The sequence below is a fragment of the Phacochoerus africanus genome, chromosome 1 (assembly GCF_016906955.1).
Source record: "Phacochoerus africanus isolate WHEZ1 chromosome 1, ROS_Pafr_v1, whole genome shotgun sequence".
NCBI lineage: Eukaryota > Metazoa > Chordata > Mammalia > Artiodactyla > Suidae > Phacochoerus > Phacochoerus africanus.
Window position 1 is genome coordinate 67,991,683 of NC_062544.1, and position 288,358 is coordinate 68,280,040.

The 288,358-nt window shown below is 34.8% G+C and overlaps 1 protein-coding gene across 1 annotated transcript; it reads left to right on the forward strand.

Annotated features, from left to right (window-relative positions):
* Positions 1-25,349: 25,349 nt before the first annotated feature.
* LOC125111908 (cadherin-10) lies at positions 25,350-135,631 on the forward strand. Its single transcript, XM_047754062.1, has 11 exons — positions 25,350-25,702; positions 83,415-83,709; positions 85,485-85,604; positions 86,030-86,197; positions 112,888-113,075; positions 114,367-114,620; positions 115,394-115,530; positions 120,458-120,579; positions 127,646-127,754; positions 131,989-132,240; positions 134,667-135,631. Exons 1-11 carry the CDS (start codon positions 25,472-25,474, stop codon positions 135,155-135,157), a joined length of 2,367 nt encoding a protein of 788 aa, XP_047610018.1. The 5' UTR covers positions 25,350-25,471; the 3' UTR covers positions 135,158-135,631.
* The last annotated feature ends 152,727 nt before the right edge of the window (positions 135,632-288,358 follow it).

Here is a 288,358-nt window from a genome sequence, read left to right on the forward strand (position 1 = left end):
TTCCTGGCTCAGCAGTTAACCATCCTACCAAGGATCCATGAGGACATGGGTTCTATCCTTGGCCTCACTCAGTGGGTTAAGGATCCAGCTTTGCTGTGAGCTATGGTGCAGGTCGCAGACGTGGCTCGGATCCTGTGTTGCTGTGGCTGTGGTGTAGGCCAGCAGCTGTAGCTCCTATTAAACCACTAGCCTAGGAACTTCCATATGCTGTGAATATAGCCCTAAAAGGCAAAAAAAAAATGTGTGTATAAAGTTTAGAACCATATACCATATATTTTCAGAAGTTGACTTATGAACTTATAAAGACTGTTATTTTCCTGAGCCTTGTTTTTTATACCAGGATTGCAGAACAAAAAAATATTGAAAATGTATACCATTAACACGTTTGTGTAAGTTATTGTGGTTCATCAGTTGTATGAGCAATGTTGTTTTTATCAGTAAGAGAATGAACTTCTTTTAATTTAATGATCATCAATTGAAAGACATTTCTACATTCGGAGTTGGTTAAAAATGTGAAAAAAAAAGATCTTTGATGAGATAAAGTCATAAGAAATGGAGTTTACACCAAAAAATGTTTAAAGCTTTTTAAAAATGTCCTTTTTAAAATACTTTTTTTTTTGTCTTTTTGCTATTTCTTGGGCCGCTCCCGCGGCATATGGAGGTTCCCAGGCTAGAGGTCAAATCAGAGCTGTAGCCACCAGCCTACGCCAGAGCCACAGCAACGTGGGATCCGAGCCGCGTCTGCAACCTAACACCACAGCTCATGGCAACGCCGGATCGTTAACCCACTGAGCAAGGGCAGGGACCGAACCCGCAACCTCATGGTTCCTAGTTGGATTCGTTAACCACTGCGCCATGACGGGAACTCCCTTTTTAAAATACTTTATTGCAATTGGAACCATAATAATTATAGCATTTATTGTAGTTTAAGGAACTATTCTTACTTCCAGTGGGCCACTCTGTGTAGGACACTTTTTCTCTTTCCTACATATGTTTGTATGATCATAAACAACTGAATAGATGGTTGTTGGCAGGACTCAGTTCCTTACAGGTTGTTGAACTGAGGTCACAGTTTTTTGATGGCTACTGGCCATGGGCCAGGGTCAGTTTCTTGCCACATTATCCTCTCCCCCATGGCAGCTTATACATGCAAACATACAAGGACAGAAGGCAGTAGAGAGAGTCTCCTAGTAAGATATAAGTTGCAATATTTGAAATTAATATCCCTTCTCTTTTCTTGTATTAGTTAGAAGCAAGTCGTAGGCCAGCCCACATTCAAGAGTCAGGGACTACTCATGGGTATGAATATGAAGAGGAATGGGTGATTGGAAACCACTTAGATATATACCTACTATATTAAAAAAAACTTACTCTGAAAAACAGGAAATAGGAATTTCACAATTTTTCTAGTGGTCCTATTTATTCTCTCTTATAACTGTGTTCTTGCTATTTTATAAGTTGTGAATGTTCTATTATTACAAAATAGTATAATAAACAGGAGAGAATGACTGTTTTAAAATCTGTTTAGCCACTTACTAGCTGTATTGGATTAGATATGTTACTTAATTCCTTAGCCTTCTTTGATTTATCGGGTCAATCAGATTAATATTTAATATAACCCTGCTGTAGGTATCCTAATAGGGAAAAATAAAAAATTACTTTCTAAGAATTTATTGAGTGACTATATATTCAAGGGCTCATGCTAGAACCTAGGGATGAAGATCAGAACAACAAATATTCTAAGATGAGAAACAACAGTAATAAGAAATGTGTCTCACGTATAATAGTCATTCTGCCTGTATTCACTGTGCAGAAGCCTTTTTGTACCTTTCTATTTTCTTTTATGAAGTATGGATAATTGATCCTTCACTGACAGCAAAGGAACAATCATTATACTCTTAGGAGATCAATTAAAGGGACAGCATCCCTACTTCCCCAGCAGAGTCACCTGTGAGCTTGCATTTTTTTCTTCCTTTCTTTTGGCCATGCCTATGGCATGCGGAAGTTCCAGGGTGGGATTGAACCCAAGCCATAGTAGTGACAGTGTCAGGTACTTAATCACTAGGCCACCAGGGAACTCCTTAGTTTGCATTTCTTCACCTCTTTTTCGTTTCCCATCTTTCTTCCCTACCCACTAAATGTAAGTAATTACAAGGCACTTAAAATCTTCTTAGAGTTTTGGATTGAGGAAAATAAAACACTGAGGATGAGAATATTGCCAGGAAATATTTATTGATGAGAGTATGATGATTTCACCAGAAAAAAATTAAATCAATATATAATCTCTATATTCAGGGATCATAATTCCATTCAGTATATCTATTTAATTTTGCCATTCAGAGGAAACGTAATGTTTTATTCATAGGTGTTTTTGAAATAGAGGCCAAACATTCATATTTATAATATGAAAAAAACACATTAATATTTAAATATCTATCTCTAAATTTAATCAAATACAGTTAGCATAATGGAAGCAAAAATACAGATGACCCAAGTCAATACAATTTTTAAATGGACTATAAAATGACTGTTTATTGAAATTAAGATTAAATAATTCACTTTGTGTTTAAGAAACTATTTAATATGATGCCATTTTTTGTAGTCCAACTCATGCATCTTGAGGATTCTTTGCCTTATTTCCCCAATTTATATAATTAGAAATCTACTTTACAATATTTGAAGAATGAACTTAGCATTTGTAAAAGTACTTGCTTGATGGTTGGCATATGGTTATTGGTCATATAAAAGTTGAATTTTTTAAAACTGTCTCAAGATAAAATTGGGTCTTGCAAACAAGGATCAACTAGCTAAAAATGTCCAGTGTATGTATATTAATATGGAATATTCCTGGGTCCATGGCTGTTGGCTGTTAAATAGGCTGTTAACTTTTACTGGGTTTCTTTCCCTGTTCCTCTGTTCTGCAGCCATGTCTTGCATTATAATAGTAACCAGATGTTATCACCTGAATTCTAGGACTGGTAGGGGAAGAGAAAATCAGATATCTGAGATGCACTGAGCACCGTGATCAGTAATTCTGGTGGGTACCTGACCACAGAGGCAAAGCCAGCTGATTGGTGGACTTAGGAGACTTCTGGTAGTGGTGAGGACAGCTCAAGGCAAGTAGGGAAATATACATGCAAGGAGAGACCTAATAGCAAAGAGCAGAAATTAAATCATTGAAACAAAGCTCACATAGCTTCCTAGTGGTGGCACATGATCATTTGGACTCCTTTCTTTCTATTGCAAATTAAATTAGGTAGTCTCTAACAACCTATGCTGTAATCATTTGAGGAGTAATCATTTTGGTAGATACCCCCAGAATTGTGCTAGCCTGCGGTAGTGCCCTGTTGTAATCTGCTGCTGAAGTCTATGGTCCTGCTTTCTTGTCTTTTATCTCTGCAATCCAAGTTTTGCTCTCTTTCTTTTGGTTCATAAACTTGGTGAAATTTCAAACTGGGCCCCATACATGGAGGGCAGGCAGAGCCTGAGGAAAGAGGCAGATTACTTCAGATCGGTAGATAATAGTTTTAATAAGCAAGGGAACTTACATATGAAGTTTGTTTTGGGCAGCTACAAGACCAGTAGATCTCTGCTCCTGCCCTCCAGAATCTTAAGAGTTTATTTAGGGTTATAAGAGTTTTACGTGCCTTAACAGGGTTCAGTGATGTATACAATACAGATGCTTTCAAAAATCACATTGCTTTCTCAAGAATGTGTCCTTGAAGTAGCTCCTAGTATGGGAACAGTGGATTGAAGTTACATTTCAAGGACAGAGGAGGGGATAAGGAGCCTCTGATTGCCTGGGTACAGCTCCTGGGCCAACCTGTGGTCACATTCTATCCATGGCTTCCTCCAACAGGTTCTGAGTTCCTTCCTCACAACATGCCCAGTTATATGGGACTCTGCGAGGCTAGATGCATTCATCAATCTTTTTTTTTTTTTTAATCTAAAACCCAATCTGTGCTTCTAACTTTTCTTCCCCATCCTCCTGCCAAGCCTTCAGGATGTTGACTAGGGGTACAGAAGAGGAAGAAATTGCCAGGATCCAGGAGACTGAATCTCTCTGACCACTGGCCATCTAAATTTCTTTTCCTGAGAGCCCTAAGGAGTCCATAGTGATTTCTCCCTTTCCAGTATTGTGACAATTCTCCTACATTTTATCTTTAGTTCTCTCCATACTGAGTCTCTTGGTAGAGCTTTATAAATTCAACGGTTACTGACTTTCAAGGCACTTATTCTGCAAATACAGATGCTTTTGCTAAAGAAAATACAATTTAAAATTTCATGCTGAGTAATCACAGACTTATTTATTCCATACCTTCAGAATCTAACACCCAAAATCTCTAGCCCAAGAATCATGTTAAATCAGTTGGGGTGTAGCAATGAGAAGCATGCAATGGGAATTTGTTTTTTAATGCACAGGCTCTGATAGTTTTAAAAATTCTGCTTATTCAGTTTATGGTGTTAATGTCTCTTTTTCCTGCTGACTTTTAAGCTTATTTAAAAGTATATTGTTGTAACTTTAAATTGTGATTATTTGTGATACTATCTGTTTTATATTAAGTGTTAAAGAATTATTCATTAAATTAAGTGATAGAATGCTAAAAATTTTGATGGTTTCTTTTCACGGACAAGTCAGAACAATACAATGTGCACTATTGTTATATTTTGAAATCTTTACAGAGCAGTGCATATTGTGTTAACAGAGTAAGAAAAATCCAGAGATGGCTCCAGTTTGCTAACAGAGGCCATTTACTGTTCCATATGTTTCCTCATTACCACTGGTTTAACATGGGATATTTCTGTTTGCAAACTATTTTATTTTGTAAGGATACATCTATGTTAGTATTATAAAAGTACAAAATATTACCTTCCAAACACTTTTTTAGTAGTTTCCCTTTTCCTAATAGTAGCATTTCTTGTCAAGGTATTTAAATAGAAAAGTGAGGATTCAAGACATTATCAGGCAGCTAAAATGTCCATTTGATGTTATCAACCAGCCCCCTCAAAAGCGGGAGTTCTTGTCTGGCTCAGCAGAACCAAATCTGACTAGTATCCATGAGGACGAAGATTCCATCACTGGCCTCGCTCAATGGGTTAAAGGATCCAGAGTTGCTGTGAGCTGTGGTATAGGTCATAGACATGGCCTGAATCTGGCATTGCTGTTGGCTGTGGCATAGGCCAATAGCTACACCTCCGATTGGACCCCTAGCCTAGGAACCTCCATATGCTGTGGGTGTGACCCTAAAAAGACAGAACAACAACAAAAAGTGAACAAAAATATAGAGCTTACTTAAAAACATGTACAGTTATCTTTACAATAACACTGAGTTAATAACTTTTTATCATCAGCTAATCTTTAATATTTAGGTCAGGCTATGAGATAAAATATTTAAGTATTAAAACCCTTTTATGGAAATCATCACAGAATATTTGCTTTCACTTCAATATGAGCAAAACTTTCATCTGTATGCTCTTAGATGAAAAGTCCTTCCTAGCTCTGTGATTGATACATAATTCAACTTATTTTGAGAAATCATTCATTTGATTTTTTTGAATAGAATTATAAAAGGTAAAACTAATAGATATCCCTAGACAATAAGGTGTAAAATACAACATACGGAATTTCAACTCACAGCTCTTGAGTTTCTCTGGGATTTACAAGGGATTGTTAAAAAGCTTAGCATGTAAGTCATAAAAATATTATTCTTTATTTATAATTTATGTAAGAAATTTGTGTGTGAATAAAGTAGAAACAATAGAAGCCTGGTGGTGGTGTCTTTTATAACTTTCATTTTTATGAATAATGCAACTCTGTTGAGTTCATTTCCCTTGTTGGCTGTCCCTAAAGTGTGCCCTTCCCTATTTTCGTTCTGTTCCATCAGATACTTGTAAATCAAAAATCCCTTTGAGAAAAACTCCCCCACCTTTGTGTCTATCTCCAAGGAAAATTTAATCTTACTTCAGTCATCTAATTAGCAGTAGGAGTTTCTGTGCTGCAGGCTGCAACATCAACACAAGTGTGATGAGCCAGTGTGCTGACATCAATGAACACTTTATTAAATTACACACTCCCCTAAGCAGGCATGGGCTTTCAGAGCTCTCATATTTTATGCACTATTACACTGACTCCCTGTTTTCTGAAACTGTGAGTGTCCAGGCCAAGTGGAGGATGTAAAGTCCTGATGAGATTATGGAGATTTTTTCCTAAAGATACTTGGCACACTGTTAGGTGTTAGATTTAGTCTGTCATTTTGACAACTGATAACTAGCTAGAGTAAAAGAATAACAGGAAACAAGACAGGGCATATAATTTAGGGCATCTTTTTTTCTTTGGAACACCAATGTCTTGGTGTAAAATAAAGGATCAATTGATCTAAATAAAATTTCAAAATGATAAACCTTTTCTGGATACCGCCTATTTAGATATATAAAGAACATGCAGTAGTTTTTGTTTCCTGGATAGTTTATAAAATTTCACATTCTTAAATGTTTTTAATTAATAAAATATTTAATATCTAATAAAGTAAAGTACAATGAAGGTAATTATTCTTTTTAAAACATTGAACGTATAGGAGTTCCCATCGTGGCTCAGCAGAAATGAATCTGACTAGCATCCATGAGGAAACGATTCCTGGCCTCACTTAGTGGATTAAGGATCCGGCATTGCTGTGAGCTGTGGTATGAGTTGCAGACACGGCTCAGATACAGCTTGCTCTGGCTATGGACTAGGCCAGTGGCTACATCTCCGATTTGACCCCTAGCCTGGGAACCTCCATATGCCGCAGGTGCGGCCCTGAAAAAAAAGGCAAAATAAATGGAATGTATAATGGCATTTATCCTTTTATGTAATAGCCAAGATATCTTGAAAGGTGTAAGTTGAGATTTCAATTGTGGTTTTGATTTGCATTTCGCTGATATTCAGTGATGTCGAACATGTTTTTATGTACCTGTTGGCCATTTTCATAAAGGTATAATTTACATAGTTTTAATTTTGACAAATATATGCAGACTTATAATACCTACCACAGATAAAATAGAGAACATTATCATCTCCTCAGAAAATTTCCTTATGTCACTTTGTGGCACCTAGGCCCTAGGAACCACTAAACTGTTGTGTTTTGTATCCCTATACTTTTACTTTTTCAAGAATGTCATGTAAATGGAATCATATACTATTTATGATTTTTGAGTCTGGTTTCTTCCATTTAGCATAATGCATTTGCAATACATCCATGTGGCTGCTTGCATAAATAGCTCAGACATTTTAATTGAAAAAGAGCAAGACATTGTATGGGTACACCAAAGTGTGTCCATTAACCCATTTGAGGACATCTGGGTAGTTTCCAATTTTTTTATTATAATAAATAATGAATACAGCAGGCATAACCATTTACATTTAGTTTTATGCGAACAAATATTTTTATGTCTCCTTGACAAATATCTAGGATAGGAATATTTTATCAAATGCTAAGTGCATGTGTAACATTTTAAGAAACTGCCATTTGTTTTCTAAGTGGCTATAGTATTTTTGCATTCCCACCATCAAGGGACAGAAGGTTCATTTGCTCTGCATCCTTGCCAACACTTGGTAATGTCTTTTTACAATTTTATTTTAGTGATTTTAGTGTAGCATAGTGGTATGCATTGTGATTTCAGCTTTTAAATTTTCACTTCTAATGAAAAAATATGTTAAGCATTATTTTATGTGCTTATTTGCCATGTGTATAACTTTTGTCAAAGTGTCTGTTCAAGCCTTTTGCCTATTTTTAATTAGGTTGTTTATTTTTGAATATTGAGTTTTGATATTTATTAATGTAGCATGTATAAATGCTGTATCAGATATGTGTTTTATAATTATTTTCTCCAAGTTTATGACTTGTCTTTTCATCTTATTAATGATGTGTTGTGAAAAGATAGTGCTTTTCATTTTGATAAAGACAAATTTATCAATAATTTTTCTTTTGTAAATCAAAGATTTAGGTGTCATGTCTAAGAAATCTTTATAAATTAAAAAATACTAAAGATTTTCTCCAATTATTTCTTCTGTAAGTTTTATAGTTTAGATTTTTTTATTAGATGTATAATCCACTTCAACTTATTTTTTCTAAGTAGAAAATATATAGCTTGCATTTCAATTGATCCAGCTCCATTCATTGAAATGATTTCCTTTTATCTATTGAATGATATTTTCAGGTTTTAGGAAATCGTTTATATGAGTCTTTTTCTAGATTCTCTGATATCTTCCACTAGTCTGTGTATATAATGTTTAACCAGTATCTTGCTCTGTTGATTACTCCAGCTTTATAATAAGTCTTAAAACCACATAGTATGAATTCTGCAACTCTGTTTCTCTTTCTCAAATTGCTTTGGCTATTTTATTTCTTTTGATATTACATATAAATTCCAGAAACGATTCCTCAACATCTACAAAAATACCCTGCTGTTTGATGAACATTTTTGATTCAATAGATCAATGTAGGGAGAATTAACATTTAAACAATACTGTTATCCAGATCATAAATAGAATTTATTATTTACTTATTTATGATTTATCCCATCAGAATTGGTAATTTTCAGCTTACAAATCTTTAAAAAAAGTCATTCAGAAAATATTTACTGAAAACCTAGTGTATTAGTCATCTATTGCCACATAACAAATTACCCCAGAACTTAGAGGCTTAAAACAATATTAATCATTTATTTTCTCCCACAGGAAGCAACTAGCTACAGTGGTTCTGGCCTTCTCATGAGATTATAGTCAGATGTAAGCCAGAGCTGTAACTATCTGAAAGCCTGACTGGGGCTGAAAGATATACACTTTCAAGGTACCTGCCTCCAGTGGCTGACAAGTCGCTGATGGCTGTTGGAGGAAAATCTCCGTTCTTTACCACAGAATTTTTAAGTGATTTCACAGCACAACATGGCTTTCCTTGAGGGAGTGATCCAAGAGTAAGACAGTATCAGGAGAAGGCTGTATTCTTTGTATAACCGCAGAGGTCTTATACCATCATTACCACCACACTCTATTTGTTAGAAGCAAGTCACTAAGAAACTGGCCCACATTTAAGAGCAGGAGAGTTAGACCTCTGCCTTTAAATGGGCACTGCCAAAGCATTTCTGGACATTTTTCTTTAGCTTTATTGATAAATAATTGACATGCATCACTGTATAAGTTTATGGCATACAGCATGATGGTTTGCTGTATCATGAAATGATTACCACAATATGTTTTTGTTAATAAATATACATCATCTCATGTAGAAAATAAATGAAAATGTATTCATTTCTTTGAATATATTTCATATGCAATGAAAAGAAAGGAGAAATATATTCTCCTTGTGATGAGAACTGTTAGGATCTACTGTCTTACCAACTTTCCTGTATATTATACAGCACTGTTAACAAGAGTCAATCAAGTGGTATATTACAATCCTATTACTTATTTATCTTATAACTGGAAGTTGGTATCTTTTGACCATCTTCTTTTAATTCTCCCTCTTCTAACTCCTGCTTCTATTAAGCACAAATGGGATCTCTTCTTCTGTGAGTTTGGCATTTGTTTTGTTTTGTTTTTAAGATTCTATTTATAACTTAGATCGTACAGTATATTCTTTCTCTGACTCATTTCACTTACCACAATGACTTCGGGGTCCATCCATGTTGTAGTAGAATTCCTTCATTTTTATGGCTGAATTATCTATATATCACAATTTCTTGATTCATTCATCCATCCATAGGCACTTAGGTTGTTTCCATGTCTTGGCCTTTTGTAAATACCAGCAAATTGATCTTAAATAAATTTTGTTTGATTTCCAAGTAATATTTTGTTTCTGTACTTTTGTAAATGTTATTATTTAATTTTTATTTCAATTTAGTTGCTAATTTTAGTACATAAAAATGCCATTGATTTTTTTGTTTGTTTGACCTTGTATTCCTGTGAACTTGCTAAACTTGTTGATTAGATTTAGTAGATTTTAAAATAAATTACCTGTGATTTCCTATGTTCAGAATCATACCATTTGTAAAAGAAGACAGTTTTATTTCTTACTTTTCCATAGTATGCTTTTATTTATTTTTCTTTCTTAATTGCTTTGGCTGGGACCACCAGTTTAAAGTGAATGTAAGTGGTAAGAGCTCATCTCTACACCTTGCTCCTCCACATATAGGGGGAAACATTTTGTTACTCATCACTAAGTATGATGTTATGTTAGGATTCTGTAGGTGCTTTATATAAGTTGAGGAAGTTATCTTTTATTACTAGTTTACTGAGAATTTTTATCAGAAGGGAGGTTGGATTTTGTCAAATATTTGCTCTTCATCAACTGAAATGATCACAGTCTTTTTTTTTTTTTAATTCAGTTAACAGGATTACAGTGATTGGCTTTCAAATGTTGAACCTGCTTTACTAGGATAAAGTCAAGATATAATTTTACATATTATTGAATTTCACTTGCTAATATTTTGGTAAAGATTTGTATATTCATCTTCTTGAAGGTTATTGCTCTTTGGTTTGGTTTTGTTTTGTTTTTCCTCTTACATTGTCTTTTATCATTTTGGAGTCAGAGGAATGATGCCTTCATAAAATATACTGGGGAGTGTTCTTCTAGTCTAGTACTTTCTGAATAATTTGTGTAGAACTGGTAAATGTCTTAAATGTTTGAATTTGCTAGTGAAACTTTTTGGGTCTAGAGCATTCTTTGGTGTCAGTCATTAACTATAGATTCAATATTTTAAATATTTATGGAACTATTGATTTATCTTTTTCTTCTTGACTGAGATTGGTTGAGTCTTTCATGGAATTTTTCTATTTCACTTACTTTTTAAAATTTATGAGCTTTTAGAAATGGTTCTTTAATAATCTTTTACTATCTATAGGATACGTAGTGATAACCTTTTTTACTCTCCTACTGTTGGTTTCATTAATTATCTCTGCTGTTTGTTTCTAACCTCATCGATGGCTGCATATATATGCATATGTATATGGACATATACACCCACATGTATTATTGCCTTTGTTTTTTAGATTTGGGATTAATTTCTTCTTTTTTTAGCAGTCTATTAAAAGAGAAGCTCAGATAATTGATTCAATAAATTTCTCGCTACTGAATTGGTATTTAATACTTCAAATTTCCCTCTAAGCACATTTTAGCTATAGCCTACAAATTTTGAAATACATGTTTTTTTTTTCAATTCTAATTCAATTCAAAATATACTCTAATAATTTCTTTTGTGCCATCCTGTTTGATCCCTTGGCTTTAAAAAAATTGTTAATTTCAAACATATATGGCTTTTCAGATCTCCCTTTCTCTTATTATTTACTAATTTAAATCTGTTGTACTCAGAGATGCATTACGTAATTCCAATCTTATGAAATATATTATGACTTGTTTTATAGTCCAGAATATGATCTTCTCACTGTACTTTATATGTATACTTAAAACGAATGTTCATTCTGATATTTTGGGGGGTAATATTGTAGGTTCCTACCATAATTGTTTATTTTTTTGATGTTTTATTTCCTTTCAGTTCTATTGTTTTTTGCTTAATATATTTTGAAGCTCTGTATACACATTTATGATTGTAGTTTTCTATGTGACGGCCATTTTTCATAATGGAGAAGTCTGTATCTCTGGAAATATTCCTTGTTCTGGAGTCTACTTTATCTGACCATTAATTTCCTGCTTGGTTTGCATTAGAACTCAAGACAAAAAATTCCAAGTTTAAGTGATTGGTCTTTAGAATTGATGCTAAGGAGGACAGAAGTTGATAACTCTAGTTATACAAAGTCCTGAAATTCCTTACCACACACTGTTTTCTATTGCTCTGGATATACCACAGATGTTTTATTTATTCCCTTGTGGATCTATTACTCCTTTAGAAAATAAAATTGGCTAGGTTTTACCATTTTATTATAAATGAAACTGCTATAATTTAGAAAGTATGGGAATTTGGGGTTAATGGACGGAAACTATTGCCTTTGGAATGGATAAGCAATGAGATCCTGCTGTATGGCACTGGGAACTATATTTAGTCACTTATGATGGAGCATGATAATGTGAGAAAAAGAATGTATACATGTATGTATGACTGAGTCACCTTGCTGTATAGTAGAAAATTGACAGAACACTGTAAACCAGCTATAATGGAAAAAATAAAAATCATTTAAAATAAAAAAAAATTATGGGAATGATCAAAGGGATATGCTTAAGGGCGCGACTACACATATTTGCAAAATACATAAGAAAAAATATTTGAATGAATGCAAGATGTTCCCATTCTAGAAAATTAGGACTGGAGGCATATTGCTCCTTTATGACACCTTATTCTTATTCCATAGCTTATTTATGGGAGCAAGAAAGTGAGTAAATGCAATCTAAATAAACTCTTGACTTCCTTTATGTATCCCTCCTAATTCCCCACCTCTAAGTATCTAGGATTCCATCTTCCTTGGTGGTCAGGAAAATAGCCTAAAATGCCTTAAAATGTAAATGTGTGCTATATAATACTTCCTTTGATTAATTTAGTCTATCAAAGTCCATTTAGAACACACACACACACATACACACCCTTACACAGAGCAATAAAATGATGTTTCCTCAAGATGCAGAATGCCTATTTAGAGTGTCTACTGAAAAGGAAAAAAACACATGAAAGTTATTTGTGAATTAAGGTTTTTTGGGGGGCAAAATGACGACTATAGCTTGGGAGACAGCATTTCAGATAGCTCTGAGAATCTGCACCGAAGGGGTAGGGGAAAGGTCACCATTATATATGATTTTAGTGAAGGAGGATACGTGCACAAACACATTTCAGCAGAAGCAAGGGTATACCCAACAGGTACACCAATTATTCAAGGGAGAGGGGAAATTCTGAGCAGCACTCTGCTTGACATATACTTTGCAGTTAACTGAATGGATGGCATTTTATGGACTGAGTCTTAGTGGTCCAGTTCTAATGCATTCTTTTTTTTTTTTTTCCTGGCATCAATCTTGACTTACTAAATTCTCATGGAAATGATAAATCCTTCTGGTTCCCATAGTGATTGTGACTGAATATATGTCAAGTATATAATTGTTCAGGGGCCAATGTATAACCTCTTTTAATGTCCAAAGCTTACAAATTTTACTACCTTCAGTAAGTATAGTTTTGTGTTGGAGTGATCTTTTACACCAGATTTTTTTACACTGGATTTGGGTACCAAATGATTCAGTGAAGTCTTACAAATTTTAATACTTTCTAAAGTAAAAATAATTACATAATCTCCTCACTGATATTTGCACTACAAACCCCCAAAATTTTCTAAAGTGGGTGGTCCTAAAACTTACCATGTGAAAGATTGCAAGCTATATTTCATTTGGAATTCCAAGAGGCCTACCAGAGGATTGATAGTGGTAGGGCCAGGATCTGGTGTGAGTTAGGATAAGGGACAGAAACCACTAAAAGGAACCATACCTTTAGAGGAAAACTTAAAAATCTCCTCTTTAACAAATAATTTACAATCTTAACCAATTCCAATTTTCCTTCCAGAGACATAATTCTTGAAAAATTAGCTATAGAATCTTTGTTCTTAAGGGGACTTGAATAGAAAATTTATATATAAAATTTAACATTTCAGTGATATAGTTCAAATTAAAAGCAACCTGCAGGGGGTTCCTTGATGGCTCAGCAGGTTAAGAATCTCTCATTGTCACTGATGTGGCTCTGGTGACTGCAGTGGCATGGGTTCAGTCCCTAGCCAAGGAACTTCTGTGTGTTGCAAGTGCAACCAAAAAAAAAAAGGACTTTATGGAATGTACATGTCTAAACACATTATTATTAACATTTTAAATAAATATAAATAAATATTCTTTACCCACAGTCTTGCTATGTGGATCCCAATACTTCCATGACCTATAGTTCACACACTTCCTGCAGTGTCAGAAATGTCCCATTTCCAGTGGATACATCTCAGTTGTGCTCGGCAGCCTGGAATCTAACCAGATGTCTTTTAGATAAGAGCATTAAAGTGTACATTTTAATCATAATAACATCTATTCATTATTAAATTATGCAGGGCACTTCAGAACAGTGCAAGAGGAATCTGGTCACTTGAGTTATAATTCTGATTATGACACTAACTGAGACTGAGCACATCACATAACATTACTTGGAAACTGTTTCCATATCTGTCAACTTAAGTTATAGGAGAAAAAAACTTATCACTGAAGCTCAGTTTAAAAGTACTTGATTGTATGTTTGCTTCTAAAGTCGGGGCTGATTTTTCTATTAGGCACAGACTCAGGACCCTAATTATTTGTTTAGAAAGGGCCTCTTGAATTTTTTTTTTTGAATCAAAGGAAAAATTGTATTTTTACATCAAAGACAATGATTTAGTATATAATACTAATATATGTGTCTTTAAATGAATGCATTTGTAAGATATATTTTCTATTTTATCAACCAAAAGCCTATGAAGGCAAATTATCTAGGGCTCATAAAAGTCATAACATAGCCCTGACTAAGGCAGAGAAAATTGTGGCTGAAGGGTTAGAAGATTTAGACATTACATTGTAATAGCCCTGACCCTAAATGTGGTGTGAACTTAGTCATCTTAGAATTGTGTTGTACATTCAAAATGAAATCATTTAGTTCCATCAGTGCATATGCTTCTTTTTTTCTTCTGTGCTTTGCACATTCTTTTCCCTATCCATGACCCATTATGTACCCATGACCCGTTTTTCGAACCCAAGGAACACAATTCCCTCCCACTATGTTGCCACAACTCAGTTTAATTCCTACACTTATTTGCCATCTTGTGCATATGTATGCACCCACAACATACACACACCTGCACACACCATGTGACCCTGTTTCCCTTCTCAATGTGTCAGCTCGGACATGATTTCCTCCAAAAAGTTGTCTCAGACCACCAATGTTTGGATTAGGTACACTGTTCATTCTTAGATGATGAGAACTAACTCACTTCTCACTGAAATTCAACCGCTTTCATAGAGCAAAATATAAGGCACTTACTCTGAACCTCAGTAGCCCCAACTATAGAATGAAAAGTATAAACACACTCCATTGAAACATGTAAACACACACGCACCAATTTCTAAGACTAGTTCCTTTGGGAGCTCAGTGTAACATAACTTACTTACTACTCCAAATATTTACAAAACCAATAGTATGTCTTAGCCTAGAGTCTATGCTCAGGATTGATACTTTTAAATTATTTTAAGTAAATATTAGAAAATAAAGAAATAAACCTTGTATAGTCTTTTTTAGTTCAATTGGAAACTATGTTGAAAGTACTACTTAGCATTGAGCCAAACTTTATGAAAAATGAAAATAAATTGCAATCTAGTCTTTTTCTACCATCAGAAGATGAAATTTAACTAACACAATGCTATTCCAATTGTATATTTCAGCAACAGATACATAATTTTGGAGTTAATTCTTTTTAATATAATGGGCCTCCACACAGAGATAATATAGGCTATCTACAAATGGTTTTTCCAGTATTTTGCAAATATTGAAGCATAATTAGAGTTAAGAAATAGTGCTGAGGGGGTTCCCATCACAGTTCATCAGTTAATGAACCCGACTTCTATCCATGAGTATATGGGCTCCATCCCTGGCCTTATTCAGTGGGTTAAGGATCCTTTATTGCTGTGAGCTGTGGTGTAGGTTGCAGATGTGGCTCAGATCCTGTGTTGTTGTGGCTGTGGTGTAGGCCAGCAGCTGCAGCTCTGATTCAATCCCTAGCCTGGGATCTTCCATACATCACAGATGCGGCCCCAAAAAAGACAAAGAAAAAAAAAAGGAAATGGTGCTGATATAATTTTCTGCTTCTTTTATTTGTACCTAACAATCTCATAAATGCCCAAAGATCTGTCTTCTGATCACTGTGCTTATCTTCTAGTAATTATTATACTTTTAACTTAAGTGTATTTTTAATGACAAATAATATTTCCATGTTTGCACTTTTGACTAATTCTCCCAAATGAGGGTCATGTATGGTTTTGCATTTTTAGGTGTAACAACAAAAGCACATTTTGCAATACCCAATTTAGTGCATATTTCACACATTCGCATAGTAGAACAAGCTAAAGTGTGCAGTGATTGCTTATATGCTATTAGTGTATGCACAGAAGGTCTTCATAGATACAGTCTTGAATGGAAATGATATTTGTGGGCTCTGTATGTTTTTTCTTGTTGTTCTACTAATAATGGGTAAATGATGAATGATATTCATCTTGGCTAGGAATTCCTAATAAAACTCCCAAACTCTATCTCTTCACTCATTGCTTTTTAGAAGCAGTTCGGGTCCCAGATCAAAGAAATTGGGTACCAGATGGCTTTTATCCTAACATCTTTAAGGTACCCTGAGAGCTTTCTTGCTACCAATTTCCACATAATAAAATAAATCCTGCTACAGCAGAATGAGACTTCCAGGAAGCAGCAGGTGTAATGTCACAGCTGTATTAGCACTGCTAACTTGATCATGGATCAAGTTACATCTGGGACTGTCACACTCACTGCTGAAGTTAAAGAGGCTGCCGAGAGGGTAGCACGAACTCTTGGATGCTGTTCTTGAGCCTACTAGCAAGCATCTTAAAGTGGCCACACTAAATTGTGTGTCTCACTCAACAATGCTTTTCCTTACCCTGCCTCGTGCTTTCTCCACCCATGGCCCGGGATTTATTATGGGTCGTATCTGGTTTTGCAAATTATCTTGTTAAGATGTTAGCCTACAGTATAGATGGAGAAGTGTATTACTGGTTTATGTGCAAGTCACATTCCTGGAGAATAATATTAATTTCAGAAGGTTTCACTTGAAGGGGAATTTGAATCTGAGAAGAATAGCAAGGATCAGAGCTTCTCCGAATACTGTCTGTATTGGCAACAACCTTAATGTTTGATAACTTATCTGAGATGAGCAAACCTTTGTGTTACATATTTCATTCCACAGTGATACATTGCTTGCCTACTTGACTAATGTCTTGTGTGAGTGCTGTGATGTTATATATAAGTAGGATATAAGCATAAAATAGTATAAATGTTGTGCTCTTTTAGGGAAAGGAACTAAGTTTCCTTCTCACTGAAATATTTAGAAAAAGTAATAATATTCTATCCAGTTCAAAAAATATTTACTGAACACTTTGTAAAATCCCTTTATTAGTAACTTTAGATGCAAGACATAAGGCCCTACTTTAAACTTCCAATCTAAACAGAGATACATATGCAAATGCATACTTAAAATAGAGTGATATATATTCAACGTAGAATTATATATTTTCTATGACATTAGAGCACAGTAGGTAATGTGTAATGAACTCTTGGAAAATACGATCAAGCATATGGACTCATATTATTTGAATCCTTAGTGTAATGCTTTGATTCAATTATCTCACATAGTGCTTTATACTAGATGCATAAAATGGTATGAGCTGAATAAGAAGGAAGCATTTAGTATGCGCTGGCTCGTTTTAATTGTATAAACACACCTGAAAAATGTTCCTTTATTTCTCCATGTTGAAATTTCATTATATTCTATTGGTGCTATGAAACGCGAAAAGGATTAAAATTGTTCATCCATAGAGGTTTGGGTTTGGTCTCAATAATCTTTAACACCTTCTATTACAATTATAAATGATAAAATTAAAGGCAGATAAAAGCTGGTGCATTAAGATTCTAATCAGCATAATCAACTGACTTGAAGAATGACTAATTCCTTTCATTAACCAAGGATGGATTGCAGCTCAGGTGATCACCTGTTAGGTATGGAAACTTAATTAATAATTGAAATGTGCCAAAATGCCTAATATATTGTATTTTGTAATCTGCAGTTCTCGGCTTCTTTTATAAAATTAGCATGCTACAGAGAAAACAATGGTAGTGACAAATATTTCAGAAGAGTAATAAAGAGCATGATTGCAGAAGTGAAGTGAAGTTCAGTGGGACAAATGCTTTAAAGTGTACATATAAAGGAAAGCATAGTTTATAATATGATCATGACAATAATTGCTGTAATGTGTGCTGACTTGAATCACATTCTTCTAGTTAATAAAAAATCCAGGAAACGACTGATTATTTAGAAAAAAAGTCCTAATCTTCCCACAATAGTCACCTTCTATGTGATTTTTCCCATCAGTGTAAATAGGCAACATACCAGGGCTGTGAGGCACTAAGGAGGAAAAAGTCATAAACATGTTCTGAAGATGAACTTCCAGAGCGTGTGGTCCAGCTGCACTGGCCTTATAGGGGAGTTTATTAGACACACAGATCTGCATCTCACCCAGGACTTGCTGAATGAGAACATAGATATTTAACAAAAGCCCAGGACATGTGAATATACATTGAAGTTTGAGAAGCACTGGAATTAATGGATATGCAGGATGCTAAGGAATGGTTTAATAATTTTAAACTTCATGTAATATTCATATTAAAGTATTTTTTGAGAGTAAAACAAAGAAATGTGGTTTTGCAAGAATTTCCTGAAAATGAAATTTATTAACTTTGAAAATGATGTTACAGAATTTCATTAATTTTCATTCCAGGAGGTAGTTTAACTGTGGTCTCAACCCTCTTGATTATAACTCTGTTTACCATTTCAAACAAGTACAGCTCCTTTACATACTATTTTCATATTCTAAAGTTTAGCTCTTGTTTTTCGCCACAAATTGTCCAACCTATTCAGAAAGGCTTCTTTATATACACATTAATTACTTAATTCAAGAATTGTTTACTGATACACCAATATATATAACCACATGCTATTCACCAGTGAGGGAAATTCAATAAATTATATTACCTAGACATGATTCAGAGTTATAAATTAGTGGAGGAGTAGTTTATACATGTAAGAAGTTAAATGTTGGGCTTGAAATTAAATAAACAACTGGAAATAATGTGAAAAAATTTTAAAAGCATCCAGCTCCAGATATTGCAATGAACTGTCAAGTACACACATTATTTTCCCAGTAGTAGACACATTTACAATTTTTAATTGATTTGGGTCTTGATGAAGTGGGTTTTTGAGATTAATTTAGCTAATATTCTGCATGATATATTTTAAATAAAAAATTAAGGTTAATAAACCTGTTAGTGGATGTTATTCATTCATTTGCATGAAATGATGATTTAAAACAGTGTGGAGGTACATTAAATGGGGGTAAAAGAGCTGAGAGCCATGGGAAAAAAAGGGAATATATTGACTGACCATGTAAGAGGTGTGCTTGGCTAAATGAAATATCAAAGATGTTCTGTATTTTGAGTCAGGTTACTGGAAGGAAGATTACATGTGATATTTATAATGAAGGAACAATGTTTTGAGAAGGTTGATAACTAGGCATCTAGCAACCTAGGACATCCCTAGGAAGAATTAACATTGAGCAAATTAACTGTTGGTTTGTTTTGTATAATGTCCTATTTTTATTTTTATTTCATTTTGTGTATATATCAGTTGTTCATTTTGGGGGGAATAGTTTTATGTTCCGAAGAAAACTGAGAAGATACAGAGACTTTCTGCATACCTCCTGCCTCCACACATGCATAGCCCCTCCCATTATCAACATCACTCACCAGAATGGTACATTTTTTGCTAAGGATGAACCTACTCTAAACTATCACTCAAAATCCATTGTTTACCCTAGAGTTCACTTTTTGTTTTGGGCATTCTATGGATTTGAATGAATGTTTAAGGACAAATATGTGAGGTTTTTGAGGATCCTATTGATACATCCTCTTGCCCAAAGGTTCTTTCTTCAGCTATACCCAGTCTATACCAATAAGCCCATCAAAGGTAGTCTTCATTTCTGTTAGTGTATTTTATCTCTCTCATTTTGTTTTAGTTCTTTCCTAGGATTTCTATCTCTGCTTATATTGCCCATCTGTTCTTACATGCTATCTACTTTCTCCTTTAGAGCCCCTGGCATATTAATCAAAGTTGGTTAAATTCCTGCTCTGATAATCCCAACACTCCTGTGCTATCTCATTCTGATGCTTGCTCTGTTTCTTCAATTTGTGCTTTTTGCCTTTAGGTATGCCTTATAATTTTTTTCATGATAGCAGGATAAGATGCACAGGGAATGGAACTGCCATAAATAATCCTTTAATGGTGCAATAGTAGGGATGGAGGCAGGGGAAGAATTCTATAGGCTATGATTAGTTCTCAGTCTTTCAGTGAGCCTCTGCCTCTGAACTGAACTTCACAAGTGTTTCTCAAGTTTTTCTTACTCCTTAGGTGGGCCAGAATGCCTAGCATGGGCTGGATTAGATATTTCCCTTTCCCCAGGTAAATCAGGCTCTGATAATACTCTAGCAGGTTAGGCTGTGGTTAACCAGTTTCCCCTGTGGTCAGGCTTGTTAAGAACAGAGTGATCTGAGAGGTGTTTCAAAATATTTCATTTTCCCTTCTCCCTTTGGAAAGCACCGGAGTATTTTTCTCAGATATTTATTGTGGGGACCTGATCAAGCTCCTGGAGGCAAATCTCACGATGTTGAGGACCTTCCCCATGACTGAATCCCCCTGGAGTTTTAAATTTTCAGAGCTGTGCACACTGAACCTCCAGCAATTTACCAGTTGTGGTTCAGGTTTTCTACTCCATTGCTGGCTCTGATGGGTTCTGCTCAAGAGTCTCTGGTCTGGTAAGCCATGCTTCCTTCTATTCATCTCTCTTTCCAATCTTGGGAGCTGTAGTTTTCTCTGAGTCCTCCCCCTCTTGTGGATCCAAGAAATGTTTGCTTTTTCAGTCTCTTTAGCTTTTTGTTGTTGTTAGGATGAGAGGGTAAGTTCCAAGCTCCTTACGTGTGAACTGAAAAAGCCATTTTAAAAAAAATTGCTTAGTAGCATTCCATTGTGTGTTTCTACCATGATTTGTTTATCCATTCACCTGTGACATTGGCTTGTTTCCAGGTTTTCCTTATATCCATACTTTGCTACAAACACTCATGTTTTTAGATGACCATAAACTCTTATTCCTCTTGCATGAATATCTAAGAGGGGAAGACTGGGTGACACTGTAAATGTGTTTATTTTTGGCCATGCTGGTGGCATGGGAAAGTTCTTGCATTAGGGATTAAACCGGCACCATAGCAGTGACAACACCAAATCCTTAATATTTAGGCCACCAGGGAAGTCATACAGGTGAATTTTTAACACTATTACATTTATTACTATCTCTTACATTTCTAGAGGTAAAAAGTCTAAAATCAAGTTGTCCTCCAGTATGTTTCCTCTGGAGGCTCCAAGCAGGTATCCACTACTTTGCTTTTTTAGTTTCCAGGTTGCCTGCATTCCTTGGCTGCTTCCCTTTCCCTCAGATACTGTAACCTCTTGCTTCCATGATCATCCCTCTTACTGCTGACTCTGATCATTCTCCCTCCCTCTCATGAGTCCCTTTGTGACCACATTGGTTCCACCTAAATGATCCATGATAATTTCCTAAATCCCAAAGATTCTTCAGTTAGTCACATCTGAAAAGTCCCCTTTACCATGTAAGGTAACAAACATATTCACAGGTTTCAGGATTTACAATGTTAGCATCTTTAAGGAGCCATTATTCAGCTGACCACACTGTCTTCCAAAGAGTTTATATCATTTGACAATCCCATCAACAGTGTAAAAGAGTTCTGTTCCTCCGCGTCTTCACCGACACTTGCTAACACACAGTCATTTTAGTTTGCATTTCTCAAGTAATGAATGATGCTCAATATCTTTCCATGTACTCTTTTGCCCTCTCTCTTCTAAGGTAAAGTGTGGATTCAAATCTTTTCCCCATTTTTATTGTTTTTTTGTTTGTTTTTTGATGGTTAGAGTTTGATAATTCTTTGTGAGTATAGTATAAGTATATACATATGTATATAAACATGTCTACGTTTTTTCTTAACAATGTCCAAACTCACCAAGTTGTGTACATTAAATACATACTGCTTGTTGTATTTCAATCAAACCTCATTAAAATGGTTAAAATAAAAGAGAGAATGAAGTGTAGTATCAAAAAATGAAAACATTAGGGTTATATCTGTTAAAAAATGAGCAAAGCTTATATACTGACATCTATAAAATATTACTGAGAAGAACTTAATATTGGAGAGACATACAGTGTTCATAAGTCAGGAGAATCAGTATTGCTACTTTCTACAAATTTATCTAAAGAGTCAGTGCGATCCCAAACAAAATCCTCATAGACTTTTCTATATACATTGCAAAGTGATTATAAAATTTAAATGGAAAATGCAAAAAGTTATGAAATAAACAAAAAAAATTAAAACAATGCTAAAGTTGGAGGACTAACATTATCTGATTTTAAGTCTTAAAAATTTTAGTAATCAAGATAATGTGCTTTTGACATAAAGATGGACAAATATTGAGTGCAATAGAATAGAGAGTCCAAAAATATATAGACACACATAGACATCTGATTTCTTACAAAGGTACAAAGGCAATTCAGTGGAAAAAGAATAAGCTTTGCAACAAATGGCGCTGGAACAATTGGAGATTCATAAGCAAACATAGCTTCAGTTCATATCTTGTACCATATACATAGCTTGATTTGAATTAAACCATAGACCTACATTGTAAGAACTAAAGCTATAAAGCTTCTAAAAGAAAACACAAGAGAAAATGTTTTTAACCTTAGGTTAGGCAGAGATTTTCAAATACAAGACCAAAAGCCCAATTTGTTAAAGAAATTCATAAATCTAATTAATCTGGATTAAAATTCTATTTTTTGTTTAATCTTGTCATTGATTAAAATGGGTTTATCAAATAATATGTAAAATACATTTTAAACATATTTTAATGATCTTAAATCAGTATTAAAATGTATTCCACTGTAAATTCTTCAGAAAATTTATCATTAAATAATAGAAACTAGAGCAATAATGAAGGAAAATGATTCCATGCATGTGTGTAGCTCTGACTATTTACTAACAACTTTTCAGATGCAACCTCCATACTCCCTCCTAAAAATACTGGTACTTAAGCTTCTAAAATTATGAGTAAGGTTATAATTGTATTGAAAATGATCACCAATATAGCAAGTAGCTGCTGGTAAATGTTTTTAACTTGAAAAAAGAGAGATGAAATGAGAATATTGTTTCAATAAGTTTTAAAACTTTTATGAAAGTGAGCAGAAACCCTCAATTATGCAAACTCTCCCCTAACTTTTAGAACAATATAAATTTCTGGAGAATACCATCTAGCATATTCTGATACCTTTAAAATTTTGGTAAATGTTCCTATTACTTAGAATTCAATCAGTTTGAGTTTCTGTAAAGTTGGTCTTTGTGTTGTAAAAACATTTTATGTATCAGCTAATTTCTGGACTCCAAGTATAGCATTACATGACAGATTTTAATGTATGTTATGTCTGTCATGTTGAATGCTTTATGTGCTGTAGAGAGCTCCACTGTTATTTCATACACTCCAGAGAAATACTGCTTCGCCATTAGTCTTATTTCTAAAGCATGGTTGCATTAACCTTTAAATTATCCTAATAATGAAATAAACAAACAAAAAAGTAGACAGATTTCTTAGAAATATTTGTGAATGGAAGCATAAATGTAAATGCCAATGTACTTAGAATGCATTGTCACATTAGATAAATGAAAATCAATTATTTTGGTTCCCCAACCATTTTTTATAATAAATATTTTGCTATATCCTTAAATAAAAATTCATACTTAACAGAAAACAAAAAGCAAAAAATATACAGAGAAATTTTTTAAAAATAAAAGTGTCCTAACAATAATTAAAGAATGAATAAAAGTAATTATGATTTTCAAACATTATTTCCATACATAAGTGTTTGAATTTACATAGAGGAGGTAATGCTACTCAGATGTTTTAAATCATTTTATAATTCATTCACTCATTCATTCATTCAATCAAATTGTTTAATGAGCATCTACTATGTGTAAGATACTCTTCTAGGCACTATGAAAACAGTAACAAAAAGCAAAACTCCCTTCTTTCTTGGGATAATGGCTGGGGTGCAGAAAATGTGCACAATAAATACACACACGCATGTAGTGTATTGGGATATACAGAATATTAGGGGAAGTTTCAAGAAAGAACTGAAGGAATCTGGGGGTCTGCCTATGTGGATAACTACAGGGAAAAGCATTCTAGGTGGAGAGAGGAAGAGGTCCTGTTGAAGGGAGGAGCCTATAAAGTGTATTGCAAGCTGAAGCATGAGGGGCCCTTTGGCTGTAAAGAAGTCAGTGTTGAAGAATTGATCGAAGTATAACATAAGGGCAGAGAGGTGCCAGCAGTCATGAAATGGAGTACAAAATTGCAGGTTCTTGTGAAACTCTGGATTTTAATCAAAGTGAGATGAGAAGCCATCAGAGTGTTTTGTGCAGAGAAGTAGTGTGATCTGATTTACAGTTTAGTGAGATTACCTGAGGATATGTTGTTGAGAAAAAATAATAGCAGGGAGGTGTTCCCTTGGGGTGCAGCAGTTTAACTATTGTCACTACAGCGACTGCTGTGGTGTGGGTTTGATTACTGGTCTGGGAACTTCTGCATGCTGCATGAACACCCCAAAAAATAATAGTAGCAGAGGTGGGATGGAGAGTTGTCAGGAGGCTGGAGCATCATGGAGTCCTAGATCAGATAGTGGCGGGAAGGGGAGTGGTGGTTAGAGGTGGATAGGTTGTGCAGATGCATCAAAGGTATAGCTGAAAACACTATTAGCTCCTTCTACACAGCAGTGTAAATTGTGTCACATGTTGCCTTACTTTAGTAGTGATGTTTTTCTATTATGGGAAGTTCTGGTGTTCCGCAGACCAACCTAAGAGGGAAGAGAGGAGAGGTCTTCAGCTGAAGACACTCAGATATTTTCGTTTTGTTTTTGGCTTTACTTTTACTTTTGAGCAGGATTACATTTTAAGAAACTGTGCTGCTCTTTAAAAATCATTGAAGTATCATTGGCTTGCTTGACAGATGCATGTTTCCTGAGGTTTATTAAAATCACTATTTTGTTTTCAAATTTTTAATTTATGTTAATCACTCTGGAAAAGTTGACATGCAAAATTGCCTACATCTCCCTTCTATATGGGGGTTATAATTCCTGAAAACTGGTAAAATGCCAAAAGAAAAAGAGAAAAAAAATAGCTTAAGATGTCCTTTCTTTAGAATTTGTTTGAAAGAAATTATTTACAATTATCTTTTCTTGAATTGTAGACATGTTTCTAGACAAGTAATGTTTCCAAAACTAATAATAATTTTATATAAAAGAGGGGAGGTAAATATTTTGGTTGTGATTATTAATTACTCTTTGTCATGTTAAGTTTAAAGTGACAGGTGACATTCATAATGTTGTCAACTGACTTTTAAATTTGTTTGTTTGAAGCTTTCGGAAACATGTCCAAAACATCAATGAAATGATGGAAAACAGTTGAAACACAGTAAAATTCAACCCAGTAAAATAGGACTGCTTTTTCTTCATCATCCTTGGAAATTGTCAAGAAGAGAACTATGACAATATATCAATTTTTGCTACTGTTTCTACTCTGGGTATGCCTGCCACACTTCTGTTCACCAGAGATAATGTTCAAAAGGACTCCTGTGCCCCAGAAAAGGGTTTTAGGTGCTCGCACACCTAGGAGTGATGGCAAAATCCTGCATCGTCAAAAGCGTGGTTGGATGTGGAATCAATTTTTCTTACTGGAGGAATATACAGGATCTGATTATCAATATGTAGGCAAGGTAAGTCTGTATTAAAATGGCAAATATTTTCATTCTTTTTTTATATGTCTCATAAAGAAATTTGAAGCTTTTTAAGACTGCCATTCCCACAAATTTGATTCTTTAACTATCCCTATAATAGTTTTGGTTTATGGAATACAAATTATAATTTGAAAAACTATGTAATGAATGTAGTATGATAAATGTAGGAGTTCTCTTACTAGAATTAATTTTACCTACTACCTCATGGATTAAACAGGCACTAAAAATTGCAATTTCATAATTTGTAGGTGGGAATTCCTGCTGTGGCTCAGTAGTAACGAACCAACTAGTATCTATGAGGACATGGGTTCTATCCTTGGCCTCGCTCAGTGGTTAAGGATCTGGTGTTGCTGTGAGCTGTGGTGTAGGTCATAGACATGGCTTGGATCTCACGTTGCTGTGGCTTGACTGTGGTACAGGGTGGCAGCTGCAGCTCCAATTTGACCTCTAGCCTGGGAACTTCCATGTCTCAGATATGGCCCTAAAAAGCGTGTATATAATGTATATTATATATATATGTATATATATATAATATATATATATTTATTGCATTGCTGTTGACTTCAGCGAGTAAGAAAATATATATTTAAGAGCTGTTTAATATTCCACAGAGTGAGAAAGCCCAATGTCTTTAAAAATATGACCTAAGGCCAAAAAACTGCTTATTTTTAAGAAAATTTTACTTTTCCAGATATGAATGTTATTTGTTTCTCTAAAGCCCTACCTTTAAGTAAACTTTTACTTTTCAAGATATGAATGTTATTTATTTCTCTAAAGCCTTACCTTTAAGTAAAAGAAAAAATTAACAGGAAGAGAAGCAGGTAAAAGTAGCTTATTATTGTGATATGATGATATAAGGAGATTGCATGTTACTCAATTATAAAAGTTTGGAAATGAGTTGTGGTTGGGAATGAAAGGATAAATGTGATATAAATGTAATAATGAATGGTTTTATACACTAGATTGCATCAATTTCCCATTTTCTTTCTTGGCACTCTCTAAATCTAATAGGTCTAAAATTTAGGTCATGTCTTAAAGAAAGAATTCTTTTTAAGACATTTTTTTATGGACAGTTTATGAAAATACATTAAAGAAAAAAGAAAGGTTAAGCACACTCAAAAGGAAAGCAGATATAATCATATGTTCACATGTTTCAATTAACACTATAAAGTTATGATTGGTCCATTATTGTGTTTGCTACTTTTGTGTCAACCTAAACTTTAATAGCTTCATTCATGTAATTACAATAGTGCTTAAAGTATTTGTCTTCTAAGGAAAACTGTTTTTGAGAAAATACATGTTCGTTGATTTTTAAAACACTTTGATTGTTTTTCATGTTCTGATTATTTCATCCCTTTTAAAATGTATGGCAGTATGAAAAGATGATATTAAAGGCTAAATATTATTTTGACCAAAAGAAAAAGAAACAGCAGCCTAAGCAATTTTTGCCCTAAGGCAGGCAGTAGTAGACTTATTCCTGGTTTGATCTGATTGAATGCCTGAGATCAGAGGGTTCAGGTAAATTTTATGGTTCCTATAATAGGCAACTCTCAGTTTATGAAACCAACCACACGAAAATATAGTAACAGAAATCTAAACCATAAAAAACTATAGTTTCCTTTGATTCTTCCTGGACATAGTGATTATTTGCTTATTTGCATAGATTTTTCCTTCATTTAGTCCTTAACAAGGATTTAATAAATGTTGGTAAATGGAATTATCATTACATTATGTCGTCTCTTAGTCAATCTACTTCTTACGTATTTTCATTTTTTCTCTCCTCAAAGAGTATCAATAACTTGAAATAAAGAATTTTATTCATATTTTTATTTCTAGCTCTTAGAGTAGATTTTAATATTTAGTTGACTGAACTAACCTGAGTTGCACTGAATTGAATTCCCAGAGTCATCTGGTACCACTTAGCTCTTTGATGGGGAAAACTAAGGTAGAGTTTTAAATCACTACAGGCTATTAAAGTTGGTAAATACTTGTATGCATCCTGATATACAACTCAAAATTTATTCTGCCTTACTCTGCTCTATAAAAGCAAACCAGAAAACTCTTTAATGAGGAAAGGCATAAAGAATTTATGGAATGTGTTCACCAGTTTTTTCTATAAGTATGTCCTGAACTACCAGATCAACAGAAATATATTAGATTCTGTAGCTCTGAGTTTACTTCTAATATCCGGAGCATCTCCTGTTTAGCTTATATATCAGGTCCATTTTGTATTTCTATCATTTGTTCATGTCATGACCTGTGAAATAGCTATTTTTAAATTTCCCTTGTCTATAGTACATATGTGTGTTAATTATTAAGTATTTATATTGCATTAATTACTTATCTAACTAAAGATCTTATTTTAGATGTAAACATACAGATATGTATGTGCAAAGAAGGCAATATGCAATACAGAATATTTTTATAAACATGCATTATAATGAATGTAATTTGGGGCTAAGTTATATTTTCTTCATGAAGTATAAAAATTTTTAAATTCCCTAGACATTCTTTCCAACATCACTTGTAACAAGTGTATTACATATGCATTCTTTCTTTTAGAAATTCTACTTCCGGTTTTTACCTCATTTATAGTAGGCATGTGGTATTGATGCTAAGTGATTCAGTGTTTCTAGGTTAGTTTAGAGGTAGGAGTAACATGTCCCAATTACTAGAGATATGAGAAGACAGTGTTAGACTTTCCATTGTTGTGGAAAATGTATTGGGAGCTCAGAGTAGGGACAATGGAGAGAATTACACTGGTAGAGTAAGGACAAGATTGAAAAGTATATGCATGAAGAGAGAGAAATGTTTTAAAAATACCAAATGATTATCCATAAAATTCTATACAAGATAAATGACATATAATTTCTTAGGTTAAAACCCATTACTACTTATGGGGTTAAAGCAAAGGGGAAAACCCTTTACTTCTTACTGGTTAAAGCAGAGGAAACCTTGGGAAAAGTGACAATCAGAAGACCTAGGATCTAAGCTAGTTTCTGCCACTATTTTGCTCTCAATTAACTTCTCTTGGCCTTCATTCTCTCATCGATCATATGATTATGTCAGTGATTTTATATATATTTAATGTACATTATATGTACATTAAATATATATATTTAATACACATTATATGTTTTAGATTTATTTTTAATGTGATTACATATGAATATGAAGTGTATGAATATTTTAAAACTCACTTATTACAAGAAAAGAATAAAAAGAAATAAAGAGAGAGAAAAGGAGAAAGCAAGCCAGTGGCTGAATTGTCACTGCCATGACTATTATTAAGAAACCCAGCTAGCCAACAATGGACCCAAAGCATTTCTTTGTTCATCTGTCAATAAGCAAAAAACTGTTTGCTCTAAATCAGTCATTAATGCATTCTGAACCAAAATATATCTGGCATAATTTTTTTTTCTTCTCAGTGAGATAATACAATGTTGACCTCTAAGAAATCTCCTAGGGAGTTCCCTTCATGGCTCAGTGGTTAACGAGTCCAACTAGGAACCATGAGGTTGCAGGTTTGATCCCTGGCCTTGCTCAATGAGTTAGGAATCTGGCGTTGCCGTGAGCTGTGGTGTAGGTTGCAGACGCGGCTCGGATCCCCGCGTTGATCTCCTATACAAAATACTGCCTTCTACCCTTTCTTTACCTTCCAAAGCAAGGAGTTTAAAACTTGAACTCAAGTATCTATGTTTGCCCTAAGTTTCTGTCATATCTCAACCTTCTATCAACATCTTTAAATTTCCCGATTTAAGATTTGAGAAACATTGTGATTATTATAAGCTATTTTTATTAGTTTAATGTCTTTTTACTTGTAGCTTCTTATCACAGATTCTCATTGCCTGATTCAGTTGCCCTAGATAATTTCACATTCCTAGGCTTCCCAGTATTCAAATAATGACATTAAACGAGATATTCTTGAATTTATTTTTAGCTTTAGACATACAGTTCTAAGTGCATTACTAATTTTATTTACAAACTTTGCACTTTATGTAATAATTATTCTCAAGTGGGGAAAACATTAAAAATAGATTTTAATCAAAACCAGAGACTGAGAAAAATCTCAAAATGCCAAAAAATTAATAAGTGGGCAATGATAAAGCTGATTCTGAGTCAACATAGTAAAATAATTCACTCTTCAGAGAAAAAATATAATAATGGCTTAAAAATTATCAAGGTAACTGTAACTTCTTGATATCATGAAAACATATCCCATCCACAGACATGAAAGAGATTCTTGGGGCCTCCAGGCCATTCAGACTTAATAGTACCTCACTGATAATACCCTTCTCTAAATGCAGAATACCTTTGACACATACATACTTTTATTTTTTCCAGTGATTTTAACTGAAATACAATTGATTTACAATGTTGTTTTAGTTACAGGTATACAGCAAAGTGATTAGTTATATGTTTTTTTCAGATTCTTTTCCCTTATAGGTTATTACAAAGTATTGAATATAGTTCTCTGTGCTGTATAGCAGGTCCCTGTTGGTTATCTGTTTTATGTATAATAGTGTGCATATGTTAATTGCATACTCCTAATTTATCTCTCCCCCCTTTCCTCTTTGGCAACCGTAAGTTTATTTTCTCTGTCTTTGGGTCTATTTCTGTTTTTTATATACATTTTAAAAGTTCATTTGTATTTGCCTTTTTTTTAGAGTTGACATATAAGCAATATTATGTGATGTTGTTTGTAAGTCTTGTTGCATTCCCGGTTGTTTATCTTTTTAGCCATGTTTAATTATTTCTTAATTTCATATCTCTTTTCCTAAAGAACTTTTGAATTCAAAGGGCTAGAGCAGTAATGGTACTCTCTCTCAGACTAAGAACATTGCATCTAATGATAGTTCTCCTTTCCTTGGATAAGCACCTGAGCTCACTTTTTACCCAGCACTACACATTTCCCCATAGTTTACCATGGTTCTGTCCTCTCATAGGTTATAACCCAATATGAACCTTCATGTTTCTTCTTGAGTAGCCAGTGGAAACTTTCTGCCGGTCCCTAACAGCTTTCTTCTCTTTGGAACCAACTTGGTTTAGTTCCACAAGCATCTTGCTGACCATTTGAATTTTCCATATTTCAGTTCCCTTTTAAATATTTCAATTTCTAACTCTAACCTGTCCATGAAAATGATGGAACAAGTTATATATTTTTCTGGTCTGTTACAACTCTATACCTTTATTACTGTCTGATTTGCTCACATGGATGCTCAGTGAGCATGATGAATTCAGACTACTCTGTTCAGATCAGTGATTCTAACTAAGGGTTATTGCCATTCGGGGGAAAATTCATCTTTCTCTGGTTTTCACCTCAGGGTAGAGGGATTTGCTATTAGTCTCAAGCTGGTAGAGACCAGGGATGCTGCTCAAAGTCCTGCAATGCATAGGGCAGACCCCCAGCCCTAAATGTCAATAGTGCTGAGACTGAGAAACCCTGTCCTTGACGTCTTTAGTTTGCCAGAGCCTTTTACATTTTTCTAAACAATTCAGTCTTTATTTTACTTCATTGTGGATTCTTGCTTCTGAATATGCTTTCGATTATAATCACATTTCTTTCCTTCAGAGTTTCTGTCAGAATTTGCTTTCCCTAACTTGGATTTTTCTCAAGATCTGCTCTCTTGTTCATATTCTGTCTGATCCTTAAAGCATCTATTTGGCTCTGCTCTCTTGATCATTCTTCTCTGTAGACTTGTGGGCCTCACACACCCACCATGAATGAATTATTTATTCATTTTTTCAACAAATATCTAGAGGACCTTCTATGACTCAGGTAGTACTTTGATATTAAGTACAATGGTAAAAATATAATTTCTCCACTCACAAAATATCTGCCTTTAAAAGAAGGAGAAAATAAGAAGTAAGGGTAACAGGAAGTTAAGGGGCATTTTTTTGTCTCAGATAAGCACAGGCTCCAGAAGCCACAAACAAAACAGTAAATGCAAAGTATTCCTATGTTCCATTTCTGCAGTTTTTGTTAAAAAAGGTGGTAAGAAAATAGTTTTGGGATTTGCATTACATGACTCTATGATATTAAATGTTGTGACTAGAGAGCCAAGGTATATACTTTTTTAAAATTTATCTCTTATTTCTTCAAAGGGGTTTTTAATATGCAGTGCTTTATAAGGAAGTAGTCATTGGAAATTTCTAGAAAAGACATCTCCCAGAAACAGAAAAAAAAAAATCTATGAGAGAAGAATCTGACTTTAAACATTAACAAAGTCTGGAAATGACCACTGTGCCCACCATATTAGACGGTGCATGTTTTGCTCGTAATCATATGGGTACAATCAAGTCAAACCTGGTTGTAACAGGAGAAGAAGTAGCTGGAACTGAGAGAGAGGGGAAGCAGTTCTGACCACCTCATTGCACTGGTCCTACAGGGGAAGGAGATCACAAGTGAGCACGAAGAACTTTATATGAGAGTTTAGCGAGATGGAAACACTTGCTTGGCCGTTTTAAGAACTGTAATGTTGTTGAAACTAATAATTCCCAGGAAACTTTTTAAATACAAATGTGATGAAGAGAACCTACATAAAACACACACACACACACACACACACACAAACACATACATTTAGCTGTTCATATATGTAGACCTGCTTTTGTGGTGGGATAGGAAGAGGAGGGGTCTTGGTGTATAGTTATTCTCTATTTGAACCCTAATGATGACAACCATAGAAGGATTGAACACAAAACAAATGAATACAGTAGGTGATTTTAATTAGAAAATAGGCCTAAGAGAAAATAAGTCAGGATGATTTGATAAATATCAGCAGAAAATGCTTTGGATTAAGTGATTAGAAAGACCTTCCTGATGAAGAAACATTTAGACTTTTTAGGTGAATGTAGACGTTATTTCCCAGACAGAAGGGTAAAGACCACTGGGGAAAAAAACAAAACAAAACAAAACAAAACCTGAATTAGAGTTTATCAAGACTTTTTATACTACTTCTTCAGCAAGAGGTAATTAAAGCATTTTTAAAAAGAGGCATGTTCTGTAGAAGCCTAATAGTATTTTCCATGCAGACCACCTCTTGGTTTTTAACTCTCAGAATATATACAATGTTTATATCTCTCAATATTTCAGCCAGAAGTTATATTGGGAAAATATGCTCACATCCTCAAAAAAGCTCACTGTAAAATTTTAACAAAGCAATGTTAAGAAAGATCATGAGTTGCATTCCAAATACACTTGGTAGAACTTCAAAACCATCCAAAGTTGGTTTGAAGATAACAGAGGCTATCAAAAAGAATGTGCATCTAAGATTTTATAAGCTCTTCATGTTAACTTTTCAGTGATCAGATAACACTAGTTTAAGCATTGTATATGCTAACATTATATCATGTTATTCATTTATAGAGATTTAACTATTTTGTTTTAGGAAATTGGTTTTGATTTGGGGTTTAATGTGTAAGCATTCCATTTTTTTCCCATCTAAACTAATGAGAAACAGACTCCCTGTCAGTATTTTCAAGCAAAATGTCAAATGTTGAATTTTTTTTAAAAAAGGATAAATGGAATTAAGTACAGTATGCTCATCTGTAAATAACAACCACAACCATTCTTTCACTCAAAAGTTCTTGCTGGTAGTGGTGATAACATATGTTTACTAAACTCTTGAAGTTATTTATGTGATGTGTTATCACTGTCCAACCTTCACAAAACAGCAATACATTCACACCACCTAAACACATTTACCACACTCACTGCCCTTACTGTACTCCAGAGATTTTTGGGAAGTCCCACCTCCCACTCTTCTTTTTTACCCCTGAATTAGTAACCCAGTGATGCTGTGAGTGTTTCCATCTTTTCTTTCCTACCACGGTCTTATTTTTGTATGTACCTCTCTTGTACTTACCATTTTGTAATCTCCTTCGTCTCATTTTCCTGCTTTTTCAGTTTGTCACACAGCATCTTTTAAAATCTACCTCTTTATGTTATGTCCCTTGAATTTATTTTTATTGGATTATGTTTTTGATAATAGATAATTATGGGTTTATCTTCTAAAAAATATTTCTGGAGTTCCCGTCGTGGCGCAGTGGTTAACAAATCCAACTAGGAACCATGAGGTTGAGGGTTCGGTCCCTGCCCTTGCTCAGTGGGTTGACGATCCGGCATTGCCCTGAGCTGTGGTGTAGGTTGCAGACGCGGCTCGGATCCCGCGTTGCTGTGGCTCTGGCGTAGGCCGGTGGCTACAGCTCCGATTCGACCCCTAGCCTGGGAACCTCCATATGACACGGGAGCGGCCCAAAGAAATAGCAAAAAGACAAAAAAATAATAATAAAAAATATTTCTGTGGCTTTAGGCCAATTCACAAAGAGTAGTGATAGTTGGAAGTACATGGAAGGACTTTAATAATAATAAGCGGGTAATAATAAAAGGAGACAAGAAAAAGTTTCCTGTGCCAAATAAATTTTTAAAAATTTTATTATTTAAAATAATAAAGTTCAAAAAATTTTATTTTTATTTTCAAAATTTTTTCGCCTTTTATTTATTTATTTATTTTTAGGGCTGCACCCTTGTCATATGGAGGTTCCCCGACTAGGCGTTGAATTGGAACATTAGCCACTGGCCCTATGCCACAGCCACAGCAATGCCAGATCCAAGCCATGCGTCTGTGACCTACACCACAGCTCACAGCAATGCAAGACCATTTAACCCACTGAGTGAAGCCAGGGATCAAACCTGTGTCTTCATGGATTCTACTCAGATTTTTTTCCTCTAGAGCCATGATGGGAACTCCATAAAGTTCAAAAAATTTAAATCTGCAATTAAAATCATCCTTTTTAAACTATAGAACTTTAAGAAATATAATCACCTTAGAATGAAGATTATGTGAAAATTGAGTCAAAGACTCCTAGCAAAAGCTTGAGAGAAATCTCTGTAGATAAAAAACGTATTGAAATCTCACATAAATTTGCTCTGTGGAAAGTATCTTAATATAATTCATCAGTGACAGGTGAGTGCATAATGGCCATGAAGTGTGGGGAATTATTATTAAGGTATTATGAATTTCTACCAAAGCCCTCATTTTCTTTCTTGAAGACAATATACAATTTATATTCAATTTAATTTTGTCCCTACTGCACTAAAGAATAATGTTCTTTTCAGTAAAGAAAATGAAAAAGTAAGATGTATGTTATTATGTTTGCTCATCAATGTCTCATACTTGGAATATGTTCAAATATTCCAATTAACAGTTGCTTCTTATGAAATTATGAATAGAAAAGGAAGGAGCTCCTTACTAAACTTTCCAAAATGAATTCTTAAATATTCACAAGATATAGTTAAATTTCCACATCCATTTCATTAAATAATATTTTGAATCTTTATTATTATTATCAGTATTAATATTGGTGGTGTTGGTAATTCTTACTGTGTTGCTAATTGGGTGACTGCATTCCATGGCTCCTGACAATTATGAATAAAAGTTAAAATAAAGAAAAGCATATAAGTTTCCAGGTAGATGGACTAAGTTTAGAAAAGAGAAAAGTAATTTCACTAGGATATAATATATAAATCTTTGGTTCTCTCCTTAAAATTCTAATCCGCAATAAGCAAATGTACTTTATGCAAATTTCAGAATCTCTCTTTAGTAAAATTCTTCCACTAACCTCACTTTTAAAAGCTATATTTTATGTATTTCTAGATTACATAAAACTATTAAATTTAGAATTTTAAATAAGATATTAAATCTCAGCCAAGGACTTAAGTTATTTTACCAAATAGGAAATCAAGCTGTAAGAATGTGTATTATTATAGCCATTTTTATAAAGGAACATTTCCTATATTTCTTGTTTTGGCAGATGTTTAGTTTAAACTCCATTAGTGAGCATCTCAGTTCAGTGTGATATCTTCTAATCCTCCCCCTCAAAAAAAAAAAAAAAAAACCCTCTAAGACCACTGAATTTTTCAGTTTTCATTGATGCCAATTCTGTCAATATATACAAACCAGCATCATAAGTATCAAATCTAGATATATGGGTTTGGTTATCCTGAGTCCAACAGAGCAGAGGGATGGAGCTGTGAATTCCTGATGCATCTGCATATGCATTCTTGATAGCTGAGTTTCTGAAGGGAGATAATTAAGAGATAAAGCAAAGATCAAGGACCTGATTATAAATCAAGTAACATAAAGGTAGCAATAGAGCAAATCAAAAAAGAGGTAGAAAGGGAGGGCAGAGGGCCAAGGCTAGGACTATTATAGAGGCCAAAGGAGAACAAAATTGCAAAGAATCAATAACTAATCTTGTTGAGTGATGCAAAATCATCAAGGTGAGAAAGTAGCATTTTAGAGATCAGTGTGGACAAAGGAGAGAGTCATTGCAATAATCAATCTGAGGTCAATGGGAGTCTGGTAGCTTTGGTTTAACCTGGACAAAAGCAGCACACCAGTTTTTCATAGGTATGTTATTAATAAGACAAAATAAGTGAGGAATGAGAGATAGTTGGAAATGATGAAGAGCTAGAGATAGGACACTATGATATGGACAGAAAGGAGGATGTGAATGTGTGCAACAGGTGAGCTTACTGTTGTTAAAAATTAGAATTAAAAATATGTCTGTCGAACTGACAGCTAACACCATACACAATCACTAAACTAGTTTAAAAGAATATTCCCATCTAAATCACCAACAGGAATGAAACAATTAAAAAGAACACTTTTCTTCCCACTTATATTTAACACACTTCTGGAAGCAAAATAACTGTGTAAAAGCTATCACATGGAGTTTTTTAATGTGAGAATTAAATGAGATATTATGTCAAATATTCTGAAATACCCTGACATTTCTTGATAGTGTTTTCTAAAATGTGTTTTATTATTACTTAATAGTCCAACAACCTCATAAGGAAATTTTTTTTTATTACCTCTTATTTACAAGTAAAGGAAAATATGTCCTTATTGTCTAAATAAGTTGTTTAAGGGCACCAATCAAGTAACTTGTAGAAATGGGATTCTAATTCAGAACACAGGACTCCAGAGTGTACACTAACCTTCATTACAACTCATTGCACCATTTTTAATAATAATATTCTTATCTTCATTAATATTATTTGTCACTTCACTAGAAGCAATTACATTCTTATAAAAGAGTACAATCATGAATGTGTTAGCAAACTTTCTTTTCTGAAAGTTAGTGGAAAACAAAAAAATGCACAGGTAACAGGAATATTTTGCCTACTTCATAGAGAAATCAAATTTATTTTGTAATTATATGTTTATGATTTAATTTATATATGGAATCGATAATGTATATACTTTGGATAAAATTTAAAATGCAAAATGAGGTATATAGTTAAAATTAAGACTCCCACCAGGATCCTCAGGAATCCGTAGTTTTCCACCTAAGAAACAATTGCAATTCCTAGTCTTGTATTGTTTTGTTTGTACATATTCCGAGAGATATCATAGAACTATTTACATGTATGTATGATTTTGTTTTTAGGTAAATGGTGGTGTACTTTATGCCACGCATAAAACACGGTTTGTTTGTTTTTACTTAAAAACAACTTGAGGGCATATTCCATTTCAGGACATAAAAATATCCATCATTTTTTTTTAAATTTTGGTACCTGCATAATATTCTTTCCAGTGAATGTATCATAATCCATTTGCCTTTTGAAGGACCTTTAGTCATTTAAACATTATTCAGTAATAAAACAATGTTATTCTACAGTGTGCTGATATTCCTTTAGGAGTATGATTAGAAGTGAATGCTGAAGCAAAGTCTTAGAAATTTTAAACTTTCACAGGTATTGCTAAACTGCTCTCCACTGATTAAACTTATTATGCCAACATCAATGTATGAAAGTAACTATATCTCCACTATCATATCAAGTCTGTGTATTATCATTTTTTATATTTTTTGATCTTATAAATGAAAATACATTTCTCTTATTTTAAATGAAAATGAATATTTCTTCCTGTGTTTAAAGCCTTCCCATTTATTTATATGAGTGTTTATATCCTTCACCAATTTTTCTATTAATAAGCTAGTGTTTTTTTTTAAGTTCTTTTCTTTTCTTTAAGTTCTTCTTATTAATTGACCTTTAATTCTTTTTTCATTTTCAAGTGTAAGTTTGCTGAAAGTTAAATAAAACACACATGTATACTTTAACGAGTAAGTGTAAATCAGATGGACTAACTGCAACCAGGATCAAGAAATGGAAAATTATTAGTCCCTAAGAAATAGCTCTCTGTGGGTCTGTTGATAACAACATCATTTCTTTTTATGCAGGTGACAATAGTTTCATTTGGGGTTAATAATGCCTTGTTTTTCTTTATAGTTTGAACATCTATGTAGCCACTCAGAATCAATACACTAGAGTTTTAGATGTTTCTGAAATTGAGTGTAATCTTAGTTCATATATTCTATGTGCCTTCTTTTGTTCAAATAGATTTTTGGAATTAAACCTTTTTTTTTGTATAGGGTCTATTTATATGAATACATTTGGATTTAGTTATACATTCTCTCAATAATGGAGGTGTGATATTGCCCCTTCCCCTTACCTTGGCTATTACTAACAATGCTTCTGTGAACATCATCCTGATACTTAAGTACACTGAATACCTTCAGAGTGTGTCTTTAGAAGTAAAGTTGCTAATCTGTAGTGTATGCCTGGCTTCAATTTTTCCAGATATAGCCTAGAAAACTCAGGCCTTTTTCTGAGTTTTAACCAATATATACTCCCACTGGCAGTGTATGAGAGAGTTTCTTTTATTCTACATAGAGCCCCATGCTTGTTATTTTTAGAATTTTTTTTTTCAAACCCAGTGATTTAATATGCATCATCCTACATGACAATGAGCTTTCCTTTCTGTGAACAAGTTCTTCAAGTGTTTTATCAGCTTCTTCATCAGGTCATCTATTCTTTGCTTATTGATTGCTTCATTCCCTAATCCATACTAGAGGTGGAACTCTCTAGTATGGATTAGGCACTCTCTAGGTTACTGGGTCACATCCCCGAATAAAAGTTCCTCCTGGGTCACGAAGCTCACATTTTTAGTGGGAAATTAAAAATAAACATAATAAATATATTAATCTTATATGCTAGATGATGAAGGTTACTGTCCGAAAAGAAGAGAGAAAGCAAGGTAAAGAATATTGATGGCTGGGGAGTTCCCGTCGTGGCTCAGTGATTAATAAATCCAACTGGGAACCATGAGGTTGTGGGTTTGATCTCTGGCCTTGCTCAGTGGGTTAAGGATCTGGCGTTGCCATGAGCTGTGGTGTATGTTGCTGTGGCTCTGGTGTAGGCTAGTGGCTACACCTCCGCTTGGACCCCTAGCCTGAGAACCTCCATATGCCGTGGGTGCAGCCCTAGAAAAGACAAAAAGACAAAAAAAAAAAAAGAATATTGAGGGCTGGAGCAGAGCAGATGGTGGTGGGTAATCCTTTCTCTCTGAGAAGGTGATATTTAAGCAAAGGATTTGGAGGAAGTGAAAGGGGTAACTACCCAGCTATAAGTGAAAACATTTTTTTTCCATGAAGAAGAAATCTTTACTGCAAACACTCCAAAATCAGGAGATTTTCTCATGAATGTTCGAGAAAGGGCAAGGAGGTGAGTGAGGTTGGAGCAGAGGGGTCAAGAGATAGGTGGTGAAGAGCAGACAGAAAGGTAAGGGTTACCTCGATCCTACAGAGTGTCATAGACGGAATAGTTCCCACCAAAGATGTCCATGGCCTAATTCTTAGAATTTTCGGATATGTTATTTTAAATAGCAGAGACTATTAAGCTGTAATTAACTGAAGATCTTGAGATGCCGGAAATTACATCCTGGATTTCCCATGTGATTCCAGTGTGAGCACAATGGGTCTTCATAGAAGTGAGACAAGAGGGTTAACATCAGAAAAAAAGAGATGTCATAATGGAATCAGAGGTTAGAGAAACTCTAAAGATGGAAGAAAGGAACTGGAGCTAACCCATGCAGACAGCCTCTAGAATCTGGAAATTACAAAGAAATAGCATCTTGTCTGAAGACTCCAGAATGAACAGAGCCTTGCCAACACCAAGCATTTAGATTCTTGACCTCCAGAATTTATACGAGAATAATTTTGGGGGGTTTTAAGTCACTAAGTTTGTGGCATTTTTTTATAGCAGCAGTAGAAAACTATTACATAAGACATTACATTCTGACTTTTACTTGGAGCAAAATGGGAAGATTTTATAGAAATTTTAGCAGCAGACTGATACTACATATAATAAGTTTTAAAAATTTTAGTCTTACTTGGGGCTTTAAAGTTGGTACAATAGAAATCTCTGTGGTATTTTGCATGGATGTTAGGGAGCATTGTTATGGATAACTCAAGAAATTTTGACCTGAGCAACTAAAAAAATTCATTTGCTTTTACTTGGGATGGTAGGGCATTAGGAGTATGAGCTAGCATTCCTCTTTGGATATATTAAGATAAGTGGAGTCTTGATATTATACAACTTCAGGAAAGTGTTCTAAACTGGGACATCTTGGAAGTCATCAGCATATAGATGGTATTTTAAGTCTTGGGAATGTAAGATATCAAGAAAAATGAATGTAGTGAGAAGTGAAAATAGGGCTGTTTTCAGAAGCAACCCACTTCAAGACATCTGTGAGAGGTGGAGGAGGGTGTGGGAAGAAAGAAGAAAAACCAACAAATGTAACTGAGAATGAATATTCCTTGAGGTGTAAGGAAAGCTAAGAACTGGGGGTGTCTTAGAAGATGGGTAGAGAAAATCTTTGGAGAAGAGAGTGTGTTAACTGAGTCAAAAGCTGCTCAATCAAGTAAATGGAGAGTTTTGATTTGACTCTTGACCTTAGTTTCTTGGAGATTTTAGATGAACTTGATATTTATGGTTTCAGTGATGTGGTAGGTCTAGAATTCTTATTGCAATGGATTTCCAGGGAGTGGAGAGAGAGAGAGATTGGAGCAAGTACTCACAGACTGCTTTACAGGCTTGCTGAAGAGAGGAGCAAATGCTTATTGCACCATCGGATTTGGGGCGGGGAGTGGGAGTGGGAGCAAGAAAAATAAGGTATTTTATTTGTCTTTCCGTATTGATAACAACTCCAGTTAGAATATTGAATAAATGATATGAGATGGAAAATCTTTTGTTTGTTCTTTTTTTAAAAAAAGTTCAACATTTTATCATAAACAGTGTAGTTTCTTGTTTTTAAAGATTTTTTTTTCAGACTAAAGTATTTCCTTTTGATCCTGCTGTGCTATGTTTTAAAATCTTAAATGAATATGCAATATTGTCAAATATATGTAAGCATCTTTTGAACTGTTTATTTTTCCCTAAATATGGTAATCTGAGGAATTACCTTAAATAATTTTTCTTATTTGAACTAAATTTGCAGATTATAAGATTGGTAATAATATAGTACTTTATATTATCATATTCCCATTGCTCTTTGTTTAACATTTCTACTTTTATAAAATCATTCATTTTCATACAAGATATCACTCAGTAAAATTGCTTTGAATTTCCTGTTGTATTTATATACCAAAGTTGTGAGTCACATAAATATATATATATATATTTTATGTCCATAAATATATATTTTTAATTTTATGTTTAGTTACAATCTAATACTACTTGATTTAATTTGTTGCTCACATTAATTGATCCAGCTTTGACCACTGGGAGCTCTATCAGATTGGCTCCTATGTTCCTTTGACATACCCAGCACTCTCTTATTTTCTAGCACTATAAGAAATTCTGTGTTCATCTTGTATATTTCCTGTCCCAACACTAAAATAAGGCATTGCTCTAAGAGGATGTTATTTAAAAGAGAAAGGCAGTGAGCATATTTAACCTTCCAGAGTTTAAAACAAATTATGTCATAATCCAGAAAAGCACATGACCCTGAGTTGAAACAAAAATAAAAAATAATCCAGTTTAATAAGAGATCTTCTAAAAGGTGATGGAAATTGTCATGAAAATTAAATGTAATGCACGTCAGGAATAACTCAGATATCCTCACTTTAACTGTTCTTGAAACTACTGGATAACAATATAGGGAATTTCTATTCAAGTTATAGCTGAAGAAGAAGTGTAGATTATATAGGTCACAAAGAAAATTGCAAATTGTCATTAGAAATGAGAAAAATAAATATCTTTAAAATAAGGTGCAAAAGTAAGGAAAATGTTATTGATATATTAGGTAGAAATAGGTATGTTGAATAATATTTATAATTGGACTCAAATTATAGACTATTTCAGACAGTATGTTAAGAACTTGAACTTTTTATATCTTTGATTTGATAATTCCAGCTTGCAAAAGTTGGAAGTTATTAATCCCAAATAAAAAAATATTTACAGATATACTATTTACAGAACTGAGATGGAAACTAATCCAAACTTATGCAGGATAATAGCTAAGTAATTAAGGTATCTTAACACAATGTAAAACTTACGTGGGTCTTAAAATAACAAATATACAGACTGTGAAAGTACACAAAAATGTAACTGAGTAAAATACATTTTTTGTTACTGGATAAAAATGTTACAAACTAGAAAGCCTGAACTACTTAAAATGTAGTGTATATATAAGTTTGCTCATTCACAACCATTTATTCAGCCAGCCAGTAAAAGCTCACTTGCTAGAGCACCATCAATGTGTTAGACGTTCAAGATATAGCTTGACAAGGCGTATGTACTTCTAGCCTTCATAAATATTAAAATTTGACACAAAGCCCAAAACAATAAAAATATGCATATAAGAATAGAGTCATATGTTCATTAAGTTAACTTTTAGCCGAAATATCTTAACTCTTACAAAGATGGAAGTCTGCTCTAAAATTTCAGACTGAGGGGAGTTCCTGTTATGGCTTAGGAGGTTAAGGACCCAATATTGTCTCTGTGAGGATGCCAGTCTGATCCCTGGCCTCCTTTAGTGGGTTAAGGATCTGATGTAGGCTACAGCTGCAGCTCTAATTTGACCTGTGGCCCAGGAACAGGTGTGGCCATTAAAAGAAAAACAAAATAAATAAAATAAAATTTCAGACTGAGGATACAAGAGAAATATATACTGAAGATGAAGTTAACCTCCTTGTCTTAGGTCAGTTGGAATGGCTATCAAAAATTTACTTGAGGGAGTTCCCATTTTGGCTCACTGGTTAATGAACCCGACTAGGAACCATGAAGTTTCGGATTTGATCCCTGGCCTCGCTCAGTGGGTTAAGGATTTGGCATTGCTATGAGCTGTAGGATAGGTTGCAGACACAGCTCCAATCCTGTGTTGCTATGACTGTGGCTTAGGCCAGTGGCAGTAGCTCCAATTTGATCCTTAGCCTGGGAACTTCCACATCCTGCAGGTATGACCCTAAAAAGCAAAAAAAAAAAAAAAATTTACTTGAAAATAGCATCTTTTGTGGCCCCCTTTTCTCTATTACCACCTTCTTTGAACTAATTGTTTTTTTTGTTTGGTTTGGTCTGGTTGGTTGGTTTTTGTCTTTTTAGGGCCAAAATTGTGGCACATGAAGGTTCCTAGGCTAGGGATCGAATTGGAACTATAGCTACCTGGCCTATGCCACAGCCACAAGCAACGCAGGATCCGAGCCACATCTATGACCTTCACCACAGCTCATGGCAACACCGGATCCTTAACCCACTGAGCAAGGCCAGGGATCAAACCTGCGTCCTGATGGATACTAGTCAGATTTGTTTCCCATGAGCCACGACATGGGAGCCATGAGGAACTCCTAATTGGGTTTTTAAATCACTCTGTTTCTGCTCATTAGTTGTAAATCTTCATTTTCCTGTCTTAGCACAGGAGTTGGTACACTATGGCTGATGAGCAAAATCCATAAGGCTTCTTTGCTCATGATCTAAAGAGAATTTGTTTATGTTTTTAAGCCTGAATTAAGAAAAAGAAAATGGAAAAGAGGAAGAATACGGTGCAGGTGGCCCTCAAAATTCAAAATCTCTCCTAATCCTTTACACACACACACACACACACACACACACACACACACACACACACACACGCACACACACAGGATGCTGAGCTTATGTTAGTCGCTTCTTTAGGAGTAATAGACAGAAAATCCTCTTTCTGTGTGGGCGTATGTTTCATTGGGGAGAATTAAAACTGTTCTGTTACCTTAAAAATTATTTTGGTCAAAACTTTCAAACCCTTCAAACATTTTCTATTTTACAGGAAATTTTAAAACTATATAAAACTAATATTATTCAATGTGCTGTAATTTAAAAGACTGGGAACATTGACAATTATATTTTATTTCATTAAAAAATGAGTAGTTTGAATAGTGCTTACAATCTTATCATATACATGATTTCTTTTTTATGCCTTGGCAAATTCTCATACACATTTCTAAGTTTGTTGTTGTGAACTATCTTGAACAGTTCCTTTAATCTATAATGTTACCTGGATGCTGGATTGTAAAAGTGCCACAGAATTTTTTAGCACTATTCACCTCCAACATGAATTATACTGTCATTGTCTTTTATGTTCCTTGTTCAGATTATTCACACATTTTGCATCTTTTTCACTATTTCTTCTTACAAATCAGACTTTCAGTAGAGACCACTTGCCTTTGTTATGAAATAAGTACATTCATTTGTATATATGCTTGTGATAATATCTTCAGTTTTGTTTATCTGAAGAGAGTTTTAGCTTTGTGTTAAATGGTTAATCTTTTGGGGTATAAAATTTGAGAGTGACAGCCACTTCAAGCAATGCTTCTCTGTCTCCTGCATTATGAATAGATTGTTGCTACTGAGAAATCAGCTGACAATCTGCTTCTCCTCTGAAGATAATTAGGTTATTTTTGTCTGACTGCTTTCAAATTTTATCATAGGTTTCTCTCGTTTACTTGTAAATTTTTCATTTGGCTCAGAGTTGGTGATGGCCAGATTTCTATGGTCAATTTTTTTTTCCTTTACCTTTAATTACTTACATATTTTCTTTCCTTTATTCCTCAAACTTTGCTTACAGTAATTTTTTCTCCACTTCTGTAGCATAAGCAATTGATTTTAAATGTTTAATATTTGAATGTCAAGTCTACATCTTTGGCCTTGAATTGTGCACCTGTTACTCAAGAAGTGCAACACAGTTGCAAAGCAAATTTTCCCTTACAAATATATTTTCATAGATAAAGCAACTTTATTTTATATTTATTTATTTATTTTGTCTTTTTAGGGCTGCTCCTATGGCATATGGAAGTTCCTGGGCTAGGGGTCAAATTGGAGCTTCAGCTGCTGGCCTGTGCCACAGCCACAGCAACACAGGGATCCCAGCCATATCTGTAAACTATACCACAGCGCAGGACAATGCTGGATCCTTAACCCACTGAGCAAGGCCAAGGATCAAACCCATGTCCTCATAGATACTGATTGGGTTCATTACTGCTGAACCACAATGGGAACTCTTAAAGCAACTGTATAATCTATTGTTCCACTTACTAATCTGGGGGTTTACTTCGCATTAGCCTTGGTTCTGACATCTTATTTTTGTTATTTCAAATGACCTCTTGTTTATTTATTCTCTATAGCATTTTGAATTGTTTTTAATGAATTTTTCTGAATAATTTCTCTACCCTGTGTGAAAATGGAAGTCTCTTCCTATGAGTTTTTTTATGAATTGCAAATATATTTTCCCTAGTACATATTGTATTTTACCATTTGAATATGTATCTGTAAATATTCTTTGATTATGAAGTTATTTATTTATCTTTATCAAACAAATTGTTATCTGTTCCTAGAAATAACTCATTTCGGGGAGTTCCTGTCATGGCTCAGTGGTTAATGAACCCAACTAGGAACCATGAGGGTGTGGGTTCGATCCTTGACCTTGCTCATTGGTTTAAGGATCTGGCGTTGCTGTGAGCTGTGATGTAGGTCACAGATGCTGCTCAGATCCTGCGTTGCTGTGGTTGTGGTGTAGGCTGGTGGCTACAGCTCTGATTCGACCCCTAGCCTGGGAACCTCCATATGCTGCAGATGCAGCCCTAGAAGACAAAAAAAAAAAGAAATAATTCATTTCATTCTTTTATTTTCTCTCTAAATCATTTTATTCCACATCCAGATAATTTAGTGTTTATGTTCTTCAAGCAAAGATATTCTCCTATGTAACTACAACACATCATCATAATCAGGAAATTAATATTGATAGATTACAAACATCTTCCTCAGACCCCATTCAAATTTTGTCACTTATCCCAGTGTCATCCTTTATAGAAAAATAATGCAGTTCATAATCATACGTTGCATTTAGTTGTCATGCCTCTTTGGTTTCTTTGTCTTCTGATAAATATCTCAATATTTCTTTGACTTTACCATCCTGACACTTGTGAAGGTTACAGGCCACTTACCTTCTGAACGTTCTTCAATTTGTGTGTGTCTGATGATTTCTCATGACTAGACTCAGCTCATGAATCTTCAGCAGGTTATCACACAAGTGATGCTGTTCCCACTGCATCCTATCGGGGGTGCAAGATTTCAATTTGCGCCGTTATTGGTAATAACTGTCATTATTGGATTAAAATGGCATCTTCACTGGAAAATCATTCTTGTGACTTATTCCCTTTTTATTTAAATTTGCTTTTTAAAGACTTTTTAAAGAAATTTTAGCTTCACAGAAAGAGGGAGAGGAAGATATTGCTTGTTTTTCTGAGTCTAGTCTTAAATTTACTATGTTTACAGCAAGTTGTACTGTCTCTTTTGTTGTTTCTTTTTGCCTTTCTTTTTGTTTCATTTTACTCTCCTCACTTTATCCCATGAATTCTGTTTATATTTTAACCCCTTTCTATGATATTTGAACATCTCATATCAACTTGGACTCTTAGTATATGAAACCCATTTTTTTTTCCCACTCCCATGGCATGTGTAGGTTCCTAGGCCAAGCTGAAAGGTGAGATCCTTAACCCACTGTGCCAGGCAGAGTGCAAACCCATCCCCTGAGCCACTGCAGTCAGACTCCCAACCCACTGCACCACAGCAGGAACTCTGAAACCCATTTTCTTGTTACTCTTTTATTTTTTAAAAAAGAGTTGATACCTGCTTTCCTGAATGTTGTTATCATTTCTTATGTAGGTTAAAACAATATACTATATATATCATTATGTATGTAGTATTTTGGAATTCCATGTGATTTGTTTTATACTGTGAAACAAAACAATATTAACTCATGCCTGTTTCATCATAATTTTATAATGACTGTGTATATATCTATTGATCCTATACTTTTGCTTTCTTTTTTTTTCATATTTTAGTACCATTAGACAGATTCCAAACTGGTGCCTTTTCAGTAATTATTGAATACAGTGTTTATCCTAGTCCAGTTATTTATAGGCAATGTGTGAAGCAGAGAGAAGAGTGCAAGTTAAGAATTCTCTGCACATGTGAATATGATGTGACCTAAATGTGAGTGTGGTGTGAATAAGAGGCAAGGCTTTTGTTTGTTTGATTTTTACTTCTTTGTAGCCAGCTCAAATTAGGGGCTCTTGAACTGTTCAAATTAGAGCCTCTTTGAGTTGCATACAAACATAGTTTCCTGCAAATATGACTGTTCTGTTTGATTCATTTTATGCTGTTTGTATGCCCAAAGGTCCTCTTTACTCATGTCATCAGCCACATAACCTTTCTATTTTTTTCTAAATGAAAGGGTCGTGACTTTTTTCTTGCCATCTATATCAAATATTTTTTGAAATTGAACTCTAACAAAGTGTTCTAAGTTCCTAAGCTCCAAGTATTCTTAGTGTCTTTTCCTCCTGCCACCTAAAAATTCACTGCATATGGGTAACTTTAGGGTGTTTTCTGGTGTTTTTCAAAGTGAGGCTCTGTTTTTCCTTCTTGGTCTCCTAAATTCCTTTATGTGTTTTAAAGACGAGGAAGAGGGAAACCTTTTCTATATATTATTATTTAAAAACTAGAAGTTGTAAGGTAAGTTTCAAAAGCTCCATTCTGGATCCCCAAAGAAAGGGTGGCTTCACCCTCTAAGTGTGTCTCTTGGGTTTCTCAGGCCCTCTTAGACTCTCAATTAATTTTAATTTGTGGCCCAGCCAGAGCACTAGGGCAATATTGACTTCTCCACAACCATCCAGACAACATATCTTTTTTGGTTTGTTTGTTTTTTTGTTTTTCCTGAAGACTGGTTTAGTAAAAATATCTTGCAGTTTTGAACCAGAAGAGCTTTACATAAATTTGTCTACTCTTGCCTGGATTTATGATTTGTAATAGTGTTTTCATTTTTAAACCAGAAACATAGAAATATTAGGGTGCTAGAGTTAGTTGCAAAAGTCCTTTTTAATTTTTCAGGATATTTACATACCAATTAATGCCATGGTGGTACTTTTAAATTGAGTATAGTGTGGTATTTACACCACAGAAATTGGCAGACAGTATAAATCAGGCATCCCTCCCTGGAGAGTTAGTTGTTAAAGATATGCCAGTTTACCACTGTAGAACAACATTCTTTGATGAAGATATTACTAGAATTGAATAGAATGATTTATGGAATATATTAAGTATTTTTCTGGAATAAATACTCAATAAATGTTAGTAATTTCTTTACCTTCTTGCCATCCTATTTCTATACTCTAACAAGGGTCTTAACTTCAGTTCTCATGGATCCATGGAATTACTTCTTAATTTTTTCATTTTTCTTGTACTGAGCTTGACTCAAAACTGGATAATAATGCTCTCCTGGCCTCTGACTTAAATTAATTTATTTTTCTTTCACTTCATTCTCCATTCATTTCTTTCTCTGAGGCATTTTCTTACTACTGACCCCTGTGGCTTTAGCATTAATCAGTCTCTTCTCAGTTTAATTAAAGCTGTTCTGACTATTTCTTATATCTTGGAGGTTTTTTTTTTGTTTTTTGTTTTTTTTTCCAACTTGTTAAAATATCTCCCTTTATCTCTACCCCTTCAAGGTTTATTGTGAATCTCACTATTAGAATCTTCTGAAGTGTAAAAATTTTTAATATATTCACCTCATATATACAGCCTGCAACTGACTACTGAGATTCTGATCACAATGAATGCCACAATAAAGTGAGAAATGATTGGTTCTCCCCCAGAATCTTAAATTGGATCTTTACTGATGCAAAATTCCATTTTGAATAATTTGCAACTTCTAAGAGAAGAAACAAACTAATGGATACTATTTCTTTTCCTTCTTCAGAACAAATCTTGAAAAAGGCTATATCAGGAACAAATCTTTATTAAAATAGGTAATAAGCCAGTAGGATTTCAAAACCAGCAACTACTAATAAATTCTTCATCTCACACTACAGTGAGTCTGGCCAGATCATAAATTCCTTTGGTAAAATCAAAATTATTTCAAAGCATTTAGAAAAGTAGCTTATTTCCTTACTGGTAAAATTTAAATGGTTCCAAAGCAAATTAAATCAAAAATGTGTAGCACCAAAGTACCACAAGAAGTTTTCTAGATATTCTCCAGAGATAATTTTTAAATATTGGATCTGATTAGGTAAAAATTCAGAGAACATTTTACTAGTATACATTTTAGCAGTAATCAGGTAGCAAGCAAAAAATATATATTTTGGGTATTGCATGATGTAATCTTTCATATGAGTTTTCTGGCATAAACACCTGTGGAAGGGAGATGTAAGGTTGAGGACTGAACAAAGAGTGATGCAGGCCCTCTGGTGACAATGGGTTTTCTGTGGCTTAAATATCCCTTGAGAAATTTCTTTCATTGAACTGAAATGGCTAGGCCCTAATACCTTTACCTCCATTGGATTCTGGATGTGAGTTTTCTTTGGAAATGGTGGGTGAGTGAAACGGTACTTTGAAGTTGAGACAGTCCACGAAGAGGATTTCACAACAGCTGGAGTGACATTCTGTTCTTCAAGGCAGAATTGGGACTGATAACTCTGCACAAACCACGAGTCAATGTTTTTAGCTTTATTGTTTTTAGTTAAAACAAAATTGGGTACAAAGATTTTATCACTGTTAAAAGCAGGCAAAACTTTCTACTAATTAATATCTCTAAGAAAAGAATGGCTTCACAATGCAACAGGAAATTGGATCATTTTCAGACAAAAATAGCACATACCTGCCCACACAAGCACACACAGATGAGACTATATCCTAGATAAAGAATAACAGTTTGAAAAAAGTATATGTCTAAAATATATTTACCAAGCCTACTAAAATTTTGTCCAAAAAATTTAAATTAAGAAAAAGGTATGGACTCATTTTAAGCAATATAAATATGCACAAATTATTTTAGAAATTACATTAATGGTTCTGAAGCAAAGCTATGTTTTTGACAATAAAAATTATTTTCAAAATATCTCAGTGAGTTTTTAGAGGCATGCATTTATTGCATTTCTTTTCACACAATTATAAAAGGCATTACAGGTATATTAAAATTAGTATGCTAATAAAGTTTCTAAATCAACTTATGTTATTATTGTGGTAAAATATATATAACACAGAATTTACCTTTTTAATCATTTGTAAGTGTACAGTTAATTCAGTGGCATTAGAAACATTCACATTTTTGAGCAACCATCACCAGTATCCATCCAGAGAATTTCCATCAGCCCAAACTGAAACTCTCTATCTATTGAGCAATAATTTCCCTTTACTTTCTCACCTGAGCCTCTAGTAACTACTCTTCTATTTTCTGCCTATGAATTTGCCTTATATTAAGCCATTTTATAGAGTGCATATGAAATTACAATATAGTCTTTATTTCTACTTATCTGATGACTAAGATGTTGAATATCTTCAATATGGCTGAATAAAATGATTAAGGCTATATACTATACATATATATATCTTACTATATATATATCTTTATATATATATATATATATCTTTATATATATATAAACTCTTTTAGGCCATGAGTCTTTTTAACTTTTGCCCAATATTTTGTTAGGTTGTTGAGCTTTTATGATTGAGTCATAGGAGTTGTTTATATATGGACATAAGGATTTTTGCTAGATACATAGTTATTGCAAATAATTTTCTCCCAGTCTCTGCCTCGCTCATTTATTTTCTTTACATTGAGGAAAAGTTTTTAATTTTAAGGAAGTACATTTTATCTTTTTGTTTTTTTCTTTTTATGGTTAGTGCTTTCTAGGTCTTATCTAACAAAATTTTGATTACCTTAAGGTCATAATGTTATTCTTCCCCCATATTTTCTTCTGGTAAATTTATAGTTTTATATTTTCCATTTAGATCTTGTATACATTTTTATGTTTAGTTTAACGTATGAAAAGGAGGTTTTTTATTATTGTTTTTTCCATAAAGTGAACCAGTGTTCTAGCATAATTTGGGAAAACACTTTCCTATTTGAAATGTCATACGCCTTAGTTGAAAATCAATTGACTACATATACTGTACTCTATAAATGGTTGATTCTTTTTCATTGATCTATTGTATACTGTGTATGTTATCTTGCTTATTGTAGCTTCTGAGGAATTTTTGAAGTCAAGTAAGTGAACCAACTTTGATTTTTTTCAAGTATATTTGACAAGTCTATGTCATTTACATTTTATATAAATTTTAGCTTTAGCAAGATATACTGGGTGATTATTTGGTTTTATTAAATGTATAAATCAAGTTGGAGAGAATTGACATCTTATAGTCATCTGCTTGGGCTGCCGTAACAAAATACCATAGACTGCTTAGGCAGCAGAAATTTATTTTCTCATAATTCTTGAAACCAAAGTTTCCAAATTAAGGTCCAGCAGGTGTGGTTTCTGTTGAGGGCTCTATTTCTGGCTTGCAGATCTTTTCACCGACTCCTTACATTGGCCTTTCCTCAGTGTGAGTATACCAATGTAGACAGATTGGGGTTAGGGAGGGGGGAGAGAGACATTGAGAGAGCTCTCGATATCTCATTATAAAGGCACTAATCCCATAAGATCAAAGTCGCATTCTTAAGACCTCATTTAACTTTAATTACTTTCTTGGGAGCCCCGTTTCCAAATATAGCCAAACCGAGGCTTAGGGCTTCATCATGCGTATTTGAGGGCAAACAAACATTCAGTTCATAATACATCTTAATATTAAATCTTCCAGTTTATGAACATGTTATATTTTTTTTATCTATTTAAGATTTCTTTGGAGTTCCTGTTGTGGCCCAGCAGTAACAAACCTGACTAGTATCCATGAGGATGCAGATTTGATCCCTGGCCTTGTTCAGTGGGTTAAAGGATCCAGCATTGCTGTGAGCTGTGGTGGAGGTCACAGATGTGGCTCAAATCTAACATTGCTGTGACTGTAGTGTAGGCCAGTGGCTACAGCTTTGATTCGACCCCTAAACCTGGGAACTTCTGTATACCTCGGGTGTGGCCCTAAAAAGAAAAATAAAAGAGATTTCTTTAATTCTCTTAATGTTTTGAGAATTTAAGTGTAGAGATCTTACATATATTCTATATGGTTTTCCCTCAGTGACTTACATTTTTTAATGTTATTGTAAAAGCTATGAATTTTAGAGTTTATTTTCCAAGTGTATTTTGCTAGTAGAAATACAAATTATTTTATATTTTGACATTGCATACTGTGGCCTGGATTACTTTATTTGGCAGACCTGGCATTAAAAAAATAAATAAATTAATTAGGATTTCCTACACAATCAGGTTGTCCGAATGAAGATAATTTTACATACCTTCCTAGCTTCTGTTTCCTTCCCTTTTATTCCCTTTCTAGACAGTTCAGTGAAATCTTTTTTGGGACCGAGCAAAGTAGACATCAACTTCAGAGCTGAAAAAACTTGTGTTGCCTAGCATGAAGTTTCAGAACAAAATCAGAGTAAGTAGGTATTCTTAGAGGTGGCAGCCAGTGTCAAAGACTGAGCACAGTAAAGAGAATTTTATAAGGATTTGAACTGGTGTGGGCGGACAGAGTAAGAAATGGATGAGGCGGGTATATGCACTGTGGAGGAGTCCAGTGTGAGAATCAAAGGGCCAAGGAGGGTATCTATCCCAGGATAAACCAGTGTAGTGTAACAGAGCCTGGGCGTGTAGCTCAAGCCTCCTGAGAAAGAAGTAATAGTGGCAGATATGAGAGAATTGATCAAATATGTAAATATATTAAGAAATATCATAGCAAATATTCTTCCTCCAATAGAAAAGAGTTACAAAAAAAGAAAGGAATAAAAGTAGAATCACTTCTATGTTGTTGGATTGCAATTACAAATCTTAGTGTGAACTCATGGTTTTCAATATATTCATGTATTAATGAATTGATCAAATATGTATATATATTAAGAATTTTCATAGCAAATATTCTTTCTCTAATAGAAAGAAGTTACAAATAAGGAAAGGAATAAAACTAGAAACTCTTTTGTGCTGTTGGACTGAAATTAGAAATAACAGTGAATGCATGATTCCACAGGGTTAGGCAAGCCAAACCTGACCCTTTTGTGTCAGAAAGCAAATGTGTGCTCAAAGAATGAAGGAAACCATAAGGGCCACAGAATTAACCTGAATAGGATCCCACTGGACAAATTGGGGGCTATTTGAACATCAAAATAAATGATTTTAGTAAAGGATTATTACCCATTGGAAAAGAAGGAAAGCTTTAGTTCACAAAGATATAATTCATAAATTACTTGATTAGAAAAATTTATGGGGAGTGGAATATATACACAGCCTTTTAAAAAAACTTCCCATTAAACATGTTTTAATTACAAAGGGAAAATTTATAATTTTCCAGTTGAGAATACTTAATCAATTGATCAAAATGAATACTGACAATTAAGACATAAATTGACATTTGTCCTTCTTGACAGGTCACAGTATGAACATAAGACCACTTCTGTAATAATCCTATCAAAAATGCCTAAGCTGGGAGTTCCTGTCATGGTTCAGGGGAAATGAGTCTGACAAGCATCCATGAGGATGTGGGTTTGATCTCTGGCCTCGCTCAGTGGGTTAAGGATCCATCACTGCCATGAACTGTGGTATAGGTCGCAGATGCAGCTTAGATTCTACATTGCTGTAGCTGTGACTTAGCATGGGAACTTCTATATGCTGCTAGTGAGTCCCTAAAAAGAAGAAGAAGAAGAAGAAAAAAAAAAAAAACCTAACCCAAATCACAACATACCTGAAGTAAAAAAGATACACCGAAACAGCTCATGGATGATGGTCATAATTGTTCAAATCATCCAGTAAAGGAAAAACTAAGTGTTCCAGTCTCAGAGATACTAAGAAGACATATTGCCTAAGTGCAGAACATAATTTAGGATGAATACTTTTACAGAGAAAGATATTGTTGGAAAAATTGATGAAATGTAAATGGAGCCTGAGAATGATAATATTTTATCAATGCTACTTTAGTGATTTTTATAGATAATTTGGGATGTGTGAGAGAATTCACTTCTAGTTCTTTACTAACTAAAGAACACAGGAATGATAGTGCTGCAAGTTGACAACTTATGCTCAAATTGTTAAGAGAAAAATATTTTTATACTGTAGTTCCAACTTGTGTCAGTTTGTGAGTGTTTCAATTTTTTTTAATGGTTTATTCCTCCCATTGCAATGGATATACCTGTGATTGTATTTTTATTTGTTAAGTGTAATGGTTAAGATCTTCAGTATTATGTTAAATGAAAATGATGGGAATGGAAAAATCTCCCGTTTTGACCTTCCAATGAAATTATTATGCCTTTTTACATCTTATAATAATAGGAATTTGGTACAATACTTAGAAAATAAGGTTTTGAAGTTGCCTATGATACAAATAAAATTAAATTAAAATACGCAGTTAAGGCCAACAATCTTACAGTTATTTTTTCTGGAGAATGTTACTGAAACATGCTTTTCCATAATTATCTTTATGGAAAATGGGCAAATCATTTAATCTCTTGTATTTCTGGTTTTATCATGACTAAAAGCAAAATAGTTGGATGAAGTTAAATTTGAGGTACCCATACATTCTCTAATTCTATATTTTCATGACTAATAAAAAAATTTAAAAATACATTCATAAGTATAAGAAAAGGAGATAATAACTCTTGACTTATTTTGCCTTTCTCTATAAAACTTTTCAAGAAAAACTACCTTTAAATTTTTGAGGTATAATTTACAGATAGTATATTTCCTTGTGAAAATTGTTAATATCATGTATTTTAAATAATTGTGTGTTTTTAAAGCTTATATGAATGGTAATTTGTTAAACTAATTCCATATCAACTTTTTTTCTTATCAACACTATATATTTAAAGATTTATAATATTTCTACACTTACAGTGTTGAATTTAACTGTCTTTCAGTATTTCATTGTACTCATCTACCAAATTATAAGTGAAAATAACAATCAGCCCTATTCAGAAAGATTTCAGTTCATTTGGTCAACAATAAAGAGACAGATGTATTTTTTGTTTGCATATTTGTTTTTATATTTTATTTTATTTTTTTTATTTTATTTTTCTGCTTTTTAGGGCCTCAGCTGCTGCACAAGGAAGATCCCAGGCTACGGATCAAACTGGAGCTACAGCTATCTGCCTATGCCACAGCCACAGCAATGCAGGATCCAAGCCAGGTCAGCTACCTATACCACAACTCACGGCCACACAGGATCATTAGCTACTGAGGGAATCAAACCCACATTCTTATGGATCCTAGTCAGGTTTGTTACCACTGAGCCATAACGGGAATTCCCTGTTTTTATTTTTTTAATTCCTAGGCATGATCCTGTGCATGGGAACAGAAGTATGAGCTTGGCCTTCCCTAAAGTCCTGAATCCCTGTTTTAAATTGATTACTTTGATCATTGTCTCATGATTTTAAAATATTATGATTTATTGCTCCAAGCTTAAGCTTCTCTAGGATGTTGCAGCAATGGACTTATCTTAATATCAGTCAGTTTTAATTTGCTTTAATTTTCTATCATTTCAAACAATCTGCACTTATTCTCAAAATGTAGGAACTTTGCAAAAACATTATAACTTCTAGTATACCTCAGTGGCTTTATTCATTAAAAACATTGGTATATCCCTTCACTTCCATCTAATTGTTAAAAAGAGGATGAACATAATTTGGATGAGCCTAATTAATTACACAGGGAGAGATAAGGGAAAGAGAGAGATGCAGTAAGATTATGTTAGTACAGTAGCTTGTTTCTAGCTGATCACCAAAGACCCTTAAATTCAGAGTAAACTTACTATAACATTATTAAAAGTGGGCACAGTATTGCGTTTTTTTTTTCTTTCCACTGAAATTTGTCCTCATAACTTCCTTATAGAATAGTTTATAACTTGTCCATTTGTTTACTTAAATTAAGACTATTTTTTTACAACGGCATCAGGTTCACAGGAGAACTGAGAGTAAGGTGCATAGATTTCCCACAAATCCCCTACACTGCCATATGCATAGCCCCATCATTATCAGAATCACTCACAAAGTTCTACAACTGTTGGAACTGATGAACCTACACTGACACATCATATTCAGCCAGAGTACACGGTTACATTACAGTCACCCTTGGTGTACATTCTATAGGTTCAGACAAAAGTATAATGTATAATGACATGTGTTCATCATTATTTTGTCATATAGAGTATTTTCACTGCCCTAAAATACTCTGTGCTTCACCTATTCATCCCCACGGCCTTCAACCCTGACAACTCTCTTTTTACTATCTCCAAAGTTTTGCCTTTTCCATATTATTATACAGTTGAAATATAACATTGTGTAGGCTTTTTCAAATTGACTTATTTCATTTAGTAATATGCACTTAAGGAGTTCCCGTCGTGCCTCAGTGGTTAAGGAATCCGACTAGGAACCATGAGGTTGCAGGTTCCATCCCTGGCCTTGCTCAGTGGATTAAGGATCCGGTGTTGCTGTGAGCTGTGGTGTAGGTTGGAGATTCTGCTCGGATCCTGCGTTGCTGTGGCTCTGGTGTAGGCTGGCAGCTACAGCTCCAATTAGACCCCTAGCCTGGGAACCTCCATATGCCGCAGGAGCGGCCCTAGAAATGGCAAAAGGACAAAAACAAACAAACAATTAAAAAACAAAATATGCACTTTAGGTTCCTCCATGTCTTTTTATGGCTTCAGAGTTCATTTCTTTTTAGTGCTAAATAACATTCCATTGTCTGGATGTACCACAGTTTACTTGTACATTCACCTATGTGAAGACATCTTGGTTGCTTACAAGTTTTGGCAATGGAAGCTGCCATAAACATCCATGCTCAGGTTATTGTGTAGACATAAGTTTTCAGCTCCTTTGGGTAAATACCAAGGAACATGATTACTGAATTTTATGGTAAAAGCATGTGTGTGTGTGTGTGTGTGTGTGTGTGTGTGTGTGTGTGTGTGTAGTTTTGTCAGAAACCACCAAATTGTCTTGCAAATGGCTGCACCATTTTACATTCCCACTAGCAATGAGTAAGAGTTCTTGCCTTTTCAAATCATCACCACAAAGGGTATTGTCAGTGTTCCAGATTTGGGGCATTCATATAGGTGTCTAATGGTATCTCATTCTAATTTTAATTTGCATTTCCTGATAACGTGAGGTAGACGATTTTTTCATGTGCATATTTGTCATATCTTTATCTTCTTTAGTGAGATGTCTCAATTAAATGTTTCATTAAAATGTTTGCCTTATCATTTAAGAGATTTTTGTATATTTTATCAGGTGTCTTTTATCATATGTATATTTTGCAAATAATTTATTCTAGTCTGTAGTTTGTCTTCTCATTTTCTTGATATTGCCTTTTGTAGAGCAGAAGTCTTTGATTTTAACGAAGTCTAGCTTCTCCGTTTTTTTTCTTTCAAAGATCATGACTTTGATATCATACCTTAATGTTACTAACATAACCAAGTTCCTTTTCTTTTTTTTCCATGCTATCCTCTAAATGTTTATAGTTTTGTGTTTTGCCCTCTCACCTCTGATCCATTTTGATCAAATGTAATTTTACACCAACACATATTTCCGAAGTGACTGACATAAGTATGAAATTTATTAGTCTTCCTCAGATTTTTACTTTAAAATTCCATAAATATTCTGTCCCATTCATATTTTTACAATAAATAAACTTAATATTAGCACTGTATTTACAAAAAAGAAATAGATGTAATACTTGCAAACATTAAATAATAAGTAGTACTAATTACCATTTATTTAAAGCATAACATGTGCCAGCTCTTACTCGACAATTTAGATGCTATAATTTATACATTATTGCAGTACAAGGATTGCTAGTTCTACTTTACCAAGAGGAAACTGAAGCTTAGAGAAGTGAGTTATCATATCTAGTTACCTAATAAATTTCACAACTAGGATTCAAAGCTAATACTATCTCATCAGGAAACTTGGACTTATTCACTATAGTGTACTAGCATTCAGTTAATAGATGTAAAACATCAGAGAGAAAATATACCTTTATTTTATTTTATTTTATTTTGGTGGGTAAGGTTTTTATTGAGTGCATAAATCTACCAGCAATAAATTTCAACCTGAAATTGCTTTACTATTAAAATAGTGGCAACCATTTACAGAGGAAAGAACCCTGAAATTTTAACCTCAGTTAAACTTCAGGGTACATCAGCAGTCAAGTTTCCTTGAAAATATGACCTTATCTCTCAGAATCTCAATTTCCATTGTTTTAAAGGAAATAATAACATCTATTCATGCAAGTTGTAATTTTGGAAATCAAAATTAGGAGATGATTATGCAAAGTCTTTAAAATCTATCCAAACCCCTTCCAAGTTCATATAGCAGTATTATAATTTAGGGCACACATCAATGAAAAAGCACAACAGCTTCTAACAAAAAGCATGTTAAAGTCAATGCTGTTTTAATTACATACTTGAAAAGAGGAATTTAAAGGAGATGCTCAGATGTGGAAGTGGAGCATAAGTAATAATTACATGTTGGCCATGTGCTATGATGGTGGTTGGGCTTCCTCCCCAACAAATTTTTCCGCTGGCCTGTTTAATATGCCGGAAACATGTGAGCCAAAGGAAATGTGAAGAATATTGAAACACACACTTACGCATAGAGAAGTTGGAAATATTTCTGAATAAAACATCATCATCTTGTTTTTAATTTAATCAACAGAAAGTAATGAGAATCTTGCTTTTAGTTGAGCAGCTGTGATCATGGATTCCTAAATTAAAATCATCCAAAAATGTTAAAAGTCAAGACAGAAATAAAATAGTCAAAAGATCACAAATTTGGAGATAAAATAATGAAAAGGGTAAGTCATTTAACAGCAATGGTATGAAAGTAACAAAATATTAAAAAGTTGTACTTCAAAAAGTGATTTAAAACATACTTTAAAACACACTAAAAACATGAAACAAATGTACAACTATGCATTTAATTTGTTCTATGGCCAGAAACACTATAGCAACTGAAATCTGGCCTATAAAATAAACTGATTTTTTTCAAATTTAATCATTTGAAAGACTTCCAAATGGAAATTTTCATTCTCTACTTTTTGAATAGTAATTTTAAGCTGTATTGTAACAATTCTTTCTTATGAAATTTGGGCCTTGTTCTCAAATCCTCATTTTGCAACCAGTTTTTCCTTTAAAACCTTTAAATGTAATATTTTATAATATGTTTCATTTTCAGATGCATCCATTTTTTAAATTTCTTAACCAAAATTTTAAGAACACACTTTCTCTTTCCTGCCCACGATGTTTTCATTCAACCAAAAACTTTTTTCAGTTTTCTCTTCCAATAAACAGATTTCTTAAGATAAAGAAAGTACTCCAGTGTGAATCAGTACAACAGTGAAATGTTATTGATTGGATATTGATCTAGGGTCAATTTATGAATATTATAACTCTGCAATCAATTGACCTTTTAAAAAGGTAAATTCATTAAGAGTTTCTTTTATGTGCCCAGATATACTTTTGTATACACAGGTAAATCACTGAGAAATGTCACAACCAAATAATAAATTTCAACATGTCTGTTTATTACTAAAACTGGCAGTGATACACACCTTGATTAAGGTAGGTTTGTAGGATGACTTGCCTGAAGAGTAAAATGACCTTTACCTGTTTGTTTCCATTAAACAAGAGGGAAATAATTCCATTAATAGCTAACAGCACATTTACTTATGTGCACTATTAAAATGAAATAGGGAATCAAATGTATATTTTTATGAGAATGTACTGCTAAAAAGATAAGTTCAAACAAATCATACTAGGAAAACCCTCCTAACTATACCACCCTAAGCAAAACATTTGCTCTGAAAAGTAATATTTTAAAAGTCACTATATAGGAGTTCCTGTGGTTAACAAATCCAACTAGGAACCATGAGCTTGTGGCCTCTCTCAGTAGGTTAAATAAGGATCTGGTGTTGCTGTGGCTCTGGCTTAGGCTGTTGGCTATAGCTCCAATTAGACCCCTAGCCCTAGAACCTCCATATGCCCTGAGTGTGGCCCTAGAAAAGACAAAAGAAAAAAAACAACAAAAAAAACCCCGCTATATAAATAAATACAAGAAGGATGCTGAATGAGATAGAACTAGATGAAAATATGCTGGATCTGAAAATACATACATGTAAAATATTTTGATAACTAATATATGTTAAATTTCATTTTGACAGATCATTGCAGGGTACAAGGTCTTTGTTACTGAACACTTTCATTCTAACATGGCGTAAATGCTTTGTGTTTGTTCAACCAAATTGTTATAAACTGTAATAATCTGGACATCTTAAAATATTTCTTTGATTTTTTAAATTTCTCTGTTTCTTTTCCTCTTCCAGTTTTTATGCTGACACCTGGATTTCTTGACTGATTTTTTTGTGTTGTTGTTGTTCAGTCTCCAAAGCATACCCTGAGAAAGGTCATGAATTTTAATATTTCTTAAAACATATTCTACTACCTCTAAGGATAAAATAAGATCATCCATAGTAAATGTAGTCATCTAAAATAAAAATATATTTTTATAAATGAGTCCTCTAGACTAATTATGACTTTTAAAAATTTTATTCCAATAGATTTTATTACTTTACTTAAATTCTAGTAATTATTTTGTCATGGTGTCCTTGCTAAACGTAAATAATAATTTGGAAGCATATTTGAAATTTTGAATGTTCTGGAAAATTCAGAATCCCTATCATAGCTTATAAAAGTGAAGTTCCAAACAAAATTAGTGATTAAATTATATATCATTGCTGCATAGCATGTCATGAAAAAATAATATATACTAGCATTGTATTAAACATGATCAGTTACAGAAAGTTTGTCCAAGAACCTAAGTAATTCTCAACAATACTTACTGAAAATCTTACAGATTTTCAACACTTAAATAATCTTTGTTTACATTGTACTTATTTTTTACTCTCAGTTTAAATAATAATTTGTCTTTTTCCTATGTTTATTTTGGTTAGCATCACTTAAAATCATAATAGGTACAAAAGTAATTTATTTTTATACTTTCCCTCTTATTTCAAAAAACTTGAATTCTGAGGTTGGTTAAGTTTTAAGAGAAATATGAAATTTATGTAATGATTTTTCAAAGGAGTTAAAAACAATTAAATTCAATTCTTGCTTAAGAAAATTGCTAAGCATCGTTAGTTGCATCCATTTCATTCATCTTATTTTGTTCAGTGACTATAACAATTTTTAAGTAATTGTTCAATTCATCAGGGAGGGTTCAGTTGGAACTTCATCTAGTTGCTGCAGAAGCTGAAATCGTTATTTGTTCTTGTAGACACAGATACTTATTGGCAACCTCAGGCCTTTTTTCTTTTTTTTTAACTGACTGGAAATAAAACTTTGAATTCACCTCATTTTCTTTTCCCTTGACTAATGGCTAAAGGATGCAAGCAAACATCTTAGCTGAAAAATGAAATTAAGCTATGGAATGTTAATGGTGTGTTGTTTTTATTTTTATGTGAAGAAGATACCAAATGAAATTAAACACAAAATTACATGGAAATATATTGAATTTTTTTTCAGCCAGCATTTGTTTCTATTTTACTAAAAACAGAAAGGCTACAAACTGAATATGACAAAATGGGAATTAAGTATGATTATTTAAGGGTATTAAAATAGGAGAAAAAAACATTAAGCCTATAATAACTCACAATAAAATCAAATTTGCGAATCATGCAAAAAAAGCAGAAAATTCAACTTAAAAAATTTCAGGATATTATTAGTGGTATATAGCATCTAAATTGAAGTATAGAAACTAAAATTGTAAATACACAATTAAAAAGAAATAGATTTTAATAACTTATCTTTGTGTTCAAAGTTGTTTTATATAGTATATCAACAGCTAGCCATGCATCATCCTGTTACTACATCACCTCCACACATACATATTAACATTTTTTATAGAATTTAGGCAAAGGAAATGACTTAGGCAAACTTGAAAAGAAGAAAACTTTCAAATATAGTCTATAGTTATGATTGTAAATTAAAAGCATGAAAAAACTTGAGATTAAAACTTCTCAACTTGGTTTTAATTATTTCAAATGTGTGAGAATATATAAAAATATTTTTGTGAACAACTCTAGAAAACAAGTGAATGTATTATAATTATCAATATGTAATAATAAGAAATTATGCTCAATTAATAATATACTGTCATACTTATTTTAAATCTATCTCATAGTTTTCTATTAAATTTTTAAAAATCCTCCAAGTAATTGCTATTTAAGGGATAATTCAATCAAAATTTTTGCTTAATCATTAGTGATAAAGGGACCTTTAAGAGATTTTTCATTAAGAATGGAGCTTAGTGATTTTAATTAAGCCCTACGATAAAGACTTCTTAAGCTAATCATACAAAATATAGATTTTAAATATCCTTTAATTTTGGAGATTCTATGTAAAAAAATAACATTCAGTTATGTTTTATTTAATAATGCAAATTAAACTGCAATTATATGTGGAGCAATTAGAGCCTATCGTTTTAATTTGACTTGTACAATTTTTTAAGGTACGTTTCCTTTAACATGGTAGCCTCATCACTCTTAATTATTTCCTTTGTCACCTGAAGAAGAAGCCAATGAAATGATATGTATAATTAAGAACCCCACAGAAAACAAACTGGTGAGATTTTCAGATGAACAAATACTATGAAGACTTTACGGGCAACTAAAAGTGTTGTGGGTCACTGTGACAGCTCCACCAATCACCAGAACATATGTGAATATTGATGAGAGTAGTGCAGAAGAAAGCAGAGGTGGAAGTGGTTATTGTTTGGAAGTGAGTATTATTTTTCAGTTTTAATTTGGACTCCTTGGTTATTTAGTTCACTTCCTCCTCAACAATCCACTGCCTTGATATCTTCTTCCTACCCCTCCACCTCCTACCTCTAAGAGCATAAGCAAAACATCCAGTTAGATATCTTCCTACAAGTTATTATGGCTCTTAAATTAGGCATTATGAATACCCAATATCTGTGCATGGTAGTTGAGCTGGGGGTGCATAACCTGTGTGCTTCTCATTTACATAGTTTATTTTGAAGTTCTCAATCTGGATAGATAGATTTTGTCCTTGTTGGAAGACAATTTTTCGTAAATGTCATAGTTCTTCACTTCCAGATATTAACAGCCAATTTGCTTAGGTTAATTTACATTCCAGAACTATACAAAGAGAAAATAGCTCGCTCCCCAGCAAAATATTAGTAGATTAAAAACTTCCCCAGGAGAGTAGAAAAAAACTTCTCCCTTTCATTCCTGGTGAGAATTTGCTCACCTCCCAGGGAAATTTATAATCCCTTGGAGATTTCCTGTGATGCTGCCTGAGCCCCTGGGTTCTGAGAAGCAAGAAGATCTGATACAAACATGAAGCTTGCCTGCCTGCTCTGCTTACAATAATAAGCTATCTAAATCAGTTTTGGGTCATTGTGTCTTTAGTGGCCAAATCCATGGAAGTGTGGCCAGCCAATCCCGCAGCTGCCACCACGCACTGCTTACAAACTGTGTCACTGCATGACAATATCATTTGGGCAGCATGTAGTCAGTCCTCTCAGTCATTTGATGGTCAGGATTATAAGGAAGAAGAAAATTCATTGAAGCTTCTAATAAGCCTCTTACACAAATGTAAAAGAGTAACAAAATCTCACTAACACTTTAGAAAATCCCATAGCACCAAAAAAGAAGAAACTCATTTAATAAATAGAGCATCACTCTCTAGGGGAACAAGAAATAAGTCAGAGAAAAGTGAAGAACTTTAGAATAATGAAATCATATCTTCTAATAAAATAGGGAAAATGTAGGACATTTTATAAAAAGACTTAAGACAAACAAAAATTTTATTTCAAGTTATAAATAAAGGAAATTTAAAAGGGATGATCTGAATAAAACAATCAAGGATAAATCCAGGAGATCTAATAAATTTCTGAAAAAGAGGAAGAGAGGGAGACGGAGAGGCCAAGAGAGAGACACACAGAGAGAGAAAAGATCAGAAAATACAAAGATAGTCAAATATTAAACAACAATTTTTATCCCTAAAGCTGAGGAAAGACATCAACGATCAGACTGAAAGGACTCCATAAAACATTAAAGTCAAGGGGCTTAGTTTCTAGAATTAATATCACATAATTTTAAAACAACAACAAGATCTTCAGTGTAAATAAAATATAACCAGATCATGAGAATTATTTTTTTACTATAGCAAAATGAAAATCAGGTTCTCAGTAGACTGTTAAATAGCAGTTTTGGCTGTTGTAAGAAAATGGCAAAATTTCTAAATTTTTCTAAGAGCAAAATTATTCGAAATGTGATATTATTTATAAGTTAAATTATCAATCAGAACATTTAAAGAAATCTTTTACTACACATCACTGAAAAAAGGAAGAAAAAACATTTTGCATGAATTAGAGAACATGATAAACAAACACAAATTTTCCAGGTATATAGAATCAATACATATTAATATATATAATTCAATATTAATTAGCATATGTACCAATCATAAAATAAATTAGTTTACCTTTCCGGTTAGTCATTGCTGCCTAACACCGTAAAGTTTAAGACTTAACCACAACAACAGTGGTGTTTTTTTCTTGACTTTTTAGGTTGCATCTGCAGCTTGTGGAAGTTCCCAGGCTAGGGGCTGAATCAGAGCTGTGGCTGCCAGCCTACACCACAGCCACAGCAATGCCAGATCCAAGGTTTGTTGGCGACCTACACTACAACTCATGGCAACACTGGATCCTTAACCCACTGAGTGAAGCCAGGGATCCAACCTACATCCTCATGGATACTAGTCAGGTTCGTTACCACTGAGCCACGATGGGAACTCCAACAGTGATTTTTATTATTTGGCATGGTCCCTGTGGTTCAGGATGTTGAAAAGAACTTGGCTGGGTGTTTCTGGCTTAGAGTTTCTTGTGAACTTTCAGGTAAACGGTGGCTGAAAAGCTGGAGTACTTGGGATACACTGGACCCCTCTGTCTGTCTCTTTCTCTCTCTCAGTCTCTGACTATTTTTCCATATAGTCTCTCCATGTCTAGTTGGGATTCCTCAGTCTGGTAACTTCAGAACAGCTGGCCTGCTTACATGGTGGGCACAGGGCTATAATCCAAGCCTTACATCTCACGAAGCTGATATTTCTTCGCCTTTTCTGACTCATCCTTGAAAATTATGCATCATCTCCTTGGCTCCTTCTCTCTATTACAAAATTCAAGAGGAGAGGAACTGCACCTTCTGCAGCTCCATACCAAAAAAACAAAAAAAACCCATCCAAAAATGGGCAGAAGATCTAAACAGACAGTTCTCCAAAGAAGACATACAGATGGCCAAAAAACATGAAAAGATGTTCGACATCACTCATGATTAGAGAAATGCAAATCAAAACACAGTATGAGGTACCACCTTACACCAGCCAGAATGGCCATCATCAAAAAGTCTACAAACAAGAAGTCCTGGAGAGGGTATGGAGAAACAGGAACCCTATTGGTGGGATTGTCAATTGGTGCAACCACTGTGGAAAGCAGTATGGAGATTCCTCAGAAAATGAAAAATAGAACTCCCATTTGATCGAGCAGTCCCACTCCTGGGCATCTATCCAGCAAAAACCACAACTCACAAAGACACACGTACTCCGATGTTCACTGCAGCACTATTTACAATAGCCAAGACATGGAAACAACCTAAATGTCCATCGACTGAGGAGTGGATCAGGAGGAAGTGGTACATGTACACAATGGAATATTACTCAGCCATTAAAAAGAATGAAATACCAGCATTTTTAGCAACATGGATGGATCTAGAAATTATCATGCTAAGTAAAGTCAGCCATACAATGAGACACCAACATCAAATGCTTTCACTGACATGTGGAATCTAAAAAACGACAGACTGAACTTCTTTGCAGAACAGATGCTGACTCACAGACATTGAAAAACTTATGGTCTCTGGAGGAGACAGTTTGGGGGGTGGGGGGATGTACTTGGGCTGTGGGATGGAAATCCTGTGAAATCAGATTGTTATGATCATTATACAACTACGGATGTGATAAATTCATTTGAGTAATAATAAAAAAAGATAATTTTTTCAAAAGAAAAAAAAAAAGAGGAAGTGGACTCCACCCCTTGTTGGGGTTTTAAGAAAAGGAATATTTAAGCACTTCCTCTTGACTAAAGAGTAGTGAGTTATTGGAAGATGATATCAAACGAAAATATTGTTGCAATCACCTGTGGAAATACTACCTTCTACATATACATATTTAAAAAAAATTCACATAGAAAAAATGTGTCTGGAAATTAAAGATATGATAACAAATATAAAAACATCTATAGATGCTGTGGGGAGTAATATTCAGAAAATAAGTTAGAAAGTAAAGCAAGAAGACAAAAAGAAAATCAGAGCTAAAGGAGGTTAAATTAAAGGAAAAAAACAATGAGGACCAATATCTGAATAATAGGAGTTCTAGAACAAGAAACATGCAAGAGAGGGCACATCAATGAAAAATTCATTAGAATATCCCAGAATAGAATGTATGCCATTACCGAATGAAATGGGCTGGTGAGTATCCTGCAGTTTTGATAGAAATGTACAAACACCAAAGAATAATACCATGCATTTTCAGAAATCTGGACAAACAAAAGATTCTACAAGCTCCCAGAAAAAAATAAATCCAAGGGTCTTATATAAAGATCAGGCATTGTAAAGACTACAGATTTCTTAACAGCAATACTAATGTGAAGTATTGTATTCCATATTTTCAAAAAATAATATCCAGCTTTGACTTCCTTGTCCAACAAGAGAAAACATGTATATCCAATATTGAATATCACATCAAAATCAGAGTGAAAACAACAACAAAAAAATATACTGAAGATTGGAGAGGCAAAGGATTCTGATGAAGAAAAATCAGAGGCTAAGAGCTGTAAGCCAAACTTGAGTCTCAAATAGTCCCTTTTGGAACATGTCAGAAGGTTCTGGGAGATGGTCTTTAGAAAGATGACACCTGTGGCCTTAGCAGTTTGAAAGGAAATTATGGCAGTTGTGGAAGAGTCTGAATTCAAGGGAAAAAGCACAGAAAATGAAGGATTTAGACAATTTGTATTTGTGAGGAAAGCAGAAAGTAAGAGTAAGATTTTGTGTTGGAAGGGAAAATTAATCATTGCACAGCTAGAGGAGTAGAACCAAAATTAGCTCTGTGTTTCTAAGAATTAACCAACCTTAACTATATTTACTAAGAAAGGTTGAAATTAATGGAAAGGTTGAAATTATGGAAAGAAAACATTTCCCTTCGTTCCCCTAGTTTCTTTGGCTGGCCTAATAATTAAACTGACATAAGAAAGATTAACAAGAGAAGAACTAATTTTGTTTTGTTTTGTTTTGGGCCATGCCCATGGCATGTGGAAGTTTCTGGTCCAGGAATCAAACCAGAGCCATAGTGGTGACCATACTGGATTCTTAACCTCTAGGCCACCGGGGAAATCCAACAAATTTAATTTTGGATGTACTGGAGTTCCAAAGATATGAGGCTCAAAGGTGTAACCAAAGCAGACAGCTGTTTTTAGACCTTTTAGACAATGAAACAATAATTTGTGAATTGGCAAAAACAAAGGGGCTTAGGCTCAGGGTAGTAAATTAATGAAGTAACAAGTCTTGTTTATACAATCTTCTTGGCCCTGGATCCCTATCTCTGGCACTAAGATGCCTTCTATCCCCCCGAGGCAGGGAAGGCAGCCTTCACAAGGGGTATTTATTTCCTGCTTTCAGAGGGGTAAAGCAGGTGAGAATGTCCTTCTTTCACCAGCTGTTAGTTGAGTAATTTTAATTCAAAATAATCAATATAATATACCAAAGTGGCTTTTTTTTTTTTGGTCTTTTGTCTTTTTAGGGCCGCACAGGTGGCATATGGAGGTTCCCAGGCTAAGGGTCTATTGGAGCTGTAGCTACTGGCCTACACCACAGCCACAGCAACACGGGATCTGAGGCACGTCTGCGATCTACACCATAGCTCACAGCAATGCCAGATCCTTAACCCACAGAGCAAGGCCAGGGATCAAACCCGTGTCCTCATGGGTGCTAGTTGGGTTCGTTAACCACTGAGCCATGACAGGAACTCCCAAAGTGGCATATTTGGGGGCAGTCTTCATTGACCCCCATAAGATTCCTCCTCTGAAATGTCCCTGGAAGTTTCACATATTTAAAGCTGAACTGATGACTGTGGAGAACAGAACTAGTTTAGTAGCTGAATGGTAAGAGACCTGAAAAGGGAGAAAAGAACATATATTAGAAAGAGAATGAAAAAACAAAAAGGACCAAATCAAAGAATATTTCCCCAAGCCCCATTATACCAGCTCCTCAATCCTGAGAATAGATCAGTCTAGTAAAATGGATCTGCTTCTTTTATCTAATGGAAAGGTTAGTCTTCTCTTTTAACAGATGTAAGTTAGATACTATTCATTCTGTTTGATTTACATAGAGGCAGGGTTTTCTCCAATGACTAAGATCCTCCTTGCTGGGCAGTCAGCATATCTATTAAGGGCACCAGCCAAGGTTAAGCTGTTCACCACTGACTGGAATGAAGTTCACATGATGGTATTGAACTCTGGTTCTATCACCATAAAAAGATTTAAGAATGCCCTTTCAAGTCATGAGTTCCAAAGCTTGGGATTATTGTTCTCATTGCTGATAAGAATTTGGAGAGGTGATACACAAGCAGATTTTCTGTGGTTTCTCATCCAGTACATTTATGTGGCATGCTTCACGGACAAAAGAGCTCGAGTTTGTAATCTGGCTGGTGTTTAAGATGGAGTTATCTGGTGGCAGGAGGAGACAAGGATCCGAGTCCATAACATCCTGACCATTAAGGTGGGAACCCTCTATATATGTCATTGCCACATAAGATAAAAAACCAACATGATTCAAAGACAAGGTCAGAGTAGAATCTATAATTTCCCAGATCTTGGGATTCCATGGTACTAGTAATTTTTAGTGCCCACATATCTCCACTTTCTATATATTCCTGTCAGTTTGTAAGAACAGAGCAGCTTACTTTAGGGTCATTTAAAAAGATTGTCTTCCAGGTATCTTGGGAAAAATAATCTGGGTCTATTTTAGTGTGGCTTGCATGAATCTAAAAGGATTTTTCTTTCATTTTTCTGTAAGAGTAGATGGGTAGCAGTACTTCATAAGATTCTTCCTACCTAGGTGACAGTCCTTATTTTCTTCTAAAGACCTTCATATACACTGGTCTCCTGGTCGAAAGGGCTGGCAAGTCTTGTCTATCAGTGGAGATCATTCCGCTTTTACCTGTTGGCAGTATGCTCCAAGTATACTAGTTAATTCTTATAAGTATCTAGTCATAGCATCAGGTTGCTCATGCAAATTCCGATAATGTTCACTTAATCCAGGAATGGAAGGTTTAGTGATGCCAGTAAGCATAAAAATTTAGACATAAAGAAGTACTTTCATAAGTGTCTGTCAAGAAACTGGACTTAAATGGCCAGAAGCATTACCCTTGGCCCTTATAAATTTCCAAAACCCTTCAAATAGGCAACATGGATTAACCCTGCTTGAAATAATGTTTGGACACCTGATGCCACAGGGTCTAATTAGCATGAGAAATGTGTTATAGGATGTATCTGAGAGGCAAAAGTTTGTCCTAAAATACTTCTGCAGCAATCCCGTTATATTCATGGCAGTAAAGATGAAAAGGTTTGTCCAGACTAGGTGAACCAACAGCAAGGGGTGTGGATAATGTTGATTTTAAGGCTTCAAAGGGGGATAAATGCCTCGGAAACTTAGGAAATTGGCTCTAGGTAGTGTCTGGGATGAGGGCATCTGAGGTTTAGCAAAGGCAGCAAGTTCAGCAATCCATTGGCTGCAGGAATTTATGTAAGTAGAATTTATGTAACTTTTTCATTTGGGGGCTATGGATGGACAAAATTGATTCGAGGATCTTCAGGGTGGACATTTGAATGCCTAATATCTCAATCTCTTGCCCTTACTGGGTATCAATTGTTTGTACTTACTGGAGTTTAGTTCTGGAGGCTTTATGAACTCATCTAAATCCCTTTGGGTATGCAAAGACCAGAGTCCCTCCAATTCAGATGGAAAAAATGAGCTAAATATCAAAACGAGATATAAAGTAATACACAAGGGCAGCAATATGTCCTCAGTAAGTGGAGATGTATACAATTTTGAGAATAGAAAGTATTCATGTTTAAGATGATACTTTTGCTGTGGAATAGGCTCCCACTGCTCACTGCTTACAAGTCAATATTCACAAATATTGGTAGAAATTAAAGTTGCCTTTAATCAGAATGCCCACAATCCAGAGAGATGGTAGACTCAGTGTCCCCCAAAAACCACCTCCGAAGATTCTATTCAGCCATGAAAACTTTAAAGGGAAAGAGGGAAATAATCTCAGTCAAGCATTGAGATGGGGGTCAGAGTCCTTGCCATCCCCCACAGTGTGCAGGCTTCTCTCTTTCCCTTTAAAACTGTGCAGGCTTGTCAACTCCTCGTGAGTGATCTTCTTTTAGATGTTATCTTGTTTACACAGTTTGGTCACACAGTTTGTGTGGGAGACTGATGAAGAAGAAGCTAGGAAATAGATCTGGTCATTTTTTAATTACTTATTCTTTATTTCTTCTTCCTTGATCCATGGAAAAACCAACAAGTTGGGTAAAGTATTGTGTGATCAAAAGATTTGAAAGGTGTGCTAGGGCTGGAGGTGAGTAATGGGAGTACCTTGTTTAAGGTTAGTGACAAGATAAAGTAGTACTTTTCCTGCAGAGAGATTTTTCCTGCCAAAAACTGCTTACACTCTCCCAAATTTAATCTGCAAATTTATTGCATTCCCAATTAAATTTTAGTAAGATTTTTATTTGTTATTGTTTTTAATAGAAAGTAATATGCTGATATAAAAATACAATTGGTAAGGACCAAGAACCCCAAGACAGTTTTTCAAAAGACAGATAAGGAAGGGTATTTATTTGAGCAGATATTAACAATCATTGCAAATCTTCGGAAACTGAGTATGTCATTAGTGATAAAGCTATACTGGTGCCAATAGACAGATGGAACAAAATAGAAAGTTCTAAAAATGCATCCATACTTAGCTAGGAAATTGTGTTTGTTTCTTTGGAAAAGCATCAGCTTTATCAGTTATTTGTGGTTAGAAAAGTGGGAGCCTGGACCCCTGAGGAGAGGGCTGAGCCCTGCCCCATCACTACTGGTGGAGGCCGTGTACAAGGGCCCAAGACAAGCACCATCTCCCCCACAACAACCATCCATCATGGTTGTGAAACCCCAACCATGGCCACTACACTGGAGTCCAGTGTCCTAGGTCAGGAAGGAGCAGAAATCATGGATCACCCAGGTGGGCCACATAAGGAACAAGGACGCTGCTGCATGGGCAGAGGAAGAGGCATCTCCTTGTCCCTCTGGGAATGTCCTGAGACCCAGGCTGTCCCTGCACCATTGGTGTCCCATCTTCGGGCCTGCAGTGTGTCTGTGGGAGGCCAAGACCCTTCTCATTGGGCTCTCCAGTCTTCCTCTGAGCCTCGATGTCCTGCCAACGAGAAGCAACAGCCAAGGCCTAGAGCAGGTCCATGCTGACTGAGTGGCCTGACAGAGTGTGGCTCATCCTGGGATGCTGTCCAGTTGGGGCCAGCCTTTCTCTGGCAAGTTCTGGGAGTGCCAGGCAGGGAGGGGGGCCCCAATGGCTAGGTGAGTTATTATCTCTTTCTGAAAATTTAATTTCATATATGCTGTGACTATTTTTTTTTTCTGTTTCACAAGCATCCTATGATCTTATCTATTTTTTTCTCATGATTTTTTCTCTCTGTATTTCAGTTTTGTATTTTCTGTATACCTAATTCCATGCTGGTAATCTCCGTTTACCTCTCAAAAGACTAATCTTGTGTTTTACTATATCTGATCTTCTGTAAAACTCTCTATAGCTTTATGCATGTCAGACATATTTTGGCTTAGAACACTTTTGATTCTTTTCTCAACTTTTATTTTCACCTGTTTCCATCTTTTCCTTGCATTTTCAAATATATTTTGCATAGTTATCTTTTAGTTTTGTCTGCTACATACAATGTTAATAATTTATAATCTTTTTCTAATCTGCTTTTACTCTTATACAGAACATATGATTTTGTTTTGTGCATGTATAGTAACTTTTCTTACCACATATTATATGTGATGGGTTATTTTTCACTGGAATGGTTTTTCTTTTTGTTTGTTGTATTATTTCCTTATCATCTGTGATCATTAATGGTATGTGTCAACTTAACTAGGACATGATGACCAGTTGTTTGGTCAAACACTAGTCTAGATATTGCTATGGAGGTACTTTTTTTTTTTTTTTTTTTTGTCTTTTTGCCATTTCTTGGGCCACTCCCACGGCATATGGAGATTCCCAGGCTAGGAGTCTAATCAGAGCTGTAGCCACCGGCCTACACCAGAGCCACAGCAACATGGGATCTGAGCTGTGTCTGCAACCTACACCACAGTTCACAGCAACGCCGGATCCTTAACCCACTAAGCAAGGCCAGGGACCGAACCCACAACCTCATGGTTCCTAGTCAGATTCGTTAACCACTGCTCCACAATGGGAACTCCTGGAGGTATTTTTTAAAGATATGATTCACTTTTATAATAAGTAAAATGTAATTTAAGCAGATTACTCTCTATAATGGGCCCCATCCAAACAGTTGAAGACCTTTGGAACAAAAAGTGAAGTTTCCCAAAAAAAAAAATGACTTCTTTTTTTGTGAAGGGGGGTTGAATTAATTCATTTATCCAATCATTCTGTAAACATTTAATATGAAAACCTTCTGCAAACATTTAATATGCATTTTCTGTATGCCCAGACATTTTGTTAATACTGAAATATGAAATACAGAGTCAATTAATACATGCAGAATTTCATTAATTCTAAAATGAATATTTTCGCTCACATTTTAACTTTTCTTAAATTGGGATCATCTTACATTTTTGGTGTCCTGCAATTATAACTAGTAGCGTTTTTTTTGTTTTTGTTTTTCTTTCTTATTGCTATATGAAATAATGTTGATCATTTAAAAACCAGTGAAGACTTATTTGATGGCATACAGTAGCCTGTCCTCCTAAAGTTTATAAACTAGTAAAGGTATCATATAAGTAAGGAAAGAAATGCAAGGCAAAAGATAGTCTTAGGGGACTGTAAAGGAAGGCAGAATCTAGGAAGACTTCCTTGGAGGAAATTGCTATAGAGCTTAGCTTTTAAAAAAAAACGGAATTATACAAAAAATGCATTCCAAGCAGAGAAAAGAAGGATCAGGTAAGAGCAGGCGTTCAGAGTGTAGTATCCATTCTTGATGAGATCATTGAGCAGAAGAACAAAAGAGACCCAGACCAACCAAAACAAAAAATGAGCTCCGCAACACTAGATCTCTATTTTTTTTAAACTGTTAACCTAGTAAATTTAATAATAGGCATGTGATAAACTTGAGTGCTATGTCCTCCTTCGGGGAGATCTGTGGTATATAAAAATGTGTTTTCTGAGGGCCACATATCCACTCTTTTCTTTCCTTTTTTTTTTTTTACATACTTTTTGGGGGTTTTATACATTTTTTAAAAGCTTCTATATATGAAAAAATGAAAGTCATTGTTAAAAACATAAATGTATTAAGTGATAGACAAAGCATTAATATACGACATCAATAAGCCAAAGCCCCAGCATACCAAAAGACAAGAACAGGCAATTCCCAAAAGAAGAAGTAAAAATGTCCAATAAATATAAGGAATGATTTCCACCTATATTTACAGGGAGATATAGATATAAATATGGATTTTTTGGGGGGGCCACACCCATGACATATGGAAGTTCTTAGGCCAGGGATCAAAACTGAGCCACAGCTACAACCTACACCACAGCTGTGGCAACAACGGATCCTAACCCACTGGTTCTTTTTGGCACAATGGGTTAAGAAAAATGATTTCTACACAAAACTGTAACAAAGAAACCCTGCTTGCCTGCCCTATGGACTTATGACTCAAGATTGCTACAGCCACTCTTACCTCAATTTTGAGATTGCTTTCCTTTCTTAAGGATTCCCAACTCTGTAGCTTCCACAATCCAATGAGTCAATTCCTTAAAATTCTCTGATCAATAGATAGGTAGGTAGATAGGTAGATATAGATGTAGATACATATTTCCTATATTTTCTGTTTTTTTGGTTATAAGGTAAATAATACATCACTACAATTCAATCGGAGATTGAGGAAGATCAGGCTAAATTGCCGTTTGGTAAGCCTATGCCTACCACTGTTTTTCCCTTTTCCAAGAGGGTGAACACTTCAAGTGGTAGCGTCTCCTGTCTCTTTTTGCCCCCAGATTCTTCGGAATATTTAGTTTCATCCATCAGAAATTCTCAGCTTAGTTCTTTCATTGTTTTTTTGATACTGCTTCAACAATTGACAGAAGTACCCAGGAGGGAATAATCTGTGTTTTGCCACTTTGTATGAAGAACACGTCAACACATCTCTGGCTTTTTTTTTTTTATTTCTCCTGCAGCGGATATTTTCCAAGGAACCAAATCTGCATTTTTAGTTTATGGAGGCACTGAGAATTTTTTAATACCCCTAGGTGCAAAATTCCTGTGGATCCTCAAGTTCTATTTGACATTCCTCAGAAGGCTTTCAAATTTCACCTATTCATGAGTCTTTTTTTTTTTTTTTTTGGAACCTAAGAGCCACAACAAATCTCTGGAAATATGACAACAACATTCTGGCTTTCAGAAGCTTTCCACCTGGCCCTTTGTCATCTACCAACTCATAATTCAACAAATGTTTTATGGCCAGACTGGCAGTGCATTTGAGGACCTTCGCTACCCAAATATTTCCACTCTATGTACCATGGAACTCTAAAAATCTCTTCTGATTTCTTTTTCTTCCAGAAACACCATCCTCTTGGGCTCTAAACCCAGACTCAGACCTGGCAAATTCCCATGGGGAAAAAGCAGCTGCTAATCCTCAGTTCACCTTTGAACAATCCTCTCCTACCAGGTTTTAGTCCATTAAGTTCCTGTTGTTAACACAACAATTTGGCCTTGGCAATATTACTTTTTTAAAAATTTGTTTGTAGTCCAGCTGGATGTTCTATATTGTTGTCAGTGGGAATGTCATCCTCTTTTTACCTAACTACCTTATCCTTCCCTTCATTATATTACAGATATCTACAATGACTTACCATATGGTTTCAGAGACAATTTCAGATTTGCACATCTATTCTTGGCTCTTCACTGAAAAATGTGAAAATTTTTCCTAGTAACCAATGTATATATCATATACCACTGATGCAATCTTGTACTTCACTGGAATGTCTATCTTATTTATCGCTCGATATTTTTCAATATGTACATTCATACTTTCCATGTAATCACCGATCCCCACTTTTACTTATGGACTTCTAATTCCATTTCACTGCATTCAGAATATTTAGATTTTCCAAATGAGTTGCACAAAGTGAACTCTCCATTCCTCATCTTTGTAGTATTGACTCTGATGTACATTTCCTTCTATGGGTAAATAATTCTTTATTAAGTACTATGAAATGTTAAGAATCTCTAAGAAAAGAAAGTTGGTTTTCATCCTCAAAATATATTCATAGTTACATAAAGACATAAAAATAGTAGTTCATCAGTTTCCTGGTGGCATAGCAGGTTATGATCCAATGTTGTCACTGCTGTGGTGTGTGTTCCATTCCTGGGCATGGGAAATTCTGCATGCTGGGGTTATGGCCAAAAAAGAGTTCAAAATTAGAGGACTCACCAGTCAGGGTAACCTGAAAGCACCAGGCTTGCTTTCAACAGGCTGCACACTCAGAAAACCAAAATCAAAGAAGAATCCCTAGTTATTAAATCTGGACTCCTCCTGGAGTTTTTCCTCTTGGGAGAGATATCTAGAGGACTCTGTCAAAGTCAGAAACAAACCACTTAATTTTTTTGCCTCACACTAAGTTATGCAGACAACCTTGTCCATCAATCATTTAATCCTTTCTACTTGCTTCTAGTCCCAGAGAGAAATTGTTCAGAAAGTGTTTATTAATCTACATCACATATATGGAGTATTCTTAGATTATCATGGTTGTTTTTACAATCCATTCCATTGACAAGCTGTATTTCTTCCCCATTTTTGTTTTTTGAAGGAAAATTATTTCATTGGGATTCATAAATATTAATTATATTTTTCTCTATCATTAAATAATAGTCATTCCTACTCTGTTAGCTTCATATATTTCAATTCAAGATTTGCCACCCTCTCTCCCTTTTTCTTCTCAGTTTCAATGAAATCATTAACTACTTATTTATTTCTGACCAGATTTTGTTTACATGCTTTAACATATTTTCAGCTGCTTTCTGGTGCTGGACCATCTTCATTAGTATTTTTTTATTATTAGATGCAGATTTAAATTACTTGATTCAATGACTTATTTTCCATTTGATATTATGTTACTCACGAAAGCAATTACTGATGCTAATGATGATGGTGCCAGAATAGCATAGCATATTTGCCACATTCTGGATTTTTAAAAAAACAAATATAGAATATATTGGCTGTTTGAAAGAACAGCAGGCATAAAATCGTCACTGTACATTAGGAAATCTATTCAACAGTTTCTGATATTTTGACGTTAATAAACACACACGCAAATGAGAAATTGTTAGTCTCAGAGTGCATCTAATAGTCCTTTTGATTCATTTATCCAGATGCCTCCCTTAAAGAACTAGTCTAGCCATTACAAGTATAATACTAATATAATTCTACAGATATAATTCTATTTTTCTCTGTTGTCTTTTCCGAGTTTGGAGGATCAAATCAAATACCAATACTGACCAGTATCCAAAAAACTATCAATATTTTAAGTGAGAAAGAATCTCACATAGCAATATAAATTCTTCTGTACTAGTAAACAGACTTTTATTAGCAGTATTGATAGATACGGTTTTTTACTTTTTAAATCTGTTCATTTTTATTCTATCCAAAAGTGAAAATATAAGACAAAATCTTTTATCAGTTACACTTTAGGTTAACAAATTACTTAAATTCCCTGTACTCTATAGATTAATACTTTGGTTGCTTTTATAATATTTCCAAGTTTAATGCGAGGAACTGAAAAACAAAAATGAACAGATATTAAGAAGTAAAACTTCCACCAACAAAGCATTTATCCTGAAGTGTAATCTTAATGTAACCTCCATGTGATAAAAATCAATTCAATCTATTTCTTCCTCTCAAAAGTAAAGGTGGTCTTACACTAGATAGCCACAAGACCCTTTTAGCTTACAAGCTTAATTTTAAATAAATATCTTAAAATGAATGCTTTACATGTAATGTTATAAAATTATCAGAAACTTGCTGCATTTAAAATCACCAGGCTTTCGTTAAATAGTTTGTTAAAATATTTATTAATTCAATGTATTATTTAGTTTTAATTATTAAACTAATCAATAAAAGCAAATGATTTGCAATTAACCATATCTAAATCTAAAAAGTTAAATAATAGGAAAATGACTTAAATGTGCAGCACAGTACCAGTTGCTCTATTTTCATTAATTGTCATGTATCTTGCCATGTCCTTTATCTGCTTGTGAATTTACAAGGAACACAGCAGGTTGTGAATTTTTAATAGGCTTTCCTCAAGGAAAGAAAAGGTCAGTATTAACATAAAATTCTTCTTAAAGATTTGTGGCACAAATGTTTCACACCGGAGAACAGGTGTTACTGAGGAACTAAAGCCACAATAATCTGACATTTTTTCTATGTTTAAAGAAACCTTAATATTGCACATAATAAAATAGCACAAGGTCAAATCAATATAAAATTTATTTTGAAGTAGATGCTATAAGTTTTTTGGCACTTAATCCATAATCCCACTTCTGAGTAACACAAACAACTGATTTTGTTCAGTTGACTGTTTAATAAATCCAAGTATTGATACCTAATGTCCAAATAAAAAAAGGGAAGATTAAGAAGAAAGCTATAGTTGGAACAACTTACCCTTGTCTCTTTGTTACTTAATAAATGTGTTGGAATATAAAATAAAATTCTATCACACACGCAAGGAATGAGGGAGAGAGATAGTAACAGGGTAAGAAGGGAAGAGTATGCAAAGGAATAAATAAATAAAATAATGAAGCAAAAACTTAAAAGTAGAGGGGAAGTTTAGGCAGAGGACTATCTTTAAAGAGCTCTGTCCACTGGCTTCTTTCTGTAATTTTTAGGAAGTCGGCATCATCATAAATGTTAACTCTTGTCTCCCAGCAGGTTCCTCTAGAGGAGAAAATAGCTTCCAACTCTTGGGAGAGCTGAAAATCTCTCTCTCTGCCTTATAGTACATATCTGCTGTAGTCCCATTACTTGTCCAGTTCTCAGATGTGTTTATTTAACTAATAATTTGGTAAACAGGTGATGCTAAGCCCCCCAACATGCTCATTTCTGTCTTTTTATTCTAGCATTTCCCTCTGTAAGAAAAGAAAGTACTTTTCCTTTTTTTTTCTTTGTCTTTTTTTTTTTTTTTTGTCTTTTTGCCATTTTTCTTGGGCCTCTCTCGCGGCATATGGAGGTTCCTAGGCTAGGGGTTGAATCGGAGCTGTAGCCACTGGCCTACGCCAGAGCCACAGCAACGAAGGATCCGAGCTGCACCTGCAACCTACACCACAGCTCACGGCAACGCCGGATCGTTAACCCACTGAGCAAGGGCAGGGACCTCATGGTTCCTAGTCGGACTCGTTAACCACTGCGCCACGAGGGGAACTCCCTTCTTTGTCTTTTTAGGGCTGCACCCACAGTGTATGGAAGTTCCCAGGGTAAGGGTCGTATCAGAGCTAGAGCTGCCAGCCTACACCACAGCCGCAGCAGCGCAGGATCCGAGCCACAGCTACCACAACTCACTGCAACGCCAGATCCTTAACCCACTGAGAGGGGCCCGGGATCCTTAACCCAACTCAGCTGGATCCTTAACTCACTGAGCCAAGGGTAGATCTGCATCTTCAGGAATACTAGTCAGGCTCATAACCTGCTAAGCCAGGACAGGAGCTCCCAGAAAGTGCCTTTTCTTTTCATTCATACAATCTCTAATGATTCAAAAGAAAAAGAAAAAAAAAAAAAAAAAAAAGCATTACGTCCAGTTTCTTTAAAACAGTACTTATAAATTCAGAGATTATGAGAAGGTAGAAATCCTTTCATTTCTGAGTCACGAAACCACAGTCCAAACCTCATCTCTTTGATTCCCTACTATCATGTTCGATTTTGTAATCCATGGAAATTTCTGCAGTATGTGGTCCCATTACGAGATTTAATTTTCACTCTCTGTAGTATAAGTGAAGGTAAAAATCCTTGGAGTTCCCGTCCTGGCGCAGTGGTTAACGAATCCGACTAGGAACCATGAGGTTGCGGGTTCAATCCCTGGCCTTGCTCAATGGGTTAGGGACCCGGCGTTGCCTTGAGCTGTGGTGTAGGTTGCAGACTCGGCTAGGATCCTTCGTTGCTGTGGCTCTGGCGTGAGCTGGTGGCTACAGCTCCGATTAGACCCCTAGCCTGTGAACCTCCACGTGCCGCGGGAGCGGCCCTAGAAAAGGCAAAAAGACGAAAAAAAAAAAAAATCCTGCTGTGATTCATATTCTAAAACTGAGCTTTACAAAAGTTAAAATCTCACCACACTAGCAACTTTTTTGCATGTCGGTACTGATCAGAAGAACTGGTTTTAATAATTCTCCATTTGCCTTCTGTCCTCCTCTGCTCTGAATCTGTGTTCTGTATTTATCCAGTGCTCTTTATGAAATATAAAATTTGTAAAATGCAAAAAATTTCCCTATTTAAACCTCTACTCATTCTTTATCAGTTAGTTTAGGTGATAGATGCTTAAGGAAATCCTAACATATTCCCGCAGGCTAGTTAAAGGCCATCTTGTGAATTTCCATTACACTATGTGTTTGAATCTTCCATAGCACTAGAATGGAATTGCTGATTTACTTTTAGAACTACCTGATTCTTATGAGAGTAAATAACTATTTCTCAATTAAAAACTGTAGAAGGAATAGACAGTAAACATCATAACTGTCTAGTACAAATAACAAAGTTATCTGATCAGATAATTGATAATATCAATAATCTTTTCTTAAAATATTTTGATTCCCAGACAGAACAAGAAATATGCAATACTTATATCTGTCATTTGTAAATTTGCCACTGTGTTGCACATTCATATAACTGGAAAGTTTCTGAGCAACTATGTGTATTTTCAATGACTAAAAAGCTGCAGTCTTATAACCTTTTGAGAGTGGTTCCCTGGATAACACAGTCATATGTTAATTACGAGAGCATTTTAGTTAAAAGCAGGTATTTCTTATTTTCATTCTTACTTTGTTTTATGAGTAGCTAAAAATGTAGTAAAAAATTTCTTTGTTACCTACCTTACTTCTTTATCTTTTTCACCACAGTACATATCCATTTGGGTGTTTTTTTTTTCTTTTCGGTGGCATCTGTTATAATGAGTTATTTATCTAGAAATTAGGAAAATGGAGTTTGATCAAAATTTAATGGCTAAATGCTCATTACTATAAACCAAAAGCAAAAAATAGATTGCTTTTTACACCCAGCAGTAACCAGTAATACAATATATTAGGGGTGTGTGCATGTGGGTGTGTATTTTAAAATATTTAAATTGTTTTGATATCCACATAAAAATGTTTTTGCAGCCAAGTTCATTGACATAAACTCCCACAAAGAAAAAGAAACTTCTGCAGTTCCCTCATGGCTCAGTAGGTTAAAGATCTGGCATTGTCATTGCTGTGGCTCTGGTTATAGCTGTGATGTGGGCTCAATCCCTGGCCTGGAAATTTCCCCATGCTGCAGACATGGGGGAAAAAAAAGAAACTTTCAAACAAAGAAAATAATTCCATTTTAAAAGGAATGTAATCAATGTAACACTTCTACTAATAGATGAAAATTTTTGTTAAGTAAACTACAGAGCAAAAACCAAACCTATTTAGATAAATATCTAACTGCATTTTTTTTTGCATAATTGAAGGATATTGTCTCCAGTTGCTATTTCCCTAGTAGGTTACAGGTCAGTGTGCCTATTCTGATTTATGACTACATTTTTTATAAGAATATTAAAAAGGCAATATGTTACAAATGAACTTATTTACTAAACAGACTCATAGACATAAAAAACAAAATTTAGTTACTGAAGAATAACAGGAGTACAGGATTAACAGATACATACTACCATATGTAAGATAGATGAATAGTAAGAATTTACTGTATAAGCAGGGAACTATATTCAATATCTTATAATAATCTATAATGGAAAATAATAAAAAGTTTATATGTATATGTGTGTGCATATATATATAAAATATATAAAACTGAATCACTTTGCTGTACACTTGAAACTAACACAATATTGTATACCAACTATATTGTAATTTTGTAAAAAAAGACAGCACATTCATGATAATGTCTAAGTTATGTGCTTCATCAAAATATAGAATATTTACACCTTGTTTTTCTATTTCTTAGATAAAAAATAAATTTAAAAATTTTTTAAATTTAAAGCCCATAATCTCTGCAAGTAATCAAACTGTCATCTTAGCATTAAAAAAAATGTTGATTTATTGGGAGATACAATAATGGAAAAACTTACAATCCTTGTGTTTTAGAAGCCATGCTCTGTTCCTCCCACAGCTAAGCCTCTCCCTTCAGGGAAAGCATTCCATGACAGGAAGGGAATATTCACATCTGGAATCAATGCATCTATTTCCAGACCATCCTCAAAGTACCCAGGTCCCATTATTCCCTGCCCAGACATCCGTGACCTTGTCTCTAGATCCTGGAGCATCTCTTCTGCAGATCAGTCTCCCAAAGACCAGATATACCTTTTGTTATATACACCCCTAATTCTGAGGGCTGGCTTAGTGGGCATTTATTTTAAAATGATATATAGTTAGCCTTCCGTGGGCTCAGTGTCTATGGATTCAACCAGCCGCAGATAGTAAACATAGTGCACTGTCCACTATTAGTTGAATCCATAGATGCTGGACCCATGGATACTGAGGCCAACTACTCTACAGCATTTTATACAAGGGACTCAAGCATCCTCAGATTTTGGTATCCACAGGAGTCCTGGAAATGATTCCCCGTGCCTACCATGGGACAATTGTGGATGGAATTTGCCCAAGACACAAGAGCTCCTGGACAAACATTAGCACTGTGATTGAATGTGTGCTAGGCTGAGAGAGCTGCATGAATGCATCAAAGCTCTTTCACATGATGATTTGACCTGAAGATGAGTGTCGTGGGCCTAAGTGAGGAGGCAAGAAACTGCCTTGCCCTGTGTTGCCTTGTTTCTGCACAGGACTTGTTTGCTGCTGTTAAGGAGACAGCTTTGACAAGTAGGAGGCTAGATCAAGTATATTTTATTTTGTAGTTTATTAATTCGATTTGTAACTTTAAAATACATAGATGGGGAGTTCCCGTTGTGGCTTAGTGGTTAATGAATCCGACTAGGAACCATGAGGTTGTGGGTTTGATCTCTGGCCTCACTCAGTGGGTTAAGGATCTGGAGTTGCCATGAGCTGTGGTATAGGTCGCAGACGCGGCTCAGATCTGGCATTGCCGTGGCTGTGGTGTAGGCTGGCAGCTATAGCTCCGATTAGACCTGGGAATCTCCATGTGCCGTGGGTGTGGCCCTAGAAAAGACAGAAAAAAAAAAGGACCGAAAAAAATACACAGATGGGTGTTATATGGACATCTGTTTGACTCTTGCTCTGAAACCACAAATATTTCTGGGTCAGTTTTTGTCTTTGGTATGAATCAAAGATCAATGGGTAAAGTTTCTAGCTATGTGTGATGCAACTTTGCCTGCCTTACGGTTCTTAAGATACCACTAATTCCTCAACAGAAACACAATTACTAATAAGTTTATGAGATGAATTTCCTGCATAATATGAAATCAAAGAAGCAATGTTTATTCCAAAATATCAAGACTGATGACTTTTGTCTTTGTCAGAAGTTATTTGCCTACAGAATTGGTTATTTACCAAGCAGAGCAAAGCAAGGAGCTGGGTTTGGTTTATTCTTATTACTTTTTTTCCATTTAGAATAAAAATCACACTGCTATGTAAAAGGTTAGTCCTATTGTTTAAAATATATAGATGAGTGTGATCATACTTATTCAGCTCTCATTTCAAGAACTAAGATAACTGACCGCATTATTCAGTGATGGGACTTGAGAAATCTTCTTTGAATTCTTTCTGCATTATATACCTTTAGACATTATCATGGATATGCTCTTTTTTATTTCCCCTAGCTTCATTCAGACCAAGATAAAGGAGATGGATCCCTCAAATATATTTTATCTGGAGATGGAGCTGGTACTCTTTTTATTATTGATGAAAAAACAGGTGACATTCATGCCACAAGAAGAATTGATAGGGAAGAAAAGGCCTTTTATACTCTACGTGCACAAGCTATTAACAGAAGAACTTTGAGGCCAGTAGAACCAGAGTCTGAGTTTGTGATCAAAATCCATGATATCAATGACAATGAACCAACATTCCCAGAGGAAATTTATACAGCTAGTGTTCCTGAAATGTCCGTTGTAGGTAAGTTCATTTATAATGTTTATGACAGTATTCAAAAAGTATAAAAAACAATTACCAAGACATTCTTAAAATTTTACGATTAATTGAGAGCATTTTGATTCTGTGCTAAGAGTACGTATTTTTCTGAATTACAAAATGAGCCAGAAAAAAAAAAGATTAATGCATTTTTCACTTCCCATGGGTTCATAAATTCCTACAATACAGTAAGTGATGCTTCCCTCAAAAATCTAAGGAAATACCATTGAACATCAGTAAAAATTATGAAAATATAAATTTTGTCACATGGGTTTGGAGAACAGATGTATAAAATTCTGACTCTAAATATAAGTATACTTAGAACACTATAAATGCAATGTAGGTCGCTTTTTTTTTTTTTTGTCTTTTCTCCTTTTTAGGTCTGCACTTGCAGCATATGGAGATTCCCAGGCTAGGGGTCTAATCGGAGCTGTTGCTGCCACAGCAACGCAGGATCCAAGCCATGTCTGCAACCTACACCACAGCTCACAGCAAAGCCAGATCCTTAACCCATTGAGCAAGGCCAGGGATTAAACCCACAACCTCATGGTTCCTAGTTGGATTCGTTTCTGCTGTGCCACGATGGGAACTCCTGAAGTACACAATTTTTATATAAATTCTGTAGTCATAATTTGCCTAAAGAATTTCTCTGGATAATCTAGATAATATGAACAATGGAATTAATTAGATTATCTAATTACTTTATATTAAACATTCTAAAACATCCTTTCTTTATAAACATTATATATAACACTCTACTGATCAAAATCTCTTATTCAGATAAACCAATTGAAAATCAGCAGCAAATCACAAACTGATACAGAGTTAAAAGTTAGGCTGCAGAAGCTGTAAGGCAAAAGGCATGAAAAAACTGGAAGTATTACATTCAAGAAAATAGAATTCCCTTTTCAATGTAAATAAGTGGAAGTTTTATTTGTAGGCAAAGAAAGTTAAGACTGATTTCATTTTTTTGTTATTAAATGGAGAGCCACGGAAAATTAAACATCAAAACATTGATAACACTTTCAGAGATATGTATTTGGATTTAATAGAATATATTCCTTTCCCAAATGTGGGAGAAATAGACACTGTGAAACAATTCTGATACATTTTTTCCTTGTAACAGTTATAAGGGCAAATTTCCAAATGCATTTCTCAAAAGCATTGTTCTGGGATTATTATTTAATATTTACTTCACTAAATCCCAAGGACTTTTGGCAATCAACAACATAAAGCTCTTTATATATTTTTGAACTTTATTAAATAGCTTTTAATAGTTCATGGAACTTGGGAACAACTTGGATTGTTTCTAAATTTAGAATTTAATCTATTCATAAAATTGTATTCTATAACAGATGTTAATTATTTTATAGTTAATTAGTGGAGAGGGGGAAAGAAGAGCATACTTACTCCTTTGTGATTAGATATGCCCTTTACACAAAACAAATCTCCTATGTGAAAATGAATTTAAATATCAAATCTGAGCACTTGTAAAGTGCCTGCCTTTATTATAATGTAATACAATGTAGCATTATATATCACATGCCTAAAAATATACCTGTTGGTTAAATAAAATATGTTGTTGAATCAAAGTTTACCTGAAGTAACACTATATTTATTCTTTTCATCTAAACCATATATAAATGTTTCTTTAAGAGGTCGTTATTAAGCCAAAAATCATTTAAGTCTTCCATGAAAACCAGTGCTTTTGCTCCTCCTTCCGGTACTGTGCAGAACTAAGCTGAATTTGGATACTTCAGGTACTTCTGTGGTGCAAGTCACAGCTACAGACGCAGATGACCCTTCCTATGGGAACAGCGCCAGAGTCATTTACAGCATACTTCAAGGGCAGCCATATTTCTCTGTGGAGCCTGAAACAGGTCAGGAATCATGAATCAGTGTTTGCTAATTTGATAATCGTTGTGATCTTTATAAGTTAAAAAGTGGGAAAGTAAGAACAGAACCCTAACTTTAACACAGAAGAGTGATAATGCCACAGTTTAAGACTTTAGAACTCAAAATTGAATGATTAAGGAGGCTAATGGCAATAGACTTGCTTTTATGCTTTTGCATCTCGATATAGGTCACTAGGCAGCACACATGATATTCTTTAAGAAGTAGAAAAATAACACAAATTGTAAAATATTTACACTCAATCAATTTTATAGTGTCTGGACAATAAAAATTAATAGCAAAGCATTTTGTCTTTCAAAAATCACCACTTTAGATATACAGTTGGTGGCTTTATTCAATTAGTAATTGAGATCTTAATGAGCATAATGAACATTTTTATATTTTCTTTAAGGTATCATCAGGACTGCTTTACCAAACATGAACAGAGAAAACAGGGAGCAATATCAAGTGGTAATCCAGGCCAAAGACATGGGTGGCCAGATGGGAGGCTTATCAGGGACCACCACGGTCAACATCACGCTGACAGACGTCAATGACAATCCTCCGCGCTTCCCCCAAAGTAAGCTGCCTTTTATGGTCTTTCTGCAAGGCAAAAAAGCTTTAGAGATAAAAAAGAAAAGAGGAGAAAAAACAATTGTGAATCATTTATGAGTTTTGTTTGTTTCAATTTTAAAAGTTTTTGCCGTATAGGTGATTTACAAGGTTGTGATGATTTCTGCTGTACAGCAAAGTGATTCAGTTATGCATGTACATAATCCATTCTCTCAGATTTGTTTCCCACATAGATTATCATAGAGTATTGGGTAGAGTTCTCTGTGCTATACAATAGGTACCTTTTGGTCAGTCATTCCACATACCTCAGTGTGTATATGCTTATCTCAACACCCTAATCCATTCCTCTCCTCCCCCGATCCATGCCTTTTGATAACCATAAGTTTTTCAAAGTCTGCAAATCTGTTTTTGTTCTGCAAATAAGTTAATTTGTATTCTTTTTTTTAAGATTTCTCATATAAGCATTAACATTTAATTTAAAACAGTGGAGTTAGCACTGTGGTGCAGTGGGTTAATGATCCAGCTTGTCTCTGTAGAGGTGCCAGTTTGATCCCAAGCCTGGTGCAGTGGATTAAGAATCCGGCATTGGTACAGATGTGGCATAAGTCACAGCTCCTGTTCATATTTGATCCCTGACCCAGAAACTTTCATATGCCATGGGTGTGGCTGGAAAAAAAAAAGACAAAAAAAGTGCTACAAAAATTAAGCGAAAAGATATATATGCCAATGAATTCATTGTTATTAAATGATAAAATACAAATATTTTCAACATAGTTCATTCAGAGACAGAGGCATCTGTGATCACAACCCCTCCTCTTTTTCTCTCTCTCTCTTTATAGATATATATTCTATATCCATGATTGTCATCTAAGAACTGTTTTTTCCATTTAGCAAAGTAAATATTTTATTTTTAAAAATACTGTTAGACTACTACAACAAATATGTTTATTTCTACTTAGAATTTAATAAGGAGGATTCTAACTTGAAGGTAAACTTTTTGAATAAAATGTCTAACTTGTATTATAAGGACTTAGCCAGAAAGAACCTTACAAATTAATCCAATGTCCTTTTCATATCACTGTGACAGACTTGTATATAATACCTGTGTTTGTAATGGCAACATACTAAAACATTTTGTATTTATGATTTATTTATGGATTTATTTTGTGTTTTAGAATGAACTTTTCAAATTCTCAAAATAGGCCAAGAATAGGTTAAGAACCATTAGCTTCTATATAATTTCATTTATTTATTCTCCTTTCTTATGCAAATTTGGTATATATGCAGCTAGAGAGGATGTTAAGTCTAAATGGACACAGCTAAAACTCAGCCAATTTCCTGATAATCTAAAAGAGCCTTTATTTCAAGATGGAATGGCAGTAGTTTTCATATATTATATCTTTATACCAAAGACCATTACAGAGAAGGAATTATGATCTAAGAATTCACTGTGTTATTCTGACTCTTTAAAAGCATTTCACCTCTTTTCCTGTACAATGTTTATCTAACTTTGTTTATTGATAGTGCATAATTTTCATTGAATTGTTTAATATCATGTGTGTGGGGGGAAATCCCACTGTGGCTCAGGGAGTTAAAATTCTGACTAGCATTCATGAGGATGTGGGTTCAATCTCTGGCCTTGCTCAGAGGGTCAAGATTCCAGGCATTGCCATGAGCTTCAGTGTAGGTTACAGAAGTGCCTCGGATCTGGCATAGTATCAGCTGGCAGTTGCAGCTCCAATTCGACCCCTAGCCTGGGGATTTCCATATGTCAGGGTGCAGTCATAAAAGAAAAAGTAAAATCACATGTGTGGAATGATTATAAAATTCAATAGAATATTCTTGAGCAGACTAATCATATGTTTGTACTATTCTTATGTAATTTTGATGATATTTTGTTAGATACATTGTTACACACCCCTCATGATTGTTATTGTGATATTCAGCCCAACACACAAAGAGAAGGGTGTTTGCTTATGCTATTTTCAAATAATCAGGTTTCAGCTTCAGGTTAACTTTGGCACTGGCAAGGAAAAACAAACCCATAATAAATCTTTATAGTTCTTTTAAAATAGGTCTAAAGACATGCTTACCTACACTAAAATTTAAATTTTATATTTTAGGAGTTCCTGTCATGGCGCAGTGGTTAACGAATCCGACTAGGAACCATGAGGTTGCGGGTTCAGTCCCTGCCCTTGCTCAGTGGGTTAAAGATCTGGCGTTGCTGTGAGCTGTGATGTAGGTTGCAGACGCGGCTCGGATCCTGCGTTGCTGTGGCTCTGGCGTAGGCTGGCAGCTACAGTTCCAATTAGACCCCTGGCCTGGGAACCTCCATATGCCGCGGGAGTGGCCCAAGAAATGGCAAAAAGACAAAAACAAAAACAAAAAAAAGATAAAAAAAAATTATGTTTTATATGTAATTCTGGCCACATCTTAGCATGAGCCAGTTACCAGAAGAATGAACATGCAAATCCTGAAGAACAAACCATAACTAGTTGCATAATCCATAGTGAGCAAAAATATTTAGGAATAAAATATTTTATGAGTAATAAAGGACCATTAGAAGGATTATTACGTTTAATTCTCAGGAACATATATACACATGTATCCAAAATACAGTCCATTTAAAAATTAAGCATTTGATAAGTAAATAGATTCTAATTAAATGGAGAAAATATACATTTGAAAAATAAAAAATCTGATGATGATAATTTTATCATTTTTCTTCTTCTATACCACCTTTATCATTCACTAATTTCTTCTTTTTCTTTTGCTATGTTGAGATTCGTGGTTGGTATCTGGTAGGCACATTACATAAGTCCTGACATAAAATGATAATAGTAATAATAATAAAAATACATTAATAATAACAAGGAAAAGAAACAGCAACAGCATAACATGTTTTCTGAATGGTGTTTTTACTGTACCCTCTATCAAATTATTTATTGACCTACTTTATTTTATCACAACAACTCACTGAGGTCAGAATTACGATCTCCATTTTACAAATGAGAAAACAAAGGTTATAGGAAGTTGAACTGCAGTTAATGGCAGAAGTGGTTTGAAATACAAGTCCAACTCCAAATGTACAACACGGTCTATTACAAGAAGTTTTAGAGCATCTTGTACCTTGTCTCATTATTTTTTAATTATAGATGGAAACGTAATTTACGGACTTTGATTTTCTCAATTATCTTTTTTGCTGTGAATATTTGCAACCATATCTTACTATTGGGAACACTCAGTCATGGCAATTAGAATGTTACTTGATAGTCTAGGTTGTCTAACATGCAGAAAACTAGTTTTTAATTTCTCATATCATTTCATTAAATAGCCAAAGTTTGGAGAGGGTTCCACAGTTTATGAAGATTTTCACATAAAGTTTCATTGAAACTCACAACTGCTGAGACAGCTCAGTAGGATGGGGCTGAAGAACGGGTGCTATGGAACTTAAGGAAAAAAAGTTAACGTAAAACAAGACACAGAGACATTTATCTTAAGTAAAGGTGGGAACCGGGAGACTCAAGGTCTCAGGGACCAAGAGCCCTGCCACAAGAAACCACGCTGCTTTTATTGTGCTCTTGAGGATTAGGTCAAGCGAAAAGGGGGTTGTAGGTGCAGGATATAGGTATTTTTTTTATTATTTTATAAGTTCTTTTATTATTTTAAAAGTCACTTAGCTGGTAGATGGTTAAACTTTTATTCTAAACTTTAGGCATTTAAGAATCATTAGCATTTGAGTTAGCTACCTATGCATAGCATTTCAGAGAATCCTCACTGTGCTTCCACAAAAGGCCTGCCTATTTGCAGCAACCCTGTGTGCCTAGGTTTGCACCTTGGTTCTCTTTGCTAATGCATATTCTGCTAATGACCATAAACCACTTGGTCATGAGGTTCCTCTTTCTCTTATTCTTTAGAGGACATATCATGCTTGTGCAAATGGCATGCCAATCTGCCCAGGTCCGGAGTGCCTAGACCATTGTATTATGTCCTCATTCAGCTGACCCCGCAAATAATCCATGCCTTTAGGTCTTTGTTCTTAAGCTTAAGTCATTTACCATCACTGTGACTGTTTCTCAAGCAGGAAGACGGGACAAAGTAAGGAAGGACAAGATGGAGTTTTCACAAAGAGGCTAAGAAAATATTATAAAAACATGTCTCGCAACACACAACTAACCTGTATAGACATATTGTTATTATTATTATACCCAATATACAGAAGAAGTAAAGGAGATTCAGAGTGGAAATGATAGAGAATGAAGCAATGCTTCCAAATAGAAATACAATGCAAACCAAAAATGTGTGCCACAAATGTAAGGTTTAATTTTCTTCTTTTTTTCTTTTTACTGACACACCTGAGGCATGTGGCATGTGGCATGTGGAAGATCCTGGGCTAGGGGTCAAATCAGAGTTGCAGCAGTGGCCTACACGGCAGCTTATGGCAACACCAGATCCTTAACCCACTGAGCAAGTCCAGGGATCGAAGCCGCAATCTCAAAGACACTATGTTGGGTTCTTAATCAGCTGAGTCACAATGGGAATTTCTAATTTAAAATTTTCTATTAGCCATATTAAAAAATTAAAACAAGCAAGAGACATTTATTTTAAACAAATATTTTAACCTAATATTATCATTTACACATATCATTGATATGAAACGTATTCAGATGGTTTACATTCTTTTTTCCCATAATTCTTTGAAATATCCTTTTTCATTGAGTATTTTGCCATTCTATAAAGGCCCAGGTCAGACTAACACCATTCTAGTCATTAGCTGCATGAGGAGTGGTGGCTTGGCTAGTGGCTGCCATAAGGGACAGCTCAGGAGCAGACTGTGGAGTCATCTGCACAAGTCCCAGTGCTATCTTCTTCATGTAGTAGCTTTTTCATCTTGGTCAATTAAATTGACCTCTCAATAGAAAGGTGCCATTTCAGTGACATTCAGTAACTGGAGAGCAGTGCATATACCATAAAATGGTATAAGAGTAAATAATTTAAGGAATATTAAACACCTGAGTCACTAGCACTAGTATATTTATGATCAATAATATTGATTTGTGCAATTATTGCTCTATTATTATTATTATTCAATATTATAAAAGTAAGGTCAAAACAAACTTTCATGCAGATTGATTCAAATTCAACATTTCCCAACATGGTGTATCTGTGAATGATAAACATGTCAATCACTTGGAGAGAGTGGGGACAAATGAAAACCCACATGTCCTCCTTTATTGTTTAGCTCAATCGTTTTCAATCGGGGACAGTTTTTTTGTCTACAGTGTCTTAAGATACGTTTATTTGTCTCAGCTGGTGCGTGCTATTGGCATCTAATGGGTGTGAGCTAGGAATGCTGCTAAACACCCCTTTAATTCACAGAACAATGAATTACTGGACCCAAAATGTCATCAGTGCCGAGATTGAGAAACTTTGATATTATATGAGGATCTTTTCAAGTGAAATCAGAAATTCATTTATCTAAAAAAGATTTTATGAGTTTTTTTCAAATATTTGAGAACAACGAGTTTCTGTATTTTGATGGGTTTTTTTGGCCATGGCATGATGTGGCATCTCATTGCTCAGACCAAGGGTTGAGCATAGGCTGCTACAGTGAAAGCACCAAATCCTAACCACTAGATCACTGGGGAACTCCCTAAAATATTTATTGAGATGATGCATGTACCAAACACTATTTTAGAAATAAGATATGTGAATATTGTAAAAAAAAAAAGAAAAAAAGAAAGAAAACCTGTATTTTTGTTCCTATGACTTTTCATTAAAGCGGGGAGGCAGATCATACATGAGAAAAAAAGAAATCTGTACATACAAAATATTGGCTCAGGTTCTGGAGAAAAAGACGAAAACAAGTGTTCAAAGAGGGAGGATAAGGGAAGGTCCTGCTCAAGAGATTATATTTTATCCAAACACTGCAATATGTGCTAGACCTGTGATACAGAGATGGAAAAGTCCCTCAAGCAGAGAGATCAGCAATGTGGGAAACAGTGAATTGGAAGCTGAATGATGTTGAATGGAAGTTGAATGTCAATAACAGAAGACCAGTTTGGTTGGATGGTACCTAACAACAAGTGGGTGATGGGAGATTAGATCAGAGAGCCCCAAACTCACAGGAAAATTGGCATGAGTAAATTATTATTGGAATTAACAAACGCATAACTGTCTGCCTGATCTAAGTTACCGTTACGGTCCTATGGGTTTAGAGGTATGTAAATATGTGAACACTATTAGGACATGGCCATCTTAATAAGATGCTGAAAGAGCTGCAATGGGGGTTGCCTGCTGGCCTAGCATTTAAATACTTGGGTTGTCACTGCTGTGGCTGGAGTTACTGCTGTGGCTTAGATTCTATACCTGGCCTGGGAATTTCTGTAAGCCCTGGGCCAAAAAAATAAAAATAAAAAAATAAAAGAAATACAGTGGATTAGAAGGTTGGAATACACCTGAAAACTGAGTTCCGAAAGTATTTTAGATTCTTTTGTTCCAGATATTAAATTGTACTTTCACAGCAAAAGTAATATCTCAGTTGAAATGATTTCATAATCCTGAGTTATTTTAAGTGATTTATATTAATTTTAAAAACCATTAGTGAAGAAAAAACTCTGTTGGTTACCTTCCAGTGATAGGTACTGTGTTTGCAATTAAGCACATGAAGATTAATAAAACTTGATTCCTGATTACAAGTGGCTTACTGTCTAGCAGGGAGCAAATATCCCAATATGAAGTGGTAAGTGTGATAAGGGAACTAGTGACAGAATTTAATGAGCATATAGAAGAGCAGCACTTTTCTAAATATGGGGGAGAGGGATTGAGTGCATCCTTTACAGTGTAAGTTTTTTTTGGAGAATTTCTCTCTTAAACTCAATCCTTTCTTCAGACTACTACAGGCATAAGGATAGGAAAAGAAAGAGACTTCATGAAGCTGGAAATTAGCAAAATCACCAAGGAGGAAAATTAGCAAAGGGCATATTCTATGCAGTTTAAAAAATGGTATGTCTTTAGCGATAAAATAATTGATGCCTTTAATGTTTGCTATTTTGTATTTTATGCTTTTTGTCTATTTTTTTGTAACTCGATAATGTCATGTAAACCAGAATAACAAAGGATAGAAAGGACAAAAGTGACAATTGCTTCAAAGTCATATAAGATGAGCACTGAATAGCAGCTATTGGAATTTACATAATGGGGGTAATTGTGGATGATCTTTCCCAATTGGTTTTAGTAGAAATCATTTGGAAGAAGTGGGAGGGTAATAAATCGAGGAATAAAAGAAAGACAGGAAGAGGATCAGGGAAATAATGCTTGTACTTTTAAGAAGTTGAGATGAACAACAAAATGAAAGAGAAAAGGAATATATTGTAATAGTTAAAAATAAATCTTGGACTAAGGGTGGTTTGGTAGATAATTTTTGAGAGCTTATTTATCCCAGCTATGCAGGAATTACCACGACAGTGGCCAACCTAGGACCTAAGCTACTGGATGAAGGTACAGAAAATAAAACCATAATCACGTGAATATATAATATGATATCTGGCCATGAGGTAAATTTGCAAAGAACAGAAAGCAGAATAAAGGATCAGCAGATGACAGGAGGGCTCTTTTAGGAAGGATGAATAAAGGAGGTTTCTCTAAGGAGGCCTGGATAATTTCAAAAACTGAAGATGCATGGACAATTTAATTTCTCTAGACTGCAGCGCCTGAATATACAATACTTGGAGTGTTACAGTTAAAAAATAAGGTCACATATATAAAATATTTTCAGTAGTAACTGTAACATAGAAAAGTTCTCCTTACATATGGATTTTATTCCCCTTCCTTTTTTCTTCTTAAGGAGTGTATCCAGTGTTTCTAATCTTATTGTTTTTCTTGCTCTGATGCTATGCTGCTATTCACTGGTGGCCAACCAAATATTTAATAAAAATGCCTTAAGTCTGGGGAGACCTATAACCTTGGTGACCACAACAAAATTAATGTACCTATCTCATGAACAAATGAGCTGTTCCAGGAATGAGGACTCCAGAGCAAATGTTCTTGCTCTCAAGCAGTCAGATGTTCAACGGTCCTTGAATTGTATTATGTTTCATTCTGCAAACATAGCTCACCTGTATGTTATCCACCTGGTTTTTCACCTGAATAATTTCTTTTGTCCCATGTCCTTTATTCTTTCCCTAAATCAGAAAAAATAAATAAATAAATAAGATCCATGGGAAAAGTCTATGAAAAGATGAAATTACTGGTACCTGATCATTGTAGGTTTTGGCAAAAACACCTGGGAAAATGGGATTTCTGCCCAAATGGCCTTTTTTAAAAAGCATGGAAAATGCTGAAATACTGATTTTCATCCAGATGGGAGTTAGCAATTAAAGGATAATCCGGAGAGACAAGGCTAGTCCCAGCATCTTTGCCATAATACAGCATAGAATGTTGTAAGACTCTCTTAAATCCATTCCAAAAAGAAAAGAACAAAAAGACACAATGAAAAATACACATCAGAAAGAATGCCCAGGCCTAGAAAAAAAAGTGCACAAAAGCAATTATGCAGATCAGAGCTCTGGCCAACCAGCTGGTGCCTAGGACTTGGCTCTAGTACTTGGATGGGAAAGGACTCAAGTAGAAGGAAAGAAACTAAACATCTGAGATTAGGCAAAAAATTCCAACCCACAAAAGAGCCAATTCTAGAATAGAGTTGGAGAAGACCATAGCTTATTATTAATATGTAGCTGTTTTCCCACATATTATATCACAGAGAAAGGAAGAGAAAGGAGATTATTTTTTCATTTTACTTAACAGTGGGTATGGCCTCCAGAGAAACCTATCTCTCGTAGAACCACTCCCCTGGTCTCCTTAGCAATGAGTCTTAGATATGTTTCTACACAGCTTAGATGGACAACTGGAAAACAGAAACCAGCAAATAAGTAGATTTATGTAATAGCTGAGCTATGACTTTATGAGGAGAGATATTTATCAACCGCATACAAGATATAATATGACCGAGTGATGGTCTTATTTGTATTTATCTATCTTTGGCCTCTTAAGATAAATTTCAGAACATTATGTATATGTGTAATCAATACCAAATTTGTGAGAATTCCAAAAGAGTGAATTTATTGTTGCTTACTATATTTCTTGCCATGAATTATTGAGAATGAGAACAAAAATCAGTTATTCACTAGTTAGTTCTGAAAATGAACACAGAATTTCTCACTTATAGCAGTTTTTTTTTAAGATAAATTATAGTTAATGGGACACTTGGGTGTACAAATAAGCTTAATGATACTGAGTATTTTGATGTTAGCACTTTATATTTTCCATCAAATTATATTTAAGGATTATGCACAAAAACAGCCAATTCAGATCTAATAGAATGCAATTCTAGAATCACTAGAATCACTCAGAGCCTAGAAGAGATTTCATGTCTATGTTTGTTTTAACTGCATGACCTTTATTGGCTACTGACTTTATTTAGCTGATTAAATTATATAAATAAGATTTATCTAGTTTGCCTATTTTTAAATAAAACAGTATAAAAATAATAGTAATAGGCACAGTGTCACAGCATCTACTAAATACTATAATATATAATAAAAAATTAACTCATTTATCTTTATATCTGTATAATTACAATAATATAACATAATATATTTATTTACCTATTTTTATTGGTTAAAAAAATCCTGAAATACAAAACTGAAGTCATGTTCATTGCTCTATAGCTGGAAAAGAAATAACAGCCAGGTTGAAGACCGAGGTTCAATGACTCAAAATTCTGTGATTTTCACAGGGAACTATGTCCAATCTCCTGGGATAGACAATGATGGAAAGTAATATTTTAAAACGTATACATATATGTATAACTGAATCACTTTGCTGCACAGCAGAAATTGGCACAACATTATAAATCAACTATATCTTAATTAAAAAACAAACAAAAAACCTCTGTGCGTCCAACCACTATACCAAGGAAGAAATCAGTACATCAAAGACTATCTAGTGCATCTTGCCTTTAGTTAATTCAGTGATTCACTACTTATATATAGATTACAGGGACAACTTTAGGTAGGACATACTGAATTCTTAAAATATCCATGCATTTTGCTACAAACCCAGGAAAATCAAACCTTTAATTTTCAGTACATTTGCATTACCCAAAGACCAAACACGATTGACCACTTTGCTGGGATCCTTATGCTGCCTGGTGAATAAATAAACAAGTTTGCATCAGACAAGGTCTTTCAAGGAAATGTCTATATGATATACACAGGGATTTAAGATACGTACTTTCAGTGAGTTTTGAGACTACCATAATCCCTGTCTGGTACAAGAGAGGTTTGATTTAATAAGAGCTGATTTTCGCTTTGTAAATAAAGTCAACCTCTCCTCTACTGGGGATTCTAAGGTAATGTAGGCCCCAGGCTGATCTGCATATTTTAAAATTATCAAGCACATTTCAAGCAGTGCAACAGTCAGGTATGTCCCAAGGAAGATGCTTTAGCCTGAGAAAGAAGGGAATGAAATTAAAAATATCTCTTTCCCCCTCTTTTATTATCTAGAAAAAATGGATATTCTTATATTCAAAAGCACCGTTCTACAATTTATATAGGTTAGATTTAGCTCTGATTTTATTTTTTGCCTCATCTGCAGCATGTGGAAGTTCCCAGGCAGGGGATTAAACCCAAGGCACAGCAGTGACAGCACAGAATCTTTAACCACTAGGCCACCAGGGAATTCCTGTATAGCTCTGATATCTATCATGATCACCAAAACCGTCAAATATTAGTAGGTTTTTCCCCCTTGGTCCTAGGACCTGGAATTTGTAATAATTATAAATAAAGAGTTAAAGCATTCTTTGGATTTATTAAACATGGTTGAAGCCTTACTATGTGGCAGAAAGTATAATAAGAAATAATAATAAACTAATAATTTTATATTGAGAAATAAGAAATAGAATACATCCATAAATGGTTTGCATTTTGAAAGATTATATAGACACAACGTGTCTCTCTCTCACACACACAAACATTCTTACATACACTTTTATTTTATCACATTGTATTTTCTCTCATACACATTGTCTCCATCACTCTTTTGCTTGCTTTTGTACATAGGTATAAGTTGTATACCTATAAGAATACATAGAAGAATATATCCCACACATATGCATATATACACATTTATACCTATGTATGTATGCAGGTAAACTTAGGTACACACATGTAACTGAAGGATGATACAATTACATCCATGATGTAACTGTCAGTTAAAGCCCAAATCATTAAATGATAAACTCTTCAGATACAAAAGGAATGTTTTTGCTAGGGAGGACAGGATGATCTAAGGTGACATTTGGGGAAATACATGTGATTTAGGGTGGCTTGATCCAGGGGTTTGAAGCAGAGGTTGTGAGAGATGAGAGTGGAAATATAGCAGAGTCAGGATCATGAAAAGGAGTGGATACAAAAGTAAAATGCTGCTTAATATTAGCTAGGGGGCATTTTAAGGAAAGCACCAGGCACAGTCCTTCATTGTGTCTAATTATTGTGGCAGCACTGAAGCATATTGCTTGGATCGGGAAAGCAAGAGTTGATGAGAGTCTGAACTAAAGCTGAGGTGAAGAGGGGTTTAAGATACAGTTAAGTGAGTGATCCATAGGACGTAGTAATTGGGTTGTAAAAGGGTTTGAGAGAGAAAGGAGAACAAAAGATACTTTCTAGTTTTCTACCAGAAGAGCTTGTTTGAAGAGAGAGGCAAGGATTTCAGTTTGATTTGAACATTTTGAATGAAGATGCCTGCAGAAAGAGAGTGGGCTTTAAATACCTAGTAGATATTGAAATAATGTTGATCTGAGGTGCATTCGTGACATATAAGTGAAAACAGACATGCATGATCTCAGCTAGTCTAAATGTTTAGAGTGGCATAACTGGGAAAATGCACAATTTCCAAGTATAATGAATCATTTCTCTAGGAGAAATACTGTGTGTGGAAATTATACAAAAATCCACTTGGAACTCTCCAGTTCCGTGGAAAGTTGCCTCAGACTAAACAACTTAGCATTTTGGATAATGGGATTCAAAGTCCCTCTGTATTATGATATCCTCTCGAATACACTTGGAAAGTACCCCTGGGTAGGTATAGATAACATATATGGGGAAACAAAACTAGCTGCACAAATATGTTTAGACTCAATTAAGCTGCTGTTACAGAGTTTTCAGTAAGCCTAGGATTTCAGGCGAGATACACTGCCAAGAGACTGAGTACCTAAAACAATGTAATAAGTTTATGAATGACTCATTTAAAGTTATCTTTAACCTCATCCAATTCTATAAGTTTTTTATGTTCCTCCACATTGCAATTGTGTGCATCTATCGATGCCAATTAACTTGGAGACAATTTCGAAGAAATGAATCAAGATGGATTCCTTAGTCTCTGGGGATCAATGACAGCTTCTCTAAAAGCTTTGTCCTGTTGCTTTCTTCAGTGGCATGAACAGGAAACTAAGACATCTTGCAGCATCTCGTTTTGCTCTAATTTACCTTAAATGCCCAAAGCTAAGTTGGTGATCGTGTCTCCAGTGCTCACAAATTTAGGTTTCTGCTTTCCCTCTGGTGAGACTCTTCAATTCCAAAACCTCAATCCTCTGTCAGCCTCTGGTGTGACTTTCAGCTCTCCTCTCCTTTCTCCTAAATGCCCATTTAGCGTTGCATAATTTCCTTAACTACTCTGCAGTTTCCTCTGAGGAGCTTTATCTTGTTTTTAATTTCTTCCTGTTAAGCTCATTAAAAAACATCTTTTAAACATTATACAATGGAATAGTTTATAAACGTGCATAATTGTATCATTTGTCTTAAAACAAGTATTGTTTGAGATTATTATGCAGCATAGAGATGTTACAATAAGATTACACAAAGCAAATAAAAAAATTAAACTAATGTTAAATTATTTTGTTGATTCATATGTGTGGTGCTTTTCTATCACGGCTTGGAAAAGTAGAGCGTCCTTAATGTAAATGTGAATAGAAACAAGGGCAGGGAACAAAGGAAAAAGTCAAATTGTCTCTGTGTGAACCTTGTTTTTTTTTTTTTTTTTTAATCACAAAATGATAGCTATTTGTTGCCAAGCTTCAAAACCTGTGTTTGCCCTCCTTGCTCTCCCATTTTTTTTCTGGCATCTCTTTTGTCCTTCTCAAGGAAGCCACCCTGCCACATCTCTTATTTTGCCTATCTTATGCCTTTGCTTCAAAGTCAATTTCATTGAGCTGTCAGTTATTTCTAATTCCAGTACACAAATCTGCAGTGTTTTTTAATACTCAAGTGCGAAGGTCCTATTGATCAAATTTTTGGCAGAACAAGTGATCTGGAATATTTAGTTTTGAATCCTAAAAAACCAGAAATATATAAATTTGTTTAAAATCTTTAATAATGAAAATTTAGGTGTTATGTGAGGTTGTTGATAGCTGTCTCAAAGTACACTTATTTAAGTAGCTTTATTTTTTGGCCACTCCTTAGGAGGACGTCTTTGCAATAAAATCATTTCGGTTTTTACTTCCAGATACAACTTTGCTTAGGTGATATGGAAGTGGCAATTACCTTTCTCCTCCTTGCATTCATGCCTTTGTGCTTAAGTCGATAACCAAACTGAGAACATACTCACTGGGAAGAAATATTTATCTGCCCTAAACATTAAAAGAGAACCAGATGATTCAATCTGACACCTGGGAATGAATTTAAAACAACTATAAATTGGAATTGATAGGGAAGCGTACCACATAATTAAAGCTTCATCAACTGTAAGATAAAAAATAAGGAGCATGCAAATAGATAACTTGAAATGTAAGATGGGTGACAGGTGCTACTTTGCTTTTGTCAGTGTGTGCAGTACAATCTGTCTCCTTTCTGGATCCCCCCTACTGCTTCCCCTACATGGTAAACACCCTTGCCGGCTCTTAATTAAAGCAATTTCAGTTTGCTTGACAAACTAAGATACTTGTGTTCAACAGACAAGTCTTGGAAATAAATTTAAAAGTATGAATGCAGATCTCTTTCATACCTTTAGAAATGTACTTTTTGAACATTGAAAAAGACCCAATAAATCTTGTCCCCTATTTCAGAGAAAGCATTATCCAACTATGTGTCTTCGGCACTGAATAAATGTTTGTTGAATGAATTAATTAATAAAGTTACTTATAATCAAAACAATCATGAATGTATTGTGTTATGTATATACAGCATATATATCTTTATAATACAACTATATGAATTACTTAACAGAAGAACTAAATCTGTGCTATTTTGATGAATGAGCTCGATCTTAATCCATGCTTTTCTGGAAATTGTGGATCTCCTTGAAAACACTTTTATTAGTGCTTCAGGGAGAAATAAATATACCTTAGTGCATGTATACACACACGGTTCACCCGCTTTTCGTGTGTATGTGTGTATCCTTTGTATATGAAATGTTAGACATTAAAATATGAATCAGTGGAGTATGATCACGTCTCTGCAAAACCTCAGAAAGTTGTGAAGATTAGCATGGATAATATTTACTCTCATGAAAATGAAATAAACTTTGTGATGGCACAAACCAAGAAACAAAATGAAATAATAAGTGATTTGGATCATTGACCAGAACTATAATGACAAGTTCAAAGAAGACAGATTTCAGAATCTAAGCATGTGCCTAAAAATACAAGCAATCTCAAAAAAAAAAAAAATCCAAGCTAAAAATAAAAAGTGGGAGAACAAATTCCCAGGGACAATATTCACAGTGAAATTAATGTGACAGTAAAATTAATGAAACAAAAAACTGTTTTTTTTTCTTTTGTTCTCACTATCTGTCTGTTAAAAATCCATGATGTAGAGGTGTTTTGTTTTGTCTTTTTTACCATAACCTCATCATCTCTAATATCATCAGGACAATTTTCTATTTATTTTTTTAAAAATAATTTGCATTGAAGTATTAAATTCACAGATAATTTTTAATGGAAAATAAGCCACCCATTCCATTCTTCCTTAATCATATTTCTAATCATCCCAGATGATTTAAACTGTTACTTTTTTTAGTTCATCTAGGTCAAGCTGCAATTCTCTAATATTTTCTTGTTGTTTTTAAAATATTTTTATATATTACCTTTTAATTGCCTTTTATGATTCATGAAAATGGAGTTCAGTAGCATCTTAATCTGTTCTCCCCCTAATATGATTATAATACTTTAAAAATTTCTCTATTGGTTATCTTAGAAAATTTAAATGTTAGGAAACTTACATCCAACATTTTCAGCCTTCCTCTCTTTCTTTCTGCCCAACAGCATTCTCCCTGAAACACTAAATATATCTAAGAATACAAAAACCTGAAAAATAGCACAGAGAAATCAACTCTAAAATTTGTGATGACCTATATGGGAAAAAAGAATGGATGTATGTATATGTATAACTGATTTACTTTGCTGTACACCTTAAACTCATACAACATTTTAAGTCAATTATACTCCAATAATTTTTTTAAAGAGATGTGAAATAAACTTAAAAAACATATATTTTTCTTTTTAAGGCCATTCCTTTGGCATATGGAAGGTCCCTTGCTAGGGGTTGAATCTAAGCTGCAGCTGTAGGCCTACAACACAGCCATGGCAACACCAGATCCAACCTGCATCTGTGACCTACCTATACCACAGCTTGAAGCAATGCCATTTCCTTAACTCACAAGTGAGGCCAGGGATCAAACCCGTATCCACACAGAAACAGCGTTGGTTCCTTAACATGCTGAGAGCCACAATAAGAACCCAAAAAATTTTTGTCTTAAAAAACTATGATTTTTAATTGCATTTATCAAAGTACTATTCTATTATTTGTGAAAGTTTGGTCTTTAGTCCAAAAATTTATTCTAGAGCATATACTAGTTCTGAAAAGTCTAGGAGGAAAAAGGCCAAATATTTTATTTTCCATGTAATGATTTCAACTATTGAATATTAAAGGTCCTCTTTAGCGAAGTTGTATTTTCCAAGACATTACAGGTTTGTGCTTTAGGTGTCCTGTGTGTACTGTTGTTCAAAATTTATTAGTGAAAAATCCTATAGCACATAGCTTCATTTTGGCAACAGTCAGAGTTACAAACTTAGATCCTTTAGTACTCTCCTTCCAAAATGAGCTGGCTAGTCTCAGGAAAATCTGCCATTTTAGACATTTCTTTTTTACTTTTGTAGCTTGGTCGTAGCTCTCTTAATCTTATATATTCCTGTGTCTTGATTTATCCCCTTATTTTCCTGGAATACATTGTTCATTAGGTTCTTTTAAAAGGCCCAAAGGGAGAGAAATTTGCTGAGTCTAAAACAAATCTTTATTGGGCTATCACACTTGATTAATAGGGTGGCTACAGTGAATATTTGAAGTTCAAAATAATTAACTTTATCATCAAATTTTGATGACATTGCTCAATATCTTTCTAGGATCAAGTGTTACCTTGAAAGGTCCACTGACAGTTTGATCTAATTCTTTTATTTTTTTCCAACCTTGCAATTATACATTAATTTTTAATTTTGTGTGTACTTCCCTTTATTGTCCTGTAGCTCACCAATTTTGACCTTTCGTGATTTTAATTTTCTGTTTGATCAATTCACTTTTTCTCTGTATCCATGGAATGTGGAATTTCCCAGGCCAATGATGAAACCCTCACCACAACAGTGACCCAAGCCTCTGCAGTGACAGCACCACATACTTAACCTACTGCTCCACAAGGGAACTCTTGTTCATTATTTTTTAACTGTATTAACTTCAACTATTATAGTATTAATATCTATGCATTGTATACGGTGTCATATCAATATGGCCACTTTTCATAGTTATTCTCTAATAAAAATTTTTGTAACTTTTACTCCCAAAAATGAATTGAATGTATATATATATTCAAATATTCCTTATATGATGAATCCATATTAGTTGTTTTGTTGATATGATTCAGCTAAAGTGTGTTATTTGTTTTGTTATTCTGCTTTTAAGTTTTTTTGGCTGTGCCCACAGCATGCAGAAGTTCCTGGGCCAGGAATCGAACCAATGCCATAGCAGTGACAATGCAAATCCCTAACTGCATGCCACCAGGAAACTCTTGAGTTTTATTTTTTTGTTGCCTTGCAGTGTTTTGTTTTCCTGATGATGCTCACTTATATTTCCTCTTGTTGATATTGTATATATATTTATATTAAATTAATAAGCATTGAAATTTGTGAGATCTGCGGTTAAATTTTAATAGAATATGTTTACTTCTGTCAAGTGCCAGGAACACTAACAGCACTTTTAAGTGATGCATAATTTGACAATTATTTATGATGTATATGGATTTATTTGCCTGTTTTAAGTTTTCATGTAGTTTATAATAACTATAAGAGAATATAAGTAGTAGCATTTTAAAGCATTGTAAGTACTTTAAAAATAGTTTTCTTTCACTGCATGATCCTTGAATTTTGTGCATGTGTGTGTGTGTGTGTGTGTACTTGAGAGATTATTCACATATATAAATATACGTAGTATTTATGTATTCTAAAACAAAATATTAGTTATCATTGTTATTTATGGTTTACTAAAATAATATCAAACTATATAGAATTTTCTGAAATTTGCTTTTTTCCACTTAATGTGATGGATCTAACATTCATCCATATTTTTTCCAATATAATTATAGCTCATAGTTTTCACTTTTGGAATGTTGGGAAGTATGATAATGTAAGTTTATTTACCTATTCTTATGTCGTTTCACATTTGGGGGTCTCTTGCTCTTTGTTTTTTAAAACTTTGTAAACAATATTCTGTATGGCATTTCTGCAGCTATTCTTCTCATGCTCATTGCTGGATTTTATTTATGGTAATATTTAACTTTACATCCTATAATCCTGTTTTAGGTTGAATTGTGTACCCTAGAAATACATATTTTTAAGTCCTAACCCCCCAGTACCTCAGAATGTGACCATATGTGGCAATAAGGTCTTCACAGAGGTGATTAAGTTAAAAAATCATTAGGTTGGGGCCCTAATCCAATATGAATAGTGTCCTTTAAAGGAGGGAATTTCGACACAAAGAGAGACATGCACGGAGGGAAGACAATGTTAATATACAGGGAACAGATGGTCATGTAACTGGAGAGATGCATCTACAAATCAGGGATTACCAAGCATTATTGGCAAACACAAGAATCTAAAATAGGCAAAGGATCTTCCCTAGTGCTGCCAAGGGCAGAATGGCCCTGCCAGATGCCTAGATTTCAGAATTCTAGTCTTCAAAACTGTAAGGCAATACATTTCTATAGTTTTAAGCTACCTAGATTTTGGTATTTTGGTACTCTAGGAAGTTAACATTTCCCAAAATCATTGTGCCAGATTTAACCCCCGTGAGCTCCGCGTAATAGTTCCTACTAGATCACATACTTTTACCATTTGGTTTTGTCAGACTTTATTTTTTGTTAATTTAATGGCTGTAAAATGATATCCCATCATTTGCAAATCTTGCATTTGCTTAAGATCCAGTATATTTCTTGCTGTTTGTCTTGTCTCTTTTACTATAAATTGTTTTTCATTCACTTCTTTGACTACCTTGTCTCCTTGTTAATTTGTCTTTTCCTGTGGCTCCATATGTATTTACATATGTATATGTACGTACATATGCATGAGTGTGTATCTGTATCTATATTTATATACACACATATGGGTGTGTGTGTGTGTGTGTGTGTGTGTATGTGTGTGTACCCCAACAGGCACTGACATGTTCTACATCTTATGGCACCTCACTCACTCCATCATGTTCCTTCCTTTGTGGCTTTAAAAGCCAAGTATTTATAACTATTTTTATTGAGTTATAATACATTTTCCAGTGCTATTAATGTCTTTCACCTTTGTAACAGGCATCTGGGGGAGAAAGTTGTGCGATGAAGTAGCAAGGAGTTATCCTCTCAGTGGCCTAATCACAGTGATTTTCTTGTCCATACTCTGATTCTCCCTGAAGTAACTGTAGACTGCTTCCCGATTCTTCACCCACTGTGCTGTGGATGCCAATGTTGTCTTTCTCCCCTAGCAGTTAAAGCTGCCTATGTTTGTGAAATTAGAGCTCTCCAGGGTTATCTAAACACACATTATGGATGTAGAATGCTGTGAACGGTGGCTTGATCACCCTTCCGCTGAATGCAAATCACTTACTAGTTCTAGATTATTGGGGAAACTGTTTGCGGCTGTGTAACTACCCTGTGGAGAACCTAGAGTTTGATATTTATTCTCCTTGCTTCAAGAGACCATAAAAATAAAGATCAATTTTGTGAAAATAGCAACTTTCCTCTGACCAAAAGGAGGCTTCAGTTTTCTACTTACCTCTCTAGGTTCTCATTTTTCATTCAGGTTGGAGCTTGTGCTTTATTAATGCCTTGAAAGGTGTATCTCTAGCTCTATGATCCACAAATGTTGCTTTTAAACGCGAAAGTTGAACTGAATTAACTAACTTATACTGCCAGAAACCTAATCTGATTTTATGGGGTTTTTTTTTGTTTCTTTGTTTTGTCTTTTTAGGGCCACACCCATTGGGCAGGTAGAGGTTCCCAGGCTAGGGGTTCAGTCAGCTGTAGCCACCGGCCTACACCTCAGCCATAGCAATGCAGGATCCGAGCTGCATCTGCAACCTACACCACAGCTCATGGCAAACCTGGATCCTTAACCCACTGAGCAAGGCCAGGGACTGAACTCGAGTCCTCATGGATACTAGTTGGGTTCCTTAACTGCTGAGTTCGGGAACTCCTGATTTTATGTGTTTTAATCAACTAAATAATTATTGATTTATCAATGATTTTCAAAATTTGAAAATTTTCATGTTTTCAAAGTGCTGGTGAATAAAAGCAAGTTGGTTGGTTTCTTTGCACTTTTCTATGATTCCGATAATCTCTGATACATCTTTTAATTTCTATCTCAAGGAAACCTAATCTCACCTTCCTTTCCATTCATCAGACTTAAAAATAGTAAATCTCCAAGAAGGCTTAGTTTATATTATAGAGAAAACACAGACATTCCCATCGTGGCGCAGCGGAAACGAATCTGACTTGGAACCATGAGGTTGCGGGTTGATCCCTGACCTTGCTCAGTGGGTTACAGATCCGGCATTGCCTTGAGCTGTGGTGTAGGTCGCAGATGCAGCTTGGATCTGGCATTGCTGTGGCTGTGGCACAGGCCAGCAGCTACAGCTCTGATTAGACCCCTAGCCTGGGAACCTCCATATGCACAGGTGTGGCCCTAAAAAAGACAAAAAGAAAAAAGAAAAGAAAAAGAAAAAACACAGTGTTGGTGAGTGGTATTTGGACATTAGGGTTTTTTGGTTTTATTCTAATGGAATGGAATTCTAGGCCTTTTACAGTAACTATGATTAATGCAAAAATGTGCACCTCCTTTACAATTATGAATTTATATATAAAGATTTGTATAACCAGTTCTAATATTACAATATTTCTATTTAAATATTTTTATTCTCTTGTACTACAGGGTTTTCTCTTATGCTGAAAAGACAAATTATAATAGTATAAATCATAGCACTCTAAATTAATTTTGAAAGGTACAAATACTTTTATTTCTAAAACAAAAATCAGTTATATATTAAAAGGAAATTACTTATTGTTCTTTAAACTTTTATATTAAAGATATAATTAGATTTTTTATTTCAAATACAGTTACCTTCCTTTTGGTTTTCTGACATGTTTGCAATTTTCATATTGCATTATGAAAAAAGAGTTATTCCATTTATTAAAATTTTTGAATACTATACAATGTTTTAAAATTTTGATTCTCACTACATTAAATGAAATGAGGATTTACTTGGAGACACAATTGATTTTAGGACTTGGGCAGGAAAAATATAAGATGAACCTGAATATTTTGTGATACTGGGAATTAAGGAAGTACTCCCACCCAAAAAAAAAAAAACCCATAAATAAATGATGGAGGCATGGTGAAAAAAAAGTAGAGCCAACCTAAAACATTACCCAATGGGAGTTCCTGTTGTGGTGCAGCGGAAAGGAATCTGACTAGGAACCCTGAGGTTGCAGGTTTGATCCCCGGCCTTGCTCAATGGGTTAAGGATCGGGCGTTGCCGTGAACTGTGGTGTAGGATGCAGACGTGGCTCCAATCTGGCATTGCTTTGGCTGTGGTATAGGCCGGCAGCTGTAGCTCCAACTGGGAATCCCCATGTGCCGCGGGTGTGGCCATAAGAGGACAAAAGATGAAAAAAAAATAATAATAATAATAAAATATTACCCAATGACCACACCTGTGAGAATTTGCATAAAACAATAAATAACTGTATTTTTAGATTAAAACACATAGAATAAAATAAATTCCTTGTCTCTATATTGATAGGAAGAAAGAAGGAAAGTAAGGAAGGGAGGAAGACTTAACAAAGGAAATATTCAAAAATGGCAGAAACATCTTCTTAACCAAGTGATCAGGGTTAACATCATCAGTCATATGATGTATTGGCATCACATGCTCCCTGATGTGAAAACAGATCACTTTTATAATATCCTTGACCAAATCCATAACTCAATCTAATCATAAAAAAATCTGAGACAGACCCAGGTTGAAAGACTTTTTACAAAATAACTGACCAGTATTTTTTAAAAGTGTCAGAGTTATAGAAGGCATGGAAAATGGAAGAACTCTCACAGATTGGGGGAGAAAAAACAGGCATGACTTCCAAAAGCAAAACAGGATCTTTGAAAAGACTTTAATGGAAAAGCTGGTGAAATTAAAACTGAGTTTGGAATTTAGTTAATAGTAAAGTGATTAGAATATTATTCCTAACAAACTCAACTTTATACTGCATATGTGATTATGAATTAAAAATTAAAACTGAACTCATTGAATAGTATACAGTCAGGTATGGTACAGCTTGAGTTCGAACCCACATTAAGAAACCCCCAGACATTTCTTGTCGGGTTTTGGTACCATGGACTTACGCTACTGAGCGCATATAATAAGCTGTGCAACAGTCCTCATTTTTCTTTTCTCTAGAAGATTTGCACATAAAATTGTAAGTTACTTTAAGTAGAATAATTTTTTCTCTGTACCACATATTTTAATTTCTTTTCATTTCTTTTACAATTAAAATATTTATTATAGTTGATTTACAGTGTTCTGTCAATTTCTGCTGTCTTACTGCAAAGTGACCTAGTTTACACATATATGCATTCTTTTTCTCACATTATCCTCCATCGTGTTCCAACACAAGTGACTAGATAGAGTTCCCTGTGCTGTACAGCAGGATCTCATTGCTTATCTACTCCAAATGTAATAGTTTTCATCTACTATCCTCAAAATTTCAATCCATTCCCTCCCCCTTGGCAACCACAAGTTTGTTCTTCATGTCCATGAGTTTGTTTCTTTTTTGTAGATAGGCTCATTTGTGCCATATATTACATTCTGGATGTAAGTGATATCATATGGTATTTGTCTTTCTAACTTACTTCACATAGTATTAGAATCTCAAGTTCCACCCATGTTGCCACAGATGGCATTATTTTGTTCTTTTTTATGGCTGAGTAGTATTCCATTGTGTATAAGTACCACAACTTCTTAATCCATTCATCTGTCAATGGACATTTAGGTTGGTTTCCATGTTTTGGTTATTGAGAATAGTGCTGCAGTGAACATACAGGTACATGTCTCTTTTTCAATGAAAGTTTTGTCCGGATATATGCTTCAAGTAGGATTGCTGGATCACATGGTAGTTCTATATTTAGTTTTCTGAGGTACCTCCATACTGTTTTCTCTAGTGGCTGTACCAATTTGCATTCCCACAAACAGCAAAGGAAAGTTCCCTTTTCTCCCCACCATCTCCAGCATTTATTATTTGTAGGCTTATTAATGATGGCCATTCTGACCAGTGTGAAATGGTACCTCATTGTAGTTTGGATTTGGATTTCTCTAATAATTAGTGATGTTGTGCATTTTTTCATGTGCCTGATGGCCATCTGTATATCTTCTTTGGAAAATGGCTACTCAGGTCTTCTGCAAATTTTTCAATTGGGATTTTTTGTTGTTGTTGAGTTGTATGAGTTGTTTGTATATCTTAGAGATTAACCCCTTGTCCATTGCATCGTTTGCAACTATTTTCTCCCATTCTTGGGTTGTCTTTTTTTTTCTTATGGTTTCCTTTGCTGTGCAAAGATGTATAAGTTTGATTAGGCCCTGGAGTTCCTGACATGACTCAGTGGTTAACGAATCTGACTAGGAACCATGAGGATGTGGGTTCGATCCCTGGCCTTGCTCAGTGGGTTAAGGATCCAGCGTTGCCATGAGTTGTGGTATAGGTCGCAGACACAGCTCGGATCCCGCGTTGCTGTGGCTATGGCGTAGGCCGGCGGCTACAGCTCCGATTCAACCCCTAGCCTGGGAACCTCCATATGCTATGGGAGCAGCCCTAGAAAAGGCAAAAAGACAAAAAAAAAAGTTTGATTAGGTCCTATTGGTTTATTTTTGTTTTTATTTATATTGCTTGGGGAGACTGACCTAAGAAAACATTTGTACAGTTGATGTCAGAGAATGTTTGCCCAAGTTCTCTTCGAGGAGCTTTATGGTGTCTTATGTTTAAGTCTTAAGCCATTTTGAGTTTATTTTTATGCATGGTGTGAGGGTGTGTTGTAGTTTCAATGATTTGCATGCAGCTGTCCAGCTTTCTTAGCACCACTTACTGAAGAGACTCTCTTTTCCCCATTTTATATTCTTGCCTCCTTTGTAGGATTAACTGACCGTAGGTGTTTGGATGCTTTTGCAACTTTTTTAAGTCTTCCAATTTTATCTTATTTGAACCATCAGTAACATAGAAGTTATTTTTAATTTTCTTCTAGATTTTTAAGGACATGAGTATTGGGAGGATAATCTTTTTTTTTGTATTTACCTCTACCTTAATTGTAGCCTGCTCAGGGAATTTAGTATGTACTGATTTATTAAAATGTATTTAAACATGTCTGATAACAATAATTGGTCAAGTTGGGTTCAGTGTTTCATGCCTACTTGAAAAGAATCTGTACTTTGTAGATGGTGCATGCATGCAGGTTTTATATATATATCAATCCAATCATGAATATTATTTGTATTTATTTTGTTTATATTCCATGTATTTGCAATATTTTTGGTCTGGTTAACTGATCATTCATTAAACAACATTATTGTGACTGTGTTCCACATATACTCTAGGTTTGAGGATAGATAATCTTGGTACTAAAGTTTAAAAAAAAACATTTCATTATAAATGAAATGAAAAAATTAAGAATTTATCCTAACATTAATAATAAATGCTTTCAGTAGAGATGTGACACCATTTTTATATTTTAGAGAAGCTACTTCTGCTGCAGTATAGCAAATCAATTTATTGAGATGCTCCTTTTCTAATATTTAATTTGTTAAAGAAAGTCATTGAAGAAAGTAGGCTAAAGTTGATGATGTTTTGTGGTAGAAGAATGGTGAAATAGATATATGTCAAAAGGAAGAGTTAGAGGTTCCAGGCAAAGAGTTGTTCAGAAAATGTCTTCTAAGGAGGAAACATGTATTAACTTGAAGAATAAAAACTTACTGGAAAAACCTAAAGAAGATAAGTGTTATTAATTAAGGGAGAGAATACCAGGAAAGAGGAGCCAGTCTATTGGAGGTCCAGTCTATGTATGATTTAAGTACAAAGGGACCTATCAAAGGTTTTGAAACCCTCAGTAACAATTGATTAAATTATTGTTTTCAATGGATAATATAGCTTCAGTGTTTACTGAGTGTATCTGAGATTTGAAGTATAGGACCTGCTGGATAAATTAGGAAGTTTGTCAGCTACCCAGTATAAGCATATAGGGAGTTCCTGCTCTGGTGCAGTGAGTTAAGGATCCTTCATTGACACAGCTGTGGCTTAGGTCTCAGCTGCAGCTCGGATTTGATCCCTGACCCAGAAACTTCCATATGTTGTGGCTGTGGCCAAAAAAGAAAAAAAAGAATAAGTATGTAGTGGCTACTATACTCAAAGAAATACTATGGGAATAGAATGTAAAAAAAAAATACAAAGTTGTCTGTCTTGTGTACCATCCTCATGGTACACACAGATTAACAAGTGAATAATACAATGCCCAACAATTTCAAGTTATGTGAAGAGTGATTGATAGAGAGAAAAATCATAGAAAAAGAATTTAAAAGTACACATTAAGAGGCTAACTGGATTGTGATACCAAGTGTCTTAATAATGTCTCCTAGGAAAGGACTTTTCAAACTGAGCAGACACAGGTGCCTGTATTTGTTAATGCTGCCATAACAAGGTACCACAGACTGAGTGGGTCAAATAATAGAAATTGATTTTCTCACAGTTCTTGAAGTAGAAATTCAGATCAGGGGGTTCCTTAGGGTCTTACGCTGGCTTGTAGATGGCCATCTTCTTCTTGTCTTCACAAAGGCTTTCCTCTGCACCTGTGCCCAAATTTTCTTAGGACACTAGCCATGTTATATTAGGACTCATCCTAATGCTCTCGTTTAACCTTAACTTCCCTCTAAAGACATTGTCTTCTGGAACAGTCACATTTTGAAGTAATGAATAGGGGTTTGAAGTTCGATATATAAATTTTGAGGGCCATGACTCCCTAAACACTCAGCACATAATAGTGCCATTTTCTCAGATTTAGTAAACTGTGTTATGGTTTTTTGAGGGTAGTTGGGGATGAGCTTTACATGAGGGAACTAGTATGTGAAAAACAGAGAGATGTACGGAATTTATATTTTTGGCAAGAAGACTTTGAAAAGTCCAGTTTGGTGCACATCTTTCCTGGAAGCAACTAAAGGAAACACATTTTAGGAAAGATATACTCAGGCATGAGCATGACTAGCTAAGAGATCTGGATTTTATTGTGTATATTAAGGAGAATTACTTAAGGTTTATGAGCAAGAAGGTGCTGTAATCAGAAGTGTGCTTCGGGTCGATTAATCTGTCAGTAAATGTAGTTTATGATCAGGTACTAAAACATAAATCTCATTAGCAGTAGAGGTTGTTCCTGCTGGAAGCATAAGTAGGTGTACCATGGGCTGAGATATTTCTTGTTTTGCTCTGGAATGGATGGGAATTTGCCAGAATTTAGTGTTTTTACACTGACACCATGAAGGGCATCTTTTTATTTCTCCCACAGACTAGCCTTTGTGTCACCTGTCACAAACAGAGGTAGGCTTCCTCCCTACAATGGCTGATTTCATGGAATTGTGTAATGTTCTGCCCTGCAGCTGAAGTCAACTGAGTAGTAAATATCTAAAAACAACAAAGGAAAAACATTGAAAAATATTTTCACTGCAATATATAAATATCTACGGTATATTCTATGATTTGTTCTGATCGTATAAACACACACAGGTACACAACGGCATTCAAAGCTAATCTCTAGTTCTTTGTGTGAATGCAAAAAAATAATAACATGCTCACTTAAAAACTAGAATTTCTGATATGATTAGAGATTGGGTCTCACTATTTATAATAGGTACAGACAAAATTTCCACTTTTTCTGTGCCTAGACTTATCCATCTGATGTGTCTTCTACTTATTAATTAGTCAACATTTAATGCAGAGCTTAAGATTTATAACATTCTTTCATAATATTTTGTCTTTGAATACTCTATTGAGAAATCTCTTACTTTTTCTTTCTCTCTGTATTCTTGACAGATACCATCCACCTTCGGGTCCTTGAATCCTCCCCAGTTGGCACAGCTATTGGAAGTGTCAAAGCCACTGATGCTGACACTGGGAAGAATGCTGAAGTTGAATACCGAATTATTGATGGAGATGGGACAGATATGTTTGACATCATTACTGAGAAGGACACACAGGAAGGCATTATAACTGTGAAAAAGGTGCAGAACATCAGCGAAATAATCACTTGACTGTTTAGAAAGTAGATATTTCTATATGTGTTATCCATTCATGCATTGTCCATTAAGAAATATCACTGCCTTATTCTAATATAAATATGTATTATGAGGGGCATAAAGCCAAAAGTCTCCTTGGACATTTTTACCAAATATTTTTGTTGACTGAAACATGAAACCTGAAATTTGACAAAATTTAAAAGCCAAGCTAATATATATGTGATCATATTTCTGAGCTACAGTAATAAAAGCCCCTTATTAACGTTGTTTTCTTAAAAATAGTTAATAACTAATAATAGCAATATATCATCACACTTGGAGGCATAAGTAGCATGCCATCTATCCAGATGTATGAAGCAATAATTAGAGTTGCTAATAAAAAGAGACATCATGGATTGGAAGATAATTTCATTGTTCACATTTCCCCTTCTGCTACATAAATTAAACTTTTCTGCTAACATATGCTCACTAATATAATTTGAAGGTAACTAGATTTTTTTTTTAATTAGGGAAAGTACCATCACTATCAGAAAAAAAAAATCAAGGCACGGTAAAATTTAGGTCCTAGTGAAATAAAATACCTTGAATTCTCTATTTGCCTGAAGTAACCACTGGTTAATCACAAAAATATCCTGTCTATTTTAAAGCCCCAGGTAAAAAAACAGCTGTCTTTAAATGGATAGCAAAGGAGTGACCAACTCAATATTTAAGTTCCTTTTCTTTCATAATGCAATAGAATTACCAATTAACTATCAAAATTTTTCTCTTTACCCAAGGTTTTTCTTATTTTTAATGTTTCATACAACTGTTTACAGTTTTATATTAGTCTTTAAAATTTCATCCAAATTTATGTGATACCATGATCCCATTAAACTGAATGGAAATATCACAATATATGTTTTAAAAGATTACTGTGTTTTTTTGTCTAGAAAAATTTATCAGTAGCCACTGCTACTAACACAATCCACCAGCCGTATTTTTTAATGAGTTACCATTTTATGAGACAGGTCTTAAAATCCTTTTTAATTTCTCTAAAATTTAAAACCTCACTTTCCTATGTTCTGAAGTATTACATTTTAAATACATAAAAAGTAAAAACTTAATCCTATCTAATATGTAAGGATTATATATTTTTATTGCTTTTAATTATTTACAGTTAATGAACAACTTGACAGATCTCAAGTAGGCTTTAAAAATCATACTGTAACTTGGAAGAACATACAGTTCAATTTCCCACAATATAATTTGATGATTTACTTATTTATTTTTAATATAGCCACTTGACTATGAGAGCCGAAGACTTTACACTCTGAAGGTTGAAGCAGAAAATACCCACGTGGATCCACGTTTTTATTACTTAGGGCCATTTAAAGATACAACAATTGTGAAAATCTCTATTGAAGATGTGGATGAACCTCCTGTTTTCAGTAGGTCCTCCTATCTGTTTGAGGTTCATGAAGATATTGAAGTGGGCACCATCATTGGAACTGTGATGGCGAGGGATCCAGATTCTACTTCCAGCCCCATTAGGTAATGATGCTTATGTTTAGGATGAAAGAAAGAAAAAGAAAAAAAAAAAAAAAGGACTGAAGTAAATATAGAGATTGTCGAATTCTATTTAAAGCATTTAACACACTGAAAGATAAGAGAGTCTCTCCATAAGTTGTGCATCCATTTAATGAACACAAGTGTTTAAAACAAATTTTCTCTGTTCTGGGGCAGGGTAGGCACGAGTTTCATAGTTTGCTTCAGGTTTAATCATGCCATTTAGCCTGCAACTTAGCTCGTATTCTCTGACTGTATCTTTAAGGTATTTGTTGTTCTGATCCCTGGTACAGATAAAGGGCATTATGTCCGCTCTGCATTTTTAGTGTAACTAAATCAACTTATTTGTGCTTTAGGGTTTTTAAATAATTTGTGAGGCTGAGAGGAGTTTTAATAATTAAGAAGAATATAATCATGACAATGTTACAATGTAGTTATGGTTTTAGGAACTCTTCTGTACTCCAGCCATCAAAGGGGAAAGTTTAGTTGTTTTGGTATATCAAAAAAAAATGTATAATATTCCAGAAAGATCAGAGTCATTTCAATTGGGGGGGGAGGGGGCTAGGGGAGGGCCAGAGAGTGTGTGTGTTTATGTGTATGAGAGATAAATTGTTGAAATAGTCTGCATTCTGGGTCAGTACTATGTCCTTTCTTGAAATTATTATATATCACTATATGTGTGTCTTTGAATTTTACCATTTTCTCCTCCAAGCCCTTGGTAATAATGCCCTGTGTTTTTCTCTGCCCTCTATGCTCAGATTCTCCTTAGATCGCCATACTGACCTTGACAGGATCTTTAACATCCATTCTGGAAATGGATCCCTTTATACATCAAAACCACTTGACCGTGAACTGTCTCAGTGGCACAATCTTACTGTTATAGCTGCTGAAATCAGTAAGATGAATTTTATGTATATAATATTTAGCATATTTGTAGTTTTTTTATATGAAAAATAATTCCTTCTCATTGTGTACATGAATTATAATTTTAATCTAAGGTTTTAAAAGGTCTCTCAACACTGTAATTGTTTTCAATAGTTTCTATATATACTGAGAAATAGCTATAGGCAACCACAAATCTACATTTAATGTTAACTAATAAGAATGAACTAGAATTGGGAACAAAAGATACTCTCTTTGGAGGAAAGTGAAATGTACTAAATTTGTTGCATGGGCACTATCAATTAAAACCTCTGCCAAAATTCTAAGAGACCTTTATTTAATAACAAACACATAGGTGGATATCATTAGTTCCTTTTTTACACATGAGGAAACAAAGTTATTGGTAATAATAGCCAATATTAAACCCTCTGTGCCAGAAATTATTCTAAAAATTTTAACTTAATTTTTCCTCCTAATATTTTGATTTACCTTATTTAACAGAGAAGGAAATAAGACTCCAGGGATTTTATTAGCTTGTCCAAAGTCACAATGCCAGAAGTACTAAAACTTGCATTTGAAACTAGTCAGTCTGTTTGTAGATTCAATACCTGTTCTATGCCTAATTTATAAAATTTCATCCAACTAATAACAGACAGAGCCAACATTCAAAATCATATCTATCTCTACTTGCAAAAGTTCTTGCCCATATACGGGACTGGCTACATAATTTTTATGGCCCATTATAAAATGAAATTGTCAGCCTCTTGTTAAAAAATGATTAAGAATTTAATATGGCAACAGCAGAGCATTACGCAAGAGTGGGTGGGGCCCTTCTAAGTGTGAGGCCCTTACAGAGGCCCATGAAGCCAGCCCTATCCATATACACAAGCCTGTTCATGGTTTCTACTTCCTGTATTATGATAGGTGCATGAAAAAGAGCAACTTTTTTAATTTTTAATTTTTGGGGGGCTGCACCTGCAGCATGCAAAATTTCCCAGGCTATGGATTGAACCCATGCCACAGCAGTGACAATACCTAATCCTCAACATTTCAGATCTGAAAAACTGAGCTTGAGTCCACAAACACATATCAAGGTCAAGGTATCTGAGTAATCATTCCAGTATTCAGAAGGCAGGGCATTGGGGCTCAATTACTAAGAGTCTCAAAAGGATGGAACTAGTCTAGACAGATCATTAGCAGTGAACTTAATTCCCTAAGAGAAAGTAGTTGATTTAACATTTTTCTTAAGCCTTGCTCTGAAATATAGATTAACCCTACTGTCCAAAAGATTGGATTTTTCCATAATGAGATAAAAGTGGCTGTATCTCTTAAGGTGAACCAACAAATTTTTGAGTTTTTCTTAAGGAAGGCTTTTATTTCTTTATCTGTCTCCACATCACAATGTTTAAATGTGCCTGACAGGATCCAGTCTGATTATTCTAGAATCATGATTGTTTGTGCTCTCTGCTTGATTCAAGATCCTTATTCAAGCCCAATGAGCTAGGAATTGCATTTTCCATTTCAGATACTTTGAGAAATTTAACTTCTAAAGCTAGTTGAAGTAATTACAATTCTGTAAAAAGCTAAGTCAATTATGTTCTTTTTAAGAACTAAACCTACTTTTTGCCTTTAAATAAAATCAGTCTATGGTGTAACTGCTGGAAATGCCTACCTGCCAAACCTTAAATAGTCAGGGGCCCATTATGCTGTTCTGATTATTAAATGGAATGAGGCTGAGAGGGAAACAGCATATAGAGAATTGTTTTTACAAGATTTTAAACACTGGGTTTATGGTGTGTCATACACCAAGCCCCAAAGCCATGCAGAATGGCTTATAAATGTGAGTCATGCCAAAGTGTTTCCAGTTTCTGCCTGTAACAGTTTAGTTCTACATTCCATAGCAGTATATCCCTTCATATGGCAGGTACTATTCCAGGTAATCATTTAGTGCATTATACCATGGCCTAACTTCTTTTTTTCATCTTTAAAAAATATTTTTAAATGCCATATGGAAAATAAAAAAGTCTAAAATTAAGGTCACAGTCAAGAATTATAAAACATGTTGTTATAGAAACGAATAAGTTTCTATAACCACATCTGAAAATCAAACTATAATCATTGAAATTCTGAGAACAGCAGAGCGAAGAAGTTTATGTCTGGAGGACTCCGTTTTCTATACCTGCTTCCTTCCTCATTAATAAAAATTCTTGCCCCAAGCATGTAGAAAACTTAGCTTTTTCTAAAGCCTGGGATTTCTGGATAACAATTTAAGCTTCTTCTTCCTGGAGGTGCGGAAAAGCCTATGAATACATGGCATGGTTTTACCTTAGGACGTACATTTTGAGATCCTTATTGCTCATACATTCTTGCTACAGTAGAGTTTGCTGGATGACCGAGAGGCTCTGGTTGTAAATATATGCCAGCTATTATTCAGGATGATGCTTCTTTGCAATGCTTTATATTTTTATTTAAACATAAGCTGCTGCATCTGCCCGTAAAAAGATTAGTGTAAGCACTGTTTTTTGAATAGGTGACTCCAGGCCTGCTGCTTTACAAAGCATGTTTATCCCTGTGGATTTAGCTTTTGATTTGAAGAGCCTTGAGTTATGTATAAAGAGGCTTGAGAATCTCCATATTGTATGAGGAAGGGGACTCACAGTACAGTTTTTTAAGATATGAAATTCTCTGTCTTTCTTGGCTTCTGTGGCACACTTAGAAAATGAATTGCTACCGATAAAAGAGATATTTCCATGTCGAGATTTTATATTGAAAGAAAACATTTTCATGACCACTAACTCTAAAAATAGGCTAAAGAGCACATTCTAGAAATTCTGGAAGAATCAGACCTTCCCACTCTTCTCCAATACAACAAGCAGTAACTGTGGGTAGTTGAGGATTCATTTGTTGGTGAACACTATGCCTCTGAGTTTTAACAAATGGTTTAGAAGCAGAAGAGATAGGAAACTAGTGAAAACGCATTTTCTTTTTTTTTTACCTCCTCTCTCCACTTTTTCCCAAATGTATTCCTTTTGAGATTCAAATTAATTATAGGAAAGTTAGTTAACACATTTTTATTGTGTAGATGCTTTGTATGGAAAAGGAGAGGATAAACTCTTAAGTAACATAAGGAAATGAAGAAGAAATGACAGTGATAATAAACATGATCTTAATAACAACAGACAAGGGGTATTGATATTGAGTGCTTACCAACAGACTGATACTAATAAGAAATTTTCGTGCATTAGGTCACTTAATTATTCAGATAACTTTATAAGCTTAAAAGTTCTGTTTTGATTCATGCTGAGTAAACTGAGGCATTAAGAGAGAGAGGATAAACTGGCCAAAGTCACGCAATAAATGACTGGTAGACCTGGGGATCAAGACAGCTCTGTTTGACTCCAAGGTCTAAACTCTAACCACCTGACATACTAAGAAAGGAACCATATGCAGCAGTAGAATAGCAAATAAGAAATCAGAACTTGAGAACTGAATACATATGGGTTAAGACCAATGGAAGACTTAAGAGGAATGTTAAAAGAGGAAATGCATTCTAAAGTTTCCCTTGAAAAGGGGAAGACAAGGTAAATACACTTCATATGGATTAAGAATTATGTCTACCTTCCTTCATACTATTCAGCCTCATAAAATGTCGTGGCCAAGTAATTAGTTCTTACATTTTATTTTTTAAAAGTGCTGATTTCATTATTTTAGTAACATAATTACATGGCGAGGAAGGAGGAGAAAAAAATTCTTTTGAGTAGTGATATACTCCCTATTTGTACCTGACTGTTTTTTAACCCTTGTATCTGAAAAAGTATTTAGATAAAATTAGAAAGTCAGATGAATTTCACAAGGGTAAATTATATTATTCATAACCCATGTTGGTAGAAGCCATTTAATAAGATGGCCACTGTCCCTCAGCTCATCTGCTATTTTTGTTGTCGTTGTTTTGCTTTACTTTTAGCTAATTATGTCCTTCCTCCTTTTATTATTGATCTTGAGCTTGACTTTGCCAAAGTTCACATAGAAGTTGAACTCAGATTTTGTGCTGTCACAAAGGCTGATGAATATAAGCTAAATTTAAGATGCCAAAACCCTCTCAGATACCAGTGCAAGTGCCTAAAAAAATCCATGGTGAAGATAATGCAATTCTAATATGAAGTTGTTATTCAAGGCCAAGTTACTTTATAATTCCATTTACAAATCAAAACATTTTAAATGCATATTTTATTTGAAAACTTAGATAATCTTGATTTTAGCATTTTAAGTAAAAAATCATGATTACTACGGTATGTATTACTATTAAAATTAATTTTGTTGTACAGAATTGAGCCTGAATTGTTGAGATGGTAACCAGTAACAACTATATGAATGAAATAGCTAAAATCTTGTATTTCATTGTAAATTTCCATCCAATTTGTAAAATTAGTAGCTATAGGTTAAAATTTCCAAAAAGAGAGTTGAGAGTAGCTGTTGGAATACACATAAGTGTCAAAAGCACTCAGAGAAGTAGGCTGTAATACAACACCTATAACTTAGGAGATGACCTTGGGCAAGTTACTAATTTATTTAAAACTACCCTTCATTCAAAAAAAAAGGGTATAAATTAAGTGATATCATGATGTATAATGAAGATTTTACATATTTGCTATTTTATATATTTGGAAAGTAAGGATACAAATATAATATGAACTCAATTACACTGGATTGTGTTTTGAAAAAGATTTTTCAAAATATTAATAGTACTCTTGAGCCCAATAATTACTGAATTCATGAGTACTTAATTAGACACTACAGTAATTTTCTTTATTGCAGTTGCTCATTACATTAGTGGATGCTTATTTGTGGGGAAGCACTTAATATCCACAAGATGCCTATATAAATTAAATCTGGTATACAAGTGTGTCTTTCTAAACAAATTTTTCCTTTCCCTTATCTAGACAATCCCAAAGAGATGACTCGAGTGGCTGTTTTTGTGAGAATTTTGGATGTTAATGACAATGCCCCACAATTTGCTGTGTTTTATGACACTTTTGTATGTGAAAATGCCAGACCAGGACAGGTAAGCACCCAGAGGATTTAAAAGTGTAGCAAGATTTTAACAGGTACGTTAAATATTTTCTTTTCCCAATCCTGAGAGGAATGAGTAAACAGAATAAAATCACTCATATGAAGTCCTGGTCATATAATTAAATACAAACAAACAAAACCACAGGCTGATAGTTTTGGGGAGTTGAAAATGTTTTAAATAACAGTTAACAAGTTTCATATGTCCTTCCTAAAGTTCAAATGTAAATATGAGATTCTATTTTAGCCACAAAAGTTAAGGTGTAAGAAGAAATAGCTTTTTAAATTTTCAAAAACAAGGACAAAAAAACAAAGGAAAAATAAGTGCCGCTGTGCCATTAGATAAAGGTTGGTAACCACTGTAGATACGGAAAATGAAAGTTGGGGGAAAACACAGAGACAAATACTTGGGATCAGCAAAACGTTTTATCAAGACTCCAATGTACACAAATACGATTTTGAGGCAAGGCTGCTTACTGACTTTGCTCCTAAGACTTATACTTGCATTGCATCATTATAGCAACACATAAAATATTTAATGATTTAGTTTTCATCCTTTAAAACATTCTTCCTACACCAGCTTTGTTTATAACTCTTCAAATTTTTTCCTCAGTGGACTCATTTTGTTGTTTGGAGAGCTGCAGCCTGTATGGCTGAAAGAAATGCTCTTAATTGGTTTGAGTGCTATCTTTACAGAAGGAAGCTACATGTTATAAATAATAATTGAGAATCAAATGTGTTTTATTAAAGAAAAAGAAGCCATCACAAAACTGTATTGTGTTTTGACATCATTTGAGGCTCTTTATAAACATCAATGTCACTTACATTTTTATGCAAATTACATTGTGGAATAACTCAAATACTTCTTTCAGAAGTTCAAAGGGAATTCAATAGCCTGTCTATTGTTTGAAATGGTAAAATTGCTGCAATTGGATTCATTTTTTTATTTGAAAATGTTATGGAAATGTTTAATTTGGAGTACCTAAATGACTTAGCTACTTCCGACCTACTTCTTAATGAAACAGTGTGCCCTAAAAATACCATTCCAAATAGTCCTCTGCTTGGCAGGCTCAGCATGATACAAGTTGAAGCCTTTTCTCCAAGAGATAAATTACCCACTTTGCAACTGCTGCATACATTGCTTCCTCTATGGTTATTCTATTTGATTTTTCAAGAGATATCTTTTCAGAACATTTGAGTCATAAATACTGATTTCCAAATGTATTCAAAATATAGGATGTATTCAAAGTAAAGGAGGACTGTGTTTATTTTCTTTAGGTTTTTTTTTTTTTAACCTATATCTGGCTCAGTAATTTTCTGCACCTGTGGCATATGAAAGTTCCCATGCTAGGAACTGCAGCTGTCAGCCTAGGCCACAGCTCACCACAACAAACTCACCACAGCAACACCAGATCTGTGACCCACAAGCAAGGCTAGGTATTGAACCCACATCTTCATGGATACTAGTGAGGTTCATAACCCACCGAGCCACAACGGGAACTCCTTGCTCAGTAATTTCCTGTTTTTGGAACTTTTTTAAAAAAAAGTTGGGGAGTTCCAATTGTGGCTTGACAGAAATGAAACCTACTAGTATTCATGAGGATGTGGGTTTGATCCCTTGCCTCGCTCAGTAGGTTAAGGATCTGGCATTGCCTCAAGCTGCAGCGTAGCTCGAAGATGCAGCTTAGATCTGGCATTGCTGTGGTTATGACATAGGCCAGCAGCTGCAACTCTGATTCAACCCCTAGCCTGGGAACTCCCACATGCTGTACCTGTGACCCTAAACAAACAAACAAAAAGTTGGTATATTGAGGGAAAATAATCAAAGATGATTTTAATTAAAAAAAAGTAGTTATCCTATTTTTACAAACTTGGCTGCATGTGCAACAGTCTCCCACAATAGTATTTTTTTTTCTTTTTTAGCACCTTGAGGCATATGGAGTTCTAGGCCAGGGGTCATATTCCAGCCACAGTTGAGACCCACGCTGCAGGTGGGGCCATGCAGGATTCTTAACCCACTGTGCCAGGCCAGGGATTGAACCTGAGTCCCAGCACTGCAGAAATGCTGCCAATCTCATTGCACCACAGCAGGAACTCCCCATCGTAATAATTTTTAATAAGATCAGTTTGTTAGATGTAATTTTGGTGTCATAGGTTGAAACTGTTTTATACTCAGTGATGAAATTCTACGTTATGACATCCTAACAGGCAAAATCAGAATGGTTATTGGGAGTTCCCTGGTGGCTTAGTGGATTAAGGATCTGGCATTGTCACTGCTATGGCTCAGGTCGCTGCTGTGGCGCAAGTTCCATCCCTAGCCTGGGGATTTTGGCATGCCATAGGTGCAGCCAAAAAAAAATAGGAGAAGAAGAAGAAGAAAGGTTGTTGGATAAAGTCCTTCTTCACTGAACCTTTCTTGAAATTAATTTGTTAACTCTGTCTTCCCTCCTTCTAGGGAAGTGGAAGCTTTCGGGGCTTTTAGGTATGCTTTAGTTATTTATGGAGTAGTTCAATTAACCCAGTACTCCTCTGAGTTAAGTGCTCTTTAAGAGTAGCACTTAGAACAACATGAAACATAATTCTTTTTATTTGCTGTGGACACAATGAGACAGAAATAAAGCTATTGCCACCCCATCCTCCTTTCTTGCCTATTCCCTGGCCTAAGGGTGGAAGACTTTCCCCCAGGAAAGAATGCAAATTACAATCGATGTTGAATTAATAGTCCCCTCTTGTGCCTGAACTAAGCAGCTAGACTCCCATCTTTTCCATGTCAGACAGAGTCAGGGAACTTTGGGAAAGGAGAGAAAAGGGAACTGGCTATTCCTCTTTTCTTTCATTTTCCTTCACACATGACCTACTCCTTCAGTAAATAATACATAAATATATATATATACTTTAAATATACTTTGTATATATACATACATAATTTTTAATTTCTGTGAGAGGAGATAGCATTCAGTCTCACAGGAGGTTTCCCAGAGAGTCCCCCCAGGGAGAAGTACTGCTTATATTTACTCATTAATAGTATTTAAGCTCCAGGTCCTTATCAATCCCCAAAATTCCATTACATATTTTCCATAAAGTGATGTTTAGTCATTTTCCAAATGACTGAAAAGAGTGCTTTTTAACCAGAGCAAAGGGAATTTTCTTATAAGCAGAAACTGTTAGCCTTTTCACTGAAAAAGCAAAAATATTAAAACTTAGTGGCCAGTTTTCTAACTAATCATCTTATAAAATCCATTTGTCATCCCACATGCCCTTATGTTATGATCCTTGAAACACCCCTCATTTGATTTAAGATTATTTTAGAATAACCTGGTGAAAACACAAACCAATTTATATAGTTGCCAGGGAGATAAAACATAAATGACTTGTCTTTTTTTTTTTTTTATAATGGCTGCACCTGTGGCATATGGACGTTCATGGGCCAGGAATTGAATCTGCGCTACAGGTGTGGCCACACAGGATCCTTTAACTCATTTGTGATGGGCCTGAGATCAAACCTGTGCCTCCACAGCAGGAGAAGCCACTGCAGTCCAATTCTTAACCCGCTGCACCACAGAGGAAACTCCTCCATATCTAGTTTTTATATTCTTGAAATGGCTACTGAAATCACCTGTTATTTTTTTTTTCTCCAAATTGTGGCAACCTCTTTTATTGGCAGTAGGTCAAAATGAATTTGTCTCTAGTAGAAATAAAATAATGAGTGCTTATATATAGAGAAAGGGGAAATAATTTTATCTCCTTGTTGCCAACTTCTCATTTCTGTTGAAACTCTTTATGGTATTAATAACAAAATAAAATGTGATTTTTTAATATATGACTGGAAATGGAAAGGAAGACTATATTGAAAGGTAAATGCTGGATATGGAGAAGTTGGAGTTAGAAGCCAAGTTAAGTTATGTCTCAAAGAAAAAAAAATATATATCTTGCAAAGGAAGTAAGTACCTCCATCTGCATAGAGGACTCTTCTGATCATAAAAATATGTTGTGGTATGATATTGATTTGCAACATGCCATTGTGTTTTGTCTGTGTTATTACATGAGTTTTACTTATTCCCTTTATAATATTTAGTGAAAATACATTAGTAAATCACTGACATATTGCTGCTATATACAGTGCTACCATCTTTCATTAAAATAATACATCTTAATTGAGAATTTTTATTGAAACCTTTACAATTTCTTATAGATATGCATTATATAAATATATATGTATATGTATACATATACACACATATATATATATGAAGATGTGGCTCTTTTGTGCTCTAAACTGTGTTATTTTGGCCCATGAAAATGAACTAGAATTATAATTTGTAATCATAGCTGCAAATGCATTTTTATTATGAGATATTGTAGTTTTTATTTTAAAAGAACATTAACTCTACTTTTATATTTATGTCACTTTTATGCAGCTATATGTGAGAGTAAACATATTAATTTCAATATCTATAAAAGCATAAGAATTTCCATTTTTCTCCTTTCTTCTTACGTTATTTCATTTATGCCATTTATTTTCCTCTTCAACTTGTTACTATAAATCACTATTTGAAAATAAAATTCTTTAGATTCTTCCACAAACAAGAGTCAGTAAAGAAATATTTTTGTAATTGTATGGATTCCTCTTAAATGGTATTAGTTAAAATTATTTTAACATTTTTATCCTAATTCCTTCATGTATATACTATCATTTGGGTTTTTTTTAATGGATAGGACACTAATCATAAATTCTTCTATTTAATCTTAAATTACCACTAAAATTTCATAGTTTTTTTAAAATATATTTTAAATTAAAATTTTAATGTTTTTTTGCTGCTTATTTATAGACAATAATAAATACCTATCTTTGTTTTGTCCAAATATATTTCTTGTATCATTTTGAAGTAAATGATTGGAGAGTGCCTCTTTTTTTTTTTTTTTTTTTGCTTTTGAAGGCCACATATGTGGCATATGAAAGTTCCCAGGCTAGGGGTTGAATCAGAGCTGAAGCTGTCCACCTATGCCACAGCCACAGCAACACCAAATCTAAGTCGCATCTGTGACCTAAACCGCAGCTCACAGCAATGCAGGTTCCTTAACCCTTTGAGCAAGGCCAGGGATTGAACCCCCATCCTCATGGATACTAGTTGGGCTCGTTATAAGCCACAATAGGAACTGCTGAGAGTACCTCGATTTTAACAAAATTTTTTATAGGAAATTTTAAAGGAAATAATTTAATCCAGAATAGTGAAAATAATTTATTTTTTCTAATTATTTTACATAATGTTTTAAACTTAAAACATCTTTTAAAATAAACAAAGCTTTAGGGAAAATATTTCTATCAAACTAATAGAATATTTAATTTAATGAAGTAAAAACTATATTTCTTTCAGTTAAAGATTAATTTGACCATTTATTATAGTTATCAATAGATATATTTGACAAATTTGAAGCCTTCTTGCAAAATTAAAATATGCAAATATATATAAATAATGTTATGCATATAATTAAGTATTAAATGGATATATATCCAAATATATATAGCTATCTGTTATAGATATATTTTGCATAATATTAATCATTTAATATATTAAAAGCAGTGATCTGATTATACTATAAGGTGTTACATTTTCTACTGTTACTAGATAGCTTTTTAAATTTTTAAATTTTTTTTTGTTTTTTTTTTTGGCTTTTGTCTTTTCTAGGGCCACACCTGCGGCACACGGAGGTTCCCAGGCTAGGGGTCAAAATGGAGCTACAGCTGCCAGCCTACACCACAGCCACAGCAATGCCAGATCGGAGCTGCGTCTGCTACCTACACCACAGCTCAGGGCAAGGCCGGATCCTTAACCTAGTGAGCGAGGCCAGGGATCGAACTCGAAACCTCATGGTCTCTAGTCATTTGTTTCCAGTGCACCACAATGGGAACTCCCCATAGATAGCTTTTTAAGTTTTATTAATTAAATTAACTAGTTTATTGAAGTATAGTTTATTTACAGTGTAGATCCTTTTAATATCCTCTTACCCTAAAATGAATCAAAGAGTGGATCCTGGAGTTCCCACTGTGGTTCAGCGGAAACGAATCTGACTAGCATCCATGAAGATGCAGGTTTTATCCCTGGCCTCAGTCAGTGGGTTTAAGGATCTGGCATTGCCCTGAGCTATGGTGTAGGTCGCAGACATGGCTCAGATTCTGCATTGCTATGGCTCTGGTGTTGGCCAGCAGTTACAACTCCGGTTTGACCCCTAGCCTGGGAACCTCCATATGTCGTGGGTGTGGCCCTAAAAAAAAAAAGTCGATCCTTACAAAATAACTGTTCCTCATAGTAAGTATATGTTGAATTTAAAAATATATAATTTCATTGACAGTGCAAATGAAGTGAATGGTTACTGTCAAAGTACATAATGTTTGTCTTCCCTTTATTAACTTATATAAAGTATTGTCTATAAAAATCTCTATATCCTTTGAATAGTTTTCAGTTTACTTTTGATGAAGAGGACAGCCATAGTGACCTTAATTTTCTAAATTTTAGTATATTAGATAACCATTCCAGATAAATGTTTAAAGATATATGAGGAGTTCCCGTCACGGCTCAGTGGTTACGAACCTGACTGTAATCCATGAGGACACAGGTTTGATCCCTGGCCTCGCTCAGTGGATTAAGAATCCGGCATTGCCCTGAGCTATATAGGTCGCAGGTGTGGCCCAGATCCCGCGTTGCTGTGGCTGTGGCATGGGCCGGCGGCTACAGCTCTGATTGGGCCCTTAGCCTGGGAACCTCCATATGCCGCGAGTGCAGCCCTAGAAAATACAAAAAGACAAAAAAAATAATAATAATGGATAATATTTAGGGGAACTTGAGAAACAGAGAGGGAAGTGAGAGTCAAGGGAGGGAGAGATGGAGACTTAAAATAACAGTAACAAGATGGAATAATTCAAATAAAGACACATGTATAAGGAAGAAAATCAATTATTTTAAATAAATGTTAGACAAAGTTGGATATTCAGAAATTGCATATTATAAAGCAGATTATATCCATGGGAATTTGATAAATATTCATTTTTCTCTCTTGTGCAGCTAATACAGACTATAAGTGCAGTAGACAAAGATGACCCTTTAGGTGGACAGAAATTTTTCTTCAGTTTAGCTGCTGTCAATCCAAACTTCACAGTACAGGACAATGAAGGTAAATTTTATTTTATTTTATTTTTATTTTTATTTATTTATTCATTCTTTTTATGGCCACACCTGCGGCATATAGAACTTCTAGGGCTAGGGGTCGAGTCTGAGCTGCATCTTCCACTTACACTGCAGCTTTTGGCAGTGCTGGATCCTTAACCCACTGAGCAAGGCCAGGAATTGTATCTGCATCCTTATGGATACTATGTCAGGTTCTTAACCTGCTAATCCACAATGGGAACTCCAGAGGTAAATTTTAGAGTGTGTTCATTATGATTTAGGGTAACATGAACAAGAATTTTTCAAAAGTAACAATTTCTATATACATTATGTATTAATTTATAGATCTGTGTTACAAAATTTTGTTTTCATTAGGCTTTTAAAGAGATATGGTAATTGACAGTGTTGACTCTCTTGAATTTTGCAATAATAGAATACATGAAAGAAGTCTCTAATGGGTACTAATAAAAAGATGGACTCTTGTAAGGACTAGAAAGTCTGGAAATAATCAATTCCTATAACAAAAATGGTAGAGCACACAGAGAAATGAATGACTCAGTGAGACTCTTGTGCAAACTTCAGTGAGATTTAATAGCAGCAGATTCACCAGAGCCAAAGATGCATAGAAGAAGAATAAGAAAAAGAAGTAGCTACATCAGCCTATGAAGCGATTGAGTGCAAAAGGTTAGTTATAAAGGCAAAGATACCCTATTTCCTCATATAACATCTAAATTTTATAATGTCTCTGTGATCAAAAATAAAAAGCATTATGTCTTACATTCTCAAAAACAACAGAAACATATTTTAGAGGAAAATACAAAAATTGTTACTATTTTTTTAAAAGTAGAACAGCTTTATTCTTTAGAAAATATGTATGGTAATTATAAGCTATGTAATTAGAGATTTTCTTTGCTCAATAAATTTATATAAAACTAATTATGTTAATTATTTGCTGTTAAAAAGGCATACTTGTTTTAGAGCAACTATAGATGTTATTCTTAAAATAAATTTAATGACTACATTGGCATATTTAAAATGCCTTTCTATGTAGGTATGCTGGCAGAGCCAGATTGTGCTATCAATTCTAGGTGGCTTTCAGAATGTCAGAAAGTAGTTTAAGAAAGTGAATAGCTTTACATTGAGCAACCATCATTTGAGATATATAGGAGAAACTGGACAAATTTGTTGAAGGGAGAGCATCAGTTGTTAACATCTGCTTACTAAATCTAAGTTTCTTAAATTTCTATGTTTTCTGTCCCTCTAAAATTATTGTGTTTGGAAAAATTAACAGAGATTTGAGAGAGAAAATAAAAAATGCCCAATTACATTTGAATATCAGAAAAACAATACCCATCATTTTAATTTGCTGGATCTGGTAATCTACACATAGAATTTGAACTGTATATTCTCAGTACTTAGTTAACAATGTTGTACCTCTTTCTACTTGTATTTTAATTTGTCTTATGTTCCTGTTAAACTGAGCCCTGGAGCTCAACAAGCCACCTTTCAATTTTAAAAAGAAATAGAGACTTGTATCTTATCACAGAATTTCATAATTACTGGGAAAACAACTTGAGGCTAATTGTAATTAACTTTTGATAAATAGTGCTATTTTCCTATATTTGGAAGAGTTTCCCATCCTAGGTAAGCTACTCAAAGCAAGGGCTGAAGTCATGTGAATATAAACCTGAACATACTCTAAATAGAATATCCAAAAGTCTGATTGAGTATTTGATCCTATCTTGTATAAATTCACTATTTTCTGTTATTGGGTGAATTTTGAAAGAAATTCCAATGACATAGACATCACCTTAAAGTTAATCTTCTTGATAAAATAGCCTTTCATTTATCTATATGTTCACCTTAAAAGTCTTTAATTTCTACATCATTCTTTTTTTAAAAATACATTTATTTCCTGCTTCTGTGATACCACACTTGGTATCACATTATTAAGACTCCCTCACTTTTCACTATCTTATAGGTCAAAAGCATTATATAAACTTCCTGATTTTTTTTTTTGTCTTTTTGCCTTTTCTTGAGCCGCTACCGTGGCACATGGAGGTTCCCAGGCTAGGGGTCCAATCGGAGCAATAGCCACCAGCCTACACCAGAGCCACAGCAACTAGGGATCTGAGCCGCATCTGCGACCCACACCACAGTCACGGCAACGCCAGATCCTTAACCCACTGAGCAAAGCCAGGGATCGAACCCGCAACCTCATGGCTCCTAGTTGGATTTGTTAACCATTGCGCCACGACGGGAACTCCGTAAACTTTATGAATATTTAATAAAATTACTTGAATAGAATGATTTGTTTTAGGGTAAAACTTACTTTGTTTCTCTAATGTGTAAAAGCTCTTGAGGCAAAATTAAGCTTTGGAAATTTTTGAAAAGTTAAAGAAAATACAAGGCAAGAAGACTTTTAAAAAATCCACATGTATATAAATGTTTATTTTATTTTATTTTTTGCTTCTTAGGGCTGCACCTGTGGCATTTGACTCCAGGCTAGGAGTCAAATTGGAGCTGTAGCTGCCAGCCTATGCCACAGCAACATGGGATCCAAGCCACCTCTTTGAGCTACACCCGTCATGGCAATGCCAGTTCCTTAACCCACTGAGTGAAGCCAGGGATCAAACCCACATTCTCATGGTTACGAGTCAGATTCGTTTCCACTGAGCCACAACAGGAACTCCCTATAAATGTTTATTTTAGTGTATGTTTGAAAAAGAAAAAATTGAATCCTAATACCTCTTGGAAGACAAATCAAAATTGAAAAATTATTAGGATCACATTTTAGTTTTTATATTTGCTTATGCACATCTTCTATGTGGGTAATTTACTTTCCAAGCTTATATTACAAGTAGCTAATTAATATAAGATTTAACTTCTTACTAATAATTTAGGAAATGATTACTTTATGTCCAACCACTGTACCTGCAAAAATGTATCAGTTTTCTTTTTTTTTTAATTTTTTACATTTTGCTCTCTTGTTTGTTTGATTTAGCAATTTCCTAACTCACTCCTATCCCTACACTGGCATTTTAAAGAGCCTATGGGATTGGCTAAAACAAGACTCAGCACACTGGACAAACAGAATAGGAAATTATCATTCAAGTATATATTGATTTCATTTTTCAATATTTGTTATGTAGAGCTAGAAGAGAATTTTTTATTAACATCACAACTCACATTTAAGGATACTGGGTGAGTTAGCAGATAAAAGAAATATCAATAGCAGTATACTAGGTAGTAGGGTGCTAGCCTTGATTAAGTCCCTCCTTCCTTCTGTGTGTCTATTAGGCACTCCACCCACACTAGTTGTCTCCCACCAATATTTTGAGTTAAATACACATTGTATTAATTTTAACGGGTGGAAATCAAAGTTCAGAAATATTAGGGCATTCTTTGGTGGTTCAGTGGGTTAAGGATCCGACATTGTCATTGCTGTAGCTCTGATCACTGCTGTGGTGCAGACTGGATCCCTGGCCCTGGCCCTTCAGCATTCCACGGGCATGCCCCTCCCCCTCCCCCCCCCCCCCCCCCCCCCCCCCCCCCCCCCCCGCCCTGCCAAAGAAAATCAAGTAACTCGCTCACTGTTCTTCATGTATTGGGACTTTTGAAGGTTTTTTTGACTGTATTGCTGATTTTTAAAGTGGAACTATAGTTAAAATCTAACTAATCATATTAATCTTCATGAATATTGGATTAATGTGTGTTTTGTGCATGGGTAGGCACACATACATTTGTAAATAAAAAACATTTACTATCATATGCATATGTTTATATTTTCTGAAAACTCCAAAAAATAATATGCTACCATCTGGGTAATTTTGATAAAGGATTTTTTATAAAAACTCACAACTTTGAAAACATCTGAGAATTAGTTAAAAATCTAATAAGTAGTTATCATATTCAGTTCTCAAACTATCTTATTTATCTTATCTGTATTTGAATTGTCTTGTATAATTTGATGGAAAAATTGACATCAATTTTGTATTTTACATATACATCTTTTTTTTTGGTCTGCACCAGTGGCATATGGAAATTCCCATATCAGGGATCAAACCCATACCACATCAGTGACCCAAGCCACTGCAGGGACAATGATGGGCCCTTAACCTACCTACTGGGCTACCAGGGAACTCCTAAACATCTTTTTATTTATATGTCAAACCAGGGTGATCAGGATGAGACAAATGTATTGTCCCCAGCCATTTTTAATATATTAAAATTTATTTTAGATAATACTGCCAGGATTTTAACCAGAAAAAATGGATTCAATAGACATGAAATAAGCACCTATCTCTTGCCTGTGGTGATATCAGACAATGATTACCCGATTCAGAGCAGCACTGGCACACTCACCATCAGAGTCTGTGCCTGCGACAGCCAAGGCAACATGCAGTCCTGCAGTGCCGAAGCCCTGCTTCTTCCTGCCGGCCTCAGCACTGGGGCCTTGATAGCCATTCTTCTCTGCATCATTATTCTGCTAGGTAAGAAACTTTAGAGAAAATACACTTGTTTCCTAGATGATTTACTTGACTGTATTTATAAGAAATGTTGCTATTAATATAATCCCCCCCAAAAAAGATTCTTTCCCCCCAAAAAACCCCATATTTAGGACAGACATAAATTAATGATAGGATGTTATTTGTATTAAAATATTTTATCTGATCAGGTAGTTATTATTTTCCTTTTTAAACAATGGAAGTAAAATTTGGAAATGTTCAAAACATTTTCCAAGGTTACGCAATGTCTAAGTAGCCATGCCAAGGCAAGGCACTGTATGTGTAGTTTTTTCAGTAAATCTAAAGTTTATTTCCCCCTTATTTTCCTTATTACAGTGGATGAAAGCCTCACTGTCTTACCTCTTCACTGATATAATGTTAACATAGCCCTTTATATGAGGCACTTGTCCCTAAAACAATAATACTTGATTTTATAACTCAGAGCAAATTGCCTTTGAATTAAAAATCAAGATTGTTTGCCCTCTAGTTGCATTATCTTGAAACTATTGTGAGTATTCCTGTGACCCTCATCAAAAACCACTCTATCTGACATTTCAAGAAACAGTGAAATAAACTGGGTTTTGAAGCCAATCCTAGTAAGTTTTATTATCCTCATTATTAGAACCTTTTTTACTGGGTAAGATCATTTGGTGGATAATAAGCAATCGGAGGTTTAAAATCTTTACATCACAAGTTTGTGCGTGTGTGCACAAATACATGAATTTAGCCAAAATAAAAGGTCACGGTTTCTTAAAAAACTTGAAGAATAAACATTTTTTTTTCTCTTGATGGTGACCTATTTATTTTTTAATCACTTTGAGGGTCAAGAACAGTTGTCAGTGGATTAAAACTGTCTTTTTTTGTGGCATTACAAAAAAAGACCCTTGTTTGCCCTCTCACACAAGATTGAGGGCAAGAAGTCTTATAAAAGAAAAAACATAACTTAGTACCACTTTACATAATAATATAATTGCCTTCATTCTGGCTGCTATGACAGAATACCATAAACTGTAGCTTAAATCACAGAAACTATTTCTCACAGTATGGAGATAGGGAATCCAAGATCAAGGCAACTGGCAGATTTTGTCTTGGGTGAGACCATTAGTTTGCAAACTGCTATCTCCACCTGTATCCTCACCATCCTCAAGTGGCAGAGAGCAACCATTTCTCTCTCTTTTTATAAGACCACTAATCCCATTTGTGAGGGTGCCACCCCCATGACCTAATTACCTCCCAAAGATTCCTCCTCCATATGTCATCACACTGGGAATTTATTTAGGCTTTAACCTATGAAATTTTAGGAGACACATTCAGTCCATTCTAGTAATAAATCCCATACCCTTTAAATATTTGTTCCAATGGGGCTAAAAGTGCTAAGATATTTTCCCTTCCTTCATCTAATTGAATTTACATCTGTTTCTCCAAGTCATCATTTAAAGGGATCATGGCCAAAATGTTTGAGGATAATGAATAAGAGTGGGGGAACTAATACAACCAGGGAGAATTTAACTTTCTCCTTCCTTTGGTACTATTACCATTATTTTGACTATTAAAAGAATAATTTATTATTATTATCATTACTAATACTTTCTCATGGAAATAGGGAAATGTCCTGAGTGATACACATTTCTACTTGTGGATCTGTACTTAAGATGCTTCTACCTAAGATTCATACATAATTTTTATAGTTAATTCAATGTGGCAATTTGAATTCACTCTTTGCCATCATGTGATCCAGCAATCTTCTTATTTTTTAGTCTTATGTATTTCCATGGAAAAACTCATAAATTTCTAAACTAATAATGTCTAAATAATATGGTCTTTTTTTCCCCCAGTAATAGAGGTCTTTTAGTAATAATGTAAGAGAAAAAATTATGTAAATCCATTAGCAAAGCTATTTAACAGAAATGAATACTCCATGCAAAGAAATCTGCTTTTTAAATACTGCATAAGGATCTAAAAATATGGGCATTTTTTTCCCTTCTTAATTGTTTTATTTGAAGCTGAGTTCACTTTGTGTCTATTTTTTAATACATCTTATGCCACTATTGAATGCAAAGTATAAATAATGCCTGTACCATCAGGAACTATCTTTAAACAGTTCTTAGAAAAATAGATAAAATAAGTCACTGTATTTGAAATATCATTCATATTGCTTTAAAAATAAATTAGAACCACTGTTCTTAAACTCAGCTCTTCCTGGAGAAACCTTTCAACACTCCCTTCCCCTCTCCACTACCCCACCAAAACCAAAAAAAAACAAAAAACAAATCAACCCTAAAATCTAATCTGTTTCAGATAAACCTAAATACTTAAACTTGTTTATAGTAAGTACACTCGTTATTTATATAGCGTTTTCTATGGTCCTCTAATGCATCTTTTTTTTCCCTTTTTTTTTTTCTTTTTTCAAGTTATAGTAGTACTGTTTGCAGCCCTGAAAAGGCAGCGGAAAAAAGAGCCTCTGATCTTGTCTAAGGAAGATATCAGAGACAACATCGTGAGCTATAACGATGAAGGTGGGGGAGAGGAGGACACCCAGGCCTTTGATATTGGCACCCTGAGGAATCCTGCAGCTATTGAGGAAAAAAAGCTGAGGCGAGATATTATTCCAGAAACTTTATTTATACCCCGGAGGACTCCTACAGCGCCGGATAATACTGACGTCAGAGATTTCATCAACGAAAGGCTAAAGGAGCATGATCTGGATCCCACCGCCCCGCCCTATGACTCCCTGGCTACCTACGCCTACGAAGGAAACGATTCCATCGCAGAATCTCTGAGTTCTTTAGAGTCAGGTACCACTGATGGAGACCAGAACTATGATTACCTCCGAGAATGGGGCCCTCGGTTTAATAAGCTGGCGGAAATGTACGGGGGCGGGGAAAGTGACAAAGACTCTTAACCTAGGATATGTGTTCTGCCCAAACACGAGGAAGTAACTTTACAGACACCGTCTCCGCTTCACAATATTTGATATTCAGGAGAATTTTCCTGCCACTCAGCACAATTTTTCCATTTCCACTTAATTTGTTCCTTAATTACATTAATTCTTTCCTGTAGGATGTCTCATGGAATATATACATTTTATTTAATCACTTCCAAGAGCCAAAGCTATGGAAATCAGTGTTGTCCATCTTAGGAAATAAAAGATAATTTCAGAAACATGAACAGGATAGTTCTCCCTTAAGCAACCTCACAAACAAGCCGCTTCTGTTAAATACCTGCCCTGCCCTTGCAAATGAAGCTTTCAAAAGGTGAAGAAAAATTTTAAGGTATATCCTGTTCTGTACATTAAATTAAAAAAAGTACATGTTGTGTTAGTAAGTGTGATATGCAACCTGGTATACAAACGTTTGTGCAATTTCATTTCATCAAATTCTATCTGCTAATGTTTTATATTTATATTTTTGTATTTATTTTTAAAAAAATAAACCAGTTTTTACAACTACCTTGTCTCTAGCGTCTTTTTTCCCTAGGAAGAAACAGTTTCTTCATGGACTAAATATCTTGGTACAGAAGTACACTGAATGCAGGTAAGTACACAAAGTCATAATTACTATGACATAATTACATAATTAAGAAAAATAATGTGATTTAGGTAAGAATTATTTTTCCAGTGAGTCTTGCTATGCTGTGATATATGAAAAACTCTTCACATTAAAAGTGATACTCATTTAGAGATCACCTAAAAATTTACCACATGAACAAATTTAAAATATAGCCATCCTTATGCTAAAAATCCCCAAATACCAGAAGTGCAGTCATTTCATTTTGTTCTTAATCACTAAAATAATATTTGAAAGAATAAAATGTTTTCTTATTTTTGTATAACATTTGTGCTATTCAGGTTTATGGGCAATAATAGTTCAGACAGATTTCATACTGAAATAATCTTTTAATGGAAAATATGCTTACCTCCCATGGTGACTTTGAAATGCCTAGTAATGACAGTAATAATGCTGAATATTCCATTAAGATACAGCATTGTAATTATGTAAAGTTTCCAAAAATGCATTACATATTACATATTGGTAACAAAGTCTGTTTTTCTGTCAATGAGTGATTCAATAGAAATGGGGAAAAAAGTACTGATGGTTAATTATCCACTGTTCCTGAGATTCGGGGATGCCAACTGCTCCTAGCTGATTCTTCTTTTCTCAAGATTTAAACATTATTTATTCATAAATGGAGCACTTTGTTGGGTCTACACTAGGAAGTCACTTTCCTTGCTGAGTATATCGTAAACAATACCCAAGATGTGTATGCTTTCCAATTAGAGAAAATGGCATGATTTGGAGTTCGTCAGAGGGTGATATTGACATATCCTTAATGTGGAATTAATTATTTTGTCTTTTTGAATGATAATTTCCCCCCAACTTTTAGGCTGAAAGACACACATCCCCCTGACCACAGATATTTTAGTTGGCATAGTAATCTAATTATGAAAGAAAAACAACCCATGTGGTCTAATTAAAATTACAGTCACATTACAAGGCTAAATGACACATCAGACCACAGCAAATCTAACTTGGGCAACTTCCTATTTTCCAAGAGCCCATTCATGCACCCAGGATGTTGACTGTCAAAAAGGACAAAATTTAAGGAAAAAAAAAACCCGAAAGTTTGGTCATATATGCTGAACTGAAGAGAAAACCCTTAATATCCTAGAAGGTTTATTTACTCAAATAAAATCAGCAAAATAATGCAAAAAAATCAAAGAAGATATATCTTAGGAGCATTTCACATTAGTTATGATTAAAAGTACTAGAGTATTAATTTGATTTAAAATTAGTTTAAAATTGTCCATCATTAATTATTTTTGTTACTATCAGATGTCAGTAATTGGAATTCTTAATTGAATATATATACATATTTCTTTAGGGCTGCACCCAACACATATGGAAGTTCTCATGCTAGGGGTCCTATTGGAGGTGTAGTTCCTGGCCTATGCCACAGCCACAACAACGCCAGATCCAAGCCCTGCGACCTACACCACACCTCACTGCAACACAGGATCCTTAACCTTCTGAGTGAGGCCAGGAATCAAACCTGCATCCTCATGGATACTAGTCAGATTCGTTACTGCTGAGCCACGACTGGAATTGCCTTATTTGAATATTTTTAATTATCCCCATTCAGGTAATTTCAGACTGACACTGACTTGCTCTATCACTTTTTTTTTTTGTCCTCCAATTTTTATATATTTAGGAATCAATGATCTAGCATCATTCATACCAGATTTCCAAAAATTCTCTTTAAGGAGACTGATTGGCAGGCTTCTTTGGTGTATAAAAAATATATTGTACAGAAATCATTTTTCAGAGTACTGAAAGTATCTTTAGTAACAGATATCCTAACACTTTTTGATAATGAAGGTGATATGTTATAAATTAATTTCTTGGACACCCTGAAATTAAAAAGTGTATCTATAATAACTCACTCAGACTTTGTTTCTTTTATGATATGTTCTCCCAAAGGCATACTCAAAGACTACTTCATGTCCACAACTTCTTTTTACAGGGATTGGAGAAAAATGTCTCTTAGTAACAGTAACATGTTGATTTTATCAGACAACTATGGACCTTTCATGTATGCATCCATGTTTTCCTTAATTCATAAGCTATTATTTTTAAAAAAAAAGGTATTCCAGATCCTAAGGATGTAGTAATACATTATATGTAATTTCTATATATATGTAATACTTCTTTTAGTGAAAATGGGGAAAAAAGGCAAAATAGTTACCAAAATACTCAGAATTTATAACAAAATACCTAATTCTTACTAACTTTTTAAAGTGAAAATAAATTAATTCTATTATCCTTTTTCATGTTTTAAATATTCAGATAAATGAAAAAATGATTTATAAACCTTTGGTCATTAGATGTGGTGGTTAAGTTAATCAATTTTCACTGGTTCTATTTTCAAGAAAATATCAAAAAAAGTTTATGTAATGATAAATTTTTGCTTGAGTCTGAGGTTTCTCTGTGTATGTCAGGTAGATAGTGTCACACAACTGCAAGAGCTCCAGACATTTTTTTAGTAGACTTAAACATATGAACTATGAGTTGGTAGATGGCTAGGGATACACTAAAATAAGATTTAGAATTGAGAATTAGAGATATCTGTATACCAGGGTTCTTCTGTCAACACATCTACCTAAGTATCTGTGTATAATGGCTTCACTGTGCCTTCACCATCTACGCTCACTTCCAGCTGGCCCTGGCGCCCCTGTGTGGCCCCTCCCTTGCCCAGTAGAAAGGCTGGCACCCCTAGGCAGCACTGCAGGACTAGGCTACTGGTGGCGGTATAGGGGAACCTTCCTGACTGCTGCCTCTTCAGATTTGTTTCCAGCTTGAAATAAAGTAGCCCCTTGGTGTCCTTTTGCGCCTGTATGCTGCACCTTCCCTTACATGTGAAAGAGTGCAGGACTGGCCCCAGAGAGGGGCTCTGCTTGAACGTCCTATAGGTTGAAAATAGTTTAGTAACATCTAGTTTATTTTGCTGAAAGCCCAGGAGAGACCCAAGTCTTTGCTTTTTTTACTCCAACGTTATGCTCAGGTCCAAGACTTTGTAGGCCTCGTGGAATATATGTTTCCTTGCAAATCCCCCATCCAAAAAGTTGGATTCATTTCATCTTGAAAACATACATGCGCATCCCCCCACTTCTCACCATTTCTGTTACCCAGCCAAAACCATCAACACCTCTTTACTGGAGCAGTTAACTCCCTAACTGTTCTCTTGTCACCTTGCTCCTCTTACACTCTACAATCCGCCCTGAGGTCAAAGAAATATTTTCACAATGAGTTTCCCATTTGATTGTTCCCCCATTCTAGACTCTACTCCTTCCTCATTTTACTCCAGAGTAGATGGCGAACTCCTTATAATGTCCCTAACTTCTCTCCAAAGCCCTTTGCATCTTCTTTCATTTATTTATTCTGCTCCAGCTTCTCAGCCTTTTCTGTTCCCCTGTCTTCATGTGATTACACTACTGATCCTCCTATTTCCAACTGTATCCTTACTTCCTTGAATTTTTCCATCAAAATTTTAACTGAGGTCCACTCTGTCCACCTTACTGAGAGTTATAGTATTTCCCTAGACTGACCTATTGCTCTTACACTGCATTGGTTTTCTCCCTAACAGTATCACAATTTTAGCATGTTCCACAACTTACTTGTTTACTATGATTATTTTCTGCACCCCTCAAATGGAATGTAAAATAATGAGAACATGGATTTTGTGTTTTGTTCATTGCAATGTCCAATAAACAGAATTATCCCTATCAATCTAGGTATTCAATAAACACTTGTTGGAAGAATTCATAAATACTATTCTATTGGATTTATAAGATATTATACTTAATTTTAAATATATATGTATATGTATTATGCATATGATATTTCTGCCTTTTCCTTTATTTAGATAGTGAACTACACAGGTTATAGGAAGTATATTAGTGTTTTCTTTGTTCATTTGCCAGGAACCATTTTTCTTCCAGACTGATATAGTACTTGGGTATTGTTTTAAGAATAAATGTTAATTAGCCAATAATTATGTTGGCTAATTGCTTTAGGAAGATAGAGATATATTTGGAAGGACACACAACTCTGAGAAAGTCAAAACAATGTTTTAAATGAAGTTATATAATAAATGTGTTTGGATTATGTACAAGGTACCAAAAATTCTGGTAGTGGGAATTAACATAAAATAAAAAAATACTATAGGCAGAGAATGATTAACTTTTTGTTCTTTTCTGGAGTCTTTGGGTCATGGACTTTTGGGAACTTACTATTGCAAAAAGGCCAAATAAAGGGATAGTTGATCAGGGAAAGTTTTGAGAAAGATTATGATGAAAGGGAACAGAAGATCAGAGCCTCAAGGAAAACTCTCTGGCTTCCTTGCCAAAAGGCACGGGGGTTCCATATTTGACTTTATGTGCTTCATGGATTCTTGTCTTGTTTTTTCTTTTTTTTTTTTTTTCTAGAGGTTGTGATTATTGGGTAAAAAGAGTTAGATTTATATTTTCTTGATTACTTTTAAGAAGTCTCACTTGTTGAAACTGCCAAAATATACCAAGTTATTGATGTGCAGAGAGCAGCCTGCAAACTTACCTAGACATGGATCCTAGAAACAATCTTGTATCAAGCACCACAAAGAAACAAAGGAAATGAGCTAATATAATTGATGTGAATGAACAAAGATGCTTGGAGCCAAAGGTACATTGATGATTAATTTTTTAAATCAAATATGAGCAGAACTCTATCTAATTTATTTTTATCCACTCAAACTTTTTTGATACACATTACATTGTACATCCAATTCCCCTAATACTGTTATTATTTATTTAAGGCTACAAATATTGTATTTATTCCCATGCTAAACTAAATCACTGTCAGATGTGGAAACTAGCTAAGCAGAAGAGGGGGAAAGGTACTTTTCACAGCTGTAATTAGTAAAAGAAAAAAACAAAAAAAACAAAAAAAAACAAAAAAAAACAGTTATTTTGTTTAACCTTATTTTCCTCTATTATGGTAAATGGGAGTATTTTAGAATATATATAAATTAGTAGCTCCATGGATAGTTTTTATTAAAGTATTTATATAGGAAACAACCAATGATAACTAATTTCATAATAGAAAACTGATAGACAGTATGTGAAAGCTCTTTTCCAGCTGTGGAATTATCTTGAATTTGGAACATGACATTTACAACTCAGGAGGAAGGATAGCACAGCAACTTCATTCCCAAATTTATCTGAACAAACCTCCTACACAATGTGAAATATTTAGAAGCATTCCTAAAACTTTTGCCATGATCTCTGCCTCTTTCCTTTTACAATCAAGAGGATTTCAAATGAGTTTATAATCAAAATGCAAAATCTATGCCATTGTGTTACAGTTTACTTATATTTCCATTATTCTCACAATAAATATAGCTTAAAATAAATCTTTCCCAAATGATTTTCCTTAATGTCAATGAATCTTTGTGAAAAACAGCCAAACAATGATTGACTCTACTTCTGGCATATTCTACTTTTTTTAGAAGAGCAGGATGTTAGCATTACACAGTTCTTTGTTTGAAATTACTGCTTATCTTTTTCCATCTTTATTTTGATATAATTGATACATAACACTTTTTAAGTTTAAAGTGTACAATATAATGATTTGTTATATGTATACATATTAACTACATAACTTTCATATTTGTTTCTTCAAAGAGATAAATTTTATTATAGGTAGAATTTGACTCATTCTACCTATAGTAAACTAATATTTATGTGTCTAATTTTCCAGAGTTTGTTCAAAGTCTTAGATAAACACATTTAATTGGCACAATGATTCTGTAAGGTGAGTTCTATAGTTACCTAAATTTTACGTAAGAGGAAATACATGTGAGGGTTAAATAAAGTCTCCCAAGGTTTTACTCTTTTACACAATGGAGCTGTGAGTTGCCTTTGTAATAACTCAGAGAATAGAAAATATTCATTCAACAGGGAATAAGTACTTTAATAACACCAACATATAGAACATTCTATTGTCAAATCTAAATAAATTAAAGCAAATCCGTAATCTTTAGGCTGCATTTGTTTAGACACTTAAACCTGATAAAATGCTGGTTCCATGCAATTCTCTGGACACCTAAGTAGGCATTACATAAATACTTGTTGAGTGATTGATTAATCTTGGCATTCTAATACTTTGTTTTCTAATTTTGGCACTGTGGAAAATGTCAGGTTCCATGCCTTCTCTACCCTCAACCAAAAAGGCAACATGTTTCATTCATATTTGAAAAAGCATATTCTAGAAATGTCACAGTAACCTTTTAAGATGACAGTCTCTGCCTAGGAATTCTTGACAGCAGCTATGCACAATTATGCCAGCTATATATTGAAACTTTCTTACATCATCTTCCCCAAAGTGATAGCCTGAGCAGACAGCATTTAGATGATTGGATGGAAGGAAATGCAATCTTGGTGCACACTTTTATAAACTTTATTTTTGAGATGGGAATAGAAAAAGTACAATTCAATTTCTGAGTTATTTACTGTAAAAGTGAGTAATTTAAGATAATCATATTATGTCTCAATTTTCCTATTAGCTTCTGCGAAGCTAATATCTCAATGTATTATTAATATAGAACATTGAACACAATTAATTTGTGTCTCAGTACTTTGATTAGTACAAATTTTTCAATTTTATTGAAAAGTAAGAAAAATATGGACAAACACCAAAGTTATTTTCCAAATCACTTAAAATATAATGATGCATATTTTAAGTGGTTAACTTAAATACCTAAAATGTCAATGCCTAACAACATCTTTAATGCATGTGCAAACATTATGTATAGAATAGTAAGGCTATATCCAATTTACAAGACTAGATGATTGAGATGATGATGATGATTGTAACTAACATTTATGTACCTAACTTTCCAGGGTTTGTTCAAAGTCTTAGATATACACATTTAATTGTCACAATGATTCTATAAGGTAAGTTCTATTGTTATCACAATTTTACATATGAGGAAATACATGTGAGAATTAAATAAAGTCTCCCAAGGTTTTAAACTCTTTTTACACATGGAGCTGGGAACACAAGTGGCTCAGCTCTATGGTTAATGTTCCTTTAACCCAACACTACAATTGTTAAAGCTAAAATAATAAATTTTTATATCTCAGGGTAGTAATGACTGTAAGATTTCTATCAATGGTGTTGTTTATAGGGAACTTCTTAAATTAAAAAATGTGTAGTTGGGAGTTCCTATTATGGCTCAGGAGGTTAAGAACCCAACTAGTACCCATGAAGATACAGGTTTTATCCCTGGCGGTGCTCAGTGGGTTAAGGATCTGGTGTTGCCATGAGCTGTGGTGGAGGTACAGACATGGCTCAGATCTGGCATTGCTGTGGCTATGGTGTAGGCTGGCAGCCGGCAGCTCCGATTCAAACCCTAGCCTGGGAACTTCCATATGCTGCAGGTGTGCCCATAAAATAAATAAATATATGTATGTGTAGTTGTATTTGAAACACACATTTGGCCTTAGCCTCATGGCTGGTCATGGGATATCATCTAGCCAGCCACATTTGTATAATCCTGGTCTCTCAGTTGAGGTTTGCCACCTTGGACTCTCTAATAAAAGAGGGTCATGTTGTATAATCCACCTTTACTGGATTGTGAGTGTGTGGAAGATGAAGAGACAACTGAAAAATCAGATTGATAAAGGGAGCATTTATCTGGTGAGTGGATGTGAATGATGTCTCTGTTATGTCAGAGGCGTGGGAGTTCCCTGTAACTACAGGTGAGAGAGTCCTTGGAAAAGACTGGTAATGAGTGCAGGGTGTGGTAGGGGGTTGGAGACCTGAGGACTAAGCACTAAGAGCTTAGGGTAAAATATCTTTGAGTAAACCACTGTGCTTCTTTATAATTCTGGCCACTTGGGACCTGTAATCTTGGTGCAAATTCCACAAGATTCTATATTCTAGAGCCTATGGATGAACAGCGTGGGAAGTGAAATGAGTACTTGGATTTGAATCCACAGTATCTGAGGGCACCAAGGGGATGATCACCCACCTGGTGAAGAAGGAGATGGAAGAATGGGATGCAGCATTTCTGGAGGAAGCAGCCAGAAGGGATCCATTGCAAAGATAATTGATGGTAGGCTCACACATTTTAGCACTAGCAGGGAGGAGCAGTGGTCCCATAAAATCATTTGCCTTGTTGAATAGGGTCTGCCATCCAGTGGTACATGTTCCAACCTGGGAGCTTTCCAGAATTTTATTTGGAAGCAGAGAGGGCAATTATTTACTACCACTTTAGCTGGAACTGTGATGAAGGGGACTCTGCCCCTGTATGCTCCATCCATGAGCACTGTAGTGCCCTGTTGGTGGGTGTAATATGGGCTCATTCTGCTAGTGGGCATGGAATAATCAGCAGAAATGGGGTGGCTCTCTTTTTCCAGATGGAATGCTCCCCACAAAGACATCCTAGAATCACGAAGTTATCCTTCTACCTTTTTCCAGACCCAACCATGAGACCAGTGGCTACCACTCTGGAGCCAGTAAAAATGCATGCCCTTGGGAATCCATTTTTATGGCCTATTGTAGAGCCAGGGGCACTACCACCAATTCTTCCAGCCCAGTCAAGCCAGGAGAGTCATCCTTTAACTAGGGATCTGCAGATAGTGGGATAAAATGCTGCAGCCTTCCAGTGGGCTATGGTGCATAGCACGGTGGCACTGCAGGCCAAGAACACAATCTCCTTTCCATGCAGACAGTTGGCCCCAAGGGGATCTCCAAATTGCTAGAAGGGCCATCAGTGGGGGTACAGGTAACTGCACATCAGTGTCAGTGGACAAGAGGCTGAGCATAGGGCCTTGACATCAGCTGAGTCTTTTCCTGAAGGTACCCCATTTCCTTTTAACAATAAAGCCTCAGTAGCCATGCCAAGACTGTGCTGGATTAAATCCCTGGCTCAAGGTAGGATAGGGACTTTTGTGTGAAGCAAACAGGCTGTAGGCCTTTTAGGCCTCTGTCTATAAAAAGATCCTGAAGGCTGCCAACATTTGATTTGTGAGTGTCATGTCTCGGGCTGCTCTCTGGGACAGGCATTTGGTCCAGAGGCCTGTGCCCAGAACTTCAGGTTGAGCCATGCTTAGTCTAGAGACTCCATGAGGTTTGCAGTGACTCAACTGGGAAGTCTGAGCTCAGAAGGACAAAAGGCAAGACCTGCTGCCTGATTTGCTGGGTCCACCACAGACAGTCTGTTGAGGCTCTTCCCAATGAAAGGAAGCTAATTTGCTTTATGTAACAGCATAAAGAGCCTTAAGTAGAATGGATAAATGTGGAAGGTATTGCCTCCAAGAGGTGATGAGAACTAATATGTGAGGTCATGATGTAACAGGAGGCTTGATTGTGAGTTGATGTTTCAAGAGGAAGTTTGAAAGGCTGGCCCTTGGACTTTACATGGAGCAATGGTCCATCCTCTCTGCTATAAATATTGTGTTACTAGGTGTAAATCTTCCTGGGCTGCATCCTCAGAGAGCCCCCATGGTGGAGTGTCATCTATAGAATGCCAAGGGCAGCAGTGGTTGGAGTGAATTTAAATCTTGCTACACATTTTCTGTGCTATTCAGATAATCCATGGGCCAGTTTAAATGTATGGTGGGTGGCCTTGAAACTGAAAGCAAATTGAAGTTGTGAGTCTTCAGTCATTGGGACAAAATAAAAAGTGTTGGCTAGATATAGGGCAGCAAAGCCTGGGCCCAGGGCTTTTTGGATATCATCTATCAACTCTATAACCCTGGGAATGGGAGCCTTAATGGTGGAAAACTTAATGGTGTATTGAGATTTCCATAGTCAATTGTTAGTCTCCATTCTTTGGTGACCAGTTTTAACACTGGCCAGGTGGGGCCTTAAGAGGTGAGACTAAGGGCTTAATGACCCCCAATGTCAGGCATCATCTCTCTCTGTTTTCTTTCTTTCTTTCTCTCTCTCTCTCTCTCTCTTTTTTTTTAAATGGCTGGCCTGAAAAAGATTAAAAAAAAAAAAAATGGCTGCACTTGCGGCATATGGAAAATCCCAGGCTAGGGGTTCAATCAGAGCTGCAGCTGGGCCTATGCCACAGCCATGGCAACACTGGATCCAAGCCATATCTGTGACCTATGCCAGAGCTTGCAGAGTCCTTAACCCTGTCGACATAAAAAAATGCATACAAGAAAGTTGAGAGTTAAGTTTTATTTGGGGAAAAATTAAGACTTAAGCCCAGATGACAGCATCTCAGGTAGCCCTGAAAAACTACTCCTGGGTGGTGAGGAAGGAGCTAGAATATATAGGACCTTTTGCAACAAAGGGCCGGGGACAGGAACAAAAGATGCCTGGGCTCACTGAAATCATTCCTTTGATATGTACCTCGCTATCGTGTCCAGTATCCTGAGTTTTCACAGCCTTCAGGACTCACTGGCTCTCACCCTTGGAGGTGACTACATTCACAGATGACAGTGACATTCTTTATCCTTAACCTTAACCTCAGACCATGCTGAAATACCACCCAAGGAAGAAAAGGGGGATTATCAGGATATGATAAAGGTGAAGGGGAGGTGTATGCCACATACACAAATTTTATAATGCATACACAAATTTTACAAAAGTTTGTTGCTGATCTCCTGAAGGCTACTACCAGTCACAGGAACAGACATCACCATGAAGGATTTAAGTATATCTATATTTATGTATATTTTAGATATGAAGAGATATAAGAATTGAGCACATAAAGCCTTCTCCTAAAAATATCTCACTATCTGAAGATCTATTCTCCCAGTTTTCCCAGAGCCCAGAGTGCCTCACTCTTATATTCACCCTGAGCTCTGCTCAGGGGGTGTTGTGTGTCAGCAGCTGCAGTGGCTCATAATTTAATCCATGTAGAGGCTGATGGCAAGTGCCAAACTTCAGTTCACTACCCACTGAACAAGGCCAGGGATTGAACCAACATCTTCACAGAGATAACGTTACGTTCTTAACCTGCTGAGATACAAGGTGAAGGCCCTCTGTATCTTGCTCCAGCTAATATTGTGGTATACTTACTGTTTTCATTGGAAAACATTGTTGACAGCTTCCCATTTCACAGCTCCCATGAAAATGCCAGGGAATTGAACTTGTTCCACCAAGTATGGAGTTGAGCAAAAGCCTCCATGCCCATATTAGAAAAAGAGACAGCTCTGTAATTTAGGGGGAGGGCTTCCTATAAGAAAAATTCTCTGTATTTAGAGTCAACTGGGGCCTCCTCAGCACTGGAGATGAAATCCAGTTCATCTGGGTTGCCATTTCAAAAGAAGTGAAAGGTCCACTGGACTGCAACAATCCAAGGAGAGTCAGATTTCATCTAGTATCTTCCTTTGGCATTGAATCTTTGAGGTAATAACTGTAGTAGAAGAGTAAGCTTTGTAAATGAAAAATATCACCTGCTATATCAGCAAACAAAGACTGCTATGGCCATCAAGCCATGAGTCACTGCCACTACAGTGAACCCTGAGGAAACTCAGGATGGAGACCAGCTGCCAAGCTCTCAGCCGAAGCAACAACCCCCAACAGCACACCCCGAGGGACTCAAAATGGGAAAGAACAGGATGCTGGCCTTAGATAGCAAGGTGCATAAAAAGGAATGATTTCAATGAGCCTAGACTCTGGCATTTTCCTTAAAGAGAAAAATGCATTATTCATTAATTTGAGATGTCTGGTTTGAGTAACCTTTTGATGTTCCATCTACCTGTTTTTGTTGCAAACTCCTATATATCCTGTCTCCTCCCTTACCTCTTCAGAGCAGTCCCTCAGTGCTATATGAGAAGATGCCACCTGGGCTTGAGTCTTTAGAAAGTCTGCCAAATAAGACATAATTTATAATTCTCAACTTTTACGTTGTTTTGTTGTTGTTGTTTCTTTTCTTTTCTTTTCTTTTCTTTTCTTTTCTTTTCTTCTTTTCTTTTTCTTTTCTTTTCTTTTGTCAACTGCTTCATGCAAGCCATAAAAATCCTAGTAAGAAGGAGAAGGAAATTTTCCTCTAAACTTTTAGGCCTTGGGCCTTTGGGTTTGGACACTGCCTCCCCATTAGAAGCCTTGATTATGGCACTGGGATCATTGGCGGTAGTCATCTTTGCTTTAATTCTGGTTGACTTGGTCCCAGAGTGGCCCTTCATGGGTGGGGAATTGTGGTCACCAGTGCTTCTCAAGAATATGGCCCCCAGCCTCTTGAGGTCTTTTTAAAGATTGTGTATTTGGGGATCCTTGGAAAAAAACAGCTAATTGCCTCACTTCTGGGGCAGTGAGTAATAGATCAGAGCCAGTATTAAACATTACTAACAGTCAGTCAGTCTTTTTCTTTTTACTCTCTTGCTGTACTAAGTCTTTTAAAACAATTTGAATCTGAAGATGGATAAGTTTCAGCTTCAGATTCTCTATTATCTGTCACTAACTTGACCTCATGAACTGTCACTGAAAGATCAGCAATGGACATACCCAGGTGGTAGGACTGGCCATCACTTCTCCCCCCCAGAGTGCTCCAACAGACCTCACTGGGATGGGATTGGCTTCCTCTAGAGCAATGGCACCAGGATCACGAGGACCTAGACCTTGAGAGTGAAGAATCAGGGCTTTGGAATGTTGCTGTGCCTGATGCTGAACAGTGCCCAGGCTAGGTCTATGGGCATACCCCATTTAGTGAGAAGCTTAACCTCCTTGGGTATCTTAATGAGAGTGGTAATAGGTGTTCTGGCCAGTTGTATTGGGCTTTTAAAATCCATGCTACCTCAAGGCAGGTGTGGCACTCATGATATCCATGGAATCAGAAGATTTGACATGGGAAAGCAGCAAGGAATGCAGTGATGGGGGACCTGGGACCCAGCCACACTATAACTCTCCTAGTAACAGTGTCTCAGTCACATGAGTTAAAACTCAGAGTCCTGGTGCTGCCTGAAAACACAAAGGTCAAGGAAGGATAGCCTCCCTCTCCTCCTTCTAAGGTCACTGCTAGGCCCCTTTCTAAAGTGGTCTACACTTGGGTGGGAGTTGTCATTTTCCTGTCCTGAAAACCTAGCCAATTTGCCTAAGAGCTAGTAACTGGGTACATGCTTATAGTTGAGAAGTACATCCAAAGCCTAACACCTGCTAGGGGACTTTACCCCTTTCCTAAAGGGTATTTCTAGGTGGAAAACACATCTGTGCAAACTCAAACCAGTTCCAGTTATCAATTCTTTGAGTGAATTTTTGGTAACTCCTGAATAGAGGATTCTGATTGCTTTTTTCAGAGGTTGCACTTTGGAATGGAAAGCCAAAGTAAAACTCAGCAGTGAAAAATTGTATTGCAGTGAAAAATAGCCCAACTGTAGGCCAGTAAGTGGTAGACCTTTGCCAGATAGAATCACCCACCTGAGAGAGCTAGTCTGTGAGTCATTTGCAGCTAAAGGACATTCTTCATGGTGCTAGCAAGACTGACTCAGTCCACCCAGTTCATAAAGCCAATTGTTGTGATTCGATTAAATTTACATTTGTTAATTTAACAGTAAATTTAACAGTTGTTAATTAAACAGAGTGAAATCTTGGGGTGTTGGCTGCTAAGCCTCACTCAAGAAAGGAAGTGAAATAGAGAAACTTATTACTCGCAGTTCATGAAGAAGGTACAGGGCACATCCCAAGGGGCCACACAAGGCTCAAGACAGGATACAAGTAGGGAGCGTGGGGCAGGACTTGGGCACATGTCTTTATTAGGGTCATAAGTGGAGTGCTCTGGGCCCCTAGGCTAAGGAAAGAATGGTTAATTCGTACTAAAAGGAACAGGGATTTGATAACTTCTAGGAGGGTCTAAGGGTGCATAAAAGGTAGGCCCTGGGAACAGGGGAAGAAACTTATCACAAAGGAAGTGGGGGAGTTTTATCAGGAACTTACATTTACTTGTGACTCTAGGAGCTTTTATATAAGGCATGAACTCATAGGAGGAGTTAATTTCATTTCAAGGCCCCTGCAGGCCATTTGGTCACATAAATTGATAGCAATATTATGGAGTAGCTTAGCTAAAATTTTAACAATGGGTGATACTTGAGTTTTTGTCCTTTAAAAATGTTTCTTTTGAATTTTTCAAATTTGAAGGACATTGTGGCTGAATATAAAATCCTTAGTATGCACTTTTTTCCCGAGTTCCTTAAAAAGGTCTATTACCCCACTGCCAGTTTTGTACATAGCACTTGAGAACTCTGATGACAGCATCATTTTCATTCACTTCTAAGTAGATTGATACTTTTGCTTAAAGTTTCCAAGAATTTTATGGTTTCTCTCTCTCTCTCTTTTTTTTTTGGGGGGGGGGGAGGGGGCATACCCACAGCATGTGGAAGTTCCTAGACCAGGGATCCAAACCAAGCCACATCAGTGATAGTGCCAAATCCGTAACCACTAGGCTACCAGGGAATTCTTTGTCTAAAATGTTTGCTGAAATATATCTCAGGATTAACTTTTTTATTTTGCTTTTTAAGGCTGCACCTGTGGCATATGGAAGTTCCCAGGCTAGGGGTCAAATCAGAGCTGCAAGTGTCTCACTTCTGATCCTCTTCTCTTTCAGGCTACCTTCCTGTATCTGGTATTGTGAACTATCAAACCCCAGGTATGTGTTTAGTAGTTTAGCTTTTAGTACTAGAATTTCTCTAACTGAAGGTAATTTAGTTTATAATTTGTTGCTGTTCTCTTCTTTCCCTTCCACTTTTTCAAGAAGTCTCTCAAATTTCCTCTACCCACATAAAATACCTTTCCTTTCTTCTGGCAGTCTTTCAGCAGAGTGGGAGCACTATGAAAACTTAGTGTTTATATCTCTACTCACAGGTAATACAATTTTCATGTTATGCTCTGTTTCTTAGTAATGGTGAAGGTATGGAGTGTGTGTGTGTGTGTGTGTGTGTGTGTGTGTGTATTTCATCACTCATTGGTTTTATGCTTTGGGGGGAGAACATATAGAAAAATCAGATTCAAGCAAACACTACTGTCTTTTAGAGTCAAAGTTCTCTTGCATATTATTCTTTATAGATAAGAGCTAACATTCTTTCTGATGAAGTATATATGCCATACATATCTTTGCTTAAAAATAAAATATACTAGTAAAGATGAATTTTAACAGGGTTTTAAATGTTTTCTAAGTGACAAACCCTTTTATGTTGTCACTTTTTATTTCTGTAACATTTAAGTACTGTTGAGACATAAGACTGGCTAAAATAAAACTAAAATCAAATTATTTAGGAAAGCAAAAATATGTTTCTTTAGAACTAAATAAAATTGCTATTACAAGAATATCTCAGAGACAGAAAAAAGGCACAACAAAATATGTCATATGCAAATTCATATTTTCATATATTAAATCAAAAGATCATGCAGAAACATGAAACAATTACTTCCTGTCTCAGTGTCTAGTCCCAGTTTATCATTGAATAAAAGGACTTTGAATGAGATGACTTCTATTTCAATAATTGTAGTTTTATACCTAATATCTTCAATTGCTTTCTATTACTAAATCACTTTTTATTCCTGCTTGATGTGCTTGATGTTTTCAATATGTTCTTTTTCCTTTTTTCTTTATAATATTACTCACAAACACACACAAGTTCTGATTCTTTTTTATGGGTAATTTACGTTCCTCATGGTATTTCACTCTGACTGTCTTCCTCATATGCCATGTGCTCATTTTTAATGTTCATGGATTTTTGTTTTTCTCTAGATAATAATACCTAACTAGGGCCTGAGGAGGGATAAAATCCAACCTGCCTTGTCCTCTTTTAGATAAAATTTTAGCACATTATTTCAAACTTTTTTTTACTGCAAACTACCACAGAAATATATTTTTCATTGTGTATTTTAATAAAGTGGCACCTACTTGTATGTATAAAAAAAGTTTATCTAATGCCTATTAAATACCAGGTATTGGTGCAATCTGAACTCTAGGTATCAGGACTGAATAAAAAAGACCAATGGCTATATCCTCAGGGAGTTAACATTTTACAAAAGAAAATAAATATATGGTGCCTAGAGACACATATAGATATACAGATAAAAACACAGATTTGAAAATTTTAGCTTACAAATATTTTGAGAAAATATAATTAGTGCCACACATGTGATAGATACAACATAACATTCAAGTTACTTTCAGTTTATGTCAACACACTCTTGTGGCCCCTTAAAATGATTCTGTGACCTCCAGATAAATATTTCTCCAACCTTTTCTAACATTAGTGTGTGGACTCTTGTCCTGTCCCATTTCAGGGGAGTGATTTCTCCAGGTTGGGTTTGTTTCTTTCATTCTTCCCTCGTATGTTCCCTATACATCTCACAGAGTTTTCAGAGTTTAATGGTAGTAGCTAACTCCAGTTGCTTCAATCTCGCTCATCCTCATGAATTCAGGGTAGAGTCCGGGAGCTGATGCTTGTTTTTCAGTTGATCAAAATCTCAATGTTGGTTCAAGTATTTCTCAACTTTAATATGCTGTCATCTTTTATTTTGGCTCACAGCTTCTCAACATTTTGAGAAAAGTGGATTTAAAATTATAGGAAAATAGTAAGATTGAAGGAAAAATTAGCTCTTTCTTTGCAAAAGAAGAGAAACAAAAAGCAAAGACATTTAATATCAAGTTTTTAAGTATGTTTATGATTAAGAAGAATATTTTAGGATTGTCTCACAAGGAAGGAAAAAATTGTTATTCAGTTTTTATAATAAAGAGCAAATCAAGAGAAAGTGTTCCTTTAAAAATATTAAATTAAGAGTATAAACAAAATCTATCTTCTAAAAATTACCTACATAAACAGAATTACCAAGATATTAAAATAAACTTTAAATTACGTAATTAGATAGGGCTGACCCGGCTGTGGAGGAGTAATGGCTCTAATATTAAATACATAGACATGTTTTATAAGATGTAGATAAAAATTTCATTGATATCCAAATGAAATTTTCAACATGGGGGTGAATAATTGGAGAACATCCAGGATTTAAAATGTATTTAAATATATATTGAATTTTCTTGTTTATTCTTAAAGTAGGTTTTTTTATAGATCAGTCTTCTTAGATTAAATCCATTCATTAGCTTTGAGGCAATTTCTTTTTTATTACTCAAATGAATTTATCACATCTGTACTTGTATAATGATCATTCACAGTATTTCCATCCCATAATCCAAGCACATCCCTCCACACCCCAAACTGTCTCCTCTGGAGACCATAAGTTTTTCAAAGTCTGTGAGTCAGCATTTGTTCTGCCAAAAAGTTCAGTCTGTCCTTTTTTCAGATTCCACATGTCAGTGAAAGCATTTGGTGTTGGTGTCTTATTGTCTGGCTGACTTCATTTAGCATGATAATTTCTAGGTCCATCCATGTTGCTAAAAATGCTGGTATTTTGTTCATTTTAATGGCTGAGTAAGAGTTGATTGGGTGTATGTACCACATCTTCTTGATCCACTCTTCTGTTGATGGACATTCAGGTTGTTTCCATGTCTTGGCTATTGCAAACAGTGCTGCAATGAGCATCGGAGTACATGTGTCTTTGCGAGTCATGCTTTTCTCTGCATAGATGCCCATGAGTGGGATTGCTGGATCAAATGGGAGTTCTATTTTGAGTTTTCTGAGGAATTTCCATACTGCTTTCCACAGTGGTTGCACCAATTGACAATCCCACCAACAGTGTACTAGGGTTCCTTTTTCTCCCCACCCTCTCCACCACTTCTTGTTTTAGACTTTTTGATGATGGCCATTCTGGCTGATGTAAGGTGGTACCTCATACTGTGTTTTGATTTGCATTTCTCTAATCATGAGTGACGCTGAACATCTTTTCATGTGTTTTTTGGCCATCTGTATGTCTTCTTTGGAGAACTGTCTGCTTAGATCTTCTGGGGTTGTTTTTTTCGTATGGAACTGTAGGAGGTATTTATAAACTATGGAGATTAATCCCTTGTCAGTTGATTCACTTGCAAAGATTTTTTTCCCATTCTGTGGGTTGTCTTTTTGTTTTGTTTAGGGTTTCCTTTGCTGTGCAGAAACTTTGAAGTTTGAGTAGGTCCCATTTGTTTATTTTTGGTTTTATTGTCAATGCTCTAAGAGGTGGATCTGAGAAGATGTTGCTGTTGTTTATGTCAGAGAGTGTTTGGCCTATGTTTTCCTCTCAGAGTTTTAGAGTGTCTGGTCTTACATCTAGGTCTTTAATCCATTTGGAGTTTCTTTTTGTGTATGGTGTTAGGGAGTGTTCTAATTTCATTCTTTTCCATGTGGCTGTCCGGTTTTCCCAGCACCACTTATTGAACAAGCTGTCCTTTCTCCATTGTATATTCTTGCCTCCTTTGTCATAGATGAGTTGGCTGTAGGTGCGTGGGTTGAATTGTGGGCTTTCTATCTTGTTCCACTGATCAACATTTCTGTCTTTGTGCAGGTACCATAACGGTTTTGATGATTTTTCCTTTGTAGTAATAGTCTGAAGTCCGGGAGCCTGATTCCTCCAGCTCCATTTTTCTTTTTCAGGATGTCTTTGGCTATTCTGGGTCTATTGTACTTCCACACAAACTTTAAAATATTTTGTTCGAGTTCTGTGAAAAATGGCCTTGGTAATTTGATAGGGATTGCATTGAATCTGTAAATTGCCTTAGGTAGTATAGTCATTTTGATAATAGTAACTCTTCCAATCCATGAGTATGGTATGTTTTTCCATCTATTTGTGTCATCTTTGACTTACTTCATCAGTGTTTTATAGTTTTCAGAGTATAGGTCTTTTGTCTCTTTGGGTCGGTATACTCCTAGATATTTTTTTGTTTTGGATGCAGTGGTAAACGGGATTGCTTCCCTCATTTCTCTTTCTGATCTCTCATTGTTAGTGTATAGAAATGCTGTTGATTTCTCTGTGTTAATTTTGTATCCTATGACTTTGCCAAATTCATGGATGAGCTCTAACAGTTTTCTGGTAGAGTCTTTAGGATCCTCTAGGTACACTATCATGTCATCTGCAAATGGTGATAGTTTTACTTCTTCCTTTCCAATTTGGATTCCTTTTATTTCTTTTACTTCTCTGATTGCCATGGCTAGGACTTCCAAAACTATGTTGAAGAGTAGTGGCCGGAGCAGACATCCTTGTCTTGTTCCTGATCTCACTGGGAATTCTTTCAGCTTTTTGCCATTGACAATGATGTTCGCTGTGGGTTTGTCATATGTGGCCTTTATCATGTTGAGGTAGGTTCCCGCTATGCCCACTTTCTGAAGGGTTTTGATCAGAATTGGGTGTTGGATTTTGTCAAAGGCTTTTTCCGCATCTATTGAGAGGATCATATGGTTTTGATTCTTCAGTTTGTTAATGAGGTGTATCACACTGATGGGTTTGTGGATATTGAAGAACCCTTGCATCCCTGGGATAAATCCCACTTGATCATGATGTACAATCCTTTTAATGCATTGTTGAATGTGGTTTGCAAGTATTTTGTTGAGGATTTTTGCATCTATGTTGATCAGTGAAATTGGCCTGTAGTTTTTTGTTGTTTTTTTGTAGTATCTTTGTCTGGGTTTGGTATCAGGGTGATGGTGGCCTCATAGAATGAGTTTGGGAGTATCCCTTCCTCGGAAATTTTTTGAAATAGTTTCAGAAGGAGAGGTGTTATCGCTTCTCTAAATGTTTGATAGAATTCACCTGTGAAGCCATCTGGTCCTGGACTTTTGTTTGTTGGAAGTTTTTTAATCCCAGTTTCAATTTCAGTTCTTGCGATTGGTCCATTCCTCTTTTCTATTTCATCTTGGTTTAGTCTTGGAAGATTGTACCTTTCTAAGAATTTGTCCATTTCTTCTAGGTTTTCCATTTTATTGGCATATAGTTGCATATAGTAGTCTCTTATGATCCTTTGTATTTCTGTGATGTCCGTTGTTACTTCTCCTTTTTCATTTCTGATTTTATTGATTTGAGTCCTCTCTGTATTTTGCTTGCTAAGTCTGGCTAAGGCTTTATCAATTTTGTTGATCTTTCAAAGAACCAGCTTTTTGTTCCATTGATTTTTTTCTATAGTTTTCTTTGTTTCTATTTCATTGATTTCTGCTCTGATCTTTATGATTTCTTTCCTTCTACTAACTTTAGGTCTTGTCTGTTCTCTCTCGAGCTGCTTTAGATGTAAAGTTAGCTTGTTTATTTGAGCTTTTTCTTGTTTCCTGAGATGGGCTTGTATTGCTATAAGCTTTCCTCTTAGAATGGCTTTTCCTGCATCCCATAGGTTTTGGAGTGTCGTATCTTCATTGTCATTTGCTTCTAGGTAGTTTTTAATTTCCTCTTTGATTTCTTCAGTGATCCATTGGTTGTTTAGCAGCATGTTGTTTCTATAGTTTCACCACAGTGTATAAGGTAACTTCTAACAACCTTAAAAGGACAAATCAACAATAACACAGTAATAGTGGGGGACTTTAACACCCAACTTACAGCAATGGACAGATCAATAAGGAAACACAGGCCCTCAATGATGCATTAAACCAGATCGACTTAATAGATATTTATAGGACATTCCATCCAAAAGCAAGAGAACACACATTTTTCTCAAGTTCACATGGAACATTCTCTAAGATTGATCAAATCCTGGGCAACAAATCCAACCTCGGTAACTTTAAGAAAATTGAAATCATATCAAGCATCTTTTCTGACCACAATGCTACACGACGGGAAATCAACAATGAGGCAATTTTTTAAATAAATTGTAATTAAGTATAGAAATTTGGGGGTTTTCTCAAATATGTGCAATGTATAATCCCCACCTCAATTAATCTGCAGAACATTGTCATCATTGCTATTGCTATAGTTTACTCAGGTCCTGTTTTTGTAAGTGACATCCCCAAGTCCCCCACTGCAAAACAGATTTCTGATGACCATCAATTAGTTCTGCTTATTTAGAACTTAATATAGATGGAATTACATAATACGTATTGTCATGTAATGGACTTTTTCACTACTGCAAAACTTTAAAATTCATCCACATCATTTCATGCATCAGTTGTTTGTCACTTTTATTTTTGGATATAAATGGCATAAATGCCACATTTTTTTTTCCATTTTAAGGCCACATCTGTGGCATATGGAAATTCTTGGGCCAGGGGTTGAATCAGAGCTGCACTGCCAGCCTATGCCACAGCCACAGCAATGCCAGATCTGAGCCGCATCTGTGACCTATGTCACAGCTTATGGCAATGCCAGCTCTTTACCCACTGAGTGAGGCCAGGGATTGACCCTGCATCCTTGTGGACACTATGTCAGGACACCTGCTGAGCCACAATGGGAACTCCAAATGCCACAAATTTCTTTATCTACTAATGGATAAATACATCAATGGATAGTAGTGTCATTAGTCCCTTTTGATTACTATGAAAGAAGTTTTTGTGACTGTTATCTTGAGAGTAACTTCTGGGTCATAAATTTAAAAGATTGGAATTGATGGTTCATATAGTAGATACTGCTTTTTTTAAAAAAAGCCTGCTAAACTATATTCTGAAGTGGTTGTAACATCGTATACTCCCAAAAGGAATGTGTGTGAGATCCAATTGCTCCACTTACCAGCTAACATTTGATATTATCAGACTTTAATTTTACTCATTAAAGTTGAGTATGAAGTAATTTTTCTTGGTGGCTTTAATTTACATTTCCCTGAAGACTCCTATGCTGAGCATCATTTAATGTGATTCAGAAATCTTTTGCACATTTTATAAACTGTGTTATTATCATTGAATTATAAGATATGCACACAAACATAGAAGCACACAAAAATATTCTGGGTGCAAGTAGTTAGACAGCATTGCATTTATTCAATGTTTCCTGCCCTTTCATTTTCTCAACATGTATTTTGAGGAGTTGAATGTATAACTTTCATGAAGTCTAATTTGTCTATTTTCTTCTATATTTAATGATTTTTGTGCCTTTTATAAGAAATCTTTACCTACTCAGAGTACACAAAGATATAACTCTTCTGAAACTTTTCAGTCTGAACATTAATTTTCAATTTGATTACCAATTTCAATTTAATTTTTGTGCATCAGTTGAAGTAAGGGTATTGATTCTCACTCTCTCAAACAGATATCAAGTTGTTTTAGAATGATTTTTGAAGAAAAAAGCCTTTCATAAGTTAATTACCTTAGTACTTATTTGAAAATGCATTTGATCATATATGTTTATGTATATTTCTGGACTCTCTCTTCTGTCCCATTGATTTATTTGTCTTATTCTACATTCTTCTAATTACCATTAATTTAATAGTAATTGTGTTATTAAAATCAAGAAGTATATGTCCCCTATCTGGATCCTTTGGATTTTGATGTCCATTTAAGAATCCACTTAATTTCTTTTTTTTTTGTCTTTTTTTTGCTATTTCTTGGGCCGCTCCCACAGCATATGGAGGTTCCCAGGCTAGGGGTTGAATCGGAGCTGTAGCCACCGGCCTACACCAGAGCCACAGCAACGTGGGATCCAAGCCATGTCTGCAACCTACACCACAGCTCACGGCAACGCCGGATCGTTAACCCACTGAGCAAGGGCAGGGACCGAACCTGCAACCTCATGGTTCCTAGTCGGATTCGTTAACCACTGCACCATGACGGGAACTCCGAATCCACTTAATTTCTTTGAGAAAGACCCTGGTGGTTTATTTACAGGGATGACCTTGAATTTGTATATTGTTTTGGGAAGGATTTACATAATAAAATGTTTATATCCTTTAAATTTATGATATGATATGATCCATCTCTCCATATATTCAGATCTCCTTTAATTTCTATTCGTTCTATTGTATAATTTTCATTTTAGTGGGCTTAGCATACTTATCACAATTTTTTTTTGTTTGAACTTGCTGTGAATGCTATTGTTTTTAAGATAGTAATTTTCAATAGTTTGTTACTAGTACACTAAAACACAGTTAATTCTTTCATGTTGATTTGAGTCTTTTAATGTTGTTAAATTTATTTATTATTAATATTAGGGTTTTTCCTGATTAGTATTTTATATAAAAGCAATCATGTTTTCTGAAAACAAAATAATTTCTTCCTCCATTCTTGACCGAATGAATTTTTTTTCTCTTCTTTTTGCATCAGCTAGGAATTCCAACACAATGTTGACTAGTACTGAAAGCAGACATCCTTGCCTTGTTCCTATCCTTGTTTCTTGCCTAATTCCTTGTCTTGTTGCCTTTTCCTTGTTTCCAGAAATTTGTGGTCCTCAGATTAAGTATTAAGTTAGCTATGATTTTTCATGGATTTTTTTTTTTATTATATTAGAGATGTTGTCTTCTACACCTAAGTCTCTGAAGATGTTTCTCATGACTGGTATTAAATTTTTTCAGATACTTTTTCTACATCTATTAAGATGATTATATTGATTTTATTTTTTATTCTATTAATGCAGTAAATTACACTGATTGGTTTTGAATGTCAAACACATCATTCAAGTCATTTACAGATGTCAACTCATTCAATCCCCATAACATTTTAGTGAAAGAGCTCTTATTAATTTACCTGAGATTGCTCAGATAACAATTTGTCAAAATAAGATTTGACACTCTTAAGTTTAACACCTGAATCTATGCTCTTAGTCACTACTATATTTAACTATAATGTTTTCTAATCAGCCACATGAATATAATCATTTAAGACTCTCATAGAAAATGTATATAATACCAATCTATATTACAAATAAAGTTATATAAGCCTTTGGAAATTTTCAAATGATACAATATACTAAAGGCCAAAATCTTGATAAAAATCTCTAAATTTTAGTATTTAGGGAATTAAGGTGCCTAATCTCTATTATCTTCTTAAGTAAGAAAAAACAAATGTCTCTCGTTGGAAGAAATCCTCATTTCTGTCAACTTCACTTGGTTTAACAATGAGAAAAACAATAATATTTAAATACTCACTCTTGGTTTGACAAGCTTTTGAACATGTGAGCAAATTTTTAAAACCTATTGATGATCATTTTTTTCAACATGGAAAACTAAAAAGTGTAATGGGTCAGTCCTATTGAGGACTTTATTGAATTCTTTAGCTTGTGAACACATTTTTTTTTCTTTAAAAAACCCCTGAACATTACAGAAAAATATAAAACTGAAGTAAATAAACACATCTGTATTTTCATACTTAATGAAATTATTTTTTGAGTTTTTTCCTATCAATTTCACCCAATAAAGAATACTAACTGATTAAAATTTAGTTATTTAAATTATTTTCACAGTACAGCTAAAAACATTTATTTCTATGATGAAGAATACTTTACCTTGCATAACATGTTATTCCAAAATACTATAATATGCATTATTTTATCTGATCTTTAATTATTCCTATAATTGGTAGGTCCTATTTCCTACTTATTTTGTTAGTCCTATTTCAATAGCATCTGCCTTCTGCTGATTTTGAGGTATTTATTACCTACTGATTCCCTTTCCTGACTAATTTCTATCAATCCTTAACTCTTAAGCATTATTTATAAATCAACTGATTTCTGGACATCACTAAGTTCTTCTCAGTTTCCTTAAGAGTTTTGTTCAAAGGTCATAGTTTCAAAGACAGGATAAAACTAAGATGAGGGAGTTCCTTCCTTCAGTTAAAAACCTGACCCCTGCTGATTTCTGTCATCTCTGCGGTCCTGTCCCCAACAGGAAGCTCCATGTGTTAGCCGCTCGTTGTTTTAATCTGCCAAGTCCTACTTCACTGTTGAAAAGAGAAAACCTCTCTCTTCCCAGTGTGGTGCTCAGACAGGAGCTTAATGCCAAAGTAGATCAGGGCTCCCACAACAAATCTCTAAGCAACCTGTAATTAAATTCATTTTATGTAGCCATTGACTAGTGTAACACATCCAGAAAGATACCAGCAGTATCTATGTCTTTCATTTTTTTGCCCTAAATCTTGTCTTCCTAAACTACTCAGCTCTGAAGTTTGATGTGAGTCACCATCATTTACCAGAACCTATTGTAAGGTGAGCTGACCCTTGGGAGGATACTTGTCCTTCTTTCCTAGATTTGGCCTCATTTGGGGTCTAATTAACATATACTTGAAAATATTGAGTCTTATGGTAAAATGGAGAGCAATGTTTCTAATTTTAAAGGAGATGATGAGGATTTCATAACGAAAATGAGAACTGCCCTCCATCTGAATAGTGGACAAGAGTCCTCTCAGTAATAAGAAGTAGTAAAGGCTGCTGGGAATACAAAATGGCACTGCCACTTTGGAAGACAGTTTAGTGTTTTCTTATAAAAATATATATATGCTCTTATCATGTGATACTGTAATCATGCCCTTGATTTATCTGAGTTGAAAACTTATGTCCATACAAAAGCCTGCACATAGAAGTTAACAGCAGCTCTATTTATAATTGCCAAAACTTGAAAACCATCAAATGTTCTTCAGTAGCAAATGAATAAATAAACTCTGCTACATCTGGACAATGATATATTATTAAACACTAAAAAAGCTGAGTTCCCATTGTGGCTCAGTGAGTTAAAAATCTGACGTAATGTCTGTCAGGATGTGAGTTTCATCCCCGGCCTTGCTCAGTAGGTTAAGGATCTGGTGTTGCCACAAGCGGCTGCATAGATTGCAGATATAGCTCAGATCTGGTGTTTCCCTGGCTGTGGCATATGGCTGGAACTGCAGCTCTGATCTGACCCTTAGCCCTAGAACTTGCATATGCCATAGGTGTGGCTAGAAAACAAAACAAAACAAAACAGAGCTATCAAGTCAAGAAAAGTCATAGAGAAGACTTAAATGCATATTACTAAATGAAAGAAGCCATTCTGGAAAGGCTACATATTGTATGATTCCAACTATATGACAAAAACAAAATCATGGAAACAATAAAAAGATAAGCAGTTACCAGGGATTGGGATGAGGGAGGGAGGGATGAATAGGTGGAGCACACAGGATCTATAGGACAGTGAAATTTTCTATATGTTACTAAATAGGTAGATATATGTCATTATACCCTTGTCAAAAACCCATAGAATGTACAACATCAAGAGTGAATCCTAATATAAACTACGGACTTGGGGCAATTGTGATGTGTCAGTATGGCATTATCAATTGTAACAAATGTCCCACCATGGTCAAGAGATGTCAAAAGTGGAGGAGGCATCCTACATGGAATAAAAGGATATATGGAACTCTGTACTACTTTCAAAATTGAGTAATTTTGCTGTGAACTTAAAACTACTCTAAAAAATAAAACCTAATTTTTTCAAAAAATTGTAAAACCATTCCAGCCAGAGAAAATATCTTATTAGTATCAAATACATATTAAGGGGTAGATCCAAACATGACGTGTCTGATATATCAAATTCTGAGCAGTACCACATCTTCATTGGAAAGGTAACTAGGTAGAGAAAATTACAATTGCTAGTATTTTTGGAATTAATACTGTACATATTAGGGTAAATCACATAAAGTTGCCCAAATCTGATTTTTTTGACCAAGAACAAATTTTAATTTTATATGGTTCAATATAATATTGCCAAGTTCATGCTTATTTGTGTTTTTTTTTTTTTTTTTATGAGGGTAAGGCAGCAATGCAATTTCTCTAGGTTGGTGATAAACAGAATGGTTCAGGGAGTTCCCTTTGTTGTTCAGCAGTTAATAAAGCCAACTAGGATCCATGAGGATGCATGTTTCAGCCCTGGCCTCCCTCAGTAGGTTAAGGATCCGGCATTTCCATAAGCTGTGTTGTTAGGTCACAAATGCAGCTCAGATCCCACATTGCTGTGGCTGTGGCATAGGCCAGCAGCTATACGTCCAATTTGATCCCTAGCCTGGGAACTTCCATATGTCACAGGTGCAGCCCTGAAAAGCAAAATAAAATAAAACAAAATAAAATAGTTAAAAGGAAGATGAGTCCAATGGACTATTTGTGCTGTACTAAGAGAGTATTTTGGTTTTCTTTGGTTGGGTTTTTGTTTTGATTACTGAGAAGCATTTGAAAGATTGAGGCCAGAGATGAAATTCTTAGAAAACAAAAATAGGGAAAGAGTTTAGATAATGGTACCAAGAATCCACCTGTTCAACATTTGGTTTCTGATATCAATTTGTTTTCAAGAAATATTTAGAGAATATCTTTCTGAAGAGGCATCCTTTTACACAGTAAGTTACTTGTCTCAATTGAACTTACACAAGTCAAGGATACTAGAAAGAACTTAGGAACCAGAGTGGGGAAAAGGACTCTAAATTTAATGGATTCCAAGAATCAGAAAGAGATGAGCTGAAAATTAGGAAGAATCTTGTGCCCCATCTAGGATGATAAGACACTCTCCATAGGCACTGATGATTTGTGGGAAAATAAGATCTGATTTATGCTCTCAAAGTAATTTTGTCTGCTATGAAATAAATTGATAAGTTAGCATGTTAAAGAAGGTAATGGCCACTGAGGTATATACAATAGGCCAGTCAAGAAATAATGTAAAGAGAAAGACAAATATCATGATATCACTTATATGTGGAATCTAAAATATCACACAAATGATCCTATCTACAAAACAGAAACACATCACAGACATGGAGAGCAGACTTGTGGTTGTTAGGGGGAGGGAGGAGGAAGTGGGATTGATGGGGAGTTTGGGGTTGGTAGATACAAACTATTACATTTAGAATGAATAAGCAATAAGGTCCTACTGTATAGCACAGGGAACTATATCCCCTATCTTGGGATAGACTATGATGGAAGATAGTATGATAAAAATAATGTATATACATATATGAGTGGATCACTATGCTGTATAGCAGAAATTGACACAACAGCGTAAATCAACTATATTCTAATAAAAAAAATTTTTAAAAAGAAATGGATGTGGAACCAAAAGTGGTAGTGGAAATGAAGAGTGAGGGAAAATTTGAAAATAATAAAAACTATGAGGAAGAAACAACAGTTAAAAGAAGCAGGTTTTAAAAACTTCAGTGAATAGTTTACCTGAAGGGAATAGATTTAAAAGAGAAAACAAAGATTTTAAAGTTTTATGTAAGAAACAGAGGAAATGTTGCCATTCCCGGAGGAAAAGAAAGAACCAAGGAAAGCAGCACATCTTCAAATAAAAACCTCTGTATTAAAATAATAAAGTGTATAAAAAAGAGTACAGTGTTTAGGGTCTTGAAAGATAAATATGGGTTTACAGCATGGACAATAGAAAAGTGGAGACTGTTAAAATATTGGGACAAAATGATGAAGTAAGAAAAACTTACACTCTATCTTCCACTTAACATACCATGAATGGACCGAAAAGATTATTTCACAAATGAGAATGAATCTATAGATGTCCAACAAAGAAAGAAGAAATGATGTCATTTGAAAGAAATATTGAGGGGAACTCTAAAACTTGTGAAGTAGGTTCGGATGTCAAACCTGAAGAAATCACTTCCCAGAACATGTACAGCAGACAATTGCTTCAAAAGTTGGAGCAGCATCAGAGTGCGAAGCTGCTTCAATGCATGCAAGATGCAACAGTGAACTTGGAAACATTTGTTGCCAAGGCTACTAAGGGAAAGTAGATTTGGAATAGCTAAACCATTCGAGTCCCTCCCATTTCTGCACAAAACTAGCCTTAGTGGCACTTGATCTTGTACTGGAGCAGTGAGTGTCAGTCCTGGGAATGAAGAGACAGAGAAATGTTTTTGAGAGCTCATTATACCCAGGAAAGAGGGACCAGCTCATATCTGAAAGAACTGACCCTGGTATATACCTCTCAGTAGTAGTAGTACATAATGTCCATTTTATATCAACCTGGAACTACCGCAGCAAATTACAACTGAAATGGGATTTCCAAATAGTAATAAAAAATAATAATAGTAAATTTTAAATGTCAGCAAATATTGAGGAAAAAAACAAACACCTTATGCAATGAAACTAAAGCAACAAATTAAATCAGTAGAATTTAATAGAATGGAGGTAGAAAACAGGAGATTTTAGGATGACTATAATAAAATCTTCATAGAGATGTTTTTGGATATTGCATATATAAAAAGAAGCCACAATGAACTTGGAGCTTAAGTTTTTTTATTTTTTTTGAAATAATGTAAATTCTCATTATGCATAGCATTTTGTATCAGTTTAAAAAATTATTTTCTTTTAATGGACAATGTTTAAATATTAATTTATAAAGTTGTTGCTTTTACATTATAATTTCCTGAGGCTTTTTTTTTTTTCAGTTAGGATCATGCCTGAGTATTTTCAAAACAATGTTGAATAAGAAAAAGAAATAGACTTTCTTTACAATACAATGTCAAGACACCCAACACAAGTTTTTTTTTAGAATTTGAACTTTTATTTTGTTTTAAGATTACATATGCTTAGTCAAAATGAACAAATCTGTTGTTTTTTTAAATGTAAAAATTGCCTGAAGGTGTAAGAACCGAATATTAAGCTTTATATTGGTACCTAAATTCTGTCTTTGCTGATTGAGTATGTAGCATTCGCCTTCCAACTTGCATTTCTGAATTTGATTATGATGTTAATTTCTATGTATAAATTCCTTGAGGATAGGAATCATTTTACATTTGCATATTTTTTCACAGAAATTGTGCACGGCACGGAACTACCATTTTGTAGGTATTTCATCAACGTTTTGTGAATGAATGAGAACATGATTAATTATAAACATCTTTAAAATATTTTCTTGTGAACAATACACCTTCTACAAATGAGTCTTTAAGAGAACAATTAATTTATTGTGCTAATTTGTTACTCAAAATCATTTTTTAAGTAATAATGTTATAATTAAATCAATTGTGAGGTCAGGTCCAATTGGAAAGTGTTAATGAAGTACATTCCTTCAACATTTTCAAAGAGAAAAGAGCAGGAAATCACCTCTTTCTCATACTGTCTTTCTACTGTCTTTCTCCTTGTCTCCTTTCCAGTTGTGTGAAGAGCATTTCTCCTGAAATTATTAGGAGAATGTCTGACACCTAGTGGACACTCACTAAATGCTTGTTAAATTATGTTATGAAAATACAGGAGAGAAAAGTGGAGCAGTATCAGCAGAGTACGTAAAGCACCTTAAAACATCTGAAGCTATGGCTGAGACAGAGAAGGGGCTGGCGCCTTAGAAGCGAACTGAAGTCACTCTTTAAGAACATTCTCCTAGAGGTTAATACACATTTCTTGACTCTTTAAAACTAAAAGGAGATTAAGAATAAAACATGCTAATCCAAACATTCACATTCATTTTAAGAAGTCAGTAAAATACCCTAATTCTAATTTGTAATTCATCCATATAATTTAATGATTCAATCTAACAAAGAAAATGTGAGTTTTTGATTGCAATAGAAAAGATTTTGTGCTTCATAAGTTTTCATTAAGTTCATAAAATTATTTATTTAGGGGCTTAAAATCAAGAATACTCATGTTACATAGGGAATCAGTAGCAGAACAGAAGAACACAGACACAAATATTTCAACTACATCAGAGTGGGTCAAGCATATCTAAGTCAATACAGATCTTAACATTACAATATGCTGTATACCCTTTTAAATTAAAAAATATCCTCTAATATGAAGTTTATTCTGTTTCTTTAAAGTAAGTTGTTATAAATTAATATATTTGTGGATTTTTATTATTTACAATCGATTTTTTTGCCACACCCATGGCATATGGAAGTTACTAGGCTAGGGATTGAACCAACACAGCAGTGACCCTCTCCACTGCAATGACAACACAAGGTTCTTAATCCACTATACCACAAAGGAGCTCCTGGATTGGTATTTTAGTGAAAGCTAGTGAGCATTTTTTCTTTCTTGGATTTTATATGAAAATATTATTCAAACTTAAAGCCTTTATAAAGAATAATCCTATGTGTACGCCCAATGTGTCTTCATTAGCCAAAGTCACTGCTCATCCTTTCATTTTTGGCCTGAAACTGTATAGATGCAAACATGGATAAGAAGTTGGCTCTGAGAGGAGAAACCTGTGTTTATCACTGATGTGTGTACCAGGTGTGGGACTTACCAGACACAATTTTACTAAACACCTATGTGCCCTGGAAGAGTCTGACCTACTTGTGATGTGGCTAATGCTGCACAGGCAGATGGAATTTTAGGGCCTCGAAAGCAAATGTATAAATCAGCATTCATATGTACTTGCTCTTCCTTCAAAATAAATTTATGTGCCTTAAAGTTTTAACAGAGTATAGACGTCTAAAGTTGCCATCATTAACTACATTTAAATTATTAGAATTTGCATCAATTATATTATTATAAAATTTTAAGCTGTAGCACAGTGTTACGTAATTATATCACAATATTAAAGATTTTACTGAATTAAAGAAATACAATGAAGGGACACTTAGGGTAGAAGCCAGAAAAAGGTAAATACCTAAAGCTAACTTGTTTGCCTATTTCTGTATGAGAGAAATTAAAACCTTTTTAAAAAGCTGGTATAGCAATGTATCTACTGATTCTTTCACCCCTTTAACTGTTTATTTTAGATTTAGTTCAGATTACACCATAATCAACATTTCCATGTATCAAGGGTATTTTTTCTAGCACATCTAATCACATGATGACAAAGGCATAAGAATGATAAATAATTTGGACAAACCAATCAAAGAAAGATATGAATGAGTCCAGAACACCATTTTACAAACTCAGTAAATACTTAAGCTGGGTATTTAAAAGGGCCCATAAATAGATCATAATATCTTATACTCCAGACCAATCATATGCATATTTCTGTTAATAAAATGAGGACACTAACCTATATCCATTCGGTAGTAACTTACTGCCCAGTGATAGAGTCCAAGTACTTTGTTAGCTTCTGAGTGGTTGAAGCGGGTCAGACAAGGGTCTGCACCCCAAGGAGGTCACTGTAGAGAGTGATGGTCTTAATAGAGCCTAGTGCTATAAAAGCACTGGGGAAGATGACTAAGTGCATTTGGAAACTCACAGAAGTCTTCATCAAAGGAAGACTCTAGTTCATCTCAAACTTGGAGGAGTTTGGTGTTGTGAGTGGATAAATGTGGAAAGACATTTCACGCAGCATGGGTGACATTTGAAATGGAAGGAGGGAAGGAACAATGACAATCTTTTTTTTCATGGAAGATTTTTACTCAGGGAAATTAACATGTTGATCTTTGCTTAAGGACCTATAAGACTAAAACCCACCTGCTTCAAAATAGATGATTTCTTTATCCTCCACCATCACTTTTCAGAATCTATCAGCCACTTAATGATTTCAAATAAACTGTAGGAAACAATTTTATGGTCCCTCTTTGTACTCATTTCCCACATGCAGACATAGTTCTCACGTTTCATCTTCATATCTGCTTCTATTAGGAGATGGTACCAAGGATGAGTGACACATTCTCAGTATGGAATCGGATATCTAGGTGCTTGAATGCCAATGCCACCTTCCATAGCCTCTCGGACATTTCACAGTTATCAGTTAAACATATTAAATCTTGCCCTCATCAGCCCTGTTGTGATGGTTAATTTTACGTGTCAACTGGACTAGGCTATGCAGCCCGGTAGCATGGTCAAACACCGGTCTAGACGTTGCAGTGAAGTCATTTTTTTCTTTAGATGTGATTAACATTTACAGTCAGCAGACTTTGAATAAAGCAGATTATCCTCCATAATGTGAAGGCCAATCAGTAAAAGGCCTTGAGAGCCAAAACAGGTTTTCTGAAAGAGAAGGAATTCTTCCAGAAACTGTAATAGAAATTCTTCCTGTGTTTCTAGCCTGCTTGCTACCCTACAGATTGCAGACATTCTAGCCCCCACAATCAAGAGAGCCAATTCCTTAAAATAAATCACTCCCTCCCTGTCTCTGTCTCTGTCCTGTTTGTCTCCTTCTGTCTGTCTGTTTCTCTCTGTCTCTGTCTCTGCCTCTCTCTATATATATATATGTATATACATATATCTACTTGGACGAACCAAAGAAAGAAAGATATGAATATATTCTATTGGTTATGTTTCTCTGATATGATGCACTAAATAAGTTCAGATGTTTTTGGCTTTATTCTCAATATTATTATTCTCCTGACTATGTTCTGTGCACTGTAGGCAACACCCTATGAAGAGATTCTTTGAGGAGATTCCCTAGCTTTTGGCACATTCCTTTCCCTGTGAATCCTCTATACAGCTGCCAGAATGCTCTTCCTATTCAAACAAACAAACAAACAAACAAAACCTAATGATATTAATAGCAGACCAACTATCAGCAGCATTCATTGAAATGTGAGTAAAATGAGACTCTGTTCATCATATATATTTTATTATTTTATTTAAACCTGACAAACCCATAAAAGGAATATGTATATATTTGCTTATCCCCGTATTTCAAATATGAAAACCAAGTTTTATAGTTATTAAGTCATTTGTCCAAGGTGGAATGGTTACTATAGGTATAAGCAGGATTCAAGCCAAGTTCTGCCTTACTCTGTTGCCCACAATTCCACAGTTTATCCAGACTTCAATGTCCCTTTCAAATTTAACATTTAAAAGTTTTTTCTAGCTAAGCCACCTGTCCCATACCCTTCACTATGCTTTTCCTTGCATAATGTTTTACTCATTCTGCTTGAAAAATCCATGCAGTTGAACATATCTGATTTTTGTGCCTTTTCCCTATTTCCTATCTGGCTCATCTGGTGAAATGTTTCAACACTGTATAATTCTGATTGAAAGCAACCTTCTCTGGGAAAGTTCCCCTGACAACCAATCTACCTGGAGATGGAGTCTGTCATCCTCTTCCTCAGTGTTACTTAAGTAACACATATACACCTCTATTACGGCATTTATTATTTTCTAATTGGGCCATTTTTTCCTGCTCCCTGAGAATCTGCAATATATAAAGTCAAAACAAGGACATGCTCTAGTTATCTTTCTATTCAAATACATAGTGGAATATCTGATACATAGGATGAATATTTGATAAATGAATATAGGAGTGAAGTGAATTTGGGAGCAAAAGGTATAAAATTTAAAGAAGTTCTTGCTGTATTAAATGCTAGCAATGTAGTAATTAAAATAAATTTTAATTAATTATTTTTTTAGTGCATAGGCTAAGAATGTGCATAATGAGAACTGGGTTAGGCAAAGTGAATTTCTTAAAGAGCTTTATATTTTCCTGAATTACAGATTTTGAAGAAAGAAAAACCATTTCATGACTTAAATTGATTAGACTTTCTAGAATTTTTTTAATACATGGGATAACTATACAAATTTCTACTTAGCTTTGTATCTCTGACCCAAGAGGCAAAAAGGAAGAAAATGTCTAACTAACTTCAGGCGAAAATAAGCACCCCGCTAATTACAATGAGTCAATTATATTATATAAGCATAAAATTGAGATACTAATGAGCTACTGTATGTAAGCCTAGTTATTCCTAAAAGTGGTAATGGATTTGTATAAAAACAAGGACTCCATAGCAGTTACTAAAAGAAAGTATGAACTATAGGTTGTTATCAAACAGAATATCAGCATGTAAAGTTTGATAACTTTGCTTATTTCTTCATGTGATATAGACCTCTTATATGTGAAAAAAATGCAGACATTTTTGAGGGGTATGTATGTGATTAGGGATTTGAGATTCTATAGGCAAATAAACTGCTAAATTTCTTTTAATTTCAATTGATTAGTTGAAATATAAATGCATGGAACTTCTAATAATAAAAGAAAGCTCTATGGGATATTTTTGAGAGTATGATTTTTTAAAAGTTTTCATTAAAATATACCAAGTTCAGTTTCTGACCCTTTCCTTTCGTATTTCTAGGCTTAAAGACACACTATGTTCTTAATATGCATCTATTTTCTAATCTGTAATATGAGGATGAAAATAATTCTTTTCAAATCTCACAGAGCTTATATGAAGATCAAAAATATTACTTCTTATAAAAGCACTTTGAAAATAATAAAATACTACATTTATGCTGCTAATTTTATTAACAATGTTATTTCTATGATTTTTGTGAAAAAAATGGGTTATTATCCCATAGCACTTAGAGTACAAAATGAAATATAAGAGATGAAAATATTATGAAAGAAAAGAACACAATAACATTTATTGAACATCCTTGGGAAATGTGTTTGTTTGTTTGTTTTTAACCTTAGGCTTAGAAGTATATGCTATGCTAGACTTTGAGAATAATATTGTGAAAAGTATGCTTGGAGGAGAGACTTTTGGGGTGAGGGCAGAAGAACATTTCTTAGATTGGCTAATTTAATCTTAATATCACTAAATGACTCTGCATAAGGCTGAGGCTTAAGCAGTATATTTTGTATATACAAATTTACATATATATAACCATACATGCATTAATTATAAACTAAGTGCAACAGTAAAATATTAAACTCTTATCTATAATTACTCTGAAAAGGATAACTTTTTTTTTTTTTTTGGTCACCCTACAGCATGTGGAGATCCCAGACCAGGGATCTGATTCCAGCCACAGTTGTGATCTATGCTGCACCTGCAGCAATGCTGGATCCTTAACCCCCATGCCAGCTGGGGGTTGAACCTGTATCCCAGCTCTGCAGGGATGCCGCAGATTCCATAGCACCAAAGCAGGAATTCCTGTGTGTTTTTTTTTTTTTTCTCAAACTCTTTCTAGTTTCAAAATCTTTAGAATAAATATCTAATACTTGTGTAATAAAAAGCTATCCTTATAAGTTAAGTGGAGAGAGGTACTACATAACTATGAAGTATGTCATCACATAGAAGGCCAGTTTCCCTCGCTGTTTATAATAAAGAATTCCTTTACTACATAAATACTGAACTATAGATCTCTCGTATGTATTTATAGCCAATTAGGATACATGAAATTAAGTGTTGCAGTATCCACCTTGATAAGTGATCTAAGAGAAAAATGTATTTTATCTCTTTTGCTATTTTAAAATGAATTGCAATTTAAGAATTTTATAATTTTTCTTTTGTTGAAAGTCTCAGGAGTTAATGATTATGAAATGACATGAATAAATATTTTAAATAAAATTAAAAATAATGATAAGCTGATAATTGTGTTATATAGAGACCCAAATATAGACACTACATTAATGGTAATAAATATTAAGGTAAGAGGATTATGTGTTAAAAAAGGGAAAAGAGGGGATGAGGGAGAAATTGACTTTTTCAGTCTTTACATCTCAGCCTAGACCTCTCTTTCCTGAGCTTTTAAAAATCAGTACGTGCTACCGCAGAACCACTATTGAATGCTTTACTGCATGGTTTTTGTTTGTCGTTGTCTTTTTTCTCCACTATAATGTAAACTGGAAGAAGGAAAGGATCTTGTCTCTATTGCCCAAATAGTATGCTCATTATGTGGCACATTGTCTGACACAGATGAAGTTATCAATCAATATTTCCAAATCAATTATTGAGTTAGAATAAGCAAATCAAGCAAAAACAGAGTAAGGGAAAAAAGAGGAACAAGAGAAAAGGGGAAAAAAATCTAGATTGTTGACATTCAAAAAATATGATTATTGACTAATCAGTTGGGCTATTTTATTTTTCTATTTTTTCTTTAATTTAAAACAGTGCTTTTGTTCTGTGTAGAGGTAGACATTTGTAAAAGATTTTCAGGAATTATGAAGTTCCTCAAAATCATATTAAAATAACAGAAAGTAAAAGAAGATCTAATATCTTGTAAGTTCATACCATATAGATAAGATAATTAATTATTTTATCAATATAGAAATCAATCCACCAAAAATTATATCAATATTAATTTTCAGAAATTCAAACACAAAATAATTTTATATTTGACACTCTTGGTAAGAGTCAAGAGAGCAAAGAGCAAGACTGTCGCAAGACATGTTTCCACAATATTTTCTTAGCTTCTTTGCTGAAAACTCCATCTTGTCCTGCTTTACTTTACCCCATCTTCCTGCTTGGAAAACAGTCACAGTACTAGTAAATGACTTAAGCCTAAGAACAAAGACCTAAAGGCATGTTATTCATACGATCAGCTAAATGAGGACTTAATGCTTTGGTCTAGGCACTCTGGACCTGTGCAGATTGGCACCATTTGCACAGCATGATATGTCCTCTAAAGGATAAAAGAGGAGGAATTCCCATCGTGGCTCGGTGGTTAACGAATCCGACTAGGAACCATGAGGTTGCGGGTTCGATCCCTGGACTTGCTCAGTGGGTTAAGGATCTGGCGTTGCCATGAGCTGTGGTGTAGGTCACAAACATGGCTCGGATCCTGTGAAGCTGTGGCTCTGGCCCCATGAAGCTGTGGCTCTGGCATAGGCTGGTGGCTACAGCTCTGATTTGACCCCTAGCCTGGAATCTCCATATGCCGCTCCCTAGAAATGGCAAAAAGACAAAAAAAAAGAATAAAAGAATAAAAGAGGAGCCTCATGGCTCAAGAGGTTTATGAGGGGTCATTAGCGGATATGCATTAGCAAGGAGAACAGAGGTGCAAACCTAGGCATGCTGGGTTGCTGCAGATAGGCACTTGTCTGCAGAAGCACAATGGTGATTCTCTAGATGCTATACATAGATAGCTGACCCACACTTCCTCAAATGCTAAAGACTGTTAAATGCCTGAAGGTCAGAATAAAAGCTTAATCAGCAACCGGCTATGTGAATTTTAAAATAACTTAAAAAAACCTATATCCTGCACCTACAACCCCCTTCTTACTTGACATAATCCTAAAGAGCACAATAAAAACAGTGGTTTCTTGAGGTGGCGCTCTTGGTTCCTGAGACCTTGAGTCCCCCGGTTCCCTCTTTTACTTAAGATAAATGTCTCTGTGTCTTGTTTTATGTTAACTTTTTTCCTTAAGTTTCACAGCACCCATTCTTCTACCCCATCCTGCTGAGCTGGTCTCTGCACAAGACTACATAAGATCAATTTAACTACTAAGTGGAAAAAAAAATAAGCACATTTAGAGTAATAAGAGTGGTAAGTGGAGTTTATTGAATGATAGCTTGCTATTTAAGGGCAAAAAATACTTGTGCCAAAGATTAACAGTAGTATAAATTCTCTATTAGAACCTCTTAAGATATAAACATCAAATATTTTTCTTTTGCTGATTATACTGTCAGTTAAAAAAATTAAGTAGAATATTCTTACAAAATGTTGGCCTTGGTGGGGAGAAACATGAAGCCATAGGAACATTCAATTAGTCATTAGCTGCCTGAGAGGTCTTGCTCGATTGGGACAATGGATCTGTTTCACTTTAGGTTTGTACTGTTAGGTACAGGGAATTATTCCTTGAAATATTTTACACCGGTGCTAATTTCAATACACCAAGAGAAAAAGTTACAATAAGGCTGATGAAGGTTGAATAGATCATATATTTTAGTTGGGGCTACAAATCTATAACAAGCTCAAGCCAAGAAAAACAGATAATGTCTGCAATTGAAAAGAAAAAGAAAATATTTTGGATTATTATAAAAGATTAAAACTTTTTAAAAAGTGATGGAATCTGTGACTCAGTGAGAACATTTTATGTTGCTTCTATTGAATCTGAATCTGTTTTGTTCTGTGCATATTCTTTAATGTTTATATCTATCTACCTGTAACTGTGTTTTTTTTAAATAATATAAAGGTCCTTTGAAAAATTATTGAAGATAATTTTTTTTATTTATAACTTCGACATATTAGCTTGCATGCATTAGTCACAAAATATGTCAATGGTGATAAATGGTGTTTGTTGAAAACATATGATTAATTAATTAAATAAAAGACCAATGGTGCAGAAGAAACCTCCCTCAGATGTTCTGGCAATGAGGAAGAAGCAGGTAGACTTTTTAAAAAAGGCATTTGGTAGGAAGAGACCTGCTACTGAGAAGATAATGATTCCCATCCAGTGTTGACTGCACATTAAAGAGGGATTAGCTTTTTATTCTATTTGATTTCACATTTTTATCTGGGCTGTCACCTCTATGGCTTTTTCCCTTAGCTAATTCTCAAATATTTTGTTTATTTCAAAGGCAATTCTCCATGGTATTTTTACGCGTCTTGTGATGGATTTTTGTTGCTGAATCCATTTTGAAGGAAATTTTATCAGCAAAAAAAAGAAAAAAAGAAAAGAAAAAGAAAATACCCTTTGCAGGTAGAGGGAAGATATGTTTTCTAATGAGTTTGATAAAGTTAATGACCCCATCTGGGGCAAAATTTGGGCAAGTCTGCTAGTAAACTCCTCTTAAAATGGGGATTTTCTTGAGCTTGGTGTTCCTCAGCTACAGCGCAAATTCTGTACAGTGTGCAGTATACCTACTTCTGGTTTGGGATTTGAGAGGCAAGTAGGTGCCAATGCAAGTAAAAAAATCATGCTGCCTAATGTTCAGTGATTAATAATCCCCTTTATTTGTGGGCCAGGAATCTTGTCCTCTGCCAGAATCTATGAAACTGTGGCAGGTTCACTTCATAGTTCTTCACATGTGTAACAGGAAATTCTTTTTGTGATTATTCATTTTGAGGAATGGCAAAGTAGGACACATACATGGTACATCTATAAACTGCAAACCCAATGATGAAAAGCAGAAGTAATAGCCTTATTATTTTTTTCTTTTCAGGGCCACACCTGCAACATATGGAGGCTCCCAGGCTAGGGGTCAAATCAGAGATTCAACTGCCGGCCTACATCACAGACACAGCAATGCCAGATCTGAGATGCATCTGTGACCTACACCACAGCTCATAGCAACACTGGATCCTTAACCCACTGAGCGAGGCCAGGGATTGGACCTTCATCATCATGGATACTAGTTGGGTTCAATACCACTGAGCCACATGGGAACTCCAGCAATGGTCTTTTGAATGTGGCCAGAAGAATGCTTATTTTACATATTTCAAAAATTTCTGCTCTGAGTATGAAAAATCCTTGTTTTAAAATAAATAGGTATTTTGGATAAACAATACAGTAAAAGTATCTACTTTTTTTTTTTTTAAAGTATCTACTTTTGATGGGACAGTGTTTGTCAGTGGCCAAAGATGAACAGACTTCATTTTACTAATAAGCTGAGGGTTGTCATTTACTATAGGAAACCTAAGTTAATGTTAAACTAATAAATTTAAGGGACTGCTTCAGAGTTTGCTATTTCAGATAACATCTTAAAAATCAAAAACTTTTCCTTATTTTCTCATTTTGAACAAGCAACTGAGGGAGATTTACCAGTGTTGGTCAAAACTATGGCTGAATATTGATCATTATCATGTCTGTCTCCAGCCACAATCATCATGAAGGTCAATGTCCAGACCACGAAAACCTTCCACCCTGCAGAAGAAGCTGGTTGGATATTACTTGTAATTCCTTCTTTAGATGCTGTGCATAATAAAAACTTCCACCTCTCTAATTTTTTACTATTTAAAACATTTTTTAGAACCTGATATTGAGTAATCACACTTAATTGAGCAGTTTTGGGTTAGAGGAAGATTCTCTAGATTATTCAATAGCTAACTAAAGTGTTACATCAATATTTCCATTCTGTATTATTAATCAGCTTTTTTTTCTGATTTATCTATTAAAAGACATTTTATGAGAGGGCCACATTTATGACTTTAAAAATCTTTTGCAAAGTATAAATTTACAATGGCTTATATTGAGTATAAACATGTTTTTTTGTATATTATGTTCAGTGGATTCAGTACTTTTTTAATGATCACAGTGTTCTCTCTACTCTGTGTGTTGTGTGATACATATTGAATAGGTCTATAATACCAAGTATATTTCTTGATGATCATAGTCCCCCTTCTTGGTTATTTCTCATAACTAAACAATCAAATGACTACCCTTTAATTTATTTTCACACATTGATCTTATTTCAATCCATGATCAAAGAAATAACTATAAGTACTAAATATTCAATTTAAATAACTATAAATGCATGAGGCAGTCAAAACTATTTTTCTACAGTGAATCTAAGAGGAGAAGATTCTGTGACAGAATTTCCAACTCTGTTCAACATGTCTTGAGTATTTAAATTTGTTTCTCAGCCCTAAATATATTCCTTTCCTCTCCAACCAAAATGAGGTAAATGTCAGACTTTGGATTTGATTTAAATTTACACAAGCTCTTTCATCTCAAATGCACACATCTCATCTGTGACTGCTTATCACTAAGATGACTGAAAGCAATTGCTTTAAGTGCCTAACTCTATATATCTACATCCATCTGTAGAACTTTGGTGCCACACTCATATATATCACCATGCTCCATGCTTCTGTGCTTCTCTATATGGAGAATATAAGTCTCATGAGACATACATTTGGCATTTGTCTTGCATCATTGTATTAACACAACTCTACTTCCCTTCCCTCACAAAATTGGATGAAGAAATTATAGTCAAGTACCAAAAATGGAAGACTTTGGGAAAGAATTGTGAAATTTTGAGTATTTGCTATATATTTGAATGAAAGTTAATATATACTACAGAAGAAAAGTTGATGTTTGAGCAGAGTTTATTCCCTTGAGAATTAAAAGATTTTCCTTCATCCACTAATCGCCTTTCTTATTTGTCAGCCAGAGCTGACCCAATATCATTTATATATTGAATTTTATATATATTTAAAAAATATAAGAAGGGAGAATGAACAAAATAAAAAAAAATTCTCAGACTAATGAATCAATTTCAATGTGTGGAACCTAAATGTGAATATCAAAGATCTTTTTCACCTTAACAATACTGTGGATTAATATTGTTACAGCAATCTGGAAGTTTTTTGTCTATGGCAACCATAACAAATTTAAACTTGTCAAATCCTTTCCTACACACAGAAGTTTCCAGCATGTAACAATTTCAGTGGTCTGTGAAATAATTATAGAGTCCAATCCAAACTAGAAATAAGCAAAATGGTTATTTTAAAAAATTGCTTGTCTGTTTTTCTCAGTAAATCTCAGGACTCTGCTACAAAAAAAAAAAAAATTGCTCAGTAGTCTAAAAAGACTGTATAGAATATTATTGTGCTAACAGAACACAATTATCATCTGTTATTTTAATAAGAATTGGATTGGCTTAATATCCATTACAGCAAACCAAATACTAATTAATTCCTAATTTGGAGTGCCCTCTCACAAGTATCAACATTTAAAAAATTTATATGATTGAATTAAGTGTAAACCTATGTCACTAAATCTTCCTGTAAATCTCTTCCAAGTAAGGTGGCATTTACCATTATGTTACATGTTGATCTACTTCCAAACATGATCCATTACCAAATAATCTTTAAGCAATCTCCTGGCTCTGATGTCTTAGTTAAATATAACGATATTTCTTATACTCAGGTAATGGGATCAGGACACCCTGGGGGTGGAATGAGAAAAGGCAGGGAATCCCAGAACTCTGTGCCTATGCACGTTTAGAAGTGGTTCTGCCTTGTGTTCCTGGGTAGGGTTGAATGAAAAAGCCAGCGCAAAGGCATACATCATGCACTGTTTCATTTATCTGAAGTTGACACGTCGTGCAAAACAAAACAATATTGTTTGAGACAGAATAGTGGTAAAACTTGCTGGGCTAGGGAGGGACTAGTAGAGTCCACCAGTAGCCCACTAGAATGGGCTAGTAGAGTCCCTGGGAGATATAATAGTTTTATATGTCTGAGTGCTGTTTACAGATGTAGGTTCACTTTGTGAAGCCTGGGAAAAGATAATGTGCATTTTTTTTTTCCTGTAGACATTGTATAATTTAATAAATTTATCGAAAAAATCAGTCACAAAATTTTTAAAAATTACCTATATATGTAGACTATTGTAGATCATATGATAGCATTTATTTTCAATTGAACACATTGTATTAAATTTTCTAAATATGCATTTTCATGTCTTTGAAGTTGGAGATGTTTCAATGAATGAAAGCAAATGCGATATTTAAAAGTGATTTAATATGAAGATCCGAGCATGATTTCATATTATAGATCACAGTTCTTTATTAGATAAGCATTAACAGAGACTATTTTGTCCAAATTAAGTGATAGGCAATTTGGTTTAGATAAAATATTGAACAAAAAAGAGAAAAGATTAATACTTTAAAAATGGTTTATTTAAAAGATACTGAACTTTTATTTCTGAAGTAGTTATTAATCTTGAAGTGCCAATGTGAACACATACCTCAAATAATATTTTACTAAATTATTTTTTAGCATGGCTGAATGTAGCATGCTAAAATTAATTGAGAAAATGATTATTTGAGGGTATATATTCATATGATCACTGTGAGATGAATAAAAAAATCCAAAGATGAAAGCAGTACCTCTTTAAACAAGAGGTAGGAACCAGACACTTGCTGCAAGTTGATTACTTTGGGCTCTGTCCGACCTGGACAAGCCATAGGTTTGCTCTTACATGGGTTTTGCTTATTCTGCCTACAGAGCTTGTGATAGTACAACTACCTGGGTGTTTACAAACTGCCTTATCCTCACCCATATAATCCCACACAGCATAGCATCTGACCTGGGGGACTAGTTGGCAGCAAAACAGTAACAGAATTGGCCTTCACTGGTCAATACATATACAGAACTGTCTGAAAGAAGCCTGCCTCATAGAGCACTAGAGCAACCTTCTAAAGCTAAAACTCCATTCTATGAAAAGATGTGCTACCATCCTTTAGGGTGTAGGGAATGCATTAAATTAGAGACTTCAGTGTGCCACCATGTCACCAATAGGAAGAATGCATGGATTCTAGAAAAAAAGGGGAGAAACAGGAGTGGTTCCATTTACCATAATTCTAGGGTATTTTGCGTTCTGTATATCTGGAATTGTCTCCTCTGCAAAGTTGGAGACTCTAGTCTCCATAAAGGGCATAATATGGGCAAAGAGCAGAGCAAGGGTTCCAACAGGCAATAAACGATGGCTGCTGCCCAAATGTGCTTTGTGCAGGGACAAGGGGATAAAAATAGGAGTCACTGCCATAGAAGGGGACTGATCTTAATCAACAGAGGTGAAGCCGTTTATAAAAATAGGGACATGAAGCAATATGTGTGGAACACAGATGGTCCACTTGGAGGCTCTTGGCACCTATCTGCCTTGTTGTAATGGGCGAATGGCATGTACAGCAGCCCTGATCTGGGAAAGGTATGACTGCTAAGGATTCAGGCCCCTTAGGAGTGAAAATTTTAGCTATATCACCAAGTAAGCCATTAAGACCAAAGGAAGTGATAGCTGCAAGTGAGGGGAGGGAGGATTTGAATGAATAAATAATGGAGGAAGGTGAAGTGAGTACCAGTTATGGTCTGACACCAACTTCAGTAAGTTTCTCCCACTCTTCTAAATTTCCTCTCTAGAAGAAAGGCCCACAGGAACCATAAATAAACTACTCTTTAGGGAGAGGTAAGCAGTTTGGACATTGGAGGCCATGGAAAAGCACTGCTCACCTCTCCTTCTGTGGGATCCTAAGTGACCGCTGACCCTTTGTCTTTACAGTAATATTTGGGCCATGGCCACACCCTTTGTAGACTGCCATGACTGGGAAATGCAAAAGTACTAAGGTTAGCCCATTGCAGAAATAAGTAAGACATTTCTTATGGGCAACCTTGTGGGGATCATAGTCCATCTGTGTTTGCCAATTGGCCTTACCCAAGAGGGAAGCAAACTTTCTCCTACGTTCATGATGGGAAGTAGTTTTACAATGTGGGTAAGGTGCCAATGAAGTTAGGCTCCTATCCTCCCTAAGAGATGAGAGATAGGGGCACTATCTTCTCTCATGATTCCATTCCAAAGGGATGGCTCCAAGGTCCTTGAGAAAGGCAGTCCTAGGTTGTAAAACTGGCAGGAGACTATTAAAATTATTCACATCTCAAATGCACAAACAAGGAAATTACCATGGCATCTTTGCTTTTCTTTTCCTTTTTTTTAGGGCCACCCTTGCTGCATGTGGAAGTTCCCAGGCCAGGGGTCAAATCAGAGCTGCAGCTGCTGGCCTATGCCACAGGTGCAATGCCAGATCCGACCTAAGCTGCAGCTTGTGGCAACGCTGTATCCTTAACCCACTGAGCGAGGCCAGGGATTGAAACAATGTCCTCATGGATACTCATCAGATTCGTTACCACTAAGCCACAATAGGAACTCCTCCATAGCATGTTTTCTAAAGTGAATGCTCTAAAATAATGGAGGGAAGTTTGCAGTTAGGCCATTTAGACTCTGAATAAGACTCCCTCAGATAAGAGGGAGGACAGGGACCTAGAGGCAGGAAGTGATCTGTCTGAAGTCCAGTCCCACTGAGAGGAATATCAAGGCCATCGTGGTCACCTCCCAGGACTCTTCTACATTCCTGCTCCCCTCACACCACCAGCAAAGCTTTTGTATGCACATCCCTTCTTGGAGTGTTCTCAGTGGATCCAACAAACACAAACAATGTTACATGCATCTATCTCATGAAATCAACTTGTAGCCCACTTAAAATAGTCTGCTATACAACACAGAGTATGAGAAAGCTTGTTGGAACGTCAATGCCTTGTTCAAATTAACTCACTCCAGACTGACAGTTACTGTTCCAAGGCATGAATGAGCTTGGAGAACACAGGATTTCATTTCCCACCAGTCCCCTTATCCTGGAGCCTTTAGTTAGAACAAAAGTCTGAAGTTTCATTTATTATAGTTATCTCCATTGCCATCATTCCACACCACTACTGTATTTGTCAATCACAGTGGCCTTCTTGTCTCCTAACCTCATTCTTCTTATTCTCTGAATAGAAACACATGCACACATGGGCTCAAACAACCTCTTTCAAAAGAGTCACAGTATGTATTCCCTTAGAGTTTCTGTGAGGTTTAAACAAAGGTGATTGTAGAGATAAATTCTGTTTTTACCATAAAAAGCAGGTGCTATTCAAAACTGGATACTTTATTATTGATTATATATTACCATGAGAGTAATATAGGCATGAAAAATTATAACTTCTCTCAGTATTTGTGTCATTTTGCATATTTTATTTTTGGGAACTTCATTTAACCCATAATGATATTAATGATGACTTATAATAACTGCTAAAACCTTTAGTCAATCATTGGTATGCTCTCAATTATTTGAACATATTGGACATGAATAATTAACTTTTTCAGTTCTCATTTTAATATTTTTCATTATCCAAGTCTGTAGGAATTTCCCACTCCCACCCTCCAGACACACACACACACACAGAAGTAGAGCTGTCACTAGCATACTTTCTATTTTCTCTCACTATATTATGTAATGTTAAGGTAACTTTGAAAGGAACTCATTTTATTTGGGACCTATAATAGGCCAGTAACTGGGCTAGGAATGTCACATATGTCATCTCATTTAGTCCAACCAACACATTGTGTGGTTGGCATTACCATCCATAGTTATAAAGAGATTAAAAGCTAAAATAGAGAAGAAAAAAACTTATGCAGGTTCTCAATTAAAAAACTGTAGCATCAGGAATCAAGTTCAGGCCTGACTCCAAAGGCCATGCCTTTCCCCCATGACTTATCTCTTTTTACATTATACTATTAAAGTCATCAACCAATGAGTGCATATGAAGTTAGCAGTATATATTACACTGACATGCTTATATATTTTATTAGCATTAAAACAAGCTAATCGTTATTGCTATATTACTGAAATATATGTTGCATCGTCTTAATGGTTATTGCAATATTAATAAGATATGAAAGAGAATTTTTGTAGTGGTGATTGCCATTTTAAAAAGATGTATGGAGAAGTTTATAGGCTACAAAAGAAATAAATATGCTAAAGGAAAACACTGTCATAATGCATATTCCAAAGGTAACACTGCTTCAATGGTTATAGATTACAAAAGTAATTTCATTGGAAAATTTTAATGTCTAATAAACTTAAAATTAAAATTATACAGAGAAGATACACTTAAATGGTCTCCCTCTCTTCAGGCTCTCCCTGCCTCAGTCTATCTGTTAGAATCCTCTTCCTAAAATATAGCTTTGAATGTATTATGTGAGTTCTAATAGTTCCATTTTTTCAGTATTGACAGGAAAATAAAGCCTGTTTCTGTAACCTGATAGAACAAGCCATTTGTGACCTGACTGTCATCTAAATTTCTAATTTCTAACCCTACACTGTTTTCTTTTTTTTAATAAGTTTGATTTACTCACTATGCATAAATTCTGGTTACATATTATCTCTTTCCCTAAACTGCCCACACCTGCCTGTGCATCAAAAAGTACTTCTATATGTAAAGATTGTTAACACCCTATTCCTATCTTATTTTGTCAACTAGCTTAGTTAGAAATATTTCTGAATGTTATTTGAAATGTTATTTTTTCAGTACACATTGTATATTACTGATATAGAGGAATACAACTGACTTTCCTGTATGTTGGACTCCTTGATTATATTTTATGGTTTGCAGATTTTATCCAATGTATTTATAATATAATGTATCAAAAAGTCAGCTTGGGTCATTTGTTTCTAATTCTTAGGTGTATCATCACGGTCTAAATGTTCAGATGTAAGATGCTTATAATGAGATGCTGGTATAGAGGGTATCTGACTCCACTGACAGGATGTTCAGTACTATAGTGAACAGAAATGATAAGAGAGGGCACTTGAATAGTTTTGTCAATTATTCTAATAACAAGAAAGCTTACAAACGTTCACCATTAACTGTCTTCTGTAAGGTTTGGTAGATTATATTTATTAAGGTAATGAATTTCCTTTCCATTCCTAGCTATTAAGCTATTTTAATTTAAATCATAGATTGAATATTTTTAATGCCTTCTCTCCATATTTTGAGATGATCGTATTTTTTTTTCCTAGAGATCCGTTAATGTGGTAATTTACATTACATGATTGTTGTTTTTTTATTTTTTTGGTGCTTTTTTGTGCTTTTTAGGGCTGCACCTGCAGCATATGGAAGTTCCCAGGCTAGGGGTTTAATTGCATCCACCACTTGCTGGCCTGCACCACAGCCACAGCAATGCCAGATCTGAGCCGTGTCTGTGACCTACACTGAAGCTCATGGCAATCTCAGATCCTTAACATACTGAGTGAGGCCAGGGATCAAAACTGTGTCCTCATGGATGCTAGTCAGATTCATTTCCACTGAGCCATAATGGGAACTTCACAAGATCATTTATTGTTAAATAATTCTTGCATTTCTGAGGATAAATACAATAAGTTGATTTTTTTTTTTTAGCTATTGTTAAGACGTATCAAAATTGGTAAGTGAGATGAAATAATTATTTTTCTTTTCCAAACATATTCCAGTCTGGTTTATTTGTTTTTTATAATGATTTTTATTTTTCTGTATTATAGCTGGTTTACAGTGTTTTGTCAATTTTCCACTGTACAGCATGGTGACCCAGTTACACATACATGAATACATTTTTTTTCTCACATTATCATGCTCCATCATAAGTGACCAGACATAATTGCCAGTGCTACACAGCAAAGTCTTGTTGCTAATCCGTTCCAAAAGCAATAGTCTGTATCTATTAACCCCAAGCACCCCATCCATTCCACTCCCTTCCCATCCCCCTTGGCAACCACAAGTCTATTCTCCAAGTCCACGATTTTTTTTCTGTGGAAAGGTTCATTTGTGCCATATATTAGATTCCAGGTATAAGTGATATCATATGGTATTTGCCTTTCTCTTTCTGACTTACTTCATATTAATAGAATATAATACAATTTTGCCTAAGAATGCTTGTTAAGGTAATCAAAGAATGAGGCCATTAGACTGAAGTGGTTCTTACCCTTTGATAACTTATATAAACAAAGCCTAAGCAAATGTCAAAACACTCAAATCCCAGGAAATAAAACTTAAGAACAACTGATACAAACACCCAACTAGGCTTTCCAAAATAAGGCAAGCAATAGCCAGTCAAATAATTTATTTGCTTTGCTTTCTCATCTTCTCTAGAAAAGCCTTTCCTCTAGCTTCCACTGTGGAGGACTACTAACCAATTTTGGTTTGGTTCTGCCTGATTCACATTTGTTTGCTCAAATGAACTTATAAATTCTAACATATCTCAATTTATCTTTTACCATATTTTTGCTTTAAATTTGCTTTTTCTAACAATATTATAACAGTGACAAATGTCCTTTTCTTAGAATTTGTCTTGTATAATATTTTAAAAATATCTCTACCTTCTACATGGCAATTTAGACCATTTTACTGATTATATTTTTCAGTATATTAGGACTAACTTCTACCATCCTAAACTGTGTATTCTTTTACACAGTATTTTGTGCTTTTTTTTTCCTTATATCTTCAGACTTTGGATGTTTCTCTATGTTCCCACCCAGTCACATACTGGTTTAAAATTTATACACTCTTATTCTTTTCCTTAAGTCTACCTTTGAAATTTTATTATGTGTCCTAGACTTAGAAAATTTTAAAAATAATACCTATGGGCCTAAAATAATCTACTCCAGGGAAGCATATATTTGGATAGAATATGCGTGGTAATCAATTTCTTTCCTCAGCAACCCCTAAGATATTTTATTAATGTTTCAATAACTACCATACAGTGTGATATTCCAGGATCTAACAGCTTTTAAAAACTCTCATCGTATTTAGTCACTTGCTGTTTCACTAAAATATGCCCACATGTAGATTTATCCTATTGAATTCTTGTGCCTTTTGAATCTGAGAAGCGATTTTTTTCAACATATTATTCCTTTGCCTTCTCTCCATTCTTTCTATTTCCTTCTACTTCCAGTTATTTTTTGGATTATCTCCTGGTTCATTATAGTCTTTTATACTTTTCCTTCTATTAATATGTACTTTAATATATATCCCAATCTCAGGTCATGCTAGTTTTTCAGCTGAGTTGAATCTGCTGATTAAAATTTAATGTTTCTAAGTTTTAAACTCATAACATGTTTGGAGATCTCATAAATAATTTTAAAGTGACCATTTCTCTTTTGGATTTTTATATGTTTGATTTTTTCTTATATGTTTAATTGTTTTAAATCAAATATTCTTGCTTAAAGAGTTATCAAATGTGTCTATAATCTGTAGTTATTGGGAGTTTAATTCTGTTACTTATTATATTCACTAATATATGACTCATGATAAAGTTCCCTTTTTTTACCTTTGGCCTAGATAGTAGTCCTTTGTCATTATTATGTACGTTGCAAATTATTTCTTCCAATATGGATTTTTAAATCTTTGTATATGTAAGCCTTTTGTTCTGTACTATTATTTTTAATACTGATATAGTTAATTTTTGGATGTCCTTATAAACACATTTTTTCCAGTACTTTTGGACTTTTACTATTTATGACTGACATTAATTTATATTAAATTTTGTGCATGCAAAATACAAATCCAAATTTAATTTTCCATATGCTGATGCTAATATGCCATATCATTTTTTAAATAGCTAATATTTACCCCACCGTTTTGAAATGTCAATTTTATGATATAATAAATTTTCATGTGGGGAAAAAATGATTAGTATGAGTTGCTGGCTTTTTCCCAAAAACAGGGATACTTTAGATGTGAGAGGAGAGATGAGTATATGAATCTGGAAGACTGACAAAAAAATCTGTGTGAAAAGTCTTTAGAAATAGAAGACATTTAAGAAAAAAATGTTATCCCAGGATACAGTATGTGTGTTTGAGGGACTATCAAAGGAAGGTAATAGATAATGGAAAAGCTTTTAACACAGTTTAAGTCCTGGATTTTTAACACACTGTTTAAATCCTAGACACTTCTATTGCCATTTGTAATCTATTACTTATTTTGTTAGGTTAATGAAATATTGGAGTTATAATAATTCAATAGACTTGGAAAATATTCCAATACATTTCACTTCATATATGTGGTTTTTAAAAATATACTCTAAAATAAGGAATAGAAAGGAACATTCTACCTTATGATGACTATGTTACATACACTTAAAATAATCATTAAGATTTGTAGAGTAACTAAAATGCATTTGTTTTAAACTTGAAAAAAATTATAAAAGCATGTCTGCTACTACTGCTACTATTTAAATTAAACCCTGTGAATGTTTTAAGATAAGGGAAAAAAACCTAACACTGTAAGAATATATTGTTCTATCTATTAGAATTAGAAGACAATTTATTTGCAAATTTTATCAGCCACATTAAAAATCCAACAGTCCCAGACAGTTATTTTATAAATATTGAGAAACTGATTCTAAGTTGACATGGAGAAGCAAAGACCCAGAACAGCCAATACAATATTGAAGAAGAACAAAGTTGGATGTCAGATGCCATTCTATTTCAAGATTTACTATAAAGCCATAGTGATTGTGATGGTGTAGTATCAATGAAAGAACAGGCAAATAGGTTGTTGTAACAAATTATAGACCCCACAATTAGCCCCACATAAATATAGTCAATTGATTTTTGCCAAAATAGCAAAAACAGTACAATGGAGCAAAATAATCTCTTCAACAAGTGATGCTGGAATAACTGGAGACCCACATGCCAAAAAAAAAAATGTAAATACAGACCTTACTGCTTCACAAATTAACTAAAAATGGAAAACAGACCTAAATATAGAACACAAAACTCTAAAACTCCTGGAATGTAATAACAAAAAGAAAATCTAGCTTATTTGGGATATGATTGTGCCCTTTTTAGATACAATACCAAATGCACCACCCATGAAAGAATAATAAGACAGACTGCTTTGAAATTAAAAATTTATTCTCTGTGGAAAAATAATATCAAGAAAATAAGAAGACAAGCCATGACTGAGAGAAAATATTTACAGAAGACACATCTGATAAGGATTGCTAGCCAAACTATACTAGAAGTCTCAAAATCAACCAAGAAAACCAATTAAAAATAGATTAAAGAGGAGATCCCATTGCGGCTCAGCAGTAACTAACCTGACTTATATCCATGAGGAAGGATATGGTTCAATCCCTGGCCTTGTCGTTTATGGGTTAAGGATCCGTTGCTGCTGTGAGCTGTGGTGTAGGTTGTAGAAGAGGCTAGGATCCCACGTTCCTATGGCTATGGTATAGGCTGGCAGTTGCAGCTTTAATTTGACCTCTAGCCTGGAAACTTCCATATGCCCTAGGTGCGGCCCTGAAAATAGAAGATAAAAAAAAAAAAAGAGGTTAAAGAACTCGACATTAATCTCACCAAAGAATATGTACACATGACAAATAAGCACACAGAAAAAGAGGTCCCACATCATATCATCAGAGAATACATATTAAAAAAACAATGAGATAGCACTACACACCTATTAGCATAGTTCAACTCCAGAACACTGACAGCATCAAATGCTGGTGGGTCGTACAGCAACAGGAACTCTCTTTGCTTGTGGGAATACAAAATGGAACAGCAGCTTTGGAAAAACAGCACATGGATACTGAGAGCATCTTTATTTATAACTGCTAAAACTTGGAAGCAATCAAGATGTCTTTAAGTAGGTGAATGGATAAGTAAACTGTGTTTACATCCGGCAATGGAATATTATTTGGCACTAAAAAGAAATGGGCTCTGAAATTATGGAAAGACATGGAGGAACCTTAAATGATATTATTAAGTGAAAGAAGCCCATTTGCAAAGGCCATATACAGTATGATATCAGTTGTATGACATTCTGGGAAAGGTAAAAGTAATGGAGATAATAAATAAAAATGTCCATTGTTGCCATGGTGGAGGAGTGAGGAAATGGATAGGTAGAGCACTGAGGATATTTAAGGCTGTGAAAACATACAATTTCATATTACAATGATAGATACATGTCCTTAAACATTAATCCAAACCAATAGAATGTGCAAGATCAAGAGCGAACCCTAATTTTGGGGGGTGATGATGATGTGTCAATGTAGGTTTATCTTTTATAAAAATTAACACTGGTAAATGATGGTTATAATGGATGGTTATAATGGTTATAATGGAGGAAGCTATACATGTGTGTAGGTGCAGGGGTTATAAGGGAAATTTTGATATATTCCTGCCAATTTGTTGTAAAACTAAAACTTATAATTAAAAAAGTCTTTAAAATATATCAGAATCTGAACTAAAAGTTGATGAGACTTCTTCATAATTGCTAAAAATAATATCAACATATAGAATTTAATAATTTTAATGTAGAATAGTACTTAGTATAAAAATTAAAAACAAGATTAATATAATTAGAAACAAAGTAAATTTTCTAAGCATTAATACATAATAGATCACAAGATAATAAGAAAAATTATGTCGATAAATAACATAAAGAAAATCTGAATAAAAGTAGAGCTATCTCATGATTTATAAATTTTATTATTTTAAAGTTTTTAGTCATTCCTTCTCCCTAATATGTTCTCCTTAAATATTTTCGAATTCAAGGGAAAAATGTAACCGTATTTTTGGCAGCTTTACACATTTATATAAAGTTTGAAAAGAATAAAAGCCTATTACTAATTAATTTCAGAAGAGCAAAGAAGTAGAAGTCAAATTAGTGGGTATACAAATATACTACGAAGCCATATATATAAAAATAGTTTTTTAGGAGTTCCCGTCGTGGCGCAGTGGTTAATGAATCCGACTAGGAACCATGAGGTTGCGGGTTCGGTCCCTGCCCTTGCTCAGTGGGTTAATGATCCGGCGTTGCCGTGAGCTGGGGTGTAAGTTGCAGAAGCGGCTGGGATCCCGCGTTGCTGTGGCTCTGGCGTAGGCCGGTGGCTACAGCTCCAATTCAACCCCTAGCCTGGAAACCTCCATATGCCGCGGGAGCGGCCCAAGAAATAGCAACAACAACAAAAAAGACAAAAAAAATAGTTTTTTACCCAAAACTCAGGAAAATAAAAGACTAGTGGAACACACTAGAACTAGCTCAGAAACAGATGTACATAGGCACTTATGACAATGATGGCACCTGAAATAAATAGGGCGGGTGGAATACTTAGGAGTTAGTTTAGAACAATCTGGCATGCCACATGGGAGAAAAATAAATGGTCCGTATTTTGTTACGATATTATGGAAAATGAATTAAGATCGGGCAGCTAATTACAGAAAATGTCAGATGATAAACTGATAAATAACTATGTAATCTTGAGTCAGGTAAATAGCTCTTTTGAAAGGTAAAAGGAGAAAGGAGACAACATATTGATTTATGTCTATAAGAACCAGTGATTACCCTGAATGTATAATTCTACAGGATGTTAATTAAAGCCAGATATTCTTCACACAATTTATATGATATAGAAAGCGTCTGTATGATGCTTAAGAATAATTGGAATGCAGTGTCTAACAGCATACGCCATAGAGTCAAGATGGCCTCTTTGCAAATACTGGTACATATCTGGGATTTTTTGCAGTTGTTGTTTCTATCATTGGCATATATATATATATATATATTTGGCCCTGCCAGCAGCATGTGGAAGTTGCAGGGCCGGGGATCAAACCATGCACAGCAGCCCCCCCAAGTCACAGCAGTGACAATGCTGTATCCTTAACTCATTTAGCCACCAAGGAACTCTGGCATATTTCTTAACATATTTGTGCATCAGTATCTTTTTGTTGTTGTTCCAATATTATTTTGATAATTGTTATTTTCATGAAGATTAATCAAGTTACTTAGAATATGATTAGAAGAGTGCATGGAATATTATAACATCTAAATAATTGTAGTTATTAATATGCATTAAATTGTAAGCTATTATTTTGTAAGCTATTATCATTTGCATTATCATCTTTTATGAACAAAAGCATACAATTTAGATCATTAAAGATAAATTTCAATTCAATAATATAAATATAGGAGAAAAAAATAGAAATATAGTCAGATATAATTAGGCAATTCATAGATGGGGAACATATAATTAATGAGTATAACACAAAATTAAAAGATACAAATATTTTTACTTTTTATCATCCCTAGAATTGGCTTATGGCTTATATTTATTTTTCATTAATTTAATTGACAGACTTTGAAATGGTATACAATTAATGGAGAAGTGGATCTTAAATTTTTTCATATCTCAGCATTTATGAAGAAATAAAGAACATAAAAACTTCTTAAACTCACGAGTAATCAGAGAAATGTGAATTTAAGAATATAGAAGACTTTACACTCATGGTATTGACCAAACACTAAAAATTAAGTAACAAGTTTGATGAGGATTTGGAAAGCAAAAAAGCATCATACATCTCTGGTGGGAGTATAAATCTGTCAACAGAACTGGAAAGCCATCTGTCAGTAAATAATGAAAGTAGTTATTTGTATATCATAAGAGTTACCTAGATTATCTATCTATCTATCTATCTATCTGTCTATCTATCTATCTATCATCTATCTAATCTATCTATCCATCTATCACCTATCTGTATATCTATCTTTCTATCTATCATCTCCATTACATACATCCAAGAGAAGTTATTACAAAGGTACATAAGAACACTTCCCACTGGTAACTGTAGTGTATTTCAGTGTATTGAAGAGCATTTAGAAACAACTTAAGTTCTCATCATAGAAAATATCAAACACATGCTATAGAATATAGTCAACAACAAACAAGATGTATGCACAGCAACACAGATTGAATTAACATGCATAATGATGAGTGAAAAAAAATCAAGAGGTGAAAAAAGTATCTGGAAAATAATCATTACAATAAACATTGTATACACAGGCTAAAAAACATAATTAAAGGTATGTGTTCAAATGCCTATACTCAGGGACATGTAACATTTTTTTTAGTAGAACATCTGCTGGAGTTAGGGAAGTAGCAGTGAGGATTCAGGATAAAGTGGAAAAAAAATAAAGGTATTGTCTATTTTTGTCTCACTTATGATAATGCACTATGAAAAAAAGGCACAGGTTTGACATTTTAAGTTAGAATCTGAATTAATGTATAAACTAGTGATTATTATACAAGTTTTGGGCTCTAGATTCTTCATTTATGTTTGGTTTATCTCTGCACCAACTTCACATTTTTCAACTACATTTATTCATTTTAAATGTTATCTCCTGGAGTTCTCACTCCCCCAGTTTATCCATCATTTTCAAAACTTCTCATTGGAGGAGGTCATCAAGAGGATCTGACTCCTGGCTGACCTGCAAGTTGGACTCAGGAAATCCGAGATTCCTCATTCCCTCCCCTGTCATCAGAATGTATGTGTTGCCCATCATTTCAAGGCTAGGAGCTATTTCAAAGACAAAGTTTAAAGCCTCCATATAAACGTTAAAGATTCTGGCTGGCAGGTGCAGAAATCCACTTCTGTTGCAACCACTAAGACAAGCCTCGTATGTAAGTTTCCTTGTTTACTAAACCTGCTGCTTACCAATCTTGAATGATCTTCCTCTTTCTTTGGTCTCTCCTTGTCCTCCTTGAACAGGGGCCAGTTTTGAATTTCACCCAGGTTTCAAACCACCACTTGTTTTAGCCAGGAGACCAAAAAAAGCGTCTCAGGAAAGAGTCATCCACAGGGGAAATCCCAAGCAGGCTATCAACCTCTATGTGGGGAGGGGTGCCCCATAGAGTAGATGCTTGTAGAATATGGGGATGCCCTGCAAGCGAGGGCTGGTTTGGTGCCCTTTTTTGAGGAACTGTGCATAGTGCACTGCAACAAAGAGAGGAAATGAAGGACTGCATGGTGGCCTTGGCTCTGCTATGGGCGGTAAATCTGGCCACGGATACCCAGACGCTGAATCTTGTGTTAGAAATTTGGAACAAGAACTGAGGTTAGAGAAGACTGTGTGACAGTCTTCTGTGCATCCACGACTCTGCCAGCTTCAGGGCTGGTAAGCTAGATGGAAGAGCATGGTAAGAAGCTGGAGACCTTAGCATGCCATTTGGCAAAACTAAGAGTGCACAAGTAGTCTCAATTAAGGTCTGAGCCCGGTTGTAAACCCTATGGGATGGTAAGAAGTGGGATCCCTGGGAAAGTGAGAACAAAGAGGAGGATGCTCTTATGATTGACAGTGAGATGGGACAAAATATCACATGTTGTCCAACCCTTAATACAAAGGAAAACTAAAACATAGTAACAACAATCCCAGCCAGCAGGGCAGCCCCCTCACGATGAGGGGATATAGTCACACTGATATTATTTATATAGCTGCCAAGTTCCAGCAGAAGGCCAGAGAAAGCATTTGTGAGGCTATGGAATACTGGGCAGGGGTGAAGGGTAGCATGGTGATAGCATTTCTCTGCCTTGGGTAGGAGGCCAAGAAAATGAACAACATCACCACACACATTGCCCCCCTGCAGTGCTTACATGGTGCTCAGGGTTCAAGGTCTTCACTCCTTTATAGACTAGATTATTCTAGCCTGCAAGGGCACTTGGTCCAATGAGGAGGACGTCTCTGGGAAGGTGCGGCCCTATACATCTTTAAAAGAGGTACACAAATTCTTAGGAAGTTGGGAATGAGACGGCCATCTTTGCTCCAGTCCTTGAAGGTCCTGATTGGACCACATTCACTGCAGGAATAAAAAGCAGAGATATGTCAGTTCACACCCAAACCTGGTATGCATGCTAACATCCATGCTGAGCCCAGTCAGGAGACAAAACATTTATGATGTTGGGCCATCCACTGCCATCTGGAGGAAAATGACAAATCTTGGGAATGGTTATGGGCTGTGAGAAAGTTGTGAGACAAAGAGGAAGCTCAAAGAGCCAAAACCCTATCCCAGTTCGCTATAAAGTGTCCAGTAAAATTAACCCAAAAACAAAGATGGTTTAACCTCATGGCTGTTGGGATTGATCTGAAAAGATAGACTGACAACCCAACACCGTGCTGGATGGCCTGTGCAAAGCATTAAAAGCTAAACAACCATTTATACCTGCCCACCTGCCCCCTCCATTCCCGATTCTGCTGTATACTGAGGCCTCTGCTGGAGCAAGCAGGACACCAGGGATGGTAGGGGCAGGTGTGGTATATCTGAATAGTTGCTCAGCTTTTAAGGTTTTGCACAGGCCTACCAGCACAGTGTTGGGTTGCCAGTCTATCAGGTATCATAGCAAAACGGCACAGGCAAGAGTAACACAGATCAAGGTAATAATTCCAAAATAAGTAACAATTCTTTTCCAAGAGCCCAATGATCCAAATCACTGATTTATTAAGTTCCCTGGGACTGGGGTCAGATTACTCAGGATGTTCACGTATGAGCTCATGTGATTTAATAATGATGATACATTAGCTGACACATCAGGTATGAATGCCTGACACTCTGGATATTGCTACACGTACCTCCTTGCAAGGGAGAATACATGTCCAAGGCCATTCTATTTGGGAGAATAGCCTTTCTCATCAGAGACTTTTCAATGTTCAGTAAGGACAGATTTGGTTGGCTATATTTAAGTCTTTCTGGGTGAATTTAGTAAGGGTTACTATGTGTGCTGTACTGTCCTCCAGCCCAATGGAGGGAACAAAGATGGCGGCCAAATGATGTTATTAGAGGAAAATAGAATGTATCCACCTGGCCTTGATGAGAGGGAGGTTGGCAGCTTTAGGAACTTGACAGGGTTGTGCATACCATACATGTTGGCCATGGGAGGTAGCACTGTCAGGCATGGAGAGAAAGACTGAATGACAGGCTATGCCAGACCAAGACCCCCACTTTCTCCCCTCTTTCAGTGGTGCATTGTTCCATTCCAGGTACAGTGTGTTTCAACATAAGTCTGGCTTGCAATAGGACAGTGGGATCCCCATGCATATTGAATGATTTCTCCTCATCCAGATGTTTGAACAAATTCACCATCCCAGTGGGTATACTATTGCAAATTATAGTAGATAGCTCCTTTTCAAGGCATGATAAGGTATGGTATTCTCAGCAGCATAGCACTGAGAGTTGGTGCAACACTGTGTCCTGTAGCTTCTGTATGTTTACAGAATTGGGTATCTCAACAGGGGTTCCCAGTCTGGGATATGGGGCAACAGCCTTACTGATTGATCATTTAAATGCATTAAAGCCTGGTATAGTACTTTAGTCTGCTTGGCCAAGGTGATTTCACTTGTTAGTAATTTAATCTGCTGCTTTTATATTCCTTTCTTTCTGTAATACTGCTACTTGCAGTTGTAGGGGAGATGGAACCTCCTTTCGATGTTGTGTTCTTTTGCCCCATCTGGCACATCATGACTTTTGAGATGTGACCTGTGATCACTGTATATTCATTGAGGGTATCTGTACATGGTTCTTAGGCCCTTAGGTTTTCTGATCTCCTAATGATGGCTGCCTGGTTTGGGTGGTGACAGGGAAAAGCTTGGGTTAGGCCAGACACAGTGTCCACACAAAGCAAGGCATGTTTACAATTCTAACTCATAAGAAGGATGGAAATATAATCAATTTACCAACCCCTCACTGGCTGGGAACTCTGTTGGATGTCCCAGCCTCCTTGGGGATTGCTTAGAATATAAGGATGCACTGTTACTGCACTAACAGAGTCACTGTATTTCAAGGGCAATCTGGCATCCTTGGCAATATACATTCCCACCTGGGTACCAATGTACTCAGTCTGCTCTATCTACTGAAGAATCAGTTTCTAATGCTCATACTCAAACTAGAGCATCAAATTCCTGATTGCCAGGGAGTGTCAGTATCTTATGAACCAGGACATGAAAGACAATGAAGACTGTCTCAGGTTCTTGAAGATGAACCCAAGTGCCTTTTCACATATTGTGACCCCACAAGGGCTTATTCGTAATTGTCCACCCCCTGGCTTCCCATCATCAAAGCCATAAGGTTAATCCTTTAAAATAGCCCAACTGTCACTGCAAAGAGTTAATGAAGAAGCAAAGGTGGGAGTGACTAGAGATTTCTGGGGAGGGTTCAGAGTTACATTAGGAGATGCCAAGGAGGTTGGGAGGAAGTAAATAAGCAGATGAGGGAACTGATGAAGGTTGATACATCCCTGTGGATGATGAAGTGACCATGCATGATAGAAATGTTTGGGGGATAGAGGAAGATTGTCTTATGAAGTTTCTAATTGGTTTTTTGAATTATTCTCACAGGTTTAACAGATATCAAATTAGATCTTGTGAAAAAAACATTGTTTTTCTGCATATTTCTTTCCATAAGCCTTACTTCTTCCATATTTCTCTGGACTAATTGTACTAAGAAATCATCATCATCATTATAATAATCATATACCTGGTATTATTAATAGAAATATATCTACCTAAGGTTTCCTGAGACTTGAGTATTACAATCACATTTCATTTTTAAAATTATTCTATAAGGAGAAATATTATTCAGACATTTATATATTTATTCCATAAGGTATTATTGTGTCTGGGAAATGAATCATCAGTAAAGATATATGATGGGATAGACTGAGGACTAATTTAAAGAATGAGTATAGTTTTTACATTTTCTGATCACATAAATTATATATGTATGATTTTATATATTAATACACAAATATATACATACATATATATAAATACATATGTGTGTGTGTGAACTATGCAGTATGTCTTTCTCTACTCCAGTGTCAACTCTCTTTATATGTGGAGCAGGCACATAGATACACATGTTTACGTGTACATACATAGATACATTTAAGTGGACATAAATATGCATATGTATGTATATATGTAACTTTGGCAACTGATGTCAATCCTCAAAAGAAATAAAATGCAGGTTGACTGTCAAACAGTCTAACATAATAACATAATTCATCAAATTGATTGCTGTTCAATTAAAGAGGCCATCACTTTGAGCAGTTTATTTTACTAAATTGTCACTAAATTGTCCAATTTGTTTATTTCAGTTTGTTCATTTGAACACAGACGAATGTTTTCTAAAACTTAGAAAAATTGGAAACCAAGGTCTAGTCACCATTATGACAAAATAAAAGACATTAGTTTTGTAACTGGCAAACTATCTCTTGCACTATCATAAAATAAAGCTCCATGTTACAGATTGTGAATTATGCCATTTGGAAATTATTGAATAATAACACAAACATCAATAAGCAAAATGCTAGAATGCCAAATTATGTCAACAAGCAAATATTATGTATGTATATGTAAAATGTTTTAGAGTTGTGTGAGTATATTTAATTTCACATATTTCTGATTCAGGTATAAAATAATAAAGTGAAGACATATTCAGTATTTAAATACAGAGCATGTCTTTGATAATTTATAGGTAACATTTTCCCATAATTTCCATTTAAAATAATAACATGAACTAAAGATAAAGCATCATTCAGATCTGAATGAGGATAAACAACATGTTCCTTCTCCCATATACTGCATCTGTTTATTCTACAATGCTCTCAAATAAGAGATTCAGGAATCCAAGAACTGTCCCCTGATTTTGGCTCAGAAACACTGGCTGTCAGAATGAAAGAGGATTCAGGTTTTAGCAAAACCGGCACTGTACTTGAAGATTAGCCATTAGCTTCAAATACATGCCAACAGCAGCAGCTGGCCTTTAAAAATCTCACATGTTCATTTCATTTCTGTTCATTGATTTATCTAAAATTAGTAAGGAAGAATAAACAATAAGAAAAGGAAAACACAAGTATCTTTATGTTGTTTTCACTGTATTGGAGTTAAATTATTTTTGTCATTCAAGAATCAATAAATTTGAATATGATTGTAAATATTTTGGACCATATCTCAGAAGCTTCTTCAAACAACAGTCTCTCTCTCTATATATATATACATATCATATGCTACATGTATGTATGTGTATGTATATTTGTACATGCATACAAGTGAACATGCATGCTTACACATATATCATAAGGAGTTATAATTAATTTGTTGAGACAGTGCATTTGAGCATAATTTACTGTCCCTTTTGACTATACAGCAAGACTACATAGCATAACTATATGCACCGATGCTGAAAAATAATTGCGATAACTGGCTTACAAAATGATTGCAATGCCATGTGTATAATACCATACACACACACAAACACACACACACACATTATATGCATTGAAGAATTTGATGTATCCATTCCTCATATACCATATACCAGGTCATTTACCATAACAAGGCAGGAGATAGATGGGCTCCATGATAGACATTTACAACTAGTCTGTTTACATTTATTTCCTTCCTTTCTTTCTTTCTTTCTTTCTTTCTTGCTTTTTGTTTTTAGGGCCCCACGCACAACATATTGAAGTTCCCAGGCTAGGGGTTGAATTAGAGCTACCGCTGCTGGCCTATGCCACAACCACAGCAACTCGGGATCCGAGCCATGTCTGTGACTTACACCACAGTTCATGGGAACACTGGATCCCTGACCCACTGAGTGAGGCCAGGGATCGAACTTGCATCCTCATGGGTACTAGGTCAGATTCGTTTCTGCTGCGCCACAACAGGAACTCCTTGTTTACGTTTCTTGAGACAGGAGATAGGTGGGCTCTGTGATAGACATTTACAAGCAGCCATCTATGTATAAGACAGCAATAACAACAGGAAAAAGGTAAATAAATGGTACTTGTCTTCATTGACCATGTTAAACAATGGTAATGACAGGATCAGAAGAGAGGCTAAGCCCGGCTTGGGCAAAAGAACAAGAGGTCACATATCTCCCATCCTTGGGTCAGAGAGACCCCCCAACTACATCTGCACTGAAAGACTCTTCTGGGTTGGAAAGGGAGGGACCATGATAAGACCATGATAAGTCTGTATAACCTTCCCACAATGCCTTGCTTTGGAATCCTTCTTGTCCAAAACAGGCGCACACATATAGGAGGAGGTTCCTGAGTCTGGTCAGGTGTGAAAAATAAAGTAGACAATTAGCCAAAGGAAAAAAAAGACCCAGAAGAACTGTCCCATATAAGTGATTTAAATCACCCCTTAGGGGCACTCTTCATTCAGGGTAACACCAGCACCTGCACTCTTCTTTTTAGTGTGTGTTATTATTTATTTCTGCCTTAGATAAATATACTAATTCTCTGTGTGCTCTCCCACATATTGTACCATATTACTAACAATAAACTTCATACCAGTTTTTACAGTCTTTGCCTCCTTGAAACATTCTTGCTTTCAACAGGGGGCAAGAATCAGGGCAATTCTGCTTTTTGCCTTTAGCTGGTCTAGTGACTAGGATTCTTGGTTTTCATCCAGGCTGCCCAGGTTCAATTCCTGAGCACTTCGAGCCATCATTCACTGCTGTATCTCTGAGATCAATAAGATTCTTCATTATTTACTCAGATGATCCTCAGTAATGACTTATAGTGGGCAATGATGCATTTATTTCATACAATATGACAGTTAGTCAATATATTAAAGTAAGAATTTTATGTCTTAGAGTACTACCAAGATGTCAAAGGTATTAAAAATTCTTGGAGTTCCCTTCCTGGCTCAGCAGTTAACAAACCCTACTAGGAACCATAAGGATCAGGTTCAATTCCTGGCCTCACTCATTGGGTTGAGGATCCGGCATTGCTGTGAGCTGTGGTGTAGGTGGCAGATGCAGCTCAGATCTGGCGTTGCTGTGGCTGTGGTGTAGGCTCGCAGCTATAGCTCTGATTAAACCCCTAGCCTGGGACCCTCCATATATGCCATGGGTGTGGCCCTAAAATAGCAATAATAAATTCTTGTTATTTCAGGAGTCGTAAAAGAAAAAGAGAGAAATGTTTAGTTTGGAAAGCAGAACCTATGTTCTTATGTTCACATTGTTGATGGACTGTGGAGTGAAAGAGAGTCTAGTTGGAAATGTATCTCCCAAGGTTTTAAAACTTCCACATGAGGAGTGGGAGTTTGGAAAGAGCTTTAGATTTGAGGTTAGGTAAGGTCACTCTAGGAATGATAGTTATCCAAACGTGGATGGAAGGGCTTGGGGTGTAGGTTTTAGAGGTGTTGAAGGACAAGCTTGGGGACTGTTCTGGGACTTCAAGCGACACCTACATAGTGAGTGTGTTTAGATGACAATCTATTAAAAATAGGTAGCTTGTCATTTGTAAAGATGAGGAAGGTTTATATGAGTTAGAGTTCCCTCCATTTTTTTTTAAATAACCTAAACACTTTTCCCCATCTCCCTTTTGCTCAGTGATGTTTGACATTATACTTCCAAATGATATAGTTTAATATGCCATAAAAGTTACTCCAAATGGCAATGTGTTGTCTTAAGAAGCAAAAAATATGGAAACTTAAGAAGATATCTGCAGTGTGTTTTGCAAATCTGTGAATTGAATAAATTTTGAAATCATTAAAAATAAAGTGAGAAAAATTCCCCCTTTCATAGGATTTATCATTATGGGAACATCTGGCATTTGGAATACAGATATTAAAATAAAGTTCATGAAATTTTACAATATTATGCACATTATATAATTGATCTTTTTCTAGCAGATTTTTCAAATTAGCCATTCTTGTTTTTCTTGCAAAACATATACTTTACATGAGAAAAACATTCTATGTTATATTAAAAGTGTACTAATAAGAGAAATACAGTGTATACTTTTAAGGAAAATTAAAAGTAACTTCATGTTGCAGGGAAATTATTCAAGAAATGACAAAAAAATATGTATCATATTCCCAGGAGAAAAATATAATAAAATATCTCCAGCAGGTAAAATCTTTTGCCTCTTCCTTGGAGAAACAGGTATTTGTCATATATCTGTGCTGTTTGAACAACAAAATGCATGATTAGTGGTCATTAAGACAGGAAGGTTATTCCAGGCACATGCCAGTCTTCTCCATGACCTCATACAAGGGGCTTCTTGACTAATAGAACTGTTACACTTTAAGGGCCATGAAAGACTGTGTCCCATCATAATTTAGAGTGGATTTTCTTCAAAATTCTTAATTATAGGTCACTTTGGTGGTATGGCAGATGGTAGAATGCTAAAGTGGATAACAAGACACAAAGACAGGTGGCAGAGAGGCTGAGGGAATTTTTTTTCTAAGATAACCTCAGTCTTAGTATTTGGTGACATTGGGATCCCAGAGCAAGATCATGGGTGAAGTCAATGTTAATCTGCTTAAATCATTTAAGAATTGATAATTGCCTTAAATGAAAAAATCAATTTGTTAGGACCTTGAGAGAACTTGCTAAAAAGACATTGTGTTGGTACCTTTAAAAAGTTTATTTAAGCTTAGAAAAGAAAATCATGGACTTGGAGAAGAGACTTGTGGCTGCCTGATGGGAGGGGGAGGGAGTGGGAGGGATCGGGAGTTTGGGCTTATCAGACACAACTTAGAATAGATTTACAAGGAGATCCTGCTGAATAGCATTGAGAACTTTGTCTAGATACTCATGTTGCAACAGAAGAAAGGCTGGGGGGAAAATGTAATTGTAATGTATACATGTAAGGATAACCTGACCCCCTTGCTGTACAGTGGGAAAATAAAAAATAAATAAATAAACAGACTTTTGCTCAAAAAAAAAAAAGTTTATTTAAGGATGAGCAACTTAAATTATATGTCTAGTTAATCAAAATAAGGAAATGAAAAAGGAAATATTTGAAAAAATTAATTTGTATTAGCTAGGACATTTTTTAAACACATCAACATAAATCAACATATCGTTGACTGAAAAACTATGCACCGCCTAAAAGTAGAGATTTACATTTTATTTGGTAGACAAAACTAAGGACTTCAGCCCAGGAGGCAGTATCTTAAGTAACCCTGAGAAAATTGCTGGAGGAGGTGAGGGGGGAGATAGGATATACAGGAGTTTTGCAACAAAGAGCAGGTAGTCATAACAAAACATTACTGTTAATAAAAGAAAACTGGATACCTCATGTTAAGGAATTTATTGGCACTTTTCTATGAGAAGATGCAAAAATCTGGGCTCGCTGAAATAATTCCTTTGATTCGCACCTCAGCAATCTGGGGCCAGTATCCTGGGTTGCACAGCCTGAGTTTCCTCAGGGCTCACCTTTTGGAGTGGCTGCATTCTGATGGCTGCTAGATGGCAGGTATTCTTTGTTTCCTTCTTGAGTTCCCTCAGGACTCAACAGCTCACTCTTGGAGGTGGCTGCAATCACTGATGACTTTGACATCTTTTGTTTACTGACATGGAAGGCAATATTTTATTTCTCTATAATTAAAAAAAATCATACAGGAAAATATCTCATTATCTCTTTTAAATTCATCTCTGTTTTTTTTTTTTTTTTTGACTATCCTCAGAGATGGAACAAGGGGAACACAGGCTAGGAAGTTCTGCTAACCTTGAATAGAAGGACCCAAGTGCCCCTTTGATCCAGTTGCAGCTCATTTTAAAACACTAGAATTGGAGGAAAATCTTCCTGGAGTAAAAAGCAATGCCAGTAACAACCAGAGCAGAAACACAACAAAACTCTCCTGTTGGGATTAGTCAATGTTTATTCCATAAATATTACATAAATCTCATATTTTTCTTACTTGCTGTGTTGGATTAAGTAGAGTTCCATTAACTAACCATGTCTAAAACTTTGAGAATAAACCATTATCTGGCATGATTTAGGAATTCTGTAATGCTCCAAATTCCATTAGAGTAGCACTCAACACCTCAGCATAGCAGTAATGTATAAATACAAACCTAGAAAATAGGTAGTTCTTTTGTGTTTCAGAAATAAGAATCTAGATTCTATAACATGTCTATTAACACTTCCATTTTATTTAAAACATTTTTTTCAAAGCAATAAGGTATTAACAACACAATGTATGCATAAGCTCATGATTAAAGCATCCTATGATTATTTAAATTATTTTATCATTGAAAGAGTGTAATTGGGCTTAGAGAGGTAAGCAAATTATAAGGACCAAATAAATATCTTTATAGAAAAATACCTTACACACACAAAATTTTCCATCTCTCTTAGTAATACATGAAATTGATTTTAAAATAAACAATGATATTATTTTCTCTTCATTGTTGAATAATACTCCTTTAAGAAAAACACAGGACAAAGGACAAGGAAAACATTTGTTTTTCTTTACTTAGGAAAAAAGTATTGCCTATGTCTCATAGCTTATTGACAACTGTGAGGATATTCAATAGACTTAGTAAGGATCAATGAAAGAAAAAAAATTATTACCTTGGCAAACTACCATGCAATTGATCTTCTAAAATAAGATATGTAATATATTATATATACATATATATAATTTATTATAATATTCAAATTACACATAATGCACATTTCACCAAAGGTATTAAAATGAGGTTAACCTGAAACAGTGTCCTGGCATTATTATCTTGGAAAAGCTCAAGAATGTAATAGATACTGTAAAGCATGAAATTTTTTCTTTCTTTTCTTCTAGGTTTTTTGGCTGGCATAATAATTAAATTGACAGAAGACAAATTAACAAAAGAAAAACAAATTTAATTTTGAACACACAGAAGCCCAAAAGATAAGAGACTCAAAGACAGTCAAGTGATTGAAGTCTATATGTCATCCTGAGCTATGGAGAAGAGGGTGAGGCCTGAGGCTTCAGCAGGAGGAAAGACAATTCATAGGAAGATGGAAGAACAAATGTTTGGTAAAGAAATATTTTTCCTGCCATGCAGAGATAATGAGACACAGAAAAGACTTCGAACAAAGAGCCCTTGCTAAATCCACCCAGTCCACTGAAAGTATTTCATCATCTTTGTAGTTATCACTGGTGATAACTCTCTTCCTGAAATAGATCCTCTATCTGAATTCTTGAAGGCAGTTAAATGGGAGGTGAAAAGAAAAATAACCAGAGTTTTCAGTTCCTTAAAATAATGTGGCACAGAGGGTTTAGGATCTGGTGTTGTCATTGTACAAGTTCTGGTTGCTGCTGTGGTATAGGTTTGAACCCTGGCTCCGGAAATTCCACATGCTGCCACGAGCCTGGCAAAAACAAACAAAAAACCCCAAACAAAAAATAACCCCCCAAATAAAAAAATAATAACAATTAGCCTAAACTTATCCTCATGATAAACACATTTTGGGGTGGCAAATTTTGTCTCCTACAAGATTCATAGGATACTAATTTTGCATGTGAATACAGTTTCTGTTTTAATTAAGATATTATAAAATTTCTAACAAAAGCATCCAATAATATAAACCAACATTTTGAAAAAAAAATCACTAATTATGTCTCAAAATTAGTTTTAATAAAAATTAAAAATCATTAAATTTTTTTTGTCTTTTTGCCTTTTCTAGGGCCGCTCCCTCAGCTTATGGAGGTTCCCAGGCTAGGGGTCTCATCGGAGCTACACCACAGCCACAGCAAAGTGGGATCTGAGCTGTGTCTTCGACCTACACCACAGCTCACAGCAACACTGGATCCTTAACCCACTGAGCAAAGCCAGGGACCGAACCCGCAACCTCATGGTTCCTAGTCGGATTCATTAACCACTGCACCACAATGGGAACTCCAATTCATTAAAATTTTAGTAGACTTTCTTATTAATCTACTAATCTATCCAAGAAATACCTATTATAGAAAAATATCATATACAGCTACAGAAATAACTTAAATACAACTGCTATTGTTACCTAAGAGAGACTTTCAGCTGCATTGGTAAAGACATACTATTTATTTAATGGCAGTATTTATTCTGAGTGGCCCGTTTCTGCTTCTTGAATGTCTGTTAAATATTTTGAATATTTTTGCTGAATTTTGGCTGATGCCATGAAATGGTAGAGATGTTTTCATCTGTATTTTATGTTGAATTCCAAGGTGTAGGTTCCCACCTCCTGCTCGTGTAAGAAGATAGGCACTGGGTCTGTCAGTGGCTTTGTGCTGTGATCAACTGGGTGCACAATTCTTTTTGCCACCCAGGAGAATTTATATTTAAGACAAGACAAGTATATTCATGAAGGCATTCCATGTTTTATGGGATAGAAGCCATTGAGTTATCTCAGGTCTAAAAGAAGGCATGAGTTAAATCATTGTGTTTTGAAGCTTAGAAAGGGAAAGCAGTATTTTCTTTCAGTTGCAGAGTTTCCTGTCCTTAACTCAGAGAAAAGTTCCTGCATCAATAGAACTCACCAGAGTTTGCTTCAGGAAGTAACTACTGCATACTCCTAAACTTGGGCAAGCATTTGACTGAAATTCTATAAGTCATTGCCAATGGCAGAGCAATTTCATCTGCCAAATTTTCATAGCACTCATCCTCTCTATTCTTATAACAATTCAATACTATCCCTGGATGGCACAGATGCTAAGTTGAGCTCCAGTAAAAAGTTTGCAGGCACATGTATCCAGATTATCTTGTTATATTTAATTAGTTTATGCTGATGAAAGAATATCAAGTGCTACAGATTGAACTGTATTCTGTCAAAAACGATGCCCTAACCCCAAGTACCTCTTAGAATGTTTCCTTGTTTTGAAATAGGGTCATTGAACATGTACTTGGTTAAGGTGGTCTCTTAATATGGCAAGTGTTTTATAGGAAGCTGGCTATGTGAAGACAGACAAACCCTGGGAGCATGCCATGTGATGATAAACGCAGAGCTAGAATCACACAGCTAGCAAACCAGCAGAAGCTAGAAGAGGCAATGATGGAGTCCCTACAGATTTCAGAGGAAGCATGGCCCTGCTGACACTTTAGTTTCAGGCTTCTAGCCTTCAAAACTGTGAGACAACAATTTCATATTGTTTTATGCCATTTAGTTTTTGGTATTTTTGTTATGGCAGCTCTAGGAAACTAATGTATTTCTGGCTAAGAAAATGTTTACTTAATTAAAGCCAATGTTCAGCTATTATATTTTATGCTAGTTACATTCCCAGGAAAATTGCTTTTTGTATTTGTTCTTGTTCCATAATAATAAAAGCACACAAGTACAATATAGAATCCATGTCTTTCTTTTTCTATGATGTTCATATTTAATTCAGTCTTTAAAATGCCTGAATTCATGTTCTTACATGAAAAGCTATCACACAAAAGATACAATGCTCTTGAAAATGTTTCAGGTTGTGACATGCTGTGTCAAGAATCCACCTTTCCTGTACTAATTCATACACTGACATAAAGACAAATAATAGTCATGTCTGAACTGGCCTATTTATAAATTATTTCTATTTAACAAAGACAAATAATAGTTCAATGTAGTTTATTCCTTAATCTTTCTATAAAATTGCCTATTACCTAGTAGGCCCCTTTAAAATATTTATTGATCATATGATTGTATTAACATAAAAATATAGATAAAATAAAATAATAGTAAATAGTCATGAAATTGTGCTCAATATATATTTGCTTTTATAAACTACAGAAGGAAACATTCAGATGGAGGCTGAATAAAATATTGCTAGCTATATAGAGAGGAGGTTACTCTGTCCATCTATATATCTAACTATTATGTTTTTGACTCTGATTTTAGCACTGTAGTTATACAAACAAATATATTTGGAGAGGGACATAGTGATCACCTTGGAATGTTCTAGCACTTTTCAGTCAAGACTGCTTACAGATTAGGAAATATGAAACATTAAGTCATCAATAGCAACATCCTTAGTTAGGAAATGTAAGAAAGTTTCCCTCTAGATTTGACTCACAAATCAGATCATAAAATATTTTGGCCAGGAATTGCTAAAGCAGAGCCTCACAGTGGAATGATCCTATTAATTTGGATTATATATGCATAAAACTCTGGAAAAACTATGTATAGCTAGGGTTCTGTTGCTGATGTATCAGTTGTTGGGTGTATAGGCTTCACTGACATTTATTTCCAGTATTTGATAAATGTCATAAATTATGACTGCTTAGACTGGGATCAGTTTGTGTTAAAGCCATTTAGTCTGGTTTTATCCTGACCCTATCATTTCAGAGGCATCTTGTAACCAATTCCATCTCTTGGTGTTTCAGCATACATTCAGCCTGACTCAGCAAAGTTATGTTCTGAAGTACAAAGTGTTGTTGAATTGCATTTAGCACTAATGTCCAAAGATGTAATCTTGGGCCAGAAAGAGAGAAATCATTGATAAAAAAGAGTTTATTCTTTTTATAGCTAGTTAACTTAATTGCTGAAATCTATTCTTTTCAGGGGATCTTGACTTTTTGTGTTCAATTTAAAGCAAATATATTTTGTACTTTTAAGCCAGCAAGGCAAAATAATTTCTGTATCTAATGAAATAAGATTTATTGCTCAAATAGATATGTAAAAGGATGTACAACTGACTACATTTTAAGAATATTTGCTCTTCATATCAAAATACACTTGGGGATCAACTTTGTACAATAATGTTGTCCCCTCAGGCTCCTGGCATCTTGCATCTTTACTAGGGAAAGTTCTTGACAAGTTGGGAGGCAGAGAAGCACCTCCCACTTAAATATTTTTCACATTTGCTATCTTTCTCCCTGTTTCTGAGACTAGTCAAGTTGTCAGCCTCATATAAAAACAGACTTGCCTTTATATAGTGGTTTCTATGGTCCTAAAAACAGTAAGCCTTCCTGCTTGCCAGTGCAAGTGGAGCCAACTATAGTGTTCTTTTTGGAATCACAGTGTGAAAGTTAATCTTAACTGGACTATGCTGTAGTTCCTTTTAAAGACATCTAACAAGCAATCACTGAAATACGTTGTGGAGAAATTGACCCAAACACTTTGGATATGCAACTTGTGAATCAGAAACAAAGCTGCTTCAAAAGATTTCCAGATATGAATCTACAGAGCTTTGTTCCAGCATCATAGTGCACTTGGGTGGTTAGTAAGTGTTGTGGCCACATAGCATATCATCCAAACCTGTATATTTTGGAGTGAGTAGGGCATTATTAACTGTTTAGGAAGACAACCATAGTGGAAATGTCTTGGGCAAGCTATAATGGGTGCTCATCCAGTTTGTTACTCCATGAAATCTGTCAATAGCAAGAGGTCTCTAATGAGGTTTATATTTCAAGAGACAGATACAGAAGGTCTTGAAAAAATAAACTCAGATCAAAGTTACTTTTGCAACGTGATTTTCTATAAGTACAGTGGTAGGAGTTAATACAGATGTATATACATGTACAACAATGCACAGGCATTTTCTTGTTCTGAAGCTACTTGATTAATAAGAAAGTAAAACCCCAGACTTGGAACTTCTTAACTCTATGATTGGACTAATCTAACTAACTGACGTACATGGGAACACATATTAAAATTGCTTAATAAATACTTTGTTATGGTGCCATAATATTTGGGATGATTTGTTAGAAAATTAATATTTTTACATATATGGTATTAAATAATATAAAAATAGAAACACCGATTTGCTAAACTTGACTTTATCATATTACTTATATTTAAGCAAGTGGTGAAAAATGAGTATTATTTCCATGTTAAAAATTCTAGCTCATATTAAACCTAAATCACAGATGAATTTTTACTCCTATCATGCATTGCCCCCAAATTTTTTTTTTTCTTTATGGAAGCTCTCAGGCTAGGGGTCAAGTAGGAGCTATAGCTGCCAGCCTACATCACAGTCATGGCAACATGGGATCCAAGCTGCATCTGTGATCTATACCAGAGCTCACAGCAATGCTGGATCCTTAACCCACAGTGAGGCCAGGGATGGAATCCGCATCCTCACGGATACTAGTCAGGCTCATTATCACTGAGCCACAACAGTAACTTCCCCAAAAAGATATTTTTAAAGTAAGACCTGTCCAAGAAGTTGGTTAAAACTCTATGACATTTTATGTATATTAGGGATCCCAAATTATGGTTCCAGGAGGCTCAATCTTAAGCACAATTGAGATTTAACATTGCTTTTTGTCTAAAACAATTATAATTTAATAGTATGGCTGCCTGAAAAAGAACCAACCTGAAATGATCTTTGGCTGCTTGAAAAAGAACCAACCTGAAATGATCTTTACCTCCTTTTACAGAAAAATTGTTGTTGCGATTTAGAGTACTGTGTGTGTGTGTGTGTTTGTGTGTGTGTGGCTGCACTCATGGAATATGGAAGTTCCTAAGCCAGAGACAGGATCTGAGCTGCAGATACTGACACAATGGCTACAGCAATGCTGGATATTTAACCCACTATGCCACAGCAGGAAATCCTCACAGTACATTTTATTTATTTTTCAGAGTATATTTTAAAATCGTGGAGGGTCAATCCAACAGTTACTGGTTTTATTTTGTAATTATACACACACACACACACACACACATATATATAGTATATATATATACTACATACATATTTATGTAACTTAAATGCTATTTATAAAACATATTTATGGTATTTTATAGCTCAACATAGTTTTCCCAGTTAACCTATAATTGTGTAACAGAAATGCTTGAGATGAAATCAAATACTATGAAAGAAGTTAATCAGCATCCCAGAGTAAAATTATTTACTTTGCAAATTAAATGGGTATTTGATATGCAAATTTATATTAAAATTACTTAACCAAATTTTCATTTTTTAATCTTCATTATTTTATAGGATGTTTAGCTTATATATGCCTTTATAGGTTTAGGTATTTTGAGATTTAATTATGGATTTTCCCTCTTTACAACTTGTATTATGATCTAATTAAGTTTGTTTAGAAAAGCTAAAATCATTTAATAAATGCCAATGGTTTTAGTTTATCCTCTGCATAGGTATGTTAATTAAAGATAGGATTTTTTTTTTCTTTTTGTTTTCTTTTCATCAATGTGAAAAACACACTCTGATACAAGGAACAAAATTAGAATAAGATAGATTACAGGCTGAAATGGATTGTAAATCAACTTCTGTACTGTGAATATTTTATAGCAGGCATTTGCAAACTAAAAAATCTGACATTTATACAGCAATGCATGCATAATTTCCCTCTTATATGTCATTTCCCTGAGATGAAAGTAATTTTAAAATGCAAGGTCAAAGAAATGATTACCCCTAACAAATAATAATGGAAGTTAAGGACAAGTATCAGGAAGCAATTTGGCATTTTCCTATTCTGCAGAGCATTTAATATCTAATGTATACTTTCAGATAAGACTAGGAAAGTTGAGTAGGAAATCTTTGCTGTACTGTAGAGATAACTTCAAGGTAGATAAATCGTTCCATTGATTTAATGACTGTTTTGTTTCCTGGCCAAAACACAGTTGGAGCTATACATGTGGGATTGCAGTATCTCCTATATCTGATAAATGGTATGACCAGGACAACCTCAGTCTCAGCAGGAGAGACACTGAACAAATTGTCAGCATGATTTACATACAAGTTGTCAACAGCATCTGGGTTGCTCTGTGAAAGAATGATGGGTAACAGATGTTGTGGGAAATGCTACCATCTGCCCTTTCTCAAAATACATCCCCTGTGAAACAATGCATTTGAATGGATGCCACCAGCAATACCTTTCTTTTGAAGAACTTATCCTCAGTATTTCAATGTTACTTGTGGCCATCTAAAAAAAAATGGTCTTAAGAGTGTAAATGTAAACAGGCTAAGTAAGCAGACAGGTCCTTGAAAGTTCTTTAAATTTAGTCACATAGTTTGGGAGGAGAATGCTTGATGACTCTCCAGTGGCTATCCTGGAAAAACTGCCTCAGGAGGTCAGGAACTCCGCCTGTGCATATCTACTGAGTGATGTCACACTAGTGTATTATTTTGTTAGTCATTTGTATAAACTCTGCAGTGTTTTCATAATATTTTAAAACTATTTGCTCTATGATTATAACAAGATTTAATCAATATAAAATTCAATAAATTGACACCTGCATGAATCTTGTTGTCCAACTATAAACTCAGCAATGTATCACTGTGTTGAAGGTGAGTGTGCAATGGTTGATTAGTACTAGCAATAGTAACAGGTCATGGCTCTCAACAGGGAGCTTTTAGCTACTTTCTTAATCCTTTTCTCCTCAATATGGATTACTTTTTTAAACAAAGTGTTTCTTTCTGCTGCAGAAATGGTGATAAGTAGGTGTTTGTTGGACTTGGAACCCTATGTGCAATTAAAAACTCCTCAGAATTTAACCATATTTTCAAAATCTACCAGTTTTATATACTGAATTATTAGTAAGAATGTTATTCTTAAACATACAATTAGTGGAAGAAAGCATTCACAAAATTTTCTTCTTTTTGTGGATTTAAGTCATGTTTCAATTCCTTATGCTTGTGGTGATAAAACATTTATTAAAAATAGAGTTTTATCATGTCAGGTATTTAACAACATATATGAAAATGATGATATAGACTTTGCTTAGTTTATTATGCCTTATTATTATTGTAATGACTCTGACCTTTCAACCATTAAATGATGCCTTATTTGTTTTACATTTTATCACATTTATCTTTTTTTTTTTTTTTTTGCTATTTTCTTGGGCCGCTCCTGCGGCATATGGAGGTTCCCAGGCTAGGGGTCGAATCGGAGCTGTAGCCACCGGCCTACGCCAGAGCCACAGCAACGCGGGATCCCAGCCGCGTCTGCAACCTACACCACAGCTCACTGCAACGCCGGATCCTTAACCCACTGAGCAAGGCCAGGGATTGATCCCGCAACCTCATGGTTCCTAGTTGGATTCGTTAACCACTGCGCCACGACGGGAACTCCATTTTATCACATTTAAATACATCAAGATTCTCCTATAAATTTGTCAGAGATGACAATATTATGGTAACCAGAATATTAAGTTAACAAAAGTAATTTAACCTAACAACCATACTGAAAAAAAGTAATATACATTTCTTTGGGGTTGAATATGTTTTGTGAGAAGTTTAGACTAGCTGGAGTGTGGAACCATCTACCCTCAGATTTATACAGAACCCTCACATGGTAATCAAAATCTTGATATTAAAATAATTAAACACACAGACATTCCAATAGTAAAGCAATAGCCAGCTTGTATGTAAGAATATACATTTGAATCCCTGAAATGTAGCCCTAGCCTTTTGTCTTTCATGTAGAAATTCCAAAAAGTTTATCTTCCTAGCTTTTATATTTTAATCTCATTTTATCTTAGCTTTTCACCATCATCTTTGATAAAATCGGGAAAGGAATTGACAAATTGAATCATGAATTAAAAGGAAGGCATTAGCATGCTCTCCTTCAGCTAAGGCTTTAGGAAATGATAAAGCACCAGGGAATTACTAATGAACTCACATTGTCATAATTTCATCCAGTTCAGTTCAGCAAACACTAAAGAACTAATGAATACTGTTGGGTGTTAAGGAGTATACAATACAAAGACGCAGTTCTTGTTCATAAATGGTAGGATAGTGAGACAAGTCTTATATAGATATCCATTGTGGCTGCTGTGAAAATTAAAATTACATGAGCTAATATGTCAAATTAACTTCATAGGTTTTTTGTTTGCTTGTTTGTTTTTATCAGCAATAGAGCTAGGAACTTCTTGATCACTTATCTATGAAAAATGAATAAATTTAGCTAATTTTTCTATTCCCCTAGCCATGAGATGCATATATAAGTGATTCTTCAATATATACAATTATAGTCTACGGCAGAAGGCAAGGATGAATTCTATTTTATTAGAGATAGTACACAAGTTATAGAAGATTGATTGCAATGATGGCCAACACTCTCTACCTTCTCCCTTATACTCATGCTTTTTGCTATATGGCTTTGCAGTATCTCTCTCCAAAAAGTCTGAGTATATTTCCCCAGTCCTGAATTCTGAGTTCAGTCATGTAATACTTAGGCCAATGGGATATTAAAACGTGATGCATGAAGAGGCTTGAAAAATGCTCAGGTGTTTTCATTTTTTCTCGTTTCTCTTGGAACAACATGAGAATATGTTCACGCTTGCCTACGGGAGGATGACAGGCCACATAATCTTCCCAGGTGAGGCTATTTTAGGTCATGTGCAGTTCAGCTGATCTATGACATGTGAGTAAGCCCTATTTAGATCAAAAGACCAAATGAATATGAGCTTGCCCAAGAGAAATAAATGGAATCCCCCAGATGTGTGAATTAAATAAAATGTTTAATGACACATGTCACTGAGTTTTGTGATTGTTTTCTACACAGCATAGTTGTAGTAGTAGGTAACTAATGCACAAATGAACAGGGTTATTTTTGTTTATTTTTGCTGTTTTGTTTTTCACCAGCATAATTTTAAAAATGTGATTTGAATGGATGTACTTAGAAATACATTCATCTTTCAATTAACTGAAGAGCCACTGAAATCCTATTGTTGAGCACCTGGCCCAAATCACATATTTACTTCATTTGCTTGAGTTCTATAAATTTTTATAGCTCTTGATCTTTAAGAGTATTTATAAAATATTCTTCTTTGAAAATTGTAAAGCACTTGAGACAGGCTTTGATTTTTCTAATTTAGTTGCTTATGAGCTAAAAAGTCTCGGGCTTATAGCCAAATAAAATATTTCAAGAATAGTCACTCAAATGCACTTCATGTTGTTAACTTTTACAGTAGGGTTTGCTGTTAGAACCAGTGTCATAGAGAAAACTCAGAGAATGCACACTGTAATATTTTAAATAGAGAAGAAATTTAAAAAAAAGAAAATAAGCAAAAACTGTCTCTGATTATAATAATATTGAAACATTTTTATAATTAAATTTTGTTTTCAGTAATCAAAAATCTAGGTTTGAAATTGATAAATTTATTTCTTATATTTTTTTAATTATAATTAAATATTATGGGTAGTTTTCTTGATGTATTTAGGTAGTTAAAATCATTTTATAGGCTTTCATTAATATTTTGAACATTTTCCTCTTTTAAAATGTTTTGTTAGATGATAGTATATCAAGGTAACAGACAGCTATAAACATATTTCACAGATAGATTTCCAAAAATTTATGTGTTGTAAAGCCAATCACAAATAGCTCTTTTCCAAAGCATCTTTTCCTGAACATCTCCAAACTTTTTAGGTTCTTTTTTCCCCTTGTATTTTTCTATTCTCCTTCTTTCATTTGGAATATATATTTATACACTGAATAGATGCCATGTCCTTGATCTTTACAATACCAAGCTATAAATGTCCTCTGCTTACAAGAAGGCTCTAGTCTGGTTAGAAGGGAGACTTTTAAGCAAATTTACCCCAAAAAGCTTTAGCTAAGCTAGATAGCTTGCATTGCTATTTATTTCCCCCCACCCCCCCAAAAAATGGAAGCCCATTCTTCACTCAATTATATACTTGATTATCAACTCGTGGAAGTTATTGCCTATGCTTTATATCTCTGTACTTTAATCCACAGAATTGAGCTGTTCTATGAATTCTAAAGACTTAGGGCTGTGCATGACATGCAGAAGGTCACTTGGAGGCTGCAACTCTGGAGCCCAGAGTTCACATAACCTGGCCCCATTAATTTCACCTGCAGTTATGGTGCATATGCTGTCTCTCTGCTGTCTGCCCTGGGGTCTTCTCCAAAATTGTGGGAACTCAACCGGGAAAACTTCCTCTGGATTATGGAATAGTTACTGTCCCCAGGGACAATGCTCAAACATCTGGGAAAGGAAGCTAGTGAATAAATGTTACAATTTGTATGTGCTTCAGGTGTATGATTCTAGGAAACATTCATCTTATGCTTTTCAGAAAGTCAAGGACCCAAACGGCAACTTCATTGTAAAAATACTCTCTTAAGTTGCCTTCTCCCCTTTCCCTACGCTCTCTGATGTGTTTCTCCAGTTTGCTGGATTCATCTCCACCTGCCTACATTCTCTGTTTTCAGAGGAAACAAACTAAGCTGCCTCTTAATACTTATTGATAAATAAACAGGTTCCCACTGTGTAGTAACATACTTTACAAAAGAAGCTAAATGAATGTCTTCAAACAATAATGACACTGTCAACTTCAAAACCCAAAGTTCCAAAATTCAATGATTGACTAAGTTATCTCATAAATTGAGTATGGAGTATAAAAATGGGTGGACTCAAGTTGTCTTTAGCCATTAAGCTGACTATTATGTATTCATTTATGGGCTATATGAAATAAAAAAAAACATAGATAATGCTAAACAATTAATAAAAACTGTGCACTTGAATTGAGTTGAGGATCTAAAATGGAAAAATATATTTCACATCAAAGATTTAGCAAGTTATGACTCCTAATTCCTGCCAAGAGAGAAATATCTGGGGCCTACTTGTTTTCTTCACTATGAATTTCTAGAGTAAAATTCAAATGATGTAACAATGAAAAGAAAAACTATATATGGCTTGTTAAAATTCAAGAGATCCATATTGATACTATGCTGAATTATGTCATTTACAGGAAATGTAGCTCCAAGTGAAAGTTGTCTTCACTTATATCTTGCTCATTACTGAAAGTTTTTGTTCTTATTACATAAAAATGATATAATAACTTCAATATATTTCCAATTATTGTGTTGCAATGAGATTTAAGAAATTTTAAGTCATGTATGGTTTTTTTGAAACTTAGTTCCTTGGGTATTTTTGCATTTCTGGTTTTTCTGTATTTACTATACATACAATCTTCTATTGTGCAGAAAACATTTTTATAGGTCTTCACTTTTATAGAATTTGAGCAGAGTTATAATCAAATGTTCAGATCATAATAAACATCTAGTTTATTGTGTATAAGTAAGTCAGAAAGAGAAAGACAAATACCATAGGATATCACCTATATCTGGAATCTAATATACAGCACAAAAGAAACTTTCCAAAGAAAAGAAAATCATGGACTTGGAGAACAGACTTGTGGTTGCCAAGGGGAATGGGAGGAAATGGGGTGGATTGGGAGCTTGGGGTTAATGGACGGAAACTATTGCCTTTGGAATGGATTAGCAATGAGATCCTGGTGTGTAGCACTGGGAACTATGTCTAGTCACTTATGATGGAGCATGATAATGTGAGAAAATAGAATGTGTACAGGTATGTGTAACAGGTCACCATGCTGTACAGTAGGAAAAAATTTATATATAAATAAATGATAAAAAAAGAAAAAAGAATTATAACAATGTAATAGTCACAAAAACTAAAATATTAAGCATTCTCTCCTCATATAACTCAATGCATTCATATTTATTTTAATTTTAAAAATCACTATATTGACTTTTAAATTTCCTTTCATCATTTGTGTGCTTCCAGAACTTCAAAGCATTCTTACTAATACTTTTTCTCAGCATACTTCTCTTTGATTATACATAAACTGTATAAATGCTTATTCATATGTTAGAATTTTATCATATATTAAGTATAAATTTATCAAAATGTTGCTCTTCAAGTTACTAAAGGGAATTGATACCAAAAATTTTATGACTATGAAGGAGGAGAACATTTTCTCTTATTAAACATAGTGTGAGACATTTCTTAATACACCCACACACAATTCAAAACATTATTTTCTGGTTAAATATTATATAAAAGCAAAACATTTTCATTATCAAAGGAAGTATTTTATACTCTTTATTTTACATTCTGTATCTACATCATACATATTTCTTATGCTTCTAAATTATATTAATTAATTACCATTTTACATACCTGTAGGTAATTCCATCCAGTTGAGTTATTACAATAGAACTTGCTGTACATACTTGAATTTATAGGCTCATTTAAATTTTTTTCTAGTATATAATATTTCATGCATATTTTTACCTATGGAATAAATTTGCTGAGATGCATTTATAGAAAAGGGCTTACTATGCAAAAAAGTGTATTTCATGGCACATTGGCTACCAAAATATTGTAAAAGCTAACACTTTCAACAATTATAAATATTTTCAGATAATTATTATCATTTCAATATATATGCTTTCCTCCTTTTCTCTAAAAATTGTCTTTATTTTTATCTCCTGTTTGTTTAATTTGCCATAATGCTGAAATACTGTTTCTATTTTTAATTTTAAAGTGAGCATTTTTTTTCTAATAGTCCATCTCTATCTTTGAGTATACTAATAAATATTATCTTTGTGTAATGGTCTAAATATTTATCATTTATTTGTATTTTGCAAGATGCTATATTATACCATTCATAGCTTGAACACTTTGCATTTCTTGCGTAAAATTTAGAATGTTTATGTTATGGATATAAATCTGGCTTTGAAAAAGTAATTAAAAAGTTAAGATGATTTCATTTTGGGGAAAACAGATATGAAGAGGTTTCTGAATAATATAAATCGTACTTAATATTTAATAGACAATAAAATTTAATATTATAACAAAATGGAAAATTCTAACGATGTGCTCTGATTTATAGTATTAAAGTAATCTCTCATTGGAACAGGTGTGGGAAATTTTATATGATGTGAAATTGGTCCTAAACATTTATAGATCAATTTTAGGATAGACCACATAGAAAATAAAATTCTTAAAGGATGAAAATATCCAAAGTGATGCATATATGGTAGACAATTTTCTTTATGCTTAACATTTATTTACTTATATAAAAATATTTAATTGTCTTTTTCTTGTTTAAAAAAGGCTTTTCACCACTACTTAGAGAAAGTTATATTTAAATTAACCAATTACATTTTAGGGTTTGAAAATATATCTGCTTTTGCATTTTATAAATGCCAAGGGAATGATTTTAGCTTTATTTTAGTAAATTGTATTTTAATGTTTCCATAATTTCAAAAAAAATCTAAAATTTTAGAAACAGATTATGATACTGTTTTCTTTAGCATATATATAATAGATAGATAATGATTATACATTCAAATGCCTTAAATTTAAGATTATATTTTAAAAGTTTTTTGTTTCATTTGAAATGTACATTTTACAGTCAGTATTTCATACAGTGTACATATGTAGAATTTTTTGTAATGCCTTTGCATTTCTTAGAATTTAGTTTCTACTTTTTGTTGATAAGGAACCATTTAGTAGCATCATGTAGTTGTTTTGATATTATATAAATAGGGAATTACAACTTTTTTTCAATTAAGCTATTTATTTAAAAGATATTCTATTTTAGTACTTCTGCAGACTGAATGATTGTGTACCTGCAAAATTCATATTGAAACTTGACCTCTAATATGATGGTATGTGAAGGTGGGGGCTTTGGGAAGTGCTTAGGTCATGAGGACAGAGCCCTTATAAAGGAGATTCATGTCCTTATAAAAAAGACCCCAGAGATCCTCTTCACTATATGAAGACATAGCAGAAATACTGGTTTGTGAAACAGAAAGTCAGATTTCCCCAGACATTGAAACAGCCAGTGTCTTAATTTTGGATTTCCCAGCCTCTAAGAACTATGAGAAATTAGTGTCTGTTGTTTATAAGTCATCCATCCTAAGACATTCTGTTAGAAAAGCTTGAATAGACTAAGACAAGTACCTATAGATTTAAATTTTCAAATATTTACAAATATAAATCCACCTCAGCTTAATTTTCATGTTTTTATAGATGATGTACATTTAAGATTTTTTCCAATTTAATTGTAACAATTATTACAAACAATTCATTGGTTAGTGCATTTTTGCATATTTTTTCAAATTTTTATAAGATTATTGCCAAATTCCCTTCCAAATTGACCATAGCTTTATAACCCTTTCAGCAGTAAATGACTACTCTTGTTTTCTAATTCTTTGGACAGACGATCTGATCAAAAAATGTAAAATGATGTGCATCTAATGTGTGGCAAAATGATTTATTTTATAACTTGCTTTTGAGGTATTATTATAATGAAAAACAATTTCTGATGTTCTTTAGTCATTTGTGCTTTTCCCTAGTATATATGGTTTTGGCTTTTAGACTCAATTTTGATCCAGATAAAAATATCAATATTTTTCTTTACAAATTTGGAAATCTTCATTAAACTTAGGATACAAACATATAAACATACTACCTTATTCCTTTTTATTTGTAATATAGTTTCTTAATTTTTATTTATTTTTTTATTTTTATTACTCAAATGAATTTATCACATTTGTAGTTGTATAATGATCATAACAATCTGATTCCACAGGATTTCCATCCCACAACCCAAGCACATCCCCCCACCCCCCAGATTGTCTCCTCTGGAGACCATAAGTTTTTCAATGTCTGTGAGTCAGCATCTGTTCTACAAATAAGTTCAGTCTGTCCTTTTTTCAGATTCCACATGTCAGTGAAAGAATTTGATGAGGGTGTCTCATTGTATGGCTGACTTCACTTAGCATGATAATTTCTAGGTCCACCCATGTTGCTAAAAATGCTGGTATTTCATTCTTTTTAATGGCTGAGTAATATTCCATTGTGTATATGTACCACTTCTTCTAGATCCACTCCTCTGTCAATGGACATTCAGGTTGTTTCCAGGTCTTGGCTACTGAAGAGTGCTGCAATGAGCATCGGAGTACATGTGTCTTTGCGAGTCATGGTTTTCTCTGGATAGATGCCCATGAATGGGATTGCTGGATCAAATGGGAGTTCTATTTTTAGTTTTCTGAGGAATTTCCATACTGTTTTCCACAGTGGTTGCACCAATTGACAATCCCACCAACAGTGTACTAGGGTTCCTGTTTCTCCACACCCTCTCCACCACTTCTTGTTTTAGACTTTTTGATGATGGCCATTCTGGTTGGTGTAAGGTGGTACCTCATACTGTGTTTTGATTTGCATTTCTCTAATCATGAGTGACGTTGAACATCTTTTCATGTGTTTTTTGGCCATCTGTATGTCTTCTTTGGAGAACTGTCTGCTTAGATCTTCTGCCCATTTTTGGATTGGGTTGTTTGTTTTTTTTGTATGGAACTGTAGGAGGTATTTATAAACTATGGAGATTAATCCCTTGTCAGTTGATTCACTTGCAAAGATTTTTTTCCCATTCTGTGGGTTGTCTTTTTGTTTTGTTTAGGGTTTCCTTTGCTGTGCAGAAACTTTGAAGTTTGAGTAGGTCCCATTTAATTTTTGTTTTTATTGCCAATGCTCAAAGAGGTGGATCTGAGAAGATGTTGCTGTTGTTTATGTCAGAGAGTGTTTGGCCTATGTTTTCCTCTCAGAGTTTTAGAGTGTCTGGTCTTACATCTAGGTCTTTAATCCATTTGGAGTTTCTTTTTGTGTATGGTGTTAGGGAGTGTTCTAATTTCATAATTTTCCATGCGGCTGTCCGGTTTTCCCAGCACCACATATTGAACAAGTCCTTTCTCCATTGTATATTCTTGCCTCCTTTGTCATAGATGAGTTGGCTGTAGGTGCGTGGGTTGAATTGTGGGCTTTCTATCTTGTTCCACTGATCAACATTTCTGTCTTTGTGCAGGTACATAACGGTTTTGATGATTTTTGCTTTGTAGTAATAGTCTGAAGTCCGGGAGCCTGATTCCTCCAGCTCCATTTTTCTTTTTCAGGATGTCTTTGGCTATTCTGGGTCTATTGTGCTTCCACACAAACTTTAAAATATTTTGTTCGAGTTCTGTGAAAAATGGCCTTGGTAATTTGATAGGGATTGCATTGAATCTGTAAATTGCCTTAGGTAGTATAGTCATTTTGATAATAGTAACTCTTCCAATCCATGAGTATGGTATGTCTTTCCATCTATTTGTGTCATCTTTGACTTACTTCATCAGTGTTTTATAGTTTTCAGAGTATAGGTCTTTTGTCTCTTTAGGTAGGTTTACTCTTAGGTATTTTATTCTTTTGGATGTGATGGTAAACAGGATTGCTTCCCTCATTTCTCTTTCTGATATCTCATTGTTAGTGTATAGAAATGCTGTTGATTTCTCTGTATTAATTTTGTATCCTACGACTTTGCCAAATTCATGGATGAGCTCTAACAGTTTTCTAGTAGAGTCTTTAGGATCCTCTAGGTATACTATCATGTCATCTGCAGATGGTGATAGTTTTACTTCTTCCTTTCCAATTTGGATTCCTTTTATTTCTTTTACTTCTCTGATTGCCATGGCTAGGACTTCCAAAACTATGTTGAAGAGTAGTGGCCGGAGCAGACATCCTTGTCTTGTTCCTGATCTCACTGGGAATACTTTCAGCTTTTTTGCCATTGACAATGATGTTCGCTGTGGGTTTGTCATATGCGGCCTTTATCATGTTGAGGTAGGTTCCCGCTATGCCCACTTTCTGAAGGGTTTTGATCAGAATTGGGTGTTGGATTTTGTCAAAGGCTTTTTCCGCATCTATTGAGAGGATCATATGGTTTTGATTCTTCAGTTTGTTAATGAGGTGTATCACACTGATGGGTTTGTGGATATTGAAGAACCCTTGCATCCCTGGGATAAATCCCACTTGGTCATAATGTACAATCCTTTTAATGCATTGTTGAATGTGGTTTGCAAGTATTTTGTTGAGGATTTTTGCATCTATGTTGATCAGTGAAATTGGCCTGTAGTTTTTTGTTGTTTTTTTGTAGTATCTTTGTCTGGGTTTGGTATCAGGGTGATGGTGGCCTCATAGAATGAGTTTGGGAGTATCCCTTCCTCGGAAATTTTTTGAAATAGTTTCAGAAGGAGAGGTGTTATCGCTTCTCTAAATGTTTGATAGAATTCACCTGTGAAGCCATCTGGTCCTGGACTTTTGTTTGTTGGAAGTTTTTTAATCCCAGTTTCAATTTCAGTTCTTGCGATTGGTCCATTCCTCTTTTCTATTTCATCTTGGTTTAGTCTTGGAAGATTGTACCTTTCTAAGAATTTGTCCATTTCTTCTAGGTTTTCCATTTTATTGGCATATAGTTGCATATAGTAGTCTCTTATGATCCTTTGTATTTCTGTGATGTCCGTTGTTACTTCTCCTTTTTCATTTCTGATTTTATTGATTTGAGTCCTCTCTGTATTTTGCTTGCTAAGTCTGGCTAAGGCTTTATCAATTTTGTTGATCTTTTCAAAGAACCAGCTTTTTGTTCCATTGATTTTTTTTCTATGGTTTTCTTTGTTTCTATTTCATTGATTTCTGCTCTGATCTTTATGATTTCTTTCCTTCTACTAACTTTAGGTCTTGTCTGTTCTTCTCTCAAGCTGCTTTAGATATAAAGTTAGCTTGTTTATTTGAGCTTTTTCTTGTTTCCTGAGATGGGCTTGTATTGCTATAAGCTTTCCTCTTAGAATGGCTTTTCCTGCATCCCATAGGTTTTGGAGTGTCATATCTTCGTTGTCATTGCTGCTAGGTGTTTTTTCATTTCCTCTTTGATTTCTTCAGTGATCCATTGGTTGTTTAGTAGTATGTTGTTTAGTCTCCACGTGTTTTTGTTTTTTGCAGCTGTTTTCTTGTTTTTGATTTCCAGTTGTATAGCATTGTGGTCGGAAAAGATTCTTGATATGATTTCAATTTTCTTAAAGTTACTGAGGTTTGATTAGTAGCCCAGGATGTGGTCAATCTTAGAGAATGTTCCATGTGCACTTGAGAAGAATGAGTATTATGTTGCTTTTGGATGGGATGTTCTATAAATATCTATGAAGTCAATCTGGTCTAATGCTTCATTCAGGGCCTGTGTGTCCTTATTGATTTTCTGTCTGGTTGATCTGTCCATAGCTGTAAGTGGGGTGTTAAAGTCCCCCACTATTGTTTTATTGTCGATTTGTCCTTTTAAGGTTGTTAGCAACTGCCTTATATATTGCAGTGAATCTATGTTAGGTATGTAGATACTTAATATTGTTATAACATCTTCTTGGATTGATCCTTTGATCATTATTTAATATCCTTCTTTGTCACTTAAAATATTCTTCATTTTAAAGTCTATTTGGACTGTGATGAGTATTGCTACTCCAGCTTTCTTTTGATCCCTGTTTGCATGAAATATTTTCTTCCATCCTCTCACTTTCAATTTGTATGTGTCCCTAGAAGTGAAATGGGTCTCTTGAAGACAGCATATATATGGGTCTTGTTTTTTTTATCCATTTAGCCAGTCTATTTCTTTTGGTTAGGGCATTTTGTCCATTAACATCTAAGGTAATTATTGATATGTATGTTCTTATTGCCATTTTATTAATTGCTTTGGGTTTTTTTTGTTGCTCTTTTTTCTTTCCTTCTCCTCTTGTTCTTTTCTGCTTAGAGAAGTTCCTTTAGTATTTGTTGTAAGGCTGGTTTAGTGTTGCTGAATTCTCTCAGCTTTTGCTTATCTGTGAAGATTTTGATTTCTCCTTCAAATCTTTATGAGAGCCTTGCTGGGTAAATAATCTTGGTTGGAGGTTTTTTCCTTTCATCACGTGAAGTATATCATGCCACTCCCTTCTGGCCTGCAGAGTTTCTGTTGAAAAATCTACCAGTAACCTTATTGGGGTTCCCTTTTATGTTATTTGTTTCTTTTCTCTAGCTGCTTTCAAGTTTTTCTGTCTTTAATTTCAGTTAGTTTGATTAATATATGTCTTGGGTATTCCTCCTTGGGTTTATTTTGTATTGTACTCATTGTGCTTCCTGGATTTGAGTGAGTGGTTCCTTTCCCATGTTAGGGAAGTTTTCAGCTATTGTCTCTTGGAATATTTTTTCTGTTCCTTTCTCTCTCTCTTCTCCTCCTGGCACCCCTATAATACAGATGTTGGTGCGTTTAACATTGTCCCAGAGCTCTCTGAGGCTCTCTTCATTTCTTTTTGATCATTCTTCTCTTTTCTCTTCCACAACCGTAATTTCCACTAATCTGTCCTCCATCTCACTTATTCATTCTTCTGCCTCCTGTATTCTGCTGTTAGCTGCTTCTAGTGAATTTTTTATTTCAATTATTGTATTTTGCATCTCTACTTGTTTAAGTTTTAAATCTTGTATCTCTTTGCTCAGTGTTTCCTGTAAGTTATCCATCTTTGCCTCCAGTTTACTTCCAATGTCTTGCATCATCTTCACCTCAATAGTCTAAAGTCTTTTTCCTAGAAGCTGAGTATTTCTTGATCACTTAGCTTATTTTCTGGGGTTTTTTCTTTCTCCCTCATCTGAGTTACAGTTCTCTGTCTTTTCATTTTTATAGGTTTTTGGTGTGGTGACCTTTTTACAGATAATAGAGTTGTAGCCTCTCTTACATCTGATGTCTGCCCCCCTGTGGCTGAAGTCAGTATGGGGGCTTGCTGTAGGCTTCCTGATGGGAGGGACTGATGCCTGCCCACTGGTAGGTGGAGCTTATTCCTATCCCTTTGGTGGGTGGGGCTTAGTCTCTGGATGGGATTGGAGGCAGCTGTGTGCCTGAGGGGTCTTTAGGTAGCCTGTTTACTGATGGGTGGAGCTGTGATCCCACCTGAATTGTTCTTTGCTCTGGGGTTTCTCAGCAGCTGACTGACAGGTGGAGCCAGATGTTCCCAAAATGGCCACCTCCAGAGAAAGGCATGGCTGCTGAATATTCCCAAGAGCTTTGCTTTCAATGACCTTCCCCCACAACAAGCCACATTCACCCCTGTTTCCCCAGGATGTCCTCCAAGAACCGCAGTCAGGTTTGACCCAGATTCCTATAGAGAGTTTGCTTTTCCCTGGGACCCACTGCATGTGAAAGTCTGTGTGCACCTTTTAAGAATGGGGTGTCCATTTCCCCCAGTCCTGTAGAGCTCCTGTGCACAAGCCCCACTGGCCTTCAGTGGCAGATGCTCAAAGGGGCTCTTTCTCCCAGTGCCAGATCCCTACACGTGAGAGTTTGATGTGGGGCTCAGAACTCTCACTCCTGTAGGTGAGTCTCTGTGAACCAGTTAGTTTCCAGTCTGTGGGGCTTCCTACTGGGGAGGTATAGGATTGCTTATATCATGTAATTGCACCTCCTACCTCTTGATGTAGCCTTCCTCTTTTTCTTCTGGAGTAGGATATCTTTTTTAAGGTTTCTGGTCCATTTGGGTGAAGAATGCTCAGCTTTTAGTTGTGAATTTTGTTGTTTTTTAGGAAAGAAGTTGAGCTCCAGTCCTTCTATTCCACCATCTTAATCCTGACTCCTGTAATATAGTTTTTAATTATAAAGTGTTCAGATTTAGCATTTTCTTTCTTTGGTAATACAGATTTTCACAGGAAACAATATGTCTAGGTTTCAAAAGTATTTCAATAAGAACTCTATGGGACTCTTCTTTTTAAATTATTATTTGTATAGTTAATTTGCTAGATCATCTCTGCATTGTGTAATTTTTGCTATTTTAAAAATAAATTTTGTGTGGACTTCTCCTGTGGCACAGTGGGTTAAGGATCTGGTTTTGTCACCTCAGTGGCTTGGGTCACTGCTGTGGTGTGGGTTCAATCCCTTGCCATGGAATTTCTGCATGCCATGATCATGCCCCCCCCAAAATAATTTTTGTGCTTTAATCTGATGAATTCCTTGACATGAATTCCTTAGAGTAGATATTACTAATTAAAACGGTGTTTATATTACAAGGGTTGGCATATCATGGACATGGCTGACTTGAATAACTCTGTCCAGTCCTACAAGGAATGGGGAGGACTTTACTCATAGATTCATGAAAGCTTGAATTCCCTATGAGGGATAAGGCATTTGGGCCTATGTGAAAGTGATGCAGTTTTAACTCAGGAACTTTGGTTGAAGTGGACAACTAAAACAGGCCGGGAGTTGAGACAAGTGTAATCTCAGTAGAGGTCTGGGTATCCAAAAATAATTAAATCATTCTCTGCCACATGGCAGTTGTGTGTGATCATGGGAAAGCCACCATTCTCTTCGACTGTCACCTTCCTCATTTTTATATGGAAATGTTGTGTAAAGAGTTAACAAAATTCAGAGTTCCTGCTGTGGTGTAGGGTGTTAAGAATCTGACTGCATTGGCTTGAGCTGGAGCCATGGGTTCAATTCCCGGCCTGTGAATTTCCATATGCTATGGGTGTGGCCATCAAAAAAAAATTCTTTTTCCTACTCTATGGAAAAATATGTTCCTTTACTTATCCCTGTTTCCCTACAAAGGGATGTCAGCTCTGTTACTAGGCTGTTGTTTATAGCAAACATACTTCAAATAGTTAAATGCCATCTGGACAAGAAAGCTGTGAATAGACTATAAACAATTGGAAGCCAAAGCTTCAAGACTACCCCAAGGGCAGTGAATCTTGTAACTAGGCATTGCCCTTATTAGGAGCCTGGAAACCTTGCCCACTGAACTGTTACAAGAGCTAATGATTCTTATTTGAGACATAGAGCTTCTAAGCCAAGGTCTCACCCTTTGAGGTCTCCTTTTCTTGCACCTGGGTTATCACATGGGTGTACCAGAAAACTGCTGGAGGTTGTGTGGTCTCCCAAGGGAACTTGCTTTGATGAAAAGCTCCTGAGACCACCCAGTTGGTATGTGTCCTTCTAAGTGAACCCAATTGACCCTTTGGGTCTTGCGATCTTAATTGATTGGTTGAGCTTCAGAAAACTCAGTTTTTGCAGTAGGTAATAATAATAGCCACCTCACAGAGCTGTAAAGAATAAATGATTTAATACAAATAGAGCTGCTGGCACATGGCCAGGTGCCTTCTCAATATCCTGGAAAGAACACCAATGATTGGGCTCTTTGCCTCATCTTTTCCTTGGTAAAGACCTGCCTCTGGCTTCCAGTGTGAAGAGTCAAGTCCTCTTTCTCTCTTTTTTTGCCTTTTTCTTTTCCCTTTCTCCTTTTTTCCCTTTGGGGGAGTCCCCAGAGGTCCTGTAGCCTCTTCCAGTTTTTGATGAGAACTTTGGCCAAGGATATGATTTCCTGTCGAAACAGTATTCCTGAAGTCCATAGCTGATACTCCAATCTTGCTGGTACTTATACATGATACTTAACATTAGCAATTTGCAGACTATGACTTAAAATAAAGCCCCAAATATAAATGACAAAAATTCCTACTTAAATTGTTCTATGTCAAAACATTTACTTGACCACCATATAAAGTTCAAATGGAAGGGAGAGCCAGAGAGCACTTTTTGTGAATACTATGGTCATCTCTCAAGCTATTCGTTTTAGAAAGATTAGATTTGGGTGTCTTGCTTGACTCAGTGGAGTTTTTCTGTCTGAACACAACCATTAGATTGATAAGCCCGAAAACATTCAAAGTGTTAATCACTTTAGTAATTTAAACACGGCATGATCAGTGATTCTCAGCTTTACTTGCACGGAAAATAAATACTTACAACTTTGACATCCAATCTCACATTAGCTTGTCATACATATGAATCTGGATAAATAGAAGTAAGAGTGGATGAACGAAAAGAGAACTATCTTCTGTAGTAGATGTAGTGAGGATAGATAGATTGATGTCAGATACGGATAGAGATAAGAATATAAATATAGATACAGAGAGTAGATGGTAGACTCAACTGGCCTATATAAAGCTTTGACATCAAGAATATGACTGACAGGGGGAGTTCCCGTCGTGGCACAGTGGTTAACGAACCCGACTAGGAACCATGAGGTTGCGGGTTCGGTCCCTGCCCTTGCTCAGTGGGTTAACGATCCGGCGTTGCCATGAGCTGTGGTGTAGGTTGCAGACGCGGCTCGGATCCTGCGTTGCTGTGGCTCTGGCGTAGGCCGGTGGCTACAGCTCCGATTCGACCCCTAGCCTGGGAACCTCCATATGCCGCGGGAGCGGCCCAAGAAATACCAACAACAACAACAACAACAAAAGACAAAAGACAAAAAAAAAAAAAAGAATATGACTGACAAACAGGTATCATGCTATTTTTAGCTTTTACTATATTTACTTTCTGAACTTAGCCTACAAATTACAAAGATTCTCTGTGAGTTTGGAACCATGGGATGAGGGACTATCTTCATATCTTACTTTTTAGCTTTTTATTTATTTATTTTTAAATTTTATTTTACTGAAATATAGTTGATATACAATGTGTTAATTTCTACTCCACAGAGAAGTTATTCAGTTATACATACATATCTTTATAGAGACTTGCTCTAGATAATCACACAGGTGGCTAAGCACAGCCAATAGGTTTGGGTTTTTCTATCTTTACTCCCAGAGGGCAACCTAAATTCCACTATGTCAAAGTTGACAGGAAGTGAGCTTCACTGTCATTCCTTTGCAGCAACAGCACTGGCTTGATGAGCATATAGTTTATTAAACATATCAGGAACCAGCTGCAAAAACTAGATATTATCTTTTTCTGATCAGGTTTCCATTATAAGGGAAATACAACAATATGATTTTTCATCATCTTTTTAAAAGAGTTGGCAATTATATCACCATGAAGATGCTGAAGAACTAATTAAGACTTTGTTTCACTTTTAATGTGAGTTATACGTGCTTTTGTACAGTTTTTTAATCTTCCTCTTGTTTCACAAGTGTTATGTCTTAAATTACAAGAATTTTTTTTAACAAGCTTTTTCTTTTTTTGTCTTTTTTGTCTTTTTAGAGTTGCACACATGGCATATGGTGGTTCCCAGGCCAGGGGTCCAATTGGAGCTGTAGCCGCTGGCCTGTGCCAGAGCCATAGCAACACGGGATCCTTAATCAACTGAGCAAGGCCAGGGATCGAACCCATGTCCTCATGGATGCTGGTCGGTTTGTGAACTGCTGAGCGATGACGAGAGCTCCGAGAATTTTTTTTTTTTAAGGGCTTACATAACAGAAATTTATTTCTCAAAGTTCTGGAGGCTGGGAAGTCTAAGATCAAGTTGCCAACCAATTCAGCCCAATGAAAGCTTTCAAAATATTTTTGCTAAATGGAATTTTTAAATAAAATTTCTTTGTTTAATTTTTAATGCAGAAAAACTTGAAAACCCAATGTTTATTTCTACTCAACATTAAGATTATACTTTGTCTTTCACCTTTTTTATGTCTTTTAGAGATATTGTATTCTGTAGCCTTCAGTGTCATTATGACATAATTTTCCTAGTGGCAAAATTACCCATAATATTTAACTTTCAACATAAGCCAAATATCAGAAAAAATATTCATTCTTACAACTTTCTATTTATTGAGTTTATCATATACAATTTATCATATACATATTTTATCATATACAATAATGTATATTTTATGTACATAAGATTATACTCATTTTTTTCTTATTTAGCCTATAAAATATCAGTCTAGCAGATTCATAATAAAATAATATTAATTACAGTAGTTATATGTTTAATGCTAACTACATATTTTGGCATTGTGCGAAGTACTATATATATATATATATACACACACATATATATAATATTAAATATTAGATAATATTTACAAAAAGAAGTGAGGTAGATGAGATTATAACCACTTTTTAGATAAGGAAACACAGACTAAGCACAGACTAAGTGAATAAGTACTTATTTCATATTACAAAATTAATATACTGCAAAAATTGGCCTGTGTGACATCAATGGTGGGCTCTAAATCATTAAAGTATATTAAATCCACTCATAGCATCTTAGTGACCTCAATAAATGGATAGTCCCCTTTAAAATTTGCACCGATATGAGAATGCATAGTATAGTAGCTTGAAATCATTTATATAGAAACAACAAAATTCTGAGAGCTAATTTTGCCTCAGTATCATATAAACTGATATGTTGTTTTAATACATTCCTATATCCGAAAAATAATACATTTTTAAACTTTTCCACTATTTTTCATCATTTGAATCTTTTTCTGTGTTAGAACAAAAAAGAAAGGCAAAATTATTTTTGGTGACATGAATAGAATCACATATTTTTCATACTGCAGGGTATATTGAACAAAAATAATGAGTTTTATTTAGAAGATAAGCAAACAAAGAGACACCTAATTGATATTGGCCTTCAAGTGTTCATATCAACTATGCCAAATAGACCTGCTCTTTAAAACTCTTTGAGGAATTTTTAGAAAAAAAGGAATTACTCTGGAAATTATTAAATTCAAACCATAAAGAAATAAACCATAAAGGTGGTAGAGGGAGTCAGTATTGTGTAGCATTTAAAATGTGCACTGGGGGATCATAACAGCTTGCCTTATTTGCATAAATAATGAACAAATTCATGTTGGTGCCTTTGATCCTCCTGTTGCATTCCACTTCCTACTTTGAAAGTGGACTTATGAGAAGTCTTTGCTAGTAAATGTGGAGTTAAGGCAGCTATAGGAGAAAGGAAAAACAATGGACACAGAAAATGGAAGGATGGTCATGTTATAGAAAAAAAAAAGAAATGAATAGGATTGAAAAACTAAAGAAGGATGTAAAGAGGAAAACTATGTCAGAGATTATAAGCATAAATGCTGACATTATTCCCTCCTGCTCTGAAGAGTCTCACTTTCCTTCTGGTTGCCCCTGAGTATGACGTCTGAATCATCAGTACAGTACTCCAGACAGCCCTCTTAATTACTCAAGATAAGATAAATCCTATTTATTACTCTGAGTTTGAAGGGTTTTTTCCCTCTTTTAAAAGAATTAATGTCTTAAATGACTCTCTTTGTATGTCAGAGCAACTTTTGGAACATTTGGGGAATATCTGATCAAATGGTACTTTAAAACTTTGTATTTTTAAGCAGATATAATGTCACAGGTACTTGTTTCTAATCTTGTAGTCATCTTTCTTTTCTTCTAACATCCTTGGGAATATACAGAGATATATTTTCCAAGTCATTTCTGGTACAGCTAGGGACCAGATGAGGAAGATTTAGCAATTATTAAAGGAGTTTAAGTCAGCCCAACACAGTCTAACAATATCAGATTCTTAGGCAGGGCTTCTTTCCTAATGGTGTTTCTTCATGGAATGTTAGCCTTAAAAATTACTTTCTTATAGGTCTCAGGAAGTCTCTGGAGATCGTTATTTTTTGTTTGCTTGTTTTTGTTTGTTTAATTCCTTTGTCTAGTTACATCTCTATTACATTCTAAGAATTCTTTGCCATTTCCTTCTCCAAACTCTTGGGGGCACATGTGTTTCAGATGCAGGTTGTTTTTGGATTTTAACATATAAATAAGTGGCATGTATACCTCAAGTGCATCAAGATCCAGGGCTAGTGATCACATTTCTCCTATTGCTGAAAACCATGTGTGCTAAATAATGCCCATGCAGGACCAGATTTGCTGCCAAGAGAAACTGCACAAAACCTTCAACAACAGTAATAACAATAACAACAATCTTTTGGTTTTCAAAGCTTTCAGGCTTTTGGAATTACTAATAGGATATTGAGAGATGTATTATTAAAAAGGAGATTTAAATTTTATTAAACTTCTTTTCTTATTATTAAAAGCGATGTTTGATCATTCCAACTTAAACATTCTCTGTAATCCAAATACATAGGCAATTTAAATTCCTTTATGACTTTTACTTAACACATTAAAAACTATAGAATCTAGACAACAGTGTAAGGTTATTTTTCTCATCTATACTGATTATAATGGATTAAAATTTATTCTTGTTTATTGGATTTTTTTCCCTTAGTACAGTGTCTGTGAAATAGATTTTTACTTAAATTCAATGTAAAATAATGCCATTCAATAGGACAATCTAAATATTTTGTGGTATGCTGGATTATACCCTGGATTTTTTAAAAATATATATTCAACAAATAAATGTATTGCCAAGAAGAAAGGTGATATTGAACTGAAGAACCAATATTTTGGCAAAGCATCATTACCCATAGGAGTCTCATTAATGCTTTGGCACAAAAATTGGGTAAACAACATGTGGTTTAGCAAATCTATTTAGCCCCCAGGGGAGGATGTTAGCATAGGGAGAACAATATGGAACATCAGCTTTTACTGAGTTTCCCAAATGGTCATTGCTATTTTATGGAGATGAGGACACAGGTAGTATTACAAAATTTCACAAGTAATAGGATCTCAAGTGTGCAGGCCTTTCAATATTGGATGCTTTGCTATCACCCAAATTAATATCCCTCCCCACAAACAGAGAAGGCCACACATGAAACCATGTCTTATAAACAATTTTTCACATCTAAATATCTATTTTTTTATATTTTCTTTTTATGAATTCACTGTAAACATACCTTCCTAATTAAGATCTAATATTTTCTTTGCTGGTGGGAATGCAGTATGCTAATGTGCAGAGGCACTGCTGGCATGTGCTTGTTTTTGTTAGAAGTGCATAAAATCTCCCCTCTGGATGGAGGAATTAGGAGATGGCTCTATACCAGAGCACAAGGGAATTTTCAGTCATTACTTGCCTTCTTGGATGAAATATGCTAATGCCATGGGAGCTGTGTAAAAGAGATTTTTCTAAATGAAATCTCTCTCTCTTTCTCTTTCTGTGTATTTGGGTGTTGTGTGTGCACATGAGTCAACTGATGTAATATTGTTCAGAGATGACCTCTGAAAATCACTTACTTCGAATTTTGAAATAAGATGAAAATGTCATCACTACAATGTTTGGTTATATTTCTCTTAATCTACACACAGTTGTTTTGTTTTTTTCCTACCCACCACACCTTAAGGTTGAAATAAATGAAGACCTCCCAAATGAGAGCAAACTGAGCCTATTTATTGAGATTCTGATATAGCAGAGAGTCAGAGATGATCTCTTGAGTCTGCCAGAGATTTAAAGGCAGGCAGCAGGTGGGAAAACTTTATACAGAAAAAAAAACTGAGTTCTGTCGTGCTCTGAATGAAAGGTATTTTCACAGAGAAGTTGGAAAAGGGCTAACTAAAAGCAGCGACATCTTTTGTGATAGGTTTGGGAGTCACATTTGATTTTCTGTTGTTGGTCCTGAGTTGAGAGTGGGGCAAAAATACGAAAAGGAGGGAGGGAAGCTGGCAGTTATTGATCTTGTCCTGATAATTTTGGATGGGTTGCTTCAGGGGCAGTGATTCGGCTTCCTGGGCTGGTTGCTGCAGAGGTTGTGAGTCAGAGTTCTATTGTCGTATATGGGCTGGCCCTGGCGCACTTTATATTCATTCTCTCATTAGGTATTTAATACACAGTGGTGGCTGCCTGTGGCAGAAATTCCCAAAGCTGTATCTGATTTTAGGAGTACAGCCCTTGCCACTCCATCTCCATCCCAATCAGATTTGAGAATCATTGTTTGAAACTTTTGTGCTGCTTTAAATTTAAGAAATAATAGAAGAAAGATCCCTGTTTTTCAACAGTTAGAGTTTAGAGAGTTTTTAGTATATAGATTAGGTTCCCCCCCCCCCCCCAGAACCCAAGAATGCCAGAAGTTCCATTTGCCAAAGTTCAAAGTTTTTGAAAAGGGGCAGTTCTCTATCTAGGTGTAGATACAACAACTGCTTGAATAAAGAAGACTTGAAAAGTTCACTTATCTGCAAGTATTTCTCCACTGCAATGTTCATTTCATAGTCTAAGTATCTGAGGAACAGAACATATATACAGTTTGCTTAAAGTCACATAATTTGAAATTTTAAAATTTGACTACCTTGAACTCTTTAACAATGAATGTATCATTCTATTTTTTACTATTTTTTTATTATTTTTGTAGTTGTGGTAGATGAGCACAGCAAGATATGGAAGTCCTAAAGGATTATTCATAAAGCTAAGTTTAGCTATTACCTTATAAACTATTACTGGTTTATAAAAATTTACTGTTATGCTCGCAAAAGCAATGACGTTTATATTATTTTATTTGTAACTTATAACAGATGTTATTTATTTAACTATATTGAAGCAAATGGGAAATAAGGCTCTGTGAAATCCCAGACTGGGTCACAGCCTTTTATTTACTACCATTTCTACACCATGTGGAGTATTTTGCATCATAAATGTTCAATAAGGATATGATCAGGGAATGAATATTTAAAAGCTACTGTTTCACTGACACTGGTTTTTTTTTTTGCCACCCTGATGACACATGGAAGTTTCTGGGCCAAGGATTAAATCTGAGCTGCAGCAGTGACCTATGCCACCACAGCTGAAGATCCTGGGCCAGGGATTGAATTCCAGCCACAGCTATGACCTATACCACAGCTGTGGCAAGGTCAGATCCTTAACCCACTGTGCAAGGCCAGGGATTGACCGCGTACCACGGAAGAGACAATGCTGGATCTTTAACCCACTGTGCCACATCAGGAACTCCAACATTAAAGATACTTAACTAACCCCCCACCTCTTGCACATATTGATACTCCCACACATATCCTGCTATTATATTCAATTTGAAAACTTGATTTTGATAGGAGAAAGCATATAGTTTCTATTTTAAAAGGAAAACATGGAATTTTTTTGTAATTTTTAATAGTCTTGCCTTTATGAATTTTATTCTTTCGGAATAAAGTCCATCATTTCTGAATTTCATTTTTCTTGGTTATCTGTTTTTTCTACTTCATCTCCAAGGTAATAAATTCTTAATGTGTTGAGTTTAATATCTCTAACAAAGGTTTCTTTTGGGATATAATTTAAAAAAAAAAAAACTTCTAATAATTCATACAGGATTCTATGTTTTCTCAAATACTCTTGGCATAATTTTTGCCCTAACTGGAGCACTCAAATTTGATATTGCTTTAGTTTACTGTTGTTATTTTTGTTATTTATTAGCATTGTAAACTTGAAACAACAAAATACATACAATTTCAATCTTCACTCGCCTTTAGAAAATGTGGGTTGCCGATGGTTCAGTCACACAATTATATTTTGAAATGAAGAACACAAGGTATAAATAAAGAGTCTCCTAGAATGTCTCACCAAAAATATCTCTTAAGTACTGTGGTGATGTTAACATATGTTCACAAATTCTTTGCTACTCTTTCCTCCAAGAGATGGGCTTAATTGTCCTCCCTTTGAGTGTCGGTTGGACTTAGTAAATACGTAATTATGAATAAAGGAGGCAAAGGTTTTTTGTTTCTGTTTTTGGTAGAGTTTTACCTGGCAGACACCACTATAACCAAGTGATTAAGGTTAATATCACCAGGCTCCTGATAGGCTGCAATCAGAAGGGCCCTTTACCTCTCTGGCTCTATCTCTGATATTCATAACATTGTCCAACCATGAGAAAGTATAAGACAAACCAAAATTGAAAGACATCCTAGAAAATATTCAACTAGTTCCTTCAAAGTTTCAAGAGGGTGAAAAACAAGGAAACACTCTGAATAATGTCAAAGATATGAGGTTTCTGAGGACATTATGACAACTAAATGCAACCTAATATTCTGAACTACAACTTGGAACAGAAAAAAAGGACATTAGTGTAAAATTAGGATAAATAGGAATGCAGTCTGTAAACTACATGCATATTAGTTAATCCTACTGTATCAGAATTACTTTCTTAGTTTTGACAAATATGCATGGTGAGGTAATATGTTAACTTTAGGTGAAGTAGGAAGAGGGATGTAAAAGGACTCCATAAACTTTTTATAACTTCTCAATGAATCTAAATCTATTTCAAAATAAAAATTATAATAATGAGTCTCTGTCAATTTGCTGAAAGTTGATCAGTTCCACAAAGATTCGATGGTTTTTTTAAATCAGCCTTTCTTCAAATGGCCTCTTTGCTAATGTGAACTTAGGGTTTTACATTTTCTTATTTCTGTTTTAGGTAAAGTATAAACATTAGGGAAATAAGGAGCACACTACCCTCTGAGAAAAGCAAGATTCTCTGGAAATTTGTGATAAGCTGATACTTCCCATCTTGCCTTTCTATAGATAAAAGAGCACTGATCTAGGTGTCTCGTGACTGGGAATCTGGACAAGCATGTGATTATGCAATTTATTTAACCTTTTTAGAATTCAGTTTTATCTGAATATGCAGTTATGCTTGTTTAAACTTAAGGGATAGCAATTCTGCCAAGGATAGTTTTAGAAATTAGTCATGTTACCAAAAAAATAAGAGTTTATAAATGTTAATAGGTATAAATGAATACTGCACACAAATTGCATCTATGTACAACATAAAGGATTTAAAAATATAATTTTAAATATTATTTATAATGGTAACAAAAAGAGTATGTAGGAAAAAAGAGTAAACTCTCTCGGAATTGGGTAGTAAATTTCATCCAAACCCTAACCAAATAAACCAGCACTTTTTTATAAAATTTAACAATCTGATTCTAAAAGTTATATAAAGAGCAAAAGCAAAGACTTGCTCAAAATGTTTAGAATAATAAGAACTAGGTGAGTGAAATTGCCCTGTCAAGTGTCAGAATTATTATAAAGTTATAGTAATTAACAAGTTTTAACACACAAGTGTTGAGTAAAGGCCATTTAAAAAAAAAGCTGTGTTGGAGTTCCCGTCGTGGCGCAGTGGTTAACGAATCCGACTAGGAACCATGAGGTTGAGGGTTCAGTCCCTGCCCTTGCTCAGTGGGTTAACGATCCGGCGTTGCTGTGAGCTGTGGTGTAGGTTGCAGACGCGGCTCGGATCCCATGTTGCTGTGGCTCTGGTGTAGGCCGGTGGCTATAGCTCCGATTCAACCCCTAGCCTAGGAACCTCCATATGCCGTGGGAGCGGCCCAAGAAATAGCAACAACAACAACAATAACAACAACAACAAAAAAAGACAAATAAATAAATAAATAAATAAATAAAAAATAAAAAAAGCTGTGTTTATGAAAATATTGATATATGAAAGATGTTGCAGTTAAGTTAAATGTAGGATGGTGGTTTCTACAGTAATAACAAAAATTGATTATCCACATGCACAAATATAATTGATTGTTACCTGTTACCACACATCATGGACAAAAATTAATACCATAAAAATTAAACCCATAACATGAAATCCAAAAATTACAAAAGTTAGAAATAGTAAAATATTTTTATCACACTGATTAAGCCAGATTAAAAATACAACATATGAAAGTCCCTTTAAATATACAGGAAAATATTGAAATAGTCAACCATTCTAATGTTAAGACTTTTTTGGGATCAAACAATAAAATAAATGACATGAAAACATATGCCACAAAAAAGAAGACACTTGCTAAATGTGTAATCAGGAAAGAAGTGGTATTCAGAATATATGAAGAATCTTACAAGTACATAAGAAAAAAAATCCAATAGAAAAATGAACCAGTTACATGAATGAGTTTTCTATAAAATATCATATTGGTCCAATTACACATTTGACTAATTAAACATATAAAAACATGTTCAAACTCACTGTAATAAAGAAAATATAAATTCAAATCACAATGAGATTCTTTACACCCCCTGTATAAAATATCTAGCAATCCCATTATTAGAGAGTATTTGGAACAAAAGAGGGCACTTATACATACACAACTGGCATAGAGATGAATCGTTATAACCCTTTAGGAAAACATTCAGGCAGTATGTTGCAGTATTGAACATTTCTATGCCTTACAACCCAGTGCAACATTCCCAGATGTACACAAGGACCAGCAGACATTATAAGGCTGTTTACAGCACCACTGTTCCAAATAATAAGAGGATAATGTCAAACAGGGAAGAGGGATGGGTTTAGCTACAACATCACTGTAAGTGAATACTAGAAACTAATGTTGAGGAGAAAGAAACAGATCACAGAAAAACACATTTAGTGTAATACTTGCCCAGGTGAGGAGAGGACATGATTATAAATTTGCTCTGAAATTACAATCCCTTAACAAAACAAAGGTCTATTTCCTCTTGTACAGAGTCCTATGTGATTCAAGCAATATGTTAGAACATCTCTTCTCCATGCAGTGACTCAGAAATCTCAGCTGTTTCCAGTTTATGGATTTACCACTCAGAATGTGGCCTTCATTATTGACCCAGAAGAGGCAAATGCACACAGATAGCTTAAAACCTCCTTTTCTATGCCCTGGTCTGGAAAGAACATATGTCCTTCAGCCATTGTCAGAAACAGTCAAGAGGTTGTGGAAAATGTGGGTGAATATCTGGCTATTTGGGAACTAATAAATGGATCTAACTCAACAGCATTTTAATGAGATCAATAGCAGCAACAATAATAACAATCTACAGTTTAGGAATAACTAAATATATGACACAATTATAAAAATTAAATAAATGCTAAAAAATGACTACATTAAGTAAGAAACAAAATGACAGAATAATGGTGGTCAGGAAGGAGAAGACAGAGTTGTAGTAATGTTTTATATTAGAATTCGTGTCATTGGTCAGTATATAATTTGTTATAAATAATTCTAATAGAATTAGATTTCACACTTTCTCTTTTATGGATAAAAAGTTTTATAATAAAAGTAAAGCATATCCATAATGTGGGTAATTTTAATTCTTTAAGAAATGGACCTTTCTTCATTAGAGGAATTATAAAAAGGAAGGCACTCATGCCACATTGAGGCATGAAATGACTCTTTAGTGGAAACCTATAAATTCCTCTTGTGTTGTAAATTTTTAATGTCTCTTTCTTGACTCTGTCTCTCCCTTCTTCTCCTGAGTTATTAAACATATTAAATAGCACAAAATTAAACTTTATGTTACCCCTAAGTAATGGCAAATCAGTTCTAAGATTGATTTTGATAATCGACAAAAGTTGAGATTTGAAATATTTTATTCATGCCCTAAAAATTAGCTGGACTAAAGCTACATACATAAAAGTGTCCAGAAATTCAAAGCTGCAGCCAAATCTGGCCTTCGGGAGAATCCAAAGAAAATTGCATTCTCAGAGGTTTCCCCATTTCAAACTTATATGAGCCCCAAAGCAGAAAACCTGGCCTCATGATTTATCAATAACTTCCTTCTAAGCAATTCGCTGTCTTCCTTCTTATCCTATAAGCTATTTACAGATAATACTTTGGTAAAGTCAATCCCTGGTGCCTTTTTGCTCCTTGGTGAAGACAAGCATTAGGCTGTGGTGGTACACTAAAGGCAAATTTTGCACAGCCAATATAATCTTTCAGAGCTTTTCCCAAGGTTTTGGAATTCATGAGGATGTGATTTACATAGTAACTAGCCTGTAAAATAGAGGAAGTGACAGGAAAGTACTTCATTCATATTAGAACTCTTGTCAGAACAAAAAGCATAAGATATGAATGGAGATAAAGTTTCTGTGGGGTTTTACCTGCCAGAAGAGTTTTCTCAGTTTCTGACACTCACCTTATGGTCTCAAGTGACTCCATCTATGTGAGGAGTGGATATACCCAGTTCAGGGAAAACAAAGAGATGTGCATTAGACAGGATTCTATTATCTGTCCTAGGGAATTTAGGAATTTGTAGATTTCTAAATAGGCCAATGGAAATCCCTGCTTCCTGAACTCCCCAAAGGCACTGTCCTTCTTGGGACCTGAGAAAATATTGAAACACATTTGCCACAATAGAGATGAAAGAATTTTGTGTATTCCTCAAAAGGTAAAAAATAAAATATAATTGGAGTATTAATTTTAAGAAAGATGTAATGATTAAAGAATTGCTTCTATCATTTACCCTCTTATTAAGTAAGTGACATTTCACTATTTATGTACAAATAGCAATAACTCAAGAATATAGCCCTTTCTGACATTAAAATAAGGAACCATTAAAGATGTTGTGAAAAATTTATTGGTTTTAAATATCATAAAAATACATAGATAATACAGTAAATATTCTTTTTTCTGATGACTGGGGGAGGTGTATCATAATTTCACTAGGAACAATCACCTCCTCATAACTACTAAAAAATCCCTGCAGTTTGAGCAAGAATATTATTCTTGGAGTATTGCCTCAATTTATTTATCATTACAGCACTTGGCATATTTTAAAACCCTGTGGCTACTAGGTTTTTCAACCAACACTTCTTTAACAGACTGTGTACTGAAAAAAGCATCAATCAAATTATAAAGAAAAGAAGAATCAGTATCAGAAGAGAAGGAACTAGAGATAAAAAATCCAAAGGTCCCACTAGGTTTTGTAATATTTTATGTGACTGCATTTTTCTTCAATGATAGGAATTAATAAAATAGAATAAAGTTTTATTTTAGCTTTAATTAAAACACAGGATGTGAGTAATTTAAATTTTGAGATAACAATTATAGTTTTTCTTTTTATTTAATAAGAATTGCATGAAATAATGTCACTTCTATTATAAAATAATTGTATATATTTTGACAACTAAGCATATGCTATTTATTATTTCCAATAACCATTCAATTTTATTATCCACAGATGTAACATCTGTTAATGATAGATGTATGTTTGTATGTGTTCAAGTAAAAATTTAGTAAGAAGCTAAAAGTAATCTCTTATTACTGTACCCATGAATATTTACTTTTGACTTGAAATTGCAGGCAATGAAACTAATCTCAAACATTTTTAATGCCAGGTTAATCTACCACAGTTGAGTAAAGTATCACATATTCAAGAAAAATTAAAGATTTTTAACCATGGAAGGCCACTCTCAGTGGGTTTGTTCTCCAATATCATCACACTTATACATATAAAACCACATAAACACACATGTAATTCTGAAACAGTATCTTCCACGGTTGTTTCTGGATAGGAGACTATCTTCCAATTGTGTGACAAATGCCTCTGAGAAGACATTAATTTCTACTAACCACAAATTTAAGTGATTAATTTGGGATTTTTAGCTCAAATGCTTCTGAAAGGCACTTTGGATTTTTCTGATTTATATTAATTTTACATGAATACTACTGCTAGGTAACACACTCATTACTAATTTTAAAATGTATGTATTTATTTATTTATTTTTATTATAGTTGATTTATAATGTTATGTCAATTCCTGCTGTATAGCAAAGTGACCCAGTTTTATATATATATGTATATATATATACACACATACATACACACACATTCTTTTTCTCACATTATCCTCCATCATGTTCCATCACAAGTGATTAGATATAGTTCCCTGTGCTACACAGAAGGATCTCATTCCTTTTCAATTCAAAATGCTAGAGTTTGGGGTTAGTAGATGCAAACTAAAATTTATTTTTGCTTGAAATTTTATTAGTATCAAACTGCATGACATTTCAGTCTTTGGATTTTGGGGAACATGTTATATTGAATTAAAGCTATAAAGTGTTTCATTCAATGATATTCACTAAAAAGGGGAGCTGGGTGTCTTTTGGTAAGGTATTAGTATTTCATCCTTTGAGGTCCACAAGTGGTCTTTGTAATGACTAATTAACTCTGTCACTGTAGACATAAGCAGCTGTAGACAATACATAAATAATGAGCATAGCTGTATTCCAATTAACATTTATTTATCAAAACAAGCAGCTCTCTGGGTTTGGCCCACAGGCCCTAATTTTTCAACCTCCACATTAAAATTTAAGTTTCACAGAGGTAAAGAATTTTTTATTAAGCTTTTTAATAGCCTCTTTGAAACAAATATTTGCATGTAATCACTCCTATCTTACTCCTATACAATAACATAATTATATTTTATTAATTTTTCCTCCAATGACCATTTTTTTTCCTGTCATATGAAAATCCACAAGATAGCAAGTCATTTCCTTCTGAGGCAATATAGACAACTTTGTTTAAGTATTTATAATTTGGCCATTATTCCAAGATAATATTGTATTACTATTATTATATTTTAATTATCTTGAAGTAAGAGACTGATAATGAAACACATAATATGATGAAACTTGTACCAGACCTATCTTGGTTATTTAAAATCAATAGAAACTTCCTATTTCATAGATTGAAAAGCCTGGAGGCTCACTGTTGGGCAAAGAGAGTCATGGATAAAAATATTGGAAGCAAAGGAATTAATTGTGCATGTACAAACTGGATGCTGATTCCAATAGCTTTCTTCTACTACCTCGATGACTTTTATAAAATTTTATTTAAAAATTTTAACCAAGAGGAAAAACATGAAATCATACTTTATGCATGTTCTAATAATGGACCCATCCAGATTTTATCACAATAAAACTCAAAGTCAATAAGCCACATCAATGTACTAAAAGTTTCCAAACAATATTTTAGTCTCTGTGGTAAAAATAAAACAAAAAAATAAGCTGAAATTATAGTAACCTAAACTAAAAGAAACTAAAACAATCAGAAAAAAAAATCTGGGATGTAACAAAATCAATACAAAAAGAAGAAAATTAAAAACAATATCATTGATACAGGAGAAGATTTTGCGACAATAAGGCAAGATTTGGATGCTCTTTTAAAATTTGAAAATATACAGAAGAAAATTTTTCTTAAAATTAAAGAATAAAAGTTACCATAATAAAGAATTCAATACAGAAGTTCCTGTGTGGTTCAGCAGGTTAAGGCATTGCCACTGCAGTGGCCTGGGTAGCTGCTGTGGCACAAGTCTGATGCCTGGCCTGGGAACTTTGGCATGCTGTGGGTATGGAAAAAAAATTACAATATATTTTTTAAATAAAGATAGTTATAGAGGAAAGGAAAACAAAATTGAGAAAGGAAAAGCAAAATTAAAAGCAGATAAGAATAGGAAATAACGTCTAAAAAAATTAGAAGGTCTGTCCAAAAAGTCTGAATATTGAACTTCTAGAAGCAAAACTAAAAAAGGCTGCAAGGAAGAAATTTTTGATGAAAATTTTAAAAAGATGTTGATTCCCAGAAATGAAATGGTTTTCTAGGTTCAAAAGCCCAATGAAGAATAAATTGATGAATCAGGTCCAAAGACACACACAGTTTTTTGGAGAAAGAGTTAAATTAATGGGGTTTATCAGGAAAACATATAAGACAAAGGCCAGCAAGGTCATGTGCACAATCCCCCATTCTTTTGTCCAACAAAGAGGCCAGGCTAGGGTATGCCCAGAGATACAAAGCAGAATTATGTTTTAGATAGGGATATCATTCTTGTATTGTGTACCTTTTTCATGGAGAGAATATTGTTTTGAAAATTTAGAACACTATGGAAAATGAGAAAATCCCACAAGCGACTTGAGCAAATGGACCGTATTGAAAGAATCAAGAATTATGATTATTGCAGACTTTTAAGAGTAACATTGAAAATTAGAAGTCAATTAAACAATGCATTAAATATCACTAAAATTATTTTCAGTGTATTATTCAAGACCAAATCAAACCATATAACAAATGCAAGGATAAAATAAAGATTTTTTTTTTCCTCCAATACACAAAGTTTGAAAATTTTTACTCACCAAAAATGACGGAATTAGAAATTTGAGGCAGGACATACAACATCCACTTCAGAAGTTAAACGTAATCTCCTTGAGTACAGAGAAAGAAGATCTCATTCCTAGAGATGTACCAGTCCACACTGAAGCAGATCATAAACTCTGGGAGCAATATCTCTAAGAAGAAAAATTAATAAGAATTGTTGAAATTTTCAATTGTCTTGAGGGTATAAATGAATATGTGGACATCAATGAGGCTGGGATAGTGATAGGTACAGAGCAAGTAAAGCAAACAAATCAACAAATACTCTATAGGGAAAAGAAAGCAGTGCACACAAAAGGAAAAGTAATTATGATAGGGAACATGGCTGAATTAAATTTAATCATAAAAATAAAAAAGTGAATATTGATTTTAAATTATGATATAAATATCAAGAACATGAGAAAATCACAAGAGTGTTTACATATGATGTGGTGTAGGGTCGTAGAAGAACTGAAACCTCATTTCCATATTGGGAAGTCAACTCACAATGCCTAAATTTGAAAAATCTTTTTTTTTCTGCTTTTTTTTTTAGAGCTTTACCTTGAGCATATGAAAGTTCCAGGGCTAGGGGTTGAATCAGAGTTGCAACTGCTGGCCTACACCACAGCCACAGCAATGCCAAATCCAAGCCACATCTGTGACCTACACCACAGCTCAAGGCAACACTGGATCCTTAACCCACTGAGTGAGGCCAGGGACTGAACCTGCATCCTCATGGATACTAGTTGGGTTCACAACCCACTGAGCCACAATGAGAACTCATGTTCATTGGTTCTTTTGTAAAATCAAAATGCTGTTTGAATGTGGTACTTAGAGGTATGATCAAAATATACATAGCATTAGATAAACAAGTTGGAAATAATTCTTACTCTATAGGAATAAGTAGGGTATTAGCAAAAGATAGCTACATTTTCCCTTAAGTAATTTGGTTAAGAAATAGTACAAAATAAATTTAAATAGTTAAAGCAAAGAAATGATAATGGACTGACAAGTAAATCACATTAAAGAGCTTCTCATGGTAAAAGTTTGTATTTTTATTCCAAGGGACTATGGCAAAAATCCAAGTTTCAAGTAGACGAGTGAGAAACTTTTCCTCCAACTGTCACTAAAAGCAGAAGAAAAAAAAATTCAGTCTTTTTCTGACTTTTATATTACATCATGCTTCTATTCCCATTACATTAAGAAGTTCTGGATTTTCATGCATTCTTTTGCTAAAATACAGACATGTATTTATTTATTTATGCTCTCATTTCACAAAAAAGAACAAAAAATCTGGTGTATATAAGTTGGTAAAAATGCAATTGTAGGAGTTCCCATCATGGCTCAGTGGAAACAAATCTGACTAGGAACCATGAGGTTGCAAGTTCGATCCCTGGCCTCTCTCAGTGGGTTAAGGATATGGCGGTGCCATTAGCTGTGGTGTAGGTCGCAGATAAAGCTTGGATCTGGCATTGCTGTGGTTGTGGTATAGGCCAGGAGCTACAGCTCCAATTCGACCCCTAGCCTGGAAACTTCCATGTGCCGCTGGTGTGCCCCTAAAAAGACGAAAAGACCAAAAAAAAAATGCAATTGTACAAGTATTTCTTAAAGTTTTTGGCCTCAGAACTTCTTTTCATTCCTAAATATTTTTTAAAAATTTAAAAAAATTGGATAATCTAAGAAGTTTTTTAATGTGGCAATGCTTACTAACGTTTAACTTTTAGAAACTTAACCTGAGCAATTGTTAGAATATTTACCCAATAATGTGTTTGTGAAAATAATGGTAAATCATTACAGGTTAACATATCTTATGGAAATATATTTAACAAACCTTAAAGCAGTTTATGAAAAATGAAGCTTTGTTTTACACGTTTGCAATTTTTTTAGTATCTGGCTTCATAGATGGCAGCTGGATTCCCATATTTATTTCTGTACTTAGTCTGTTTCAGTATGGAGGTTGAGTTGGCATATATGAAGAAAACAGGGCCTCACACAGACTTTTTTTGAGTGCAAGGAAATAAAGTTTTAAAAGAGAAGAGTATTTTAATAGTCTTTTCATATAATTATAGATACTGTTTTTTGATATTATACCAATACTTGTCAAGGCAGTTTCTTGAAGGTGAGCTTAATATGGAATCTAAAAGCAGTATCAACCTTTTATTCCCCCACTTCATAATGCTAAAATCTCATAGCCTATCTTGTACTTGAGAGTATCTTTTATTCAGGTAGGATTTTGTAATAGTATGCATTGTTCATTTGGAACAATGTTTATTTATTGCATTGTTCAGATTTTCCAAAATGTAATACATTTATTGTGTGTATCTAAAAATCACATTTTAAATTTAATTCTGATTTCATTAGAAAGCCTGCTAAGTGTCAGGAAAAGTGTCAAGGTCATAGTTACAGATACAATTTTTCCAAATTTGCAATTTTCTCTTCAGAGCTTGAATTTCATCATTGGTATCAAATAGTGTGAATTGATTTCTTTGAAATGACACCCTAAATGCATGCATTTTAAAGAAAATCTGCCAAACAACCAAGCCCAAATAACCATAACTTTTCTACTAGACAGCCTTTCAAATGAGAACATTCTTTCTTGAAAAAAGTTGATAGTTGACCTTGCAGCTGATACAGTTAGCTTTCCTTGAGACATCTGTGGTGCCCCACTAGGTAGCAGAAGTATCATAGGCAAAATTCCTCATTTCTTCATACAAAATATTGAAAGATATACGTATTCAAGTGTCAAGATTAGATAAAATTAGTAATTGTTAGGAATTTGTCAAGAATATTTTAAAGCAAATTAATTTTTCTTAACTAAGTGGGTAATTGTGAAAAATTCAGTGACTAGTAGTCCTGCCTGGGACCACACTGAAATCTGCTAATACGAACCATACAAAAACACTGAATAGTCTTTCTAATTTTGTTTAGAATTAATTGCGTAGAATTTTTACCAGATAACTTTTAAATAATCAGACATTTATATATAACATAGTGCTTGATGAGTCTGGCTAAAGGATTACCAATTTTGTTCATCTTTTCAAAGAACCAATCTTTGGTTTCATTGATCTTCTCTATTGTTTTTTTTTTTTGTCTCTATTTCATTTATTTCTGCTTTCATCTTTATGATTTCTTTCCTTCTACTGATTTTGAACTTTCTCTGTTCTTCCTTCTGTAGATGTTTTAGGTGTAATGTTATGTTGTTTATTTGAGATTTTTCTTGTTTCCTGAGTTAAGATCATATTGCTATAAACCTCCCTCTCAGAACTGCTTTTGCTGTGTTCCATAGGTTTTGGATTGTCATATCTTCATTATCATTTTGTCTCTAAATATCTTTCAATTTCCTCTTTTATTTCATCAAAGATACACTGGTTATTTAGTAGCATATTGTTTAGCTTCCAGGAATGTGTGTTTTTTGCTGTTTTTTTCTTATAGTTGATTTCTAATCTTATAACATTGTGTGGTCATATTAAGTGCATGAAATAATTTCAGTTTTTAAAAATTTACCAAGGCTTCATCGGTGGACCAGGATATGATCTATCCTAGAGAATGTCCCATCCAAACTTGAGAAGAATGAACATGCTTCTGCTTTGAGACTGAATGTTCTATAAATGTCAGTTAAGTCTATCTGTTATAGGGTGTCACTTAAGACCTGTGTTTTCTTGTTGATTTTCTGTCTGGATTACCTGTCCATTGATGCAAGTGGGTGTTAAAGTCCTCCCCTCACTGTTATTGTATTGCTGAAAATTTTTCCTCTTATGGCTGTTAGCAGTTGCCATTTATACTGTGGTGTTCCTACATTGGGTGAATATATATTTATAATTGTTATATCTTCTTATTGGATTGATCCTTTGATCATTATATATTGTCCTTTCTTGTCTCTTGTTACCTTCTTTATTTTAAAATCTATTGTGTCTGATATGAGTAATGCTACTCCTGCTTTCCTTTGATTTCCATTTGCATGTAATAGCTTCTTCCATCTCCTCAGTCTGTGTGAGCAGAAGACCCAACTAGACATTCTCCAAAGAAGATGCACAGATGATCAGTAGGCACATGAAAAATGCTCAACATCACTAACTATTAGAGAAATGCAAATCAAAACTACAATGAGGTATCACCTTACACCAGTCAGAATGACCGTCATTAATAAGTCTACAAATAACAAGTGATGGAGAGGTTTTGGAGAAAAGGGACCCCTCCTGCTCTGTTGCTAGGGATGTAAATTGCTAAAACCACTATGGAAAACAATACGGAGTTTCCTCAAAAACCTAAATATGGAACTACCATATGATCCAGCAATCCATTCCTGGGTATATATCCAGATAAAACTACAATTTAAAAACGTACATGCACCCCTATGTTCAATGCAGCAGTATTCACAATAGCCAAGACAAAGAAACAACCTAAATGTCCATCGAAAGATAAATTGATTAAGGATCTGTGGTACATAGATATAATGGAACACTACCTAGCCATAAAAAATAACAAAATAATACCATTTGGAGCAACACGGATGCAAGTAGAGATTTTCATACGAAGTGAAGTCAGAAAGAGAAAGAAAAATGCCATATGATATCAGTTATGTGGAATCTAAAATATGGCACAAATGAACTTATATACAAAAGAGAAACCAACTCAGGAACATAAAGAACAGACTTGTGGTTGCCAAGGGGGAGGTGGGAGGAAGTGGGGTGGATGAGAAGTCTGGGGTCCATAGATGCAAACTTACATTTAGAATGGATAAGCAATGAGGTATCCTACTCTATAACACAGGAAATTATATCCAATCACTTGACAGAACATGATGAAAGATAATATGAGAAAAAGACTAAATGTATATATATGACTGTGTCACTATACTCTCATAAAAGTAAAATAAAAAATAAATATAAAATAGTACTTATTTTTGAATTTGCATGTACTTGTTTCTACCAACAAAACACATATAATTCTAAAAAACTCAAAATGGCAGATAATATTTTGTTAGTTTGGGAAAGAATTATTTTATGACCTCTATTAACAATCAATTCACATATGAAGAAAATATTCTTATTTCTCTTATAATATACATCAGGAGATGTATATATATATGGCAAATTGTCAAGGAGACATTTTTATAAGGAGTTTCTATAAATGATTTCACTAAAAAATTACTGATGATAAAAGACAACTTTTAAATATTATCTTTTGCCTCATAGAGGAAATGAAAAAATATTGAATGCCTTGTTCACCATGTTATTTAGAAATCTTTCAGTAGTTCTTTATTTTTTTATGGTGGACTAATTTCTAGTAAAGAATACTTGAGTGAGGAATTCCTGGTGTAACCCAGTGGGTTAACGATTTGGCATTGATGCGGCTGCAATGTAGGTCACAGTTGTGATTCAGATTTGATTCAGGAAATTTCATATGCAGAGGCAAGACCAAAAAAGAAAAAAAGAAAAAAAGAGTACTTGAGGGACAAGTCGAAGGGGACATATATTTTAAACTTTACGAATGTCTAAGACTACTTCAAAAAACTCAGATGTTTTTGCGCACTTTACTATTTTCTTTTATAGGTATTGTATTTAAAAGCAGCAGATAAACTTTTTAAAAATCATGGATTAACGTATTCACATATATGAATCAAATTTATAAATAACCTGTGAAGGACATAGAATTACAGTCTATTTCAAATAGGATGTGTACTTAAAATTGCTTAGAGTATTAAATCACTCCAACAGGTGAAAGTTTTAAGTGCTCTATTTTTCATAAACTGAAAATGTTTTTCAGTCTTTTTTCTGTTTTCTAAATTCAGTTGTCTTTGATGGACAATCAAATGTCATATCTTTAAAACATTTTTTTAAAGTTAATAGCAATAGTATTTACTTGAAATTTTCACACATTAATCTAACTTCACTACAAATAGAAACATAAGAACTATTAATTTTCTTAAATTTTAGGGTCAGGTGTACACAATCCTATAAATATTTTAAAATGTAAAAAAGTGGAAGATATTTGCATTTCCTTAAAATTGGAAGTGACCGCTGTAATATCATCCAGATGACCATCTAATTCTCTTGTGATGTAAACAACTTCCTGGACAGTACTTAAGCTGTAATAGTTTTTGTTTTCTCCCAGCTGGACAAAAACTTGCATCTACAGCTGTTCCATCTTTGCCTAAGGGCCAAAAAAGACCTGGATTTCAATTAAGAGACAGGCTAGCTATAAGCAAGAAATTGATGATGCAGTCATTTGAATTTGGACATTTATTCATCTCCTTACTTAAGCAAGTTTGGATTCATGTTTTGTCACGGAAAGTTTACTTTTTTACTTCAAAAGAATTTGTCTCATAGAAATTTAATATCGGGTAACTGGGAAATTTTGCATTAAACATTTTCTTTATGAATTATGATCTACCTTGGTTTTTAGAAGGTCAAGCACGTACACACACAACAGAAACATTTTTAAGGGGTTTCATCTTCTCTCTGGCACATATCTTTCCCAAATGTTTGAATACTAACTTGATATAATATCAAACATTTAGAGCTTTGGCCTGGACCATGGTGCTGGTTAGTGTCAATGAGATGTGAAGAATTAGAATAGAGTTGGGAAGAGTCAATTGGTGTGTAAGGTAAAGGGTCTTTGTAGAGTCTGAAAACAAAGCAAAACCAGTCTAACACCCTCCCAACAGTTATTTCATAATAGTATAATATAATAAAAATACACACTTCCTTCCTCTCCTTGCTCATTCATCCCTAATGAAATCACAGACCCAAGACAGTAAATATTTGTTTCTTCTTGTTAGTACTTGTTAGAGAGAGTCCACTAAAACACAGGTTGGAGTCAGAAGAACAGAGTTTTATTTCCTACATCTGTAAGATGAGAATGTTCCAAATGAATCTATTAGAAGTGATAAAACTGGTTATTCTTAGGGCAGGGATGGTCAGGTTTTATTTCTTAACCTGTTCTGATTATGCATTTGCAGCATTTTTGTGATTATGTCAATATCAATAAAGGAAAAAATCTCTCAGAAGCCTATATTAAAAATCAAGTTATTATATATAAGTAGGATAAATGGTTCTCTTCATTCAGAAGATATAAGAGGAGGGAGTCAGAAAACAAGTAAATGAATGAACACAAATGAAAATTTTAAATATTTAATTAAAATTAAGTTAGAAATTAAAAATTCAATAGTCAAGTATGACACATTCAGACACAACCTTGGTTTAGAGTGTAACTTCTTGGTGACTGCATAAATACACAAGGGCATACAGATATAACAGAAATGAGATAATATAAGTGAAATAAGAGGGACACAAGTTTTCAGAGGAAACCTTTGGATGAGGTGGGTGCATTTCTGAATTATGAGTGTGAGTTATAAGTTCAGTGGTGCCTCAGAACACCTGAGGACTTGAATATCTCTCCTGACATTTGTGCTTATGGTGGCTTCCTCAGAAAAATCACCCTTCAGCAGAGATAAGAGGAGAAAAGAGATTAATGGAGCAGTGGAACAAAGGAGTTGGGTCCATGGTAGAAGCCATACAGGGAATACAGATGAGATTTTTTTTAATGGAAATCACAAAGAATGAAGTTGCTTTTGCCTTGGGGCCATACAAAAGTGGCATGTATTACTGGAGCATCTGTGGATGGTGCTAACTGCTAATGTCGACAGTGCAGAGCTCCTGAATATTTCTTTTCAAAATGCTGGCATCTGAGTCCTTCCTTATGTTCTCCATGATACCCAGAAACAAAGATTAATTGCCATGGAAACCATGGTGAAACTACATATTTAGATAGATAAATATATAATTTGATGGATAAATAGACTGGTAATAGATATTTGCATTTAGATATTTGGGAATGCATCCAAAGGGATGTGAACCAAGTCCCTGGTCCTTCATTTCCCAACACTATACTTCAAAAGGAGTTTCAGATTTCTCCTAAGCATGTCAGTATTTTGATTCTTTTTAATTTGTAGGGAGGGAGGAGGAGAAATACATTTTAGAAACTTTTGGTAAGTAAAAGAAGGACTTTATAATGGGTCTGATTTGTTCACAAAATACTAAAGCACCCACTACTTCAGAGGAAACTGGACAGAATATGACAATAGGGGTTCCCAGAGGCTGGTCTACCGGGTCAGGGTATGTACGTGTGGAAAGAACCTAAATTATTTTGGAAGAGGAGCTACGGTCATATTTGAGAAGCATGTGCCATGTGTGAGGATGTGACTCAATAGCTCTTATACACAGGTGTTGAGTTTGGAAGGTGGGCACGTATCAGAAAGATCAGAGTCACCCATGGGTTCAGTGAGGCCACATGTAGAGAAGATGATAACGCTAGACTTGCAACAGTGTGTGTCTCCAGAATGGCAGGAGTTGCAGCTAAAGGAATTATTTCAGTCTCTACAACGGAGCATTAAAAAATTGCTTTTAGAGATAAGGTTATTATAAAAGAAAATTACAAGCCTGGGAGTTCCCATCATGGTGCAATGAATCCGACTAAGAACTCAGTGGTTAAGGATCTGGCGTTGCCATGAGCTGTGGTGTAGGTCACAGAGGTGGCTTGGATCTGATGTTGCTATGGCTAGGGTGTAGGCCAGCAGCCGTAGCTCCGATTGGACCCCTATTCTGGGAAACTCCATATGCCGTGGGTGTGGTCCTACAAAGCAACAAAGCAAAACAAAACAAAACAAAATAAAACAAGCCTGCATCTTGATCACCCATAAAGAAGATTCCCCTTAATACATTAAGAATGAATTCCTGAAATGAAGATAAGTTTTTCCAAGCCAGTCTGCACCTTGAGTCAAGTCAGGTCTGAGTGGCAATAGGACATGAATAAGGGAAGAAGTGGGTGTGTGCTCCCTGGAGTGGTGGGAAAAGGGAGGAAGGAGAGTAATTTAAACTACTTTTGCTGCTGCCTCCCAACCCCCACCCCCAGCACTTATGAGAGCATTAAGTAGGAGGACCAACTCATTTAAACCAGTTATTTTGGGAGTGAAAAGAGATGCTATTAATAATTAGGTTGCACAATGTGTGTAAATTGGGATGTATGGGCACACTATCATTAAGGCAATTTTTGCCTGCATCAGCTGTAATGTTCAGGACATGGAGAACAGAGTTAATCTGTTTATTCAAGACTTGAGTTCTGTGTCCTCTGGACCTTTTAGCACTTTCAGAGCTGTGGGGGACAACGGCTTCCCTGGCATTTGTCACTTTCTGAATTGTCTTCCTGGTTACATCTCCACAAGTCTTATTTTAAACAAGACTGAATTTCTTGAGAGAAAAGACTATGTTTAATGTTGTGTATGACACAGAAATCCATATATTAAAGGTAATATTAAAAAGAAACAAAGAGAAGGGAAATAAGGATGACTTAATTTGTGAAATTGGAGTTAGATTTCAAATCCTCCTTCTTTTACTCTTCCTGTCTTGTAGTAACTGAAAGGAAACATGTTACAAGAATGAAACGTCAAAACTACAGAAAAAAAATTACCAGCTTAAATCACATAGTTTACAGATTATGTTTTTAATCAATAAATTGTTTATAGGGTTCCTTTGTCAATATTTGGGCATCCATTACTACAATTAGACGGTTTTAATTTCACGTTAGTGTTCTCATCAGTTTAAAAGAAAAAAAATCAGAATTAGTAAATTATTAAAAGAATTAAAATAAAATATGCAAGGATGAATTTCTCACAAATATTTCTGTCACCCATTGCAGGCATTTATTTTTTTCCCAAACATAGCAAAGAAATATATGCCAAAATACAGGAGTGAAATTTACCAGATGTCCAACAGCCTCCAGCCACACAGATATTGGTCAAAATTTGAAAATTCACAGATGTAAGACAGTCTGTTATTCTGCCTCAAGCGCTATTTTCATTCCAGTAAAGCCACTGAAGTGTATGACATCAGATAAATCTATTTATATTTTAATTTTGTAATTTTGATTAAATTAAGACTTTCAATTTAGAGTATATAAGCATCATTTCACTGATTGCCATTTTATCCTTAGTCATATGAATAGAATAAAATATTTCATAGGATAAGTAACATATAATGTAGATCTTCTCAGCTAAATAAAGTTTATTAATTCATTTCTTAAATGAATTGTTTTAAATAATGTTTTATAAAAAATACAGCAAAACACATTAATGAACTTTTAAAGTAGAATTTATTGTTTTTAATTAACATGCATTGAGTACCTACTCTCTAGCAGGAATTGTTCTAGACACTATGCCAGGACAATATGATCTCATAGATCTCCCCATGCCCTCTGCCTTTTTGGGGGGCAATTACATTAATCATGTGTTCTGTTTGTTGTATTATTGCTTTAAATGAAACATATGAAGGGCTAAGATTAATAGTGCGTGTAGGAGATAGGTTGTTGAAAGCAGCTTTCTCACTGAAGAGATGCCCTTTATACCGGGATCCAATGCTGGTTATGTGAGGATTGGGAGAGGGAACAGTACAGGCTGAGAAAATACCACATGCAAAGGCCCTGAGGAAGAAAAGGATTTCCTGTGCAAGAAGAACTGAAAATAATCTCCTTTGGATGCAACAGAGTAATGAGAGAGATTAGATATAGTTAAAGGGGTATGGCAGAGTTCAGAATTCATTCTAGGATCCACAAGAAACCATTAATATGCTTTAAGAAGCAGAGTGTGTGATTGATTACATATGTATTTTTCAGGATGATTACTATTTTGAAAGGGGGAGGGAAAAAATGACGGAGAAGGAGTAAACCAGTTCGTCTGGTTGGGGGACTAAGAGATGATTGCCACTAAGACTAAGTTGTTGCCAATGGGATTCAAAACAAAAGAGGAAAAAATCATGTACCTGCACTTAGGAGATGGAATCGATAAGCTCTTTTGGATGATAGGATGGTTATGATGGAAATAGATAAGTAAATGATTTCTAGGTTTCAAGCTTGAGTAACTAAGTGGACTGTGTTGTTCTTTACTGAGATAGAGAAGGTTAAATTTGAGGAGTCATATGAGGTTTGAATGAAGGGAAAATTGGAATGGGGGAATAAGAGACTTTGAAACAAGTTAATTTTAAAAAAATCCATGAGGGAGTTCCCTTTGTAGCTCACCGGTAATGAATCTGACTAGTATCCATGAGGACACAGGTATGATCCCAGGCTCCACTCAGTGGGCATTGCCATGAGCTGTTGTATAGTTTGCAGACATAGCTCGGATCCCATGTTGCTTTGGCTGTGGTCAGCAGCTACAGCTCTGATTGGACCCCTAGCCTGGAACTTCGGCATGCCACAGATGTGGCCCTAAAAAGACAAAAAGAAAGAAAGAGAGAGAGAGAAAGAGAGAGAGAGAGAGAGAAAGAAAGAAAGAAAGAAAGAAAGAAAGAAAGAAAGAAAGAAAGAAAGAAAGAAAGAAAGAAAGAAAGAAAGAAAGAAAGAAAGAAAGAAAGAAAGAAACCTATAAGATACCCATAAAGAAATGTCAGTGCAATATTGCATGTGTGTTGTCCTGGGCTTAGAGGAGCATTCTGTCCTGGAGCTATACTTTTAGGAGTCATTGTGTTATGACAGCATTTAAATTCACAGGAATTAGCAAAAAAAAAGGAGTTCCCATCGTGGCTCAGTGGTTAGCGAATCTGAACTACCATCTATGAGGATACAGGTTTGATCCCTGGCCTTGCTCAGTGGGTTTAGGATCTGGCATTGCTATGATTTGTGATCTGTGGTATAGGCGAGGCTCAGATCCTATGTTGCTGTGGCTGTGGCGTAGACTGGCAGCTACAAGTCCGATTCAACCCCTTGCCTGGGAACCTACATAATCTGCAAGAGCAACCCTAAAAAGCAAAATAAATAAATAAATAAATAAATAAATAAATAAATAAATAAATTCAGAGGAATTGATGGTATCACTTAGAAAAAAGTCTGGAATTAGAGGAGGGACAAAAATAAGCTCTGTGGAGTTCCCATCATGGCTCAGCAGTTAATGAATCTAACTAATATCTATGAGGATGCAGGTTCACTCCCTGGCCTCACTCAGTGGGTTAAGGATCCAGCATTGCCGTGAGCCGTGGTATAGATTGCAGACATAATTCAGATCTTGTGTTGCTGTGGCTGTGATGTAGTCCAGCAGCTGAAGCTCCGACTGGACCACTAGCCTGGGAACTTCCATATGCAACAGATGTGGCCCTAAAAAGCCAAAATATATATATATATATAATCTGTGTAATGCAGATTTTTTATAGGATTGATAGAGGAGGAAGACCAACCATTTGAATGAAGTCATGTTGAATTTGCTCAATAACATCAAAACGTAAAGAGAAAATTATGAAATATGTTTAAATATTATTTCACGTAATCCTTCTAAAGTCTATTCAAGTTACATATTGTACTTAAAAGATCATCACAGCTAAGAATAACTAGCATTTATATAGATCTTATTAGTTTCAAAATATACTTCTAAGCATTAGGAAACTAATACACAAGGGAATTAAACAAAAACAACATATGGATGCCTGGCCTTAAAGACGGTGTGATACAGTCTTTCTCTTTTATAGCATTGATGACAGAGCATTGCCAGAAGAAATGTTTTCTTACAGTGCTGTACTTCTAGGCGAGTCTAAACCATGGGACATTTCCTGGAATGTTGGCACTTGATGGGCTATCAGGGTAATAGACTCCTGATAGCGGTGTTTCACCGAGGCCAGAAAACACTACAGAGAAGGGAGAAACAAAACCGTTATTTTTGTGTTCATGAATATAAACCAACTGTATTCATGAATCTCTTCTACTTTCTATAATTATTGGATTTTAATTATGCTTTAAACTAATCCTTTTAGTTGGAATGAGGCTCCCCTCTCCTCTTACCTATTCAGTGACATCATTCCAGAACAGTCCCCTTCATCTCCTCTATCCCTTAAATCATTAGTTGGGACCATTCCCATAGCACCAAACTGCAATTTATCCATGTTCAAAAGCTGTTGTGAGACATTTTTTTATAATATTTTCTTAGCCTCTTTGCTGAAAACTCCATCTTGTCCTTCCTTACTTTGTCCCGTCTTCCTGCTTGAGAAACAGTCACGGTGATGGTAAATGACTTAAGCTTAAGAACAAAGACCTAAAGGTATGGGTTATTCACAGGGTGAGCTGAATGAGGACATAATACAACGGTCTAGGCACTCCGGACCTGTGCAGATAAAGAATAAGAGAAAGAGGAACCTCATGACCAAGTGGTTTATGAGTGGTTGTTAGCAGATTATGCATTAGCAAAGGTGCAAACCTAGGCACACAGGGTTGCCACAAATAGGCATGCCCTTTGCAGAAGCATAGTGAGGATTCTCTGAAATGCTATGCATAGATAGCTAACTCAAATGCTAATGATTCTTAAATGCCTAAAGCTTAGAGTAAAAGTTTAACCATCTACCAGCTAAGTGACTTTTAAAATAATAAAAGAACTTATAAAATAATAAAAAAAAAAACCCACCTATATCCTGCACCTACAACCCCCTTTTTCACTTGATGTAATCTTCAAGAGCACAGTAAAAACAGTGTGGTTTCTTGAGGCAGGGCTCTTGGTCCCTGAGACCTTGAGTCTCCAGGTTCCCACCTTTACTTAAGATAAATGTCTCTGTGTCTTGTTTTATGTTAACTTTTTTTCCTTAAGTTCCATAGCATCTGTTCTTCAGCCCCATCCTGCTGAGCTGGTCTCGGCAAAAAGCAAAAGGCACAAAACTCCTTGATCCATAGTCCTTTCCAATTTAACTGTTTATACTTTTTTTTTCATTTTTTCTTAGATAAATTCCAAAATTTGTTTGTTTGTTTGTCCCCAATGCCATTTTTGCCAAGGAAAACAATAATTTCCACATTGCTAAATTAAATGTTCAAGTCTCAGTTTTCATGTAACCCATAAACAACATCTGGCACAGTTTATTACTATTTTTTTGTTAGTGTTGTTTTTTTTTTAATTACTCAATGAATTTATTACATTTATAGTTGTACAATGATCATCACAATCCAGTTTTACAGAACTTCCATCCCACAACCCCAGTGCATCCCCCACCCCCCGCAAACTGTCTCCTTTGGAAACCCTAAGTTTTTCAAAGTCTGTGAGTCACTATCTGTTCTGCAAAGAAGTTCATTCTGTACTTTTTTTTTTTTTTCCTTCCTTTTCTAGGGCTGCTTCCTGCGGCATGTGGAGGTTCCCAGGCTAGGGGTCTAATCGGAGCTGTAGCCGCTGGCCTACACCAGGGCCACAGCAATGTGGGATCTGAGCAGCGTCTATGACTTACACCACAGCTCAGGGCAACACAAGATCCTTAACCCACTGAGCAAGGCCAGGGATCGAACCCGCAACCTCGTGATTCCTAGTCGGATTCACTAATCACTGCACCATGACAGGAACTCCCAAGTAATGGTATAATTACAACTAGAAGACTCTTTGGAGGGAAAAAAAAACAAAAACAAAAACAAATAAGCAAACAAAAAACTATTAAATCCTCCATTGTAATGTCTGGAAAGCTATTATTCAGAAAAATAAGTGGCCTGCTCATGATTGCACAATTAATCAATGACACAATTGAAAATGGAATGCTGGCTCATTCTATCTTTAATGTCTAAAGTAGTGTCCTTAAATTCATACCTTCAGCTCCTAACAGTTTCCTTTTATTTATCTCCATGCTACTGTGAACTTTTCTATAATATTACCTTACATCTATACTTTCCTAAAAAGGAGATAAGAACTTTCAAAATATTTGCATGATTTAACTATTTAATATGTGATAATAGAAATAATTTTATTTAAATGAATAGTTTCTCCCTCTTTGAAGGAATTAAATGGTTACTTGGTGTCATATGCCTCCCATTTAAAAAGCTTATTTCAAATAATTATTTGGAAAGAGACAATTAGAGGGTTTATTTTTGAGTTGCTATTGTGTGACTGTTATACTTTAAATGGATTCTAGTTTCCTATTCTGAAATGAGGCAGAGCTGAAAGATAAACAATTTGAGGTATATGAAATTGACTCATGACATTTTAGATGGCAAGATACTTTTAAGTCCTATTTCATTCATGTTTATGATCTCTGAATATGTTTGAAGTTCTGCTTTTATTTTGACAAACCTACCAATTTAAAATGACAAAGACAAAGTAATTGTATAATTTAGGTTGCTGTGGTTATTGGATTAGTTCCTTCTCTATATGAAAGCATGACTCAATGAACTCTGTGATGGCAAAAACTTAGCAGAGGAAGACAACTAGTTATTCTGTCACTTCATAATGGTAGCTTTTTATCCTCCGACCCAAGGTCAATTGCATTGTCTTTGGTGAAAGATAGAGAACTATCGCTAAGAGAGATTTTACTGGGCAGCAATTCTGAATCTATTTCCTCTGATGAAATGTCAATAGCTTTCTAGGACAAAATGTAGTTTTTCTAGAAACAAAGGTGGAATTGGTTTGAAAATGTACTCCACAAATCAATCCCCTTCAATACAAAACATTTGAGAAAGAAAAATTAACAAGTAACCCAATATGCTGTTATGTTTCCATCTTTTCATTTTAATTCATCAAACATATTACATTTTCTCTAAAAAACCAATTTAGGGAAACATTGATGTTCTTCTAATGGTTTTAGAGTCATAAAACTTGTAGTAAAAAGTCAGCCACTATGAACCTAGAAATCCCTGAAAGCTAACATGATATAAAAATCTTCTGAAAGGATAGACTCATAGGATAATACACATTATGTGGCATTATAGAAAAGAAAACAAAATATTATAATATATCTTTAGAGATGACATTTTACAATTATTCTGAAAGGTGCTATTTATCATTTATAGTGACTTTAAGTTGCACCTTCCAAATTTTTTATTATTAAATTTTACAAAAGTTTCTTTTGTTCATTTTTTTAAATGCAGTTCTTTTTATCAAAATAGTAAAAATATAATCCAATGAAAATAGAATATATAAATCTTAATTTTCCTTATAAATATGATAAACTTAGTATAATTTTTTCCATAAGTAGCACTAGTACTAGTCAATTTCCTGAAAAGTGTTTGCAGTTTAAACAGTCACATACAATAAGGAATTCTTGTGTAAAATAGTTCCGAAATGCATAGTCTTACCTGCATATGTGAAAAGGAACTTCAAATGGAAATATAGTGGGGAACAGAACGAAGGAAGGTAAATAAACGAAAAGCAGAAAAAAGAAAAGCCACAAATAAGGCTAGATTATCCCTGTGCAGGAGGGCAGATCAGAGGCAACAGAAATAGCTCAGCTGATCTCTGTTTCTTGATCAGAACAGTGGTTAAGGCTATCCTGGGGACAGAGAAGCAACTGGATAGTGAGCTACCCTCCTATAGGACACACAGTGCCACCAGGCTAATCCTGAAATAGCAAGAGGTTTTTGAAGAATCACCTCAAGTTCCAACTGCTGGTTGGGACAATTCCGGACATCTTGGGCTCTGGGATCACTGGGTATTCAGAGCCTCTAGAAGGTCTAACTAGCTAACACACTGTCCTGCACAAAGATGTCCTGGTACAGCTTTGAGGTAAATATGGTAGAGTTCCTGGTACACCATGCCTGATATAAGCTAAAGGACTGGATTTAAGGGAGCAACGCCTTAAACTGAGGCAGGGAGAGCCTGAGTGTCTGTCTCACTTGCAGGGCCAGCTGGATCTCCAGTAGCATCAACACAGACATGGAGCCCATGGAAGATATTTGGCCAATACTTCCACTAAAGGAGAAGAAATCAGATTCATACATAAAAGATATTAAACCCTTTCTGGAAAGAAGAACAATTATCAGGGCCACCACCTGAGAATGAGTGACAATGTCATGAAGTGCTTACCAAAAGGAGGAAGGACAATGAGGATTAACCTTTTTACAAGGAAGTTTGTGCTTCCTTATAACTCAGCTGCTTCTGGCTTACAGAACAGACTCCAGTGAATGCCCAGATCAATAATCCTGTATTCATACCTGCCTCAGGAAAGCCTTTAATGAGTTTCTGTTGTGGCTCAACAGGTTACAAAACCCACTAGTATCCATGAGGATATAGGTTCAATCCCTGGCCTCACTCAGTGGATCTGCTATTATCAGCTGTGGTGTAGGTTGCAGATGTGGCTTGGATCCCACGTTGCTGTGGCCGTGGCATAGGCTAGCAGCTGCAGCTCTGATTTGACTCCTAGTCTGGGAACTTCTGTATACTGCAGGTGTGGCTCTAAAAAGCAAAGCAAAACAAAACAAAAAGGAGGAAAGCCTTTAAAGCCTTTAATTTTCCTCTTCCATTCTCTCTGCCAGAGTCAGCTGGATTTCACTGTGCCACACACTGATGTGGCCTCAATATTATCTTTAAAAGGCTCTGTTCCCTAACCTCTCTTCAAAGGGTGAGGACCACACAGACGTCTTGTAGAAGCCAAATGAATCCTAGCTTCGTGTGGCTGCCTCCAGTAATTCCAAGTATCTGAAAATGGCCATGCCCATCTTGTAATAATAACTGGGTGCTGTGCATCTATACCAGGCATCAGAAGATCTACATTCCATCCCAGACATGTAGTGTTTACATATTCCTCTAGTCCTGCTCTATGGAGTGACAGCCCAGATTGTAGCTCTACCAGAGAAGCTGAAGTGGTATGGTATATCCCCCAGAAGTTCTCTGGCACCAGCAAAGGTAATATCTAAGAAATTATCTAAGATAATTTCTGTCTAAGTTAGAAATAGCAAACTAATTCTGAAAGCTGTTGTTGGTTATGAGTTTCTACCACAACCTGCAATGACTGTTTTTGTTATCTTGAGTAGAAATATTCACCCCTAACTTTATCCAAACAATGCAAGTTGAGGAAGAGATGTATTCCTTAGTGAGTTAAAAAAAAAAAAAAATAGGAGGAGCTCAACAACTATAATCATTCCATTGGCAAAATGTGGGGTTTTTTTGTCTTTCAGAAAGACTGCCTGTCTTCCCTCTGGCAATACCCATATACCTCTATTCATCTGATCCAAGGGAACAGAAAATAGTGATGTGAAAATGCATGCCCACCTAATGTAATGGAAAACCCATTTATAGAAGTAGGAAAACACTACACCAAACTATTCTTGGGTACTGCAGTGGTTTCTCTAATTATTATCTTTATTAGATCCACTAACAAAAATTTTACTTTTTGTACCTAAAATGTTAGGCTTGACTGGTCTAGAGGTCTTTGTTAAAAAAGGGAAGAATATTCCACTAAGGAATAGAAAAATGATTCCTTTGAACTACTATCTGGCTTTTTTAGGGATTCTTATTTATTAAATTAACAGTGGGGAGACTAATTCTAGCTAATAAGGAGAAACTGGTTTGCTACTACAGAATAGAAGTAAGAAGTGCTATGTCTGAAAATCAGATACTCTAAGGTGCCACTATGATACCACCATTATGCTAAAATTAAAAGTTAATTTTACAAAATGAATATAACTTGTCAGGAACCTTTGACCTTGGTGATATCATTGGTCAACATTTTGCTAATACTTAATGAATACTATATGGCAGATTTTCATTCCCACGATGCAAAAGGAATTAAATTTCAAAAATGTTAATATTGTATCTACTATCTGGCAATGACTATTCAAATATGTCACACAGAATATGTTTCAAGGCATTTGGGATTTTGACAATTTATCTGAGACTATATATGATGAAGACATTCTAAAAGATATCTTGAATTTATCATTGCTAATATCGTAATGGTAGGATAACAAATTTTTGAGGACAGTGCAACTTATACCATTTCATATCATACAAAGAAATAATCTCCAAAAAACTGATAAAACACTCTAATTTTACGTCTCTACTCCATGATACGAGTCATTAAAGGGAACACGTTTGTGATTTATGAAATAATGACTTAAGAGTCGGCTGAAAAAGACAAGAGGATGTTGGTGATAGCTTCATATACATCAAAAAATAAAGTAAAATAGGCAGAGACAAGCTACACTTTTACTACTCAAGAACATAACCACCAAAGTAGCTTTTTCTTTCATGATGGTGAAATGTCTATACATGGGCTGACGAGTAATGATGACAAGTGTTTCATACATTCCTGGGACCCTGCTAACTCACTTCATTAAAAGTATTCAGCTAATGAAGCTGAGGTCACAAGAGCAATTCCCCTGAGGTTTTTATATTTTCCTAACTTCCATCACACAAAAGCATTTAGAAAATTCAGATTGGAAATATATAGGCATTCAGTCTAGCTAGGCATCATTTTTTTATATATATTTTTTTCTTTTTTTCTTTTTTTAATTACTCAAATGAATTTATCACATCTGTAGACGTATAATGATCATCACAATCCAATTTCACAGGATTTTCATCCCATAATCCAAGCACATCCCCCCACCCCCCAGATTGTCTCCTCCAGAGACCATAAGTTTTTCAAAGTCTATGAGTCAGCATCTGTCCTGCAAAGTTCAGTCTGTTCTTTTTTCAGATTCCACATGTCAGTGAAAGCAGTTGATGTTGGTGTCTTATTGTATGACTGACTTCACTTAGCATCACAATTTCTAGGTCCATCCATGTTGCTAAAAATGCTGGTATTTTGTTCATTTTAATGGCTGAGTAATAGTCCACTGTGTATATGTACCACATCTTCTTGATCCACTCCTCTGTCAATGGACATTCAGGTTGTTTCCAGGTCTTAGCTATTGAAAAGAGTGCTGCAATGAGCATCAGAGTACATGTGTCTTTGCGAGTCGTGGTTTTCTCTGGATAGATGCCCATAGGTGGGATTGCTGGATCAAATGGGGGTTCTATTTTGAGTTTTCTGAGGAATCTCCATACTGCTTTCCACAGTGGTTGCACCAATTGACAATCCCACCAGCAGTGTACTAGGGTTCCTTTTTCTCCCCACCCTCTCCACCACTTCTTGTTTGTAGACTTTTGGATGATGGCTATTCTGGCTGGTGTAAGGTGGTACCTCATACTGTGTTTTGATTTGCATTTCTCTAATCATGAGTGACGCTGAACATCTTTTCATGTGTTTTTTGGCCATCTGTATGTCTTCTTTGGAGAACTGTCTGCTTAGATCTTCTGCCCATTTTTGGATGGGGTTGTTTGTTTTCTTGGCATGGAGCTGAAGAAGGTGTTTATAAATTTTGGAGATTAATCCCTTGTCAGTCGATTCACTTGCAAAGATTTTCTCCCATTCTGTGGTAGCTAGGCATCTTAATTAGGTCAATCCCTAACCATCGGACCTCTTTGAGGGCATTTTGTACAAAAGTTTTTTAAAAACAACTTATTTCACTACATACCATTTAAACAACTAATTTCTCCTGGTTTATATTATAATATGCTAATCTAAATACCAAATTAATCCATTAATAGGGATTATAGGGTCACATGAATTTTTGTTGTTGTTGTTGTTGTTGTTGTTGTTGTTGTTGTTGCTATTTCTTGGGCCGCTCCCGCGGCATATGGAGGTTCCCAGGCTAGGGGTCGAATCGGAGATGTAGCCACCGGCCTACGCCAGAGCCACAGCAACGCGGGATCTGAGCCGCGTCTGCAACCTACACCACAGCCCACGGCAATGCCGGATCGTTAACCCACTGAGCAAGGGCAGGGACCGAACCCTCAACCTCATGGTTCCTAGTCGGATTCCTTAACCACTGCGCCACGACGGGAACTCCCTCACATGAATTTTTAATTGAAGTAACAAATCTGTTCTATTTTCTTTTTTACTTTTTGGATAATTTTTTATTTGACCTTCAGAGGGTGAAAATAAAGTAGTCATAATGATATTTAGGAACTAATTTATATACATATATTTTCAATTATTGATATATCTAATTCTGTGCAATATAAGGCGTTGTTACATGCTTAAAGAATACAGATGATATATATGTACACATATAAGTAGATAACAATGCAGTAAAAGTATATTTTCAAAATCCTGGATTTATGCTGATGAGTAACCAACCCATATAAAGGATACATAAGTTATTGCTCACAAACCAAAATTCCAACCCACGATCATCTTAGATTAAAAAAAAAAAATCACATTTAAAAATTATCATTGAGAGTTCCCGCCCTGGCTCAGTGGTTAATGAATCTGACTAGCAACCATTAGGTTGTGGGTTTGATCTCTGGCCTCACTCAGTGGGTTGAGGATCTAGCGTTTCTGTGAACTTTGGTGTAGGTGACAGACGAGGCTCGGATCCTGCATTGCTGTGGCTCTGGCGTAAGCCAGTGGCTACATCTCCGATTAGACCCCTAGCCTGGGAACCTCCTATGCCACAGGTGTGGCCCCTAGAAAAGACAAATAAATAAATAAATAAATAAACAAAATAAAAATTATTATTGGAGTTCTCATTTTTTTTAAATGTCTTTTTAGGGCCGTACCCAAGGCACATAGAAGTTTCCAGGCTAGGGGTCAAATCAGAGCTATAGCTGCTGGCCTACACCACAGCCAGGAGATCTGAGCCATGTCTATGACCTATACCACAGCTCACAGCAATACTGGATCCTTAACCAACTGAGTGAGGCCAGGGATTGAACCTGCGTTCTCGTGGATACTAGTCAGATTCATTTCCGCTGAGGTATAATGGGAACTCTTGGAGTTCCCAGTGTAACTCAGCGGGTTAAGAATCCAGCATAGTGTCTGTGAGGATGTGGGTTTGATCCCTGGCCTCACTGAGTGTTGTAAGGATATGACGATATTGTGGCTATGTTGTAGACTGGCAGGTGCAGCTCTGATTGGACCCCTAGACCTGGGAACTTCTGTATACCGCAGGTGGGGCCTTAAAAGGAAAAAAAAAGTCATCATTTTTGTAATTACAAACACATATTAATTTCACTAAAATAATTCAACATAAACATAGTTTCAGAAATGTATACGTATTCATTCCATTTTGCCTCTGAAAAATAATTATAAGTTGAATGTGAAAGTTACAATCATATTTGTATCATCTAGATTATAATTTATAATATGAACTATAACTTAAAAAATTATGACTGAAACATTTATAGCATGTATTTTTTCAATAAAGTCATAAGAAAAAGAAGAGAAAATATTTACAGATTTATATTTTTCATCCATTAGTTTGTGAAAAATTAAAATTATTTATAGAATATTTCCTCTTTGTCTTACACAACACACACATATACTTGTATGTTATGTCCCACTAAATTTTAGTAACAAAAATTTAAGCCTAAAATATCTAAAATTTTGATATTGTTATCAAAATTAATTTTGATGAGTTCCCATTGTGGCTCAGTGGAAATGAATCTGACTAGCATCCATGAAGACAAAGGTTTGATCCCTGGCCTTGCTCAGTGGGTTAAGGATCCGGCATTGCTGTGACCTGTGGTGTAGGTCACAGATGTGGCTTGGATCTGGCACCACTGTGGCTTAAGCCAGCAGCTGTAGCTTCAATTTGATCCCTAGCTTGGGAACCTCCATATGCCATGTGTGTGGCCCTAAAAAGACAAAAAAAAAAGTTCAAAAAACACATAAAATAAACAAAATTTGATATTTATATTATTGTTATTTGATAGCATGTTAATTTTTAATTAAAACATTACTGGGTGATTTAACTTTTCTTGTACTACATAGAAGTGCATAAGGAGAAACAGTATAGTATAGGAATTAACATCACATACGAATATATAATGAAGGGCAGAATAAGTAGGGTTTGAGAACATGGCTACTGGCCTGGGTGTGAGTCCTGATTCTATCAAGTGATGAGTCACGAAACCAAAGTTTTTCTTATGTTCCTAGTACTTCACCTCCCAGATGTCATTTAGACTAGTACCTACCTCTAAGTTCTGTGTGTTTATTTATTTACTTTAATTTTTTAAATTTTTTTTGTCTTTTTAGGGCCTCACCCGCGGCATATGGAGGTTCCCAGGCTAGGGGTCTAATCAGAGCTGTAGCCACTGGCCTATGCCAGAGCCACAGCAACGCCAGATCCTCGCCGCGTCTATGACCAACACCACAGCTCACGGCAATGCCGGGTCGTTAACCCACTGAGCGAGGCCAGGGGTCAAACCCACAACCTCATGGTTCCTAGCCAGATTCGTTTCCACTGTGCCACAATGGGAACTCCTGTTTGTGTGTTTAAATGAGTTAATATATGGGAAGTGTATAGAGCAGTGTCTGGCACATGGTAGCACTGTATATTTTGTGTATTTGCTTTCTATCATCATCATCAAAATGGCTAAAACTACTTTATAAAGAATGTGAACTTACAGCTTATTAAAAGTATTAACTCTAGCCACATATATAAAGTTATGAACTCTATATGGTAAAATAAATGAGTCACTTTATTTAACTATTTAATCTCTTATGAACAATTTGCGCTTAAACAATGAAATGTATAAGCAGGCCACTGGTTTTGGCCAAAATGGTGAATTAACTTGGGGAATGCCATCAGCTTCTTGCTGGAACGTGAACCCTATTGATGTCGAAAAAATGTTAAACATCAGAAAATAAGCAGGGGGTATTTTAGGAAACTAAGGAAAGTTATAGTATGCCAAGTTTGTATTTGGGAGACGATATAGATACTAAAGATCATACGGAATTCCTCTTCCATTTTTTGACCTAATCTAGAAAGACCTAGGCTGAGAAAAATGTTTCAGGTCAAAGAAATTCAGTTTCTGCAGTTTTCCCATAACAGTATCAGTTTTCTCTCTTAGAGTTGCTAAAAACTTAGAAACACTGTTACTATGCAATAATATAATGAAGTAATGTTGACCAAAATAAGTGAAAGAAACATCAAAACATTAGATACAAGTAATAAGCCAATTTAAGATTCAAAAAACTCAACAAATATATAAATAATGTATATTTAACAATTTAATACCATATATATAGGCATTCCATTATAATTTAATCCTCTGACTTCATAGACCATGTCCTCTTTTAACTAAACCTTCTTAGTCCTCCTCTTTCTCCCTTAGTGGCCACTTGCCTTTTTTTTTTTTTTTTTTTACCTTAAGGAATAGAGAGAAAAACATAGAGACAATAATTTGGTTATAATTCCTAATTAATCCTAATTAATTACAAAATCCAGGATTGAAAGAATTTTCCTATTTCATGGGAGAAGGAAAATGCATAGGGTTTGCTAATAGAAGAGGTAGCAAAGTAACTTCAGTGTTTTAACACTAGTATATTAATATAGAACCCAGAGAGAACAAGGTCTAAAGTACCACTAGGTGTTTCCATATATCCAGTTTTGCTTAACACAATTGTCCTCCATCCTTTGTTTCTTCGGCTGATTCACAATAGCACCCTACAGATAATTTGCTACTTCAGAACAATTCTATAAATCTTCCATTTCTGTTCTCAAAATAGGATTTTAAACTTATTTCCACTACATTTCCATTGTAATATAGTGACTCTATATGGCTTAAATCTTTCCTGGATGATAACTCTAAAGCTATCTGATTTTCTTTTCAGTGTGGTACAACCATCTTAATTTTTCCTGATGCAAATTTTGCAAAGAATCAAGCAATTACTTTCCATTATTTCTTACATACACCAATTAATGCCAAACTGACCCATCATTTATTTTTTTCATTGCCCTTATGAACTTGGTTCTCTCTTTAATGTTACTGGTTTAGTTTATAAATAATTATGGATATATATTTTTAAAAGATTAGAACTTGAGCATTTTGTATGTTTATGGCCAATTTTATTCCTCACTTTGGTCCTAAAATTATCTATGGACTTTCCCTGAATAGATTTTAGCTTTACCACATGTGGCTACATTTCCAAGTGCTATTTACTTCATTTGCAAATGGCTTTTCTCTTTATATTGTCAATGCATGGTGTGCAAACCCATTATCAGGGCAAATGGAAATAATATCTGCACAGTGCAGCCTTTTATAGAATTTCAAGTCTACTTGTTCAAATGCTCAATCCTTGGTCTGCTTCACATTTACATTTATCAAAAAGGCAAAGAAGTCCACAATTGCTAAGTTTGCATTTTAAAAACCTTGAATATATATATCCCCTTCTTTTGACCAATGTATTATTAACAAAAGTCCTCCACTGATTAATCTTGCTAATTTATCAAGCTTAGGTCTAGGATAGGGAAGATAAGTTTTTAGGACTCTGGGTCAACACCAAGTATCAATATAAAAGTTATAACATTCCATATTGGCAGGGATATTGAATAAAAGACAATTCATCCAGTCAGCAGAAGAAAACAAAAGACAACATGGTAATTACGAAAAAAGCAGCAAGATGGTGAAAACAAATCCTAAATTATAGGTAACTACAATAAATGCAAAGGTTTAAAGTAATTTTAAAAGTAAATAAATTATAATTTGATTTAAAAATAATTCATTATTTCCATGGACATTTAAAAATAAAAGACACGGAAAGCTTAACAATACAATTATATTTAAAAAGTGGGTCAAATAAAGAAAAGATAAAAACTGTGAAAATGATATTTTAATGTAATCAATGTCCACGGAATAATTACATGCAGAAAAGTGTACAAGTAAAAGTATACAGGTGAATACATTTCCATAAAAAGAAGAAACAAACCCACAAATTTCCCTCATGAGGACTTCCAGCCACCATCTTTCCCTCAGGTTAACTGTTATTTGGATATCCAAAGCTATGAATTCATTTTGCCTGTTTTTGAAGTCCACTACCACTACCTCTTAAGCATTCTCAATACAGACCAAACCTGACCATTGTTCAAGCTACAAAACACCAAACTTCCCCCTCCTCCATCCAGTATGAATGATTATTGCTTCTTTACCACTTTGGTTGTGCCTCTGTATTGTTTTCCCTGATTCTAAAAAAGACTTATTAGAATACTCAATCATAGAATTACCCCATTTCCTGACAATATCCAATCCAGAGTAAAGCCTCATTCCATTAAGCCATCCCCATAATCACCTAATACAAGCCTATATTCTATGAGTCCTTTCTAATACCCATCTAATGAAATGCCCCACAATTTCCTATAGCATGTATTCTTTCTTGATACACCAAGAAATAACTTGTTTAACTACAGTTATATTCTTCGTTGTCTTTGTCTAGAGGGCACTGACCTTAACCAACATAAAAAGTCACTGATGGGAAACAGCTCCATGCTAGATTTCTTCATAGGTGAGAAATAAAAATATATACTGGAGGAAATAATCTATTTTGTACTTGAGAATTTAATTGAACAAGGTAAGCTATCTATATTTTATACATTTTTAAAATAATACTTACATCAGAATTCTTATTGTTCCAAAAGATTTATATCAATCAATACTTAATGAAAAAATATTTTCTGAGTACTAGTGTTGATGCAAATATCAACATACTGAATAAAGAAATAAACATTTCATCAAGTTTTGTTTGTTTAATAAGTCTACTTGCTTCTACCAGCTTCACATTTCCAATCAGAGGCAAATGTTCACCTTTGAATATCTGCTAGTGCCTGTCCCTAGGATAGATTGTTTTATAAGAAACTAGGAAAATGAAAATATTAAATGGAAAATAAAATTCAATATATTTATAAATCTGCCTTTATGGGCATTATCTAATGTATGCATGCTCTCATATTAATATATTTCATTTCCTCAACACAAACAGTTTTCCTGGGATTTATGTGCATTATACTATTTATGAAGTTTAATGTGATTCAACATAATAAAGGCATTTGCATTTCAACAGGATCCTTCAGCAGATTTTGTGCCAAGAAGCACACACTGCTATGTAATTCATTTGCTGCTTAGCAGTCTCTGGACAGGATATTTAATGACCAGGGCTTATTACTCAGTGGCACTTAACTCTCTCAGACACTACACACTTAAAAGAATGAAAAGCCAACTGTCTTTATGATAGAAAGTTTCTCTGCATTTCTCACTCTCTTCGGAATCAATATATAAATTTCTTTTATACTCTTTTACATACAATGAACACAAAACTCAGTCCTCACCATCCTGTTGAGTTATTGTGACAACAGCCTCCAAATTTTGTTGCATAGACTAGAAAATTAAAGATTATTTTTTAAAAATATAAATTTTAGTAGAATTTATTTACTTGTATATCAGTTACAAACTAGGCAAGTTGAAACTTTGTTCCAAGGCCACTGATCACAGCATTATTTTTTAATCTTATTTGACAGCTCTGTTATTTAGATATGACAGGCAAGCCTCTCCCTTAGTATGATCCCTTTTGTCCTAGTTCTTGTGACCCAACTTTTGCCTTCTTCTTTACCTTGGGGGTGTTGTCTTTAATCTTCTGTCAGATAATCTCCTTTTTCTGTCTTTTTTTTTTTCTTTTTGCTATTTCTTTGGGCCACTCCCGTGGCATATGGAGGTTCCCAGGCTAGGGGTCTAATCGGAGCTGTAGCCACTGGCCTACGCCAAAGCCACAGCAACACAGGATCTGAGCCGCGTCTGCAACCTACACCACAGCTCACGGCAATGCCGGATCGTTAACCCACTGAGCAAGGGCAGGGACGGAACCCGCAACCTCAAGGTTCCTAGTTGGATTCGTTAACCACTGCGCCACGACGGGAACTCCTTTTTCTGTCTTGATCATGACATTTTGAAGTTTGCAAATCTGTAATCATTTCCCTTCTCTTCTCTCTTAATACCCTTTTAATTTATATTCATATTTCATGGCTTTAAAACAATGTGTCTTTTGATAGCATCTAAATACACAGCTCTATCATACATCTCTCCTGGAATATTCAAGATCAAATACTCAGCTTTCTCATTAAAGGCTCTAAATAATTACTTCTGCTGAGTTTCCTGAAACATACTCTTCCTTAGTGTTCTATATTCATGTAGAAGGCTCTACTTCCATTATTAATCTTTGTCCTTACTCATATCTATTAAAACACCAAGTCCTCCTGATCTTGTATCTAAGATATATCATAAATATGGCTTCCTTTCTCCATTTCCTTGGTTCAAATAGCAACAAACCCATCAATTAATGTTGCAGCTAGACTGTTATAACAGTTTCCTAATAACTCAGTTTATTTTCCTATTACTCCCCTCACAAACCATAGTGAATAATGCTCCTTATATTTCAGAATCATTTTTTCTACTTATTTCCATACAAAATCTGAAATTTCAAACTGGGCATCTTCCAAGTGACTAATACCAATCTTACTTAAAAGTGGAGGTCTACTTTGATTAATAAACATCAGGCTATTTCACTTCCATAGGGCAGAGTTTGTTTAAAGATCAGTGAATGAGAACAATTCAGCAAATCAGAACCAGTGAGATTCCATTCCAGGAATATGGTCAAGTTGTAGAGAAGGAGAGTTTTGTGACTTTTGTTCTTGGCAGAGTGCTAGTCTACACCTGTTTTTATAGCACTTATTATTGTCCCACCTAAAATCAGAGTAGTTGTCTACAAAATGAAGGAGAGAGACCACAGCACTTGGATGCCTAGGACTCTTAGTGCCTTTCCAGTAGACCGTGAACAAAATAAGAACTCTTTCATTTGGCTAAAAAGGCTCATATGGGTTAAATTCAGAACTAGTCTGCAAAGAAGTCCTAACTGAAAACAAGTTAATGAATGTGTTTGGCTACTGAAAGAGTGACTTGTAAGCAATGTATCTTAAAAGTATTAACATTAAAAATGTGATTAGTAAAAAAATAAACCTGTAAAAGGACAATGAGAAAATCAACAGAGTTAAGAAGGAAACAAAAATGTATATCTTATGGAGGAGGAGGGAGAGGAGAAGAAGGAGGAGGAAAAGATGGAGAAGGTGGCAGCAGCAACTGTATTTTAAGAAGGAACCCATGGTTGGCAGTAGAAAAGTTCTGTGTGGCTTCTAGCACAAGCTGACTGACTTAACAATTTATCTTTTGTCTCAGTAAGCTCAGTTAGGCTGCCATAACAAAATGCCATAGACTGGGTGGCTTAAGCAACAGAGATTTATTTTCTCATTATTCTGGAGGCTAGAACAACCATGATCAGGGTGCCAGCATGGACAGGTTCCTGGCTTGAGGGGGCCCCCATATCTCTATGTCCTCAAATGACCTCTTCTCTGTGTATCTATACAGAAAGAGAAAGAGAAAGGTAAACCAAAAGGGAAAGAGAAAGAGAGTATGAGACAGAGACAGAGAGATCTTTAATATTTATTTTTGTAAGGGCACTAATCCCATCATGAAGACCTCACACTCCTGAAATCATCTAAACCTAAATATAATTACCACCTAAAAGCCCCATCTCTAAATATCATCACTGGGGGTGGGGCGGTAGGGGGAGCAGATTTAAGGCTTCAACATATAAATTTTAGGGGCACATAAGCCTTCCGTCTATAGCACCTTTCCTCCTTAACAAAATTACATGGCAAGATAAAATAAGTAAGAAACAAATAATCCCATAGCAGCATGGTTTACTAGGAAGGATCCCTTAATAGAGGAGAAAGATTAAAATGCTTCTGGGAGTTAAAAAGTGGCTTCCATTTAATTGATGGGGAAACACAGTAGAACTGAGGGAATCAGAATTCAGTATAGATAAATGAGTGGAAATCTGGAAAGTTTATTGTTTTAGAAACCCAGAAAAAATTGCCAACATAAGAAATAAAAAGAGTTGTAGTTCAGGGTCAAATAGTAGGAAAATTGCTGAAAGATTAGCAGTGGGAATAAAGAATATTTTGTTGTTAATGGGATAACCTGGGCAAAGATTAAAAACCTAGATTTAATCTTTTCCTGTAATTACCTAATGATACAGTTTCTGTTTTGATTCCTCATCCATGAAATAAGACACAGAATCTCTTTTAGTTCACAAATATTAGTAAACACTCCAAACTTCACGGAAGGTTTTGTAGGGTATATGGAGGAGAAGATTCATATATTATATCCAAAATAAACAATTTAAATCCTCTGCTGGAAATTTTTCTTCTCCAAAGTCCCCAGGTTATTGCTAAATTATGTCCTGATTTGCCAAACAGTCCTAATTTGCTCTCATTTTTGACAATAATTACAGAGTATTCTCTTCTACTCTTCGTGTCCTAGTTTAGCTATAAAATTACATGTTTACCTTACTACACTTGGGTCAAATCACTAGGAAGGCAAAGGAAGATGAGATACTGATTCACTCTTTAAACTAGGCTTACTGGAACTTATTTCATTCCCTTTCTACCTCTATACTTGATAATTTATTTTTTTCATATTGTTATTTGAAGATGATCTTTCTTTCTAAGTCTTGTGTCTGGCCATCATCTGGTTCCTAGGCGCCATGTCCTACCACAAGAAGACTTAGTAAAAGATGTTCTCAACATAAGTATAGATTTTTCAATAGAGATTTTCATATTGTAAAGTAGCAGCTGACTGGGGATACTGAGGATAGCTGACTGGATGTTCCTGATAAAATGAGAAATTAGAGAATAAACAAATCAATGCCCATATTGTTTTATTTGTCTAATATTATGGATACTTTTCTTTAAGGTCAGGATTCTTTTCACTAAATCTATTGTGATGTAAACCTTTACAAGTATTTCTAATAATTAGTTAAGTTTGTATCAAACTCACAAAGGATGGATGGATAGAATTTGAATTGCTGGCTTTATTTTGAATGAATGCAACAGTGACCATTCTCAAAAGTAGCAGTTTGGAGTTATGCACATCACCCTTTGAGAATTCTAGCAGACTTATGTTTTGAAGGGTGCTTTACAGAAGGTATGCGACATAACACTGCCCAAGTAACTAGGCCATCTCTTCTAATTGTGCTCACTCTTTCCCATTGTTTGCTTCAATGTCAACACTTATCAGTTTGAATTCTGTCTGGTCTCTCAGTTCTGGCTTTCCCATTCCCCCATTTAGGTCACCAAAACAGGCCTATTTGTTGACCCTCATCACTGATTATTCTTTGGAAGGCCTGTCCTGGTTTATGGCTCTCTTACTGCTATGTCAGTGTCAGGTTCCCATGTCTCCATTTTTGCCCCCAGGAACAGCAGATAACTAGTCCACTGTGTTTCCTTTGTGTTAATAACTGAATTTCTATTATCCCAATCCATCCTATTATAAGGAATAAGTTTTAAAAAACTCACTAAGATACATATGTTACAATGTATTATGTAGATTTATGAAAATGATGCATACTTATTTTGCCAGCTTATGGGAGAAAACCAATATATACAGTATGATTTCCAAAATAAAACTGATGAAAAACAAACATAGGAGTTTGCCTTTTCTCTTTATAGCATACTTTCAATGGCTAGTATAACTTTCACTGTCCTTTAAAAATTCTGTTTCATGAATTAAACAAACAGCAAGGTTCATAGTCTCTTTGTACAACATAAAAGCATTTCTAGCACCAAAAGTTCTTTCACACGATGTATGAGATTTCATCATTCCTTGGTCTATTTATGTATTTATTTGTTTGGCCTTGCCCATGGTATGAGGGAGTTCTGAGTCATAGCAGTGACAATTCAAGATCCTTTAACTAATGGCACTAGGAACTCCCACCATCACTTAGTCTTATTGATATTTTTAACTTATTAATTTTCCATGTATTTCAACCAAATCCCAGTAAAATTCAAAGTACTGTTATGTAACTAAAATGATACTTAATTAAATTATTTATTAAAGAATAATGTAGAATCATTTGTATCAATGGCGGCTTTTTTTTTAAATTGCCTTACCCATGACATATGGAAGGTCCCAGGCCAAGGATTTCACTGTAGTCCTAGCTGCCGCCATGCCGGAATCTTTAACGCACTGAGCCAGGCTGGGGATGGAACCTGCAGCTCTATAGCAACCCCAGCTGTGGCAGTTGGATTCTTAACCCATTGCACCACAGCAGAAATTCCAACAGTGATTTTTTTTTATACAATATCAAAACACATTCTAAATGTCCCTGTCCTGGTTTCAACCCCTTGTTTTTATAATTTAAGGTTTGCAGTCAGAGTCAATTTTATCTGAGTTTTTCCAATACACATCTTTGTACCTAGATAGATAGATACTTCTATTTCAACATATTTTTTAAAAAATTGATATATAATTCTCTCTTTTTTTGCAAGTTTTAGCCAAATTTCCTATATTGCAATCACTTTTAAGTCTCTCTTTAGTATTTATCTTTAAATGAAAAATTTTAAACTTTATTAATCCTAAAACAGTGATTTTATACAAATAATGAAAATTCATATATTTTCAAGTTACATTTTATGTTTAATATAGATATTGGCTCACATTTTTATATTTAGAATCAATACACTTTTTAGACAATGATGTTATTCTTTCTCACTTTGGCTCAGAGACATCAGATACTAACTAGCATGGATGGATTATCTTTTCAAAATGTGGGAAGGCTTTTCCATCTCAGCTAGTAAAATAATTAATAATAAAAATACAATAATATACAAGGTTCATCTGTAAATCTTATCTCTACACAAATAAATTCACACTACTTTTTCTAAAAAGTTAATTTCTTAAGAGTTTTAGAAATACTGTGAAAAATATAAAAACTTATGTCAATGGAAAATGTACTGTCAATCAAATATTTGTCTCAGAATACTTAGGTATATACCTTATGCATACACACAAGAAAAAGACTCAACGTCTTTTCATTTTATTTTATGATCTTAATCTAAATAGATTAACTCAATCACAAACATGAATAAATAACCTAATTGATTTGGTTTCTTTATATTTTTACTTAGCATATTTGATTTTTATCCCAATCATTTGAGATTGGTATAATAGACAATAAAAATTGCTCAGGTTGTCAGCTAAAGAATACGTTTGAAGCAAAAATAAATGCATAAATATAACTGAAAATGGAAGGAATAAGTATTCAAAAACAGAATCTGTCAAACAGGTCTCTGTAACAATTCCAATCAAGTATAGGCCCCTAAATATTCTGTCTAAAGCATACTTAGCTTTTATAATATAAACACTTGCATAAAATAAGAAATAGAATTCCAAGTACAGTTCAGGACATTTTTTATTCATGATAATCCTATCATTTCTTCACGCTTTTTCAAATGCCATTAGCATAATCCCTTAAATATTTTTTTCCTTTAGCTTCCATAATATCTTGGTATACCAAGTAAAGAACATTTCAAACAAAAGGACATTTTCCACTTTATGATTAGATGAGAAATTGAGTTTCAGATAGATTCTCTTGATGTGTTCATATATTTTTTCTACTTTTAAATTATATAATGTATTAAACTTTATTATCTTTTAAATGAATTTTGAATGACAATATTTTTATCATATCTCAACATGAATTCTCTTCTAAACTAGCTGACATTATTATTCCCTTATTTCAAACTTTGATTTCCCACTCTTTTATTTGCTAAATGGCCTTTATATGATTTGATCCTTTTTTTGACTATTATATGAAGAATTTAATCTTTTAATTTATCATCTTGCACACAAATCCTCCACTTTATTATTCCATTCCCTCTAATCTCTTTATCTCTAAATAAGCTCTGTTTTTCCTTTCTTATGATTTCAAAATGACATAAAAACATAAATTTTTGTGGTAATGCCTGGAGAAAGATTTTAGTTAATAGAAGTTCTTTGGATGAAATTTTACTGTCATTAAAAATATTAGCAGCTACCCTTGAATTACTAGTCATTTCAATTTAAATCAGATCCAAGTAAAGTGTATTCTTTTTTTTTTTTTTTTTTATGCTATTTCCTGGGCCGCTCCCGCGCTATATGGAGGTTCCCAGGCTAGGGGTCCAATCGGAGCTATAGCCGCCGGCCTACACCACAGCCACAGCAACGCTGGATCCGAGCCGCGTCTGCAGCCTACACCACAGCTCATGCAACACCGGATCGTTAACCCACTGAGCAAGGGCAGGGACTGAACCCGCAACTTCATGGTTCCTAGTCGGATTCATTAACCACTGCGCCACGACGGGAACTCCTAAAGTGTATTCTTTTATTTCTTTATTGAAAGGTTTTTCCACTGATTTAACTTGATTTGCATATAAAATATTTGATAAGAGTTTGTTTGCTGTATAATCTATATAAAATATACACATAGAATGAGATATATAAAAGGAAATATATATACATATTATATATACTAAACTAGATACTACTAATATGAATTATGTAGAAAATATATTTGCCATAAGCTTATGCATTTAACTATTAAAATCGTCCATCAGAATTCAACTTTCTCCTTACAATTATTAATATTGTAATATCAATATTTCCAATCTCTGTATTTTAATATATTTTATAAAATAGATATCATAATTTATGAAGATTATTTTTTATATTTGTGGCAATTTTTATTTATTGCTTATAAATTACGAAGAATGATAATCATATTGGAGCAATCAGCTACCCTACAGATGAAATTATTAAAAATATGAGAAATAATAAAAAGGAAATAGGAAAATGTCACACTTTATTAGCAAATCAAGAATTATTTCTTCTTTTTGCACATTTTTTTTTTTGCTTTTTTTAGGGCCACACTCATGGCATATGGAAGTTCCCAGGCTAGGGGTTGAATCAGAGCTAGAGCTGTTGGCCTATGCCAAGGCCACAGCAATGTGGGACCCAAGCCACTTCTGAGAACTACACCATAGTTCACGGCAAATGCTGGATCCTTAATCCACTGAGCAGGGCCTGGGAGCAAACCCATATCCTCATGGATACTTAGTTGGGTTCGTTCCTGCTGAGCCACTATGGGAACTCCAAGAATTATTTCTTTGAAAATACCAATAATACAATGAATCTTTGACAAGTGTATTGGAGACTCAATGAACACACAAATAAATCCATCCGAAATAAAAATAATAACTACATACACTGGGTACAAACACAGAAATATGTTTGAAATATGTAAAAACACAGAAATATATTTGAAATATGACATAAATTTGATAATATTTATTCATTCAACTGTGCCTGAGGCATATAAGTTCCTGGGTTAGGGACTGAACCAACACCACCACAGTGACCTGAATTACAGAAGTGACAGCACTGAATCCTGACAGTAAGATAGTAAAGTTTAATACATTATATAATTTAAAATTACTAGGTCAACTGGGAACTCCAAATTTGAACCCCAAATTTGATAAAATGAAGTCAAGAAGTGACTGAAAATTTGAATTGTTCATAATGTTATTTCAGGAATTAAAATGTATTGAGATATATGTCTTTTAAAATTCACTGAGTTCATCTGTTATCATATACATTGTTTTGAAGTACAGTGAAAGATAACACATCCCTACTTCCCTAAAAATTAATATAGCTAAAAAAAGTAAAGTAAAAGACATTACTGGAATCTTTCAACTCCCTTGAATAAAGGTGGAGAAATCTACACAAGGTACTAGAAAAATCACACCCAGCTAAGTACTTAGTTTTTTAAGGCTATTCATTATTCCAACTTCATATATTATTCTCAGTAGATGACAAAATGTTGATTAAATTTCCAAATCTATTCCTGAATAAAGACTTAGACACCTAAAAATAGAAGATACATTTCATAGATTTGCATTCTTAAGAACAGAATAAATCTACAGAAATATTATAGAGATAAAACTTTCCATTAATGTCAAAAAGATGAACAAGTCCTCATTGTGCACTATGCCTATCATTGAACAGTTTGCTGACCATTGTAGACTGTGTTGTAAGTGAAAAATAAATAAATGCATTAATGCTGAGGACAGAAACACTTACCAGTATTTTTCTGAATATATCATTATACAATTTGAACACACAAGAAAATAGAATGCAAAATATTAATCTAATATTAGAGTTTAGTGCATTATATTAACACATCCCCAATATAAAATGTAACTTCTAATATCACTATCTAAATCAAAGATTCCAGGTAAAAGGAAGTAAATCATGCTGCCTCCCAAGAAGGTTGCTATATGAATAGATGTATATGCTTCATATATACAAATCTTATAATCAGTTAAATATTTTTTAAAATGAAATATTTTTTAAAAATGAAACTAGTTCTCATTTCCCAAAAAAGGACAAGAATAATGAAAAATATATGAAATAATAAAGAACTGAATGAAGAGCTAGAACCCGCATCTACTACAACCCAATTCTCTTCCTCTAAGCAACTGGTACATATTCTTCATTATGAATAGAATTTATAATGGGTTCCAAAAATAATATAGAGAGAATAATAAAATAGTAACTTAGCTTATGTCCCATAAAGAGGTAAACTTTCTAATTTATTGCATTTTCTAGTTTACTGAATAGTTTTTGAATTTTATATCACAATTTTTTAATTAATAAAATAAAAGAGAACATTAAAGATAAATTTGGAGTATCCTTTGCTGTATTCCAAACTCAAGTTGTCCTCTGTATCCTGGATAGGTAAATGGAGAGACAGAGAGATGTACAGACATCTCTTGCTCTCTTATTCTTTGTTTTTTCTAAAAAGAAAAGAAAGAAACCTAAGAAAGCGAGATTATATTAAGGAGTATTGTATTAGTTCAATTCATTCATTCATACACTTTAGGAAATTTTTGCAGCAAAATATACTATGGTCATGATATGCCTAAGAAAATTTTTTTTGCTTGTGGAAGTATTGTCAGTAGTAATCAATATGATTATTTAAAAACAACCTGGTTTGGGGAAGCAGAAGACCTGCAAATTATTCCCTTATCAAATGGAAGAAAAACTCTATGCTAAAATATTCTTACTTTTAAAGTATGTTTCATAATCTAAATATCCAAGCCCTAAGTGTCTATTTCATTCTCTAGATTTTCCATGTTTCAGATATTCAATGGAGCAAGATAAACTTTCTTTTTGTCTTAGCTCTACTTTTATAATTTTTTAAAATTTTTTGTCACAGGTGAACATTAGAAACACTTGGGTGACTTACAAGTTGGATATTGAACCAAATTGCCAGATTTTATTTTAATTCTTCTGATGGTAGATATAGGCATTTATATTATATAAGAAACTCAGTAGGTAATTCCAATGTACAGACAGGTTTGAGAACTTCCTAGAATCAAAATCAAATTGCCAGCTTTGGTATTTGAAATTAACATTTATTAGATATTAATATTTTTTAAACTATCCATTACCCAAACTCGAGGGAGACTTATTCGTGAACTGAAATTTCAGGGAGTTTATATAAAGAGTGGATGTATGGAGTTCCCTGGTGGTGCAGTAGGTTAAGCATCTGGCATTGTCATTGCTTTGGCTTGGGTCACAGCTGTGGCACAGGTTCAATTTCCGGCCACAGGACTGTCCGCATGCCACTGATGTGAGCCTACTACCCCCAAAAAAAGTCATAAAAAAATAGTAGATGTGAGTTTGGCTTTCTGCCAAACTCTCAATTTTTACATAACTAATGAAACATAATAGAACATCATCTAAGAGAGCTATTCAGTAGAAACAAAACAAATCACTTAAAACATTAGGCTGGATGCTTTAAAATCTTTGTTGAGTAGTTTGACATCTACATTCATTTCAGACTTGGCATCACTTGATTTTTGGTTGTGATTTTTTTTCTGGTTCTAGGTATAATGAGTGACTTTTTATTGTTATTGCTTTGCATATTGTATTAGGATACTCTCGATTCTATTTAAATCTTTTATTTCATCAGGCATTTGCCCTGTTCAGGTTTAGCATGTAGTTTCTCTCCTGAATTTGTAAACTGTAGTTACACTGATATCTTAGCTTGCTTAGCCCTTGCTGTGCTGGTCTGGTTTTTGTTCTTCTGGCTCCAGAAGAGCTCCCTCTACCCTGTCAGTGCTTCCCACTGGGTTAGAAGGCACTGCCCTGGGACTCCCCACGTTGCTATTTAGGTAGTGAGGAAGATGAGTGGAGAATGTTTCCTCTGGCCTGTTCACAACATACCTGCTGCCATAAGCTTCCAGTTTATCTTTCCTAGGGCTCTTAGGACAAGGAAATAGCTGTGTGGCTAGCCTTCTGTCACTTGGTAAAAATCAGGAAATCCTGAGACTTGTTCATCTTCCACTTTGGGATGGAGGAAGACCATGAAATACATGACTTGTTGGAGCTTGAATGTAGTCAGATCAGTTTGGGGGTCACTAGAGGTGTTGGGTGATGGATGGATCTGTCTGCCTGGCTCATTGGTGCTATCAATGCCACTGGGTATGAATCAATTGATGAATCTCCCTACTAGGTCTCTATTGAGGTTACCCTTACCCTTTCCTAGTGTATCCATCAGGAGCAGTTTTTTTGTTGTTTTTTTTCTCTGCATGTGTGTCCTATGTCTGCTGGGAGTTCTGGGTAAAACTAAAATTCAGGGACTTACCAAAGTATACTTCTTCAAGACCTTAAGACTTAAGGGCCCTAGCCAGTCTATCTTCTTTCTCCTTTCAGAGTAATTTCATCATTGTTAAATTCTCCCCAAAGTATTCTGTTATATTTAGAGGCTAGATGAGTGAATCTATGCCATCTCATCTAGGACCAGAAGTACAGAAATTGGAATCTTTATTATAAATGGAATTGCTGTCAAATTTAGTTATTTTAATAAGTTGAATAGCTAGAGAGGAGAAAAAAAATATGTACTATTAATAAAATCTATACTTTTATGTAATTGTCTCTATACTTTGTTGCCAATAAAATAGTAGAAATCCATAGCCTCAACCAGTTTTGACTGGAATTTCTCCTTTTCTATTTTTCCAATCCTGGATCAAGTATTAAGTGATTATTTCAAAATTTTCTGCCTTTTTTCTATGGATTCTGTTAACTTCAACCCCCCAAATACCTCTCTCTTTCTCTTTTCCTCCTAATATGTTCTACTTCCCTCTTAGCATATTTATTTATATTTAATAAAATCACAGGCTTCTTTTCTATAATTTATTTCTCAGAGTGAATGAATTATAATGCCTCATATTACAATGTTAATTATTTAAAACTACATATATTATACAAGTGATTCAAACAAAATTAAAAAATAAATAGTAGGAGTTCCCATCGTGGCACAGTGGAAACGAATCCGACTAGGAACCATGAGGTTGTGGGTTCCATCCCTGGCCTCGCTCAGTGGGTTAAGGATCCGGTGTTGCCGTGAGCTGTGGTGTAGGTTGCAGACGTGGCTTGGATCCTGTATTGCTGTGGCTGTGGGATAGGCTGGCAGCTGTAGCTCTGATTCAACCCCAGCCTGGGACCTCCATATGCTGCGGTTGTGTCCCCAAAAAGCAAAAAATAAAATAAAATAAAGAAATTTGGAGTTCCCGTCGTGGCGCAGTGGTTGGCGAATCTGACTAGGAACCATGAGGTTGCGGGTTCGGTCCCTGCCCTTGCTCAGTGGGTTGACGATCTGGCGTTGCCCTGAGCTGTGGTGTGGGTTGCAGACGCGGCTCGGATCCCGTGTTGCTGTGGCTCTGGCGTAGGCCGGTGGCTGCAGCTCCGATTCAGCCCCTGGCCTGGGAACCTCCGTGTGCCGCGGGAGCGGCGCAAGAAATAGCAACAACAACAACAACAAAAAAGACAAAAAGACAAAAAAAAAGAAATTAAAAATTAAAAAATCAACTGTTATGGCAGAATCAAATCAACTAATTTAAAATCAAAATACTAAGAAAATCATTCCTAAAATAAATAACTCAGGGCATCTTTTAGTATTAAATATGACCTGCAAAAGTAATTATAATTAAGGTAACCATAGAAACATAAAAGCAAACCTAAATTCATATTCATCTTACCAACATGATCCAGTAGAATTATCCACCATAAGGGCAGAAGTGTTTGAATTCATTAGCTAAACTTATTCAGTATGTTTTTTTGTTTGTTAGGATTTAAGAAACTTTGTAAAATACAAAGTAACTAATGATAAATTATTTAACAAGACACATAGTAAACAAGTATAACAGTCTTCCAGTCAGCTATTCTTGGACAACTTGTTTAAATATTTAAAATATTTTTCAACAAAACATAGAATTTTAGAATATATTTTATTTTGTTATTTTATGGTTATGCAAAACATCTACATAGTGCTAAAATTTAGTGAGTATGACCAAACAATTATATTTTCTTTCAAAGACATGAGGTATAAATAAAAATGTCTAACATGTGAGGTGACTACCGTTTATTTCTACACAGAATGAGGTACACATAATAGTATCCTAAGAATTTAAAATATCACTAAATCTAAACTCATCTACATGAACTACTGAATAAGAAAACTCTAACATGTAACACATTTCCTTATTTCTCCATGTATTTCTTATAAATAAATGCCTCAGCTACTTAAATATTTCTAGGACCCAATAGTAAGATAGTCCTAAAAGATGAGCTAATATATATTAGTTCCTTAGATATTATACTTAAAATGTTTTCCTGTATAATGATTATATAGTTTAAATATAATTCACTTAGAAATTTGCTTTTCATAATATATTTTAATCATTTCTGCTCTAGGGAAAATTCATAATTATACTAAAATTAAATAAATCAAAATTTTCAAGAGAATTAGAATGAAATAGCAAACTGTTGACTTCACCTCTTTGTGATGAACTAAAATTAAATATTGTGTTATGGGGTCAGAAATTTGATTAATTTAGTAGACACCTGATGCATTCCTGTCACTGTATGGAATAGGAAAAAAATGCTAATAAAAACAAAAGATTGAAATGCATAATAATTGTACTATACTTGGTATTTTCAGTTGTCTGAAACTGAGCTTTATTTGACATTTCATCAAGTTTTTCATTCTGCAAAAACAATGATACTGGTCCTAAGAATAGATAACAGATGACAAGTTACGAATAGAAACTTCAAGTTATTGGAAATATCATAATACTAAAATAAATGGCCTTTAGTCAGAAATGCTTATTTAAAAATGTATGAGATGTTAATTTTTACAAATGAAAATTAGTTTACTTATTATAGCAATTATTAACTTTCTTCACTTTGAAAGTTTCACTATGTAATAATAGACTAGCAATAATGGATTAATGTATATCAAACTACCTTCCTGATTGAGAATAAATTTAAAATCATAGAAAATATATGAAGCAACTCTTTTCAGGATTTTGACAATAGCACCCCTAGTCTGTGATTTTCGGAATAAGTTACACATTAAAGGTGTGCTCCACAGAGGTCTGGATGTTGCAAAAAAGCTGGGAGAAACCAACTGGCCAGAATGAAAACACCTCACTGAACCCTCTAGGAATTCATTTCAGACCCAAGAATGGCTCTGCCTTACTTACATGGCTACTCTATCCATACAGTAGTAGTTATTCTAGACAGAGCTAGTAAAGACAAATCCAAGCATCAAACAGATCAAGCTGATTTACCAGTAAATTAACTGACCACTAGAGCAGAGGTCAATACTAAATCTATGTACTAAAGTATGTATAGGTTCCAGCATACAATAAAAAATACTAAATACATGAAGACCCAGAAACATGTACTCTATAACCAAAGGGAAAAACTCATAGATGATGACACTATATAATTACAAAAAAAAAGAAAAGGTTTAAGACAAACTTTTTTTTTTTCCTTTTTATGGCTGCATCTGCAGCATATGGAAGTTCCCAATCTAGGGTTCTCATTGGAGCTGCAGCTGCTGGCCTAGGTCATAGCCATAGCAAGGCCAGATCTGAGTTGCGTCTGTGACCTTTGCCCCAGATAGCAGCAATGCTGGATCGTTAACCCACTGAGTGTAGCCAGGGATTAAACCTGCATCGGTATGGACACCATGTCGGGTTCTTAACCCACTGAGCCACAATGGGAACTCAAGCCAACATTTAACAAATAAGATAGATATGATGAGTGGAAGGACTAAGAATCTCAGCAGAAAAATGAAATTTATTAAGAAAAAAGGAATAAAATGGAAATGTTATGACTGAGAGATAAAGGTTCTCAAGAGAGATTTAGGGCAATGTGGGATTTGCCAGAAAACATGTATACACACACACATGCAAACGGCTGCCTCTTAAAAGGGCTTTTTATTCTGGCATTTAAAGCAAGAAAGTGAAGAAGATTTTAAAAGAAGGATTTGAGGAGCTAGGTATTTTTCTAGTTACAGAACTTGAATTTCAGAGATTACATTGGACAGTTTTGAGGGTGGAATGTCAGGGAGGGATGAGAATTAGTGTCAGAATAACATATGTGCAAAGTCGTTTGATACAAATGTCCTGTGAGATGGAGACTACTATCCTGTGAGAAGGAGACTATGCCCCTACTAAGAGAAACACAGAGGTAGGGTGTAATAAGATTTTTCCTGGTAGTGTTTTAGAAAAAAATGATAATTGGCCTCATTTTGGAGACAAGCATCATGGCAATGGTAATAGTGAAGGAGGGTGATTTTGGAGGAGAGAGTGCACAAGAGTCTTGCCAGAAGCACAAATTCTGGGCTGGGGGCTATTTTATACCTTGCGGTTGAGTAGTTTTCAAGCTGGGCTGTGAAGCATCTATTAGTAGCCATTTTATTGTCTTCCAAGTTTGTTTTAAAAAAATAGAATGCATTTTTTATGCTACTTTGTCTTACTTTTTTTCTTTAACTTATTTCCTAATGGACATTCTCCCAATTCAAACTGCATAAAATAACCTCAACTTCAAATTATATTAATGTACCTTTAGTTCAGAAGTTTAAGTAATGATTAATATTTACTCTTGAAATTTTATTTATTTTGTTTTAATTTTATCTCTTGATACACAGAGGCAGCTCTGTGTATTTGCCACTATAGCTGATGTTTCCTTTTCAGATGGATTCCTAGGTATGGGATTGGTGAGAATAATTAGGTCAAGTGTACATTCATGTTTATGTTATCACATAACAACACACTGCTTTCTAAGAAGTTGTAAGAATTGCCATGTACAGAAAAATGAGAGTAAAAACTTTCCTCCAATCTGAGTTGATTATGGATATTATCATAAATATTACTTTACTGTCCACCTGTTGATGGGTAAGAATTAACAATTACTTTAATTTGATGTACTTGCATCCTAGAAAGTTTTGTTCTCTTTTCATTTATTCGCCACTTAAATTTGCTTTTCTGAGAATTCTCTTTTAAAATAATTTGAATCAACTATATTTCACTGTAAATTTTGTTAGAGATTTAAGTGACATTCATTGATTCTAGATAGGCAATATGCCATGTGCTTTTTTCCTATTAATCTAGCAGTAGCACTATCCACAGGACAAGTTTTCCAATAGTGTAGTCATTGGCTAGAATGTGGTTTCCTAGTTACACTGTCAACTGAAATGCTCAAAATGTAGCTATTAGCTATCATATCGGACAGTTCAGATATAGTTCATCATTTCAGAAAGTTCTCTTGGACAACACCAGTCTATATAGAAGGTGCAAAATTTTTTATGGAGTCAAATATAACTATTTTTTTATAATCTTAAATTTTCCTGGATTGCTTATAGAAAATTATCCTTCATGTATAACTCATTATACAGGTATAATATAAAATATAAGTGTAAAATAATTATACCTCATTTTATTATGCCTTGCACTATTGTACTTCATATGTATTGTGAATTTTTGCAAAAAGGATTTTACAAAAAGGTTTATCATAACCCTGTGGTAAGCCAGACTATTGGTGCCCTTTTCCCAAGAGTGTTCATTCACTTTGTTTTTCTGTGTCACATGTTGGTAATTCTTACAAAATTTCAAATGTTTTCATTAATATTGTACTTGTTAGAGATCTGTGATTAGAGATCTTTGATGTTACTTGCAAAAAAATTATGATTTTTTGAAGGCTCAGGTTATGGTTATCATTTTTTAGTATTGAAATGCATAAATATTTTAGATCTATTTTTATGAGATTATTTCAGTTTATAAATTAAACAAAATAAAATAAGAAAATCATGATTCTGTAATCCCTAAAAAGAACAAAAAGAACTAAAGTATGATCATAAATTGCTTCTGACACCACAAATAAGAGCCAAACCATATGTGCCTCTTGATAAAAAAGAATACCTGGGAGTTCCCCTGGTGGCGCAGTGGTTAACGAATCCGACTAGGAACCATGAGGTTGCGGGTTCAGTCCCTGCCCTTGCTCAGTGGGTTAACGATCCGGCGTTGCTGTGAGCTGTGGTGTAGGTTGCAGACGCGGCTCGGATCCCACATTGCTGTGGCTCTGGCGTAGGCTGGCAGCTACAGCTCCGATTCAACCCATAGCCTGGGAACCTCCATATGCCACAAGAGTGGCCCAATAAATGGCAAAAAGACCAAAAAAAAAAAATTATGTAAAAAAAAAGAATACCTATAAAGTATTGTTGTTGAAAGAGAGTGTGTGCATGTGTGTGTGTGTGTGTGTGAGAGAGAGAGGAGAAGAGATAAGAATCCACCCAGTTCTCTAAATATAATTGCCAATTAAGAAATAATATGATGACAAGGTCATTTGTTTAACAACTCCTCAAGCACACAATCAGAAGAAATCCAGAATGTGGGTAACACTATACACAGTTTATTAAATAAATAAATTGCAATGGGTATAAATAAAGAGCATAGATAATTTTAGGTTATACTTTTTTAGGTTTATTAATAGTGTTTTAGATATATATTTCATGAGTCTTTGTTTTTTACAGATATATACTAACATGTTTATAAATGAAATTATATGACTCTGGAATCTGCTTCAAAATAATCCAACAGAGTGTTAGGAGAAATACATGGAATATAAATAAAACAAAATAGGCCGTGAGTTGATAATTGCAGAAAACAGTAAATTGCTGCACATTGTGTGAACTACATTATTCTCCTTACTCTTAAAATATTTTTAAGATTTGCTGTAATAAAAGTTTCTTAAAAATCCGATTCTATTTTCCTTCCAACCAGTTCTAGTATTTGGGATTTGCAGAGGTAATTATTTTGACTAAATAGCAGTAATGGTTGGCTAAGTGGAAATTCATTGCTTAAAGGCAGCAGTTGATGTCAGAACTAATATTGTGGTGTTTTGTCATTAATTCTAAGATGAGACTCTCACTGACTTTTCTTGATATATGAACCACGGCAGGAGATTTTTATTATATAGCCTGAGTTTCAAAGAAGGAAAATAGGCAAATCTTTTTATTAGGCCCCTGATTTTTATTTGGTAATGTTTAAGGTGCTATTATTTTAAATATATACCAATAGATGAAAGACATTCAGATTTATGTTTGTCACTAAAGCAGAAAGAAAAAAATGTGAAAAAAATATAGCTGAGTATAAATCATTTGTAGTTGAATGTAAATGCGTGATCTAAGTCTTACATTGTGTACTTTTGCACATTGTTATCCTAGGTGCTCCACTTCAATGTCCCCAAAGTGAAATGTCCATACTCAATGAATCTTTACTTCATGCTATTATGAGTATTGTGGTAACTTTTTGAAATTTGGTATGACTTCACATGTTGTAACTTGCAGAAAAATATAAATGAGAAAATATCAATTTCTTGTGAGAAGGATGGAATTAATGTGGTAATCTACAAATACTAAATTTTTTTTATCTAAAAGAGGCAGTTCTATGCAAACTCAAATGGTTATATCACAAGACAATATTATTTCAAAAGAACTTTAGTACAAAAGCACTGGAGATATACATGGCTAGTGCAATATATAAAAATGAGTTAAAGGGTACATAAACAAGTAGGTAATGATAGGAAGCAAGTTAGGTAATGAAGAGGAAGACACAAGAATCCACTGGGCGAGGATGCCTTAATCTGGATTTGGCAAATATTTCTTTGTGCGAATTTAAGCAAGCTGTTCTCTTGTTACTAGATAATTTAAAATAATTTGGATGCAACTTGTATTTAAATCCCTTTCTGCTCTGCAGTAAAATAGAAATTCAAGTATAAGAGGCAAGGCTATACTCTTTCTTCTAATGAATATTTAAACATTAATGCTGCACTCACAGTTAATGTATTTCACTACATATTTCTTATATTTTTAAATTAGAAAATAGTATATAATGTCTATGTATCATGTTAGAGTTTTGACGTAAATGTATATTGAAACTGTTTTTGCTAGCATGGAGACTACATTCTTCAATAGTTCCAGTGCTTTCCACGCTGAAGTCTCCCTAATATGGATATGTAGCGTGTTTAAAATCTGTTCCTTTTCCAATTTAACTTATTCACTGGTGTTAAGAAAAAGTTAATTTGCCCTGATAGTAATTATTAAGGAGATTTATTTTTCAAATTTCTATGAAAGATGTCTTAATGTGATTAATGCTGCTCAAAACTTTCTAAATTTCCCTTTAATTCATTTTCTCTCAAATAAATGCATTTTCATTTCTTAGTTTTGTTTTCAACCTTAATTTATGTTATGCGGAGTGTTTTACAATTTATTTTTCTATGAAATGTTTGTTCACAAGCTCTAGCATATTTTTTAATCTTTTTTTTCTCCCCAGCTTTAAGAATCTCTTATATATTTAGAATATGCTTTGTAAATACTTTTCCAGTGGGATGTTTGCTTTTTTACTCAGCTGTGATTTTTTTAAATATATAGTTTATTTAATTATATGTGATTAAATGTGCTGATACTTTCTTTTTAAGCACCTAGAAGTTTGAGTAATACTATACATTCTCCACTTGTTTGTGAGAGACTCACTCGCAT

Coding starts and splice junctions, on each gene's coding strand:
- LOC125111908 (XM_047754062.1), top strand. CDS start 25,472: ATGACAATATATCAATTTTTGCTACTGTTTCTACTCTGGGTATGCCTG. Junction 86,198..112,887: donor TCCTCCGCGCTTCCCCCAAA/GTAAGCTGCCTT, acceptor TATTCTTGACAG/ATACCATCCACCTTCGGGTC. Junction 120,580..127,645: donor AAAATGCCAGACCAGGACAG/GTAAGCACCCAG, acceptor TCTCTTGTGCAG/CTAATACAGACTATAAGTGC.